Genomic DNA, 288,358 nt, shown 5'->3' on the forward strand with positions numbered 1-288,358 from the left:
ACCTCTTTAATCAGGTTGCTGGTGCTAAATGGTTCTCCAAAATGGATCTCAGAGGAGCCTATAACCTGGTTCGCATCAAAGAGGGGGATGAGTGGAAGACGGCTTTTAATACTCCGGAAGGGCATTATGAAAATCTGGTCATGCCATTTGGTCTTACTAATGCGCCTGCGGTATTCCAACATTTTGTCAACGATATTTTTAGTCACCTTATCGGGAGATTTGTTGTGATATATCTTGATGACATCCTGGTCTATTCCCCGGATCTGGATACACATAAGGTCCATGTGAGACAAGTGCTGCAGATATTAAGGGCCAACAAATTATTTGCTAAGTTAGAAAAATGTGTGTTCGCTGTAAAAGAACTGCCATTTCTGGGGTATGTGTTGTCAGATTCAGGTTTCCGCATGGATCCAGAGAAAGTCCGGGCGATTATAGACTGGGATCTGCCTGAGAACCTGAAGGCATTGCAACGCTTCCTGGGGTTTGCCAATTTTTATAGAAAGTTTATAAAGAACTATTCCTTGGTGGTCAAACCACTGACGGACATGACCCGAAAGGGATCCGATTTTTCCAAATGGTCACATGCAGCCAAAACTGCCTTTGCATCTCTGAAGGAGAGATTCACCTCGGCCCCTATTCTCGTACAGCCAGATGTCTCGCTTCCTTTTATTGTAGAGGTTGACGCATCAGAGGTGGGGGTGGGAGCGGTACTATCTCAGGGCCCGTCCCCTGGTGAATGGCGTCCGTGTGCTTTCTTTTCGAAGAAATTGTCTACTGCAGAAAGGAACTATGATATTGGCAACAGGGAACTTTTGGCTATTAAGTTGGCTTTTGAGGAGTGGCGTCATTTTTTGGAGGGGGCGGTTCATCCCGTCACGGTGATTACTGATCACAAAAACTTATTGTATCTGGAGTCTGCTAAACGTCTCACCCCTAGACAGGCTCGGTGGTCGTTATTTTTTACTAGGTTTAATTTTGTAATAACCTATCGCCCGGGGGCAAAAAATACTAAGGCGGATGCATTGTCTCAAAGTTTTCCTGGAGGGGGTGATGTTGAGGTACCAGAGCCCATTTTGCAAAAGGGGGTGGTGGTCTCTGCATTACACTCAGGTTTGGAGGGGAGGGTGTTGGAAGCTCAGGGGGACGCCCCGGCCTCCTGCCCCTCGGGTAAACTGTTTGTGCCAGAAAATTTACGACTGGAGATACTAAAAGAACACCATAACTCCACACTGGCAGGACACCCAGGTAGTAGGGCAACCTCTGAGTTAGTGTCTCGTCGGTTCTGGTGGCCTAAATGGCGCCAGGAGGTGTTGAATTTTGTGTCTGCATGTGCTACCTGTGCTCGTTCTAAGGTAGATCATACTCGTCCGGCAGGGCGTCTTTTACCTCTGGCCATCCCCAACAGGCCTTGGACGCACCTGTCAATGGATTTCATTACGGATCTACCAGTATCAGCGGGGAAGACTGTTATTCTTGTAGTTGTTGACAGATTCAGCAAAATGGTGCACTTTATTGCTCTTGCCGCATTGCCTAATGCTAACACACTGGCTCAGGTTTTTATTGACCACATCGTGAAGCTTCACGGGGTCCCTTCCGATATTGTTTCGGATCGTGGTACCCAATTCGTTTCTAAATTTTGGAAAGCTTTTTGTTCTCGTTTAGGGGTTCATCTGTCGTTTTCTTCATCTTTCCATCCACAGTCCAACGGTCAGACTGAACGTACCAATCAAAACCTAGAGACATATTTGAGATGCTTTGTTTCCGAAAATCAGGAGGAATGGTCATCTTATTTACCGTTAGCCGAGTTTGCCATTAATAATCGTCGTCAAGAATCCACCGATAAGTCACCATTTTTTGGTGCGTATGGTTTCCATCCTCAGTTTTGTACGTTTAGTGAGGGGGGGCCGTCTGGGATTCCCGAGGAGGAACGATTTGCGTCTTCACTTTCTTCAGTGTGGCAGAGTGTGCAAGAAAGTTTGAAGAGAATTGGTGGTAGATACAAACGTGCGGCTGATAGGAAGCGCTCTGAAGGTCCGGACCTTGGGGTGAATGACTTGGTGTGGTTGTCTACCAGAAATATCAAGTTGAAGGTTCCCTCGTGGAAATTAGGTCCGAGATTTATTGGTCCTTATAGGGTAATTAAGATCATTAACCCGGTGGCTTTTCGTCTGGAGCTACCTCAGACTCTAAGGATCCATAACGTCTTCCACAGATCTCTGCTTAAGAGATATGTAGAACCTCCTGAACCATTGCCACTACCGCCTCCACCGGTGGTTGTTGATGGCAGTCTTGTGTTTCAGGTAGAAAAGATTGTTGATTCACAATATGTTCGCCGCTCTCTTCAGTACCTGGTGCACTGGAAAGGTTATGTTTCCGAAGAGAGAATGTGGGTTCCAGCATCAGAGATAAAAGCGGACAGACTCGTTCGGGCTTTTCATAGCTTCCATCCGGAGAGGCCTGGTCTTGAGGGTCCAGGGGCCCCTCGTAAAAAGGGGGGTACTGTCACGACTGTAACTGATCCAGACAGGTCTGGGAGGAGAAGGTCGCAGCGACTTGCTACTCGCGATAGCTTGTGAGTTTGCTCCGTGGTTCAGGGTATGTCATCTGGGTTTTGCCTTGTGAACCTTTTTGTCCTGACTGGGAGTTTGTAGGCATCCTCCTCAGGTGAGTCCTGTCTGCCACTCCCAGCTACTATATTAGTTTCACTTTCACTTGCAGTCATTGCCAGATATAGTCCTTACTACCAGTGCTACTCTGACCTTAGAAGGAGATCGTTTCATGGTGTTGCTGTGGAGCTCTTGTCCGGCGTGGACTGTCGTGTTTGGGATCGCCTTCTCTGCTCGTGACTGGATAAGTCTATCACTGCCATAGATTGTTTGTTGCTGTCTTCCCCTGTGGTTTTCCTAGACGTGAGTGATGGTGACTAGCGCTCCCATCGGCCTTTCCCCAGTCCAGTCTAGTTAGGGCGACTGAGGGTTTTAGGCATCCTGCTCGCCGCACGGGTTCACACCCCGTCTAGGGTATCAGGGCAGACAGGTGCCAGCTTAGGGTAAGTCAGGGGTGGCCATTCTATTTCCCATCCGTAGATAAGGGTCCCCCTTCACCTCTGTCTGGTGCGACACGACTGCTGCTGGGATAGCGGTCGTGACAAAAAGAGGGAGCAGGGTGCAAAAGTGGAGCGGCCGTCCTCTAGACAGTACGCCTCCTACTGCCCACCGCAGCAAGGGACCGAGCACACCAAAGCCAGCTCCAAGGAGTTCCCTGGCGTGGCAGTTCTTCAGACAATGTGCTGACGACAAGACACGAGTGGTTTGCACGCTGTGCAATCAGAGCCTGAAGCGAGGCATAAATGATCTTAACCTGAGCACAACCTGCTTGACCAGGCATTTAAGTGCAAAGCACGAGCTGCAGTGTAGTAGACACCTCAAAAACCAAGAAAGGTCTCTGGCTACTCCTGCTTCCTCTTCTGCTGCAGTCGTGGCCTCTTCATCCACCTCTGGAGTGACAGTGCCACCTGGCACCCCGCAAACAGAGGATCTGCCAGCAACACCAACACCTGGGTCACCAAGCATCTCCACAATGTCCCACGGAAGCGTTCAGCTCTCCATATCCCAAACGCTGGAGAGGAAGAGGAAGTACCCCCCTACCCACCCGAGATCCCTAGCCCTGAATGCCAGCATTTCTAAATTACTGGCCTTTGAAATGCTGTCATTCCGTCTGGTGGAGACGGATAGTTTTAGAGGTCTTATGGCGGTGGCTATCCCACAGTACGTCGTGCCCAGCCGCCACTACTTTTCAAGGCGAGCCATCCCTTCCCTTCACAACCAAGTAGGGGACAAAATCAGGTGTGCACTGCGCAACGCCATCTGTGGCAAGGTGCATCTGACTACGGATACGTGGACCAGTAAGCACAGTCAGGGCCGTTATATCTCCATAACAGCACACTGGGTAAATGCAGTGGCGGCTGGGCCTGAGGCGGATAGCAGTTTGGCGCATGTCCTTCCACTACCGAGGATTGCAGGGCGCTTCAGTTTGCCTCCTGTTGCTTCCTCCTCCTACTCTGCTTCCTCATCCTCTCCCAGCTCCTCATCCGGTCAGCGTAACACCTTCTCCACCAACTTCAGCACAGCCAGGGGTAAACGACAGCAGTCAGTTTTAAAACTTATCTGTTTTGGGGGACAAACCCCACACCACGCAGGAGCTGTGGACGGGCCTTGAACAACAGACCGATGAGTGGTTTGTGCCAGTCAGCCTCAAGCCCGGCCTGGTGGTGTGCGATAATGGGCGAAATCTCGTAACAGCTCTGGGACTAGCCGTTTTGACGCACATCCCTTGCCTGGCGCATGTGCTGAATTTGGTGGTGCAGAGATTCCTTGAAGATTACCCCGATATGTCAGAGCTGTTGCATAAAGTGCGGGCCGTCTGTGCGCGCTTTCGGCGTTCTCATCCTGCTGCTGCTCGCCTGTCAGCGCTGCAGCGTAAGTTTGGTCCTTCCCGCTCACCGCCTCATATGCGACGTGCCCACAAGGTGGAACTCCACCTTGCACATGCTGGCCAGACTATGCGAGCAGCAGCAGGTGATAGTGGAGTTTCAGCTGCAGCACGCACGGGTGAGTCGCTCGGCGGAACAGCACCACTTCACCACCAATGACTGGGCCTCCATGCGAGACCTGTGTTCCTTGTTGCGCTGTTTCGAGTACTCCACCAACATGGCCAGTGTCGATAACGCCGTTCTCAGCGTTACTATCCCACTTCTATGCCTCCTTGAAAAAACGCTCCTGGCGATGATGGAAGAGGATATGGCACATGAGGAGGAGGAAGAGGGATCATTTCATAGGGTTTCCGGCCAGTCATTCCGAAGTGGCTCCGAGGGTGGGTTCCTGCACCCACAAACCCAAGGTACACAATTGTCCAGCCAGGGCACAGTTCTGGAGGATGACGAGGTGGAGGATGAGGAGGAGGAACCTTATTCACAGCAGGGTGGCACCCAGACCAGCTCATGGCCATCACTGGTGCGTGGATGGGGGATACAGACGACACAGATGATACACCTCCCACAGAGGACAGCTTTTCGTTGCCTCTGGGCAGCCTGGCACACATGAGCAATTACATGCTGACTCTCTCCGCAACGACCGACGAGTTGCCCACATTCTAACTTGTGCTGATTACTGGGTGGCCAGGCTACTGGATTCCCGTTACAGGGACAACGTACCGTCCTTAATTTCGTCACTGGAGCGTGATCGTAAGATGCGCGAGTACAAGAACACGCTGGTAGACGCGCTGCTGGTGGCATTCCCACCTGACAGCGGGGGCACAGTGGAAGCACAAGGCGAAGGCAGAGGACGAGGAAGAGGTCGCCAACGTAGCTGGGGCACAGCCAGCACCTCAGAAGGCAGGGTTAGCATGGCCGAAATGTGGAAAAACTTTGTCAGCACGCCACAACAACCAGCACCACCAACTGATATGGAACATCTTAGCAGAAGGCAGCATTTCACCAACATGGTGGAGCAGTATGTGTGCACACGCCTACACGTACTGAATGACGGGTCTGCCTGTCACGGCTGAGGATGGGGAAAACCCTCAGCCGTGCGATGCCAGAAGATGGATGCGACCATGCAAGGCCAGGACAGGAATCAGGGAGCAGGTCACCTCCTATCAATCCCTAATTCTGACCCTGTCTCCTAGCCGTATGAGCCGACCCTGATGGTGAGAGGGCTCATACTCCAGAAACCTAATATTCCTACTCGCCCTCAGGGGGGCCCTGGACTAGGAGAAGGGTAAGACTACCTGTTCCTCCAGGATACGGACGAACAGGAGTCTCACTGGCCAAGCTATAAAGAAAGGGGAAATATAAACAGACATATGGCAATGTCAGGTAAGTGAAACAAGAACCACACCTACCTGCCACAGACACACAGCCTGGAACCCATGTGCAAGTGCTGCTGTCCACAACAACACAAGGGACACAGCACACACCACACATCACACGGGAACCCAGGAAACCATAAGCTGCAATAAATAAAGAGACCAAACACACACCTTCATAACACCATGTAACATAGGCTATAACCACAAGGGTGGCCCCCACTGGCAGATGGTATATCACAGGAGGATGACTCCAGCTAGCCATGGCTGAAGTACCCCTCAGGCTACTGATCTAAACTGAGGCTTTATAGCCCATGTAGCCACACCCACACACAGACACATCCAGTGCACACATACTAGGAAGGAAGTTAACCCTTCCAACACAAGGCAAGGGAAGACGGCCACTTAAAGGGGAAGTACACACATAAACACAGACTTCACCTGTTGCCGCGGGCAACGGCATGCGTGGCAACCATGTCCTGGGGATCAGCCAGAAGGCCGAGACACTGCCACCACATGCATACAACACCAAACGTAGTCACGGGCAACCAAGTGAAGGAAAATGTTACTAAGCACACCATAGGCCATGACACTGCCCCCTTCAACTTCTGAGTCTCCAAATTGGCCACATGGCCTGATCTTGCCCTTTAAGCCTTGGAGGTGCTGGCCTGCATTGCAGCCAATGTATTATCTGAACGTGTGTTTAGCACGGCAGGGGGGCGTCATCACAGACAAGCGCAGCTGCCTGTCCACATCCAATGTGGACAAGCTCACGTTCATTAAAATGAACCAGGCATGGATCCCTCAGGACTTGTCCGTACCTTGTGCAGAATAGACATGTATACCGGCACTAAGCAGCCATTGTTATACTGCAGCGCATCTGCTCATGCTTGTATTTTGGATATTTCACACTCTTTTGGAGTGTACCTTAATTTTACAAAAATAAATTAAAACCAAAAACCTGTGTTGGCTATCTCGTCCTCCTCCACCGCCGCTTCCACCTACTCCGCTACGTCCACCGCCTCCTCAAACTCCTACTTTATATGGAACTCCACCTCATAAATCCATATTTTTTTTGTACATGTTTTATTTTATATCATTTCACTACTTTGTCATTTACATTTTCTGGTGAAATTCAACAATTTTTGGGTGTGAAGTACCACTGCTATACCTAGTAGACAGGTTAAACAATAAAAAAAATTGTCTGTTACATTTTATGGTGAAATTTACTAATTTTTGGGTGTGATGTATCACTGCTATAACTAGTAGGCCGGTTAAAAAAATTGTTCGTTACATTTTCTGGTGAATTTTTATGGTGACATTCACCAATTTTTGGGTGTATAGTAAAACTGCTATACCTAGTAGGTCGGTTAAAAAATATATATATAAATTGTCTGTTACATTTTATGGTGAAATTTACTAATTTTTGGTGTGAAGTACCACTGCTATACCTATTAGACCGGTAAAAAAAAAAAAACATTTGTCAGTTACATTTTATGGTCAAATTCACAAATTTTTTGGTGTGATGTACCACTGCTATACCTAGTTGACAGCTTAATTAATTAAAATAATTTTTATTTTACATTTTAGGGTGAAAATAAACAATTGTTTTCTGTCATAGACAGGTTAATTAATTTCTGTAATTTTTCTGTTACATTCTTGGGTTGACATTATACAATTTTAGACGTGAATAAACCCCTGCTCTGCATAGGTGACAGGGAATAAAATTTCTGAAATGCTTCTTTAATTGATGCGCGCCACCTCCTTTGATTCAATGCTTAAACTTAGTTGTACCACATTTAAGCTTCAATACTTTGTCCCACATTTCCGCTATACTCTTTTGGCCAACATTTGCGCCTCAATAGCTTTTCCCACAATTCCGCTTGACTCTATTGGCCCACATTTGGGCTTCTGTAATTTGTCCCACATTTGCGCCTTAATAGCTTTACCCACATTTCTGCTCGATCCCAAATTTTTAAAATAAATTTATCTCCCTTAAATTTGGTCTCTTTTTCTCACGCTCCCTCTCCGGCCTGAAACCCTGATTCCCCGCCACCCATGATCACCATGGTAGGCGCATAAAAGAACATCGAAAGTTGATAGAGCAGATATCAAATTGGATCGTGAACATCACGGGGACGTGCAACATGGTGGGGCAGTAAGTATAGACACGCCTATACGAACTAACTGACAGGGGTCAGCCCCTGCAACTTCTGGGTCTCCAAATTGGGCACATGGCCTGAGCTTGCCCTTTACGCCTTGGAGGTGCTGGCCTGCCCTGCAGCCGGTGTATTGTCTGAACGTGTATTTATCACGACTGGAGGGTTATATTTCCCAATGTTTTGGGGTGTACCCAATTTTTTTTTAAATAAATTAATTTTAAAACAAAAAGCAGTGTAGGCTACCTCCTCCTCCTCCACCGCCACTTCCACCTACACCACATCCACCGCTTCCTCAACCTCCTACTCCATATGGACATGGTCCTCCTAGATCAAGATTATTATTTTTTATTTTTATGTATTTTATGTTATTTTAAGTCATTTCCCTATCCACATTTGTTTGCACATCACTAGCCATGCTCCTAACCACATTTTGACGACATTTGCAGCCCTCTAGCCCTTTCCATGACATTTTTACAGCCATTTTAGTGCTCAAAAGTTCGGGTCCCCTTTGACTTCAATGGGGTTCGGGTTCAGGGTCAAGTTCGGGTCCCGAACTCAAACTTTTTTCTGAAGTTCGGCCGAACCCGTCGAACCCGAACATCCAGGTGTCCGCTCAACTCTACTCACAAGTATTTAGCTCTGAATCTGGTCCTTGTTCTCAGTGACGGTGGGTTTAGGATCCTTATCTTCTACTTCAGTGTTGCTACAGGTGGCCTTTCTGTACTTGTAATAATAAACAGTGAGGCTGCCTGAAGCTATACGTCCTTCACCTGTATACAAAGGTGCCTGAAGGCCTAGTAAAATGGCTATTGCCCTCCATTGTCTTCATATAGAAAATAATCTTTCACTGGGCACCCCGGAAGGGTTAACCGTAGAAGCAAGGTCCCACCTTTTTACCTATTTCCTTGGCCTTGATAACTGAGATAGGTCCGGGCTACTCTGGGCCGTGGAGCTCCAGAGTGCTGAGAGGAGGGGGGTCCTCTCCTTCCCCCTGCTCCTCACTACTACTTCTACTACATCTCACCAATTCTCAACTACTCTAACTTGGCCTGAACTGAGGTATATATACTGTGGTGCTATCCCCATCTAGTGGTGGAATGTGTGAAGTGCACCTAACAGCCTGTTAACAGGGATCTTTATACAAAAGTGCAATACAACATGGTACAACATACAATATAACAGGATTTGCAGTGCCCATGTACACTAGTGGGATGATGCACCGCCACTTCCAGACTACACCCCAGCTTCGTCCCTACTGGGTGCGCTTTGAAACTACTCCAAATCTTCATCCTCATTCAGGTGTGCAGGGTGATCCCTAAGTAGGCTGTCCCTATCAAGAGGCCTGAGCTCACTACAGTCCCCTAGCTGCCCAGCCTCCATGCTCCTGCAGCTGCCACCTCTCCCTCGCCGAGCGGCCTTCCTCACCTCCCTGGAGGGGGGGGAGCCCCCAGTTCCCGCTCCAGAGCCATTGCTGCTCGCTGGTGAGGACAGGGGGGACCCTGCTCTGGGCACTGCCGCACTAGGAGATTCCTCCCACGCTCTCAATCCGGTGCCGAGCCCCAGGGGCCTCACTAGGGCTAAGGCACGCCGGCGGACGTACACCCAGCGGCCATCTCCCTCCTGACTGCGGGCCTGACACACCCGCCGCCTCCCCCTGCAATAATCCTGCCACCTGCTCCTGCAGCCATCACGGACCATGGGCCTCCGCTGTAAATAACCTCCGCAACATCTCCTCCACGAACTCCATAGGTGACCACAGCTTTTTCTCACTGTAAGTTCACAGTTTTACTCACATTGTTTTGATTCTAAAATGGCTCCCATCTCCCTAACCGTCACCTTTATAAAGCTCTAACCCCTCCCCTAGTGACACACCCCCTCTCCCTCTAACATTAACCCTTGCTTCACCCGGCCCCTCACCAAAATTTTATCATGGGGGCCTCCCCTTAGGCGGAAGCCCTAGTATGGCCTTACTTGTCCGACCACAAACCAATTTAATTCAATGGGTCTGCAGAAAATGCGGATGCAACACAGACTGTTATCTGAACATGAAGCCTTAGACTGCACACCCCTGACTAAATCCTGGCCAAATCCAATGGAAACTCGCTACTGAGTCCACTTCTCAGTTCAGAACAGTAGCCAAGGGGTACCATAACAGAGTTAGTGGAAATGGAAGGGTCATAATTTTCCTCCTTTTCTTGACTTTGAATTATTGTCTTTCACTCCTGCACAATCAATTTATTTTAGTCCCTACATTATTTAGGTGCCGCAAAAATGCATTTTAAAAATGTCAATATCCACAGTGGTTTATTATGAAACGGCAAAAGATGTATATTTGTCATCTTTTTGTTCTAAATACAGTAGGGCCAATTTCCGTAAAAACTGGAATGCAAGCTTTGCATCACATTTACCAACTGTTTTACACACTTTTATAAGCATTTTATGCCTTGTCTGACAATGGGTGGCATGGCTTTACATGAAAGGGGATGTGGCTTTAATGGCCCTCCATGCTTCAAAAAATTTGTCAAAATGTTGCCGCAATTTTTAAGTAAAACTATGGCACCTTATAAACAAAAACTAAAAAATAGCAGCACTCCTCGGTGCCAGGTGCAAAGTCCTTGCAGGATTCCAGACTAGCAAAATCCACAAACAGCAAAAATAGGTAACAAGGCAGCACTACGGTCTTATAGTGAAAATAGTGGATCTTTTATTCAGCCCAATGCAACTTTTCAGCTCATCTCAATGGAGCCTTTGTCAAGCACTGCTTCATTGAGATGAGCTGAAACGTTGCATTGGGCTGAATAAAAGCAGGGCCGGCGCCACCAGTAAGGCGACTTAGGCAGTCGCCTAGGGCGCCATCTAGCAGGGGGCGCCCGGCGCCCGTTGCGGTAAAAAAAAAAAAAAAGTTGCTTATATAAGTTCGGGCGGCAGGTGGCGCCGCCTGAGCGGCTGAGGCTGAGCGATTGCCGCTCTAAAGAATCCTGCCTGCGCCTGCTGTGTGCTGCTGTTGTTAATGTAGCGTGGCCGAGCTCTGTTCGGTCTGCGGTACAGGAGCTTTTGTTTCCTGTACCCGGCCGGACTGACAGGAAGTGCACACTAAGTGAGCACTTCCTGTCAGTCCGGCCGGGTACAGGAAACAAATGCTCCTGTACCGCGGACCGAACAGAGCTCGGCCACGCTACACTAGAGGTGGGGGGGGGGGGGGGGGAATGAGAGTGACAAGGGAGGGGGGGGTGGAAATAATGAGTGACAAGGGAGGGGGGGTGGAAATAATGAGTGACAAGGGGGGAGGGGGGGGTGGAAATAATGAGTGACAAGGGGGGAGGGGGGTGGAAATAATGAGTGACAAGGGGGGAGGGGGGTGGAAATAATGAGTGACAAGGGGGAGGGGGGGTGGAAATAATGAGTGACAAGGGGGGAGGGGGGTGGAAATAATGAGTGACAAGGGGGGAGGGGGGTGGAAATAATGAGTGACAAGGGAGCGGGGGGGAATAATGAGAGTGACAAGGGAGAAGGGGGGAATAATGAGTGACAAGGGAGAGGGGGGGGAATAATGAGTGACAAGGAAGAGGGGGGGGAATAATGAGTGACAAGGGAGAGGGGGGGGAATAATGAGTGACAAGGGAGAGGGGGGGGAATAATGAGTGACAAGGGAGGGGGAGAATAATGAGTGACAAGGGAGAGGGGGGAATAATGAGTGACAAGGGAGAGGGGGGAAATAATGAGTGACAAGGGAGAGGGGGGGAATAATGAGTAACAAGGGAGAGGGGGGGAATAATGAGTGACAAGGGGGAGGGGGGGGTGGAAATAATGAGTGACAAGGGAGGGGGGTGGAAATAATGAGTGACAAGGGAGGGGGGGAATAATGAGTGACAAGGGAGAGGGGGGGAAATAATGAGTGACAAGGGAGAGGGGGGGGAATAATGAGTAACAAGGGAGAGGGGGGGGAATAATGAGTGACAAGGGGGAGGGGGGGTGGAAATAATGAGTGACAAGGGGGAGGGGGGTGGAAATAATGAGTGACAAGTGAGAGGGGGGGAAATAATGAGTGACAAGGGGGAGGGGGGGTGGAAATAATGAGTGACAAGGGAGAGGGGGGAATAATGAGTGACAAGGGAGAGGGGGGAAATAATGAGAGTGACAAGGGGGGATGGAAATAATGAGAGTGACAAGAGAGAGGGGGGTGGAAATAATGAGAGTGACAAGGGAGTATAATGAGAGTGACAAGGGAGGGGCGGGAGAGAGTGACAAAGGAGGGAGGGAGGGAGGGAAGAGAGTGACAAGGGAGTCCCCAGAGCCAGACCAAGAGCCAGACTGCAGCCAGAGACCAGATCATCTTATTGTCCTGGTGGTAAGTAGACAATGCAATATGTTTATTATTTAATTGTTTAGTTATTAATACTACATTGGAAACAAATGTACCTCACATTTAGGGTCCATTCACACATCCGTGTGTGTTTTGCGGATCCACAAAACACAGACATCGGCAATGTGCGTTCCGCACTTTGCAGACCCCACATTGCCGGCACTATTGCGGACAAGAATAGGACATGTTCTATTTTTTTCAGGATCGGAATTGTGCGGCCCCATAGAAATGTATGGGTCCGCAATTCCGTTCCGCAAAAAGAGACGGCTGGATTAACCCTAAGGGAAACATAGCAGTTCTTTTCATTTAAAAGCTGAGAAAGGGGTGGAACATGATATGGGCAGATCATCTGATAAGGGGGGGGGGGGCGTCAATTTTTTTCTTGCCTAGGGCGGCAAAAATCCTTGCACCGGCCCTGAATAAAAGATCTACTTTTTTAGTATGACCGGAGTGCTGCCTTTGGTAATTATTTTTCCTATGCCAACTTACAGATATAGAACTTAGATTAGATATTTTGATATTTTTTTGGCACAGGGACAGAGTTTTTGTGCTTGGACAAAATTCTACCGCACTGACAATTTTTTGGCACACTAACAGGATTCTAGCTTAAATCTGGAGCCGGACTTACGATACTGTAAATTCATAAAGGTCAGTGTCCCAGAATAGTAAATTTGTCTAATGCTTAGACTGTGATTCATATTTTTAGACAGTTTAACGCACCCCAATATGATTAATCAAGGTTTACAAAATACACAGATCAGCTATAATAGTAAAAACACCTGCCGATTATTGTGTAGGTCCCCCTCATTCCTTCAAAACACATCTGACCTCTATCTCCAAGATGTTAGCAGCAGATCCTTTAAGTCAAGTTTAAGTCAAGTTATGTCCATGGTAGATGCTTTTGGTGGTGGCCAGTGGCGAGCATTGAAAGTGTTTTCTTGACATGTTTTTAGCATGACCAGAATGACCTTTTTCAGCAGTCTGTACTATAGTAGCTCTTCTGTGGGATTAGAGATTGGATCCCCTCATGCATCAATGAGCTTTGGTCACCTATGACTCTGTCATCAGCTCACCTGTCATCCTTCCTTGGACTTCTTTTGGTAGTTACTAACCACTGCATATCAGGAACACACCTGGAGACCTGCTATTTTGGAGATGCTCTTGCCAAGATTCTTACAATTGTGTATTTTTCCTGCTTCCAACACATCAACTTCAAGAACTGACTGTGCAGTTGCCGCCATTTTCCTGTGAGCTGAGCATAGGGAGAGACATGACAATACCATCATACACTAGGGACAGTGTTGCTACAAACTGTTAACAGAGAGTATAGGACAATATTGGAGAGTTCAGGGAGACTGCAGGGAGAGTAGAAGGAGAGCATAGGAGACTGCTGAACTACAGACTCTGCTACAATTTATCACCATGTACATAACTGTGCAGTGCACCAAGAGTCATAGCTAATCCATTCTGTTAGTGGTAGAGTTACTGAGCTGTCAGTATTACAGGCATGTGTAATTTATTGGCGTGTATGTGGAGACTGCAGGGAAACCGTAGAAGACTGCTGAACTACAAACTCTGCTACAATTTATAGCCGTGAACATAACTGTCCAGTGCACCAAAATGCATAGCTAATCTGTTCTGTTAGTGATACAATTGTTATACACTATGGCCAACAGACAGTTGCCTGGGCCCTCCACAACAATGGGCAGTGGCAAAAATGTTTCTGCAGCCAGCACAAGTAGCAGCAGAAGAAGGGGTGGTGGTAGGAGCCGCAGGAACAGGCCACAGCTGCCAGTGTTATCCAGCGGTTGTGTTTTGACCAACAGTCCAGCTGTACTAGAATAGTTGACTCGCTCTTCACAATCATCTCAAGTTGCAACAGATACATACAACCAGGAATGGGTCGGTTCGTCTGACACAACGCTTAGTTGGCATGCGACAGGAGCTGCCTCTGTGCCCTCACCTGTACTGAACCTGCTTTGCTTTTGATGCTCCGTCTGTTAGCCAAGTAATGGTAGCCACCAGCTCTGCTCCACTTTTCAGCGGCGATGACCTTTGTGAGGACATTCAGCAGTCAGGGTGCCTGTGAGACAGCAGGGTGGGAGATCTGCAGCCAAACTAAGGATGGGTACACCATCTGCTACTTGGGAGACTACCTGTGAGAAACACACTGGCAGTGCACGGGTTCATAAAAGCAGTGGCAAGCAGAGAACCCGCAGTGATGGAGGGAAAATGCAATACTCGGCAGTGTGGGAATATTTCACACAGTCAATGGGGGACATTAGCAAGGCGCTATGTAGGGTGTGTGGGCAGAAGGTAAGACACGGCCAGGGTGCTAATGTTGGCATGACAGCATTGCATCAACACATGAAGAGTCACCACAAAGTGGCGTGGGAAAACTGTGTCATTCATTTAGTCTTACAACCTGATACAGCAACCGCTGCATCTCCCACTGCCCCGCACCCCCTCTCCAGCAGTTTGGGATCGTCAACGTCAGCGGAAGGAAGCTGTCATTCCTTCCGATCGACTTCAATGACAACTATTTCTCCTGATGCTCCTCCTCCTTGTCACTTGTATCGACAGCAGTCGATCACCGAGGTGATTGCAAAAAGACAACAGTATGCGCGCACTCATCCAGTGGCACAAAAGCTGAACGTGCACCTGGCCAAGTTGCTGGTACTATAGTCCCTCCCTTTCCATGTAGTTGACTCTGCACATTTCAGAGAACTGATGGCTTATGCCCACCCAAGGTTGAGAGCCCCATTACTGATAACGGGAAGAACATTTTGTCTGCGCTGCATCAGGGAGGGTTGACCCATGCGCCCTGCATGGCGCACGTCTTTAATCTTGTTGTCTCCCAGTTCCTCAAGTCTTTTATTGGATTCCAAGAGCTATTAAAAATATCCAGGAAACTGTGCAAAAAAATCACAGAATAAACAAAGATAAAAATATCCTGCACGATATGATACTGTATATAAATGTGCATGCACTTCAGCCACTCTTATCATGCAAAACATGGCCTCCTTGAGCTGCAAAGGCAAAATGCTCTTTCTCGACAACGCTTGATATGCGACGTTTCCACCTGTTGGAACTCCACGTTACTCCCCGATGTAATTTCCATCTTAGCCAGTGGCAGCTCATGCTTGAACATGACGTTTGCTCAGGCCATTTGAGGAGGCCACTTTATTTGTCAGTCGGCAGAACTACTGAATGAATAATATCATTCCACTCCTTCACATCCTGGAGAGGGGACAGAAAACGTGGCACCTTCATCTCACGGCCACCTGAGCACTGAGGAGGATGAACACATCCTCTATTTGTGGGGCGGCAGGTGCCACTGTCACTCCAGAAGGGGGAGAAATAGGCCGAGACTGCATTAGAAGAGGGACCAGGAGGAGCCTCAGATCTTTCATGTTTTTTGAGGTTTTTACTCCACTGCAGCTCGTGCTTTGCATTTAGATGACTGGTTATGCAGGTGGTGCTCAGGTTTAGAACATTTATGCCTCGTTTCAGGCTCTGATTGAACAGCGTGCAAACCACTCGCGTTTTGTCGTCAGCACATTGTCTGAAGAACTGCCACGTCAGGCAACTCCTTGGAGCTGGCTTTGGTGTGCTCAGTCCCTGGGTGCAGTGGGCAGTAGCAGGCGTACTGGCTAGGGGACGGCCACTCTTCTTTTGCACACTGCTCCCTCTTTTGCTGTGCGGCTGGTGCTGTGTGACCACCACCTCTTCCTCCAAACTGCACACGTCACTCGCATGACCTTGATTCTATGTGGGGTCTAGTGCCTCATCGTCCTCCACATCATCTTCCACCCACTCTTCACCCCTGGCCTCCTTGCCGGTCAGCACACTGCCCTCGGAAACCCTGCCAGCAGAGTCATCAAAAAGCATAAGAGACTGCTGCATGACTTGGGGCTCAGACTGCTTGGCTGATTTGCAAGACGGTGAGGTGAAAGACAGATGCCCATGGGCTGCAGGTGCCAATTCTGCGCTTTCAGCAGGGGATCGGGTGGGAGACAATGTGAAGGAACTGAAGGCACTGTCAGCCACCCAATCTACTACCGCCTCTACTTGTTCTGGCCTCACCATTCATACACCGGTATTCGGGCCTACAAAATAACGTTGAACGTTCTGTCGCCTACATGCACCTGAAAAAGGTGTTTCATTTGGGTGTGTAGCTGGCACAGATCGACCACGTCCTCTCCCTGCAACAGAAGCTCCACCAATCACAGCAGCACCACGACCAGGGCCACGTCCCTTATTTGATGCTCTCCTCATTCTTTGAGGTCACCCACTGAACTAACAGACAGTTTAAAGGGGTTCTGCACTTTGTTTAAACTGATGATCTACCGGGACCCCCACTGATCAGCTGTTTGAGAAGGCAGCGGCGCTCCAGCAGCGCCGCGGCCTTCTCACTGTTTACCGCAGGCCCAGTGATGTCACGACTAGTATCACTGGCCTGGGCGCGGCTAAGCTCCGTTCCCTTGAATGGAGCTTAGCCCCGCCCAGGCCAGTTGATACAAGTCGTGACGTCACTGCGCCTACAGTAAACAGTGAGAAGGCCACGGCGCTGCTGGAGCGCTGCTGCCTTCTCAAACAGCTGATCGGCGGGGGTCCCGGGTGTTGGACCCCCGTCGATCAGATGCTGATGATCTATCCAAAGAATAGATCATCAGTTTAAACAAAGTGCAGAACCTCTTTAACTATATTATTTTCCCACCCCAGAGTTGTATTACGAAACTCTTTTACCCCGCACCAACCTGTTAAGGGCATTAACTTTGTCATCTAATGTAATTTCAGATCATATTATCACAAATGTGCATTCAAATCCTTGTTACATGTATATTGCTGTAATTTCCATGTTCACCAGCAGGTGGCAGCAATGTGTTAGCAGGGACTTAAGCCAGTTTAGTCTTCCTAGGCTGGAATAGTACATTCCAGTTTAACTCCCCACTCTGTGAGCAGAGTGGCTGTGCCCACATCCTGCCTCATGGGTGGGGAAGGAAGTTAAGTTAGTGTGCCAGCCACCCCGGCTAGGGGAAGGCTGCGCGTGTAGGAGCTCCCAGATATAAGGATCCAAGCCAGGATCTTGTCTCAGCTGAGACATTGATCATTATCCCCAGCCTGAGCCTTGCAGCCTCAGCTGGAAGAAGCAAGCAGACAAACTCCAGAACTCCAGGAAGAAGCATACCCTGTGAAGTACCTGCTGGGACCAAAGACTACTGCTGTATCTCACTTGGATGAAAGCTGCAACTAGTAAAGACTAGTTTGAACTTTACCTAAGGTCTGGATCTCAATTACTGCTGAAAATCCCTCAATTACTCCTACTAGCACCACACTCATTTTTATTGCAAGTGAGCCAGGATCCAGGAGTCCAGCCGTACCCAGGTAGTAGACACCGTTGACACCATTGCTATTACCACACAGAGACATTACACCACTCTGGCATTCCTAACCTGGTACGTTACAACACCTTAAAGGGCCCTGTGTTAGTACCCTGTGCACGCTGCAATTGGCGTCACAAACAAAACCATAGACTATTATACCCATATCCTGACCCACTGCATAATTGGCGTCCGTGTAACCGTACCTCAATCCGGCTTTATTGCATATGCAGTGCATGTGTACTTCACGCAATAAATGGGTATATGACGCGCACCTAACTAACAGACAGATTAACTATATCAATTTCCCTGTCACGTATGCAGGGCAGGTGTATTTACGCGCAATAAATGGGTATAGGACGTGCACCTAACTAACAGATGGATTAACTATATCAATTTCCCTGTCGCGTATGCAGTGCAGGTGTACTTCACGCAATAAATGGGTATATGACGTGCACCTAACTAACAGACGGATTAACTATTATATTTGTGTGTAACGGGTACAAAGTACAATGTTGCATTGCACCCACAAATAAATCGCTGTAGGTCACCACAGAATTAACAGCCAGATTTATGATTATCTTTCTGTGTCAGGGGTGCAAAGATGGTGTATTGCACCCACAAAAAATCGCACTAACACTGTCCCTCACTTCAGCTGCCTGCTTTCTGTCCCTACACTACTGAGAGCTGATGGGCGGTACTACACGTGATCCAGCTTCTATAGAGGCCAATCACAGTCATGCCATTACTAGTCATGGCATGACTAGTAATGCAGCCTTTCAACAAGCTTTATTAAATGCCCGAACCCTGAACTGGAACTCAAACTACTCCAGGAAAGTCCGGGTCCGGGTACCAAAGATCGTAAAGTTCGGTACGGACAGTTCGAGTTCGCTCAACACTGCTTATGAGGAATAAACTGGCAGCTCACATGCAGGTTGGGCGTATGGCTGATGCAATATGGCTGCATATGAGAAGATATTACAAGGAAGTTGGAGACTGTGGCGGAAGAAGGCACCCTCCTGTGGCTCCTACTGCAGCCCTGTGATGTCCTGTAAGAACAGGACATTTATAAAAACTTTCCCGGACACCCGATTTACCTATGTGCCAAATTTTTGTTCAATTGGTTCATGCATTTGGATGCCTATAGAGGACAGAAAAACAGACATTAATTTTTAGGGCTCATACACACAACCGCATTCGTTTTGCAGCCTTTTTTTCACACTCCTCTAGAAATGTCCTATCTTTGTCAGCAAAACAGACAAGAATACGATATGTTATATCTTTTTTGCAGGGCCGCGGAAGTGTGGATGCAGACAGTGCAATGAATGGGTCCTCATTAGTGTTGGCGAGCATGCTCTGCCGAACACAAATTTTACTCGAGCATCGCGATGTGCCGAGCACATGTGTGCTAAAGTGCGATGCTCAAGTCTCCTCCCTGCAAGTTTTTTGACTGCTACGCAGCCAATAAATGTGTGCGGAGGTACTGGCACTCACTGTAATGCCGTAGCCATGTTGGCTACTGGCATTACAGAGTTTGGCTGGCCGAAACACGTCATCGGGTGCTATATAGCACCCGATGACACGTGTTCGGCTCAGTCTTAGTCAGGGAGAGCTGTGCTGAAGAAGGGACAGATAGTGTAGGGAGTGAAATACAGTCGTGATCAAAAGTTTAAGACCACTTGAAAAATGGCAAAAAATCATATTTAGCATGGCTGGATCTTAACAAGGTTCCAAGTAGAGCTTCAACATGCAACAAGAAGAAATGGGAGTGAGACAAAACATTTTTTTAGCATTCAATTTAATGAAAACAACGAATAAACTGAAACAGGTTGTTTTTCAGCTGATCAAAATTTTAGGACCACATGCCTTTAAAAGGCCAAATCTGTGCAAAGATGTGGATTCATTGTCATTTTCTGTCAGGTTGTCACACGTTGTGATGGCAAAGGCAAAAAAACTCTCCCTTTTTGAACGTGGTCAGGTTGTTGAACTGCATAAGCAGGGTCTCTCACAGCGCACCATCGCTGCTGAGGTGGGACGCAGTAAGACAGTCATTTGGAATTTCTTAAATGATCCTGAGGGTTATGGAACAAAAAAGTCAAGTGGAAGACCCAAAAAAATTTCATCAGCACTGAGCCGGAGGATCCAATTGGCTGTCCGTCAATACACTGGACGATCCTCGACCCATATTAAGGCCCTTACTGGTGCTGACTGCAGCCCCATAACCATCAGACGGCATCTGAGACTGAAGGGCATCAAAAACAAAAAACGCCTTCAAAGACCTCGTCTTCTTGAATGCCACAGAACTGCTTGTTTGGACTTTGCAAGAGAGCACCAAACATGGGACATTCAAAGGTGGAAGAAAGTTTTATTCTCTGATGAGAAAAAATGTAACCTTGATGGTCCTGATGGCTTCCAACGTTACTGGCATGACAAGCAGATCCCACCTGAGATGTTTTCTACGCGCCACAGTGGAGTGGGCTCCATAATGGTCTGGGGTGCTTTTTCCTTCAGTGGAACAATGGAGCTTCAGGAAGTGCAGGGACGTCAAACAGCCGCTGGCTATGTCCAGATGTTGCAGAGAGCATTCCTCATGACTGAGGGCCCTCATCTGTGTGGTAACGACTGGGTTTTTCAATAGGACAACGCTACAGTACACAATGCCCGCAGGACAAGGGACTTCTTCCAGGAGAATACCATCACTCTTTTGGCCCATCCTGCGTGTTCCCCTGATCTAAATCCAATTGAGAACCTTTGGGGATGGATGGCAAGGGAAGTTTACAAAAATGGACAACAGTTCCAGACAGTAGATGGCCTTCGTGCGGCCGTCTTCACCACTTGGAGAAATGTTCCCACTCACCTCATGGAAACGCTTGCATCAAGCATGCCGAAACGAATTTTTGAAGTGATAAACAATAACGGCGGAGCTACTCATTACTGAGTTCATGTTTGGAAGTTGGATTTCTGTTTTGGGGGGGGTTTAGTTTTTTTTTGGAGGTGTGGTCCTAAACTTTTGATCAGCTGAAAAACAGCCTGTTTCAGTTTATTCGTTGTTTTCATAAAATTGAATGCTCAAAAAATGTTTTGTCTCACTCCCATTTCTTCTTGTTGCATGTTGAAGCTCTACTTGGAACCTTGTTAAGATCCAGCCATGCTAAATATGATTTTTTTGCCATTTTTCAAGTGGTCTTAAACTTTTGATCAGGACTGTAGTAATATTTTGGTGAAAAAACTTGTTAGAGACCCAAAAGTCCTTTCAAGGACTATTGTAGTATCTGGCAGCAATATAATTATTAGCGCAACCTGCGCTAAATTGAGTGCAATTGTTAGTGCCGCTTCTGATAGTGACACAACCTCTGCTACATCTTTTATTTTACATTTGCGCAGCCTAAATATCTGTGACATTCAGCGCAATTGGCGACCCCAACATTACCAGCGCTACATCTCCTGTATAACGTTTGCGCATCCTAAATATCAGTGACATTATTTCACTGTAATTTTTTATTAGCCGCTGGTGACAGCGACATTACTTGCGCTATACCTCCTGTATAACATTTGCGCATCCTAAATATCAGTGACATTAATTCAGTGTCGTTTTTTATTAGCCACTGGTGACAGCGACATTACTTGCGCTATACCTCCTGTATAACGTTTGCGCATCCTAAAATTATTTGTGATATTCAGTGTACTTTTTTCATAGACGCTGCGGACAGCGACATTATCTGTGCTACATCTCCTGTTTAACGTGTGCGCATTCTAAAAATATCTGTGACATTCTGTGTACTTTATTTGGGAATACACTTACAAAACCTGCGCTACTGTACGTATGACATACTTGCAAGCATATATACTATTTAATATGCGCAAGGCGAGCAGTAAGAGACGGGGAAGTGGCCGTGCTGCTGATGGTGCACGCAGAGGACGCAGGCCTGGGAGTGGTGAAACTGTGCCTGCTGCCAGAGCACAAGAAACACACTCATCCACGATACCTAGCTTCATGTCCCAGTTTGCAGGGCGGCGCAGGACACCACTCTCGAAGTCAGACCAGTGCGCCCAGGTGATCGGATGGACTGCAGCAGATAATGCTTCCAGTCGGTTAAGCACCACCCTGTCTTCCACAAAGTCCAGTCTCAGTAGTCAAGAGTCGGGTCAACAGAATCCTCACCCTGATAATCCTTGCTCCCACCATGGAGAGTCTTTGCAAACAAGTGATCCCACACTCGGATATTAAGGAGGAGCTCTTTTCATTGCCATTCCTTGATTTGGGCCTCTCGACAAGCCCGTTCGAAGAGGGACATAAGGAGATATTGTGCCCTGATTCCCAAACTCTTGAGCATCCACAGTCACATGATGAGACACAGTTGCCAATAAGTCAACCACAATTAGTGTCTCAAGAGGTTCATGATGAGCATGAGACACAATTGTCAATAACTGAGGTTGTTGTTAGGTTAACAAGTCAGGAGAATAACCAGAGTGAGGAAGTGGAAGAGGAGGTGGTGGACGATGAAGTCACTGCCCCAACCTAGGAAGGTGGCAAGCCGAGCAAGGACAGCAGTACAGAGGGGGAGGGATCCGCAGCACTGCAAAAGGCTGGAAGAGGCAGTGGGTGGCAAAAGGGAGAAGGCGGGCCACACGAAACAGGCCCGCAACTGTACCTTGAGCACCCACTTGCGGCAATCTCCCTTGCCATGGGGTAGGTGTTCCGCAGTCTGGCGCTTCTTTGAGGAAAGTGCGGACGATAAAAGAATTGTCATTTGCAACCTGCACCGTCCCAAAATGAGCAGGGGCGTGAACACTAGCAACCTCACCACCACCAGCATGATCCGCTACATGGCATCAAAGCACCGTAATAGGTGGACCGAACGCCTGGGTCCACAATCAGTGTCTGCGAGTCACACCACTACCTCCTCTTCCCCTGTGTTACGTGCTGGCCAATACCCTGTCCAAGACGCAGGCCCGGATGCCTCACGCCATGCACCTGGACCTTTGCAAGCACCATCAGCTAGCACATCTACTTCTGTGTCCCAGCGCAGCTTACAGATGTCCATACTCCAGGCCTTTGAACGAAAGTGCAAATACCTAGCCACCCACCCACAGGCCATAGCACTAAATGCACACCTTTCCAAATTGCTGGCCCTGGAAAAGTTGCCATTTAGGCTTGTGGACACTGAGGATTTCCGCAGCCTGATGGCTGTGGCCCTGGCGGTTTAGACATTAATGCCTGTGTGTTGAGTTATTTTGAGGGTAAACCAAATTTACACTGTTATACAAGCTGTACACTGACTACTTTACATTGTATCAAAGTGTCATCTCTTTAGTGGTGTCCCATGAAAAGATATAATAAAATATTTACTAAAATCTGAGGGGTGTACTCACTTTTGTGAGATACTGTAATATGCCCCCTGAGTCCCCACATTGTTAATACAATGTTCTGGGAATTGACATGGTGGCATAATTATTATTATTATTCGTTCTTAATTACTTTGCTAAATAATAAGACAATAACGGAATTGGTTTGGAACAAGTAATATTAATCTTTAGTTATTAATATTTGTGGTAAGTATATTGCTGGGATATTTCAAAGGTAACCATCAGACAATATTGAATATCATAAAATAACCATAAATAAAACCATAAAAAATGGCCATATGAATGGACCCATTGTCTTCAATGGTTCTGAAAATGTCCGTCACTCTGCCAGTCATCACTGTGGTGTGAATGTACCCTTATGCTTAAGACCCTCCACTCTTTTGTAGATCATCTTTCTATTTTATTAAAGGGGCAATCGAGGAAATGATAATGATGACCAATCCTCAGGATAAGTCATCATTATCACATCGGCGGGGGTCAAAGTCCCTTCATCCACGCCAGCTGTTCCAGGGAGCCGCTGCGCTCACTGCAGCTCACCAAGCACATCGCTGTACGTACCCCCGCCAATCTGATATTGATGAACTATCTTGATGATAGGTCATCAATATTGTTTTCAGGATAACCCCTTTAACCGCCTCCGGACCGCCTAACGCAGGATTGCGTTCCGGAGGCGATCAATTCATTCCTCCTTCACACTTTGGCGCGCCATCTCGCGAGACGCGACATTACGCGCGTAGCCGGCCCGCGCATGCACAGTGCGGGCCGGCAAAAGTTAAAGGAGGAGTTCGTCACCAGCCTGCCAGCCAATGATCATCACTGGCAGGCTGGTGATTTTCAAAAAATCAAATCACAAGCCATTTAACACATTATATTTATAAATATAATGTGTTAAATGGCTTCTGTGCTCTGTGCTGGTTCCTTTTCGTCGGTTGGTCCCAGCAGAGAGCACACATCACTGTAAGTACACAAAACACAAGACATTTAGCCCCAGATCACCCCCCCCCCCCATCACCCCAACTAACCCCTTGATCACCCCTGTCAATCACTAGTGAAAGGTAAAAAAGTGATCAGTGTAAACTGTCACATTTTTTTTTCACCAGTATTGACTGTTAGGTTTTAGATTAGTTTAGGCCCCTTTGGTAGGTAGTTAGCGTCAGTTAGCGCCCAGCCCACCGCACCGCAGTCACTGATTCGCTGATTAGCGTATCGCTAATCAGCATTGGTACTTTTATAGTATCTGTAAGTGATCAGAACTGATCACAGTCAGATCTATAATAGTATTAGTGTCACCTTAGCTCGCCCTCCACCCAAAACACAGTGTTTGCCCAATCAGGCCTGATCGGTCGCCCACACGTGCGTTCACCCACGCCCGCCCCGCCGCAGTGGCAATTTTTTTTTTTTTTTTTATCACTGCACAATAACTTCACAAGTGCTGCGGCGATAAAAAAAAAATCAGTTTTGATATTTTTTATCAATCGCAGCGGCTTCCTGTACTTCGCTAGCCTCCCATTTGTAAGACAGGCTTGCTTTTTTTCTTGGGTAGTCTCAGGGAATAACCCCTAAATTTAGTAGTCCAAATGGCAAGTAAGGGGTATTCTTCTGAAGAGGCCTACAGGATTCTGACCCAGTTGGGAACCCTCATCTGACGAATCCAGCGGGACAGAATACGAACCTGTAGAAAGCAGTGGCAGTCTGACCCAAAGTTTGGACGATGAGGTTGAGGTCCCTGATACCACCAGGCGTACCCGGCCCCCGTGTTGCTAGACCACAGGTTGCGCAGGATCCGCTTTAAGGGCAGCAGAGTGGGGCTGGCGCTGTCGGATTACGTGGTGAGGCATACACCAGCAGCGCAGCCCATCCTGGACCTAGTACCAGCACTGCCGTAGAACATGGTGAAGTGGCGAGCACCAGAAGGGCAGTTGAAGCTGGTACGGTGGCACGTGCATTAGTTCCCCCGTCGCAGCCACCGCACAGACAGGCCCGTAGAGCCCCTAGAGTCCCTGAGGTGCTGGCAAACCCTGATTGGCAGCCCCCAACTTTAGCCGCACCAGTAGTTCCCCCTTTCACCGCCCAGTCTGGAGTTCGGGTTGAGACAGCTCAGATCGGATCGGCACTGGGGTTTTTTGAGCTGTTCTTGACTGCGGAGCTCTTGGACCTAGTCGTGGCAGAAACAAATCGGTATGCCACTCAATTTATAGCCGCCAACCCGGGAAGCTTTTATGCCCAGTCTTTCCGGTGGAAACCCGTCCAAGTTTCCAAATTTAAAACTTTTCTGGGCCTTCTCCTCAACATGGGCCTGACAAAAAAGCATGAATTGCGGTCATATTGTTCCACGAACCCAATTCATCACATGCCCATGTTCTCTGCTGCCATGTCCAGGACACGATTTGAGACCATCCTGCGTTTCCTGCACTTTAGTGACAACAGCACCTCTCGTCCCAGAGGCCACCTAGCTTTTGACCGGCTCCACAAAATTCGGCCCCTCTTAGACCACCTTAACACCAAATTTGCAGATTTGTATACCCCTGAGCAAAACATCTACATAGACGAGTCCCTGATACATTTTACCGGGCTTCAAACAATACATCCCAAGCAAGCGTGCCCGGTATGGGGTCAAATTGTATAAGCTCTGTGAAAGGGCCACAGGCTATACGCACAAATTTCGAGTCTATGAGGGTAAAGATCAGACCCTGGAGCCGGTCGGTTGCCCTGACTACCTGGGGAGCAGTGGGAAGACAGTCTGGGACTTGGTGTCACCCTTATTTGGCAAGGGGTACCATCTTTATGTGGACAATTTCTACACAAGTGTGCCCCTCTTCAGGCATTTGTTTCTTGTACAGATTGGCTGCTGTGGCACCTCGCGACCTAGTCGCTGGGGCTTCCCCCAACGGCTCGTTACCACCCGTCTTGCAAGGGGGGAGAGGGCTGCCTTGTGTAACGAAGAACTGCTCGCGGTGAAATGGAGAGACAAGCGTGACGTTTACATGCTCTCCTCCATTCACGCAGACACGACAATCCAAATAGAACGAGCAACCAGTGTCATTGATAAGCCCCTCTCAGTCCACGACTATAATTTGCTCATGGGAGGGGTGGACTTCAATGACCAGATGTTGGCTCCTTATTTAGTGTCCCGCCGCACCAGACGCTGGTATAAGAAGGTGTCTGTATATTTAATTCAATTGGCTATGTACAATAGTTTTGTTCTCTACAGTAAGGCTGGGAGAACAGGATCCTTCCTCAAATTTCAGGAAGAGATCATCGAGAACCTCCTGTATCCAGGAGGTTCCGTGGCCCCATCCACCAGTGTAGTGAGCCGTCTACACGAGCGACATTTCCCCAATGTCGTTGCTGGTACCTCAACCCAAGCGCCACCCCGAAAAAGATGTTGTGTCTGTAGCAGGAGTGGAATAAGGCGTGACACCCGCTATTTCTGTCCTGACTGCCCTGACCACCCTGCCCTATGCTTAGGGGAGTGTTTTCAGGAGTACCACACACAGGTACACTATTAGCATAGGGATTGCGTGACACAGCACAGGCACACAGGGCTCTTAGGGCCCTTTCACTCACAGCTGCTGCAAACCTCTCCTTTCACCTGGGATAAAGTGCATAATGTACTTCGCCACATCTCTGGGCGATTTGCGCTTTGCACATTGTCCCATGGGGAAGGAGAGGTTTGTCCTATAAAGGTCAAAAAAAAAATCACAGGTAAGCAAAAAAGTTAATGTTCCAAAAGTTCAATAAAGTTTATAAAAGTTAATGTTCTGTTTCAAATGTTATATAAAGTTAATGTTAATAAATTGATTGCGTTGCGGGCTGTTTTTTTTTTTTTTACCTTCTATGTGGACCATCCGATCGACCAGTTGCAGCACTGATGTGCATTCTGACAGAAGCATTGCGCTGCTGTCAGATTACACAAAGTCGGTGTATGCGGCGCTGCAAGACGAGATTTCGCCTCTGCAGTAAAAAAAGATACGTTTGCCGAGGCTTATGAGCTGAGGGGCGGTGTTCATATGCTTTGGCAAACACTTTGTATATAAAAAATAATAATAATTCCGGCAATGATTTATTTATCCACATCGATTGATGTTAATGAAGAAATCGGGTTTGCCAGGGCATACGGGCTGAGTGGGTTTGGATGTTGGGCGGAGCTCCTTTTTTTTTTTTGGCAGAGATTTTTTCATCCACATTGATCGATGCGAATGAAGAAATCTGTGCCATTCATTTTTTCTTTCAGCCCAGAGGCTGAACGGAAAAGAAAAATCTCATTACCCGTATGCTCAATATAAGGCCTCATGCACACGACCGTTGTGTGCATCGGTGGCCGTTGTGCCGTTTTCCGTTTTTTTTCGCGGACCCATTGACTTTCAATGGGTTCGTGGAAAAATCAGAAAATGCACCATTTTGCAGCCGCATCCGTGATCCGTGTTTCCTGTCTGTCAAAAAAATATGACCTGTCCTATTTTTTTGACGGACAACGGTTCACGGACCCATTCAAGTCAATGGGTCCGTGAAAAAACACAGATGCGCACAAGATTTGCATCCGCATCCATGGTCCGTGGCCATAGACTACTTTCACACAGACGGATCCGCAGATCCGTCTGCATAAAAGCTTTTTCAGAGCTGAGTTTTCACGAAGTGAAAACTCAGATCCGAAAGTATATTCTAACACAGAGGCGTTCCCATAGTGATGGGGATGCTTCTAGTTAGAATATACTTTGAACTGTGTACATGACTGCCCCCTGCTGCCTGGCAGCACCCGATCTCTTACAGGGGGCTGTGATCCGCACAATTAACCCCTCAGGTGCTGCACCTGAGGGGTTAATTGTGCATATCATAGCCCCCTGTAAGAGATCATGTGCTGCCAGGCAGGAGGGGGCACAAACCCCTCCCTCCCCAGTTTTAAATTCATTGGTGGCCAGTGGGCCCCCCCTCCCTCCCCTGTAGTTAACACATTGGTGGCCAGTGCGGCTGGCCCCCCCTCCCTCCCCTGTAGTACTGTAAATTCATTGGTGGCCAGTGGGCCTCCCCTCCCTCCTAATTAAAATCTCCCCCCCTATCATTGGTGGCAGTGGAGAGTACCGATCGGAGTCCCAGTTTAATCGCTGGGGCTCCGATCGGTAACCATGGCAATTTTTAGAAGCATTTTTAGAAGCATTATACTTACCTGCGAGCTGCGATGTCTGTGACCAGCCGGGCACTCCTCCTACTGGTAAGTGACAGGTCTGTGCTATAAGCAATGCGCCGCACAGACCTTTCACTTACCAGTAGGAGGAGCACCCGGCTGGTCACAGACATCGCAGCTCGCAGGTAAGTATAATGCTTCTAAAAATTGCTAAGTAACCATGGCAACCAGGACTGCAGTAGCGTCCTGGTTGCCATGGTTACCGATCGGAGCCCCAGCGATTAAACTGGGACTCCGATCGGTACTCTCCGCTGCCACCAATGATAGGGGGGGAGATTTTAATTAGGAGGGGGAGGGAGGGGGGGGCCCACTGGCCACCAATGAATCTACAGTACTACAGGGGAGGGAGGGGGGGCCGGCCGCACTGGCCACCAATGTGTTAACTACAGGGGAGGGAGGGGGGCCGGCCGCACTGGCCATCAATGTGTTAACTACAGGGGAGGGAGGGGGGGCTGGCCGCACTGGCCATCAATGTGTTAACTACAGGGGAGGGAGGGGGGCCGGCCGCACTGGCCACCAATGAGTTAAATACAAGGGGGGGAGGGGGGGTCTGCCCCCTGCTGCCTGGCAGCACCTGCCAGGCAGCAGGGGGCAGTCATGTACACAGTTCTTTTAGTATATTGTAACCTGAAGCGTCCCCATCACCATGGGGACGCCTCTGTGTTAGAATATACTGTCAGATCTGAGTTTCACGATCTAACTCAAATCCGATGGTATATTCTAACATAGAGGCGTTCCCATGGTGATAGGGATGCTTCAAGTTAAAATATACCATCGGATTGGAGAAAACTCTGATCCGATGGTAGAAAAGGGACTCCTGACTTTACATTGAAAGTCAATGGGGGACGGATCCGTTTGCAATTGCACCATATTGTGTCAACGTCAAACGGATCCGTCCCCATTGACTTGCATTGTAATTCAGGACGGATCCGTTTGGCTCAGCACGGCCAGGCGGACACCAAAACGACTTTTTTTTCATGTCTGTGGATCCTCCAAAAATCAAGGAAGACCCATGTACGAAAAAACGGTCACGGATCACGGACCTACGGACCCCGTTTTTGCGGACCTTAAAAAAAAACGGTTGTGTGCATGAGGCCTAAGGAGAATAGCAGAAACTCCTAATGCTGGCCATACATGATTGTTGAGACCCTCAAATGCCAGGGCAGTTCAAACACCCCACAAATGACCCCATTTTGGAAAGAAGACACCCCAAGGTATTCGCTGAGGGGCATATTGAGTCCATGAAAGATTGAACTTTTTGTCCCAAGTTAGCGGAAAGGGAGACTTTGTGAGAAAAAACAAAAAAAATCAATTTCCGCTAACTTGTGCAAAAAAATAATATCTTCTATGAACTCGCCATGCCCCTCATGGAATACCTTGGGGTGTCTTCTTTCCAAAATGGGGTCACATGTGGGGTATTTATACTGCCCTGGCATTTTAGGGGCCCTAAAGCGTGAGAAGAAGTCTGGAATACAAATGTCTAAAAATGGCCTCCTAAAAGGTACTCCTTGGAATTTGGGCCACTTTGCGCACCTAGGCTGCAAAAAAGTGTCACACATGTGGCATTGCCGTACTCAGGAGAAGTTGGGCAATGTGTTTTGGGATGTCTTTTTACATATACCCATGCTGGGTGAGAGAAATATCTCTCCTAAATGACAACTTTGTATAAAAAAATGGGAAACGTTGACTTTTACAGAGATATATTTCTCTCACCCAGCATGGGTATATGTAAAAATACACCCCAAAACACATTGCCCTACTTCTTCTGAGTACGGCGATACCACATGTGTGACACTTTTTTGCAGCCTAGGTGCGCAAAGGGGCACAAATTCTAAAGAGCACCTTTAGGATTTCACAGGGCATTTTTTACGCATTTGGATTTCAAACTACTTCTCACGCTTTAGGTCCCCTAAAATGCCAGGGCAGTATAAATACCCCACAAGTGACCCTATTTTGGAAAGAAGACACCCCAAGGTATTCCGTGAGGGGCATGGCGAGTTTATGTAAAATTTTATTTTTTGTCACAAGTTAGTGGAATATGAGACTTTGTAAGAAAAAAAAAAACATTTTCCGCTAACTTGTGCCAAAAAAAAAATAATATTCTAGGAACTCACCATGCCCCTCATGGAATACCTTGGGGTGTCTTCTTTCCAAAATGGGGTCACTTGTTGGGTATTTATACTGCCCTGGCATTTTAGGGGACCTAAAGCGTGAGAAGTTATTTGGAATCCAAATGCGTAAAAAATGCCCTGTGAAATCCAAAAGGTGCTCTTTAGAATTTGGGCCCCTTTGCGCACCTAAGCTGCAAAAAAGTGTCACACATGTGGTATCGCCGTACTCAGGAGAAGTTGGGCAATGTGTTTTGGGGTGTCTTTTTACATATACCCATGCTGGGTGAGAGAAATATCTCTCTAAAATGACAACTTTGTATAAAAAAATGGGAAACGTTGACTTTTACAGAGATATTTCTCTCACCCAGCATGGGTATATGTAAAATAACACCCCAAAACACATTGCCCTACTTCTTCTGAGTACGGCGATACCACATGTGTGACACTTTTTTGCAGCCTAGGTGCGCAAAGGGGCCCAAATTCCAAAGAGTATCTTTACAATTTCACAGGGCATTTTTTACGCATTTGGATTCCAGACTTCTTCTCACGCTTTAGGGCCCCTAAAATGCCAGGGCAGTATAAATACCCCACAAGTGACCCCATTTTGGAAAGTAGACACCCCAAAGTATTCCGTGAGGGGTATGGTGAGTTTATGTAAAATTTTATTTTTTGTCACAAGTTAGTGGAATATGAGACTTTGTAAGAAAAAAATAAAATAAAAATAAAAAAAATCATTTTCCGCTAACTTGTGACAAAAAATAAAAACTTCCATGAACTCACTATGCCCATCAGCGAATACCTTAGGGTGTCTACTTTCCGAAATGGGGTCATTTGTGGGGTGTTTCTACTGTCTGGGCATTGTAGAACCTCAGGAAACATGACAGGTGCTCAGAAAGTCAGAGCTGCTTCAAATGCGGAAATTCACATTTTTGTACCATAGATTGTAAACGCTATAACTTTTGCGCAAACCAATAAATATACACTTATTGCATTTTTTATCAAAGACATGTGGAACAATAAATTTAGAGAAAAATTTATATAGAAATGTAGTTTTATTTGAAAAATTTTACAACTGAAAGTGAAAAATGTCATTTTTTTGCAAAAATTTTGGTCAATTTCGATTAATAACAAAAAAAGTAAAAATGTGAGCAGCAATGAAATACCACCAAATGAAAGCTCTATTAGTGAGAAGAAAAGGAGGTAAAATTCATTTGGGTGGTAAGTTGTATGACCGCGCAATAAACCGTGAAAGTAGTGTAGTGCAGAATTGTAAAAAGTGGTCTGGTCATTAAGGGGGTTTAAGCTAGGGGAGCTGAGGTGGTTAATGTCTTTTTGTAGTAAGGTCTCCAGAACTAAACACAGTGAAATAGATGTGGTCTCACTAGAGCGCCATACACTGGGATCACAATCTCCCTCTTTACTGGTTCTAACTTTAAAAATGTGTGCACCCAAGCATCCTACAGCATCAGCTTTCTTACTGCCTGGCCATACCGTTGACAAATTTTGAAGCTGACCCAACAGCTGAAGGCTGCGGCTATGTAAGGTGATCACCAGCTTTGTACCTAGATATCAGTGTAATGTGGTGATTATCTTGCTAGAGGGAGCAGTAGATCCTTTTGTCAACCAAATGAATTAGAATTCGTCTATCCTTGGTAAGAATCCTGCTGATACTTTCCTTCTGTTCACACAACAAAACATGAATAAACAGGCATCATCTGCATTTTCTCACAATTTTGCCTTGTAACAATCTCAACCTACAATTTCATACTGTAAACCATCAAGCACCACTAGTTGACTGAAAACTGAATTTAACGTTGCAAAAATATGAAGTGATATCTAAAATAAATCAAGAAAATACTATGCAACATGATTCAGATGTGCATTTACCGTTCTGCATGTCCTGGTCCTTTCTTTTTCCTCAGGTATTAAAGGTGTTGTCCAGGATATAAACATATTTTTCTAATCTGCTGTCACTCTAGCTCCGCCAGTCCAATGGTCCCACTCCCCACCAATATGTGTTTACTTCTGTGCAGGTGATCCCATGCCACCTTCTAACGTGATCGTTGTAACCAGTCACTGGTCTGAGCTGTCTCAAGCCGTATCTACAGACAAGACAACTAACACAAGTGATTGGCTGCAGTAGACATGAGGGCAAATGGCTTGTGACCATCTACATAGAACAATAGAATGCGGGGGCCCCAAAGTCTCTCTGCCATGACTCAATGGCCCATATTTACTAAGGCTCTGTAATAGACAACATAAACTTACTACAAGCAGTCCCAAGATGCACCAAATTTATCATTATGGCACACATTTTGGATAGAAGTTAGACAACCATGCACTTTTCTTTTATACCAAAGCCAAGTTGGTATAAACTGTGACAGACCTTTGTGCCAAAAAAAACTGGGTAAACCTTTGATAAACCTGTTGCAAAGGTAGACATTGTACTGGCAAAACTACTTTCATATGGGCAAAAAAAGTGGGCTGCAGCCAGGAAAAAAGTCTTTTTAGCACATTCATTCAACGAGTCCGTCTAAAATGACATGCAATACTGTTTGTCACAAGTGTGCCACATTTGGGTGCAAAATACAACTGAATTCGGGGGCAGCAAAAATAGTTAATGTGCCATAATCCTTTTCTTATATTTTGTCCTGTGTACTGCAGCAACTAGGAAAGCTAACCAGCTGGATACATTCCTTGATGTTACTACTCAGTCCTGATCCCCAGAATGGCCAACAAAAATCTTTTGTTTGAAATCTATTGAATGATATACAAAGGAAGAACTGTACAAATAGAGTCATTCCTCGGGCCTTTGTTCTTTTTATGTCCATGGATTATTATGGTTTTATTAAACAAGTGGTGACATGAATATTCACAAAATATCCTTTATCCTGAGGAAACGCACATGCAGGCATTTCTGGACTACAGACAGCTTTATAGTGTTTATCAGCACTGTGCTCTTGGAATCCTGATGTAAGACTTTTTATCTGTCACTTAGGTTGGGCTTGCATGCTAAAATAGAATTCCCCCAATCTCCCCCCCCCCCCCCCCCCCACTACTCTCGGCTGTCTGAGACCACTCTAGCTTCCCTGTGTCTACAGTCTTGCTACTATCTTTTCTGTAGTGGCCCTTATAGGCTGACTTTGATATCAAATGCGATCCAATCAAGAGCCCTTCTCAAGTTGTTGCAATGCAGGGTGAAAAGGTGGTTGCAACCTCAACATATGCCATTAAAAAGCTTCAATTATGGAATTACAGATGCACATCTTAGAGCAAAGTTTTCATGTGTATGCCCTCACCTCCAACACCAACCATAGCTAAAAATTCAAGACAATCCTGCATTCTCTGGCCCAATGCCCAGAGCAAATGATGGAAATAATCCCAATGAATTCTTCTAATAATTAATGCTCACTGTCCCCAGACTAGGGTCAGCCAAGGTTGCTGACAGAATGCGACCACATGGTCCATCTAGTCTGTTCTAATTTCATTTAGGCTTTATATTTTTTTTATGATACATATATATTTATTCCAGGTATGTTTAAACTCAATTAATGTTTAATTTTTCAACCATGTTAATTGGTCAACTTAGATACAAATGGCATAGTAGTTACAACGCCTCTCTTTATCCTCCCCGACCCCCTATTGTCAGCAAGTCAAGAGTGGCGTGCAGCTTGTCAGCATACTGGCGCTGTACCGGCCACTCACTCGCCGGCTTCATATAGTTATGACTCTGCCCCTCAGCAGGCGATGTCTCGGGGAGCAGCCAATAGGAGGGGGTGGGGTGTCTACAGTTTCCAACCCGCTGCTCGGCGTTCACCGCTTGTCTAGTATAGCGATGCTGGGGAGTGCCTACATATCAGGGGGAATAAATTGGCCGCCTGATCTGTCATTCAAATCAGACCTACTGCACAGTATTTTACCGCAGGCATGGTATATGTATATCGCAAGAGGTCCTCCTATATATATATTGTTTTATTCAGCGTGACGCTTCACATCCCGTACAGAGATAAAAGGATAAGGGGATAATCAATTGATGGGGACATCCACAGACAAAAGAACGTACCATCACCCTCCAGTGATATTATCATGATGGTACTAAAGGATAAAGTAAATGAATGCAGATGAAGAAGGGATAAAAAAAAGGGGGATAGTATATCATCTATACAGTGGATGCTAGATGTGTTTACATAATGCCTATGTCACTTGAGAATCAAAGCTCTAATGTGTATTAAACACAATGTCCGGACTGTCAATCCCCCTGAATCAATAGGGGACAGATGTCACATTTGATGTCATATATATGTGACCCAGGGCAATAAAAAATAGTCCACAAGAAGGTAGTGTATATGCTTAAACATGGGACATATTAAATAAAACACGCGTAAGAAATAGTATCATTTCAACCCAGTTGTCTCACAGTTTGCATTCTGAAGACCCACTGGGCTCATCTTTAGATGACGTCCACATTACCCCCCGTATGGGTCGCATAACATGTTCGATCCCTTGAAACTTAACCCCTTTACTTTTCCCAGCATGGCCTTCACTCACATGTCTTGCTATTGGTGTTTCTGCCTCATTTTGAATGTCCGATAGATGTTCCCCAATCCTTTTTCTGAGTTCACGTTTTGTTTTGCCAATGTATTGTTTACCACATTCGCATGTTAGGAGATAGATCACCCCTACAGTCTTACAATTTACAAAAGATCTCAGTCCATACGTCATCCCTGTGGTTGTACTGCTGAAATATTTGCCCTTCTTGATGTATTTGCAGAAGGAGCATGTTCCACATGGGAATGTACCTTTGGCATAATTTCTTAACCATGATTTAGATGGTTTTGGGGCCTAGTACAAGCTGTGAACTTGATGATCTGTTAAGTTGTGATTCCGCCGGAAGAGGGATGTTCCGTTAGTAGATGCCCAATATCTGGGTCAGATTTTAAAATCCCCCAATAAGTTTAAATAATTCCTCTAATCTCCCGATGGGATCTGTCATAGGTGCCAATATTCCTGCACGTTTTATCTTTCTCGCTTCTCACTTTGGGACACAGGAGTTGTTCCCGGTTACTGCTGTTGATATGCACTCTTTACAATTTTCTGTGGATAGCCACAATTCTTAAAGTGGGCCTGAAGATCCCGGGCTGCCACCCTGAAATCTGCCAATTCAGAGCAGTTTCTCCGGGCTCTCAAATATTGCCCTTTTGGAATGGCTCTCTTAAGAGCTGTTGGGTGGCCACTATCCTTCCTGATGTGTCTAATGCAATGGAGAGGTCCAAGAATGATATTTATTTGGCCTCTATTGTGGATGTAAAAAATAAACCAAGTTGGTTCTTATTCAGTTCATATACAAACTGAAATTCAACTTCTTGCCCTCTCCATAAAATAAACATGTCATCGATGAATCTTAGCCAGAGTACTATCGATGACGTGAACCGTTCCATGATGTCTGAAAAAACAACCTCACTCTCCCACCAGCCCAGGAAAAGGTTGGCATTAGTCGGGGCACATGGGCTCCCCATTGCCACACCCCTGAGGTGGTGGAAGATCTGGCCTGCAAATATGAATACATTCCACGTCAGAATGAACCTGATCAATTCCAAAAGAAAGAAATTGTGACGTTGTCAGTGTTCACCTCTTTGCGGAAGAAAAAACTGTATCGCTTGGCACCCTGTATCGTGTGGGATAGAGCTATATAAAGCTTCTACATCAAGGCTAGCCAGCCAAGTGCCCTCCTCACAATGGATCCCCTCTAGTCGTTTTAAGACATCCATTGTGCCCCTCACTTAGGATGGGAGCCCTTCCACAAATGGCCTTAAAATTGTGTCAACATATGTACTGATGTTCGATGTTAGCCTCCCAATCCCGGACCCAATAGGTCTCCCTTTTAGCGGTGTCAGTCCTTTAAGCAGCTTTGGCAAACTGTAAAATGTTGCCAATGCTGGATATTCAGGGCTTAAAAATGTGAATTCCTTTTTACTTATGAGGTTCTCTGCTTGAGCTTTAAAGGGGTATTCCCATCACAATGATCACTGTTAAATCTGTTAATGATTTGACAGTGATCATTTTTATAAATACATTTTATTACCCAATTCCCACCCTTTTTGAGAAAATAAGTCCCCTCTTACCTGATTGTTGTCTTTCGTCTCCCCTGGTGGTTACAGCCACCTCTCGCCTGTCGAATCCCGTGGCCGCGCTTGCGCAGAAGACTGAAGATTTTCTCCCGGCCGGGCCGCGCAATGTCCTGAACGCGCATGTCGCCGCGCATGTGCCATGATGACTTCTTCCTGGCCAGTATAGTACAGAGCCGCGAACGCGCACGCTGTCTCTGTACTATACAGGCCAGGAATAAGTCACCATGGCGCATGCACGGCGGCGTGCATGTTGAAGACAGCGCGCGGCCTGGCCGGGAGAAGACGTCAATCAAGCTGACTGAGCCCGCCCAGCCGAATCCAGGAAGTGAACGTCGCGCTCGCCGCAGGTAAGTATGAAAACTGGTGATGGGAATACCCCTTTAAGCAAAATGTCATTCAGTCCTTTTCTATATATTGGCGTGGGATCATGCGGTAGCTTATTATATGTCTGATGGACAGTCAGAATCTTCCTACAGAACCCAATGGTCACTCAGGCTGAGCTCCAAAGATCCTGTGTGCAGATAGGAGAAACTTCCAGAAGGTCAACCATCACCGCAGCAATTCACCAATCTCAGCTCTATGGCAGAGTGGCCGGAAATAAGCCTCTCCTCAGTAAAAGATACATGAAAGTTTGCATACAAAACACCTAAAAGATTCTCAGACTGTGAGAAACAAGATTTTCTGGTCCGATTGAACCAAGATGAACCTAACTTTTTGACCTAATTTCTAAGCATCATGTTTGGAGGAACCCTGGCACTGCCCATTACGATCCTTAGGCCTCATACACACGACCGTTGTTTGGGTCCTCATCCGAGCCGCCATTTTTGCGGCTCAGATGCAGACCCATTCACTTCAATGGGGCCGCAAAAGATGCGGACAGCACTCTGTGTGCTGTCCGCATCCGTTGCTCCGTTCCGTAGCCCCGCAAAAAAATATAACATGTCCTATTCTTGTCCATTTTGCGGACAAGAAAAGGCATTTCTACAATGGGCTGCCCGTTCTGTTCCGCAAATTGCGGAAGGCACACGTCGGCTTCAGTTTTTTGCGTATATACGCGGTTTGCGGACCGCAAAAAACAGAACGGTCGTGTGCATGAGGCCTTACAGTGAGGCATGGTGGTGGCAGCATCATGCTGTTGGGGTGTTTTTCAACTGCTGGGATGGGAAGACTGATCAGAGTTGAGAGAAAACTGAATGGCGCAAAGTACAGATATAATCTTTATGAAATCATGTGTGCTCTGAACCTCAGACTGGGCCAAAGGTTTATCTTCCACAAAGTGCAGATATCTCCAAAAGATCACCTCTTTATCAAGACCAGATTTTCAGTGACTGATTTTCGGTTCCACCATATATTTACTATGAATTCTGGCCTTCTTCTTTGAGAAGACCGTTCCCTTAAGGGCTCATGCACACGACCGTTGTTTTGCGGTCAGTTTTTCACGGATCCGTTGTTCCGTATCTAAGGTTTTTTTTTTCTCTGATTTAAGTCCTCCTCCATTCCGTTATTCCACAAAACATACGGTTTCCGTATGCAATCTGTTTTTTACGGATCGGAAATGGAAACCGTAACTTATTAATCACCAAACACATGAGCAAAATGGGCTGGGCATAGCATTTCTACAGTATGGATCCGCAAAATACGGATGACATACGAATGTGTTCCGTGTGCGTTACGCATTTTTTGCGGACCTATTGAATTGAATGGGGCTTCGGACCGTGATTTGCGGACAGTAATAGGACATGCGCTACTTTTTTGTGCGGAACGTAAATACGGGAACGGAATGCACACGGAATACCTTCCGTTGTTTTTGCGGACCCATTGAAGTGAATGGTTCCGCATACGGTCGGCAAAGAAAATGGAATGGAAGCGGAAAGAAAATACGTTCGTGTGCATGAGCCCTAAGAGAAAGATCTGCACCTGTTCTGTGTTTAAAGCCGCACCTGGTTTTGGCTCACAAAGGCCTCATGCACACGACCGTTGTTCAGTTTTTGCGGCTCGGGTGCGGACCCATTCACTTCAATGGGGCCACAAAAGATGCGGACAGCACTCCGTGTGCTGTCCGCATCCGTTGCTCCGTTACGTAGCCCTGCAAAAAAAAAAATAACATGTCCTATTCTTGTCTCTTTTGCGGACAAGAATAGGCATTTCTACAATGGGCCGCCTGTTCCGTTCCGCTAATTGCGGAAGGCACACGGGCGGCTTCTGTGTTTTGCGGATCCGCAATTTGCGGACCACAAAAAACGGAACGGTCGTGTGCATGAGGCCAATCACTGATGGAAATCACTGACAAAACACAGGCCTTTTTCACAAGACCGTTTTTTTTTCTGTGTGTGGGCCGTTTTTTACGTTCTGTATACGGAACCATTCATTTCAATGGTTCCGCCAAAAAAATGGAATGTACTCCGTATGCATTCCGTTAACGTATTTCCGTTTTTTCCGTTCCATTGAAAGATAGAACATGTCCTATTATTGCCCGCAAATCACGTTAAGTGGCTCCATTCAAGTCAATGTACTCCGTATGTTTTCCGTACCTGTTCCGTTTTTTGCGGAACCATCCATTGAAAATGTTATGCCCAGCCCAATTTTTGCTATGTAATTACTGTATACTGTATATGTCATACGGAAAAACGGACCGGAAACGGAAACACAACGGAAACAAAAAAAAACGGAACAACGGATTCGTGAAAAACAGACCGCAAAATACTGAAAAAGCCATATGGTCGTGTGAAAGAGGCCTGACGTGTGAACTAGGCCTTAAGCCTCATGCACACGACCGTTGTTCTGGTCCGCATCCGAGCCGCAGTTTTTGCGGCTCGGGTGCGGACCCATTCACTTCAATGGGGCCGCAAAAGAGGCGGACAGCACTCTGCTCTGTTCAGTGGCCCCGGAAAAAAAAATAAAACATGTCCTATTCGTTCTGGGGACAAGAATAGGCATTTCTACAATGGGCCGCCTGTTCCGTTCTGCAAATTGTGGAAGGCACACGGGGCGGCTTCCGTGTTTTGCGGACCGCAAAAAACGGAACGGTCGTGTGCATGAGGCCTTAGAAGATAACATTTTTTTCAATGCTATTTTGGGTGGATGTCTGAAAGAGTTTTTGTTATATCAACAAAGGGGGGGAAAAATTGTACTTGGAAAAAACCGAATTCTTAGACGTAGAACTCGGTTACGATGCACCGTCCGGAGATGTAATTATTTGCCGTACTTCTGAATTCAGAGCTGACCCCGCAGCAAAGCTTGGTGGTGAAACACATGCGAGTAAAATGGAAAGGACGGATTAAAGCAGTCAGTGACATGCTGCCGGGTGCCAGAGCCTTAGCCAATGAGCGCACTCAGTGTTTTCATATGCAAATGTTTGAAGTGAAGAGAAGGTCATCATAGCCTCATGCAGCTAGCAGAAAATCATATGAAGAAAAGGGAGAGAATGTAGAACGGTGCTGCTGCACACTGAACAGAGATGACACAAATGCATTGCCAGAAAGGAGGCTTCCAGAAAGAAAAGACAATGCACCATTCAGCAATGCAGGAGAGTGCAGTCAACGAGAGGCACCTTTAGATGGAGGTATAAGATTTCTCTTCTTTTTTAATAATGAATTCTTGGATACGATGTATGTTCCCTATTCCTATATTAAGTGTAACCCTTCTGTTGTTATATTATAACAACAGCCTCATGAAGTGGAAAGTTTTCCACAGGTTTAATGCGACCGAGGAAAGAATCCTTTTACTCGAAGCCTGCGATGCCTTTTCAAATGGACAGAAATCTCTATTCGAACCCACAGCGACTAACTCCTATGAAAGGTATGACTGTCGAGATTATATAAGGCACCATCACTACATCACGGCTCCCCTCTCAGAGGAAGAGGCTGGTTTTCCTCTAGCTTACATGATGGCAGTGCACAAGGAATTCGATACCTTCGAGAGGCTGTTTAGGGCTATCTACGTGCCCCAAAATATATACTGCATCCATGTGGATGAGAAGGCGAGCGCGGATTTCTTGCAGGCAGTAGATGATTTGGTAAATTGCTTTCCTAATGCTTTTCTTGCCTCAAAAATGGAGCCTGTGGTTTATGCTGGAATATCGAGACTGCAGGCTGATCTGCACTGCATAAAAGACCTGCTGAAATCAGAGGTGCGGTGGAAGTATGTGATCAATACCTGTGGACAGGATTTCCCTTTGAAGACCAACAAGGAGATTGTACAACATTTAAAAAAATTTTATGGGAAAAATATCACTCCTGGGGTCCTGCCTCCAGATCATGCCATCCCCCGCACCAAATATGTTCATCGCGAGGATATAGTACATTCATATGTGTTGAGGACCAACGTTTTAAAGCCTCCCCCTCCTCACAATATCACCATATACTTTGGGTCGGCATACGTTGCCCTGACAAGGGAATTTACCAAATTCATTCTAGAAGATCAGAGAGCCTTGGATCTACTGAAATGGTCTAAGGACACTTTCAGTCCAGATGAACATTACTGGGTGACACTGAATAGAATACCAGGTATGTACTCTCTTATGGAAAAAACAGTAAAGAGAAGTCAGTAAACCCAAAATAACATTCTTTTACAAGATGTTTATATTGCATACAACATATGCTTAGGATGTAGCCAACATTGTTTTACCTTAACCCCTTAGTGACCAAGCGCATTTTTTTTAAATTGCATTCCAAGAGCTACAGTATACTGTAACTTTTTAGTTTTTTGTACTTGTATGAGGTCTTATTTTTTGCAGGACAAGTTATAGTTTTTAATGCTCCATTTTAGATACATGTAATGGTTGATTAAAGCTAAAAAAAAAACTTTGTTTACGTCAGTAAAAAGGCGTATTAGTGGTCACTAAGGGGTTTTTCAATATTTGGTCCCACTGCTTGAAGAAGTGACCTCTATGACTTCTGACGATAGTACGCCCATCTTGCCAGATAGTGTACACTTTAAAACATCTAGCTTCAAAAGCTAGGGCAAAGAAATGTCCATACTTTGCTCTGTCACATCCAATGCTGTACTTAACTGAACAGATACATTGAGATACATATTGAAAGCTAACTGTAGGTTGTAGGATCAGAAGTACATGAAGTAGGCTGCAGGATCCAGCCTATAGCTTTAGGGAACACATGTGATAGCTACTATTTGCTGGGGCAAAGAAATGTCCACACTGGGTTCTGTCACATCCATACTGCCACAAGGTTGTACTGAATAATGTAGAACAAACATAACACCAGCTAACTGTGGACTGCAGGATCAGATGTAGATGAATCAGTCTTCATGGTCCAGCCCTTGGCCTTAGGGAACACATGTGATAGCTACTATTTGCTGGGGCAAAGAAATGTCCACACTGGGTTCTGTCACATCCATACTGCCACAAGGTTGTACTGAATAATGTAGAACAAACATAACGCAAGCTAACTGTGGACTGCAGGATCAGATGTAGATGAATCAGTTTTAATGGTCCAGCCCCTGGCCTTAGGGAACACATGTGATAGCTACTATTTGCTGGGGCAAAGAAATGTCCACACTGGGTTCTGTCACATCCATACTGCTACAAGGTTGTACTGAATAATGTAGAACAAACATAACGCAAGCTAACTGTGGACTGCAGGATCAGATGTAGATGAATCAGTCTTCATGGTCCAGCCCCTGGCCTTAGGGAACACATGTGATAGCTACTATTTGCTGGGGCAAAGAAATGTCCACACTGGGTTCTGTCACATCCATACTGCTACAAGGTTGTACTGAATAATGTAGAACAAACATAACGTAAGCTAACTGTGGACTGCAGGATCAGATGTAGATGAATCAGTCTTCATGGTCCAGCCCCTGGCCTTAGGGAACACATGTGATAGCTACTATTTGCTGGGGCAAAGAAATGTCCACACTGGGTTCTGTCACATCCATACTGCTACAAGGTTGTACTGAATAATGTAGAACAAACATAACACCAGCTAACTGTGGACTGCAGGATCAGATGTAGATGAATCAGTCTTCATGGTCCAGCCCCTGGCCTTAGGGAACACATGTGATAGCTACTATTTGCTGGGGCAAAGAAATGTCCACACTGGGTTCTGTCACATCCATACTGCCACAAGGTTGTACTGAATAATGTAGAACAAACATAACGCAAGCTAACTGTGGACTGCAGGATCAGATGTAGATGAATCAGTCTTCATGGTCCAGCCCCTGGCCTTAGGGAACACATGTGATAGCTACTATTTGCTGGGGCAAAGAAATGTCCACACTGGGTTCTGTCACATCCATACTGCTACAAGGTTGTACTGAATAATGTAGAACAAACATAACGCAAGCTAACTGTGGACTGCAGGATCAGATGTAGATGAATCAGTCTTCATGGTCCAGCCCCTGGCCTTAGGGAACACATGTGATAGCTACTATTTGCTGGGGCAAATAAATGTCCACACTGGGTTCTGTCACATCCATACTGCTACAAGGTTGTACTGAATAATGTAGAACAAACATAACGTAAGCTAACTGTGGACTGCAGGATCAGATGTAGATGAATCAGTCTTCATGGTCCAGCCCCTGGCCTTAGGGAACACATGTGATAGCTACTATTTGCTGGGGCAAAGAAATGTCCACACTGGGTTCTGTCACATCCATACTGCTACAAGGTTGTACTGAATAATGTAGAACAAAAATAACACCAGCTAACTGTGGACTGCAGGATCAGATGTAGATGAATCAGTCTTCATGGTCCAGCCCCTGGCCTTAGGGAACACATGTGATGTCCACTATTTATACATATTAACATAGATTTATAATGGTGCATTGTGCTTTAACTTATTTTAGGAAATGTGGAACATAGTATTTTTAGATTTAGTGTCTGTATTGAGCAAAATACTGCCTGCAAATGTACACATGTACTATGACTACTGATGAGCTAAGTTATGAAAACTTCAATTCAGCTGCTTCGCCAAATTTCACAAAGAAATTATTTTGTCACGAATCACATTTCTTTCTAAGTAATGGTATAATAACTGGGAATGGTGATTGCCGCGTTTATCGCTGATCACGGCATCTGATGTAAAAATGGAGGCCTTTCAGGGGTTAAAAATAAATATATAATACTCACCTTATCCATCTTGACTGAAAATCAACCACGTTACGTCATGACGTCATCACACTGGCCGGTGTGGTGTCATCATATGTCATCACGCACGAGATTTCAGGCTGCAGTGATCCGGTGAGCCGTCCAGCCTCTTTAAAGTAAGAAAAGTGCTGTAGATTGTTCTGTGTAGGTCTATTCACTTGAATAGGACTGAGCTGCACATAGGCCAAGTGATTGGAAAACATGACATCACCGGCCTAGGAAGAGGCTGCAGTGCTCACCGCCGCCTCTTCAAACAGCTGATCGATGGGTGTTGCAGGAGTTGTACCCCCACCTATCAGATATTGATGAGCTATCCTGATGATCGATCATCAATATTTTACTTCCAGTACACCCCTTTAAAGAGGACCTGTCACCAAAAAATGCAATGCAATCTTACAGCACCATGTTATATAGCACGAGAAGCCGAGCAGATTGATATATATTTTTGTAGGAAAAGATTCAGTAAAACCTGTAATTTATACATTTTAAATCTTCGCTTTTTCCACTTCCTGTGAAAAGCTATGGGTACAGGGGGGAGGGATTATCAGTGATTAATTGCATTGTGTGTATAAGTGTACATAGAGAGATACCTAACACCCGCTCCCTGTACCAATAGTTCTTCACAGGAGGTGAAAAAAGCAAAGATGTAAATATATACATTAAGTTTTACTGAGTTGCATTTTTCGCCCTATAGGACGCACCTAGGTTTTAGAGGAGGACAATAAGAAAAAAAATATTTTTAATTAGACCTCAGGTCAGACCACCAATTGGACCCCCAATGTTAATCAGACCTCAGTTAACAGCCCCAATCAGATCCCAACAAAACCTCAGATCAGATCCCAAATCAGACCTCAGCTCAGACCCCAATGTAAATGACCCCCAATCAGACCTCACATAAGAGCCCCATGCCTCTCATCAGCCCCCAGCAGTCTCAGATCAGCCCCATTGCCTCTCATATCAGCCCCCTGCAGCCCCCATTGCCTCTCATATTAGCCCCCAGCAGCCCCCATTGCCTCATATCCACCCCCAGTAGCCCCATATTGCCCCAGATCATCCCCCAGCAGCCCCATATTGCCTCAGATTAACCACTTACCTCTCCTGCTCCTGGACGCCGCCGCTCCTCACCGCCCACGATCTTCTTCCTCATGCTGTCGGCTGTGCTGTGAACTGGCGCGCACAGCGTGAGGTCACAGAGCGCCCTCACGCTCTGCGCAGCCACTGCACAGCCAACAGCCAGGGACCAGGAAGTGGTGAGTACAGAGCCTTCACCGCTTCCTGGTCTTCCGGTACTAATGAGCGCTTCCATAATGGAGGCGCTCATTAGTATTCACCCCATAAGGCGCAGGGACATTTCCCCCCCCCACTTTTGGGGGAAAAAATGTGTCTTATGGGGTGAAAAATACGGTATATATCATCCTGCTCAGCTCCTCCTACTGTATAACATGCTGCCTGCAGATTGCACTGAAATTTTTGGTGACCAGTCCTCTTAAAGTCTACTCTTTTACTAGTGTCCACCAATATGCTTGCCTTTGGGGATATTGGTGGCCTTTGAAACAAGGATACCAAAAGTATTACCATTCTTCCATGAAATATCTACATGGGTTACCTGCCGCTAGGACTACAGCCACAGTGACCATAGGCAAACTGTCCTGCCCTTTTATATGTCTGAAAAATTGTCAAATCAAGCAGAAGTCCCCAACCATTGAGCAGCGTAACCACGGGCAGCGATGGAACGATGACAACATATTTTATGATGACATAAAAGTTATCTTTTGGCATGAAATTAACATGTGTAAATAATTAATGAACAGTGAAATATTCCTTCTCAAATACTCATACTTTTGCTTGGCAACCGGCACGCCACCTTTGTTGAAGGTGACAAAGTAGCATGAGTCTGACTGTTGCTCAGCATCAGGCAGTACAACAAAATGCTGTATAAAGACAATGCTATTTAGTCCAAAGATTAGTCATTCACATGTAGACAAGCAAATATTTTTTTTTGTGCTTAGCCCTAGCGGATTAAGTTCACAGGAAAAACCTGTCCCAGCCTCTAAATACAAAAACACCCATATAGGTATACACTAATAATAACCACAAAATGTGGGAACCAAGTCACACCTTTAATGTATTTCCCAAGAGTACCAGGAGATCCTCCAGAATGCCAAGGTTCTGAGACAAAAATAGGTCTCACAGGTCTAATAGAAGACAACACTATTTGAAGCTGATTTAAGCCAATCTCTTTGTGTTTGGGCAGTTATTAAAGGGGTTATCCCATGATTAATGCAATCATATAGTACATGTCACTCTCTTTCTAACAAAGTTAGAACTAGCCCTGTACCTAACATGGATCCTGAGATCTCCACATTCATTACTCTTGCTAGATTTATTTCAGACTGGCAGCTCAAGGGACGTGTCCTTTCTCAGTGGGCATGTCCTTTCTGCTGAAGCTCTCCCTTTCACAATTCAGGAGGCATGTGTTTTCTCAGGAGACCTTATTTTTCTGCTGGAAGTTGCACCCTGTAAATGTCACATCTTGTGGAGGATCTGGCTTGTGGCAGTTGATGGATGGAACCGAGCAAGTGCGTCCTCCTTAGCGAGAGGGACAGAGAAATAAGAAAAACAAACGGCAAATGACAAACATCTGATGGTGTTATAGAGATACATTTTATGGAATACCTCTGTAGCTATACTAAATTATTTAAAGGGGTTGAGCCAATCTAAGTTAGAAGTTATCTCCTATCCACAGGATAGGGAATAACTAGCTGATCGCTAGGGATCCAACTGTGGGACCCTGCCACTGATCCCGAGAACTGAAGTCCTGCTACCCGATGGAGTGGGGATAATTTATAAACTTGGAACGCCCCCTGCAATTACATGCAGTTATAACAGTAATCAGATCTGGGTGTTGGTTTGAAAAATGTCGAATATTTTTTGTGGGACAAACACTTTAAGAGTTGATTCACAAATAACTTATTAGAACGTAGTACTGTGTACACAGTTATAAAAGCATAATCTATTACATAATTAAAGGGGTTTTCCAATGATTAACACTCGTTAATTATCCCGTGGATAGGTGATAAGTGTCTGACTGCTGAGGGTCCCACCACCATGATCATAAAAACAGGAGTCCTTTGCCTTCCACTTAAATGGAGTGGTGGTCACGCGGCATACTACTGCTTTATTCGATCTTTATAGGATTGACAGAGATAGCGGAATACAGTACTTGGTTATCTCCATCAGTCCCACATAGAGATGAAGCAGAAAGATAGTGTGCATGCGTTACTACCTCTCTATTCAAGCAGAGTATAAGAGATCCAGCGAGTGGATCAAATACTTATCCATCCTGTGGTTAGGTGATAAGTGGTAATTATAGAGGAACAATTACCTCTCCTGACATGTCTGTTTTAAGCCCCTTGCAGACGAGCGTTCCTCCCGCAGTGAGTCGCAACGCAGCTCCCGGCCGGACCTCCCAGCGCTGCCGGGGGTCACATAGCATTATATTGATTTGTGATGCTATGTAACCCTTACAGTTCTGAAATGTATTGGATAACACTGGCATAATGCTTTATAAATCAATATAATGCTATGTGAATCCCGTCAGTGCTGGGAGGTCAGGCCGGGTGCTGCGATGCGGACTCGCTGCGGGAGGAACGCTCGTCTGCGAGGGGCCTTAGTAAATAATTATACACCACATGACAATTCTGGAGCATTTATTCTTTTGATTCTGTGTTGTGTGATTCCTCTATTATTCCTGATACAAGTTTATGAATGAAGGTACAATTGGTGTTTCCATTTGGGGGAGTGCACCTGGACTTTCATAAACTTCTAGCAGGAATGATAGAGGAATCACACAACATATTGCTATAAGAAAAGACACTCCAGTGTTGTTCTTGCATGGGGAATACAAGTAGTTGCCAAAACAAACACGTCAGGAGAGTTGGCAGGTTCTCTTAAAGGGAAAACCCTTTAAACGATGACATGCATATAAATAGTAGTTCAATAGCATTCCTTTGGTGCACCCATATCATGCCATCAGGGCCGGCGCCACCTGTAAGGCGACCTAGGCAGCCGCCTAGGGCGCAATTTAGCAGGGGGTGCCGGCCCCGTGCGGTTTTTAAAAAAAGCGTTGCCGCAAGTTTTTTTTTCAAAGTACGGCGGCGGGCCCTCCTGTCTTCTGTCTTGGCAGGTTCACTTCTGTCTTTGGCGCAGGCGCAGTGAGTGAATGATGCGATCCTGGTGCCGGATTCCTCACTGTGCCTGCGCCGACCACGTCACAGTGAGGAAGCCGGCATCAGGAGAGCGGCCTTCACTCACTGCGCCTGCGCCGAAGACAGAAGTGAACGGCGCAGGTGCGGGATTTCGCCAACTATGCAGGGAACAGTGTCATCAATCAAGAGGAGCGGGGCGGGCAGAACACTGGACCTGGGCGGGATAAAGCGTGAGTGGACGGAGCCTCTAGGTGCTGATTTTACGCCCACATAGCACCTAGAGGCTCATTAGCATATAATAAAAGTGCTTTTTTAACAAAAACGGCTGCAGGGACTAATGTTAGAAACATACTGTTATGTAGTGCTGACATTAGCGCATCGCTAATGTCAGTCAGCTACATAACGGTATTTCTGGTGCGAGAAACCTGAACCGTGAGTCACTCGAACAGTTTACACTGAGGATGATGACCAGGCTGCAGCAGTGATAAGATTAAGGGGCAGTCAGCAGAGAGATAGGAGAAGTGACAGGACACAGAGTTTAGATTACAGGTTGAATTAACCCTTTAGGATTCAGTAGCTATATAACTAAGGGTGGGTTCACACTAGTTATTTTCCTGTGTGATGTCTGTGCGGACTGTGGACTATTTTATTATCAGCCAGTGTTACTGTTAACTTAGCACATACAGTTTTCCCTGTGGATTCACTTCACTTGGTTGTACTGTCAGACTGTCACTGTTGGTGACAATGCATTCTGTCCTGAGTCCTGTCCCCATCCCTTCCTCACTCAGTCAGAGCTCAGACCAAGTGCCAAGAGCCGACTCAGCGAGTCAGCAAGTGAATCGAAGCATCCGCGCATGCGCACCACCTAAGCTCTTCGGATCACTTGCGTCTCAGCTCAGCAGTCAGTAGACTCAGCGAGTGAACCGAAGATTCGATTCATGTGAAAGATCCGAACTTCCCATCTCTACTGTTCGGTCCCCGGTACAGGAGCTTTTGTTTCCTGTACCCGGCCGGACTGACAGGAAGTGCTCACTTAGTGTGCACTTCACTTTATATATGACAAGGGAGGGGGGGATGAGAGTGAAAAGGGAGGGGGGGAATGAGAGTGACAAGGGAGGGAGGGGGGAGAAGAGAGTGACAAGGGAGGGAGGGGGGAGAAGAGAGTGACAAGGGAGTCCCCAGAGCCAGACCAAGAGCCAGACTGCAGCCAGAGACCAGATTATCTTATTGTCCTGGTGGTAAGTAGACAATGCAATATGTTTATTATGTAATTGTTTAGTTATTAATACTACATTGGAAACTAATTTACCTCACATTAAGGCTCCATTCACACGTCCGCAACGTGTTTTGCGGATACATGGAGCCGCGGATCCGCAAAACACAGAAAGCGGCAATGTGTGTTCCGCATTTTGCGGACCGCACATTGCCGGCACTGATAGAATATGCCTGTTCTTGTCCGCAATTGCGGACAAGAATAGGACATGTTCTATTTTTTTGTGAAACGGAAGTGCGGACCCGGAAGTGCGGACCCGGAAGTGCGGATGCGCAATTTCGTGTCTGGGCAGCACACCGTGCTGCTCCATAGGAATGAATGGGTCCGCAATTCCGTTACACAAAATGCAGAACGAAATTGCGGACGTGTAAATGGAGCCTAAAAGGACACTATAGTCCCAGAACCAGTACAGTTTAATGTAGTGGTACTGGTGTCTATAGCCTGTTCCTGCAGAGAACAGACACTGTGCAGTACTGGTGGTAAAGGAGCACTATAGTGCCAGGAAAACAAACTCATTTTCCTGGCACTATATAGTTGTTAGGAGTGGGGCACCCTCGTGTTCCCCTCCCACTGGGCTGAAGGGATTAAAACCTTAAGACAGCTACAAGAAGAGCTAAAAGACAGAGCTACAAGAAGCTTGATTAACCCTAAGGGAAACATAGCAGTTCTTTTAATTTAAATGCTGAGAAAGGGGTGGAACATATGTGATGTCATGATATGGGCAGATCATCTGATAAAAAGGGGGGGGGGGGGCGGCAATTTTTATCTTGCCTAGGGCGGCAAAAATCCTTGCACCGGCCCTGCATGCCATTCTTTATGCAAACCAGGTGAAGTGCACATTTACACCTAATACCGCAAAAACTATGTATTAATACAGGATATGAATGATCCCACTGATCCCATGAGAAAACTAAATGTAAAAGATAATGTACACTTTATATGCCACATTTTTCCACCAATCAAAGCTTTTACAGTACACTTAGCAAAATGTAAAAATTATGGTATCTGTAGTGGATTTTCTGCACAAAAAAACCCAGAAGAAACCTGCATGTACACATAAAAGTCAAATATAAAAAGTCAAACTTTCAGCTAATATGTACTGTGATATTTTCTTGGAAGCAGACTTATTTTAAAGGGCATCTGTCAGCAGATTTGTACCTATGACACTGGCTGACCTGTTACATGTGCACTTGGTAGCTGAAGGCATCTGTGTTGGCCCCATGTTCATATGAGCCCGCATTGCTAAGAAAAATTGTTTTATTATATGCAAATGAGCCTCTAGGAGCAACAGGGGCGTTGCCATTACACATCCTCTGCTCTCTCTGCAACTGCTGCACCCTCTCCGCTTAAATCAACAGGACCAGGCGTGATGACGTTTACACTGTGTTGCCCTGGCAATCAAAAGGGAGACGGTGCGGCATATGCAGAGAGTGCAGAGCCTCTAGGAGTAACCGCAAATGCTCCCCCCTACCCCCGTGGTTGCTCTTAAAGGTTAATTTGCATATATAACATTTTCATTTTTCTCAGCAATGCGGGCACATATGAACATTGGACCAACACAGATGTCTTCAGCTGCCAAGTGCGCATGTAACAGGTCAGACAGTTTCATATGTACAAATCTGCTGACAGATGCCCTTTAATTACTGCTCATTATTAAAATGCATAATTAAGTTATATTTAGTGAGGCAGACAGATTGAAATTGGGCTTCAGCAACCATGGCACAATTGAAATTTGCTGCTTGGAAATGATGCTGAAAATCAACAGCCGATACTGAAAATCAACAGCCGATACTTGGTCACTAAGTATAACTCAGAGCCAGTAATTTTTTGATATGTCTAAAGACAGGTTTTTAGAATCTTATTTTAGTTTTGGTTAAAATCCAGATATCACTCTGCGCGTTTTCTTTTTTCCTGTTTAACCTTTTAGAAAGTCATGCGTGGAATGCTGTCAGTCACCGAGTGGGACCGCCCACTGGACTCTTAAGCAATTGCCGGAATGGAACAGGTGGCGCATTGTAGAAATGCCTATTCTTGTCCGCAAAACGGACAAGAATAGTACATGTTATATTTTTTTGCGGGGCTACGGAACGGAGCAACGGATGCGGACAGCACACGGAGTGCTGTCCGCATCTTTTGCAGCTACATTGAAGTGAATAGGTCCGCATCCGAGCCGCAAAAACTGTGGCTCGGATGCGGACCAGAAAAACGGTGGTGTGCATGAGGCCTAAGGCTGATGAAGACTTTGCTGCAGTGAGAGGGAAATTGCTAAAACCACCCTTCACAAGTGGACACAACCTGGCCAGTCATATCTTAATCCTGTACTTCTCAGCCAGCATTAGATTCTGCAGCGAGAGACTTTGGAGACATAGAAGGAAGGAGTACTACAATCCCCATCCTGGCCTATATCCATACATTGGTATCTGGGAAGAGTTGCACTGTGAATTATTTGGAGCTTTGTTTGATACCATTGGATGTACTACAACTCCCATTCCTCACTTTTATAAAGAGAGATGTTTATTTCCCTACAACTGGCCTGGTTGCTGACTCTAGTACCATACGCCAGCCACTGCACCTACAACTCCTGCCTTGCACCCACAACAATCTCACAACGCCAAGGGCATCCCAACTACCTTCAGGAAGGAGACCAAACATCGGGGTGTGCCCCGAGGAAAGAAAAGGTGCACCCTCCTATCACTGCCCTGGCCCCACTGCATTGGTGTGAGGATTTCCACTATGAATAATTATTGCAGCCAGAGCCACTACCACTCCTATCTCCGTTCCCACTCCTCTAGAGCTTTTGGCACATGCACAGTACATCATCTTGTTTCTGCCTGGACAGACGAGTTGTACTGTGCACGCGCTGAAATTCTGGCACATGGCTCAGGCATGAGATTACGAAACCAGGTGAGAACAGTAGCATCCGCCTCTAGGGCACCAAACATCTTATCTGCATATCTGAACAAACTGCTCTTTCTGCTTAAAGGGGTTGTCTCATCACAGACAATGGAGGCATATCGCTAGGATATACCCCCATTGTCTTCTAGGTGCGGGTCACACCGCTGGGACCCGCACCTAAATCGAGAACGGAGCCCAGAAAGTGGTGGAGGGCGCACTGCGCAGCCCTCCATTCATGTTTCACAGATTTGTAACCATGTCTATTTATGTTGCAGATTTAGGTTGTGGATGTCACCCTTTGCAACGCAGAGGGTGGCAAACACAGCATTTCCGTGAGGATTTCTGCAACCAAATTCATGTTATTTGGTGCAGATTTTGCTGTTGCAGATTTGTGGCAGATCCATTGTGGATTTTCAGCTGCTGAAAAGCTTCAGTGGACCTGCAGTGTGTGATCATTCATACCCTAAGGGTGCTGCCACATGTCGCAGCTGTGCTGCTTTTTGGTGTGGCAAAAAATACACCAAAAAAACACATGCGGTTTTTGCGAAGACATATCTGCATTTATGGTGTGTTTTCTTCCAGCAAACGGGAAAACAGGCAGCAAAACTGAATTTGTACATTAATGACAAAATAGAGTTACATGGAAGGGGTCGTCCTGCATTTATGTCCTCCATCTTGTCCTGCCCCTCTTGACAGTGATTGACAGGCTGCCCCTGTGTAAGTGCCTTACCATCATGTCCCAGGGGCAGGGGGAGGTGGGTGAGTGCTTTGTTCAGGAATACAACTGGATTAATACATTAACGCACACAGCAGCTCTCACCTTCCCCTCCACCAGCCGAGCACGGATGACGCACCTGGATGCGTTGCAATGAATCAAGAAAAAAAATGGAAATATCCAGCTCGAAGGTGATGAGAAAATTGTAGCTTTATTGCGGTATAAAATCGTTGACATACAGGACAAGTTCGGTAACGCGTTTCAGATCATAAACAAATAGCGGTCCTTCCTCAGGACACTAGGAAGTACCTCTATTTGTTCATGGTCTGAAACGCGTTACCGAACTTGTCCTGTATGTCAACGATTTTATACCGCAACAAAGCTACGATTTTCTCATCATCTGGATATTTCCATTTTTTTTCCTGATTAACTGGATTAATACTATGAGACTAGTAACCGAACAGCTCATTTTTATGTGTCATTTTGACTACTAGTAGTACGGACTTGTAGCTGTAATATAATATCCATATTTAAGGGGCTACCCTTTTTTTTTTTCTAAAAATAAAATTTTAGCTAATTCCCAGACATCGGGACCTGTGGAGAAATCCATATGACCCACATCGCGGTTCCTGTTACCTGGCTTCCAGGCTTTCTTCACTGCACTTCCACTCCATGTCTATCAACCTCCTTCACTGTGCCGCTACAGCCAATGACTGGCCTCATTGGTGATGTGTCCTTAAGCAACATGTGACCCAGCAGTGACGTGCCACTTGGAGACACGTCATTGCTGAGGCCAGTCATTGGCTTCAAAAGTGCATGTGACTTCGTCTGTGTAGGACAGAAGTCCAGTGAAGACATCCTTGGAGCCAGGGAACCAGAAGCAAGTGGTGGGGATCAGGTGAGTGCGGCTTTCTCAAAAGGCCCTTAGATTTAAAAAAATTTGGACAACTTCTTTAAGGTATCCCATGAGTAATGTAAAAAATTTAATCTAGTACATGACAACCTCTTTCTAACAAAGCTAGAACCAGCCCTGTACCTCACATGGATCCAGAAATCTCCCCATTCATTTCTCCAATTGTTCTGTAAGATTTATTTCATGCTGGTAGCTTATGGGGCGTGTCCTTTCTCAGAGGTGCTTCCTTTCTGCTGTAGCCGGTGGCAGTTGAAGCATGAACTGGGCATGTGCTTCCATCTCAGTGAGTAGGACGGAGAAATTAGAAAAAGCGCAAACAGCAGGTGGCGCTATACAGATAGATTTCAGTGAATAACTCAGTAGCTATAATAAATCTTTGATTACATGCAATTAAAAAAATATTCATATCCGGGTACTAGTTTGAAAATTTGCTAAATATTTTTTTGTGGGACAGCTCCTTTAAGGGGTTAAAATAGGTTTACAATTTATATTAATGTTCACATAGGTTTTTATCATAAGCTTTATGTTTTCCTCCTATAGATCAGTGACAGAAATTTAGGATCTGTCATTACTAGGACATTTAGATAATTTTTCAGAATCTCATGTTTAAAAAGGACTTGTCCCTGTGAAATTCAGGGCAACCTCAGTCACTGATAAGACCCCCCCCCCCCCCCTGCCCCCACACCCACCCCTGTGTACAACTGAACTCAAAAAGAGCAGAGGTTTAAATGTAGAAATTACAAGTTTTACTGAATCTTTTCCCACAAAACTTTACAGCTCTTCTTGCTCTATAACATGCCGCCTGCAGGCTGTTCTCTTTAATGGAAGGTGGTGACAGGTTCTCTTTAATGGAAAGTTAGCAGAGGTGAAGCCTCAAAAATGTGGTTAAAAAGTGCACGCTGCATGATAGAAATGATTAACTTCCTGGAAGACATACTGTTTGCTGATTAGCATGGTGTGACTTAGCTTAAATATTCTGAGACCTAATAGATTTATGACTAAGGCACTACAGTAGACAGATGGAGCATTTACACAGGCTGGCACCAATAATGTTTCCTGCGTAAGATAAAAAGTGACATATGTTTCCTGGAGCTGTTCGATTTGTTTGTGATAGATTTGGGTAATTCACTTCAACCTTATCAAAGCAAAGGACAACTGGTCACGTTCTGCTGTGTACCCGTTGTTATAAACGATAATTTGATGGTCATTTGTCCTGTGACTACTTAGCTACTGTAAGTATACCGCTAGGACATTTAACCCGGCAGTGGCAAACACATCAAAAAATCTTATTTGAGCTTCTTAGCTATGGATGAACTCGTTTCCCTAGCACTGACATCTGTTCCTCTTTTTAAGCCAAAAATTGCACGGATGACAAAAGATGATGATTGGTTCATTTTAGTAAATTATTGTGAAGCATTGCCCTTTTTTGTAGCACTTGGGGGGGGGGGGGTAAGAAATGTAATGAAACAAAAACTATTTGAAAATCTGAGAATGATTGCAAATATTTAAAATAAATAAAGCAGAAAAATAATAGTAATATACGGTAATAATGTTATGATACTCGGTTATTTCTTTGTTTCCCATTGACCATAATGGACAGCATTACCATTCTCAGCATTGCTAGGGGTCCCAACTAAATACTGTACTAAATACTATGTCATGATGTCACGTGTCACAGTATTGTCGAACACCATGTCTGGCCCTGTTGTCTTTTCTTATATGCCTGGGTTCCTGTTGTACATGATAGAATCCTTATAAAGTTCTGCCTACACAACATCAGGTGGGTTGATAAATACATTCGGAACAAGGAAATGTGGTGCAGTTCTTCAGAGCTGACCATATACACTTATTAACACTGTATTAGATCCACGATGACTCCTTCAACACCTGATCGGAATACTCAATTAAATAATATAAACCCAAAAACAAATCCTTAAAAAATTCACCTTTTATTATACACAATTTAAAAAGATTATATCATAATTACAGTAGGGATGCAAATATATAGTGTCGTATCTCATCTAGTGTACCGAATTCTTGGGAAGTATAGCAGACTTCCTTTTATATACCTATTTGTTTGGTGGCTATGATTAAGGCCGAATGCACACGGCCGTTATCCGCGGCCAAGAGTGGTCTGTGGTATGCCGGGCTGGATTCCTGTTCAGAGCAGGAGCGCACGGAGTCATTGGTTGCTATGACGCCGTGCGCTTCATGCCGCCGCTGCTGTACAGTAATACACTAGTATAGATCATACGAGTGTATTACTGTAGTGCAGCGGCGGCATGAAGCTCACGGCGTCATAGCAACCAATGACTCCGTGCGCTCCTGCTCTGAACAGGAATCCAGCCCGGCATACCACGGACCGCTCTTGGCCGCGGAACATGGCCGTGTGCATTCGGCCTAAGAGATATATCATAATGTAAATTAGGGCGGTAAAATATCGCCTCAGTAAATGTCCCTCACACCTATCCTCTCTCTCCATGCAATCTAATACATGATATAGAGATGATATAAACAAATAGAATTGTACTTGGACCTTCTTATAAGGCCTCTTTCACACGGCCGTTTTTTTTTTCCCGTTTACTGGCCGTTTTTTGCGGTCCGTATACGGTCCGTATACGGAACCATTGATTTCAATGGGTCCGCAAAAAAAACGGAATGTGTTCCGTATGCATTCCGTTTCCGTTTTTCCGTTTTTCCGTTCCGTTTTAACATAGAACATGTCCTATATTTGGCCGCAAATCACGTTCCGTGGCTCCATTAAAGTCTATGGGTCCGCAAAAAAACGGAATGCATACGGAAGTGCATCCGTATGTCTTCCGTATCCATTCCGTTTTTTGCGGATCCATCTATTGAAAATGTTATGCCCAGCCCAATTTTTGCTATGAAATTACTGTATACTGTATTTGCCATACGGAAAAACGGAACGGAAAAACGGAACGGAAACGGAAACACAACGGAAACAAAAAACGGAACAACGGATCCGTTTAAAACGGACCGCAAAACACTGAAAAAGCCATACGGTCGTGTGCAATAGGCCTAAGTGACATACCTGAACTTGGAAAGTGAGAATAACGACGTCCCCTCAACGCGCATTTCGCGTTATTGCTTCTTCAGGAGGAGAGGCTTTAGGGGATACCTAAAGTAGTTATGGCCTATCATAAGCTACGTATTGCTACATGTGATCAATCTATCATTATGGATGTCTTCTCGGCACATGGCCAATCACTGTCCGCCACGTATATGCTACTTCCAACCTTCCCCTTAGAACGATGCCAAGAAGGGCAACCTCCCACACCGAAGTGACGTAGGTTGACGTTGTTAGCGTCTAATCTCTTTGGAGACTGGCCAAGTGCTGTGGCTACGAGACTCACAATGCGCACATAGCCTTATTTATTAGCATATTGGGAAAGAACTTCTAAACACGAAGACAGTTATTAAAACTGGATATATCATCCTCAAGTTCCTTATAAAAAGGAAAAACAATATATACAGTATCTCTGTGAAAGGGGTTTATACCTTCTAAAGTGCATTAGTAGTGTTAAAGTGCTAAACGTGCTATAATGAACTAATTGAAATAACCATTAATAATTCATTATTAGTGCCATAATACAATTTTCATGTGTATGATCTAGATTAAACCAAGAAACACATATAAATTCATACACAGAATTCACTGTCATAAATAGTAAATAATAAACCTAATAAGAATATACAAAAATATAGTGATAAAAAAATCCAGTGATATATAATCTAATGAGTGATTGCAAACCAAATTAATAAACCACCAAGATTGAAAAAACATTACGTGAAAAAAAAAAACCTCAAGGTCAACTTTCTTATATATTGATGAATGGTTTTCTTCAGTCGCAGCTGTTCCATCCTTTTTTTCTTTTTTTTAAATCATTTTTTTTTTTCTTTTTCGGACGGCTCTTTTCAGTGCGTTTCTCCACAATTTCAAAATGCATCAAGGCTACTTTCCCCGCATTTTCTGTTCTCTATAGAAATTACAACACAATCTATTAAAATCTTTTTAAAACATATAAAAACCAACAACCTTAGGCCTCATGCACACGACCGTTGTTGGGATCCGTGTCCGTTGTTCCATTTTCAGTGATTTTCTGTGGACCCATTGACTTTCAATGGGTCCATTGAAAACTCGGAAAATGCACCATTTGTCATCCGCGTCCGTGATCCGTGTTTCCAGTCAGTGAAAAAAATAGGACCTGTCCTATTTTTTTCACGGACAATGGTTCGCGGACCCATTCAAGTCAATGGGTCCGTGAAAAAACACGGAGGCACACAAGATTGTCATCCGCGTCCGTGATCCGTGTCCGTTTTTTTCCTATCATTTTCAAGGCAAACTTTTTTTTTCACTTTTCATGTCTGGTGATCCTCCAAAAATCAAGGAAGACACACGGAAACAAAAACGGAAACTGATCACGGAACAACGGAACCCCGTTTTGCGGACCGTGAAAAAATACTGTCGTGTGCATGAGGCATTACACAAAGAAATGTCCCCTTATAACAATACTATCACTTTAGAGAAAGGCGCTAACTCCCAGATTTCCATTTAAACCACTTGGTGCAATGGTTCCCAACCTCAAAATCCATTTACCGGTACTTGTTACTAGTACTAGTTTTTTACCTCTGTCCCCTCCTCTAGACCCTAAATGAACCATATCAATACCTTTGAATCTCAGTAGGTTTGGATTACTGTTGTGGAAGATCTTGAAGTGTTTGGGAATTGTTTTTAAGCTGTTTACATAATCTCCATCCTTTGTGTCACAAAGGGGTAGGGAAGAGTGCAGCCCTAACTCCACCCACACTTCTGTCCCTACCTACTTGCATGGTCCGTCCTAACCGACGGTGTACAACTAGACAGCGGTCCCTAACTTAAGTACGTGCAGGGGTCTACAGGAAGGAACAACAATGGAGAAAACAACAAAGCTAGGACAGAACACACAGAAGCGACACACTTCAGGCAGATGGAAGATGCAACAAAACACAAGATCAAGGTCAATACTCACCGAGTATCACATCAGTACAAGGGGAAACACCAAAATCCACGTCAAAAACAAGCCGAAGTTAAACAAACACAGTAGCAATGCAGAGTACGCTAGTGAGGTAACAAGACCAATCACGGGCAACCTGTGGCCAGCAGGTTACCTGTTTAAATAGGTCTAGTTAAAGGGTCATGTGACGTGGCCAGCATCACATGACCCATGTCAGGCACATCAATACATCTGAGCGCCGACTCATTGCCATCGGCGCTCCGCTCCCCCTCTGCTCGGTGTCTAGGGGATGAAGGACGCCGGCCACGATGAGGAAGCGTGCGCGGCCGGGTCCTCTCCACCCCCTTATTACGGTGACATTTTTTAATCCTTTTTCTTAATTCTCTTGTCGTAAGACCCACATATACTTTTTCACATGGACATGTAGCATGATATATTACTCCTGTAGAAGAGCAAGAAATACTGTATATTCTCTGATCTCATATATCTGCAAAATTATTGGATCTCTCCATATTTTTGCATGCTTTACATGACCCACATGCAGTGGTGTAGCTAGAAATGACTAGGCCCCACAGCAAATTTTTGAATGGGGCCCCCCTTCCCCAGTAATTTTTTCGTAACCCCTTACTTTCATGCCACCCCCATTCCTGTTGCTAGTAAAGATCGCTCTCTCAGAACAGGCCCGGCAGCTGTTCCATCTGTTTTCTACACTGTCTATACTGTCACTGTATATAATTTCATTGTGTAATACTGTTGAGGGGGCCCTGTCAAAATATTCTTTCTCCTGGATGGGCCCCTTCTGGGTCAGGGCCCCAAAGCAGCCGCTTCCCCTGCTTCCCCTATGGCTACGCCCCTGCCCACATGCAAAAGAGCCTACCTTTCGTTCGCTAGTTTTCCCTTTTATTTCCAGTATGTAATGGCTGTGGACTAGGATATCCTTCGAGTTTTTAGATCTTCTTGCTGTCATTAAAGGTCTGTCCATAATACATCTCCTTAAATTGATGTCAGTTGGGTATAGAGCTGAGGACATGGGTTGCTAGATGGCCGCTAGCACATCCGCAAAACCCAGTCCCCATAGCTCTGTGTGCTTTTATTGCGTAATTTTTTTTTTTATACATATGCAAATTAACCTGAGATGAGTCCTGTCCCTGACTCATCTCACATACAGGACTCATCTCAGGTTAATTTGCATATGTATCAAATCCATTTTTTTACGCAATAAAAGCACACAGAGCTATGGGGACTGGGTATTGCGGATGTGCTAGCGGCCATCTAGCAACCCATGTCCTCAGCTCTATACCCAAAATCCCGGTGACAGGTTCCCTTTAAAGGAAACCTGTCATCAACTTTATGCTGACCTCGATGAGGGCAGCATAAAATAGTGACAGAAATGCTATTTGAGAAGAGTCCTGGTTATTTATAATCTCCTGCTCTCCCGCCCATCTGCTGATGATTGTCAGTTCTCTCCTAAAGAGAAAGGGAGAAAACTAGGTAGGAGACTATCAATCATCAGCAGGTGGTCAGGGAGAGCAGGAATTTATGAATAACCATGACTCTTCTCAGGTGACCGTGACTCTTTTCCAGGCCCAGTCTGCAATGATTGTGATGTTGGTTCTCGGCAACCACTTACTTTAAACTTATAAATGACAGACAGCTGAAATCAACTAACCTGTCTCTACTTTATGCTGCCGTTAGTATGGGCAGCATAAAGTTGATGACAGGTTTGCTTTAATATTTAGATCTTTCATATTAAGGACCTTCATAAATTCCTTCAGGTCCTCTACCGATCCCGCCCCAAAAAATAAAACATCGTCTATGTAGCGCATCCAAAATTTCTCTTTCCCAAGCTCCTAAAAAGAGTTTTGCATAAGATGGGGCACAAGTGGCCCCCATGGTCACTTCTTGGATTTGCAAATAATGTTTGTCTTTAAAGATGAAAAAAATATGTTTTAGAACAAAATCCAACAATTTCAAAATGAAATAATTAAATTTCTGTTCCAAATTATTGCCTTTTAAAAATTCCGCCACTGCTCTTAGGCCATCTTCATGTCTAATACTTGTATAGAGAGACTCTACATCTGCTGTAACAATCAGAATTCGCTCAAATACTTGGATATTTTCCAGTCTATTCAATGCCGCCGTTGTATCCTGTATGAAGGTAAACTTACTACCAGTTGTTTCAGATGGTAGTCAATGAATTTACAGATGTTTTCACCTAAGCCCTCATTACCTGCAACTATAGGCCTCCCCGGTGGATCCAAACTATTTTTGTGAATTTTTGGAATTATATAAAAAGTGTGAATCTTCGGATCTGTCACCATCATCATTTCCTTCACTTTTTTCTAAATCACATTTTCTTCTTGTGCCCTGTCCAAGATTCAACTCATTTTGAAATAATAAGAGTTGGTTGTTAAACAGATTTCTGTAACACATCCAATCTCTCAAAAGTTTATACACTTGTTTTTCATACATTTCTGAGGGCCAGATTACTAGATTTCCTCCCTTATCTGCCTGCTTTATCACTATTCCTTAAACTTTTTTTTTTATTCTTCAAGAGCCCTAATCTCTGCTTTATTAAGATAGTTTTTTCTTTGTCCTTGTCCTCTTTCCAACCTTGCCAAGTCCTCGGTTACCAGTTTGACAAAGATATAAATCGCTGGGCAAATCTGAAATTGGGGAAAGGTTTGTGATTTTTCCATGATCTCTTTGGGTATTAGACTTTATCATATATACTACAGTATTTGTGTGCAAAAAAAACTAAAGGTTGATGTAGTTGTTGATGAAGCTTGTGGCAGAGGCATAGCTTGAATATCCTGGGACCTTGGTTTGTTTTTTGTTTTTATTTGTTGTATATTGTTTTTACTTTGTTTTCTGGAAAATGACTAAGGCTACTTTCACACTGGCGTTTTGGCTTTCCGTTTCTGAGATCCGTCATGGGCTCTCACAAGCGGTCCAATACGGATCAGTTTTGCTCTAATGCATTCTGAATGGAAAAGGATCCGCTCAGAATGCATCAGTTTGCCTCCGTTCCGTCTCGATTCCGCTTTGGAGGAGGACACCAAAACGCTGCCTGCAGCCTTTTGGTGTTCATCTGACGAAACTTAGCCAAACGGATCCGTTCTCACACACAATGTAAGTCAGTGGGGACAGATCCGTTTTCTATGACTTAATCTGGCACAATAGAAAACAGATCCGTCCTCCATTGACTTTCAATGGTGTTCAAGATGGATCCGTCTTGGCTATGTTGAAGATAATACAAATGGACCCGTTCTGAACGGATGCAGACGGTTGTATTATCTGAACGGATCCGTCTGTGCAGATCCATGATGGATCCGCACCAAACGCAAGTGTGAAAGTAGCCTAAATAAAAACATTGAAACATAAAAATACATGCATGCTCAGCCAGACATGAATATTTATGCCGAAGCTGTGAGGAATCGCTGTCGATTGCAGGAGTGTTTGGGCGAAAGCTATCTATGGTGTATGGGTAGCTGTAGTCTAGTACGGCATTTTGCTGCTAGCTGATAGTACTGCTTGAGTTTTATTATATAGAGGCCTATAGAGCTGCATCCTCACACTGCACATTGTGGAATATTTTTCAGTCCATGTCCGATCCGCATTTTTTGCGGATTGCACACAGACCCATTCATTTCCATGGGTCCACAAAAAAAAAACTGACAGCCAATGGATGTCATCCACGTGCCGTCTGCATCCGCGTGGCCAAGCAATTAATTATAGAACCTGTCGTATTCTTGTCCGTGTTGCAGACAAGAATAGGCTTTTTGACAGTGGGTGTGGAATGCACACGGACCAAATCCATATTTTGTGGATCCGCGATTTGTGGACCTCAAAACAGATACGATCGCGTGCAGGAGGCCTTATAGTGCCCTCTAATGAGATTCCCACCTTTGTAATCTGCTTTGCAGAATTTTTACTTGTGATGTGCTACCAAATGGAAAGAGGAAATCTGCCCAGTTCTAGCTATTAACAGTCCCTTTCTGATCCTTCCTCTAAGTTTCTATAAATCAGTCATTCAGTATTCTCTGTTGAGTAATAACTTTTGGCCAAACATAACTTCTGTTTTCCCTTTGTCTCAGCAATCTTCCATTGAGTTTTACAGGCGTCACACTCCTTGTCCACAATCTGTCATCCCCTAGCAGGCCCTAAAGTATGATAACACATGTACAAAACACCTGTTGCTGATTCCAGAGTTCACATCAGTCCAGTGGCGTAGCTATCTGGGAAGCAGGGGAAGTGACTGCTTCGTGGCCCGAGTTCAGTAGGGGCCCAGGAGCAGTAGCAGGGGTGTGGCTAGCAAGGCCATCTGTGTTATCCGATTGGTGGAGCAGCAGTAAGCGGAAGCTGCAGCTCCTCCAATCGTTTCAAGTAATACTTCAGTCACAAACAGAGCCTGCTCCCAGACTCCTAGAAGCCTCATGTGGACCCTGGATGTGACCGTCCGCGCGCCTGCCCGCCTAGCAGGCTGTCTCTCTTACCTGCCCACCCGCCCCACTTGTAGTGCCAGCTGACCTCCTGCTCAGCCCTCTGAACATCGCTGCAGCCTGCCTGCCAGCCAATGCTGCCGACCTTCAGACTCACTGCCAGCCTGACCAACAATGGTGAGTCTGTGCGCCCTGCCCTGCACTATGTCCCCTATGCTGTATTCTGCCCCCTATGCTGTATTGTGCCCCCTGCTCTGCACTGTACCCCCTATGCTGTATTGTGCCCCCTGCCCTGTACTGTGACCCCTATGCTGCACTGTGTTTTCCCCCTGCTCTGTACTGTGCCCACTATGCTGTACTGTGCCCCCTACCTTGTACTGTGTCCCCCTATGCTGCACTGTGCCCCCCCCCTGCCCTGTACTGTATCCCCTATGCTATATTGTGCCCCCCTGTCCTATACTGTACCTCCTATGCTGTATTGTGCCCCCCGCCCTATACTGTACCGCCTATACTGTATTGTGCCCCCTGCCCTTTACTGTGCCCCCTATGCTGTACGGTGCCGCCTGCCCTGTACTGTGCCCCCTATGCTTTGCCCCTTATACTGTACTGTGCCACTTGCCCTGTGCTGTGCCCCCAGGTCTGCACTGTGCCCTATACCCTGCTCTATGCACCATTATAATACCCTGTAGGAGGCACATTAAAGGAGCATAAGGTGACGTGCCCTTGTACTATGCCTCCTAACCTCTACTATGCCCTCTTATACCCTATACTGTGCCTACTAACCTGTACTATGCCCTCATACCCTGCAATGTGCCCCCTTACCATAGCCTGTACAGTGTCCCTATTCATACCATGTACTGTGCCCTCTTATACTCTATACTGTGCCCATGGTCACATACTGTACTGTGTCCCCTTATACCCTGTTATCCAGTCACTGTATGGCAGCGTTATCCAGTCACTGTATGGTGGTGCTATCCAGTCACTGTATGGTGGCATTATCCAGTCATTGTATGGTGGCGTTATCCAGTCACTGTATGATGGTGTTATCCAGTCACTGTATGACGTTGTTATCTAGTCACTGTACGGCGGTGCTATTCAGTCACTGTACGGTGGTGTTATCCAGTCACTGTACAGCGGTGTTATCCAGTCACTGTACGGCAGTGTTATCCAGTGACTGTATGGTGGTGCTATCCAGTCACTGTATGGTGGCATTATCCAGTCATTGTATGGTGGCGTTATCCAGTCACTGTATGATGGTGTTATCCAGTCACTGTATGACGTTGTTATCTAGTCACTGTACGGCGGTGCTATTCAGTCACTGTACGGTGGTGTTATCCAGTCACTGTACAGCGGTGTTATCCAGTCACTGTACGGCAGTGTTATCCAGTCACTGTACGGCAGTGTTATCCAGTCACTGTACGGCAGTGTTATCCAGTCACTGTACGGCAGTGTTATCCAGTCACTGTATGGCAGTGTTTTCCAGTCACTGTATGGCGGTGTTATCCAGTCATTGTGTGGTGGTGTTATCCAGTCACTGTATGACGGTGTTATCCAGTCACTGTATGGCACTGTTATCCAGTCATTGTACCGCAGTGTTATTCAGTCATTGTATGGCGCTTATCAAGTCACTGTATGACGGTTATTCAGTCGCTGTATGGTGGTGTTATCCAGTCATGATATGGAGCTATAACATTACAGTGTTTTGTTATCCAGTCACTGTATGGTGGTGCTATCCAGTCACTGTATGGTGGCATTATCCAGTCATTGTATGGTGGCGTTATCCAGTCACTGTATGATGGCGTTATCCAGTCACTGTATGACGTTGTTATCTAGCCACTGTACGGCGGTGCTATTCAGTCACTATACGGTGGTGTTATCCAGTCACTGTACAGCGGTGTTATCCAGTCACTGTACGGCAGTGTTATCCAGTCACTGTACGGCAGTGTTATCCAGTCACTGTACGGCAGTGTTATCCAGTCACTGTACGGCAGTGTTATCCAGTCACTGTATGGCGGTGTTTTCCAGTCACTGTATGGCGGTGTTATCCAGTCATTGTGTGGTGGTGTTATCCAGTCACTGTATGACGGTGTTATCCAGTCACTGTATGGCACTGTTATCCAGTCATTGTACCGCAGTGTTATTCAGTCATTGTATGGCGCTTATCAAGTCACTGTATGACGGTTATTCAGTCGCTGTATGGTGGTGTTATCCAGTCATGATATGGAGCTATAACATTACAGTGTTTTGTTATCCAGTCACTGTATGGTGGTGCTATCCAGTCACTGTATGGTGGCATTATCCAGTCATTGTATGGTGGCGTTATCCAGTCACTGTATGATGGCGTTATCCAGTCACTGTATGACGTTGTTATCTAGCCACTGTACGGCGGTGCTATTCAGTCACTGTACGGCGGTGTTTATCCAGTCACTGTATTGCGGTGTTATCCAGTCACTGTACGGCAGTGTTATCCAGTCACTGTACGGCAGTGTTATCCAGTCATTGTGTGGTGGTGTTATCCAGTCACTGTATGACGGTGTTATCCAGTCACTGTATGGCACTGTTATCCAGTCATTGTACCGCAGTGTTATTCAGTCATTGTATGGCGGTTATCAAGTCACTGTATGACGGTTATTCAGTCGCTGTATGGTGGTGTTATCCAGTCATGATATGGAGCTATAACATTACAGTGTTTTGTTATCCAGTCATGGTATGAGCTATTATCCAATATGGTGGTATTATTTAGTCTCTACAAGTATATGTTGGTGATTATATAGTCACTAAATCTATTATTCTTCGGGGGTAGGGCTTATATCTTTACAGTATTTACTGTAGATTCCAGTACATGATACTTTAGAGTGAGCCTTGTAGAATACAGTCCACACCACTGATAACCAGGACCAGGCTGTGTGCTCTGCCAGCCTTCTGTACTATAGAATGCAGTGCATTTCAGTCTCCCTTCTGTGCCTCTAGTGCTTGGCACTTGGCACTATCATGGCAAACTGCTACAAGAGGACTCTTGGCATTCTCTTGATGAGCTTCAAGAGGTAGTCCCCTGAAATGGGGAGAATGCCAAGAGTGTGCAAAGCAGTAATCAAAGCAAAAGGTGGCTACTTTGAAGAACCTAGAATATGACATATTTTCAGTTGTTTCACACTTGTTTGTTATGTATATAATTCCACATGTGTTAATTCATAGTTTTGATGCCTTCAGTGTGAATCTACAATTTTCATAGTCATGAAAATAAAGAAAACTCTTTGAATGAGAAGGTGTGTCCAAACTTTTGGTCTGTACTGTACATCAAACGGAAGGCAAAAATGTGATGTGAACCCTCCCTTACATATGCACACATACTATGCCAGGATAGTTATGGAGGGAGGGGGGGCCATACAAAATTTTGCTGTAGGGCCCAGTCAGTTCTAGCTACGCCCCTGTATCAATCATTTGTATGGTGAGACTCATCCCCATTCCTCTGTACCCACAAACCAGACAGGATTCTCGTGGAGTCCTCTCCATTATGTGTGCATGCACAGGAGTCCTCTCAATCAGGGGCCTAGCTACAGTATAGGGGGTGCAGAGGTAGCAGTCGCTACCGGGCCCATGCACCACAAGGGGGCCCAAAGTCCCTTGTGGTGCATAAGAAGACACCAGTATTATAGAAAGTCCATGCTGGTCAAGTTACACCTCTGGCTGCAGGGAAGGGAGTTAAATCAAGAATTTGGCATGGGGGCGGGGGTGCCGTTTCAATTTTAGCCTCAGGCAGCACGAAGGCTATGCGCTTCCTGCTCTCAATGCTCACATTGCCTCACAATGGGGTAATGGGAGTGCATATTTTTTTTTAAATCAGTTTATTTTTTATTGCAATAAACATTATCAAAATAAATCACAGAAAAAACTAAGATAAAAACATCCTGCACGGTATGATACACAAGTCTGCGGATGTCACTGGCCATGTTATTAAAGAAAATCACAGAAATAAGATAATAATGCACTTAGTAAAGTAGATGCAAGCATTATATATGGACAAAGTCCTCGCTCTGATATTTTGATCAAATAAATCAATTGATTTTCTTTAATAAACATTATCACATGAATATCATCAAGGAGTCCGTAGATATTTGTATAGTCGGTCATAAGTATATCAACTTACAGAAACATTGGTGTACGCAGACACCCATGACAATTTATGGTAAATCAAAATCTATATGAATATTGCAGCATTTAGGTAGTTGAACGTTGAACCTTGTATAAAATAACACAATAACATCCTTCCCCCCACCCTAGCCTAACTTGAGCAGAGAGACATCCGTACCAGTATGTGTAAGAGCAGTTATACAATTGGACGCCAAGACAGTTCCGTCTATCTACAATAGGCCAGCCTTTTGAACATTATACGATAACCATATGCTTCCCCTGGAGAGGGAGTGTAAGGAAGACATTTGTCCCCGTATACATTCTTGAACTAATGCCTGGGACGCTAGCTGTGCTGACTCAACCCACCCCTGCCATAAAGATGGGAGTGCATATTGACATACAAATTACTGATTTGCAGTTAGCGGCAGGAGTTCTGTACATGTATTACTGTACTTATTAGGGCTTGCCGGAGATGACGGATTTCCTTTAAACAGCATCTTTTTTTATTAATTATCTATATGATCACCTTGAATATGTAGGCCAGGGCTTATCAAATTTTTTCTACTAGGGCCTCTCCGGTCAGAATATGGTGATGCCTACCACTTGTAGTCAAAGTCCATGCCAAAATGAATCCGAATGCACACCCATTCATAACCCAATGGTGTGCAAGAAATGTATGGAGCTGGCTCAATTTAGATGAAAGGGAGCTAAGCAGCAGTAACCTGGCACTGGCCACCACACTTTGAATGGAGCTGTTGTCACACACTTACCGAGACATACGGACGTTCCTGCGACAGGTGGCTGGAGATCTGTGAGACTGGCAACACATGGTTTGATCTGACATGTTTTCCTTTTGGATCAAATGACGTCTGTGTTGTTTCTAGGGCTTGCCACACCTTCTTTCGCCAGGTGTCGCTATTGTGGTAATTTAACCTTCTCTATTTATTGTTGTCTCTCCCACTATGTTATGTGGTTTATAGCTTCTGTTGGACTTGTGGTTAGCTTGTGTTTGGTTCTTGGCTGAGTTCCTGGTGCTACCAAAGCTTCATTGAAGATAAGTGTTTCCTTTCCCTTTTGTATTTTGTTTATATTTTTGTGTGTGTTGCCTTTCCCTGTTGTTTGTCATTAGGCCTGAGGGAGACTTCTGTTTGTCCTTCCCTTTGGAGGAACAGGTAGACTCAGTCCTGAAATTAGTTCCAGGGTGCTAAAGGGTGAGATAGGATTCTAGGTATACAGTGTATGAAGTTGCCTACCTTTGGTGCCTGTTCATACTGGTAGTCTGTCAGGACTGGAGTTAGGGTTTTCTCTAGGAGGTGTCCATTTTCCTTCCCTAGTTTCCAGGCCTTATTCCGGTATCCCCTTTCCCTCCTAGGCTCGGTGTGCTGTTTTCCTCCCACACACTCTGTTCAAGATGGTAGCTGTGGCTCCAGAGGCTGCAGGGAAAAGGTGACTGGTGCGGTGTTGGGTGCGGGACCCCACTGAACAGATATTGATGACCTATGCTGAGTATAGGTCATCAATATTAGTAGCCCAGAAAACACATTTAAGCCTGACATAGGGTGTAAAGGGAAATACAGAGAATTCTTATAGACTACTATAGACTATAAACTATTGCAGTCTGTTATAAACCAGTAAACAATTGTATATTCAAGTCCCCTAGGGGAATTAAAAATGAAAAGAAAAAAAATGTAACAATATTTTTTTTTAAAACAAGTGCTAAAAATTAACCACTCCCTTTTCCAATTTTATATGTAAAAATAAATACGTTATAAAATATAAGCATAATTGGTGTCACCGCATCGGAAAATCTCCAAACTATTAAAGTATAAACGTTTTTTGCCCAGTTCCTCTCTCTCTCTAAGGGGTGGTGGGTGGGTATTCGGGTGATAAGGAATAAGGATAATATTTACTAAAATTGTAATACGGATTTTTGTATTGTGGTATTGATGTTATTTGTGTATACGTTTTCAAAAAGAAAAGAATAAAGATTTAATTAAAAAAATGAAAAAAGTATAAACGTTTTTATCCTGCACGGTGAATGCTGTAATGTAAAAAAAAATATCGAAATGGTCAAATTGCCTTTTTTGGTCACCTCAGCCAAATGAGTAAAAACTGATCAAAAAGTTATACATGTACCCCAAAATGGTATCAATATAAACTACAGGTTGCCCAGCAATAAAGAAGCTCTCACATAACTTCGTAGATGGTAATATAAAAAAATTATGACAGAATACAGTGATGCCAAAAAAAAATATGATTTCTTCAAAGTTTTTTTTATAAAGTAGTAAAACATAACAAAAGCTGCTATCTCGGTAATCATACTGACCCACCTACATTTGTCATGTCATTTTTAGCACACCGAGAAAGCTGTATAAACAAAACCCAAAAGACAATTGTCGAATTGTTTATCACCCCACAAAGAATTTTCTTCTCATTTTTCATTAAAGGATACGGTAAATGAAATGCTGCCTAAAAATATAACTTGTCCCAAAAAAAAAGAACAGAAAAGTTAAATACATATTTCTCTTGGAAGGAGCAAACGAAAAAAAAATAATGAAAAAACAACTGACCTGATCCTGGAGGGATACACCAAAAGAGGAAGACAGGGCTAGCACTCAATAATATTATATATAAACTTTATTAGCGTCTCCATACGAGACAAATGACAATAAAATATACATGGGGAACAATATGATGGTGAATAAGGGGCACACAAAATGACATGGAGCACAACTGAGGGCTAATCCTGAAATGGCAGATAAATTCAGACAATGAATATATATATATAGCATATATTATGCATATGGGCCGAACAGGATGTCAAAAATGCATATAATCAGGCAGAACTATAAAAACCGAGTAGAAATATCATACACTGTACAAAAAATATACATATAAAGTGCATAGTGCAAATGTCACAGAGTATATAGATAACTAGAGCTGGATAGTTCACTACAAAGCCATAAAAATTGCTGGTGCACCACTCAGGTATCTTTTTTATGGCTTTGTAGTGAACTATCCAGCTCTAGTTATCTGCCATTTCAGGATTAGCCCTCAGTTGTGCTCCATGTCATTTTGTGTGCCCCTTATTCACCATCATATTGTTCCCCATGTATATTTTATTGTCATTTGTCTCGTATGGAGACGCTAATAAAGTTTATATATAATATTATTGAGTGCTAGCCCTGTCTTCCTCTTTTGGTGTATTACTATACGTGTTGGCTTTGCACGGGTACTCACTATTGTGAGTCATTTACTATTGGTGTTTATTCTGATCCTGGAGGGGTTAAAATATAGATATAGCTCAGTTTAAGGGCTCGTTCACACGACGTATGTCTTTTTCAGTGTTTTGCGGGCCGTTTTCCCCAGATCCGTTTTCCTGTGTTTTTTTCAGTAGTGTTTCCGGTTCCGTTCCGTTTCTCCGTATGGCATATACAGTATACAGTAATTACATAGAAAAAATTGGGCTGGGCATAAAATTTTCAATAGATGGTTCTGCAAAAACGGAAAGGATGCGGAAGACATACAGAGTACATTCCGTATGTGTTCCATTTTTTTGGCAGACCCATTGACTTGAATGGAGCCACGGAACGTGATTTGTGGGCAATAATAGGACATGTTCTATCTTTCAACGGAATGGAAAAATGGAAATATGGAAACGGAATGCTTACAGAGTACATTCAGTTTTTTTTGCAGAACCCAAAAAACGGCTCTTATACGGAACACAAAAAACATTTGTGTGAACGAGCCCTAACTTTCACTTGTATCTTGAACACAGAATAACATTAAAACATGCGCTTTTTTTCCCGACAAATTTTTAACGCGGCTTTGGGGTGGAATGTCATTCCTGTCCATTTTCGATAAGAATTCTGCATGTGGTTTCCGTGCAGAATCCACGTCATTCCTTTTTTCTGTGGTGCAGTTTTGAAAACTGCAAGAAGAAAAAGTGATGTTTGAATTAACATGCGGTTTCCCTATTGAAATCAACGTGGAAGGTCTGCATACGGTTTTGGAGAGGATTTTTGGAAATATCCACACCAAAAATCCACAGTGTGAACATACATATCCTAACAATTAATGGTGTCAACTAAATTAGTGACCTCTCTTTACAAGAGACTATGGGGCATTTAGGGTACATTCACACGACTGTATGTATTTTGTGGTCTGCAAAACATGGATCCGCAAAATACGGGTAACATTTGCGTGACATCTGTGTTGCTTTCAGCGTTTTTTGCAGACTCAATGACTTTAATGGGTCCGTGGTCCACATTTGCAGTCAAGAATAAGACATTTTCTATCTACTGCAGAACGGCCATATGGATGCAGAAAGCACATGGATGTCTTCCATATGCTTTCTGCATCCGTATGTCCCTCCCGCTAAGGATAGAACATGTCTTATACAATGTACAGCACTGTGCTTGATCAGCCAAGAGAAAGCCACATCGTTCAGCACTTTGCCTTCTCAAACAGCTGATCGGTAGGGGTCCTGGGTGTCGGACCCCGACTGATCAGATACTGACAGCCTAACCAGAGGATAGGTCATCAGTATTTAAATCTCGGAAAACCCTTTTAAGTCTAACATTTCTGTCTTGAGATGTTACTCCAGTTTCTACGCCACCACTTTACTGGAGTAAGTACTGAATCCGGACCCATTCATTTCTATGGGGCTGTGCACATGAGCTGTGATTTTCACGCATCACTTGTGCGTTGCGTGAAAATCGCAGCATGCTCTATATTGTGCGTTTTCCGCGCAACGCAGGCCCCTTAGAAGTAAATGGGGCTGCGTGAAAACCGCAAGCATCCGCAAGCAAGTGCGGATGCGGTGCGATTTTCACGCATGGCTGCTAAGGAGACGATCGGGATAGGGACCCGATCTTTATTATTTTCCCTTATAACATGGTTATAAGGGAAAATAATAGCATTCTTAATACAGAATGCTAAGTAAATTAGGGATTAAAAAATAATAAACAAATTTAACTCACCCCATCCACTTAATCGCGTGGGCTGATCTCCTCTTCTTTCTTCAGGACCTGGGTAAAGGACCTTTGATCGTCACTGCACTCATCACATGGTCCATCACATGATCCATCACATGGTCCATTGCCATGGTGATGTACCATGTGATGAGCGCAGTGACATCATCAAAGGTCCCTTACCCAGGTCCTGAAGAAAGAAGTAAGAAGAGGAGATCCGCTACGCAACCAAGTGGATGGGGTGAGTTAAATTTGTTTATTATTTTTAACCCCTCAATGGACATTTTACTAAGCATTCTGTATTAAGAATGCTATTATTTTCCCTTATAACCATGTTATAAGGCAAAATAATAATATCTACAGAACACCTAACCCAAACGCGAACTTCTGTGAAGAAGTTGGTTTGAGTTTGGGTACCAAACATGCCGATTTTTCTCACGCGTGTGCAAAACGCATTAAAACGCTTTGCACTCGCGCAGAAAAATTGTGCATTTTCCCGCGACGCACCTGCATCCTATCCGGCCCTCACACACGATGACCTCTTTCACACAGTCAGTGATTGGTCAGTGTTTGAGGAGTGACTTTCATAGGTAATTGTGAGCCAAAACAAGGTGGGAGTCAAAAACACAGAAGAGTTGTCTCTTTTTTAACGTAATAATCTAACTATTAGTTATTGAGATTGTGTGCTGCGCTCACCCGGGGAGGAGGTTGTCACCTTTATCCTACTCTTTCACTTAAGTTTTTTATCTTATCTTATTTTATATTATATATTCTTATCCAAATATTGTGCTGTATTGTCTCTGGCTCAATTTATTGGACGTTATTAATGCCCCCTGTATCATGTACTAGAGCCTTAATATGTGTATTTTGCATTTTTCTTGCAATAAAAAGTTTTGACCCCAAAAAAACCCACAAAAGGTGCATTTTTTCCCTTATTTCTGTGTAGGTTTCACTCCTAGTTTTGGCTTACAATCACTATGGAAGTCACTGATCAAATACTGTGTGAAAGAGGCCTAAGACTGTTCATTTTTGCAACTTTTTAAAAAGTAGAAGATAAAAAATCTGGCTTAGACTACTTTCACACTAGTTTTTTTACTGGATCCGGCAGGGTTCAGCAAAAACGCTTCCGTTACTGATAATACAACCATCTGCATCCGTTATGAACGGATCCGGTTGTATTATCTGTAACATAGCCAAGACGGATCCCTCATGAACTCTATTGAAAGTCAATGGAGGACGGTTCCGTTTTCTATTGTGGCAGAGAAAACGGATCCGTCCCCATTGACTTGCAATGGGGGTCATGCCGGATCTGTCTTGCATCGCCCCCCTAGGACGGAAAGCAAACTACAACATGTTGCGGTTTGCTCTCTGGTATGGGAACGCAACTAAACGGAACGGAATGCATTTTGGAGGATTCCATTCTGTTCCGTTCAGTTTTGTCCCCATTGACAATGAATGGGGACAAAACTGAAGCGTTTTTTTCTGTATTGAGTCCCTATGACGGATCTCAATACCGGAAAACTAAAACGCTAGTGTGAAAGTAGCCTTAAATCAGTTTGACGGGGTAATCACACTCCCTTTCCTACCTACTTTTCAAAACAGGAGTGGTGTAAAGAATCAAAATGTTGCAAAATTTTAGGTCAAATAAGCCCCATAAGTTGCAATACATTACTTTTTTAAAGGGCTTAGCCACATTCTGGGTACTTGTGACTAGTGATGTCGCGAACATAAAATTTTCAGTTCGCGAACAGCGAACGCGAACTTCCGCAAATGTTCGCGAACTGGCGAACCGGGCGAACCGCCATAGACTTCAATAGACAGGCGAATTTTAAAACCCACAGGGACTCTTTCTGGCCACAATAGTGATGAGAAAGTTGTTTCAAGGGGTCTAACACCTGGACTGTGGCATGCCGGAGGGGGATCTATGGCAAAACTCCCATGGAAAATTACGTAGTGGACGTAGAGTCGGGTTTTAATCCATAAAGGGCATAAATCAACTAACATTCCTAAATTGTTTGGAATAACGTGCTTTAAAACATCCAGTGTGTGTATACGATCAGGTATGATGTTGTATCGATCAGGTAGTGTAAGGGTTACGCCCGCATCACAGACATTGACAGACCAAACTCCCCTTTTAATGCACCGCAAACAGTTCATTTGCACAACCGCAAACTCCCCATTTGCACAAGGTTGGATACCAAGCTAGCCACGTCCCGGTGATGTCATTGAAGGTTTCTTCCTCCACCCAGCCACGTACAACACCAAGGGTCCCCGAAAGGTCAATTGAATTGATTTTTCGAACGGGGAGATGGTTTAAAAAACGCTGGCTCCCTCCCCTTTGTTTTTATCCACGGTGACTGCGTCTGCGCCGTGCAATTTACTGTCACACCCGATATGAGTGGTATTTTCTGTAGTACTATTCTCATCAGTTTAATCCCTCTAACGTCCCCGACTCCCCAATCTGGGGGCCATTTATTAAACAGATTTTTCGGACGGGGAGATGGTTAAAAAAACGCTGGCTCCCTCCACTCTGTTTTAATCCACGGTGACTGCGTCTGCGCCGTGCAATTTACTGTCACACCCGATATGAGTGGTATTTTCTGTAGTACTATTCTCATCAGTTTAATCCCTCTAACGTCCCCAATCTGGGTGCCATTTATTGAATAGATTTTTCGAACGGGGAGATGGTTAAAAAAACCTGGCTCCCTCCACTCTGTTTTAAACCACGGTGACTGCGTCTGCGCCGTGCAATTTACTGTCACACCCGATATGAGTGGTATTTTCTGTAGTACTATTCTCATCAGTTTAATCCCTCTAACGTCCCCAATCTGGGTGCCATTTATTGAATAGATTTTTCGAACGGGGAGATGGTTAAAAAAACGCTGGCTCCCTCCACTCTGTTTTAAACCACGGTGACTGCATCTGCGCCGTGCAATTTACTGTCACACCCGATATGAGTGGTATTTTCTGTAGTACTATTCTCATCAGTTTAATCCCTCTAACATCCCCAATCTGGGGGCCATTTATTAAATAGATTTTTTGAACGGGGAGATGGTTAAAAAAACGCTGGCTCCCTCCACCGATATGAGTGGTATTTTCTGTAGTATTATTCTCATCAGTTTAATCCCTGTTACGTCCCATATCAGGAATTGCCTTTTATGAAAAAAAATTTAGGCCGGGTACCTTCCACTGTGGTGTCCCAATAGCGACAAATTTTTTGAAGGCCTCAGACTCTACCAGCTGGTATGGTAAAAGCTGGCGGGCTAAGAGTTCCGTCAAGCCAGCTGTCAGTCGCCGGGCAAGGGGGTGACTTTGTGACATTGGCTTCTTATGCTCAAACATGTCCTTGACAGACACCTGACTGTGGGCAGATGAGCAGGAACTGCTGAAGGTGAGAGATGGAGTGGCGGGTGGTTGAGAGGGGGCAGGGAGGACAGCAGTGGTTGACGTGGCTGAAGATGCAGGACCAGGAGGAGCATGGTGGCTTTGAGTTTGTGTGCTGCTTGTACTCATGTGTTGATCCCATAGGCGTTTGTGATGTGAGATCATGTGCCTTCGCAAAGCAGTTGTACCAAGGTGGGTGTTGGACTTCCCACGACTCAGTTTCTTTTGGCACAGGTTGCAAATGGCATTGCTTTTATCAGAGGCAGACACACAAAAAAAATGCCACACTGCTGAGCTTTGCAATGACGGCATTCTAGTGGTGGCAACAGCATGCGTTGACTGGCGTGCTGTCTGGCTGACCCCAGGTGCCGATACATGCTGTCTGACTGTGCCACTAACTCCTTGCGACGACCTCCCCCTGCTTCCAACTCGTCTCCTCATTCTCTCTGTCTCCCCTTCAGAACTTTCCCCCTCTTCTTCTCTTCGAGCAGGCACCCACGTGGCATCCGTGGACACATTGTCATCATCAACCGCTTCACTTGTATCTGACACCTCAGCAAAGGAAGCAGCAGCGGGTACAACATCATCATCATCACACTGTACGTCCATGTGTGTAATCCTGCCTGACTGAGACATATCCCCGTAATCTACATCATCTGGCAATAATGGTTGCGCATCACTAATTGCATCCAACTGATGTGTAAATAACTCCTCTGACGGATCAAGTGAAGCGGCTGTGGTGGCTGTGGTGGTAGTGGCGACGGGCGGGGGGCGTGGTAACTTGAGAGCAGGTGACCGAAGCTGAGTTGGAGGAGGATGGTGCGTCAAGGTTCTTAGCGGAAGCTGTTGAAGATTGGGTGTCCTGTCTAAGCCAGTCAACTACGTCCTCTGAATTTTTCGGGTTCAGGGTACGTGGCCTCTGAAAACTGGGCATTATTCCAGGGACAGTGGAAATCACAGCACCACGACCACGACGGCCCCTGCGGGGTGGCCTGCCTCTGCCTGTCATTTTTTTTTTAGATAAGTGGTACTACGCGTGCTAGGTACTGTGCCACCCGGTATGAGTGGTTGGCACTGGCAGTGGGCACACTACAGTCTGTGGAAGTGGGCCTGACACACACTGGCAGCAGGCAAGCAACTGAATTTAGACTACTGTCTAAAAATTAAATGCCTTATTTATCGGCAAGCTACTGTGCCACCCGGTATCAGTGGTTGGCACTGGCAGTGGGCACACTACAGTCTGTGGAAGTGGGCCTGACACACACTGGCAGCAGGCAAGCAACTGAATTTAGACTACTGTCTAAAAATTAAATGCCTTATTTATCGGCAAGCTACTGTGCCACCCGGTATCAGTGGTTGGCACTGGCAGTGGGCACACTACAGTCAGTGGAAGAGGGCCTGACACACACTGGCAGCAGGCAAGCAACTGAAATTACACTAAAGTGTAAAAATTAAATGCCTTATTTATCGGCAAGCTACTGTGCCACCCGGTATGAATGGTTGGCACTGGCAGTGGGCACACTACAGTCAGTGGAAGAGGGCCTGACACACACTGGCAGCAGGCAAGCAACTGAATTTAGACTACTGTCTAAAAATTAAATGCCTTATTTATCGGCAAGCTACTGTGCCACCCGGTATCAGTGGTTGGCACTGGCAGTGGGCACACTACAGTCAGTGGAAGCGGGCCTGACACACACTGGCAGCAGGCAAGCAACTGAAATTACACTAAAGTGTAAAAATTAAATGCCTTATTTATCGACAAGCTACTGTGCCACCCGGTATCAGTGGTTGGCACTGGCAGTGGGCACACTACAGTCAGTGGAAGCGGGCCTGACACACACTGGCAGCAGGCAAGCAACTGAATTTAGACTACTGTCTAAAAATTAAATGCCTTATTTATCGGCAAGCTACTGTGCCACCCGGTATCAGTGGTTGGCACTGGCAGTGGGCACACTACAGTCAGTAGAAGCGGGCCTGACACACACTGGCAGCAGGCAAGCAACTGAAATTACACTAAAGTGTAAAAATTAAATGCCTTATTTATCGGCAAGCTACTGTGCCACCCGGTATGAGTGGTTGGCACTGGCAGTGGGCACACTACAGTCAGTGGAAGAGGGCCTGACACACTGACTGGCAGCAGGCAAGCAACTGAATTTAGACTACTGTCTAAAAATTAAATGCCTTATTTATCGGCAAGCTACTGTGCCACCCGGTATCAGTGGTTGGCACTGGCAGTGGGCACACTACAGTCAGTGGAAGCGGGCCTGACACACACTGGCAGCAGGCAAGCAACTGAAATTACACTAAAGTGTAAAAATTAAATGCCTTATTTATCGGCAAGCTACTGTGCCACCCGGTATCAGTGGTTGGCACTGGCAGTGGGCACACTACAGTCAGTAGAAGCGGGCCTGACACACACTGGCAGCAGGCAAGCAACTGAAATTACACTAAAGTGTAAAAATTAAATGCCTTATTTATCGGCAAGCTACTGTGCCACCCGGTATGAGTGGTTGGCACTGGCAGTGGGCACACTACAGTCAGTGGAAGAGGGCCTGACACACACTGGCAGCAGGCAAGCAACTGAATTTAGACTACTGTCTAAAAATTAAATGCCTTATTTATCGGCAAGCTACTGTGCCACCCGGTATCAGTGGTTGGCACTGGCAGTGGGCACACTACAGTCAGTGGAAGCGGGCCTGACACACACTGGCAGCAGGCAAGCAACTGAATTTAGACTACTGTCTAAAAATTAAATGCCTTATTTATCGGCAAGCTACTGTGCCACCCGGTATCAGTGGTTGGCACTGGCAGTGGGCACACTACAGTCAGTTGAAGTCGGCCTGACACACACTAGCAGCAGGCAAGCAGCTGAAATTACACTAAAGTGTAAAAATTAAATGCCTTTTTTATGCAAAGTCCTGTGCCAGCCGGTATGAGTGGTGGGCACTGGCAGTGGGCACACTACAGTCAGTGGAAGTCAGCCTGACACACACTGGCAGGCAACTAACCTTAGATTAAAGTGTAAAAATTAAGTGCCTATTTTTTAAGCAAAGTCCTGTGCCACTCGGTATGACAGGGGTGGGCACTGGCAGTGGGCACACTACAGTCAGTTGAAGTCGGCCTGACACACACTAGCAGCAGGCAAGCAGCTGAAATTACACTAAAGTGTAAAAATTAAATGCCTTTTTTAAGCAAAGTCCTGTGCCAGCCGGTATGAGTGGTGGGCACTGGCAGTGGGCACACTACAGTCAGTGGAAGTCAGCCTGACACACACTGGCAGGCAACTAACCTTAGATTAAAGTGTAAAAATTAAGTGCCTATTTTTTAAGCAAAGTCCTGTGCCACTCGGGATGACAGGGGTGGGCACTGGCAGTGGGCACACTACAGTCAGTTGAAGTCGGCCTGACACACACTGGCAGGCAACTAACCTTAGATTAAAGTGTAAAAATGAAGTGCCTTTTTTTTAAGCAAAGTCCTGTGCCACACGGGATGACAGGGGTGGGCACTGGCAGTGGGCACACTACAGTCAGTTGAAGTCGGCCTGACACACACTAGCAGCAGGCAAGCAGCTGAAATTACACTAAAGTGTAAAAATTAAATGCCTTTTTTATGCAAAGTCCTGTGCCAGCCGGTATGAGTGGTGGGCACTGGCAGTGGGCACACTACAGTCAGGGGAAGTCAGCCTGACACACACTGGCAGGCAACTAACCTTAGATTAAAGTGTAAAAATTAAGTGCCTTTTTTTAAGCAAAGTCCTGTGCCACACGGAATGACAGGGGTGAGCACTGGCAGTGGGCACACTACAGTCTGTGGGCCTGCAGCTCCTCACACACAGGCAGGCCAGGCAACTGCAATATGTATATAAAGGAAAAAAAAAAAGCAGACTAATGTTGCAGCCCTAAAAAGGGCTTTTTGGGGTGCTGTCAGGACGCTGTCCTTACAGCAGAGATCAGATGAGTCTTTCAGGACTGGAGTGGACACTGAATTCACTAGCCTAGCTATCGATTTCCCAATTAAATCAGCAGCAGTTACAGTCTCCCTCCTCTCACTAAGACTGCAGCTTCAGAATGAATCTAAAATGGATGCTGTGCAGGAGGTGGGAGGGTCTGGGAGGGAGGGTATGCTGCTGATTGGCTGGAATGTGTCTGCTGACTGTGAGGTACAGGGTCAAAGTTTGCTCAATGATGATGTATAGGGGGCGGACCGAACATCGCATGTGTTCGCCCGGCAGAGGCGAACGCGAACAAGCTATGTTCGCCGGGAACTGTTCGCCGTCGGATAGTTCGGGCCATCTCTACTTGTGACCAATGTGTGTGTAAGATGACTATCTGACACTTACTAATATAGCCTTACTAATATGGCGTTTGCTGTATTTTATAGGCCATGTCTCCTTGTTGGGCAAATTTTCTGCGCTATCCGCATAGAGGCCCTGTCCATAAAATGGCCGCTGATGGAGGTTCATGTGACCAGACACATCACTCAGTCTCCGTATTTAAAAACACAGAGGGAGATTTAGCAAACTGGTGTAAAGTAGAACTGTAAATGCCACCTTTCATTTTTAACAGCTCCTTTGGAAAATGAAAGGTGGAATCTGATTGGTTGCTATGGGCAACTAAGACGGTTGTACTTTACACCAGTTTGATAAATCTCCTCCACTGTATCTGTACCAAACCTGTCCTAAACTCCCAGTAGTGAAGTGCAGATGACAGATGCAGTGTATTTGAATGAGGGAGACATCACATGCAGGTGATTTAACTGGTCACATGGCCCTCCATATGCAGCCATTTTATGAACAACCAAACAAAAAGAGAAAACCGCGCTGCTCAGAATAGGTATAAGTTCACATAAGGAGTAAAAACAGTGTCTTTGAGATGTTATTCCTCAGTATCCTGCATGGATTATCACAAAAGTCGATGCTCTAATCTAGAGAACAGAAGAAATAGCCCGACATAGTGAAGTGCCGCCAACTGAGTTTATACAAGGATTTACTCTACTCATAAGATCCATAAAACTACAATCATATAAAATGTGCACGTCCTCTCATCAAACGCTTGACCCGGGTTTCGCCTCTGCTTCGTCAGGGGCACCTGTGGACTCATCTAGATTGCTTCTTTTTCAAGGTAACGTGGGCTTTACCACAACCTCGATTCACATGTTTGGAACATAGCAAAATTCCCCATTCCCCACATCAGTTATAAAATTCCAATACAATCCTATTCACATACATAAAAACACATACTGCATTTAAAAACTGTTTTTCTGACATAAGTTTAAAAACCATGAAAATACCTCTGTCTCCTCTTTTAGTCATATGGTTGATTACACCCATTCATCTTCTACTCTATTATTCTCTCCTACACCATAAAGATTTTACCTACACAACCCCCCCCCCCCCCCACCGTCATCTCAGCTCCACTTATCGTTCACCACACCAGCGTCAATATGGACTTTAATTTTTACATTTTGCTACACTTATCCCCTTCTAATAGATATTATGGTCAGGGCTAGGACAACGTCGGCGTACGCAGAGAAACCTGCCCTGAACATAGTGGCTGAATTGTGCCGGAAGCCACGGGCGCGGGTACACCAGTGAGGGAAAAAGGGGGCATACCTGATGGAACCCTGAAAAAAAAGGGTCGGGAGGGAGGGGCGTGAGACTCGGGCGCCCGGCTGAACGGAGGGGAGGTGACTAAATAGTCAGACACCCCTCCCACAAATGCAGGCTGGTAACAGCCTTACAACTTATGGTCAGGGCTAGGACAACGTCGGCGTACGCAGAGAAACCTGCCCTGAACATAGTGGCTGAATTGTGCCGGAAGCCACGGGCGCGGGTACACCAGTGAGGGAAAAAGGGGGCAAAAAACAACCGGTAGGTACAACACTTTTATTTACAAATTACAAAGCCAGAGAACGAAAGGCATGGGATATCTCCGTTTGGGGATTGGGTATGTACCTGGTAAAGCAGGAGGATCGCCACCGCCCCATAGACCGGATGATGTGGGCCGGCACCCGATGACGGGAAGCAGCGGAGGCTGCCCCTATACGGAATGAGTGCCCTGAGATTACCTTGGGGTCATAGCCTAAACCCTGGGCGAGAGCACGGATATAAGCGATGAATTGCGAGGTGCTGAGAGGCTTGCCTGCATGCGGCAAGAGTGGACTGTCGGGCAATGAACCTTGGATGAGTGCTGTCAGTTGATGCAGCACTTGAACTGAGCACCAATTGTTCAAGGTCGGGTAGAACTTGATTTCAGAGGGAGGACCCGTCTGATTGGTTTTGGTGGAGGGTAGAAGCAGAGTGTAATGGTCCTGGCCCCAGGACAGATGTTGCTTCAGAGGATGGTTTTCCCGATTTGGACCAGCCAGAACCTCTCCGGGCCGGAGGAACCCATAAAAAGCGAGATACATAGCCGCTTTCAGAATCAGGCTAGTGGAGGGCCCAAAAGGATTACCATCCAATGACGAGGAGAGATCCCTGAACAACTGGCCGGAGACTGGCTGCCTATGGCTCACGGATCCCTTCCCTTCCTTTTGAATGCCCCGAAGGGTGGCTTTAATAGCTTGGATGGAAAAATAGGACCTGTGACGAGGATTGGCCAGCATAGCGTGATGTTGAAGTCCGGCCAAATAAAGTCTGATGGTACCATACGACAGGGAGAGATGTGAATGACAATAGGCCAGGAAGGCCATGATGTAGGGGATCTCGGAGTGTTGACCCCTCGGATGATTCCTAGAGAATTTATCAAACGCCCTTAGACCAGCCTGATAGTTCCTCGCCGTATTACGTGACAAGGATTTGGCGACCAGGCCCTTGGCCTCCTCTAAGAGCGAACCTAACCCAGAGTGAGGGTGCTGAATTGAGGCACCGGCGTGCCTGACCGATCCGCGTCGGGCATTTCCTGAAAGAAAATTGCAAAGTGAGCACGGGAAAGCGCGTCCGCAGCCCTATTCTGCTCGCCTGAGATGTGTACGCAGCGCATGTGAAAATTATGGTGGAGGGATAACCACACTAATTTGCGTAATAACGCCATGATCCTGAGGGACTGGGCTCTGCCCTTGTTGACGATGTCCACCAAGGTCTGGCTATCCGTAACGAAAGTCACAGAAGAGTTAGACCAGAGGTGATCCCAGGCCTGAGCAGCCGCCACTATGGGATATAGTTCCAAAAGGGGGGAAGATTTTAGAGCTGCAGAGTCCGAGGCTAATTCTGGCGGCCATCCGGCAGCCAGCCAATGAGATCTGAAAATGGCAGCGAACCCGGAGGAACCGGCGGCGTCGGAGAAAACCATGGGGGAAGAGGAATCCCACTGCGGAACGAACAAGGAAATGCCGTTCCAGTTAGCGAGAAAACTGCTCCACATGTCGAGATCTGCAATGGCCTGGCTGTCCAAATGGACGACAGAATCTTGTTCCGGGGCCGAGGGCAGGAGACATAGCAACCTGGAAAGGAAGGCCCTACCTTGAGGCATGATTCTGGTGGCGAAATTAAGCATCCCCAGCAAGGATTGGAGCTCCGTCCTGGTCAGCGAGTGAGACTGGACTGCCCGGGAGATGGCTGAGCGAATCCTGAGCAACTTCTCGCTGGGGAGGCTAGCTTCCATTCTAACGGTATCAAGAATGATGCCCAGGAAGGTGACTGTAGTGGCCGGACCCTCAGTCTTGGCCGTGGCCACGGGAACCTGGAGTCGGGAAAAAATGTCCAGAAGTGAATGGGGAATGGAAGGGACCTGACTGGGCCTTTCAATGAGGAGAAAATCGTCCAGATAGTGAACGACCATGGATAAGCCACCGTGATGGTTGAGAATCCAATGCAAGGCTTTAGCAAGCTGTTCAAAAAGCCAGGGGCTGCTCTTGGAGCCAAAAGTAAGCCGGTTGGCAAAATAAAATTTACCTGCCCACTGGATGCCGTAGTACTTCCAAAGCTGCGGGTGTATTGGAAGCAGCTTAAAGGCATCGGCAATATCTACCTTGGCCAACCATGCCCCGACACCTGCTTGAAGAATGTACTGGATGGCCTCGTCAACTGAGGAATATTGCATGGAATATTCCTCAGACGGAATGAGTGAATTAAGACTGGGGATGGAGGACATATGAGGCGCGGAGAGATCATAAATGAGACGTTTTTTATTTGAAGATGACTTCGTGACCAGACCGATAGGGTTGATGCGCCACGACCGGAATGGAATCTGAAGGAAAGGACCAATGACGAACCCTTTGTCGACCTCTGCCTGAATGAGAGTGGACACCGCCTCAGGGTCACTGGAGGCGGATAGCAGATTGGGGCCCAACCAGCAGCCCTGAGGGGGCGTGATAATGCCGGTGTGAAACCCGTCTCTGCACCCATCCAATAAGAAGGCGACAAAGGAACGATCAGGGTGGTCCTGCAGGAGTGCAGCCAGTAACTCCAAGTTGAGGTCGGCTAGTCAGGAGTCCCTGGCTGACTTCCTGGGACAGGAGGAACGAGGGTGGGCCCGAAAACAAAGGGAGCAGATGTGCAGTGCCCGGCACGCATTGAAAGCACAGCCCTTAGCATTAAAATTATTGCACACCTGGCTACTGCCAAGGTACACAATGGGCCTACCCAGTTTATCTAAAGATGAGGAAGACCTGGAGGACCCGGACGGACCTGGAGTGGGCGCTGACTGAGGATCTTGCACCGGATTAGGGCACCATTCCGTGGAATGAAAGATGGACTGGCAGATGGCACACAGGGGAGCCTTCAGACCTGCGAAGTGCCGGCAGAATAACTCCATGTCCAAGTCTGCCCAGTTGGACATGAACTGGAATTGATTCAGGGCTGCGGCGGCTTTGGCAGAAAACGAACGATGATAATCGTAAAATGCTGAGCCGCCGTACTTGTGCCCCAAATCCGCAATCCGGTACAAGTAAGTGTCTAATTCCTCCCTACGATTGGGATGGGCGGAGCATATTACATCCCTGTAGAGACTGAAGGCCAGGACAAACTCGGAAACCGACAGCTTCCTATTTAACCGAGCATCCTTGGCCTTCAAGACCACGGAAACCTCTCCGCAATTAATCACCCGGTTTTCGGAGATATCCTGGGAGGCAATCAAAATGGATGCTAAATTAATGTCCTTGCCTGCCAGGATATCCTTCTTAATATGCTCCGGAACGAAGTGGGAAGGAGCAATTTGGGGGGGTGGCAGAAGGCCTACCTGCAACGTCCGGAGGAATGGCAGAAATGACTGCCGAACCTGGAGATTGCGGTGAGGCTGCTGGCCTGGATTCTAAAACCGCGACCCTGTTCTGAATGTCCGTGACTGAGCTAACAAGTCCGGTGATGGATGACTGGATCTGGGCTAGAGCCAGCCGGATGGAGTCGCTGTTGGACTGCTCAGCTGACGGACCCGGAGTGGTCATCAGGAGCCAGTATAATTCGGCCTTGCGGGCCGTCGCGGGATGCCGAATCCCCCTGCGATTGAGTTCGGCGATTAACTTCGGCACGGTCCAACTCCTCAGAGATGTGTTGCTAAGATGCCCCGAGACGGATGATCCTGGCATGGAGAGATTGTCCTCCATATCGGACATGTGAGACATGACGACCTGGGAAAAAAGGGAACTTATGTCTACCGGAAAACGAAAAAAGAAGCACAGACGGAAGCGGTGGTAGCGGCCGAAAGAAGGTGAGAGACTGAATCGTGTGAAAAGTGACCAACGAAAAACCTACCTGACGGGAATGTGAACGGTTTAGAATGATGATTTCCAAAAACCCCAAACGACTAAGTGGAAACTAATAAAAAGAACGGACTTGAGTATCAAACTGAGAGTTAACCCTACCCCAGTGACCGTCTCTGAGCCGACTTACCTGGAATTGCCTCGAGATTCCTAGATGAAACGAAGGAGAGGAAGGAAAAATAACAACTGCCCAATCTAAAGGAAGGAATAATCGACATAGATGTAAAAACCTAAGAAAATGCAGACGAAAACCTGGGCGAACCAGGAACATTGACAACCTGGGCGATCCAGGAACATTGACAACCTGGGCGATCCAGGAACACTGACAACCTGGGCGATCCAGGAACACTGACAACCTGGGCGATCCAGGAACACTGACAACCTGGGCGATCCAGGAACACTGACAACCTGGGTGATCCAGGAACATTGACAACCTGGGTGATCCAGGAACACTGACAACCTGGGCGATCCAGGAACACTGACAACCTGGGCGATCCAGGAACACTGACAACCTGGGTGATCCAGGAACACTGACAACCTGGGCGATCCAGGAACACTGACAACCTGGGCGATCCAGGAACATTGATAACCTGGGCGATCCAGGAACACTGACAACCTGGGCGATCCAGGGACATTGACAACCTGGGCGATCCAGGAACACTGACAACCTGGGCGATCCAGGAACACTGACAACCTGGGCGATCCAGGAACACTGACAACCTGGGCGATCCAGGAACATTGATAACCTGGGCGATCCAGGAACATGACAACCTGGGCGATCCAGGAACATTGACAACCTGGGCGATCCAGGAACATTGAACAAACCTGGGCGATCCAGGAACATTGACAACCTGGGTGACCCAGGAATGTGACCACTTGGGCGAACCAGACAATTGACAAACCGGGCGAAACCAGTGACGTGACACCCTGGGAAGACCGCAAGGCACGGGAAGACCCCGGATGATCCACCGGACCCCAAAAGTGGAAGGATCTAGGGACGGAAGCAACGTGACGTAGCAGAACCGTAGAATCGGACAGTAATGTACCACCAACCTCACGGCGCAATTTTCTGGCAATGTGATGCAGAGGCAGCGACGAGGATGGACTGACTGTAGGGAAGCGTTCCCCCCTGATAAATGGCATTTTATGAAAAAAATTCCCCCTCTTTTTTTTTTTTTTTTTGTGCCCTGCCTAATAGAGGGCATATGGTTGAAAACTGCGTCTTCCCCCCCCCCCCCAAAATGAAAACGCTGCCTGCATCACATAGCCTGAAAAAAAAAAAAAAAAAAAACGATTTACTTGTGCTTAGGAGAGTGCATGGGTGGTGAACAGAGGAACTGACAGCCCAAGACAAAACAACTTGGTACCCCCAGAAGCGCGGCATGTGACCGGCAAGACAGTGACCCAGGACGCCGGGTGCCGGCGCGCAGCCGGAATCGGAACTAGGCAGGAGGAGAGCGGCACCTAACCAATACCACCAGGGGGCGCGAGCCCCGACGCGAGGCTCAGCTGGTGCGACGTGAACCGCACCTCGATTACCTGGAGAGGAGGGCGATGGAGAGGATGATTCGGACGCCGGCGGTGCCTGTATGCTGGAACCGGAAGAAGGTCACGAAGCAGAGAGGAAGGAGCGCGATACCACGGGATGCGTGAGACTCGGGCGCCCGGCTGAACGGAGGGGAGGTGACTAAATAGTCAGACGCCCCTCCCACAAATGCAGGCTGGTAACAGCCTTACAACTATATACATAACCCCACATAAAATATCCATAACCCCATTTTCTGTTTTCATTGCATAAAATAACCCACATTATGATATCTATCTTACAAGTGAGAACATTTCCCACCAACTTCCCCATATTGTTGCCAAAGGTTTATATTTGTAGTCACAGATTCACAATTCCTGAATGTGCTGCATATCAATGGCAAACCCATATTTTATTTATCTATTATACAGGCCTTTATGTCAAATTCAACATTCAAACCATCAGGGTACAAATTTCCCAATTCATAGATCCATTCTACTTCTTTTCTATTTATTCTATTCAATGGATCACCCCCTCTCCAGTTATTATGGACGCGTTCAAGTCCAATAAACCTCAAACCTTCGGGGTTTTGTTATGTATTTTTTTTAAATGTGCAGAGACACTGTGTGTATCTAATCCTCTTTTTATATTTCGTATATGTTCTTGAATTGTGACTTTTAGTTTCCTAGTAGTCCGTCCTACATACTGGAGGCCACATGGACCCTCCAGCATGTAGACAACACCCATACACTGCGTGCAGAATTATTAGGCAAATTAGTATTTTGACCACATCATCCTCTTTATGCATGTTGTCTTACTCCAAGCTGTATAGGCTCGAAAGCCTACTACCAATTAAGCATATTAGGTGATGTGCATCTCTGTAATGAGAAGGGGTGTGGTCTAATGAGAAGGGGTGTGGTCTAATGACATCAACACCCTATATTAGGTGTGCATAATTATTAGGCAACTTCCTTTCCTTTGGCAAAATGGGTCAAAAGAAGGACTTGACAGGCTCAGAAAAGTCAAAAATAGTGAGATATCTTGCAGAGGGATGCAGCACTCTTAAAATTGCAAAGCTTCTGAAGCGTGATCATCGAATAATCAAGCGTTTCATTCAAAATAGTCAACAGGGTCGCAAGAAGCGTGTGGAAAAACCAAGGCGCAAAATAACTGCCCATGAACTGAGAAAAGTCAAGCGTGCAGCTGCCAAGATGCCACTTGCCACCAGTTTGGCCATATTTCAGAGCTGCAACATCACTGGAGTGCCCAAAAGCACAAGGTGTGCAATACTCAGAGACATGGCCAAGGTAAGAAAGGCTGAAAGACGACCACCACTGAACAAGACACACAAGCTGAAACGTCAAGACTGGGCCAAGAAATATCTCAAGACTGATTTTTCTAAGGTTTTATGGACTGATGAAATGAGAGTGAGTCTTGATGGGCCAGATGGATGGGCCCGTGGCTGGATTGGTAAAGGGCAGAGAGCTCCAGTCCGACTCAGACGCCAGCAAGGTGGAGGTGGAGTACTGGTTTGGGCTGGTATCATCAAAGATGAGCTTGTGGGGCCTTTTCGGGTTGAGGATGGAGTCAAGCTCAACTCCCAGTCCTACTGCCAGTTTCTGGAAGACACCTTCTTCAAGCAGTGGTACAGGAAGAAGTCTGCATCCTTCAAGAAAAACATGATTTTCATGCAGGACAATGCTCCATCACACGCGTCCAAGTACTCCACAGCGTGGCTGGCAAGAAAGGGTATAAAATAAGAAAATCTAATGACATGGCCTCCTTGTTACCTGATCTGAACCCCATTGAGAACCTGTGGTCCATCATCAAATGTGAGATTTACAAGGAGGGAAAACAGTACACCTCTCTAAACAGTGTCTGGGAGGCTGTGGTTGCTGCTGCACGCAATGTTGATGGTGAACAGATCAAAACACTGACAGAATCCATGGATGGCAGGCTTTTGAGTGTCCTTGCAAAGAAAGGTGGCTATATTGGTCACTGATTTGTTTTTGTTTTGTTTTTGAATGTCAGAAATTTATATTTGTGAATGTTGAGATGTTATATTGGTTTCACTGGTAAAAATAAATAATTGAAATGGGTATATATTTGTTTTTTGTTAAGTTGCCTAATAATTATGCACAGTAATAGTCACCTGCACACACAGATATCCCCCTAAAATAGCTAAAACTAAAAACAAACTAAAAACTAATTCCAAAAATATTCAGCTTTGATATTAATGAGTTTTTTGGGTTCATTGAGAACATGGTTGTTGTTCAATAATAAAATTAATCCTCAAAAATACAACTTGCCTAATAATTCTGCACTCCCTGTATGTTCCACGAAAGTTCTCCCATTATTTTATAAGTGGTACCGTTATGAGTGGTACCGTTATGAGTGGTACCGTTGCTCCTAGAAACCTTTTTTGTACTGTTTAATTTCTTTCATGCGATTCTTATATGGTAAGCAAAAACTGCACCATGTGAAACGATGTTTATTAGTTTTACCAGGTTGTGTGACTATAAAACTAAGTACAGGTTTATTCTTTAGATTAGGTGCTTATTTGATTTTTGGGGATAATATCTCCTAATATGGGGTCATCTTTAAAGGGGTTGTCCGGGTTCAGAGCTGAACCCAGACATACCTCCATTTTCACCCCGGCAGCCCCCCCTGACTTGAGCATTGGAGTAGTTCATGCTCCGATGCTCTCCTTTGCGCTGCGCTAAATCGCGCAGAGCAAAGGCATTTTTTGGAGATCCAGTGACGTAATGGGGCTCTCCATGGGGCTGCCAGGAAGCCCTGTGACATCACCGGCACTGATGGGCGGTATTTAGCACTCCCCTAGCCAGTAAAACGGCTAGGGCAGTGTTAAAGCCCGTCCATCAGAGCCGGTGAAGTCACCGAACACACCCGGTAGCTTCCGCCCGGCAGTGTGTTATGATAAACAAAAGAGCCGGTGCCCTGCGCGATTTAGCGCAGGGCAAGGGAGCGCATTGGAGCATGAGATGCTCCGATGCTAGCCTCAGGGGGGCTGCCTGAACCTGGACATCCCCTTTAAGGACAGACCAATTCTTTCTCACAGCTTCCTTTATTTGCCATGCATTATTGTTGAATTGTGTAATAAAACTCAAGCTAAAGTATTTTTCTTCCTTCTTCCTTCTATTCATTTGCTGCATCTTAGGGCTCATGCACATGACCTTTGTTGTTTTGTGGTCCATTTTTCACGGATCTGTTGTTCCGTATCTGAGTTTTTTTTTTTTCTCTGATTTAAGTCCTCTTCCGTTCCGTTACTCCACAAAACATATCCGTATGGTTTCCGTAAGCATTCCGTTTTTTGCGGATTGGAAACGGAAACAGTAACTTATTAATCACCAAACACATGAGCAATATGGGCTGGGCATAACATTTCTACAGTATGGATCCGCAAAATACGGATGAAATACGGATGTGTTCCGTGTGCGTTCTGTATTTTTTGCGGACCCATTGACTTGAATGGGGCATCGGACCGTGATTTGTAGACAATAATAGGACATGCACTATTTTTTTGCGGAACGGAAATACAGAAATACGGAAATGGAATGCACACGGAGTACCTTCCATTGTTTTTGCGGACCCATTGAAGTAAATGGTTCCGCCTACGGTCTGCAAAAAAAACCGGAACAGAAGTGGAAAGTATATACATTTGTGTACATGAGCCCTTACCCTGTTCCAAATTAACACTTTCCTCAGCCACCTTCTGCGAAACTCTCTCTAGTTCTTTCTTCTTATAGCCTTTTTCAAAAAAACTGTTTTCTATTATATGCTACTCTGCTCCTCATAGTCATGCAAATGAGTGCAGTTTCTATATATTCTCTTAAACTGTCCCTTAGGCTTCTTGCACAGGAAAGTTTTTTTTTCCGTTTACGTTCCGTTTTTTGAGTTCCGTATACGGAACCGTTCATTTCAATTGATCCGCAAAAAAAAACAGAAGGTACTCCGTATGCCTTCGGTTTCCGTATTTCCGTTTTTCCGTTCCGTTCAAAGATAGAACATGTCCTATTATTGTCCTCATAATGGACAAGGATAGTACTCAGGGGCCAGCTGTTGCGGATAGCAAAATACTGAAAAAGCCATACAAGAGGCCTTAGGAATATTCTTAATCCAGGGTTTGCAATGACAACTGGTCGTGGAAATATATGCATTTGTGTCTGTAGGTTTAAAATGGGTTTTTGTTTTTAATCTCCCTTCATCAACAGAAATGGTAAGGTCCAAAAAATCTACACACTTGTGGCTCACATATAACACAACAATTCTTCTGGTCCCTCACAATCTCCTTTCCATATCAGCAGGCAATCATCAATATATCTTTTCCACATAATCAATTCTCCAGAAACAAGAAGGTAAAGGAGAACTAAAGGGGATTTATAACCTCAGTTCGTATGTTTTGAGTGATAATGAAAATAAGGTTTTAATGAAGGGGTTAAAATATGCACCAACAAAACAACTTAACAAGTTTGAGACCTTTTTGGATATTGATAGGTTTATGAGAAAGCTCAATATAGCCAAATTCGGTATGTTACCTCGAACCCTATAATGAAAAGCACATATGCAGGTATTGGAGGTACTGTATTATAGATACCAACTTGCGAGATAAATCAATTTTTTTTCCCCCAGCCCAAAAATGATTAGTGTATTGAAGCCTTTTGAAAGAACTAGGAAAAATAGATTCTCAACCTGTTCATTATAATCTAACCCATGAAGAAAGGAAGGCCTTAAAATCGCTAGAGAGAAATGAACATATCGTGATCAAGCCGGCTGATAAGGGAGGGGGGGGTAGTCATCCTCGATAAAGCAAGATACGAGGAAGTCATGTCTAAACTACTGCCAGATGAAACCACGTACCGTATAAGAGATTGAGGAAGGATCCTACCCTGGAATATAAAAAACAAATGGAAATATTATTGATGAAGGGTAAGGAAATGGGTATTTTGAATGTAAGAGTTTGAATTTCTTCAGATTAAATCCCCAGTTATGCCAGTCATCTACTATCTGCCCAAAGTTCATAAATATGTTATGGACCCCCCCCTAGGCCAATTGTATCTGGGATCAATTCCGTGACTAGCCATCTGAATATGTTGATTTTTCCTGCAAAAGTATGTGAGCAAAACCGCTTCTTAAAGATACAGGAGATAAGGTTTGGGCCAAAAAACAGAAGATATGATACTGGCCACTGTAGATGTTGCATCTCTGTATACTGTTCTCCCCAAAGACAAGGGTATGAATGCTATTAAAGACTGTCTTGATAAAGATCAAGAAATTACAATTGAACATGGGGAAATTTATATTAGAATGTTTATAATTTTGTTTATGTCACAATTTTTTGGGGGTTCGATGGTACTTGCAGTGCACCTGGACGACGATGGGGTCGAAATTCGCCCCCAGTTTCGCCAACCTATTTATAGGTTCATGGGAAGAGGAATTTATAAAAAAGGTTGGGTAAGAAAGATAGAAAAGGAGAATTGATAATGTGGAAAATATATATTGATGATTGCCTGCTGATATGGAAAGGAGATTGTGAGGGACCAGAAGAATTTTTGTGTTATATCAACACGAACGAATGGAACTTGCGGTTTACAGGAAATCTGAGCCACAAGTGTGCTGATTTTTTGAACCTTACCATTTCTGTTGATGAAAGGAGATTAAAAACTAAAACACATTTTAAACCTACAGACACAAATGCTTATATTTCCACGACCAGTTGTCATTACAAACCCTGGATTAAGAATATATCTTTAAGGCACAGTTTAAGAGAATACATAGAAACTGCACTCATTTGCATGACTATGAGGAGCAGAGTAACATGATAAAAAACAGGTTTTTGGAAAAATGCTATAAGAAGGACGAACTAGAGAGAGTTTCACAGAAGGTGGCTGAGGAAAGTGTTAATTTGGAACAGGTTAAGGGCTCATTTACACGAACGTGTGCTGCCCGTTGCCATATTGCAGAGTGAATTTGCGGATCCGCAATACACGGGCACCACTCCGTGTGCATTCCGCATCATGGATGCAGACCCATTCACTTCAATGGGTCGACAAATCCTGGGATGTGGAACGGTGCGGAACAGAAGCACGGAACGGAAAACTACGGAAGCACTCCGGAGTGCTTCCTGCCGTTCCGTTCCGTGCCTCCGCACCGCAAAAAGATAGAACTTGCTCTATTTTTTTGAGGGACGGATCGCAGACCCATTCAAGTGATTGGATCCGCGATCCCCATGCGGCTGGGCCACGGTCGTAGACCGTGCATTGCGGACCACAATTTGCGGTCCACAGCACGGTCACGGGCTTCACATGGTCATGTGAACAAGCCCTAAGATGCAGCAAATGAATAGAAGGAAGAAAAAGACTTTCGCTTGAGTTTTATTACACAATTCAACAATAATGCATGGCAGATAAAGGAAGCTGTGAGAAAGAATTGGTCTGGCCTTAAAAATGACCCCATATTAGGAGATATTATCCCCAAAAAATCCTACAGTTATTTTCAAAAAAGCACCTAATCTAAAGAATAAACTTGTACTTAGTTTTATAGTCACACAATCTGGTAAAACGAATAAACATCGTTTCACATGGTGCGGTTTTTGCTTACCATGTAAGAATTGTTTGAAAGAAAATAAACACTGCAAAAGAGACAATGGTTTCTAGGAGCAACGGTACCACTCATAACGCTACCACTCATAACGCTACCACTCATAACGCTACCACTCATAACGGTACCACTCATAAAATAATGGGAGAACTTTCGTGTGAACATATGGGTGTTGTCTACACGCTGGAGGGTCCATGTGGCCTCCAGTATGTAGGACGGACTACTAGGAAACTAAAAGTCACAATTCAAGAACATATACGAAATATAAAAAGAGGATTAGATACACACAGTGTCTCTGCACATTTAATAAAAATACATAACAAAAACCCCGAAGGTTTGAGGTTTATTGGACTTGAACGCGTCCATAATAACTGGAGAGGGGGTGATCCATTGAATAGAATAAATAGAAAAGAAGTAGAATGGATCTATGAATTGGGAAATTTGTACCCTGATGGTTTGAATGTTGAATTTGACATAAAGGCCTGTATAATAGATAAATAAAATATGGGTTTGCCATTGATATGCAGCACATTCAGGAATTGTGAATCTGTGACTACAAATATAAACCTTTGGCAACAATATGGAGAAGTTGGTGTAAAATGTTCTCACTTGTAAGATAGATATCATAATGTGGGTTATTTTATGCAATGAAAACAGAAAATGGGGTTATGTATATTTTATGTGGGGTTATGTATATATATCTATTAGAAGGGGATAAGTGTAGCAAAATGTAAAAATTAAAGTCCATATTGACGCTGGTGTGGTGAACGATAAGTGGAGCTGAGATGACGATTGGGGGGGGGGGTGTAGGTAAAATCTTTATGGTGTAGGAGAGAATAATGGAGTAGAAGATGAATGGGTGTAATCAACCATATGACTAAAAGAGGAGGAGACAGAGGTATTTTCATGGTTTTTAAACTTATGTCAGAAAAACAGTTTTTAAATGCAGTATGTGTTTTTATCTATGTGAATAGGATTGTATTGGAATTTTATAACTGATGTGGGGAATGGGGAATTTTGCTATGTTACAAACATGTGAATCGAGGTTGTGGTAAAGCCCACATTGCCTTGAAAAAGAAGCAATCTAGATGAGTCCACAGGTGCCCCTGACGAAGCAGAGGCGAAACCCGGGTCAAGTGTTTGATGAGAGGACGTGCACATTTTATATGATTGTAGTTTTATGGATCTTGTGAGTAGAGTAAATCCTTGTATTTAAACTCAGTTGGCAGCACTTCACTATGTCGGGCTATTTCTTCTGTTCTCTAGATTAGAGCATCGACTTTTGTGATAATCCACCTGGATGCAGTCACAAGTTGTGGTAACAAGTACGAAAACAGCCAAGATGGCTCTGATATGCCATTTCCATAGCTGCGAGTCACGGAAACAGTGTAAGGCCACATGCACATGACCGTATGTATTTTGCGGTCCGCAAAAAATACGGATGACGTCCTTGTGCGTTCCATATTTTGCGGAACGGAACAGCTGGCCCCTAATAGAACAGTCCTATCCTTGTTCGTAATGTGGACAATAATAGGACATGTTCTATTTTTTTGCGGAACGGAAATACAGACATACGGAAACGGAATGATCATGGAGTAACTTCAATTTTTTTTGCGGACCCATTGAAATTAATGGTTCCGTATACGGTCCGCAAGAAAAATGGAACGGACACATAAAGAAAATACATTCATGTGCTTGAGCCCTAACACAGTAAACACAGTAAGCAATGCGGTTTTCGTAACATGTGAGACGCAGAAACATCATTGCTCACTTCAGACATAAGGACTGAGCTGTAACTGAATTACGTGCAAAGAGCTGTAAACTATTGCAAATGCTCATTAAAATAACCTGATTTAATAAGAACCCTTGTACTACAATATACCATTTAGACACAGTAAACTACAATGACATATGGTGCTTGCAGTGTATATGGGTAAGACGTTATGGAAAAACTGTTGTCAGAGAGACCTTCACTCTCTTCTGTAGTTGTACATTAACCAGTCAGATCTGATAGCGGTGAAAGGTAATAGAAGAGAATTTAGAGAAAATCATCCAAGTGTTTACTTACCCTCCTAGCTAACCCCACTTTTTGTTTTAAATGAAGCAGCAAGTTCATAATTATTAACAAGGATAATGATAGTAATACTAACCTGTGGATTATGTACAATATTCTCCTGAAATTATTAGAGTTCACATTATTTGCCTCATTCAAGATAGTAACATAGTATATAAGGCCAAAAAAAGACATTTGTCCATCCAGTTCGGCCTGTCATCCTGCAAGTTGATCCAGAGGAAGGCAAAAAAACCTGTGAGGTAAAAGCCAATTTTCCTCACTTTAGGGGAATAAAAAATTCCTTCCCGACTCCAATCAGGCAATCAGAATAACTCCCTGGATCAACGACCCATCTCTAGTAGCTATAGCCTGTAATATTATTACACTCCAGAAATACATCCAGGCCCCTCTTGATCTCTTTTAGTGAACTCACCATCACCACCTCCTCAGGTAGAGAGTTCCATAGTCTCACTGCTCTTACCGTAATGAATCCTCTTCTTTCCTCAAGGCACAGAGGATGTCCCCTTGTCACAGTCACAGTCCTGGGGATAAATAGATGAGGGGATAGATCTCTGTACTGACCCCTGATATATTTATACATAGTAATTAGATCTCCCCTCAGTCGTCTTTTTTCTAAAGTGAATAACCCTAATTTTGATAATCTTTCAGGGTACTGTAGTTGCCCCATTCCGGTTATTACTTTAGTTACCCTCCTCTGAACCTTCTCCAGCTCTGCTATGTCTGCCTTGTTCACAGGAGCCCAGAACTGTACACAGTACTCCATGTGTGGTCTGACTAGCGATTTGTAAAGTGGTAGGACTATGATCTTATCACGGGCATCTATGCCCCTTTTGATGCAACACATTATCTTATTGGCCTTGGCAGCAGATGCCTGACACTGGTTTTTGCAGCTTAGTTTGCTGTTTATTAAAATTCCTAGATCCTTTTCCATGTCAGTGTTACCGAGTGTTTTACCATTTAGTATGTACGGGTGACTTGCATTATTCCTTCCCATGTGCATAACCTTACATTTGTCAGTGTTAAACCTCATCTGCCACTTATCTGCCCAAGCCTCCAATCTATCCAGATCCCTCTGTAGTATTATACTGTCCCCTTCCGTGTTAATTACTTTACACAGTTTAGTGTCAACTGCAAAAATTGATACTTTACTATGCAAGCCTTCTACAAGATCATTAATAAATATATTGAAGAGAATAGGGCCCAGTACTGACCCCTGAGGTACTCCACTAGTGACAGTGACCCAATCTGAGTGTGTACCGTTAATTACCACCCTCTGTTTTCTATCACTGAGCCAGTTACTTACCCACTTACAGACATTTTCTCCCAGTCCGAGCATTCTCATTTTATATAATAAGCTTTTATGCGTTAGTGTCAAATGCTTTGGAGAAGTCCAGATATACGACATCCATTGATTCGCCGTTGTCAAGTCTAGAACTTACCTCCTCATAGAAAATGATTAAATTAGTTTGACATGACCGATCCCTCATGAAGCCATGCTGATATGGCGTTATTTGCTTATTTTCATTGAGATCCTCCAAGATAGCATCTCTTAGAAAACCTTCGAACTTTCTCAGTGTTTTGAAAAAGAATACAAGATGATAGATAAACCTCCATATATAATTAATAATGCAAACATCAGTCTCCAGTTGGCCATACACATTAGATATTTCAGCCGACAGCTTGAAATCAATGGGTTCAGCCATCATACATCCAAAGTGTATAGAGAACTTAAAGAGGTTCTCCGGACTTTTAATATCGATGACTTATCCTCAGGATAGGTCATCAATATCAGATTGGCGGGGGTCCGATACCCGGAACCCCCACCAATAAGCTGTATGAAGGGAAGACGCGTACAGTTCATGCGTTCCGTCTCCCATCTCTCTTCCTGCATCCTATAGACATACTGTAGCAGCACCGAGCAGGAACAGAGAAGGGAGACGGCACGTGCACATGGTGCATGCCTTCTCTTCATAAAGCTGATCTGTGGCGGTGAAAGGTGTCGGGCTCAACTTGCTAATCTGAAAAAGAAAGTTATACCATTTATGGTGTATCACTGTGGATATTAAGTCTTGGATACAAAGTCTGTGAATGCAATAATTAATTTTATAGATTCTAAATATGTAGTGGTGTGCCTAGCCTCCAGATGCCATGGAGGGAGCCCTGGTGACACCAAGCAGAACTCGCACTCTCAGCAGAACCATTCAGTGCAGTGTTCATTGGCTGTCCAAAATGTTGTACAGTGTAAGAGACCCTTAGGTGCTTATAAAGTGTCCAGTCTGTTTCAATCAGGTTTTTTTTTTTCTGTATACAAATAGACGGGATTATGTAAGTACTAGTGTTGATCGAGCACCAAAGGGCTCGGGTGCTCGAGTAGAACACCTCGGGATGCTCGGGTGCTCTACCGAGCACCCAAGCACAATGGGAGAACCCGAGCATTAAACCAGGCACCCTCTGCTCTGAAGAGGGGAGGGTGTCTGGTTCACAGGAAAAGGTCAGAAATTGATGGAAACACCACCAAAATGGATCGGTAACACCATGGGCATCCTGTCTGGATGCATCTTGGACTCCCAGGTCGCTGCTGGGAACAATGTTGTCCGAGTAGTACGCCACTTTTACAGACTGACAATAATGCGCACCAAACGGAAGATAAAATAGATTTTAGAGGAAAAATTGTTAGGAAACATTCTTTTCTGTATATTTACTTCTATATAAAGTGTAAGTGCTGCCAAAAATTACAAGGAAGAGGCACTCCAATACAACCTGTATATCACATAAAGGAGGGTACATACACACACTTGAAAAATTATAATTGATATCCTGCTGGTGACCCTCAAAAACATTACGAGCAAGGGCCTGCTGGTGACCCTCTAAAACATTAGGGGCGAGGACCTGCTGCTGATCTTACCATTTAAAACATTAGGGGTGAGGGTCTGCTGCTGAGCTGACCATCTAAAAAATTATGGGCGAGGGCCTGCTGCTGAGCTGACCATCCAAAACATTAGGGGTGAGGGTCTGCTGCCAAGCTGACTCTCTAAAACATTAGGGGCGAGTGCCTGCTGCTGATCTGACCATGGAAAAAATATGGGCGAGGGCCTGCTGCTGAGCTGACCATCTAAAACATTAGGGGTGAGGATCTGCTGCTGAGCTGACTCTCTAAAACATTAGTAGTGAAGGTCTGCTGCTGAGCTGACTATCTAAAAAATTAGGGGTGAGGGTCTGCTGCTGAGCTGACCTTCTAAAACATTAGGGGTGAGGGTCTGATGCTGATCTGACCATAGAAAAAGTTATGGGCGACGGCCTGCTGCTGAGCTGACCATCTAAAACATTAGGGTGAGGGTCTGCTGCTGAGCTGACTCTCTAAAACATTAGGGGCGAGTGCCTGCTGCTGATCTGACCATGGAAAAAATTATGGTTGAGGGTCTGCTGCTGAGCTGACCATCTAAAACATTAGGGGTGAGGGTCTGCTGATGAGCTGACTCTCTAAAACATGAGGGGGGAGTGCCTGCTGCTGATCTGACCATGGAAAAAATTATGGTTGAGGGCCTGCTGCTGAGCTGACCCTCTAAAACATGAGGATCGAGGGCAGCCTAATAAGCATGTTGATATGATGGAGGAGGAGGACGAGAAAAGAAAGATTGAACCATATACCCTTTTTGTGGTGGAAGGGGTGCATGTGAATACAGTGTATTCAATACACCATAAAAGCCACATTTAAAGTGCCTGTATGTTCAGCCGCTTTCCTCTGGTGGAGTAGAGAAGTCAGGGGCAAGCCAGGCCTTGTTCATTTTTATAAGAGTCAACCTGTCAGCATTTTCAGTTGACAGGTGAATGCGATTATCAGTTATTATGCCCCCAGCAGCACTAAATTCCCCTCTCTGACAAAACGCTGGCACAGGGCAGGCCAGCATCTCCAAGGCATAGAGCGCCAGTTCGTGCCAAGTGTCCAGCTGGGACACCCAATAGTTTTAAGGCACAGAGGGATCATTGAGGACGCAGACACGGTCTGCTATGTACTCCTTCACCATCTTCCAAAACTTTTCCCTCCTTGTGACAGTAGGCGGCGCATCAGGGTGAGGGTGCTGGCAGGGTGTCATGAAACTGTCCCAGGCCTTGGAGAGTGTTGCCCTGCCACTGTTGGAACTGCTGTGTGTTCCCCTCGTCTCCCCTCCTCTGTTGCCAAAGGTACTAGGTACTCTGCCGCCAGCGTTGTCAGCTGGAAATTTTTGGAGTAATTTTTCCACAAGAACCTTCTGGTATTGCACCATTTTGCTAGTCCTCTCCACTACAGGAATGAGAACTGAGAAGTTCTGTTTGTAGCGGGGGCCGAGAAGGGTGAACAACCAGTAATCAGTGTAGGCCAAAATGCGTACAACACGAGGGTCACAGGAAAGGCAGCATAACAAAGTCAGCCATGTGTGCCAGAGTCCCAACATACAAAATGTCGCTGTCCTCATCAGGAGGATTTCTCTCAATATCCTCATCCTCTTATGCCCATCCATGCTGAACCGATGGAATAGACATGCTATGGGTACTACCCTCTGTAGCGGAGGCAACCGTCTCTTGCTCCTCCTCATCCTCATCCAATTTGCGCTGAGAAGACGAAATGCAAAGCGTCCGCCTTCATTGTGAGCAGCGAGTGTTTCAATAGACACAGAAGTGGGATGGTTACGATGATAATAGCGGAATCGCCGCTCCCCATCTGTGTTGATTCCTCAAAGTTGCGTAAAACCTCACAAAGGTCAGACATCCATGCCCACTCGTCGCTTGTTAAGAGAGGAAGCTGACTGGAAAGGCGACGGCCATCTTGCAGCTGGTATTCCACTACTGCCCTCTGCTGCTCACAAAGCCTGGCCAACGTGGAGTTCCAGTGCATGCTCGCGTCGCACAACAGCCGGTGAGCTGGCAATTGCAAGCGCTGCTGCAGCGCTGCCAGACTGATTGCAGCTGTAGATGACTTTTGGAAATGGGCACACACGCGGCGCACCTTCACCAGTAGCTCAGGCAAATTGGGGTAGGTTTTGAGAAACTGCTGAACCACTAAGTTTAACACGTGGGCTAGGCATGGTATGTGTGTGAACTTGCCGAGCTCCAAAGCCGCCACCAAGTTACGGCCATTATCAGACACAACCATGCCTGGTTGTAGGTTGAGTGGCGAGAGCCACAGCTCAGTCTGGTCCCTTATACCCAGCCACAGCTCTGCGGCGGTGTGCTGTTTGTCACCTAAGCAAATAAGTTTTAGCTTGGCCTGTTGCCGCTTCCCCACTGCAGTGGTACACTGCTTCCAGCTACTGACTGATGGCTGACTGATGCTGCAAGATGAGAATTCAGAGGTGGAAGTGGAGGAGCAGGTGGAGGAGGAGAAGGGGGGGTTGCAACCACTAATGTAGGGCCCGCAATCCTTGGCATCGGTAGCACCTGTGCCATTCCAGGGTAGGACTCGCTCCCAGCCTCCACAACGTTCACCCCGTGAGCCGTCAGAGAGATGTAGCTTCCCTGGCCACAAGTACTTGTCCATGTGTCAGTCGTTAAGTGGACCTTCCCAATAACTGCGTTGGTCAGGGCACGGGTGAGCTTATAGGACACATGCTGGTGTAAGGCGGGGACAGCACACCGGGCAAAATAGTGGCGGCTGGGGACTGAGTAACGAGGGACGGCCGCCGCCATCAGGCGGCGGAAAGCCTCAGTGTCCACAAGCCTAAATTGTAACATTTCCAGGGCCAGTAATTTGCAAAGGTGCGCATTTAGTGCTATGGCCTGTGGGTGGGTGACTGGGTATTTGCGCTTTCGTTCAAAGGCCTAGGCTATGGACATCTGTACACTGCGCTGGGACACAGAAGTGGATGTGCTAGATGATGGTGCTTGCGAAGGTCCAGGTGCAGGGCGGGAGGCATCCGGGCCTGCGTCTTGGACAGGGGATTGGCCAGCACATAACACAGGGGAAGAGGAAGCAGTGGTGTGACCCGCAGACACTGATTGTGGACCCAGGCATTCGGCCCACCTATTAGGGTGCTTTGATGCCATGTGGCGGATCATGCTGGTGGTGGTGAGGTTGCTAGTGTTCACGCCCCTGCTTATTTTGGTACGGCACAGGTTGCAAATGACAATTCTTTTATCGTCCGCAAGGGAGATTGCCGCAAGGGGGTGATCTAGGGAACAGTTGCGGGCCTGTTTGGTGTGGACTGCCTTCTCCCTTTTGCCACCCCATTGCCTTTTCCAGCCTATTGCAGTGCTGCAGATCCCTCCCCCTCTGTACTGCTGTTCTCACTCGGCTTGCCACCTTCCCAAGTTGGGTCAGTGATTTTATCATCCACCACCTCCTCTTCCACTTCTTCACTCTGGTCATCCTCCTGACTTGTTGGCCTAACAAGAACCTCACTTATTGACAACTGTGTCTCATCCTCATCATGAACCTCTTGAGACACTAATTGCCGTTGACTTATTGTCAACTGTGTCTCATCATCATCATCAACATCCACCTTGTGAAACACTAATTGCTGTTCCCCACCGTCATCTTCTTCCGACTGTGGATGCTCAAGAGTTTGGGAATCAGTGCACAAGATCTCCTCATGTCCCTCTTCAAGCAGGCTTGGCGAGAGGCCCAAATCAAGGAATCACGCTGAAAAGAGCTCCTCGGAATATCAGAGTGTGGGATCATGTGTTTGCCAAGACTCTCCATTGTGAGAGGAATGAGGATCAGGGTGAGGATTCTGTTGACCAGACTTTTGGCTACTGAGTCTGGACTTTTTGGAAGACAGGGTGGTGCTTAACCGACTGGAAGCATTATCTGCTGCAATCCAACCGACCACCTGGTCGCACTGGTGTGACTTCGAGAGTGGTGTCATGCGCCGCCCTGCAAACTGGAACATGAAGCTAGGTATCGTGGATGAGTGTGTTTCTTGTGCTCTGGCAGCAGGCACAGTTTTACGGCGCCCAGGGCCACAGCCTCTGCGTACGCCATCAGCAGCACGGCCACTTCCCCATCTCTTACTGCTCGACTTCCGCATATATAATGGTATATATGCTTGCAAGTATGTGACACGTACAGTAGCGCAGGTTTTGTAAGTGTATCCGCAAATAAATTACACTGAATGTCACAGATATTTAGGATGTGCAAACGTTATACAGGAGATGTAGTGCAGGTAACATCGCTGTCACCAGCGGCGAAACAATGACACTGAATGTCACAGATATTTAGGATGCGCAAACATTATACAGGAGATGTAGCCCAGGTAATGTCGCTGTCACCAGCGGCGAAAAAATTACACTGAATGTCACAGATATTTACGATGGACAAACATTATATAGGAGATGTAGCGCAGGTAATGTCACTGTTAGCAGCGGCAAAAAAATTACACTGAATGTCACAGATATTTAGGATGCGCAAACTTTATACAGGAGATGTAGCGCAGGTAATGTCGCTGTCAGCAGCGGCCAAACAATTGCGCTGAATGTCACAGATATTTAGGATGTGCAAATGTAACACAACAGATGTAGCAGAGGTTGTGTCACTGTGAGCAGCGGCCAAACAATTGCACGCAATTTAGCGCAGGTTGCGCTAATAATATATATAGCAGCCAGATAAAACAATAGTCCTTAAAAGGACTTTTGCGTCTCTAACAACTTTCAACACTAAACCCTGCCTGAAAAAAAAAACAATTCCTGTCCCTTCACTATCTGTCCCTTCTGCTGCAGCTCTCCCTGACTAAGACTGAGCCGAACCACGTGTCATCGGGTGCTATATAGACGCGTTCTGGCCAATCACTGTAATGCCAGTAACCAACATGGCTACTGCATTACAGTGAGTGCCAGTATTTCCCCGCACGTTTATTGGCTGCGTAGCAGCCAACAAACGTGCGGGGAGTAGACTCGAGCATGCTCACCCGACACTAATGCCAGACCTAAGCCAAGCTCAGTTGCCGCTAACTCTGTGCAAGTATGTCCCTTCTGGCAAGACAAAAGCATTGCCATGTGCAAGATCTTCAGTATTAAAATAAGCCGTCAGTGTTTAACACAAACGGAAGCACCAAGGTTCTAGTGCAGCACATGAAGTGGCATCAACAGTTCCTGTGGGAAAATAGAAAATGACGCCGGCTAGTGCAACAAGAGTGTCCCCCTTCTTTCGGTCTCATTTGCGATGACCAGGCCGCATCTACATGCAGTACAGTGTTCTTATCATCATCCCCTTCCTGACATGAGATGTACTAGTATGTCAGATGTTAGGTCTTTAAAGATGGCACCCGCTCCGGAGTGGAGTGGACGCCATAGCAACCAGGTACCTGCGGTTTCACCTAGGCCTAATGTCCGCAACCAACGGCAACCTGACCTGGAGAATGAAAATAACAGGTCAGTTTTACCGCATAGTGAACGCCGTAAAAAAAAAAAACATAAAACTGTTGCTTTTTTTTTTTTTTTCAATTGCATACCATTTGGATTTTTTTTCAAGCTTCCCTTCACTACATCGTGTGCAATATTAAATGGTGCCATTAGAAAGTGCAACTTGTCCTGCAAAAAAACAAGTCCTCATACGGCTATGTGAACAGAAAAAAAAAAAAGTTCAAGGTCCAAGAAGGCAGGGAGTAAAAAATAAAAAAGCAAAAAAAAGAAAATCGCTCTATCATCAAGGGGTTAATGCATACACTAGATTCCACCCCTTCTGTATTTTGTCTGCTATTTCATTTTGGGTTTAAACTAGCATTTGACTCCAATTCTTTTTCCCATTTACTTAAATGTTTAAACTCCTTGGGTCTGTTTTAGAATAATGTATTATGCGATATACTGTATGTATGATGCGGAGGGCTTTCCATTCATGTGTTACATGTAATCTTTGTGATCAGCAAAAATGACTGCATTTCCCCCCCCCCCAAATGTGTGTACTATTCTTACACATGTAAAAGCTACTTTACTTTTTAGAGGGGTTTTCCAGACTAACGATATTGATGACCTATCCTGATGACATTATCGTTAGGCCAGAAAACCCTATTTATACTTTCACATTTGCGTTGATAATTCCGGTATTGAGATCCGGCAGAGGATTAAACGGATCTGTTTTGATTTTGCACATCAGGAAGCATCCGTTCCGTTAGGATGTGGTTGTGTGAAATCAAAACTAAAAAAGGAAACTATCTGTCACTAAATACATTGAAAGTCGTTTGGTGATAGATCCATTTTTTTAGGCTCCTAAAAAAAACTGATCCGTCACCATTGTTTTAGGCCTCCTGCACACGGCCGTTTCTTTTCCCCGTTTACTGGCCGTTTTTTGCGTTCCGTATACGGTCCGTATACGGAACCATTCATTTCAATGGTTCCGCAAAAAAAACTGAATGTACTCCGTATGCATTCCGTTTCCGTATTTCCGTTTTTCCGTTCCGTTTTAACATAGAACATGTCCTATTATTGCCAGCAAATCACGTTCAGTGGCTCCATTCAAGTCAATGGGTCCACAAAAAAAACGGAACACATACGGAAATGCATCCGTATGTCTTCCGTTTCCGTTCCGTCTTTTGCTGAACCATCTATTGAAAATGTTATGCCCAGACCAATTTTATCTATGTAATTACTGTATACTGTATTATGCCATACGGAAAAACGGAACGGAAAAAACGGAACAGAAACGGAAACACAATGGAAACAAAAAACGGAACAACGGATCCGTGAAAAACGGACCGCAAAACACTGAAAAAGCCATACGGTTGTGTGCAATAGGCCTACATTGTATTCAGTGCCTGATCCGTTTTTTCCATTTTTATGACTTTGCAAGCTGTGGTTTTGTGTCTGGTCACAAAACGGAATGCTGCCAAAACGGAAGACATCCTGATGCATCCTGAATGGATCTCTTTCCATTCAGAATGCATGAGGACTAAACGGAAACATCTTTTCCGGGATTGAGATCCTCTGCCAGATCTCAGTACTGGAAAACAACAACACAAGTGTGAAAGTAGCCTAGGTAGATTTCCCTTGACATAAAGATATGCCATTACTACCAGTTAGGCCTCATGCACACGACCGTTCCGTATTTTGTGGTCCGCAAACCATGGATCCGCAAAAAACGCCCATTGTAGACATGCTTATTCTTGTCCGCAAAACGGACAAGAATAGGACATGCTATATTTTTTTTGCGGGGCCTCGGAATGGAGCAACGGATGCGGAAAGCACACGGAGTGCTGTCCGCATCTTTTGCGGCCCCATTGAAGTGATTGGGTCCGCACCCGAGCCGCAAGAACGGCAGCTCGGATGCGGACCCGAAAAACAGCCGTGTGCATGAGGCCTTAGGATACAAAAAAAGAAAGAAGTAGAATATTTCCTATATAATTTTCGTCACTTTATGATCCACTGCTGATTTACTTGATTACTGGACTTCAAAAACTGCACCAAAACAGCATAAAAAACTGCTCATCTAAATATCATAGTACATTTTAAAGTCAATGACTAAAATATCGGTTAAATGCGCACTACCAAAATGATCACTAGAGTAATATAATACATGATCATATTTAATGCAGTAAAGAATAAAATTCACTAAACTGACAATTTTGTTAACATACAAGGTTTTCTACTGTAGTTGTGAAAAATGAAGGCCCATAATTCACAGAGCTCCATGCTTGAACGTCTCTCCCTACGCACATACTGTGGATACCGCTGAATATTGAACTGCAGAAAAGCTAAAAGCTATATAATAAGATTTCATTTAACTATAACAGTGGAAGTCAATAGATAAAAACACCAGGCAGAATATCTTAGAATGTGGCCGTGCACTTTAGATTGCTGTTCCTCTATTATAATGCATGCTTTTTAATGGAAAAAGAGAAGTAAGGCACCACGAGGCATCTCTCGCAACTGCTAATCTCCCATGAGAAGATGTATTGCTCATGCTGAAACTCGACAAAACATCACTTCCTTCTCTCGACGTCTGCCATTGAGGAAGATACACATTAGATGGTTGGCTGGTCCATCCAAAATCAGCAGGTTTCAACATTCATCTAATGAGTATGTCACCTTTCAGGTATGGCCACAAGGTCAGGTTCCAATCAAGTTTTGGAAGCCAAAATCAGGAGTGCATCATAATTAGAGAGAAGGTATGAAGGACAGATATGACCTGTCCTTTTTGAATTCCCTCCTAGTTTTGGCTTCCAAATTTGCATCATGAAGCCTGAACGTGGGCCATACTCTCACTCAAAGAGTAGTACCCACATAACAGTGTCAATAGTAGGATGCAAACTCATAGGAGTGTAATCAGCAATTCACCTATTAATGCCCTTAATAGAATGCCACATAAAGTAGTTTAACACCCCAACAGATTACCGTAATACCATAAGGAAGCTAAATCCATTCTCAGTGATATTCTTGAGGGTTGATACAATTTTCACTTGTCTTTTATCAGTAGGGCAGTGATAAAGAGATAGAGATTTATTGCTGGTGTTAAAGAGGACTTTTCACCGGTCCTGACAATACAATATAAATACCTGGCAGTGTAGGGCATATTGAGGACATGTGATATTGCTTATCTTTTTTCCTATGGGCTGCTCCCCACTGTGCCCCCCTTTCTGGTTTCCCGTCCTGTATGCTAATCCATATCATCGGTACAGGGAGGAAGAGACGGCCGTGTTTCTCAGTGGAGCGCAACAGAGCCATGAAGAAGTTGAGCTTTTTGTTTTTCTCCCTGGCTGTGACGTGTTCGGCTGTGAGTGGCCAGCTCACAGCCAGGGAGAAGGAGTTTCCCCCTAAGAAACACGACCATTTCCTCCTCCCTTTGAGACGAAGAAATTCGTCACAAAGCTAATTTTTTTATAAAATTCGGTGAACAGCCAAATCGAATTTTCCAACACTTTGCTCATCTCTAGAAGCAACCAAAAAAAAAATAATGCGAATCAGAATTGAGATTTTTTCCATTTTTTTTTTAAACCTTTTTAAAAGCTCCCATAGGGAACTTGAACATGCAATCATTACATTGCTTCTCTCATAGACTCAAATGCATTGCCATAGGCAGGGTCTCAATAGGAACATATCTGCTCAGCCTCAGGTCATTCAGGAGGACAGAGGCTGCCGCACACAATATCCGGCTTCCCAGATCCCCACTAGGGGGAGCCATTGCAGGCCTGGGAGCATGTGAGTTTTTTTTAGCTCCCATGGTCACCTTTGATCACCACATCTGAGCAGTGAATCGACTGCGATCGTTATTATTGTCGATCACAGACTTAGCCCCCGATGTCTGCTGTTTAAACTTATCCTTTCTAAATCTTTATTGTGTTTCCCCAGTCATATAAATCACAATTAGAATTAAATCTGCTGCCGATTTAACTAACAATCTTTTCTTCACTTCCCACCATCTATGCAAATGTGCATAAAAGAGTCATATCTTACGTCTCTCAGCCGAGAAGAGTCATATCTTCCCAGAGTCAAGCTCCTCAGCTCCGCCTCAGAAACGCCCCATATCGATATAATCTCGCACATGCGCATTATTCTTAACATTAAAAACGAGGTTGCGTCGGGATTGGAATGCAACCACGTGAGCTACGTAGTGCCCTGCGTAATGCTCAGTCCCTATTTCCTTCCGCAGATAAGATAAGAATAAGGAGCCACTTCCTCAACTAATAAATAAGTTTGACCTATCTCATAGCGATTTACCCGTGGTCCTGATACCCAGTAACGTGTCCGCATGACTTTCCTTTATTTCCTATATTTCACTCAATCTGCTGGGCAAGGGCAATTGCGCATGCGCGCGATTTCGAGCGAAGATGCAGAATATTGGCTGTCAATCAAAGTCTAGGGGGAGGGAAATAGGCGCTGATGGTGTGAGGGGAAGGAATTAATTATGCTAATGAGCATAACGGCAGGAAAGCTTTAGGGGGCGATATATTAGGATATGGGGGTCCAGAGAAGGTTATGGATGGATCGCTTGAAACTCTCATGGTAGACAAGATTTAAGGTACCTTTAGTTTAATATGTAAAAACGTGGTGACAGGTTCCCTTTAAAACAGCAGGTATCCGGCAGCTATGGTGCCCACTGTTCTTGTGATCAGGTGCCATCTTTAAGTTAAGTCAGTGTCCAAAAATCTGTGCTGCAGTCATCACATGTCATCCTTGATTAGCAAACTGCTATTGACTTGTACAAATGGCTGGGACCAGTAATATATCCATGTGCAGTGATATAACCGCCAATGAAACATACAATGAGTTAGAGCAGAGAATGTGAACAGTTGATCTCCCTAAACTCTATAAAAAATGGGTAGATGTAGTAAATTCTTTAAATATTCTCGTCTCCACTGATTCTCCATAATGTGAAGCATATCCCGAATCTGGCCAATTAATTTTGCCATCTCTAATAATGATATTTTGCTTTATTTGTGAAAATACTGTAAGTACAATGATTAGTTACACATAGAAGCAAATAAAATTAAAATTTTGTGTGCATGCTTATAACATGCTGTTTGAACACTGAACTTCATATTCATCTTGACAGGATTCCTTTAAGTTGTCTTAGGCTACATTCACATGACAGTGATGAACCATCAGCTGTTAAAAACAGATAGACTGTCTGTTTTTAACGCCCATTTTTCATCCTTCTGTGCTTTCATTTTCTGACAGTTTTCTCGTTTTTAACGGCCGTTTTTCACCGTATTGTCACCGATTTTAAACTGATGATTTTTATTGGTTTACTTTTTTATCTCTCAAACTCCTGAAAATACCCACAGAATAGTCACATGATCGCCCAGGCGCCATTTTTTCTGACTTCTGGAGCATAGACAGTTTGTTGGATTCCTCGGTTTGTTTTCAGTGGTTTTATGGCGTCTTTCTTGCGTATTACAGAGTGCAACATGTCCTCTTGACTTGTGGACTGAGTGCTGCAGCGTTGGCTGATTTCTAAGCTATTTGGCGAGTGATCCTCCTAACTGTTAGTTCCTTGGTGATATGCTTCATATTTGGGATACTGTAGCAGCAGATTCTGCTGCAGTAGAAAGGACAAGCCCCTTAGCTACAAGGGTGAACATAATCTAGCAGAGCAAATGGAGCAGTGCAGTGGCGTACCTACCATATAGGCAGACCACGCAGCTGCTATGGGGCCCATGAGAAAGAGGGGCCCACAGTGGAGGAGAGGCCTGCCCCCTAATTGCTCCTGCCTATCTTTCTAAAGCTAAAGGACCTTTGATTATGTTATGACAGGTCCTGTAAGGGAACTGCACAGTGAAAAGTGTAGTTCCCAGGTTAGAACATTGCATCTACCAGGACCTGTGATGACATCATCTTCAACATCACAGGTTCTGCAGAATCTAGCAAAGGAACTGCACCAAAAATGGTGTAGTTCCTAGGTTTGAAATGTACATCTGCCAGGACCTGTGATGACATCATCACAGGTCCTTCAACTCCTATATATATACACTGCATATATTACACAGTATTATAGATGCAATATGTACAGATATATAGTATATACAGCAGTGTACTGATATGTGAGGTACGAGGTATAATAGATGCAGTGTGTACAAGTATATAGTATATATAGCAGTGTACTGATATATTAGGTATGAGGTATAATAGATGAAGTGTGTACAGATATATAGTATATACAGCAGTGTACTGATATGTGAGGTACGAGGTATAATAGATGCAGTGTGTACAAGTATATAGTATATACAGCAGTGTACTGATATATGAGGTATAATATATGCAGTGTGTACAGATATATAGTATATATAGCAGTGTACTGATATATTAGGTATGAGGTATAATAGATGAAGTGTGTACAGATATATAGTATATACAGCAGTGTACTGATATGTGAGGTACGAGGTATAATAGATGCAGTGTGTACAGGTATATAGTATATATAGCAGTGTACTGATATGTGAGGTATAATATATGCAGTGTGTACAGATATATAGTATATACAGCAGTGTACTGATATATTAGGTATGAGGTATAATAGATGAAGTGTGTACAGATATATTGTATATACAGCAGTGTACTGATATATTAGGTATGAGGTATAATAGATGAAGTGTGTACAGGTATATTGTATATACAGCAGTGTACTGATATATTAGGTATGAGGTATAATAGATGAAGTGTGTACAGATATATAGTATATACAGCAGTGTACTGATATGTGAGGTACGAGCTGTCAATACACTGCTTTATTTACTATATACCTGTACACACTGCATCTATTATACAGTACCTCAAATGTCAGTACAGGCTGTATATACAATATATCTGTACACACAGCATCCATTATACCTCGTACCTCACATATTACAATACTGTATACACTATATACCTGTACACACTCCATATATTATACCCTGTACCTCACATATCAGTACACTACGGAATATACTATATACCTGTACACATTGCATATATTATACCACGTACCTCACATATCAGTACACTGCTGTATACACTATACATCTGTACACACTGCATCTATTATACCTCTTTTGTCTGCCAGGGCTGTTTTGTAATCCCAATCCGGCCCTGATGGCATAAATTATAAAACGCAGCAGCAAGAAGAGTTCATGGAACAAAGACAGAGGCCTGGAATGGGTAGTGGGAGGGACTATAAAAGGGGAATGGGGGCCCAATTTAGATTCTTGCTATGGGGCCCAGTGATTTCTATGTACGCCCCTGGAGCAGTGAATGGGGGGATCTCTGGACACATGTGAGATACTGGTTCTAGCTTTGTTAGAAAGAGACTGTCATGTCCTATATGATGTCTGATTTTCATTTTTTATATCAATCATGGCATAACCCCTTAAGGCTTTTTAAACATGCTGTATGATAACACTGTCAAATGTGCATTTACCCATAGCTATGTATGTTAGTATCACTCATTTACTATTGCTGTCATTGCGTTTCAGAGCTAGGGGAGGGGGATGCTGGAGGGGAAAGAAAAATTAACAAAAAAATAAATGAAAAGAGATAACAAGTTTTCCTAAAAATTATGAAGCCTAGGAGGCTAGAGGGGGGTATATACCAACTTTCAGGGAGCAATTTTGGTTTGGCCCGAACCGATTCGGGTCTGAACCAAACTTTTTCACGTGAATTTCAAAAATTCAGCAAACCGGACCCGAAACGAGTCTCTTTTCATTTGATTTTCAAAAATTCAGCTAACTACATCTCTACGTATAAATAATTCTAAATTAATATCCAAAGGAGATTGTCGTGATTACTTGACAAGTAACATATTTAGTAACGTTTTATCCAGAATATCTGGTACGTAATCTCTCTACATGTTCAAAATGGTTTTATATAGAAAGTATGTGGATAGCTCACCACCCTCCTCAGTATGGTAGGGGTGCTCTAGTCGAGGGGCTGCTCACTCGAACAGTCCAAGAAATATGCGTAGACTAAAAAAGAAACGGCTGGCACTCGCTATGTGGTTGCACATCAAACAACTATTTATTAGTAATTTACCGCTAGTTCAACCGTATACATTAGCAGAAATACATACACTTTAACATAAAAATAGCATTGTTAAAATAACCCCTAAAAAAATAAATAATAAAAATTCAATAGTACTGGATTCGTTGTGTCATGAACCGCACCGTTGTGAAATTTTTGTGAAACAATATGATATTGCTATGCCAGTTGGCAGTAAATGTCCAATCCAGTGTACTGTCTCTTTAATTGCGAAGATATAGCCAAGTCCACAAGCTGTTTTAGTAGTTGGGAGATATCATCTCCCTCTCTATGTTTATCGCCAATAATTCTTGTATTGCTGAATATTGCAGCCTTCAGTAGTTGGGTATATGGTGAATTAACATAGAAGTTTTGTCTTACCCGCATACACGACACTCCGGCCGTCTGATTCAGCTGCGTTGTTCCACTGCTGGCTCTCGGCGTCTCCGCTCTCTGGCGTCTGTCACGTGGTATACCAGAGATATCGCGGGACTTGGGAGTTTCAGTCTGATAGTCTTAGTCCGATACTCTTAAGAGAGCTGCAGGTCGGATGAAGAAATGGAGCGCTCCACTCTGTAAAAAATACTTTAAATTTCATCCGTCATCTCCAAAGGCTTGATTTTGGCAGGGATATAACGCTAAACGCGTTTCGAGGACTACAGTCCTCTTCCTCAGTAGCTATATCCCTGTTATTGAATCCCCTCCTTTTATACCGTCAAGAGTAATCTGTAAAAACTGGGCTGGAATCACTTCTTCTTATCATGCGATTGCTGATGCGTTTTTGGTGCGGTTTAAAAAACGCATCTGCGTTTTTTGTGGCATCGAGACCGCAGCCTCTTAATTAATATTGGTGTGTCCAAACCATGATCCAAATCACATATAACATGTTATAAAATAAACAACAATATATAAAATTTAATATAAAAGACAATAAGATAAGCCAGGAGATCAATCATTTATAAATAGATAAAAACCAAGTAGTGCTATAATTAATAACGGCTTCTATATAACCAGGGCCTCATCCTCTACATCTTGTATTGACATCTGTCCTCCAATTATGGTAATGGGGGATATTGTAGGTGGCGGCGTGCCTATCGGCAAGAGGGGACCCCAGCACCGATGAACGGTCAAACATGGGATCCTCAATTGACCGAGAGGCACACCGTCTAATCTATAAGAAGCCAAAGATTTCCAGTTCGGCGTTTAGGCCAACTGGCATCAGGCTTCCAAAGTTATAGATTTGCTTGGTTTCTGCCCTGGACATCCGCTCGATATGGTTTCCACCTCTCCAATGTCTATCGATTTTTTCTAAAGCCACAAAGGACAGACCTGTAGGGTCTTGTCCATGGGCCTCTTTAAAGTGCCTTGAGAGTGAGTGTTTCTCATACCCTTTCTTAATATTGGAAACATGTTCCGATATCCTCACTCTCAAGGTCCTTTTAGTCCGTCCAATATATTGCCTTGAGCACGGACATTGTATTAGATAAATAACACTCACAGAATTACATGTAAGAAATTGATCAATCTCCCACACAAAAGCATTTTGTGTGGAGGACACCCTCTTAGTATTCCTTGGAATTTTTGTGATTTTACAACAAATACAATGTCCACATTTATAAAAGCCTTTCAAATTGGTGAGTCTCCCAGTATTAGATGTCACTGTCTTTTTAGTTTTAATCGATGGGGCTACTTTTATCCCTAGATTGGCCGCCCTTGTGTATATAATTTGTGGTCTGGCTGGTATTAACCTACCCATTATTTTATCTTGTAATAAATGGTGCCAATGCCTTTTAATAATTTCTTCCACCTTCCTACTTTGTGTCGTATAAGGAAGGATAATCCTGAACTGAGAGTCTGTCTCACTTTGTTCTACTGTTTTTACAGTTAATAATAAATTCCTCGGTAGTTTCCTCACTTTCTCCAATGATCCTTCTAATATATTGGTCGGATACTGTTTGGCCAAGAATTTGTCTCTCAGATGCATTGCTTCTAATTCAAACTGAGCCTCTTCGGTACAGTTCCGTTTTAGTCTACGGAACTGTCCGAAGGGAACATTCAGTAGCCAATTCGGCAAGTGGCAGCTCGAATGCAAAATAAATGCATTCCGGGCTGAAGGCTTTTGATATGTCTTACATATATATTTGTTTGCTGCTCTCATAATCGACAAATCTAAAAATTATATTTCTGTTGTATTGGTGCTCTGAGTAAAAACCAAGTTCAAGTTATTTGCATTAAGATCTATTATAAAATTATTAAGACTGTCTTGATCTCCTTTCCAGACTAAGAGAACGTCGTCAATATAACGACGCCAGAGCACCAGGTTACCCCCTCTATGCTGATCAATAGTCACCCCTTCCCATTGTGCTAGGAACAGGTTAGCATAGCTGGGGGCAAACCTGGTGCCCATGGCTGTTCCTCTAATCTGTAGATAAAAACATCCCTCAAAATAAAAATAGTTATGTTGTAAGATGTGTTTAATACCTTCTAAAATAAAATCTGATTGTTGTTTCTTCATTGTCTTGTCGCTTTCCAGATGGGCTCTAATGGCTCTTATTCCTGCTTCATGATCTATTACCGTGTAGAGGGACTTGATATCAAGTGTAGTCATGATCCAGTCCTCTCCCACGTTTAACCCTTCTAATACCTGGATAATTTGTGTGGTATCCCTCAGGTATGATATAGTTGTTTTTACCATGGGTTGTAACCAGGTATCTATATATCTTGATAGATTTGATGTTAGAGAGCCAATACCTGATACTATGGGGCGGCCCGGAGGACTCTCCATGTCCTTATGTACCTTGGGAAGGCAGTAAAAGACCGGGAGTCTTCCGGGCGTCCCCATAATATATTCTGATTCTTGTTGGGACAAAATGCCCATCTGGACTCCTTTCCGACAATATTCTTCTAATTTCTCACTGAATCTTATTGTGGGATCTGTGTCCAGTTTTTTATATGTCAATTTATCAGATAATTGTCTATCACATTCCTGTGTATATTTCGCGGTATCCAAAATCACGATTGCCCCCCCTTTATCTGCGGGGCGAATCGTGATTTTCTCCATTTTTTGTAGTTCTCTAATTGCGGACACTTCTCCATTTGTTAAATTTTTTCTATATAGTTGTTTCTCTTTTATTTTTCTGAGATCGGCTTCAACATTTTTCTGGAAGCTGCCCATTTCTGGGCCGATTTCATTTCTGGGAAACTTTTTTGACTTTTTCTTTAGGTTCGTATGTTTAAACCTTTCTTCTATTTGTATAGTTGTAGAAATAGGATTTTTAATAAAGTATTTTTTTAGGCATATATTTCTCATAAATTTTTGGATCCCGATGTAGGTGTCAAATTTGTTTAACTGTGCGCTAGGTGCGAATTTTAACCCTTTATTTAGAAGAGAACTTTGCGCTGGTGTGAGTGTCATACTACTCAAATTGATAATGTTGTCCTGTTCTGTGCTATGTGAGTTTACCTGTGAGTCCTTCTTTTTCCTCCCCCTTCGTGTCTTATTGTTTCTAATTGGTGATTGTGATATGTGTTTGGATTTTCCTTCTGAGTGTATATTGGTGGTGTTCGATGATCTCTCTGTCCTGGTGGACGTGTTTGGTGCGGTGTATAATAGGACTCTTCCTGTCTGTGATGGTTGTGATGCCTCAAATTGTATTGATGTTTCTGTGGTGTTTGTGCCCTCCTGTTGTGCTCTGGTGTCCGTACGTGTCTGGATTTTACTCTTGGTGAGTGGTGAGGTGGGGTCCCATCTAAAAAAGGCTGCTGCGCCAATGTTTCAAACCTATTTCTAGTTGGTATTGTAGGTTTATTTTGTTCTACAGGGGGTCTGTCTCTATTGTCTAATTTGTTATGATCTTTATATACTGTTTTGGGGACAAAATTGTGTTTTTTACTCTTTTTTGTAATTATTTCGGATTCTATTTTATCCAAATTTTTACATATTCTGTCTTGCCATAGGTTCATAATACTATCTTTAGGTAGTAAATCTATTTTTGCTTTCATCCTATTAATTTCGTCAGTAATATTTCCCAACATTTCTACTCTTCTTTTTATAATTAGTTCAACTAGTGCCCTTGATTGTATGTGCAGGAGTTTATCCCATTCAAGGTTAAAATCCTCCCCATACAAATCCTGTGCTGGAGTTTTCAGCAATTGCAGGCCTTTTGGGATCCTATCTTGGTCTAAGTATTGACGTAAGGATCTAATCTCCCAGTTATGTTTTAGTTGTTTGATAACCAAATGTTCCAATTCTCTAAATATATCATGTGCGGATTTGGTCTCTATATTATCCATAGGTGGAACTTCAAATAGAAAAGTGGCCACTTTTTGTTTTTTTAGTTCGATGTGATTCCACATATCCATTCTGAGTGTGGTGGGAGCTAAATCCACAAGTGAGTGATAAGAGAGTAAAAATATAGAAAGTATGTGGATAGCTCACCACCCTCCTCAGTATGGTAGGGGTGCTCTAGTCGAGGGGCTGCTCACTCGAACAGTCCAAGAAATATGCGTAGACTAAAAAAGAAACGGCTGGCACTCGCTATGTGGTTGCACATCAAACAACTATTTATTAGTAATTTACCGCTAGTTCAACCGTATACATTAGCAGAAATACATACACTTTAACATAAAAATAGCATTGTTAAAATAACCCCTAAAAAAATAAATAATAAAAATTCAATAGTACTGGATTCGTTGTGTCATGAACCGCACCGTTGTGAAATTTTTGTGAAACAATATGATATTGCTATGCCAGTTGGCAGTAAATGTCCAATCCAGTGTACTGTCTCTTTAATTGCGAAGATATAGCCAAGTCCACAAGCTGTTTTAGTAGTTGGGAGATATCATCTCCCTCTCTATGTTTATCGCCAATAATTCTTGTATTGCTGAATATTGCAGCCTTCAGTAGTTGGGTATATGGTGAATTAACATAGAAGTTTTGTCTTACCCGCATACACGACACTCCGGCCGTCTGATTCAGCTGCGTTGTTCCACTGCTGGCTCTCGGCGTCTCCGCTCTCTGGCGTCTGTCACGTGGTATACCAGAGATATCGCGGGACTTGGGAGTTTCAGTCTGATAGTCTTAGTCCGATACTCTTAAGAGAGCTGCAGGTCGGATGAAGAAATGGAGCGCTCCACTCTGTAAAAAATACTTTAAATTTCATCCGTCATCTCCAAAGGCTTGATTTTGGCAGGGATATAACGCTAAACGCGTTTCGAGGACTACAGTCCTCTTCCTCAGTAGCTATATCCCTGTTATTGAATCCCCTCCTTTTATACCGTCAAGAGTAATCTGTAAAAACTGGGCTGGAATCACTTCTTCTTATCATGCGATTGTTGATGCGTTTTTGGTGCGGTTTAAAAAACGCATCTGCGTTTTTTGTGGCATCGAGACCGCAGCCTCTTAATTAATATTGGTGTGTCCAAACCATGATCCAAATCACATATAACATGTTATAAAATAAACAACAATATATAAAATTTAATATAAAAGACAATAAGATAAGCCAGGAGATCAATCATTTATAAATAGATAAAAACCAAGTAGTGCTATAATTAATAACGGCTTCTATATAACCAGGGCCTCATCCTCTACATCTTGTATTGACATCTGTCCTCCAATTATGGTAATGGGGGATAATGGTTTTATAACTTGATAGTACATGGAGTCTACAATGTCCATGTTAATAATTCCTTTCTATAGGCACAAACTGTCAATTTATCACTTACAGACACATACAAAAGTCAATTTATCACAGACACATACAAAAGTCTCTTCTTCAAGGGGTATTACGGTAGGTAAAACTGTCAGATCGATGGGGGTCCTACCACTGGGACCCCCACCAATCACGAGAACGGGGGCTCCGTAACCCCTGCAGGCTCCTTGCTGTTCCTCTGAACTGACCAGAGTGCTCGGCTATCTCCAGAACTCCCATAAAAATGAAAGGAGCAGGTGCGCGAATGTGCGACCAGCTGCTCCGGTCATTTCAGGTGATCAGCAGGGGGGCTGCAGGGGGTACGGGACCCCCTGTTTTTGTGATCGGTGGAGGTCCCCTGTGGATAGGGGATAACTTTTACCTATTGGAATACCCCTTTAAGTACAGAATATGCTGTCTGAACCCAACCATTCTAGGCTGACACAAGAAATCATCAAGTGGAAAGTCAAAACCAATGTCAGAAACATAAACCAGCATTTTATGGTCATAAAAAACATTTTATGGTTGTATAAACTTTGGAGCATACTGTATAAACGATGTTACAAAACTCATGATCCTGGTCAACTATTTTGGAGTATATTTGATAGTTTACATTGCATTTTTTGCTTGCATGTATGTCAGGAAAGCGTCCTTTTGGCCTCTGAAATGTCAATATACTGCAGAAAAAGAGGAATAGCATAGTAGGACAAGTTAAACAAAGGCAAAAACTCAATGTGAACACTGGCTCATTAATGCTGACTTGTTATTACACTTTGACTGTTACTCCCATCTAGTTGTATATGGCTCTTACAGATAAGTCTGACTCGTGATATCTTCCGTGTACAGCGTCAGAGATGCCTGAAAACTTTAGTCAAGGTTAGAGAATAGCGAAAAATCCACTATACTAGACTATATCTTCTGTAAACAGTGGGTTCTGACTGGCTTTGTAACTGGCTTGACATTTTTTTGCTGTGTTTTTATTTTATTTTATTTTTTTATCATTTTATGCAGCCAGATGTTATTATAAAGTTGAAAGTGCTTAATGAAATGCACTACATGCAAAACTTTTCTTTAAGGAAAATCATTTTGTGGTTTTCAGCCTCTGTATAGGACTGACAGAAAAAAAAAAAAGTATGTTCAGAAATGCAAACAGTATAAAGTAGAAATATAGTGGCTCACCCGTTTCGATTTCTGGATATAGGTGCACTGTTATCAGACTGCCCCACAGTCTAGACGTAAAAAATTATGTTTTCAAAGTGTTAACAGGCACTCAGTAACCGGGAACTGTACCGAAAACCAATATTTTATTATATTATACCAAGTGTAGATAAATCAATGCAGACAATAAAAATTGATTAAAAAAATACATTGGTAGATATTTACATAAAAATAAAAATTTGTATTTAAAAACAGGTACATGTCACAAATTAATATATCAGCTGTCAGTTGTGTGTTCTTCTTCAGATACAGACTGACCGCCAGTGGTGCATAGGACTATGCTAGATATACAGTCAGGTCCATAAATATTGGGACATTGACACAATTCTAAACTTTTTGGCTCTATACACCACCACAATGGATTTGAAATGAAACTAACAAGATGTGCTTTAACTGCAGACTGTCAGCTTTAATTTGAGGGTATTTACATCCAAATCAGGTGAACGATGTAGGAATTACAACAGTTTGCATATGTGCCTCCCACTTGTTAAGGGACCAAAAGTAATGGGACAATTGGCTTCTTAGCTGTTCCATGGCCAGGTGTGTGTCATTATCCCAATTACAATGAGCAGATAAAAGGTCCAGAGTTCATTTCAAGTGTGCTATTTGCATTTGAAATCTGTTGCTGTCAACGCTCAAGATGAGATCCAAAGAGCTGTCACTATCAGTGAAGCAAGCCATCATTAGGCTGAAAAAAACAAAACAAACCCATCAGAGAGATAGCAAAAACATTAGGCGTGGCAAAAACAACTGTTTGGAACATTCTTAAAAAGAAGGAACGCACCAGTGAGCTCAGCAACACCAAAAGACCTGGAAGACCACGGAAAACAGCTGTGGTGGATGACCGAAGAATTATTTTCCTGGTGAAGAAAACACCCTTCCCAACAATTGGCCAGATCAAAAACACTCTCCAGGAGGTAGGTGTATGTGTGTCAAAGTCAACAATCAAGAGAAGACTTCACCAGAGTGAATACAGAGGGTTCACCACAAGATGTAAACCATTGGTGAGCCTCAAAAACAGGAAGGCCAGATTAGAGTTTGCCAAACAACATCTAAAAAAGCCTTCACAGTTCTGGAACAACATCCTATGGACAGATGAGACCAAGATCAACTTGTACCAGAGTGATGGGAAGAGAAGAGTATGGAGAAGGAAAGGAACTGCTCATGATCCTAAGCATACCACCCCATCAGTGAAGCATGGTGGTGGTAGTGTCATGGCGTGGGCATGTATGGCTGCCAATGGAACTGGTTCTCTTGTATTTATTGATGATGTGACTGCTGACAAAAGCAGCAGGATGAATTCTGAAGTGTTTCGGGCAATATTATCTGCTCATATTCAGCCAAATGCTTCAGAACTCATTGGACGGCACTTCACAGTGCAGATGGACAATAGCCCAAAGCATACTGCAAAAGCAACCATACTTCAAAAGCAAGGGAAAGAAGTGGAATGTTATGCAGTGGCCAAGTCAATCACCTGACCTGAATCTGATTGAGCATGCATTTCACTTGCTGAAGACAAAACTGAAGGGAAAATGCCGAAAGAACAAGCAGGAACTGAAGACAGTTGCAGTAGAGGCCTGGCAGAGAATCACCAGGGATGAAACCCAGCGTCTGGTGATGTCTATGCGTTCCAGACTTCAGGCTGTAATTGACTGCAAATGATTTGCAACCAAGTATTAAAAAGTGAAAGTTTGATATATGATTATTATTCTGTCCCATTACTTTTGGTCCCTTTACAAGTGGGAGGCACATATGCAAACTGTTGTAATTCCTACACCGTTCACCTGATTTGGATGTAAATACCCTCACATTAAAGCTGACAGTCTGCAGTTAAAGCACATCTTGATCGTTTCATTTCAAATCCATTGTGGTGGTGTATAGAGCCAAAAATGTTAGAATTGTGTCGATGTCCCAATATTTATGGACCTGACTGTAGGCTGGCACACAGTTACATATGGGAAACATCCTCAACCAATATACACAAGATAATTAGATCCAAAGAAATGAACACTAGTAGATCATAAAAAGCAAACTCAGTATGATCCTAATGTACCTAGTTCATCCAATAATCATGCTGATTTGATTAAAGCGTCCTTTTTGTATCCAAAAGAAAATCAATGCTCATTAATTGCAAGAAGCTGTAAATGTCATTTATTCATTATTCAATTTCATTCTCTAATCAATGTTCATGATTATGCACAATAAATGGTTACTTAATCCAGATCTTGTATATAGTTTGATTTATGAATCAATGCTCATGATAAATAATTGTGTTCTTTTCAAGATGCGAATGATGTTATAGCTAATTCAATTCCATTCATAAATCGATGTTCATAATTATAAACACGAGAAGCTAGCTGGATCCAGATGTTGTTGATTAATGTTCATGATTCATACTGTATATATATTTTTCTTTTCAGGTGTAGATAATGATATAATTAATAGCTTAAGCAATTGTTCTCACTAGTGATGGACGAACATCGGCCAGGACGATTCGCGAACGCGCGTTCGCGATCAAATGTTTGCGAATCTCGCGTTCGTGGCTGGCCCCATTGACTTTAATGGCAGGTGAACCTGAAAAACCTTCAGGTCATATTTGCAGCCGCCAAATACTTACTAGAAGTGCATAAATAGTCCCACAACATGGACAGTGACATACCAGAGTGGGATCATTGGCAAAAATTCCCACAAAAAATATGTACACTGCTCAAAAAAATAAAGGGAACACTTAAACAACACAATGTAACTCCAAGTCAATCACACTTCTGTGAAATCAAACTGTCCACTTAGGAAGCAACACTGAGTGACAATCAATTTCACATGCTGTTGTGCAAATGGGATAGACAACAGGTGGAAATTATAGGCAATTAGCAAGACACCCCCAATAAAGGAGTGGTTCTGCAGGTGGTGACCACAGACCACTTCTCAGTTCCTATGCTTCCTGGCTGATGTTTTGGTCACTTTTGAATGCTGCCGGTGCTTTCACTCTAATGGTAGCATGAGACGGAGTCTACAACCCACACAAGTGGCTCAGGTAGTGCAGCTTATCCAGGATGGCACATCAATGCGAGCTGTGGCAGGAAGGTTTGCTGTGTCTGTCAGCATAGTGTCCAGAGCATGGAGGCGCTACCAGGAGACAGGCCAGTACATCAGAAGACGTGGACGAGGCCGTAGGAGGGCAACAACCCAGCAGCAGGACCGCTACCTCCGCCTTTGTGCAAGGAGGAACAGGAGGAGCACTGCCAGAGCCCTGCAAAATGACCTCCAGCAGGCCACAAATGTGCATGTGTCTGCTCAAACAGTCAGAAACAGACTCCATGAGGGTGATATGAGGGCCCGACGTCCACAGGTGGGGGTTATGCTTACAGCCCAACACCGTGCAGGACGTTTGGCATTTGCCAGAGAACACCAAGATTGGCAAATTCGCCACTGGCGCCCTGTGCTCTTCACAGATGAAAGCAGGTTCACACTGAGCACATGTGACAGACGTGACAGAGTTTGGAGATGCCGTGGAGAACGTTCTGCTGCCTGCAACATCCTCCAGCATGACCGGTTTGGCATTGGGTCAGTAATGGTGTGGGGTGGCATTTCTTTGGAGGGCCGCACAGCGCTCCATGTGCTCGCCAAAGGTAGCCTGACTGCCATTAGGTACTGAGATGAGATCCTCAGACCCCTTGTGAGACCATATGCTGGTGCGATTGGCCCTGGGTTCCTCCTAATGCAAGACAATGCTAGACCTCTTGTGGCTGGAGTGTGTCAGCAGTTCCTGCAAGACGAAGGCATTGATGCTATGGACTGGCCCGCCCGTTCCCCAGACCTGAATCCAATTGAGCACATCTGGGACATCATGTCTCGCTCTATCCACCAACCACAGACGCACCACAGACTGTCCAGGAGTTGGCAGATGCTTTAGTCCAGGTCTGGGAGGAGATCCCTCAGGAGATCGTCCGCCACCCCATCAGGAGCATGCACAGGCGTTGTAGGGAGGTCATACAGGCACGTGGAGGCCACACACACTACTGAGCCTCATTCTGACTTGTTTTAAGGACATTACATCAAAGTTGGATCAGCCTGTAGTGTGTTTTTCCACTTTAATTTTGAGTGTGACTCCAAATCCAGACCTCCATGGGTTGAAAAATTTGATTTCCATTTTTTTATTTTTGTGTGATTTTGTTGTCAGCACATTCAACTATGTAAAGAACAAAGTATTTCAGAAGAATATTTAAAGGGACACTGACAGGCCCAAAAAGCATATTTAGGTATATATATGACAGTACAGGTCTTATAAAGTGCATTAGAATAATCTAAGTATCCCCCCTGTCCACCTTATAAATACAGTAAAATGAAGTTTTATAACCTGCTTGAATCGTGTTCAATCTGCCCAAGGGGCGGCGTTTCATCTCAACTTGCGCCCAGCCAGCCTCGCCACAACTGCCGTTTGAAGCGCCGCCCAGCTCATCAATATTCACTTCGCTGGGCGGCTACTAGTGTCCCCGGCCATCTTCAGCGCATGTGCCCGGCACCCTCACTGGCCGGGATCGCATCGCGCCTGCGCACAGTCTGATTCTCAGAGGCCGATGCAGCCTCTGCTTTATGCGCATGCGCCGGGCACAGTTCAGAGCAGCGCTTCAGAGTAGCCGCCCAGCGAAGTGAATATTGAGTGTGTACGCCCACCGTGTTTCATCTCAACTTGCACCCAGCCAGCCTCGCCACAAGTGCCGTTTGAAGCGCCGCCCAGCTCATCAATATTCACTTTGCTGGGCGGCTACTCTGAAGCGCTGCTCTAAACTGTGCCCGGCGGATGCGCATAAAGCAGATGCTGCCTCGGCCTCTGAGAATCAGACTGTGCGCAGGCGCGATGCGATCCCAGCCAGTGAGGGTGCCGGGCGCATGCGCTGAAGATGGCCGGGGACACTAGTAGCCGCCCAGCGAAGTGAATATTGATGAGCTGGGCGGCGCTTCAAACGACAGTTGTGGCGAGGCTGGCTGGGCGCAAGTTGAGATGAAACGCCGCCCCTTGGGCAGATTGAACACGATTCAAGCAGGTTATAAAACTTCATTTTAATGTATTTATAAGGTGAACAGGGGGGATACTTAGATGATTTTAATACACTTTATAAGACCTGTACTGTCATATATATATACCTAAATATGCTTTTTGGGCCTGTCAGTGTCCCTTTAATTAACTCAGATCTAGGATGTGTTATTTTTGTGTTCCCTTTATTTTTTTGAGCAGTGTATTTTTATCAGGGGACATTTCTATGCGTCTTAAAGGGAAACTCTCAAAAATGTGCCCTGCTGGAGCCTAGAAAATTTTATTTTAGGCCACGGAAGTACAGGCCCCAAAAATTTGACATTCACCTGACAGAAAATAACTTGTAATGATGTGGCTGGAGGTACATTAGGCAGTCACTGGATAAAAAATTTACTGTAGGCCAGTACAGGCCCCAAAAATTAGGCATTCACCTGACAGAAAAGAGCTTGTGATTATGTGGCTGGAGGTACATTAGGCGGTCACTGGATAACATTTTTACTGTAGGCCACTGGAGTACAGGCTCCAAAAATTAGGCATTCACCTGACAGAAAAGAACTTGTGATTATGTGGCTGGAGATAAATTAGGCGGTCACTGGATAAAAATGTTACTGTAGGCCACTGGAGTACAGGCCCCAAAAATTAGGCATTCACCTGACAGAAAAGGCCTTTTATGCCGCTGTATATACATAAGACAAGGACCATTCATTGTTCTGGGTTGTGGCGGATATGTGTGGGCTGGCATGAGAAATTCAATTAAACGTGGTCGTCGCAGGTGTTGAATTCCTCCGAGATCCATGCCTCATTCATTTTTAGAAATGTGAGGTAGTCCACACTGTCGTGAGCTAGGCGAGTTCGTTTATCGGTCACAATCCCCCTGCTGCGCTAAACGTCCTTTCGGACAGGACACTCTATGAGGGGCAAGCCAAGAGTTCCATGGCAAATTGTGCCAGCTCTGGCCACAGCTCAAGCCTGCACACCCAGTAGTCCAGGGGTTCCTCAATTCTCAGAGCGTCCACATTTGCCTTTAACCCGATGTAGTAGGACACCTGTTGGTCTAGGCGTTCCCTGAGGCTGGATATGGAGGGCAGCTGTCGATGGGTTGGCTGCAAGAATGATCTCATATCCAAAGTAACCAACACATCTTCAAACCGCCTTTTTCTTGCAGGAGCGGTAGAATTGGTACCCACACCTGTTTTGCTGTGGGTGGAAATTCCTCTGCCAGCGCCCGCAACAGCAGAATGCAGCATCTCTCGCAGCAAGGCCTGGAATAGCTGCATTCTGCCAGCCCTCTGTGATGCTGGTAACATAACCAAATGATAAATGCAAGACTAGTTATTATAAAAAAAATATTTATTTAATTACCCCTATAAAATTGATACCAATTAAATTGATAAAAATGACATATACATCCTATATTTAAAACAAAACCATAAATAAATATAATGATTGTAGATCGTTAATCTTCTGAATAAAATATCGGTGTGCGGTCAATCCCAACAAAAAAAAGTTAATATATATTTGTAAAAAACTGAACTGGAATGCAGATAATATAGTAATAGTTCAGATGTGGGAATCCATTGCTTCAATCATTCTTATAGCCACATAGGACAATTAGTGAGTTGATGTCCATTAATGATCTACAGCGTTCTTAACTTATAATGCGCATATCCTGTACCGCTTGTAAAGTTTTCATTTGTAGAGTAGTAATATAGTAGTTGTAAGGCTACTTTTACACAGTGGCGTTTTGGCTTTCCATTTGTGAAATCCGTTCAGGGATCTCACACGCGGTCCAAAATGGATCAGTTTTTCCTTAATGCATTCTGAATGGAAAAGGATCTGCTCAGAATGCATCAGTTTGCCTCCGTTCCGTCTCCATTCCGCTTTGGAGGTTGACACCAAAAAGCTGCTTGCAGCGTTTTGGTGTCCGTCTGACGAAACTGAGCCAAACGGATCCGTCCTGGCACACAATGTAAGTTAATGGGACCGAACCGTTCTCTATAACACAATAGAAAACTGATCCGTCCTCCATTGACTTTCAATGGTGTTCAAGACGGATCCGTCTTGGCTATGTTAAAGATAATACAAACAGAACTATTCTGAACGGATGCAGACGTTTGTATTATCTGAACGAATCCGTCTGTGCAGATCCATGACGGATCTGCACCAAACGCGAGTGTGAAAGTAGCCTTAAATGTACTTTATCGCCTGTAGGTAACTGCGATGTGGAGTGCACACTTTGACTGCTGTCTGTGTCGGTCTGACTAGGAGTGCATCCCTCGTGGCGTCCCACATGATCTGGAAGTAATCTCCTGGTAAGTATGCCGGGTCCTTGAGCAGGTTGTGTTTACTCCTTATCAGATGTAGCAGTGCTGAGGCGGTACACCTCGATCTTTGCGGCTGAATAATTCATATTTGCTGTCATAATCAGAAGGATGTTGAGAATAGGTATTTCTTAAGATCGCCAAGGTTTTATGTCAATCACCAAAAGCGTTTCGAAGACAGAAGTCTTCTTCCTCAGTGGTAACTATTATGTCCAAAGACCTTTGGCTATATAAGGAAATACCCAGGTGGAATCAGGTATTCATTAGGAGTATTACTAAACCATGGTAAAAGAATCCAGGTATATAAAAATATCACATTTAAAAAGGCACAAATAACATGTGGATAGTAAATGTAATTGTATCATAATCGTGCATCGAATACAAATATATTGCAGAGAAATAAGATCAATTTAGATGCGCTTTGTCTGCGTCATCACTGCGTTTTTCCTCCCTTTCTATACTATAAAGTCATGGATATCTTGCAAATATAATCTCTAATATTCTGACCAATAAAATCGAAAATTTAATAGAGATAAAATAGAGGAAAAGAGCATAAAACAAAAAAATATTTTATTTTGAAAAAAAGAAAAAAATATTTTTAGATCGTATCTTCCATAATGAAGAATCTTTCTTTTCATTAACAACTGCGCAACTTCATGGGTAAGGAATAAGGATGTGTAGGCCAGCCAGGGAGGGGGAATCGGTGAAATGTATATACACCGATATCCCGTCCATGGATGGTGCACACACCCTACTACATGAACCCAAAAATTTCAATCTCTGCGTTTAAGCCCATAGAAATCAATGTATCAAATTCATAAATTCTCTTCGATTCAGCCCTAGACATCTGTGCTATATAGTCTCCTTCCCGCCATTGTTTTCTGATCCTTTCTAGGGCTATAAAGGATAATTGGCTGGGGTCTTTATTATGAACTTCTACAAAATGTCTAGACACAGAGTGCTAATCATAACCTTTTTTAATATTTGTAATATGTTCAGATCTATGTTTTTTTAAGGTGCGTTTCATCCTACCAATGTATTGTTTTTTGCATGTGCATTGTAGTAAGTAAATTACACCAGATGACGAACAGGTCAGATGTTCCTTAATTTCAAAATGATATGTATTTTGAGTACAAAAAACCCTTGTGGGTTTTTTTCGAAAAATTAGTGGCTCTGCAATTGTGACAGATGCCACATTGAAAGAAACCTTTGAGGGATAGCCAATTTTGTCTCAATCTGGAAATTCTATTTTCATTTTTATTTCGGACAGTAGGGGCAACTTTGATGGGCAAATTTGGGTCCCTGGTGTATGTAATCTGAGGTTTTAACGGTAAAAGTGATCCAATTATTTTATCTTTAAACAAATGATGCCAATGATTATTAATAATTTTCTCAATATTCATAATATTTCCATCCGACTGGCGGACAAAGGGGGGGCAATAGCCATCCAAGACACTGACTTATATGACCAAGAATGTCTACTCCAATTATCGGACCAAACAAATTGAAGAATGACCCCGCCGATATTTATTACAAACAATTAACTGTACTGTGTCAAGAAGGTCTAGATAGGGGAATTTTGAATATACAAGAATTTAAATTCATAATGAACACACAGAAGAGACTTCCAGTTCTCTATTGCCTCCCCAAAGTTCATAAGAATCAAGATAAACCACCAGGAAGACCAATTGTCTCTAGCATTCAATCGATTACTTCAAGTCTATCAAAGTATATAGATACTATACTTCAACCAGTTGTTAAAAAGAACCCTTCTTACATTAAGGATACCACAGAAGTTATTAAAATAGTGGAGAAATTACAGTTTGAGGAAAATTGGATATTGGGCACTGTTGATGTAAACTCCCTATATACCGTTATCGAACACAGACAGGGAGTTGAGTTCATCAGGATCAAATTAATTTTATTTTGGAAGGGGTGAGTTTTATTCTTAATCACAACTATTTTTACTACAATTCGGATTATTACCTCCAGACGAGTAATGTCATGATGCCAGCACCTTGGTGGTGCAAAATGATGAGAGTAGTTGTAGTATGCAGTTAGAAGAATGAGGCAGGGTTGAATCCAACTAAGAACTTTACTGTAACGCAGATGACACTAAACTGTGTAAAGTAATTAACACTGAAGAGGACAGTATACTACTACAGAGGGATCTGGATAGATTGGAGGCTTGGGCAGATAAGTGGAAGATAAGGTTTACACTGACAAATGTAAAGTTATGCACATGGGAAGGAATAATGCAAGTCACCCGTACATACTAAATGATAAAACACTCGGTAACACTGACATGGAAAAGGATCTAGGAATTTTAATAAACAGCAAACTAAGCTGCAAAAAACAGTGTCAGGCATCTGCTACCAAGGCCAATAAGATAATGGGTTGCATCAGAAGGGGCATAGATGCCGTGATAAGAACATAGTCCTACCACTTTACAAATCATTAGTCAGACCACACATGGAGTACTGTGTACAGTTCTGGGCTCCTGTGAACAAGGCAGACATAGCAGAGCTGGAGAAGGTCCAGAGGAGGGCAACTAAAGTAATAACTGGAATGGGGCAACTACAGTACCCTGAAAGATTATCAAAATTAGGGTTATTCACTTTAGAAAAAAGACGACTGAGGGGAGATCTAATTAATATGTATAAATATATCAGGGGTCAGTACAGAGATCTATCCCATCATCTATTTATCCCCAGGACTGTGACTGTGACGAGGGGACATCCTCTACGCCTGGAGGAAAGAAGGTTTGTACACAAGCCAAATTCGCAACCTAACCTGGTAAGGCTACTTTCACACCTGCGGCACTACACTCGGGCCACCTGATCCGGCAGAAAATGCAAGGAATCGGCCGGACACAAACAAACTGCAGCATGCAGGGGTCTGTGTCCCGCTGATTCTCTGCATTTTTGCCAGATTGTGGCCGGATCTCTGCCGTACCCCATTATAGTCAATGGGGCCGGCGGGCATTCTGTCTGCATCCAGCAGTGCCGGATCCAGTGAATTCCAGCAGGCTGTTCTCTGTAAGATAGGGCCCCCATAGTGCTCCTCCCCCTCCATAGTGCCCCTCATGTCTGCCAGTATATAAAATAGGCAGGCCCCCCATATGTCAATTGCTCAGGCCCCCCCCCCCCCATATGTCACTTGCTCAGATAGGCCCCATATCTGTTGCTCAGGAGGACCCCCCCTCCCATATCAGTTGCTTATTCAAGCCCCCCAAACGTCAATTGCTCAGATAGGCCCCCATATCTGTTGCTCAGGCCCCCCCCCCCATATCAGATGCTCAGGAGGACCCCCCCCAATATCAGTTGTTTATTTATTCAGGCCCCCCCCCATATGTTAGTTGCTCAGGCCCCCTCCATTTGCTCATTCAGGCCCCCCAAATGTCACTTGCTCAGGAACCCCAGAGTCAGGCACCCCCATATGCTCATTCAGGCCCCCCATATCGATGTGACCTCAGATCAGACTAAAAATAAATAATTAAAACTTACCTCTCCTGCTCCGCTGCTCTCCATGTCCTGATGTAAGTGCCTGCCCTGCTGGTCTCCAACAGCCCGCACTGCACAGTCACGTGACCTGACTGCCTACAGCGTCAGGTTATAGTGCGCGCTGTACGCAGTCAGGCTGGAGGAGACCAGGGAGGAAGTGGAGACGGAGGGGTAAGTAAGCGCCGATCTCTTGCATACGAGTAGTGCCATAACTATAGGGGAAGCAGGGGAAGCGGCTGCTTTGGGGCCCTGACCCCGAAGTGGCCCATCCAGGAGGAGGAGGGGGACTAAAAGATTTCGTCAGGGCCCCCTCAACAGTATTACACAATGAAATGATATACAGTGACAGTATAGACAGTGTAGAAAACAAATGGAACAGCTGCCGGGCCTGGTCTGAGAGAGCGATCTTTACTAGCCACAGGAATGGGGGTGGCATGAAAGGAAGGGGTTGCGAAAAAATTAATGGGGGAGGGGGCCCCATTCAAAAATATGCTGTGGGGCCCAGTCATTTCTAGCTACGCCACTGCATACTAGTGAGCGCTTCTGGATGCGCTTACTAGTATGATACCCATAAAGTTGCACAGTTGTTAAAGGGGTTCTGCACTTTCATTTAACTGATGATCTATCCTCTGGATAGATCATCAGCTTCTGATCGGCGGGGGTCCGACACCCGGGACCCCCCGCCGATCAGCTGTTTGAGAAGGCAGCGGCGCTCCAGCAGCGCCGCGGCCTTCTCACTGTTTACCGCCGGGCCGCCGGCCCACTGACGTCACGACTAGTATCAACTAGCTTGGGCGCGGCTAAGCTCCATTCAAGTGAACAGAGCTTAGCCGCGCCCACGCTAGTTGATACTAGTCGTGACGTCAGTGGGCCGGCGGCCTCGGCGGTAAACAGTCAGAAGGCCGCGGCGCTGCTGGAGCGCCGCTGCCTTCTCAAACAGCTGATCGGCGGGGGATAGAGGATAGATCATCAGTTAAATGAAAGTGCAGAACCCCTTTAATGAAAACGAAGATTCTTCATTATGGAAGATGCGGATATACCGGTAAATAAAAAAAATTCATGGTTTCAGAATAACATTAATTTTTTTTTCTGCTTGTTTTATGTTCCTCTATTTTATCTCTATAAAATTTTCGATTTTATTGGTCAGAATATTAGAGATTATATTTGTAAGATATCCATGACTTTATAATATAGAAAAGTATGGAAAGGGAGGAAAAACGCAGTGATGACGCAGACAAAGCGCATTTGTGTTTTCTGAGTTATCATTGCTCTCTAATTTGATCTTATTTCTCTGCAATATATTTGTATTTGATGCACGATTATGATACAATTACATTTACTATCCGCATTTTATTTGTGCCTTTTTAAATGTGATATTTTTATATACCTGGATTTTTATATATCTGGATTCTTTTACCATGGTTTAGTAATACTCCTAATGAATACCTGATTCCACCTGGGTATTTCCTTATATAGCCAAAGGTCTTTGGACATAATAGTTACCACTGAGGAAGAAGACTTCTGTCTTCGAAACGCGTTTGGTGATTGACATAAAACCTTGGCGATCTTAAAAAATACCTATTCTCAACATCCTTCTGATTATGACAGCAAATATGAAATATTGAGCCGCAAAGATCGAGCTGTACCGCCTGAGCACTGCTACATCTGATAAGGAGTAAACACAACCTGCTTAAGGACCCGGCATACTTACCAGGAGATTACTTCCCGATCACGTGGGACGCCACGAGGGACGCTCTCCTTGTCAGACCGGCACAGACAGCAGTCAAAGCGTGCACTCCACATCGCAGTTACCTACAGGCGATAAAGTACATTCAACAACTACTATATTACTACTCTACAAATGAAAACTTTACAAGCGGTACAGGATATGCACATTATAATTTAAGAACGCTGTAGATCATTAATGGACATCAACTCACTAATTGTCCTATGTGGCTATAAGAATGATTGAAGCAATGGATTCCCACATCTGAACTATTACTATATTATCTGCATTCCAGTTCAGTTTTTTACAAATATATATTAACTTTTTTTTGTTGGGATTGACCGCACACCGATATTTTATTCAGAAGATTAACGATCTACAATCATTATATTTATTTATGGTTTTGTTTTAAATATAGGATGTATATGTCATTTTTATAGATTTAATTATATGTGGTATCAATTTTATAGGGCTATTTAAATAAATATATTTTTTATAATAACTAGTCTTGCATTTATCCATACAATACTGGATAGTGTGTGCCAGCCCAATTATCATTTGGTTATATTATCACGTTTTTGACCTTGGGTGTGTCTAAGGTGTGTGCACCTATTCCCTACCTAGGTGTAGTTGAGCCACTAGATCTATATATATTTTTCGATGTTGCTAACATGTCTGCCATTTTGTGTTTGTACCGGGGGTCTAAGTACGTTGGGAATCCTTGACCTTTATGATTTTTATACGGGGGTCCATCTTCAAACACTGGAGCATGAAGGCCCCCATTTGCACTAAACTGGAAGCGGTGGAGCAACCTGGCTTTTGCTCAACGCCCAGGAGAATGTCATCCTCAGTCTCCGCCTCAAACTCCGCCTGGAACCGTGGGGAACACTTGCCAGACAGTGGACCCGGAACAGGGCATCCGTGTTTCCCTGTAACCTGCCTTGAAGGCCAGGCACTCGCTCTGTACCTAGTCTCAGCTGGGGTGAGCTTCCGGCTGAGGAAGACAACGGGATGTTCCTCCCTGTCAACATCTTGAGACAGTACAGCACCGAGACCTACCTCGGAGGCATCGGTCTGCACTATAAACTCCCTTTTGAAGTCGGGCGTCACCAAAACCGGGGACCCACACAGGGCCGACTTCAAAGCGGAGAAAGCCTTTTCTGCCTGCTCATTCCAGTGGACCGTTACTGACTTGCGTCCCTTCAAAAGGCCTGTCAATGGTGCGGCGACTGTAGCAAAATTGGGGACAAACCTCATATAGTACCCCCCCATACCCAGGAACGACTTTACTTGCCAAGTAGTGACAGGTCGGGGCCAATTCCTAATTGCCTCAACTTTGTTCACCTGAGGTTTGATCATTCCGCGCCCAATTACATACCCCAGGTACTTGGTCTCTTCTAACCCTATCGTGCACTTTTCTGGGTTAGCGGTTAAGCCTGCCTTCCTAAGGGAGTCTACTACAGTCTGTACTTTAGGTAGGTGCTATGGACAACGATATTGTCCAGGTATGCCGAAGCGTATCGACGATGTGGACGGGGTAAAATATCCATTAGCCTTTGAAACGTGGCGGAAGCGCCATGTAGACCAAAGGGTAATACCTTGTACTGATACAGCCCCTCTGGCATGCCGAAAGCCGTTTTTTCTTTGGCAGCCTCCGTCAACTGTACCTGCCAGTACCCTTTGGTGAGTGTCCAACACAGAAAAATACCGGGCTTGGCCCAACTTTTCAATAAGCTCATACACTCGGGGCATGGGATACGCGTCAAACTTGGACACCTCATTAAGTTTGTGGAAGTCATTACAGAACCGCAATGTCCCGTCTGGCTTGGGTATTAATACTATCGGACTGGCCCACTCACTTTTTGACTCCTTGATGACACCCAGCTGAAACATTAGCTGCAGTTCCTCCGTGATGGCTTGTCGCCCAGCCTCGGGTACCCGGTACGGTTTTAACCGGACTTTCGCTTGAGGCTCAGTGATAATGTCATGCCGGATTACGGACGTGCATCCAGGGAGGTCTAAGAACACATCCGGTTTCCGACTAATGAACTCCCTGGCTTCCTGTGCCTGTTTAGAGGAGAGGCTGTCAGCAATTTTCACTGTGGCAGCCGCTTCCCCTGCTTCAGACCGAGGGGCCGAAACTGCTTACCCTAGGAACCCTGGTCGTGGGCTATCTTCCGTACAGATTTCCCTTTCCTTCCATGGCTTGAGCAGATTCACATGCTACACCTGCTGCGGCTTTCGCCTCCCTGGCTGGTGTACTTTTTAATCTACCTCTCCAATTTTTTCAAGTACCTCATAGGGCCCCTGCCACCTAGCTAGGAACTTACTGTCTACAGGCGGTACCAGAACCAACACCCGATCACCCGGGTTAAAGTTTCGGACCCGAGCCTGCCGATTATAGACCCTACTCTGGGCTCGCTGAGCTGCCTCCATATGCTCCCTAACCAGAGGTAACACTGCTTCCATCCATCCCTGCATCTGGAGGACGTACTCAACAACACTTCTGTGCGGTGTGTTTTGTTGTTCCCACGCCTCTTTAGCGACGTCCAATAAACCGCAAGGGTGTCTGCCGTATAGCAGTTCGAAGGGCGATAACCCAGTAGAGGCCTGGGGCACTTCTTGCACTGCGAACATGAGATGGGGCAGAAGAAGGTCCCAGTCCCTCCCATCCTTAGACACCACTCTTTTCAACATATTTTTTAACGTCTGGTTAAACCTCTCTACCAGGCCATCCGATTGCGGATGATACATGGATGTCCGTAACTGTTTTATGTGGAGCAACTTACAGAGTTCCCTCATGACCTTGGATATAAATGGGGTCCCTTGGTCAGTTAGAACCTCCTTAGGCAGACCCATTCTAGAAAACATCTCCATTAACTCCTTAGCTATGAGTTTGGCTGACGTATGACGCAGTGGCACCGCCTCCGGGTACCTCGTGGCATAGTCGAGGATGACCAGGATGTGCTGGTGCCCTCTAGCTGACTTCGGTACTGGGCCTATGAGATCCATAGCGATCCGCTCGAATGGAACCTCAATAATCGGGAGAGGGACCAGAGGACTACGGAAATGTGGCTGGGGGCTAGTTATCTGGCAGGTTGGGCAAGACTTGCAATACTCTTCTTCTACCTCTCTGAACACACTGGGCCAGTAGAACCGCTGTAAAATCCGGTCCTGCGTTTTCTGCTGGCCAGTGGGCTAACTCCAACACGAGCTTGCGATATGCCTTGGGCACCACCAGCTGTTCAATATGCTCACCCCGTAGTTTATTTACCCGGTACAGCATCTCCTGTTGAACCAGAAAAACGGGGAACATAGACTCGGCCCCCAGTTGTTGCTGCTCACCCTCAACTACTACCACATTCTCCCAGGCTCGGAATAGAGTCGGGTCCTGGTGTTGTGCTGTACCAAAATTATCCCCAGAGACAGTGAGGTCTGCCAGCTCAGGACCCGGCGGCAAGTCCTCCACGTCTCCCATCACACTTAGCGGGGTTGTCTCCCCCTCTTCCACCGATGTGGCGGTCACCCCTACTGCTGGCCCTTCTGACTCAGGTTCTGGCCTCCCCCCTGAGCCAGGCCACTCTGCTAGGGTTACATCTGTATCCTGGGTATCAGTAAATTTCGTATCCGGCCAGAGTGTCGGGAACCCGGGGAAGTCTCTCCCAATTATCAATTCATATGGTAACTTTGTGGCGACAGCCACCTCATGCATCCACCTGCCAGGCACCATTGACAGAGAGACTAGGGCAGAGGGATATTCCTTTAAGTCCCCATGAATGCAGACAACGCCGACTCTTTGGCCGGTATACTCGGCCAGCCGCACCAGGGCAGCTCTTACCAGGGACACCAGGCTCCCTGAATCCAACAGTGCCACCGCTAGAGTGTCCCCCAATTCCACCTGGCACAGATGACTATTGTCTACAGTCTCGGAGGTACCTGTGGCACATAGCTTCCTGGCATACAATGCGTGACAGTAGTCATAGTTGGTATCCATGGGTTCACCCCGATGGGGACAGTCAGCTCTTATATGTCCAGGTACTTGACACCGCCAGCAGACCACCGGGGCTGGGTCTGCAGGGGGTATGTCCCGGGCGGGTTTGGCTGGCACCAGCCGCCGGGTTTGGAGTGGAGATTTCTCGGGTTTAACTGGCCCCCTCCCAAAAGAACCCCCCTGCAGATTTCTGGTGGCCTCATAGCGTTCCACCATGTCGACCATCTCCAGGGCATTATTCGGAGACACCTGGCCGATCCAGTGCTGGAGAGGGTACGGCAAAGCCCTCCAAAACACATCCGCCAACAGCCGATCCAACATAGCAGTGGGAGTCAACATGTCAGGCTGCAGCCATTTTTGCAAACGGTGCAGCAGATCATAATATTGTGGTCTGGCTCTGGGCCCGGACCAACACATTCACCCTGAGTCTCGCCAGGATCTCACCTTTTACTGTCGGGTAGTCGGCCGCCTGATCATCGGGGAGATCAAACAATACTTGCTGGGGACCAGACGCCAGGAACGGAGCAACGACCTCAGCCCACTGGTCTCGGGGTAACTTTTCCCTCACGGCCACTTTTTCGAAGACCGCCATATAGGTCTCAACGTCATCCGAGGGGGTCATCTTCCGAATCGCCGCGCTGACAGCTTTCCGGGCATCGTGGACATTCTGGGACACTCCTGCCGCCTGCAACACCATTACATGTTGCAATAGCAGCTGGTTAGTTTCTTGTTGCTGCTTGTTAGCCTTCCGCTGCTGCAAGTTAGCCTCCACGAGGGCCTTCACGACCGCCTCTATTTTGTCAGGGGACACGGCTCGTAACCTTGCCGGCTTAATGTAGGACAAGCACTTGTGCCGTGGAAAAACAAAAACTTTTCAGCCTTCAGGCCTGCCTCACTGCGTTTGCCCGCATCCGACACCAATTGTGGGGATTTGCTCTGGTAGACAGGCTTGCGGACGCAGTACAGAGGCAATGACAACATCTTTAAATTTAAACAGTGCAGTGTTTTATTCACACATACGTAAAGTGACAAGAAAACTGTTTCAAGGAAAAAGTCACCTTGAGTCTGGTGTTTGTTCACACCAGGCTGCAGCACATAAGTCTTTGGATGAAGCAGTAGTCCACGTGCTTTGGCCCCAAACAATATAGCAGGCCTAGTCCCGGCCCAAACTCTCAGGCTCCAACACCGAGACTGACAGAGCTCCACTAACAGATGGATGATAATCCACCCAGCTGAGACTGCTGGCTGGGTTTTTATCCCAAACCAAAACCCGGCCTGGAACCCTGGGGAACAGCCACCCACCCTGCACTTTGGCTGCTCCCAATAAGAACCGGCCCGGATCGGCTTTACAGCCATACTAACAGCTGAAGTGTCAGCCTGCAACTGCAAAACTGACACTTCAGGGAAAAATCTGGTTCTTACCTCACCGAGGCCAGGAACTTCGGTGACACGTATCTTCCGTCAATGATGGCTCCTTGTTCCTTCTTACAGTAAATGTGAGGATCCACCTCACTTTTTCTGTTGAACCTTATAAAGAAGCTCGCTCCACCCATGAACTGGGTATAAATAGTGCAAGTTTATGGATTATGTGTAAGAGCCACTGAGAAAGGAGCTGGTAGATCCTAAACGCGTATGGCACGATTACAGTAATGCAAAAGATACCCCCGATGTAACCACAGCACGATACAGGAGTGCAAGATTTAAACACTTGATACAAGGATCTGAGATATATCAACTAGCTGCGCACTGCATCGGAGATCAAGCGAACAGGCCGAGCACGTAGGACGCCACGTGGGACGCCGAACATAGGTGATGCACCGGCTGTGATACAGGGAATCAGGAGACTCGGTCTAGGAGCAAAGCGTAAGTGCTCGAATAGAAGACCCACTTAACTATGCAGTAAAATCTAATCATTAGTAACAAAGAAAGTTACACTATTTAAAGAAGGATCCAAAGCATAGTGAGAACAACAGCTGAAGCTATTAATTATACACAATTATACTACACCTGAAAAGAAAAATAATATATATACAGTATGAATCATGAACATTGATCAACAACATCTGGATCCAGCTAGCTTCTCGTGTTTATAATTATGAACATTGATTTATGAATGAAATTGAATTAGCTATAACATCATTCGCATCTTGAAAATCAGCATGATTATTGGATGAACTAGGTACATTAGGATCATACTGAGTTTGCTTTTTATGATCTACTAGTGTTCATTTCTTTGGATCTAATTATCTTGTGTATATTGGTTCAGGGTGTCTCCCTGTCTTGCTTAGGCCTCTTTCACACTACCGTTTATTTTTTCCGTTTTGCGGACCGTTTTTTGCGTTCCGTATACGGTCCGTATACGGAACCATTCATTTCAATGGTTCCGCAAAAAAAACTGAATGTGTTCCGTCTGCATTCCGTTTCCGTATTTCCGTTTTTCCGTTCTGTTGAAAGATAGAACATGTCCTATATTTGGCCGCAAATCACATTCCGTGGCTCAATTCAAGTCAATGGGTCTGCAAAAAAAACGGAACACATACGGAAATGCATCCGTATGTCTTCCGTATCCGTTCCGTTTTTTTCTGAACCATCTATTGTAAATATTATGGCCAGCCCAATTTTTTCTATGTAATTACTGTATACTGTATATGCCATACGGAAAAACGGAACGGAAACGGAAACAAAAAAACGGAACAACGGATCCGTGAAAAACGGAACGCAAAACACTGAAATCGACATACTGTATTGTGAAAGAGGCCTTAGTCACATATGTAACTGAGTGCCAGTCTATGTCTACACTACAAGTGACTTTACGGCTCATGCAGACAGCTGTATTATGGTTTGTACTGAATTATGATGGGTCTGCCAGACTTCTGTTCTGTTTACCTGGTAGCAGGGGTATACACAAGGGGTGTTATGAGGCCTAAATCTCCTCCTTGTGTCCTCTGCCTTTTGTAATTGTAGACCATCTGTCAACTGCTGGTGCTAAATCACATGTTCACCACTCAGATTGCAGACAGTATAATACACTGCAGTCAGGTCAAAGAGGATGGTGAAGAGGGATACAGTATATGTATATACAGTATTTGTGTGGGAAGTATGTGTTTGTGTGTGCACGTGTGTGTGTGTGTGTGTGTGTAAAGCTATGTATTGCTGTGCATGTGGGTGTGCAACCATAATTTTCTGTGATACTGAAGCTCATGCTGGTCATTAAAATGAATGACCAAACATATAATACACCTACGTGCCAGGTCTGACAGTGTGAAAGCCACTCTTTGTGACCCTCCACACAGTCATGTAGCGCTTGTACCACTGCCATGCTGCGTACCAGTACCACTCAGCCCAGTGGCGTAACTAGAAATGACAGGGCCCTAGGGGCGTAACTACCACAGCGGCAGACCATGCGACTGCTACGGGGCCCAGGGCAAGAGGGGGCCCAGTCTTAGTTGGGATTATCTTCTCTTTTACTGGAGTTGAAAACTTGGTCAGGACTCTACCCTCTAAAGCAGACCTGGGCAAACTACGGCCCGCGGGCCGTATACGGCCCGGCGGACCTTTTAATCCGGCCCCCGGGCGGAGCCAGAGGCGTGCCAAGCAACGATACCCCTCCTCCGCGAATGAAGAGGACTTCCGACTCGGCGTGCTGCGTGTGGCATGGCGCGGTGGCAGGGAGGCAGCGTCAGCGGCAGTACTGTCTAGGTAAGACACAGCAGGGGGGGGGGGTGCCTCGTGCGAGCCGTACCCGGGACCCGGCCGGCCGCAATTATTCCCTTTTCTGTAACAGCGCAGCGCCCGCGGCTCTCATAGTATCGGCTGTGACTGTCTGACACTGACAGTCACAGAGCCGACAAGCATGAAGCTGCGGCCGCCTCCCCCTCTGCTGTGTGTAGTCAGTGTGACTAACACATGGCTGATCATCTCTGAGCATTACGTTTCTAAAGGCAAGGGGGGGGGGGAGGGGGGTGTACTATTGTAAGGGGGGGGGGTGTTCTGTATATGATGGGGGGGCCGGGGGGGTGTTCTGTACACAAGGGGACAATGGCTGGATTCACAGGGGACAATGGCTGGATTCACAGGGGACAATGGCTGGATTCACATTGGACAATGGCTGGATTCACAGGGGGACAATGGCTGGATTCACAGGGGACAATGGCTGGATTCACATGGGGACAATGGCTGGATTCACAGTGGGACAATTGCTGGATTCACAGGGGGACAATGGCTGGATTCACAGGGGGACAATGGCTGGATTCACAGGGGGACAATTGCTGGATTCACAGGGGGACAATGGCTGGATTCACAGGGGGACAATGGCTGGATTCACAGGGGGACAATGGCTGGATTCACAGGGGGACAATGGCTGGATTCACAGGGGGACAATGGCTGGATTCACAGGGGGACAATGGCTGGATTCACAGGGGACAATGGCTGGATTTACATGGGGACAATGGCTGGATTCACAGGGGGACAATGGCTGGATTCACAGGGGACAATGGCTGGATTCACATGGGGACAATGGCTGGATTCACAGTGGGACAATGGCTGGATTCACAGGGGGACAATGGCTGGATTCACAGGGGGACAATGGCTGGATTCACAGGGGGACAATGGCTGGATTCACAGGGGGACAATGGCTGGATTCACAGGGGACAATGGCTGGATTCACAGGGGGACAATGGCTTTCACTAATATGAGTCACAAATAGTGAAAAATGTTCATTGTTTTGGGAAATTTTGTTTAATAAATTTAAATTTTTTTCTTGTAAGGCAACCTCACTTTTTCATTGTTTAACTATAACAAGTACTCGTACCAGTTGTCCAACAATGATATTTACTGCTTTTTATAAAGAAATACAATTGATTTTATGCAGTATTGAGTTTAGCCTTTTGGCCCGGCCCTCCAAAATATTTTCAGTTTCTCATGTGGCCCCATCGAAAAAATAATTGCCCACCCCTGCTGTCTAAAGGAACAACTTTTAGCAAATGAGGCAGTGGAAAATGGCCCAAGGGTCATTGAAAAGGGTTTAGACTGAAACCCTTCTGTCCTGTGTGGGGGGCCTGGTTTGATCCGTGCTATGGGGCCCTTACTTCTCTATGTACGCCACTGCTGGGCCCCACAACTAAATTTTGAACAGACCCCCCTCCAGAAACTTGGAAACCCCCTCCTCCCATGCAACCCCCACTCGTTTGGCTAGTCTAGATCAATCTTTCAGATGGGGCCCAGCAGCCGCTCCATCCGTTTCCTACAGTGTCACTGTATATACCATTGGCAAGAAGATCTTTTAACCCCTTAAGGACTTGGCCATTTTTTGCAAATCTGACATGTGTCACTTTAAGTGCTGATAACTTTAAAACGCTTTGACTTATCCAGGCCATTCTGAGATTGTTTTTTCGTCACATATTGTACTTCATGACACTGGTAAAACGAAGTAAAAAAAAAATCATTTTTATTTATAAAAAAATACTAAATTTACCCAAAATTTGTAAAAAATTGCAAATTTCCAAGTTTCAATTTCTCTACTTCTATAATACATAGTAATACCTCCAAAAATAATTATTAATTTACATTCCCCATATGTCTACTTCATGTTTTTTTGGGGATGTTACAAGGCTTAGAAGTTTAGAAGCAAATCTTGAAATTTTTCAGAAATTTTCAAAAAAACAATTTTTAGGGACCAGTTCAGGTCTGAAGTCACTTTGTGAGGCATACACAATAGAAACCACCCAAAAATGACCCCATCCTATAAACTACACCCCTCAAGGTATTCAAAACTGATTTTACAAACTTTGTTAACCCTTTAGGTGTTCCACAAGAATTAATGAAAAATAGAGATACAATTTCAAAATTTAACTTTTTTGGCAGATTTTCCATTTTAATAATTTTTTTTCCAGTTACAAAGCAAGGGTTAACAGCCAAACCAAACTCAATATTTATGGCCCTGATTCTGTAGTTTACAGAAACACCCCATATGTTGTCGTAAACCGCTGTACGGGCACACGGCAGGGCGCAGAAGGAAAGGAATGCCATACGGTTTTTAGCAGGCAGATTTTGCTGGACAGTTTTTTTTTACACCATGTCCCATTTGAAGCACCCCTGATGCTACCCTAGAGTAGAAACTTCATAAAAGTGACCCCATCTAAGAAACTAAACCCCTCAAGGTATTCAAAACAGATTTTACAAACGTTGTTAACCCTTTAGGTGTTCCACAAGAGTTATTGGCAAATGGAGATGACATTTCAGAATTTTAATTTTTTGGCAAATTTTCCATTTTAATACATTTTTCCCAGTAAAAAAGCAAGGGTTAACAGCCAAACCAAACTCAATATTTATGGCCCTGATTCTGTAGTTTACAGAAACACCCCATATGTGGTCGTAAACTGCTGTACGGGCACACGGCCGGGGGCGCAGTAGGAAAGGAATGCCATACGGTTTTTGGAAGGCAGATTTTGCTGGACTGTTTTTTTTGACACCATGTCCCATTTGAAGCCCCCATGATGCACCCCTAGAGTAGAAACTCCAAAAAAAGTGGCCCCATTTTAGAAACTACGGGATAGGGTGGCAGTATTGTTGGTACTAGTTTAGGGTACATATGATTTTTGGTTGCTCTATATTACACTTTCTGTGAGGCAAGATAACAAGAAATAGCTGTTTTGGCACCGTTTTTATTTTTTGTTATTTACAACATTCATCTGACAGGTTAAATCATGTGATATTTTTATAGACCAGATTGTCACGGATGCGGCGATACCTAATATGTATACTTTTTTTTTATTTATGTAAGTTTTACACAATGATTTCTTTTTTGAAGCAAAAAAAAAATCATGCTTTAGTGTTTCCATAGTCTGAGAGCCATAATTTTTTCAGTTTTTGGGGGATTACCTTGGGTAGGGTATGATTTTTGCGGGATGAGATGACTGTTTTATTGGCACTATTTTAGGGTGCGTGTGACTTTTTGATCGCTTACTATTACACTTTTTGTGATGTAAGGTGACAAAAAATAGTTTATTTAGCACACTTTTTATTTTAAATTTTTTACGGTGTTCATCTGAGGGGTTAGGTCATGTGATATTTTTATAGAGCCAGTCGATACGGACGCGGCGATTCCTAATATGTATACCATACTTTTTTTTTATTTATGTAAGTTTTACACAATGATTTCTTTTTTGAAGCAAAAAAAATCATGTTTTAGTGTCTCCATATTCTGAGAGCCATAGTTTTTTCAGTTTTTGGGCGATTATCTATGGTAGGGCCTCATTTTTTGCGGGATGAGATGACGGTTTGATTGGCACTATTTTGGGGTTCGTATGACTTTTTGATCGCTTGATATTACACTTTTTGTGATGTAAGGTGACAAAAAATGGTTTATTTAGCACAGTTTTTATTTTTTGATTTTTTACGGTGTTCATCTGAGGGGTTAGGTCATGTGATATTTTTATAGAGCCGGTCGATACGAATGCGGCGATACCAAATATGTATACTTTTTTTATTTATCTAATTTTTACACAATAACAGCTTTTTAAAACAAAAAAATGATGTTTTAGTGTCTCCATATTCTGAGCCATATTTTTTTTATTTTTTGGGCGATTGTCTCAGGTAGGGGCTCATTTTTTTGCGGGATGAGGTGACGGTTAGATTGGTACTATTTTGGTGGGCAAACGCCTTTTTGATCGCTTGCTGTTGTACTTTTTGTGATGTAAGGTGACAAAAAAATGGTTTATTTAGCACAGTTTTTATTTTTTATGGTGTTCATCTGAGGGGTTAGGTCATGTGATATGTTTATAGAGCTGGTCGATACGGACGCGGCGATACCTAATATGTATACCTTTTTTTTTTCCCTACTTTTTACCAATTTTTTCTTTTAACTTTATTTGGGGAAAATGACGTTTTTGTTTATTTTTACTTGAAACTTCACTGCACAATCACTTTACAAGCGCTGCGACGATCAAAAAATCAGTTTTGATATTTTTTATCAATCGCAGCGGCCTCCGGTACTTCGCTAGCGCCCCATTTGTAAGACAGGCTTGCTTTTTTTCTTGGGTAGTCTCAGGGAATACCCCTAAATTTAGTAGTCCAAATGTCAAACAGGGGGAATTCTTCTGAAGAGGCCTACAGGCTTCTGACCCAGTCGGATGAGGAATGGGAACCCTCATCTGACGAATCTAGCGGTTCAGAATATGAACCTGTAGAAAGCAGTGGCTCTCTGACCCAAAGTTTGGACGAGGAGGTTGAGGTCCCTGATAGCACCAGGCGTACCCGGCCCCTTGTTGCTAGACCACAGGTTGCGCAGGATCCGCTTCAAGGGCAGCAGAGTGGGGCTGGCGCTGTCGGATTACGTGGTGAGGCAGACACCAGCAGCGCAGCCCTCACTGGACCTAGTACAAGCACTGCTTTTTTGGGGGGAAAACTTTCTTTTTCAACTTTTTTTCACTTTTATTTTTGTCCCACTTTGGGACTTGAACTTTTGGGGGTCTAATCCTTTACAATGCATTCCAATACTTCTGTATTGGAATGCATTGGCTGTATGAGTAATACTGTGTGTATTACTCATACAGCTTCCGGCCTGTGAGATCCAGGGGGCTGGATCTCACAGGCTCATCACCGGAAGGCAGCGCGATGCCTTCCTTAGGCATCGTGCTGCCTTCCATGCCATCGGGTCCCCCCTACAGCCGCATGGGGACCCGATGGCACACGCCGCCAGCAGCCGCAAACCGCAGGTCTGAATGGGACCCCCATTTAGCCAAGGTGCCTGCTCAATTATTTGAGCAGGCACCTTGTTCTGATCACCGCCCGACGGGCGGCGGTGATCGGAAATACACAGGACTTACCTGTACGCCCTGTGTGTCACAAGCAGACAGCTGAGAAGCTCTGACAGGAGCCGTTCAGATCCTCCTCCTTGAGTTTCTTTGTTTTGGTTTCTGTTCCTCACCTCGTTAGGCTATCTCAGCTGTCATGCAGTCAGACTCATTACCTCCCTTTATATTCTCCCCCATAAGGTAGTTGGGTGTGGCTGATACTACTTCCTGGAATGAGTGTGCATGCTGACTTCAGCTCCCAGCTCTCAGTTCACAGTCGTCTTCAGATAAGTGCTGTTTTGTATTTATGATTTTCTGTTGTCTGGATCCAGGTGACCCTGACTCCCTCCGTGTCTGTGTAGGGAGCCGGTGGTCGTGTCCCCTCACTATTGTAGGGCCTTCAGGTTAAGATAGCCGAGGTACGTGGATATGCGCCCATTCACCTTTAGAGTGGTCGCATAGGCTGAGCATTAAGGGAGAGCGGCAGGTCGATTGCAGGGGTCTCCCTTTATGTTCCTTAGTTGTGGATCCAGTGAGTCATCATTTGTTATTTGTATCATCTTGTTTCCTGTACACCATCCGTGACATTATCAGCCACCAAAACCGTCTAGCATGGATCCGGTTTCACTTTTGGCTGAACGCCTCCAGGGTCTTTCATTGGAGGTAGCTGATCTCCATAAGACTTTTTCTCAGTTTCAAGTGACCGGTTCAGCTTGCGTTCATGGAGTTTGTGCTGAGCCTAAGATTTCGCTCCCGGATACGTTTTCCGGGGGTAGTGAGAATTTTGTACGTTTTAGAGAGGCTTGCAAACTCCATTTTCGCCTTCTTCCCCATTCTTCCGGTGATGAAGAACGAAGGGTAGGCATCATTATATCGCTGCTCAGGGGTAATGCTCAGTCCTGGGCCTTTTCGCTGCCGGAGAGGGCACAACCCCTCCGTTCAGTGGATGAATTCTTTTTAGCCCTGGGTCAGATATATGATGATCCGGATCGTATTGCTCTGGCTGAGTCTAGACTACGTCTGTTATGCCAGGGTAAACAATCCGCAGAGATATACTGCTCAGAATTTCGGAGATGGGCAGCAGATACGGGTTGGAATGATGCTGCACTCCGAAGTCAATTTTGTTATGGTCTTTCTGAGGGATTGAAAGATGCATTTGCCTTTCATGAAAGACCTACCTCCTTGAATTCTGCTATGTCTCAGGCTGTTCGTATTGACAGGCGTCTTAGAGAAAGAGGAGAGATCTCTCCTTCTCATGCTCAGTCCCGGGACAGTGCAGCGGTGTCATTCTGTGCACAGGGGTCTCAGTCGCTGTCAGCCCCTTCTGAGCAGGAGCCCATGCAGCTGGGGTTGATTGCCTCTGACAATAGAGGATTCAGCCCGCAGGGGAGGGTTTGCTTTTGTTGTGGAGGTATAAATCATCTGGCAAATGTTTGTCCCTCTAGGAGATTCAGGCAGTTTTCTGGGAGTAATAAAGAGACAAAAAGGAAGAAATCTTTTAAGAATATTCCGTCTGTTACTATTGGCAGGGTTGAGGCGGAAATTGAAGAATTGTCTTTTGCTTGTAGTTCCCGTTTTGTCCTGCCTGCTAGGGTGGCGCTAGAGAGCAAGAGCATTTTTTGTGAGATTTTTGTGGATAGTGGAGCAGCTGTCAACCTCATTGATAACCAATTTGCAATAACTCATGGTTTGCACTTTGCGAAAAAATATTCCTGTTTTTTCTATTGATTCAGCTCCACTTTCTCAGAAATCATTAAAGGGCATAGTTCACAATATCCGTTTAATTGTGAATGATACTCATGTTGAGGATGTGTCATGTTTCGTCCTTAGCGGTTTGCCTACTCCTCTAGTGTTGGGGCTACCCTGGCTCTCTAAACATAACCCCACCATTGATTGGCCAGCGAGGCAAATAAATGGTTGGAGTGACTTTTGCAGAGAGAATTGCCTCATAACATCTATTTCTGAGGTTTCTACTAAAACTGTACCACCTTTCCTCTCTGAATTTTTGGATGTTTTCTCTGAGAGTGGAGTTCAGGATTTGCCTCCGCACAGGGAGTATGATTGCCCTATTGATCTCATCCCAGGTGCCAAGCTGCCTAAATCTCGTTTATACAATCTTTCCCAACCTGAGAGGGTCGCGATGCGTGCTTATATCTCTGAGAGTCTGAGAAAAGGACACATACGACCCTCAAAGTCACCTGTTGCCGCTGGTTTTTTCTTTGTTAAGAAAAAAGATGGTTCTTTAAGACCTTGTCTGGATTTCAGGGAGCTGAACAGTATCACTATTCGTGATCCGTATCCGCTTCCTTTAATCCCAGATTTGTTTAACCAGGTTGTTGGGGCGAAAGTCTTTTCCAAATTAGACCTAAGAGGGGCATACAACCTGGTTAGGGTCAGAGAAGGAGACGAATGGAAGACGGCTTTCAATACCCCTGAGGGCCATTTTGAGAATTTAGTTATGCCTTTTGGTTTGATGAATGCCCCAGCCGTTTTTCAGCATTTCGTCAACAGCATTTTTTATCATTTAATGGGAAAATTTGTATTAGTGTATTTGGATGACATTTTGATTTTTTTCTCCTGATTTCAAAACTCATAAGGAACACTTATGTCAGGTCTTACTCATCCTGCGGGAGAATAAATTATACGCGAAACTGGAAAATGTGTGTTTGCGGTTCCAGAGATCCAATTTCTGGGGTTTCTTGTCTCCGCTTCTGGTTTTCGCATGGACCCAGAGAAGGTCCGCGCTGTGCTTGAGTGGGAGCTTCCTGAGAATCAGAAGGCGCTGATGCGTTTTTTGGGCTTTGCTAATTATTACAGGAAATTTATTTTGAATTATTCCTCTGTTGTTAAACCACTCACGGATATGACCAGAAAGGGGGTAGATTTTTCTTCCTGGTCGGTAGAGGCGCGTAAGGCCTTTTCTGATATCAAGGAGAGTTTTGCTTCCGCTCCCATCCTAGTACAACCTGATGTTTCCTTACCCTTCATAGTTGAGGTTGATGCTTCTGAGGTAGGGGTGGGGGCGGTCTTGTCTCAGGGTTCCTCTCCTGCCAAATGGCAACCGTGTGCCTTTTTCTCAAAGAAGCTCTCCTCCGCAGAGAGAAATTATGATGTGGGAGATAGGGAATTGTTGGCTTTTGAGGAATGGCGCCATTGGCTAGAGGGAGCCAGACACCCTATTACCGTGTTTACTGACCATAAAAATCTGGCCTACTTGGAGTCAGCCAAGCGTCTGAACCCGAGACAGGCCAGATGGTCTTTGTTCTTTTCAAGGTTTAATTTTGTTGTTACGTTCCGCCCTGGGGTTAAGAATGTGAAGGCAGATGCCCTGTCACGTTGTTTCCCGGGAGGAGGGAATTTTGAAGACCCGGGTCCCATTTTAGCTGAAGGTGTGGTGGTCTCTGCTCTTTTTCCTGAATTGGAGGCAGAGGTGCAGGCAGCCCAGTCAGAAGCTCCTGATCTTTGTCCTCCTGGGAGGTTGTTTGTGCCTCTCGCTTTGAGACACAAGATTTTTAAAGAACACCATGATACGGTCCTTGCTGGGCACCCGGGGACAAGAGCCACACTGGATCTCATTGCTCGGAGATTCTGGTGGCCTGCGCTTCGTAAGTCAGTTGAGGGTTTTGTGACAGCTTGCGAGACTTGCGCTCGTGCCAAGGTCCTTCACTCACGGCCATCAGGTCCTCTCCTTCCTTCCTCTGGTGGTGGTGGACCGTTTTAGCAAAATGGTGCACTTTATCCCTTTTCCCGGTTTGCCCAATGCTAAGACGCTGGCGCAGGCATTTGTTGACCACATTGTCAAATTGCATGGGATTCCTTCTGACATAGTCTCTGATAGGGGCACGCAGTTTGTTTCCAGATTCTGGAAGGCTTTCTGTTCTCGCTTGGGGGTTCGCTTGTCATTCTCTTCTGCTTTCCATCCGCAGTCGAATGGCCAGACAGAGCGTGTCAATCAGAATCTGGAGACATATCTGCGCTGTTTTGTGGCGGAGAATCAGGAGGATTGGTGTTCGTTTTTGTCCCTTGCTGAGTCTGCTTTAAATAACCGTCGTCAGGAGTCCTCTGATAAGTCACCATTTTTTGGTGCATATGGGTTTCATCCGCAGTTTGGGACTTTCTCTGGAGAGGGCTCTTCTGGTTTGCCTGATGAGGACAGATTCTCCTCGTCTTTGTCATCTATTTGGCAAAATATTCAGGATAATCTAAGGAATATGAGTGAGAGATATAAGCGTGTGGCGGATAAGAGACGTATGCCTGGTCCGGACCTGAATGTTGGTGATTTGGTGTGGCTGTCTACCAAGAATATAAAATTGAAGGTTCCCTCCTGGAAGTTGGGTCCTAGGTTTATTGGGCCTTACAAGATCCTGTCTGTCATCAATCCTGTTGCCTACCGTCTTGATCTTCCTCAGACTTGGAAGATCCATAATGTTTTCCATAAGTCCTTATTGAAACCTTATGTTCAACCTATTATACCTTCACCTTTGCCTCCTCCTCCGATTATGGTTGATGGGAATCTTGAATTTCAGGTCTCTAGGATTGTGGATTCTCGTCTTGTCCGCGGTTCCCTCCAGTACCTCGTTCATTGGGAGGGTTATGGTCCTGAGGAGAGGATGTGGCTCCCAGTGACGGACATTAAGGCCTCTCGCCTCATCAGGGCTTTCCATAGGTCCCATCCTGAGAAGGTGGGCCCTGAGTGTCCGGAGTCCACTCCTAGAGGGAGGGGTACTGTCACAAGCAGACAGCTGAGAAGCTCTGACAGGAGCCGTTCAGATCCTCCCCCTTGAGTTTCTTTGTTTTGGTTTCTGTTCCTCACCTCGTTAGGCTATCTCAGCTGTCATGCAGTCAGACTCATTACCTCCCTTTATATTCTCCCCCATAAGGTAGTTGGGTGTGGCTGATACTACTTCCTGGAATGAGTGTGCATGCTGACTTCAGCTCCCAGCTCCCAGTTCTCAGTTCACAGTCGTCTTCAGATAAGTGCTGTTTTGTATTTATGATTTTCTGTTGTCTGGATCCAGGTAACCCTGACTCCCTCCGTGTCTGTGTAGGGAGCCGGTGGTCGTGTCCCCTCACTATTGTAGGGCCTTCAGGTTAAGATAGCCGAGGTACGTGGATATGCGCCCATTCACCTTTAGAGTGGTCGCATAGGCTGAGCATTAAGGGAGAGCGGCAGGTCGATTGCAGGGGTCTCCCTTTATGTTCCTTAGTTGTGGATCCAGTGAGTCATCATTTGTTATTTGTATCATCTTGTTTCCTGTACACCATCCGTGACATTGTGTCCTTAAGTACCAGGACATCAGGGCGTACCTGTACGCCCTGTGTCCTTAAGGGGTTAATCCTCATACTGGATGGGATGCTTCTGACTTCGGGCCCCAAAGCAGCTGCTTTCCCTATAGATATTCCCCTGACTCGGCTGAAAGGGCCACAGCGGGCTCTAATTAATCTAATGAGACTTGGCTATTAACAACACAGACCCACTGAACAGTGCAGACTCATTAGTTTGATTAGAGTCCACTGTGACCTTTCTGCCAGGTAATACTGGAACATAGCATGACCGTGCCACATGACCACTCTGTGTGGTCATACCCTAATAGTATAGTTAACACACAAAGCAAAAGACTGGTGTATCTCTCATGCCTCTCCTCTATCCACCAAATCGCTTGTTCCTCTGCATGAACCCCTATCTGTCCTCCTCACGGGAGTGGCCATATTGATATAATCCATGGAATAGGTCATATACAGCATTTCTTGGTTAAATCCTGTTTCCTACCTCTTACTAAAAATGGCAACATGAAATGGAAATTGTTCTAAACCCTATGGAGTTCTCCCTTAAAGAGATCTTGTCACCCCAAAATGCAATGTAATCTGCAGGTAGCATGCTATAGGGCAGGAGGAGATGAGCAGATTGGTAAATACCGTATATAAATTACTACTTGTGCTGAATCTTTTGCTATAAAACTATAATTCAATCTGCTCAGCTTCTTCTGCTCTAGAACATGCTGCCTGCAGATGTCTTTCACTTTGTTGTGACAAGTTCTCCTTAGAGATGCCTTGGGTACATGTAAGTTCATGCTGAATTTCTGGGTAATTTGTCATCTTGGATTTCTCTTCCCCTCTGATATAGCTCCCGTAATGCAGCCTACATTAACCATTATGCCTCTGGCTTTCCATATACAGAGTCCTAAAAGACTGTACTTGCTTTGCCCTGAGTCCTATCTAAGGACAACAAGTGAGATCAGTGACATAGACCTAAGGTGGATTTACATTGCCTGATTTTCGGACAGATTAATGGGAACGGATGTTCCTGCGAACGCTGCTCGTTCCTCACAATCTGCCCGTCTAAATGTGCTGCCAATTGCCCGATGAACGAGCGAACCACTCGTCTATCGAGTGATTCTGTCGTTCGTGCAGGCACACCAATTATCGTATCTGGGCAGTGCTGTCTAAACAGAGATCTGCTGCCCAGAAACAATGATTCTGTATGAAGACGAGCAATCGCAATGTCGATCCCTCATTCACATACTGTGAAGGAGATCGAGGCGTGTAAATGAGCAGGCAACTGTCAGCCTTCTGGTTGGCGCATGTAAACATGGCTTTACTCTCCTTGAACTCACACTGCAGAGTCTCCGTGTATTCCTGTGTGATCCAGATTCACCCTGCCCTTTTTGTCTCCTGCTCATGATAGATTTGTCCTTGTCAGCTCTTGCGGGAGACCGGGGAGAGCAGAGTGAAGCTACATCTCATAGGATACATTGAACATGACTATAATAATATCATAAGTAATAGCCATTAGGAGTTTACCAAGGACAGAAGTCAGACTAGTCTGATTTGTTTTAATCAAGAGATTGATATAGTGTTATTAGACTTTGGAAAGGCTTTTGATGCTGTCCCTCATATATGCTTAATTAGTAAAATAAGGTCTATAGGGTTATAAAGTATAGTTTGTAATTGGAATGAAAACAGGCCGAAGGACCGTGTCCAGAGAGTTGTGGTCAATGATTCCTATTCTGAATGGTCCTGGGTTATAAGTGGTGTACCCCAAGGTTCAGTACTGGGTCCTCTATTATTTAACCTGTTTATTAATGATATAGAGGATGGAATTAATAGGACTGTTTCTAACTATGCAGATGACATCAAATGTTGCACTATGCAGATCATAGAAGATGTCCATAAACTACAAGCTGAATCTGGGCTGTGTGCTTCCCCTTGGCAAATGAGGTTCATTGTGGGTAACTGTAAAGTTATATATTTGGGTAGTAATAAATTAGATAAAAGACAAGGGGACACTCCCTGCCTGAAAGAAAAAGTTCAGCGGATACAAGGCTTCAGTCTAGAGGCAGTCCCTGGTTATAAGTGGTGTACCCCAAGGTTCAGTGCTGGGTCCCCTATTATTCAACTTATTTGTGTAGTACTGTCCACTACAATGTCATGAAAGCAAGTGGATATTTCAATGCAAGTCGTGATCGCAGAGACTTTTGAGTACTTGTAAAGCTGTTTTTGCTAGAGCACGACATCAGGAATTCTATGCTATTTTGTTTATGACCTGTAAACTACCATAAAGTAAGCTGACTTAGACAATCTGAGTGAATGGGCATCAACTTGACAAATGAGGTTCAACGTGGATAAATGTAAAGTTATGCATCTTGGTAGTAATAATCTCTGTGAATCATATGTCCTAGGGGATGTAACACTTGAAGAGTCACGAATACAGAAGGACTTGGGTGTCCTTGTAGATCATAGATTAAATAACAGCATACAATGTCAATCAGCTGCTTCTAAGGCTACCAGGATATTGTCATGCATCAAACGAGGCATGTACTCATGGGGCAGGGATGTAATATTACCACTTTACAAAGCGTTGGTGCGGCCTCATCTGGAATATGCAGTTCAGTTCTGGGCACCAGTCCATAGAAAGGATGCTCTGCAGCAGGAAAAAGTACAAAGGAGAGCAACTAAACTGATAAGGAGCAAGGAGGGTCTTAGTTATAAGGAAAGATTAAAAGAATGAAATGTATTTACTCTTGAGAAGAGACGTCTAATGGGGGACATGATTAACCTATACAAATATATAAATGGGCCATACAAAAAATATGGCGAAAAGCTGTTTCTGGTAAAAAAAAAGACAAGGGGCACTGCCTCCAACTGGAGAAGAAAAAGTTCAATTTCCAGAGGTGTCTTTACTGTAAGAACTCTGAATCTGTGGTAGACAGGGGCGTAACTATAGGGGAAGCAGGGGAAGCGGCTGCTTTGGGGCCCTGACTCAGAAGGGGCCCATCCAGGAGGAGGAGGACTAATAGATTTTGTCAGGGCCCCCTCAACAGTATTACACAATTAAATTATGTACAATGACAGTATAGACAGTGTAGAAAACGGATGGAACAGCTGCCGGCCCTGGTCTGAGAGAGCGATCTTTACTAGCTACAGGAATGGGGGCAGCATGAAAGGAAGGGGTTGCGAAAAAATTACTGGGGGAGGGGGCCCCATTCAAAAATTTGCTGTGGGGCCCAGTCATTTCTAGCTATGCCACTGGTGGTAGAGTCTACTTCAGGATGTGGTCACAGCAGGAACAGTGTACAGGTTAAAAAAAAAAAAAAAAAAAGCTTAGATGAATTCTTAAAAGTAAATGACAATGCTTATGTGTAGAAATCAGAGTTTCACTTCCCTTTTCTAGAATTCTCATCTCCAGTCATCCCTTGATTAAACTTGATGTACTTATTTGATGTGTCTTTTTTCAACCATATTAACTTTGTAACGATGTAAGTGTGGTTCTGTGGAATAGTCTGCCTCAGGATGTGGTTACAGCAGGAACAGTTGATAGTTAAAAAAAAAAAAAGGGGGTAGATGAATTCTTAGGACTAAATAACATTAAGGGCTCATGCACACGAACATATTTTTCTTCTGTTTCTGTTCCATTTTTTTACAGGTCCGTATACGGAATCATTCATTTCAATGGGGATTGAAAAAAACTGAAACTCTGTGTGCATTCCGTGTCCGTATGTCCGCATGTCTGTTCCCCCCAAAAATAGAACATGTCCTATTCTTGTCCTTTTTGCGGACAAGGACAGGCATTATTACAATGGATCTGCAAAGAAACGGATGCAACACGGACGTCATCCGATTATTTGCGGGTTCTGTGATTTGCAGACCACAAAATACATACAGCTGTGTGCATGAGCCATAATGCTTATGAAAATAAGTAGAAGTATGGTTTCCCCTTCCCTTAGATGAACTTGGTGAAGATATCACGTTTTACAACCATACAAACTATGTAGTCTTCTGCACATAGCACACACATATGGTATACCGGTATATCAGGGGTGCACAACCTTTTTTGGGGGCCACATTGTCAGTGAATAGGGAACAAAGTGGATAGGGAGGATCTCTACAAAAGTCATTAATCCCTCTTTTGCAGCGAGCCCCTGAGGAGCTGATGTAGAAGATAGGAATGGTAGTGGCCCTGATGAGATGTGTCATGGTGTACTCCCGTAGTCCTTCTCTTTCCTCATTTTCCTTCTCTAATAGCAATAAGCTTGCAATGATGGCTATAGGTGTCCAATTGTCATATGCAGGCTTTTGCATGTTCTTGAACTGTGATGATGGGTGTCTTAACTTGTTATCCCCTCTGCAACAGAGTCTGGCTGTAGTGCTGATCACTCTGCTGTCTTTTTATGTCTTTTTACGCTGTAGCTTGCAGATCTCCTGGTACCCTGTAGTCTCCCTGAAGTAAGTAACTTCACTCCAAAGGCCTATGGAGCCAGGGCTGATGGACGTGCTCCTTCACTTAAAGCTTGCTAAACTAACTGTCCCTAGAACTCTCTAGAACTCCCCTTCTTGGCAGGAAACAGGACCAGCCCACACCCACTAATAGGGGAGGAATGGAATGGAACATTCCAATCCTAATGCCAGCCATACCTCATCATTCTAGTATACTGCAGATACATAACACATAATATGACATTACAATTAGAGATGAGCGGAATTTTAAAAAATATGATTTGACACCTTCGCCGAAGTTCGCCAAGAAATTTGATTCGTTAGGAATTAATTTGTCATTGATCACTATAAATCAGGTATACCAAGGTCACTCTGCCTTAGGGTACAGCCACAAAGAGCAGCTGTGCTGTGGGCTGGTTGCGGCTATGCTGCAGTGAAGAACTCAGCAGCCAATTAGCTGCCTTTCATTTAATAATGAAGACCGCACTGTATAGTAGTGTTGATCGAGTAGTGTTGATTGATGCACAATGGAAGTCAATGGGAAAACCCGAGCATTAAACCAGGCACCCCGTGCTCTGAAAAGGGAAGGGTGCCTGGTTCATAGGAAAAGGTCAGAAATTGATGGAAACACCACTGGAATGGTTCGGGAACAGCATGGGGAGGATGTCTGGATGCATCTTGGACTCCCAGGTCGCTGCTGGGAACGATGTTGTCCGAGTAGTACGCCACTTTTACAGACTGACAATAATACACATAAAACCGAAGATAAAATCGATTTTAGATAAAAAAAATTGTTAGGAAACATTCTTTCCTGTATATTTACTTGTATATAAAGTGCAAGTTCTGCCAAAAATTACAAGGAAGAGGCAATCCGATACAACCTGTATATCACATAAATGAGGGCCTCATTCACATTGTGGTACAATTGTTCAGGTAGTGGGACTCCTACACTCATAAAGCCTATGTACTAAGGGAAAGGGCTGCCAAAAATTACAAGGAACCGGCACTCCAATACACCCTTTATTACACATAAAGGAGGGCATCATACACACCCTTGAAAAAATATGATTGATGGCCTGCTGGTGACCCTCTAAAACATTAGGAGCAAGGGCCTGCTGGTGACCCTTTAAAAATATTAGGGGTGAAGGTCTGCTGTGGATTTGACCATCTAAAACATTAGGGGTGAGGGTCTGCTGCTGAGCTGACCATCTAAAAAATTAGGGGTGAGGGTCTGCTACTGATCTAACCTTCTACAACATTAGGGGTGAGGGTCTGCTGCTGAGCTGACCATCTAAAACATTAGGGGTGAGGGTCTGCTGCTGATCTGACCTTCTAAAACATTAGGTGTGACGGCCTGCTGCTGATCTGACCATGGAAAAATTTATGGGCGAGGGCCTGCTGCTGAGCTGACATCTAAAACATTAGGGGTGAGGGTCTGCTGCTGAGCTGACTCTCTAAAACATTAGGGGCGAGTGCCTGCTGCTGCTCTGACCATGGAAAAAATGAAGGGGGAGGGCCTGCTGCTGATCTGACCATGGAAAAAATTATGGGCGAAGGCCTGCTGCTGAGCTGACCATCAAAAAAAAAAATTAGGAGCGAGGGCAGCCTAATAAGCATGTTAATATGATGGAGGAGGAGGACGATAAAAGGAAGATTGAATCATATACCCTTTTTTGTGTTGGAAGGCGTGCATGGGAATACACCATAAAAGCCACATTTAAAGTGCCTTTATGTTCATCCGCTTTTCTCTGGTGGAGTAGAGAAGTCAGGGGCAATCCAGGCCTTGTTCATTTTCATAAAAGTCAACCGGTCAGCATTTTCAGTTGACAGGTGGATGCGCTTATCAGTTATTATGCCCCCAGCAGCACTAAATACCCGCTCTGCCAAAATGCTGGCGGCAGGGCCAGCCAGCACCTCCAAGGTGTAGAGCGCCAGGTCGTGCCACGTGTCCAGCTTGGACACCCAATAGTTGTAAGGCACAGAGGGATCATTGAGGACGCTGACACGGTCTGCTACATACTCCACCATCTTCCAAAATTTTTCCCTCCTTGTGACAGTAGGCCGCACATCAGGGTGAGGGTGCTGGCGGGGTGTCATGAAACTGTACCAGGCCTTGGAGAGTGTTGCTCTGCCTCTGTTGGAACTGCTGTGTGTTCCCCTCGTCTCCCCTCCTCGGTTGCCCAAGTAACTACGTACTCTGCCGCCAGCGTTGTCAGCTGGAAATTTTTGGAGCAATTTTTCAGCAAGGACCTTCTGGTATTGCACCATTTTGCTAGTCCTCTCCACCAGAGGATTGAGCAATGAGAAGTTCTCTTTGTAGTGGGGGTCGAGATGGGTGAACAACCAGTAATCGTTTTTGGCCAAAATGCGTACAACGCGAGGGTCACGGGAAAGGCAGAATAGCATAAAGTCAGTCATGTGTGCCAGAGTCCCAACAGACAAAATTTTGCTGTCCTTTTCAGGAGGATGACTCTCAATCTCCTCATCCTCTTCTTCTGCCCATCCACGCTGAACTGATGAAATAAATCTGCTATGGGTACTACCCTCTGTAGCGGTGGCAACCGTATCCTGCTTCTACACTGTACACTGCACTGGGACACAGAAGTGGATGTGCTAGCTGATGGTGCTTGCGAAAGTCCAGGTGCAGGGCGGGTGGCATAAGGGCCAAAGTCTTGGACAGGGGATTGGCCAGCACATAACACAGGGGAAGAGGAGGCAGTGGTGTGACCTGCAGACACTGATTGTGGACCCAGGCATTCGGCCCACCTATTAGGGTGCTTTGATGCCATGCGGCGGATCATGCTGGTGGTGAGGTTGCTAGTGTTCATGCCCCTGCTCATTTTGGTACGGTACAGGTTGCAAATGACAATTATTTTATCGTCCGCACTTTCATCAAAAAAAGCCCCAGACTGCGGAACACCTACCCCTTTGGCAAGGGAGATTTCCTCAAGGGGGTGCTCCGGGGAACAGTTGCAGGCCTGTTTGGTGTGGCCCGCCTTCTCCCTTTTGCCATCCCACTGCCTCTTCCAGCCTGTTGCGGTGCTGCGGATCCCTTCACCTGTGTACTGCTGTCCTTGCTCGGCTTGCCACCTTCCCAGGTTGGGTCAGTGTTTTCATCATCCACCACCTCTTCTTCCACTTCCTCACTCTGGTCATCCTCCTGACTTGTTGACCTAACAACAACCTCACTTATTGACAACTGTGTCTCATCCTCATCATCAACCTCTTGAGACACTAATTGCGGTTGACTTATTGGCAACTGTGTCTCATCATCATCAACCACCTTGTGAAACACTAATTGCCGTTCTCCACCGCCATATTCTTCTGACTGTGGATGCTCAAGTTTAGGAATCAGGGCACAAGATCTCCTCATGTCCCTCTGCAAGCGGGCTTGGCGAGAGGCCCAAATTAAGGAATGGCGATGAAAAGAGCTCCACGGAATATCTGAGTGTGGGATCACTTGTTTGCAAAGACTCTCCATGGTGGGAGGAAGGAGGATTAGACCGAGGATTCTGTTGACCAGACTCTTGGCTACTGAGACTGTACTTTGTGGAAGATAGGGTGGTGCTTAACTGACTGGAAACATTATCTGCTGCGATCCAACCGATCACCTGGTCACACTGGTGTGACGTCAAGAGTGGTGTCCTGCGCCGCCCTGCGAACTGGGATATGAAGCTAGGTATCGTGGATGAGTGTGTTTCTTGGGCTCTGGCAGCAGGCACAGTTTCACCGCGCCCAGGGCCACGGCCTCTGCGTGCAACATCAGCAGCACGACCACATCCCTGTCCATTACTGCTCGCCTTCCGCATATTAAATGGTATATATGCTTGCAAGTATGTCACACGTACAGTAGCACAGGTTTTGTAAGTGTATGCGCAAATAAATTAGACTGAATGTCACTGATATTTAGGATGGGCAAACGTTATACAGCAGATGTAGCACAGGTAATGTCACTGTCACCAGCAGCGAAAAAAATTACACTTAGGCCTCCTGCACACGACCGTTGTCGTTTTCCGTTTTTTTTTCGCGGACCCATTGACTTTCAATGGGTCCGTGGAAAAAATGGAAAATGCACCGTTTTGCAGCCGCATCCGTGATCCGTGTTTCCTTGCCGTGAAAAAAATATGACCTGTCCTATTTTTTTCACGGCCAACGGTTCACGGACCCATTCAAGTCAATGGGTCCGTGAAAGAACACGGATGCACACAAGATTGGCATCCGTGTCCGTGATCTGTGGCCGTAGGTTAGTTTTTATACAGACGGGTCCGAAGATCCGGCCCCCCCCTCCCTCCCCTGTAGTTAACTCATTGGTGGCCAGTGGGCCTTCTCCCCTCCCTCCCCCTCCTAATTAAAATCTCCCCCCTATCATTGGTGGCAGCGGAGTGTACCGATCGGAGTCCCAGTTTAATCGCTGGGGCTCCGATCGGTAACCATGGCAACCAGGACGCTACTGCAGTCCCGGTTGCCATGGTTACTTAGCAATTTGTAGAACCATTATACTTACCTGCGAGCTGCGATGGTCTGCCTCCGGTCGGGAGCTCCTCCTACTGGTAAGTGACAGGTCCGGCCGGGAGCTCCTCCTACTGGTAAGTGACAGGTCCGGCCGGGAGCTCCTCCTACTGGTAAGTGACATGACCTGTCACTTACCAGTAGGAGGAGCTCCCGGCCGGACCTGTCACTTACCAGTAGGAGGAGCTCCCGACCGGAGGCAGACCATCGCAGCTCGCAGGTAAGTATAATGGTTCTACAAATTGCTAAGTAACCATGGCAACCGGGACTGCAGTAGCGTCCTGGTTGCCATGGTTACCGATCAGAGCCCCAGCGATTAAACTGGGACTCCGATCGGTACACTCCGCTGCCACCAATGATAGGGGGGAGATTTTAATTAGGAGGGGGAGAGAGGGGGGGCCCACTGGCCACCAACGAGTTAACTACAGGGGAGGGAGGGGGGCCGGCCACACTGGCCACCAATGTGTTAACTACAGGAAAGGGGCTGCCCCCTGCTGCCTGGCAGCACCTGCCAGGCAGCAGGGGGCAGTCATGTACACTGTTCTTTTAGTATATTCTAACCTGAAGCGTCCCCATCACCATGGGAACGCCTCTGTGTTAGAATATACTTTCGGATTTGAGTTTCACGATGTAACTCAAATCCGACGGTATATTCTAACATAGAGGCGTTCCCATGGTGATGGGGACGCTTCAAGTTAAAATATACCATCGGATCGGAGTTAACTCCTGACTTTACATTGAAAGTCAATGGGGGACGGATCCGTTTGAAATTGCACCATATTGTGTCAACGTCAAACGGATCCGTCCCCATTGACTTGCATTGTAATTCAGGACGGATCCGTTTGGCTCTGCACGGCCAGGCGGACACCAAAATGACTTTTTTTTCATGTCCGTGGATCCTCCAAAAATCAAGGAAGACCCACGGATGAAAAAACGGTCACGGATCACGGAAAAACGGGACCCGTTTTTGCGGACCGCAACAAAATACATTCGTGTGCAGGAGGCCTTAATGTAACTGACATTTCGGATGCGCTAATGTTATACTGGAGATGTAGTGCAGGTCATGTCGCTGTGGTAATGCAGCAGCCAAACAATTGCATGCAATTTAGCGCAGGTTGCGCTAAAAATATGTATTACTGCCAGATACAACAATAGTTCTTAAAAGGACGTTTGGGTCTCTACAATAGCACGCAATTTAGCGCAGGTTGCGCCAAAAAAATATATTGCTGCCAGATACAACAATAGTCCTTAAAAGGACTTTTGGGTCTCTAACACCAACCCTGCCTAACAAAAAAATTAAATTCAATTCCCTACACTATCTGTCCCTTCTACAGCACAGTAGTCCACGTGTCATTGGGTGCGTTATAGCACCCGATGACGCGTTCCGGCCAGCCAATCACTGTAATGCCAGTAACCAACATGGCTACGGCATTACAGTGAGTGGCAGTACTTACCTGCATATTTATTGGCTACGTAGCAGCCAACAAACGTGCGGGGAGGAGACTCGAGCAAACGTGCGGGGAGGAGACTTGGCCGAACACCGTGATGTGCCGAGCATCGCAATGCTCGAGCCGAACTAGTGTTCGGCCGAGCATGCTCGATCAACGCCGAACTAGTGTTCGGCCGAGCATGCTCGAGCAACACTATTGTATAGTCCTTCATTTTTAATTGTTCTGAGGTACCTTTAAATAGGGGCTGTACCCACTTCTCGAACCCCAGCGTTCTCCTGCCCTACAGGTGGGAGCCCTTCTTCTGCCACATCATCCAATATTGATGAGAATATGTCATCAGGAACATTCAGCTCCTCCTCTCTCTGCATCTTGCTGACTTTTCTAAGACATGCAGACTTTTAAGGATGATTTAGTAGAAGTAAAGCCATCAAAAGATGAGAATGGTCATCATTAAGACCTGGCCCCCCTAAGGGGTGCAGACTGGATAGTATTGGTTGGCACGCTGGCAGTGGAATAATAAAGTCTGAATAAAATAAGATGAAAGTTCTCTAATACGTTTCCTATCGATGGCCCTGCGAGTCCCAAGGTGAAGTGTGTTCTGTTCACACAATCAGTCAATTTGTTTCATGTAGGACCGAGCTGCTGTTACTACTCCGGTGATATCTCGCTTTCCTTGAAACCTCGATCCTTACACAGGTAAGAATATAGCTCAGTAACCCAGAGGATTTCTTGGTTACAAGTTACTTTCTGTGAAAGCTAAATTAGCGCAAAATAGTGAAGGACCACCAACCAAAATTTGTTAAAAGGTTTTATTATACTCACAAACATAGCAAGTAATCGCGCATATCACAAAACCATATCAGTCCTCCTCAGTTCACCTGACCTAGGTTTCGTTTTCGCTTCTTCAGGGGCGCTACCTTTGCTCACCTTAGTGCAATCAATTTATTTGGTCGCGAGCGAGCTATCACTCCTCCCATAAAACATAAAACTTTTCAAATAGTAGATATTCATACACAAACATACTTTTTCATTAACTAAATGTCTCTCCATTCTAATACATTCCTCTAATCTTTCACCTTTTACTTAATTTCTAGACGTAAACAGAGTATCCCTTTGGTTCAGGAATTGTTCCGATCACTTGATCAAACACACCCACTACTAGGTTACAAATCTTCTTCATTCATAGAAATCAGGACTTGGATAAACTATTCATTCATTGTTTCGGTCACATGTTACTCTGCAGCCAATGTGTGTACTTTTCTACGTACGCTGTCTGAGATAGATACCCCCATCTGGGGTATTGCACATTCAGTTCTATTGCTTATTCGCAGCACAACCCTTATTACACAGGAATATGTGCTGATGATGATTGTTCATCTCTCATTCTGATGAAAGAGTGATTTCAGTGGAGAGCAGGTGTAATGACAGCTCTGCCATCCCCTTCACTTCAATGGGACGTCTCCCTCCTATTAATGCTTGCTATTACAATGTCAACGGCAAGCAGGTAAACAGAGAAGAGAACACATCGCTCGCATGAGCACTGCTTTCTCTTCAAAAAGCTGATCGGCAGGGGTGCCAGCCGTCAGGCCCCGTCACATCTGATATTGATGATGTGGTGGTTTCACAGTTGGAACTTTATGTGTTGGACTAACAAAATTTGGACTTTTTTTTTTCAGGCACATGACACATTAACTTTTTAATACTGTATATTTTTAAAAATAGTTTTTTCTTGTTTTATTTGGGAAAAACTGCAAAACATTTTAAAAAGTAATTTTTTTTAACTATAGCTCCTTATTCTTTAAATATGCAAACTGACACCAAAATAAATTATTAAACTGAGTTCCCTATTTTCAGTCGTTTTGATATATAACATACAGTTTCATCATATTAATGTGGCAATAATTGAGATGATTTTGGTTCGCGTGGAAGCTTTAATTTACAAAAAATATATATATTGTTGCTACATAATATGTCCCCCAAGAGGTCATTAAAAGATCTCTGGGGGACACTGACACACTGATCTGGGTGTGCTAAGACCCTGCAGCTCTGCTCTGCCCCCTAGACACCCGGCCATCACGTGATCTCCAGGTCCAAAGCGGTGTTACTGGCAGCCAGGAGTACAGGGGCAGGACCTTTAATCCAGCACTATGCGGCACTTTGGTCAGAAACACAACTGATCAGCTGTTTCTGTGCAGAAGGTTAGGCTTAGAGAGTGGAGTGGCTTAACGGAGTGGAGTGGGACAACAGAAATAATTAGCACAGTTGTTAAAGCAGCCTTAGATGAGTATGATTATTTTTTAAAGCATTCTCTGTGGTTTTTACAATTCCTTTAAGGGCGTTTGTTCGGTGTATTGAGTCCTTACTCATGTCCCTAATTTCCCAGACAAATCTGGGTTGTTGCATGTGATGCTCTGTAGTGCCGGAGAGAATATTACTGCCCTCAAAAAATAGAATTACTGGAAAAATATTCTTTTAATAGTTTACAGCATTTGGCACCCAGTTAATAATCTCCCAGGTCAGCAAAGACAATTTCATGTGAAAACCCAAAATATACTGTAAAGTAGACATTTATCTGTCATGTGATACATTAGCCGACTGTGGAGACAGCTGGCGTTGTTTCAAATGTGGCTTACTGTGAAGGCAAAATCCTCAATGCACTTCTTTACATTAACCATTGATTGTCCAGGGTATTCTGGTCCTAATGAATAGGCATCATTTACCCTTTTTTGGTGTTGCCAGATAAACAAAAATCATCCATCGGACCTGCCTTTTCAGGGTCTGAGAGTGGAGTACTGAAGGTGGAGGATTCACTGTCATCGCTGGACCCGGGGCACGTGCCCCAGACAATTGACACCGATGCCCTAGTAACCACAAGTGACCCCCACATTCCTCAGGATGCAGACACCGTTGAAACCTATGGCACAGCGGGCATTTACTGGCCACTAGTGGTAGCCACTAACAGCATTTAGAGTTCATAAAGGGGAGTTCCATATTCTGAAACTCCATTAATGAGCTGGAGATGGAGGCATCTACAAAGAGTGTCTCTATTTATAAAAAAAAAACGGCACATCCATGCTGTGCACAAACAGCCCATTAATTTATATGGACACACATCATTGCTCTGTTGCTCTGCAGCAGAAGAGAAGTTTCCCTGCAGCTTAGAGTATTCCATTGGGGATCCCAGCAGTTGAGTACACAGGGATCAAACAGTTTTTAAAAATAGGATTGTCAAAAGCACTAAAAACTAAACTGAACATGTCTGTTAGTATTTACTTGCATTCCCCATGTAATATCCATTCTGTAACATCTCTTCTATGATGCACCATTCCTTTATTATTCCTGCTAGAAGTTATAAATGAATTACTAACATTTACCAATGAAGGCCCAGATGGGTGTTACCAGTTGGGGTGTGTCCCTGCACAGTCGAACAATGGTAGCACTGATTGGATAGTGTCACATAATAGAACATAAGCATGTAGAAAAATTTGCAAATATGAATAAAGCATTCCCTTTCTCTTTGACCCAAGTCACCCTGTACCTTAAATGTCCCTCTTTTTAACTAGGGAAATAAATGTGGAATAATAAACTGCTACAGAAAGTATCTGTCTGATTCCTACCAGTATAATAGTCCTCAACTTATATATATATTTTTATTATTTGGAACTTAAAATGTCTATAATCATATGATTTTGTGCTAATATTCAAAGGGGAAGAAAAAAACCTGCCCTAGCCGCCCGTCGCTACGGGTCTGATACTGCAGTTACCACTGCACCCCGCTTCCGATTGTTGGAAATGGCTATGAATGATGCTTATGATGCTTGACTATTATTGCTTTTAAACCACTTTTTGAGAAGCATATCATTATAAATTATTAAAGCACCATTCATGCCATGGTGGTATACACATGAAAATGGGTAAACATACTGTCACGGTAGGGAGTGGGGGGATACTCCCCACCAAACACCGAAGATAAATGGGAACAGAAACTAGGCCTGAACACTGGGGAACGGGAGCAGGGCACCTCCTAATGCCACCCACATCCTAGCCCTGACTCCTAACCATATGAGCGGACCTAGATTGTAGGACGGCTCATACACCGGAACCTCGGACCCTGAGTCGCTCTGATGATCCCTGGAAATAATGTCAGGAACTAGAGACGACCTGTTCCTCCAAGATACAGATGAACACGGGACTCCCTCAGGCCTAGAAACATAGAGAAATGACAGTGAGCAGCAAACTGGAATCCATGCATATGTACTGGAACCCGAACACCATACAGGACACAGTACAGACAACAAACACCAAATCTGGCACACCAGTAACTGCCTGGACCCCATGCAGAGAGGGTGCATGGCGGCCCCAGGCAGAGCAGCTCACTTACTAGTTGTTCTCCCTTCGGGGAACCCTGGAGCCCTCTCACCGAAGGCACAGACAGGGGATATGTTTAGCATCCATGCAGGACTATACACACCATAGACAGACCAGACATGGAACAACAACTAGACATACAACACCAATCCGTACATACCACACAATACATAGAGTAGGGAAAGGAAGGGAAGGTGACATCGAGATGACATCGATGTCTCACAATGTGGCCCTCAAGGACTGTGCAGATGGAACACCCAGGACAGGAGCATAGCTCCAGCACCAACAGAGGCTGGAGGGCAACAAACTCCAGACAACCAGCCACAGGCTAAATAGCACCAAGTGACCTCACGCAGCCAGGAACTTAACCCCACACGCACCAGACAGAGAAGGAACCAGGAGAAAGGAGCAAAGCACACAAATGCTGCATAAACAACAGGTTTCCTCAGACAACCAGCATGCGCGGCTAACATGTCATGGTGAACAACGAGACCGTGACACATACATAATACAGACAATTGCAATAAGAATGAACAAGATAAGTTACAAACTGGGACAGAACTATTGTTGGGCACGAATATTCGAATCGCAAATATTAATCGTGAATTCGCAAATATTTAGAATATAGTGATATACAGATGAAACTCAAAAAATTTGAATATCGTGCAAAAGTCCATTTATTTCAGTAATGCAAATTAAAAGGAATTGCATTAATGCAGCTTAAAATTAGAATTATGTGAAAAGGTTCAATATTCTAGGCTCAAAGTGTCACACTCTAGTCAGCTAATTAATCCATACCCCCTGAGCAAAGGGTACCTCAAAATTGTGACTTTAGGGTTTCATAAACTATAAGCCATAATCATCCAAATTATAACAAATAAAGTCTTGAAATATCTCACTTTGCATGTAATGTGTCTATCTCATATTAGTTTCACCTTTTAAGTTGCATTACTGAAATAAATGAAATTTGTTTAATATTCAAATTTTTCGAGTTTCACCTGTATATTAGTTTTTTCGAGTATTCTAGATTGGTTTTCATCTGAACCCATGATCCCTCCCTGCTTCTTGCTTGTGGGCCAATGAGAAGGCTGCAATGTCTTTGTCTGAGCTTAGCAACATCCCTAGCAACCAATAGGAAAGCTGCCTACCCCTTACTACAGGGAGTGCAGAATTATTAGGCAAGTTGTATTTTTGAGGATTAATTTTATTATTGAACAACAACCATGTTCTCAATGAACCCAAAAAACTCATTAATATCAAAGCTGAATATTTTTGGAAGTAGTTTTTAGTTTGTTTTTAGTTTTAGCTATTTTAGGGGGATATCTGTGTGTGCATGTGACTATTACTGTGCATAATTATTAGGCAACTTAACAAAAAACAAATATATACCCATTTCAATTATTTATTTTTACCAGTGAAACCAATATAACATCTCAACATTCACAAATATACATTTCTGACATTCAAAAACAAAACAAAAACAAATCAGTGACCAATATAGCCACCTTTCTTTGCAAGGACACTAAAAAGCCTGCCATCCATGGATTCTGTCAGTGTTTTGATCTGTTCACCATCAACATTGCGTGCAGCAGCAACCACAGCCTCCCAGACACTGTTCAGAGAGGTGTACTGTTTTCCCTCCTTGTAAATCTCACATTTGATGATGGACCACAGGTTCTCAATGGGGTTCAGATCAGGTGAACAAGGAGGCCATGTCATTAGATTTTCTTCTTTTATACCCTTTCTTGCCAGCCACGCTGTGGAGTACTTGGACGCGTGTGATGGAGCATTGTCCTGCATGAAAATCATGTTTTTCTTGAAGGATGCAGACTTCTTCCTGTACCACTGCTTGAAGAAGGTGTCTTCCAGAAACTGGCAGTAGGACTGGGAGTTGAGCTTGACTCCATCCTCAACCCGAAAAGGCCCCACAAGCTCATCTTTGATGATACCAGCCCAAACCAGTACTCCACCTCCACCTTGCTGGCGTCTGAGTCGGACTGGAGCTCTCTGCCCTTTACCAATCCAGCCACGGGCCCATCCATCTGGCCCATCAAGACTCACTCTCATTTCATCAGTCCATAAAACCTTAGAAAAATCAGTCTTGAGATATTTCTTGGCCCAGTCTTGACGTTTCAGCTTGTGTGTCTTGTTCAGTGGTGGTCGTCTTTCAGCCTTTCTTACCTTGGCCATGTCTCTGAGTATTGCACACCTTGTGCTTTTGGGCACTCCAGTGATGTTGCAGCTCTGAAATATGGCCAAACTGGTGGCAAGTGGCATCTTGGCAGCTGCACGCTTGACTTTTCTCAGTTCATGGGCAGTTATTTTGCGCCTTGGTTTTTCCACACGCTTCTTGCGACCCTGTTGACTATTTTGAATGAAACGCTTGATTGTTCGATGATCACGCTTCAGAAGCTTTGCAATTTTAAGAGTGCTGCATCCCTCTGCAAGATATCTCACTATTTTTGACTTTTCTGAGCCTGTCAAGTCCTTCTTTTGACCCATTTTGCCAAAGGAAAGGAAGTTGCCTAATAATTATGCACACCTAATATAGGGTGTTGATGTCATTAGACCACACCCCTTCTCATTACAGAGATGCACATCACCTAATATGCTTAATTGGTAGTAGGCTTTCGAGCCTATACAGCTTGGAGTAAGACAACATGCATAAAGAGGATGATGTGGTCAAAATACTCATTTGCCTAATAATTCTGCACGCAGTGTGTATAAGAACCTCCCCAGCAGCCATTTTCTACCGTTCTGAGAGAGACAGCAGTGTCATTGCTGTGCTCTGTGCTTTCCACTCATTACATTAGATGGATAGTTTATATATAATACAGATAGTTAGTGGGAGATAGTCAATGTAGGTTATATCCCGATATAGTGTAGCTGTTGCAGTGCAGTGTGTTAGGTAGTGTGATAGGTTCCGCTGTCCATACATACAGTACATGCTGCAGACATAGTGCTGTGATGTCACAACAATACATAGTGCACCAATCAGTAATATGTAGTCAGACCTGCTAAAATGTGAAGTTGCCGTTTTGCGCCGAAATATGCGCACCATTAATTTGCGACTATATTGGTGCATTCTATCTGCATATAAAGCTATTGTAATGTTCTGCCATGCCAACCATTTTCTCCAGTCTCAGGAAACTTCTAGCAGCTTGGAAAATGTAGCAACAGTGACCCACACATATATTTGACGCGCAATACACGAATATTACATTGATGATTTCGCAATCAAGAAAAAAAATAGCAAATTCTCAAATTCACGAATATATGACTAATATTCGCCCAAATATTCGCGAAGTATCGCGCAATCGAATATTGCCCCTGCCGCTCATCACTAGACAGAATGAAAGAGGGCTCTACCCACGAGGGCTTACAGTCTACAAGGTATGGAGGAAGGACACAGTAGGTGAGGGTAAAGCTGGTCATGGTGGTATAGCAGCAGGGTAACTGGTTGTAGGCTTGTCTGAAGAGGTCGGATTTCAGGTTTCTTTTGAAGGTTTCCACTGTAGGTGAGAGTCTGAGTTGTTGGGGTAGAGCATTCCAGAGTATAGGGGATATACATACAAAACACACACGGCAACTTTTTGAAAATCATAAGTTCACTTTTTGAAAAAGAACTACTTACCGGTATGTACATCACTGTCTAGTTTTACATGAAGCAAACTAGCTGCAAATAGCATTTGTATGACTCTTCAGGTCATCCCATCCCTTAGGCCTCCTGCACACAAACGTGGGCGCCCTGTGGCCGTGCTGCGGCCCGCAATGCACGAACACCGACCGTGGGGCAGCCGCAGCAGATCGCAGACCCATTCACTTTAATGAGTCCGCGATCCAGCCGTTCTGCAAAAAGATAGGACATGTTTTATCTTTTTTTGAAACAGAAGTACGGGACGAAACCCCACAGAAGCACTCCGTAGTGAATCCATGGGTTTCCGTTCTGTGCTTCCATTCCGCACCATTCCGCATCTCCGGATTTGCGGACCCATTGAAGTGAATCTGTGATGCGGAATGCCCACGGAACGGCGCACGTGTATTGCAGATCCGCAAATGCGGTCCGCAATATGGCAACGGGCAGCACATGTTCGTGTGCAGGAGGCCTTATGGTTCCTTTTCATTATTTACTTATTTGATACCTCTAAATAGAAATCCAGTTAATATCACGTGATCAATGTGATACATAATGCATAATGAGGACACACCCACCTCATCTCAATCATAGTTGTCTCTAGGGACGCTACTTGTCCACAAAGACTACTGTTTATTGCATTTTGTCCACTAACCCTTGGATCTACATTGGTCTATTCAGCACCCATTATATTATCCATCTGAAGCTCCCAAGATTGACAAGACTTTCACTTTTCCAATTCATTCGATTTTGCCTCCGCTCCCCAACAGCCATCAGACAGGAGCCCCAACATCGGTGTTTGCCCCAAGGGAAGAAAGGGTGCACCCTCTTAACACTGCCCTGGCCCTAGGGAGCATTGGCGTGAGGAATAGCCACTGTGAGCCACTACCACTCCCATCATTCATTCCGCTCCTCTGGGGCTTGTGGCATTTACAATGTATAGGGTCTCATAGTACCTTGAACACAGATTCTATTGTGTAAAAAAAACAATAGTCCAGAAGTGGCACAATCTGAGATATCTCCGGGTCATGTTTATCTGATCAACAACATTACATCTTGGGAATGGGATATCTTTTTATTTCTGAACATGTGTGAACATTTTGGAGTAGCACAGACCCATTGGGTGCATGGAGACTAACACCCAGCCAAATCTTCATGGAAAAAAAAGTATTTAATATAAGACAAATCAGAGCTACCCATGTGCAGACATCTGTCAGTAGATTTGTACCTATGAAACTGGCTGACCTGTTACGTGAGTGCTTAGCAGCTAATGGCATCCGTGTGGGTCCAGTGTTCACATGTGCCCGCATTGCTGAGAAAAATGATGCTTTATTATGCAAATGAGCCTCTAAGAGCAACAGGGGCGTTGCTGTTACACCTAAAGGCTCTGCTCTCTCTGCAACTGCAGCGTCCTCTCCTCTTTAATTGGCTTGGCCAGGCGTGATGACGTTTTCACTTTCCTCAGCAATGCGGGCCATATAAACGTGAGACCAACACAGATGCCTTCAGCTGCCAAGTGCACATACAACAGGTCACAGGTCAGCCAGATTCATAGGTACAAATCTCTTGACAGATGTCCTTTAACAAGTGTAATTTTATATAAAATGTTTTTTTTTTGGTCATTCTTGAAATCCTTCTCAGTGAATCTCACCCGAGAGTCTTTTCATTCAATATATCCTTCCAATTTCTTAAACTTTGGTCTGTAATATCCTGATTGTCAGTTATGCTGATCATTTTATATATTTTGGACAGCAATCCTGTTGTTGGATTGTTAGCATTCAGTAGGTTCCACAAAGTATGCTTTGCCTTTTTGATCCGCATGACGCCACTCGGAAAATAATCATTTCACCTCAACTCCTTGAAAAAACTTCAGGTTTCCCCTTTTAAATTGCATTTTTTATTGTATCCATATCAATGCTTCTCTCCCATATTATTTGTAAATGCTCAGATTAATGCCTCCTTCACATGTCTAATGAAATCCGTGATAAGATGGTCAGTGATGTATGCGTGAAGGTCTAAGAAGGATCTGCAGCCAGCCAGTCGCAGGGGCAACACGTGGGGTGCATGGTGGACCAATGAGGGGCCAAATAATAACACACAGTTCATCAGTTTACTCACGGTTAGCAGAAAGCCTCCCTGGGCTGGCAGCACAGTGTGGAGGTGGACAGCACGAAATCCTCCGGGGAACGCTCTGTGTAGGGAAGCATCAGCCAAGATGGTGGTTGAGGTGCTTTTGATGTTAGGGGGGGTTAGGGTGCTTGTTGCGGCTGAGTCCCTTGATGGTTTTTGTCGTGACGCCAGTACCGTTAATGGTGGTACAACCAATAATGGTAATAAGGAGGTAGACAGTGGTAAAATGCAACTCGCAACTTTTACTTTTGATGTCTCTTGTTGGTAGCAGTACAAAAATGCAGTTTCTTGATGGTACAGAGTTGGTTCTGCAAGTCCACTGTTTCTAGGCTTTTCAGGTATTTAGTTTTGGGAGCAGTGGGTTGTTTTCAATATCAGTGCAATTTTGGGTGAGGTTGCCGGAGGCTATGGTATTCTTCCCCTAAATATCCCAAAGGTCCTTGATGCCCGACTTGTGGCTTTTATCCTTTGGATGTATATAAGTCCTTTTCTCTTGTCCCTTTCTGGACTAAACTTTCATTAGAGCAGAAGTGCTAGATCTGCACTCTTTCACTCTCAGTATCAGTTTATTAACTGATCTCCACACTGACCTGTCTCCACTAATCTGAACTCTGGTCCCAACTGGTCTGTCTCACTAGGCCTGACCTGGGTATATATAAGACCTAAGCTATATCCCCATCTAGTGGTGGGATGTATAAATTACACCTAATCTGCCTGTTAACAGGGATTTTGCAGATACATAAATACAAAGTTATACCATACTCTACAATACATTGTTAAGGACAAAAAGTACTTTTAGGGTCCATTCACACGTCCGTTTTTTCTTTCCTGATCTGTTCTGTTTTTTGCGGAACAGATCTGGACCAGATCTGGACCCATTCATTTTCAATGGGTCCTGGAAAAAAACGGACAGCACAATGTGTGCTGTCCGTTTCCGTTGTTCCGTTCCGCATGTCCGTTTAAATATAAAACATGTCCTATTCTTTTCCGCAAAATTCGGATCCTGGTACAATACAAAGTCAATGGATCCGCAAAAAACGGAAGACATTCGGATGTCATTACGTATGTCATGCGTTTTATGCGGATTCCATTCCTGGAAATTACATTTAAATTATTTATTTATTTATTTATTTTCAAAGAAATCCAAACAACTTTATTTGCTTATTGAAATTTATACATGTTTCCGTTTTTTGCGGATCCGCAAAAAACGGATGACATACGGATGACATACGGAAACATTTTCAGGAACAACGGATCCGCAAAAAACGGACCGAAAATCGGGATATAGAAAAATACTGACGTGTGAATGTAGCCTTAAGCAGTGCCCACACACACGCAGTGGGACGCTGCAGATCTGTGTTCCATTTTTTCCTCTATGTTCGTCATCTGTGTTTCACAGACACTGTACAGCTGAAAATTCATTTTCATAGCATCTCCTCCTAATGGTCGGTGAAACATGGATGGGATCAGTGTATAATGGGCATGATGGATCTGTGAACATGGACAAAATAGAGCATGCTTTCATGTAAAAAACCATGGACTCCGGACCGTGCTAAAACAAGGATGTGTGAATAAACTCATTAAAATGAATGTGTACATGTACTGTCCGTGGACAACAAGTACAGCCCACGTCTGTGAATCACTGACCTCTGAACGAGGCATAAAGCTCACAATCTAATATCCCTATCTCGCACACATACACACAAGAGTTGCACTTGGTCAGATCAGAGCTCAGCGCTAAAGGCAGCAAAAAAAAATATGTTTCCTAGGTCAATAGATCTTCATATTTGCATACTATCGCATACCTCATTTTACCTGTTTAATATCTTATGGGTCTGCAGCCCAAAATGCCATGGTGTTATAGATTCCAGAATCCTGGCACAGAGTAACTTAACCTTTCACTAAAATTTTAATAATTCTTTATTATAATGTCCCTAAATGCCCTAAGTTTTAAGCACACAGGGAATGGTGCAATTTAGGTAGGGGCATGTCTAATAAAAATAGAAAATCCATTAATAAAGTATATTAGAAAAACTTTTATTAGGGCATTAGGGACATCTTATTAAAAGGTTTAGTTACTCTTTAAATCTTACAATGCTATATTCTCATTTTTTCCTAGAAGCAACAATTAGATAAACTAAGGCCTTATGTACTGTATACGGCCATGCAGGGACAGATTGGCCATAAACCTTACAGGGAAAATTACTGGTGGGCCGATGCCCAGGGGGCCATCTGGGCCCTCCTCACGGCCGGCCAGTGGAGGTTTTTGGGGATGTATTTTGTGTTGCTGGTGGCAGTATTTTGTGATGGACTGTGATATTTGGCTTTGATGGGATGGTATAATGTGCCACAATATGGTATTTCTGGCCCTGCCTTCCATCAATTTGGACCCAACTACAAAATGGGGTCAATTTTAGTATTTTTTCCAGGGCCACTTTAAGTTCCCAGTCCGCCCCTGTGGCCATGGATCCTTGAAAAAACTGCTTCAGTGCATTTTGTTTCTTTCTCATTCCCATCAAGAGCTCACTGAAAGACCACTATTCTAAAACATAACCTTTAATTCATTAATAATAAAACCAATTCACCTATAATATACAATAAGGAAAGAATAAATAAAAAAAATAAAGCAAAATTCTATTCCGGTCTCATATGGTTGTAGGTAGGTATAGTAGACATAGCAATGGTATAGGGTGTGGGGCAGTGTCCCTATTGATGTCCCTATCTCTGCCTCCCTGCCTACCAAACGGAATAGCCTCCCGATAGGGGCGATCCCGTGTCTCGTGCCTCCTAATAACCCTAGGATAGCCCTGACACGGGGACACTGCAGCTGATTTTCATCGGTGGACACCTCAGCAAACTCCTCTACTCCCTGTGGGACCCATAAAGCATCTGACACAGGCCGATCCTCATTAACGATAGGCATGCAAGTACAAAATATCTAACTAGGGTGCATTTTGCACCAGGTCATTCATGGCCATAACACACTGGCATGGTTGGGATTAAGGGTAAATTATCTTTATCCACAATACACCGGCATGATTTATACTGAACTAACAGGTCCAATATTATCTTGTTTGAATTCATCTGAAACTAGATGTAATTATTATAGTGTACTCATAGATGAAATATCATCATAGGCGGAGGAGAGTTTTGGCATAATATATATATTGGGCATACTTTTGCTCATCATAGTATAGAGCACAAACTGAGTTCTGATTAAGTTATCAGCTATCTAGCTGTCCGTTATCATCTTAATAACGGGTACTGTGCTCCTGGTATCCGGTATTTTTTTGTCTGAGTTACAATCTTTGAGGTGACAGGTATCTTTGGTGTTTGAGTGTCCCCTGAGGAGCCTGAAATCAACTAGGTGAAACGCGTAGGGACTGTTTAGGACATTCTTTAGTATTTACTTTTTCATTTTTTGTTCCATTTTCTTCATATCACTATTCTTCCTTTGTTGTACATTATTGGGTGGTTCTTGTCACTCCATATGGGGCACTAAGTCTGTTTGTTATTTTTGGCAACTTATAGCAGTCCAGGTCTATATTTAAGGCCAATATTCCATACTGCTGGAATATATCCCCGTGTCAGGGCTATCCTAGGGTTATTAGGAGGCACGAGACACGGGGCGGCTATTCAGTTTGGTAGGCAGGGCGGCAGAGATAGGGACATCAATAGGGACACTGCCCCACACCCTATACTATTGATATGTCTACTATACCTACCTACAACCATATGAGACCGGAATAGAATTTTGCTTTATTTTTATTTATTTATTCTTTCCTTATTGTATATTATGGGTGAATTGGTTTTATTATTAATGAATTAAAGGTTATGTTTTACAATAGTGGTCTTTTAGTGAGCCCTAGTAGTATCTACCACTTTCGATTATAGTTCCCCCGGACAGGTGTATGTCCCTTCTGTGATTTCTCATTCCCATCAAGAGAAAACGCTATTCTCATCCAAACAACAGACGAGAACAGGACCTGCGGTAAAATTCTTGTATTGGGCATATGGATCCATGAAAAAAACTGATGTGTAAAAAGCTCAATTGCTTTATATGGATCAGTGATTTATTCGTTATACAGACACGTCAGAAGTTTTGTTTCATGGGAGTCCGGGTGGTGAGACCTGATTGCTGAAACGGAGGGGTAGAAATGCTTAGCTGAGCCGTCCCTTTGGCTTTGATCAGCTCAGCCTGGATCTTCCTCAGGGGGATGGGGTTAGAGGTGCATGGACTCAATGGGCCAGATTTATCATTTGCTTACACCAGTTTTCTGGCGTGAAAAGTCGCGAACTTTGTGTTTGCGACTTTTTGAAAGGCACTAGCGCAAAAATATTTGCACAAGTGCCATCTCTCCTCTGGCCTTGCCACTTTCCTTAAAAGGGGCAGAGGTAGTGTCCCATCCACATTTATCAGCCTCTACTGCAGTTCTCTGGCGTAGAAGAACATTGAAATCTATGCCAGCCAGGGGCTGTTTCAGTTCAGGCAAAACGGACTGCCGGATTCTGCGCCTAATTTATGCCTCGTCATAAATCAGGCACAGCCTCTGGCAGCGCACCTGGTTATCATAGCCCAGAGTACGCCGCCAGGCTATGATAAATCTGTCCCGTAGACTTTCTTAGGGCGGTACACTACAGGGCAGATCACAGCCAAAGAGAAACTTATCAGAAATTTTATGAGACCGTAAGTACACTGTAAAGACAATGGACTGCATGTAAAAGTAGACCTTCTTCAACATATTTGCCTCCTGATAACAGCTAGATAATATTGTAATAGGTAAACTCTAGTTCATTGATTACAGGTGTGACTTCTTTTGATACCCTACTTAAACAATTATGATTTAATATTTATTCTTTGAACCATAGATGTACCGGGATCGATGCCAGATGCACAATGGGAAGGTGATCTCAGAGCAATTAAGTGGAATGACATGACTAACCACGGAGGCTGCCATGGTAATGTAATTGGTATTATTCTTATTATTACAGCAATAGCTAATGTATTCAGGTAGACAGGACAGCATTACCATTTTTCAGTATAATATTTAACATGTTGAAATTGCTGTGAGGTTTCATTTGTTAAAGGGGTTATCCAAGACTATAAAATGTCCCCCTCACATTGAATATACTTACCTGGCTCCCCGCTCCCTGTGCTGCTCCTGGTCCCCGCACCGCTGCAGCTGCTTCTCCCCATGCGCAGATGAAAACATCCGGCGAAGGGAAGAGCAGCCAATGGCAGGCGGTGACGGGGACGAGCCTCCCTAGCATCGCGGGTGACGCTAGGGAGGCTTGTATCCATCACCGCCTGCCATTGGCTGCTCCCCCCTGACACCGAAGCAGCAGCTGCAGTCTGGGGACCAGGAGCAGCGCAGGGTGCGGAGATCCAGGTAAGTATTGGTAAGCCTCTCCTGTCCTTATACTGTATATGGCCTGATAAAAATAAATCAATTAAATCCTATAGCACTGTATACACTCCCATTTTAACATTAAAAAGGATTGTTTCACTATGTCTCTGCAGAACTCATGTGTATTATTGAAACATTGCTCATTCTGACCAATTTGCACTTCCCTGCCATACAAAAAAATGCAGCGGAAACAGTGTTCAGTAAGCTGCTAAGCTCCCTCTAGTGGTGGCTGCACACCACCAAAATTGTATCTTTTAAAGGGGTTGTCCAGGTTCAGAGCTGAACCCGGACATACCTCCATTTTCACCCAGGCAGCCCCCCTGACTTGAGCATCGGGGCAGTTCATGCTCCGATGCTCTCCTTTGCCCTGCACTAAATCGCGCAGGGCAAAGGAATTTTTAGGAGTTCCGGTGACGTCACCGGCACTGATGGGTGGGCTTTAGCGCTGCCCTAGCCAGTAAAACGGCGCCATCACAGCCGGTGACGTCACCGAACACACTGCCAGGCGGAAGCTTCCGCCTGGCAGTGTGTTATGATAAACAAAAGAGCCCGTGCCCTGCGCGATCTAGCGCAGGGCAAGGGAGCGCATCGGAGCATGAGATGCTCTGATGCTAGCCTCAGGGATGCTGCCAGGGTGAAAATAAGGGTATGTCCGGGTTCAGCTCTGAACCCGGACAACCCCTTTAAATGGAGCCTGTGACCTGGAATTTCACAGTTAAACTAGACACAATTCATTGCAGGGCTAGCTCATCTGAATGTAATAATACAGTTCAGTTAGCGATCCATTGCTTATTTCAGGAGAAAATGTGCTTTTTTTTTTTTTTTCTTCCAAATTTCAACACCTTTATTAATATACAAAACCAATACACAAAGAAACTTCAAGCTTAATATAATTAATACCACTTTACCCTTAACCCCCTTTCATATGGGAGTCCGTCTGAACCAGGGGTGGAGTTACCCGAACAGAGTTTGATTGCCCCTTCAAGCTTCTGAATTGAGAGATCAGCCTCAAGTACCCTCCTTTGGGCCGAAGTAATAGTAGGAAAAATAATACCATCATGGTAGACATCCATCATTTCATCTGTTATCCTACAATCGGCTCTATAAAGATCTGAGAAGTAGACCAAGAAAACTTTCTCTATAGGGTTTTGTCCAGTAACTATCCTCTCATTAGCCAGTCACATATTATCTATATTTTTCTTGGGTTCCTGATTCGAGATAACTCTGGATAGAAGTTTCCCTGGTTGCCCCGATTTGGTGAAATATTTTTGACCATTAAAGAATAAACTCTGTTGGGCCTTCTCCAGCAAAAAGTTAGAGTATGATTGTGTGGTCTTCTGCATCATTTCCCTGTTTTTCTCTGTCCTACTTATATAAAAGGAATGTGTAGCTGAGGAAGCTTGTTCTTTTACATTTTCCTCCTTTTCCCCATACTCCTTTCTCAGGTTGGCGATATTACTAACCATTATTCCCCTCATATAAGCCTTGAAGGTGTCCCATACTACTTGTGTTTTTGCTGAAGTATAATTAGCCTCCCAGAATTGGTTAATTTCCTTTTGTATTGTTTCATGATTCTTTATTACTGATAGGGTTAAGTCTAAATGGAGACCTCCCCGTTTGTTTATCATGGGTCAGGCAAAGTTCGAGGAGTAGGGGTAGATGGTCCGAGAGTGACCTGGTCTCATACTTCATTCGTTTAACATATCGCACATATTTTTTATTAATCAGAGCATGATCTATTCTAGACATAGATCTTTCTAATTTACTGATGCATGAAAAACCCTACTCCCCTGTCCCAAACTTCCCCAAACATCCTCGAACCCGGCCTCCAAGCAAAAACGTGCCAAGGGGGTGCCAAGGGGGACCCCTGAACAGAGGCGTCTCCCTTGACACCCATAGAAACCCTGTCGACCGCGGGATTGATAACACAGTTAAAGTCTCCCATAATCAATGTAAGACATTCTGGCCATTTATCCATAAATTTTAGCAGAGAATTAAGTACTGAAAAAGCAAATGGAGGTGGAATATAGACAAAGGCCAGAATACACATCTTCCCCGCCAGCTTACAATATAGGAAGACAAATCTCCCCTGGTGGTCAACAGAGTATTCCTCGCACGTAAAATCAATCGTTCTATGAATATAGACAGTCACTCCCCTAGAATGACTAGAGAAGGTAGAGTGATACGTGTGCGCAGCCCATCCCCTGGTGGCCACCCTGGAGGTCTCCCCAGTAAAATGTGTTTCTATCAAACATACAATGGCTGGGAGGTGTAAGCGCATCAGGTCAAAAACCGCTTGTCTCTTTCTTCTATCCCCCAGGCCCCTGACATTCCAGGTAAGACTTCTAATTGACATTATAAGGAATAATTCTAGAAAAAAAACACATCTCTTCCCCATACTAGACACATCACAGCCCCCCCAACCAACCCCCCTGTCCCGTCCAACCGCCCAATCCAAATAATCCACCGCATAAAGCAGCAGATCTCTCGCCTAGGACCATCCCCCCCCCACCCCTCCACTCGACGGCCTGCCCGCTAATTAAACAGAGAAGGGGAAAGGTAAAAAACATAATCTGTCAACTATTGATCTGTTGTTCCCAACAGAGCCTTAAACAGTTAGATCACATATCGTTTCGTTCAAGCCACTCCGCAGCTTTATCCGGCGTATCAAAAAATAAAGTTGTATCATTAAAAATAATCCGGAGTTTGGCTGGGAAGACAAGTGAATACTTAATATCCCTTTCTCGTAATCTCTTTTTAACGGTAATAAATGAGCGTCTCTTTTCTTGGACATCTTTTGAAAAGTCTGGGAAAAAGTCCAGTCTATTTCCATCGTGGAGAACAGGGGTACATTCCCTCGCCCGCCTTAGTACTGTATCTCTGTCTCTTGAAATCAGCATTTTTGCAAGGAGTGTCCGTGGTTGTTTCCCAGGAATTACTTTACCGCCTGGGATGCGATGGGCTCTTTCTACTAGAAACGAGGGCGAAAAATTTTCCCTCCCAAAATTTTCAAGAATCAACGTTTGTATGAATTGAGTAGGGTTCTTATCTTCCGCGCCCTCTGGGATCCCCAGGATTCTTACATTATGGAACAGAAGACCGGCACTTCAAAGGTGGAATCTTCAAACTTTTATTTCAGCATAGGAGGAAATAGCACAGATGCGACACGTGTTTCGGCTCAGGTGTGAGCCTTTGTCAAGCATAATGAACTATTGCATGAAACACATTTAAAAAGGCCGCCTACATGGGCGTCGAACGTGATGAAGTCACATCACCATGGGAACGGAGATACAAATCATAAGGTGCAACAATTCTCTACATTGTTGCAACAAGGTACTATGCTGTATGTGATACAATTACATCTTTAAGAGTATTACAGAAAAGAGAAATCAATAGTAGACATGGGATACAATAAATCTAGAAATTACAATAAACATATTCAATGTAATGATAATAATAATCATCTATTTGAGAACTAAATAACCCACTGGCTGTCTCAAAATATCAACATATTAAATTTTGCTGCTCTTTTTTCTTTTTTTCAGATGCTTCATTATTTTAATTTTCTCTGTGACTGAATGAATAAAGAATATATATAGTACATTAAAAATGTAATTACAGTAGATAATTACATTGTACCTTCGTGATCTATCTTCCAGATCCACCACCTTTTTTTTAAGGAGATTAAAAACTGTCTTCAACGTGGACATCTCAGTATTTATTTCTTTGTATTCATTCTGCATAATAGCCATAGAGCTCTCCACATTATTAACTCTATCTCGGATTTTAGACAGATCATCCCTAATCAGTCCCAAATCAACTTGAATTGCGCCAAGCTGGGTCGTAATAGCCTGTATTAGGTCCCCATTCTGTTTTACTGCCAATAAAATTTATTTTAACGGTGAGGGATTGGGGTTAGTAACATCTTCTCGGTCTATTCCCTCCTCCCCTTGGGGGTACCCAGAAGCTTTTTGTAATTCGGATTCAATCACTTCAGAGTTATCATTCTTTTTAGAGCTAATATCCTTCGGCCCGCCTGACCCTTGGGGACCTCAAAAATTGGTCTATTTTTCCTCCTTTGGAGGGTTTGACGGCCAATTTCTGACCAGAAAGATCCACAGAGTGCCTACTTGCCTTGGGTGCTATTTCCCTTTTTTTTTTTTTTTTTTTTTCACTTTATCCTTTTTTCTTCTTTTTTTCCTTTTAGTATCTTTCTTTCTCCTTTTTTTTTTTTCTTTTTCTTTCTCTTTTTCTTCCCTCGTCCACTTTTTTTTCCCCCTTTCTTTCCCCCTCTCTCCTCTATAATATTTTCCTCACCAGGCACCCCCCTCTCTCTCTACCCCCACAAGCAGATTTTAACTGGTTACTCAGTTACTCAGTTAGTTACTCAGTTAGTTAATATTAGTGGGGGGGCGGAATACAGGAACAATCTCACCAATCTTCGGTTCACTGTAGAGGTGCCCAGGTGCCCAGCTGGAGAAAGCAGGGGGATGCTCTCCGGAGGATCACAAGCTGCAGACAGGCGGGGGATCAAACGAAGGACCGAACGGAGAGGAACGGCCAGAGGAGCGACCACTCAAGCCCCGATGTGACAATAGGGCGCGCAGCACGCTGCAGCAGAAGCCATCCAAACGCCGATGAGCACGCAGGGACTGGCTCAGGAGGCACCGGGCAGCAGGAGAAGGAAGGAAGGAGCAGGAACGCCGTCACCGCTCGTTCAGATCCACGATCCGCGGTCCCGGCACGAAGACAAAGGAGGCAGCAGGAAGGGACGAGAGACGCCGAAATCAGCGGTCAATAGGGCAGCCGAGCAGTGGGGAGGAGAGGCGGGCGTGACGTGTGCTTTTAAACTATATGCAAATGAGCAGTTAAGTGCACCGAGTGGCTTGGACCTGTCCTTTGTGCATGTAACTTTTTCTCCAGAATGAAGCAATAATTCATTATTTTTTATTTTATTAAAATTTTTATCATTCCTAAGATACATTCACAACTGTGACAAAACAAGTGAGTGGTATTGCAATCATCATGATCCATGCAGGGATCCATCAATAAGTAAGACTTGTATATGGTACATTATACCAAAGATTTTGACAAAGACTCAACATTAAGTCACAACATTCTTCTAAAACAAGAAATAACACTGGTACAATAGCATGGAAGGTGCAATGATTCATTATTTTTAGCTGTGCTAGCCCTACAAGCCATTGTGGTGACTCCCTTTTAGTTGGTTACAGTATTTGAATAAAAAAAGACTTCTTTCTTCGAAGAAGTCATGTAGCTCTGTTCATCTCATGACCAAGATGGATTTTTATCCCTTAGAGGAGTAAACAATATAGATTTCTATTAAGAGACAGCAAGCAGTTGGTAGTACTTGGAAGCTGTAGAGAAATGATACAGAAAGTATATTGGAAAATTCTATAACTTTCTATTATACAAAGATATATCTTGGATATGTAATTATCATGTAACTTGCCTTCAGATTTCCTATGTTCACATCATGTACATTTTCTTGAGCAGAGGCAACAGAATTGCATTGAGTTTTTTAAGTCTGGTACAAATATCTGTATGTCTGGATGTTGTGCCATTCCTTTATTATTTCTACTAGAAGTTATGAATGAATTACTAGCAGTCTGCAGTAAGGGTACAGAGGGGTGGTAACCAATTGAGGGAGTGTACCTGCACAGTCTGGCAGCACTGATTGGATAGAGTGAGTCTGTGCGGGTACACCCCCCCAACTTGTTACCTCCCCTCTGTACCCTTACTGAAGGCTAATAGCAATTCATTCATAACTTCTTATATAAATAATAAAGGAATGGCACAACAGATATAAGAATAGATGATCCAGAATTGTTATTACATGGGGAATGCATGAAGCTATTAAAACAGGCATGACAGGAGAGGTGAAAGGTCCTCTTTAAAGAGGTTGTCTGAGATAAAATCTTGGATAAGCCCTTGAATTGTCAAAAATAAATAAAAAATGATGCTATACTTACAGTGGGCCCAGAAAGAGCGAGTGGAGAATGGGAGTGGTAGTAGCTGTACAGTGACAGGAGGGTGCTCCCTTTCTTCCCTCAGGGCACACTCTGGTGTTGCTGTTCCTGCATGGTGGTGGTTGGGGTTCCCTTGGTGTTAAGTGCTTTTGGCAGGGTGTATGGCAGGAGTGTGGAAGGAGATGGCCGGCGGATGGTGATTATCAGGCCAGTTGATATAAATAAATCTCTCTTTACTAAAGTGTAGAATAGGGGTAGAAGCATATTCAACAGTATCAGCATAGTGTTCCAAGCAAATCACAGTGCAGTTCATCCCCAACAGCAATGTATGGATAGCAGCAATGATGGGAATTGTGGTACTCCTTCTCTCTGTCTTTCTAAAATTTCTCTGCAGAACCATAGGCATGCAATTGAGGTAATGGGTAGATGTTCTGTAATTGCTAGGCTGAGGTGTACAGATTTTAGATATGGCTGGCCAAATAGTCTCAAAGTGTGGGAGGGGGGCTTAGGAATATTCCTTCTCACAGTAGCAAAGTCTCTTTCTCCAATAAGCAAACACAATTCTTTGCTGACTAACTCCAATGCATGGCCTTGTAGATTCTGGACCTTCTATTTTCTTTTCTCTCTGGGGCACTTTTGTAGTAGAGTAGCTTCCTTGGGTAGCTAATGGTTTTCAGGCCTAGCTCTGAGGAGCTTGCACAAAATAGGTCTTCCAGCTAAGCACAGGTTCTCGACTGACTGACAAACCAGGGGGCACACCCAGGTCCAAATCCTGGCAACCTAAAGGTTTTGAGTCATAGTGTTAACCCTGACTTATCCATAATATGCTGTTAAGTATACAAATTTAATTAATCCAAACATTTCACTTAAAAATGTAACATAACAAATCTTTTGCAGTGACCCTGTTCTGAGGTACTGCATACTTATCTCCTTCTCCAGCACCTCTCTCTGCAATGTGGGTCCTCCTGCCACTGCTCGTTTACAGGCTGCAGCTATATGTCTTGTGACTTCTGCAGGCAATCACTGTCCTCAGCAGTATAGGTCAGCTTATAGATTAAGCTGACAATGGACAATAGATTTTCCTTACTGGTTCTATTAATTACACCAATTAGAGATACCTACAGTCAGGTCCATAAATATTGGGACATCTACACAATTCTAACATTTTTGGCTCTATACACCACCACAATGGATTTGAAATGAAACGAACAAGATGTGCTTTAACTGCAGACTGTCAGCTTTAATGTGAGGGTATTTACATCCAAATCAGGTGAACTGTGTAGGGATTACAGTTTGCATATGTGCCTCCCACTTGTTAAAGAACCAAAACTAATGGGACAATTAGCTTCTTAGCTGTTCCATGGCCAGGTGTGAAATGAATGGGTCCGCATCCATGAGGCGGAAGGGCCATGGAACGGGACCCGTGTATTGCGGATCCGCAAATACGGTCCTCAATACGGGCATGGGCTTCACACGGTCGTGTGAACGAGCCCTAACAGAGACCCTATCCCTGAGGTACCTGTACAGTGAAAACCCCCAATAAGTGACCTCTTTTTGGAATGTACACCGCCAACTTATTTATCAAGGAGTGACGTGAGCAGAAATGATTGAGCAGGTGATGGTTCAAAATGAAAATTGCAAGTTTTTTACATATTTGGCACTTCAGGCCCAATAAGCTGTGCCCAGCTTGTGCCATCTAAGACACACCACACCCCTTAAATTGCTAGGTGGGTTCTACTGGGTGTAGAAATGCCATAAGGTCTCTTACACTCGAGCGGGTTTTCCGTCCAGATGTGATGCGTGTTACGAACGGATAGCATCCAGACTGAATCCTGACCCATTCATTTCAATGTGCACACTGATCTTCGCTGTGTTCAGGAAAAATCTCAGCTTGTTCTATATTGCGTGTTTTTCACGCAGCCCTGGCCCCATAGAAATAAATGGGGCATGCGTTAAAAAAACCCAAAAGGCCTCCAGATGCAATCCAGACGCAATGTTTTTCATTGATGGTTGCTAGGAGATGTGGAGTGTTTTTCTTCAGTTTTTTTTTCAAATGCATGAAAAATGTATCAAAAATTGATTGCACCCACGTGGAAAAAATGTAAACATGGATCGCAACCGCAGACAAACCTGATTCAACTTGTGTGCAAAACCATCTGGTTTTATCCCGAACAGACTCTGACTCTGATTCCGTATCGCTCGTGCGAAATAAGCCTAAGGCCTCATGCACACGACCGTTTTTTTTTAAGGTCCGCAAAAACGGCGTCCGTAGGTCCGTGATCCGTGACCGTTTTTTCGTCCGTGGGTCTTCCTTGATTTTTGGAGGATCCACGGACATGAAAAATGAAAAAAAAATCGAAGTCAAGTTTGTCATTAAAATGATAGGAAAAAACGGACACGGATCACGGACGCGGATGACAATCTTGTGTGCATCCGTGATTTTTCACGGACCCATTGACTTGAATGGGTCCGCGAACCGTTGACTGTGAAAAAAATAGGACAGGTCATATTTTTTTCATGGCCAGGAAACCCGGATCACGGATGCGGCTGCCAAACGGTGCATTTTCCGATTTTTTCCACGGACCCATTGAAAGTCAATGGAGCCGCAAAAAAAAAACGGAAAACGGAACCACGGACGCGGATGCACACAACGGTCGTGTGCATGAGGCCTAAATGTGAACTGTTTGGATACACTGCAGGGTTCAGAAGGGAAAGACCACCTTTTAGCTTTTGCAACACATATTTTAATGGATTGGTTTATGGGCGCCATGTTGCTTTCCAACAGCCTCTGGGTACCAGTGCAACTATTTTCTGACAACAAATAGTTTTTATTTTTCTCTTGACGGAGCTGACCTGCTTATTTTTTGCAGATCAGTTGCCATTATTATTGGTACTAATTTTGGTGCAAAGGATTTTTTGATCATTTTTTTAATTCGGTTTATGGGATGCAGGATAAAGAAAAGGCAGTGCACTGTGTGGGACATAACTTTATTCTGCTGTTCAGTACAATTACAGGGATACCAATTTTAGATACTTTTTATTTTACGTTTTGCTACTTTTACACAATTAAAGCATTTTTTTTTTTTAAAGAATCACGTTTTTGTGGCACCATTTTCTGAGAGCTATATTTGCATTCTTTTTCTGGTGATGGTCTTGTGTGGGAGTTCGTTTTTTGCAGGATGAGTTGATGTTTTGATTGGTATTAATTTGGGGTACATAGTTTTTTTTTGATCACTTGATAATAATCAGTTGAACAAAAAATGGATGTTCGGGCATGGTTTTTATTTTTTACGACATTCACCTGACGGGGTAGATATGTGATATTTTCATAGAACAGGTAGTTATGGACACTGCAATACCAAATCTGTCTTTTTATTCAGTTTTACACAATAAAAACATTGTTGAAAAAAGATGATGTTTTTGTATCACCATTTTCTAAAAGAAATAGGGGCACATTTATTAAGACCAGCCTTTTAGATGCCGGTCTTAATAAAGCCCTGCACTCGCAGTGGATCCGCTGCAGTTAGGAAGAGGCACCGGCCTCTCCATAACCTGGCGTATCCAGTTCTAAATGTAAGACAGCTTCCTTGCTGTCTTACATTTAGACCATTTTTTATGCCTAAGGCCCCTTTCACACCGCATTGCACCCGCACTGAATCCGGACCCATTCATTTCTATGGGGCTGTGCACATGAGCGGTGATTTTCACGCATTACTTGTGCATTGCATGAAAAGCGCATCAAGCTGTATATTGTGCGTTTTTCACGCAACGCAGGCCCCATAGAAGTGAATGGGGCTGCGTGAAAATCGCAAGCATCCGCAAGAAAGTGCAGATGCGGTGTGATTTTCACTCATGGTTTCTAGGTGACGATCGGGATGGGGACCCGATAATAATAGCATTCTTAATACAGAATGCTAAGTAAATTAGGAATGGAGGAGTTAAAAAAATAAAATTAAAATTAAACTCACCTTATACACTTGTTCGGCTTGTCTTCTTTCTTCTTCTTTGATGACCTGGGAGGAAAAGGACCTTTGGTGATGTCACTGCGCTCATCACATGGTCCATCACATGGTCCATCACCATGGTGATGGACCATGTGATGAGCGCAGTGACATCACCAAAGGTCCTTTTCTCCCAGGTCATCAAAGAAGAAGAAAAAAGACAAGCCTGGCTGCGTGAACAAGTGGATGAGGTGAGTTAAATAAATAAAAAATTAACCCCTCCATCCCTAATTTACTTAGCATTCTGTATTAAGAATGCTATTATTTTCCCTTATAACCATGTTATAAGGGAAAATATTAAAATCTACAGAATACCTAACCCAAACCCGAACTTCTGTGAAGAAGTCCGGGTTTGGGTCTGGGTACCACATTAAATTTTTTCTCACACGTGAAAAAAACTGAATAACGCAATGCAATCGCATACAAAACTCACCCCACTCGCAGGCAAAATCGCACAATTTTCCCAGCGATGCACCCGCATCCTATCCGGCCCTCACACGCGACGCACGTGTGAAAGAGGCCTAAAACAGGTGGAGAAAATGGTAAATAAGATAGAACTGCCGGCCCGTCCCCTTCCCCACCCACGCCACGCACACTTTTTAAGACCTGACGGGGGCAGGGAAAAGATTGCGGCGCAAAGGAAACTGTACATGCATTTCTTAACCTCATTTTTCAAAGGCAAAAGGTTTCTTAAAAAAGCATAAATTAGTGATGCAAAGGTAGATCTACCCAGAGCAGGTGTAAAAAGAAATCCAGTGAGACAAATCCAAATACACCAGATTTATTATTTATTTATTCATTTATTAACTATTCTTCCCAATTTAATAAATCAGGTGCAGTTCATTCCAACTGCCCTCTCCCATTTCATTGGTACAGAACACATTATTAATATCATTATTAATAAATATGGACCACAATTATTAACTTTCATCTATTTTCAGGTTGACTGATACATGATTTGGCCATGCTGGGAGTTGTAGTTTAACAACAGCTGGAGCTCAGAGCATTAACCTATCATGCTACTGCAATAAAATGAAATCTGACAAACTCAGCTCTGCTGCATCCTTACACTTTTTTCTGCTTTTTAATACAACAGCAGTTTGACAGGCAGTAGTTCTTGAGTTGCTTCCTGTACATGTATGTACAGAACACGTATTACATTGGTGCTTACGTACAATGGAAGAAACGTTTGTCATTGTGAATATCTTCTTTCATCCTATGAATATTAATGGGAAAATGACTGTACATTTCATCATCTGAGATTCCTCTGTTGTATCTCCATAGCAGTGTAGACATCAGGGGAATAATCAGATATGTCTTTAGGAGACCTTGCGTATGTGTTTATGGTGAGCCGGCATCAGGGGGATAACTGCTGTGGATTATTTCGTGTAACCTGTGTCCTAGTGCAAACCAAACAATATTCTATAGCCACCGCCAGGAATTATAAGAGGGCGCCTCCTCCTAAAATAATCACATCTATTGTGACATTATTAAAGCAATTTTCTTACCAGGAACATTGAAGAGGATGTAGATACAGTTGAATACCATAGTAAAGCAGGAAGCCATCTGCTCCCTGCTCCACCATTCCCCAGCCTTTGCGCTCTCCAGCATGCTGGATGCGGTGACATAATTGCACCTGCTGTATTGCATTGGTGTAATGACCGGCGACACGCACAGGGAGGGAAAAGGGAAAGCCCTGCCCAAGGGAGAGGGAAAGGTGGTGACCCCTGACTCACCTTGCGGCTGGCACCTGACTTCCCTGACATCCCTAGACGGGTTCCTCACCCTTGCGGCGATCACGTGCCTAAACCCTGGCTTTCCCTAAAATGAGCCCTAGATAGTGAACGGGCCGGTGGGATCGCTAGTCCGCACCACTGACACTAAGAGGGAAACACCAGGGAGAGGACAAACAATACAGACAAACACATACACCCAGGTGGGTGACCACAGCAGACCACAAAGGTCCAACAGGGATCCGGAGGGTAGCGTTCTGGACCAACAACCAGAGAACGCAGCAACACAGCTCCAGAGGGTCAGAATAGAAGTCCAGGCAGGAAGCTCTATATCTGGCAACCAGAGAAGTGTGAGAGGGGAATATAAGGAGGTTGGGAGTGCTGGACAAGGAACAGCTGAGGAGAAGGAGCTACGGATCCCTGAGTGAGCCAAAAAGGGTTTGCAAAGCAAACCCAGAAAGCTACCATAAGGAAACAGCCCTATCTTACATAGAGCGCGCAGCCAACCGCCACGACCTCCTGACCCCGGGTACAACGGAGTCAGGCGTGGTTCTAGACACCCTCGTGACAATTGGAGAGCACAAGCCAGGGGATGATCTGCTTCACTTATTAGGGGAACAGGGCTAGGTAAGAATTACTTTTTTATTCTATTCAAACTACAGTGGCTTCACTATTTGAGGGGGAAACACTATTGGAAGAGGGGCACTAGGAGGACAACTGTAATATAACAGGGCAGCACTATTGAAAGGCGGACACTAAAGGGGCAGCACTATTGTGAAGGGATAGTAAGGGGGCAGCACTCTTGTGGGGGGGCATTAGGGGGGCAGCATTATTGTGACGGGACCACTAAGGGGGCAGCCCTGTTGTAAGGTGGACACCAAAGGGGCAGCACAGTGGCATAACTAGAAATGCAACCCCCTGCTCCCGTGCAATCCCCACTCCTGTGGCTAGTCAAGATCGCTCTCTCAGACCAGGCCCGACAGCTGCTCAGTACACTTCCTACAGTATCTCTGTATATAATGTAATTTTATAATACTGTTGAGAGCGCCTTGACAATAAAATATTTTAGTCCTCCTGGGTGGGCCCCTTCTAAGTTTGGGCCCCAAAGCAGTTGCTTCCCCTATAGCTGTGCCCCTGGGGGAGCACTATTTTGAAGTGGTACTAAGGGGGTAGCACTATTCTGAGAGGGGGCAGTTCTAGGTGGGCAGTACTATTGTGAGGGGGGTTCTAACTGGGCAGTACTATTGTGAGGGGAGCAGCTATGGTCATACTTACTGTGAGGGGGCACTAAGGGAGGATAACTACTGTGTGGGGCACTAAAGGGACATAACTATTGTGTGATGGCAGTAGGGAGAATAACTACTTTGTGGGGGAATCAAGGGGACATAACTAGTGTGTGGGGTACTAAGGGGCATAACTACTGTGTGGGAGCACTAAGTGGGCATAACTAATGTGTAGAGGCACTAAGAGGCATAACTACAGTGTGGGGGCAAGTACAGGGCATTCATACTGTGAGGAGGCACTAAAGCAGGGTTTCTCAACTCCAGTCCTCGGGACCCACCTACCAGTCATGTTTTCAGGATTTCCTTAGTATTGAGCAGGTGATATAATTAGTGTTCATGCATCAGGACTTACCACAGGTATTCATTCAGTGGTATATTCTCAAATCCTGACTGGTAGGTGGGTCCCGAGGACCGGAGTTCAGAAACCATGCACTAAAGGGACATAACTACTGTGTGGGAGCACTAAGGGGACATAACTACTGTGTGGGGGCACTAAGGGGACATAACTACTGTGTGGGGGCACATACGGCACTAAGTGAAGTTAAAGGCGTGGCTCAGTGTAAAAAAAAATATTTGACATAGCGTGCTATGTGTGCTGCTGATTCTGTCCTGCCCTCAGCTTTTCAGAAGCTAGGAGGTGCGTATCCTGGCATATTGCCATCAGTGTATATACTCCCACAAAAAAAAATTAATAAAAAGTTATCAAAAAGCCAAAAACACCCCTAAGGCTGCGTTCACACGGGCGAGATTTCCGTGCGGGTGCAAAGCGGTAGGTGAACGTATTGCACCCGCACGGAATCCCCACCCATTCATTTTAATGGGGCTGTTTAGATGAGCGGTGATTTTCACGCATCACTTGTGCGTTGGTGAAAATCACAGCATGCTCTATATTCTGCGTTTTTCACGCAACGCAGGCCCCATAGAAATGAATGGGGTTGCGTGAAAATCGCACGCATCCGCAAGCAAGTGTGGATGCGGTGCGATTTTCACGCACGGTTGCTAGGAGACGATCGGGATGGAGACCCGATCATTATTATTTTCCCTTATAACATGGTTATAAGGGAAAATAATAGCATTCTGAATACAGAATGCATAGTAAACTAGCGCTGGAGGGGTTAAAAAAAAATAATAATAATTTAACTCACCTTAGTCCACTTGATCGCGTAGCCCGGCATCTCCTTCTGTCTCCTTTGCTGAACAGGACCTGTGGTGAGCATTAATTACAGGTAAAGGACCTTTGGTGACGTCACTCCGGTCATCACATGATCCATCACATGATCTTTTACCATGGTGATGGATCATGTGATGACTGGAGTGACGTCACCAAAGGTCCTTTACCTGTAATTAATGTGATTTTTCTCACGCGAGTGCAAAACGCATTACAATGTTTTGCACTCGCGCTGAAAAATCGCGGGTGTTCCCGCAACGCGCCCGCACATTTTCCCGCAACGCCCGTGTGAACCCAGCCTAAATGGTATCAATGGGAAGTACAGATTGCTCTGCAAAAAAATTAGTCCTTACACAGCTCCATACACAGAACCACAAAAAAGTTATAGAGGTCAGAATATTAGGTGAAAAGAAAAAAAATATTTTTTTTCAAGGTCTTTATTTTTTTTCCAGTATTAAAACACATGAAACACTATACATATATAGTATCACCGTAATCGTACTGACCTGGAGAATGAAAGTAACTGGCCAGTTTTACCATATAGGGAACGCCGTAAAAGTGTTTTTTTTTTTTTTCAATTTCACCCCATTTGGAATTTTTCTTCCAGCTCCCCGCTACATCGCATGCAGTATTAAATGGTGGAATTTGAAAGTGCAACCTGTCCCGCAAAAAAAAACAAGCCCTCATATGACTATGTGAAGTTATGGCAGGGGGTGAAAAACGCAAAAACGCAAAAACGAAAAGAAAAAAAACTCTGGGGCTGAAAGGGTTAAATATATTGGGGGAAAAAACTGTATTGTTTGAGCAATCCATGAAAAAAATATTATATTTACTTACCTCTTTAACTGTCTTTCCCAGGACATTTTATACGAGATATCTGCATCTATGGAACTGGGGACCTGCAATGGTTAATGAATTCTAACAGCATTTTTGCCAACAAGTTTGAACTGAAATCTTACCCACCGACATTGGAATGCCTAGAACTGAAGATTAGAGAGCGGGCTCTAAATCAGAGTGAGGTCACCAGGCTGCCTGACTGGTACTTGTAAGCAGAACACTGTGCCTCCAAAAAACAGCATGAAGAATTGATAGATGTGCTCTACCATGGAAAAGCAGCGAAAAGTAAACTTTTTCCTAAGAATTGTCCTTAAAAGGCAATTTGAGGCCAAGAAGCAGATATCATGAAGCAACGTCTTCTTCTCCAGAAATGAGTAAAACGTTAATTAGCCAAAGCGCATATATCATTTTTTTTTTTCTGTAAAAAGTTATTAGTATGCGTTGCTGCTATTCCCTGGAAACGAATGACATCATAGTCACATACTGATGGTGATGCACGGTAGACAAAGGACAAAATGAAGCCAACGTAGGGTTAATAAAATCTCCAACTTCAGAGTACAACAAAAGCTGTGAACCACTAATCCATCTCTTCCACCAATAAGGAAGATCTCCGACAACACTGCTGGTTGGTAGTTGTCAGCAACATGTTTTTTTCTAAAAAAAATAAAAAATAAAATAAAAGGTTCTTTAGGACTAGAAAAATATGGCAGCCTTATTCCAAAAACGGCACCACCCCTGTCCATGGGTTGCGTCTAGTACTGTAGCTCAGCTCCATTGAAGTAAATGAGGCTGATCTGCAATACCACATACAACCTGGGGAGAGGTGTGGTGCTATTTTTCCACTAAAGTAGCCATGTTTTTGTAGTCCCAGAAAAACCACTTTGAGTTATTGTGTGGTCCAAACTACTGTCACCATTGTAAACTGTCTGTATCTTCATGTTACAATGGTCAATGTAGGTCTATTGTGGGGTGAAGTGATTGGAGAAGAAGTAGTACTCCTTTACAGACCTCTTTATACTGTGGTCAAGTCACAAAGAGAGACCCTGACAAGAATTCTGCATGCTGTATCTTTGGTCCTGGCGTCCATGATTAAATATTACATTTATCTATTCCTCATACAATGCAAACATTTTCCAGAATCATTTAAAGGGGTTATCCAGGTTCAGAGCTGAACGCAGACATACCCCCTTCTTCACCCAGGTAGCCCCTCTGACTTGAGCATTTTTTATGCTCCGATGCTCTCCCTTGCCCTGTGCTGTATCACGCAGGGCGAGGGCTCTTTTGTTAATATTTTTAGGCTTCCACCTAGCAATGTTCCCAGTGACGTCATCGGCTGTGATGGGTGGGCATTAGCGCTGTTTTACAGGCTAGGGCAGCTCTAAAGCCCACCCATTAGTGCCATCCCTGGGCTCACTGCTAGGCTAAAGCCTCCGCCTAGCATTCCTATACAAAGACCCGGTACGTCACCGGATCTGCTGAAAAAGCCCTTGTCCTGAGCGATTCAGTTCAGGGCAGGGCATGAAATGCTCCAATGCTCCACTCAAAGGGGCGGACTGGGTGAAGAAGAGGTTATGCCCGGGTTCAGCTCTGAAAATGCTCCTGTGTTGAAATATTGCTGTAGCATACTTGTTATGGTGCCCCCTGCTGGTCTTTTCTTTCTTTCTCAATCAGAACATCAAAGCTTTGTTAATGTATTTGAAGCCAGGTACCTGTGTGTCCATCACACGACCACTTTTAGCCACTGGAGTTAAACTATTTAAAGAGGACCTGTCACCACTCCTGACATGTCTGTTTTAGTTCTTACTCGCATTCCCCATGTAATAACAGGTCTTACTTTCAGAATCATGGGTGGGCAGTGTTTCCTCCACATGAAGAAGCTGCCTGGTGTAAACCCAGTCTTAAAGAGAATGTGTTATCAGAAAATGACCTATTGTTTAAATCAAGTTTTTATGTTAAACATGTATTTTTAGAATTTTTGTGATAATTTTAGGTATTTTTTAAAATATAGATAGCGACATAAAAATGATGCAGTTTTTGCACTGGCCACGAGGACTAAAAATATGTCAAGACTTTCTGTTCTTTGACAGCAGCCCCATGGGCTATAGACACATTAGACTGGAGGCAGGGTCGGACTGGCCCCCCCAGAGCACCAGAGGATCCTCCGGTGGGCCCAACAATAATGGACCCTAATAAAAAAAAAAAGGCCCTTAAGGTCCTGTATACACAGAGTGTGTGCCCTCAGAATCATTACCTCTGGGGGTTCAAGGGGCTTCAGTCCGACACTGACTGGAGGTTAACTCATTAACTTTCATGGGAGATTTTTCTAGGCATGTTGTGTGACCTGTGCAGAGATCAGGAGGGAGTAGATAAGCTGTGATATCACTTACTGCGAATGGTGGATCCTGTTATCTATACAAAAGTGATAGCTGTCTGTAATTCTGCTTGTAATAATAATCCAATAGCTTCTGAAAAGTTACCTGACAAAACAGGAGGTCTAAACTCTATTATTAGGCCTGGTGGGCAGTGCTAAAACTGCACCATTTTAGAATTTTTTTATTTAAATATAGTTGGAAAATATACCAAAAAATCACCATAAATTCAAAAAAAATTTAAACATAAAAATGTTACCGTATTTAAACATAAGGTAATTTTCTGATGGCACATTCCCTTTAACATATAGCATTCTAGTACAATGAAGATAATAGATGTACCTGCACCAAGTTAGGCGCCCCACAATTTCCAAATGAGTCTGGGCAGCCAGAAGAGCCCTCACATGAGCAGCCTTGGCCAGTATCATCCATAAGGAGATTCCTAGGGTTTACACGCCACAATCTTTTCCGTGACGTGATTCATTTTAATTGCAATTACCTGTAATAATTGTTTCAATATAAGTTAATCTGAGATGTTAAGACATTGGCCCTGATATAGGCCCCATGCAGATGATAGTATCCTTATTTCGGTCTGCATTTCACGGATCTGCAAAATATGGTTATATTTCATGTGCATTCCATAGTTGTCTCACTCCCATCAATAGAAATGGCTATTCTCATCCACAATGCAGTCCAGAATAGGATCTGCAGTATAATTTGTGTAACAGCCAAACGGATCCGCAAAAAATACTTATATATGCGTGGCCCTATAGAAATGAATCCACAAAATATCTGGATAGCACATGCATGAAAAATCTGGTCGTGTGCATGAGGTCTTCGGATGAGTTAGACATGGTAGACAAGTAGCACGTTCGGGAACGCCAGTCTTGATCACCAGTCTTGATCTGGAGTGGGATGCTCCTAATGTATTAAAAGGCATTAACTCCTCTTAATAAATCATTCACATCTTTGAAACTTCAGGCGCCAGAAACTCAAATTTACGAAAGTGAGGTTTGAGCTATAACTTACACCATATCAAAATGGGTTATTAGCTTATATGTAACCTTTGCATTTAGTGGTATGAGAGTGTTGCTCTATTCTTTTTTTCTTTATCGTGTCGTGCAGGAAGTTTTTAGCCTTTTTTGTGTTTTTTTGGTCTTTGGTCCCTACTTCTGCATCAAAAGTTCAGAAGCAGAGATGGGCATCACAGCACAGGTATCAATAGTATATATGAAGCAAGACTTCAAAGAGCACTGTAAAAGACACTGATTGTTAAAGGGGTTGTCCGGGTTCAGAGCTGAACCCGGACATACCTTCATTTTCACCCCGGCAGCCCACCTGACTTGAGCATCGGAGCAGTTCATGCTCCGATGCTCTCCTTTGCCCTGGGCTAAATCGCGCAGGTCAAAGGAATTTTTTGGAGATCCGTGACGTACCGGGCTCTCCATGGGGCTGCCAGGAAGCCCGGTGACATCACCGGCACTGATGGGCGGGATTTAGCGCTGCCCTAGCCAGTAAAACGGCTAGGGCAGCGCTAAAGCCCGCCCATCAGTGCCGGTGACGTCACCGAACACACTGCCGGGCGGAAGTTTCCACCCGGCAGTGTGTTATTGAAAACAAAAGAGACCTTGCCCTGCGCGATTTAGCGCAGGGCAAGGGAGCGCATCAGAGCATGAGATGCTCTGATGCTAGCCTCAGGGGGGGTGCCTGGGTGAAAATAAGGGTATGTCCGAATTCAGCTCTGAACCTGGACAACCCCTTTAATAAATGTCTCAGGTCATGGCGGAAACTAGAGCAGAAGTAGCTGTGCAAGCAAGACCTATAAAACGTGACATCAGCATAGCTATTATATTTAGTGCTGACGTACTCCACTAATGGCTAGACCTCGTGATATTATTGGGAAATATCAATGTAACTGCCCTTTCAATCAGTGACAATAGACTACTATGCAACAGACACTAAAATGGATCTTTGCTAGGAATCATTATCAAATGCACAGAATAGTCCATGATAATGGCAGCACCATCATGTCCAACACTGTAGACATTCATCACCTTATCAGCACAGCTACCTCTGCAGTTATTTCTAGAATTCCATATCAAACTGTATATTATCAGAATCCAATGTAATTAAGAAATATTGAGTGGTTCTTCTCAGTCCAAGGCTACGTTCACAGAACCGTATCCATTTTGCAGTCTGCAAATCCAAATTTCCTCCTGCCCCATTGTCAAATAAATAGGACATGTTCTATAATTTGGGGCACATCTGTGTGCTGTCCACATTTTTTGCAGCCCCTTAGAAATGAATGGGTCCGTGTCCGATCCACATACGATCATGTGAATGAAGTCTAAATGCATTTTTGTAAAATACCACATCCTGAGAGGGGGAAATGGTGTGGCATTACCCTTGGCAAGCTGTTTGCCTCTTCATTGCTACCTGCCCATCTCTATCTTTTAGGCCTCATGCACACGACCATCTTTTGCGGTCCACAAAAAAACAGATCCGCAACGTCATGACATCCGTGTGCATTCGGTACTTTGCGGAACGGAACAGCTGGCCCCTAATAGAACAGTCCTATCCTTGTCCATAATGCGGACAATCATAGGACATGCTCTATTTTTTTGCGGAACGGAAATACAGACATACGGAAACGGAATGCACACGGAGTACCTTCCGTTTTTTTTTGCGGACCCATTGAAATGAATGGTTCCGCATACTATCCGCAAAAAAAACGAATGCACACGGAAAGAAAATACGTTCATGTGCATGAGCAACGGAAGGTGCTCCGTATGCATTCTGTTTCTGTATTTCCGTTCCGTTAAAAGATAGAACAAGTCCTATTATTGCCAGTAAATCACGTTCCGTGGCTCCATTCAAGTCAATGGTTCCGCAAAAAAAACGGAATGCATACGGAATGCATCCGTGTGTCTTCCGTATCCGTTCCGTTTTTTGCGGAACCATCTATTGAAAATTGTATGCCCAGCCCAATTTTTTTATGTACTTACTGTTTAAACATTATTGTATACTTCCGTTTCCGTTTGCGATCCGCAAAAAACCTATCACAAACGGAACTGCAAAACGGAACGGAAGCGGAAACACTACTGAAACAAAAAAACTGATCCGTTTAAAACGGACCGCAAAATACAGAAAAAGCCATACGGTCGTCTGCAAAAGGCCTTAGGCGTAGTTTTCCTGATAGGCAGCCCCAGACCCTGTATAGAGACAATGCCTGCTACCACTCCATGAGGGAACTCTGGGCTGTCTTGAAACAATGCAGATTACGTAAATTATAATCCAGCCAATGTTTCCAGATGAACCTGAAATATAATGATCAGTATTTGTAACGTCATCATATTTTCCAGGCAGGTTTTCCTTTTCTTAGACCCTACCAAGATTCTCCAAAAAAAAGAGTTATCCCTTTATTAGGGTCCCTACACCTAAGGATATACTCAACATTTTAAAAAAAACACCATACAGTATGTCTTTTTCCCAGAGCGTATGTGGCTTTTATGATAATTTTATGCGTGCAAGTGTGGATGCCGTTTTTTTGTTCAGACATTTTTTCCACTAAGAGAAGTCTAAAAAAAATGCCAGAAGCTTCAACATGCTGCATATAACAAATAACGGGGGGGAAAAAAACGATTACAAAAAATAACACTAGTCAAACACTTGTCTTCTCCGTATTTCATATTTCCCATAAATTTTCAGGTAACATCTGGAGCTGGCGTTTTTACCGCAAAATGAAAAGATCAACACAAATACATGGGCAAAAAATCCACAAAAATGAAATTGCTGAAAAATGACGCAAAATGTGTGTTTTCAGACGTACTGTGTTTTTGTGCTGTGCAATCGTGAAAAGAAGTAGAAGCAGGGGGCACCAATGTTTTAAAGGACACATATGAATGAGCATTTATCCTTTATTTTATATATGCCGATGTTTGGGAAGCCATATAAACGAGTACTATGCTCTAGAAATGTATCTCTTGTCAGTTTCACTATTGCACTGAGTAACCTAAAATTGTAACTGGTAAAAACAATTTATATAGTATGAGTTTGTACACTCATTTTGTGACTGTGACAATAATTGCTATTTTTATATGTATATATAGTAAATGAATGCACTGTACAATGATATAACTTATAGCTGTAAAGGAAACAGTTTACTATGGTGTTATGAAGGAAAACAACATATACGGTATATAGAAAATGCATATACTACTCCATACTTATTTATATATATTTCTCTGCATTGCAAACATGATAAGTAATATTAATGAAGGAATTAAATGAATAAATAATATGAAAACATAGCTGTGATTATAGTAAAATTAAGAGATATAGGCCTATATATATATATTTACGGTATTTATTAAGCCATGAGCCAAGACACAGAACTGCAAAATCTGTTGTATAGTAGTCTGGCACATAGTCTGTTGACAATTAAAGTGGTTCTCTCATCACATGAGATCCCCGAAAAATAATTAGATTTTTTTATCCGGTGAAAGTTATTGTTGTATGAGAAATATAGTATTATATGAAGACTCCATGCAGGGGTCTGAGTTGCTGCTAGTGGTTCTCCGTTGTGGCTCTTATAGAAGATCCTGCACGAGGATCTTTCTTCCTGTCCATATGCCCTGTTAGGATTATGATGGAGTCCTGATGGGATACCCCTTTGAAAGTTCAAGACCCCCAACAAAATATGCATTTGGTTCAACAGGTCATGCCATGTAAGGCCTCATGCACACGACCGTTGTTGGGTTCCGTGTCCGTTGTTCCGTTTTCCGTGATTTTCTGCGGACCCATTGACTTTCAATGGGTCCGTTGAAAACTCGAACAATGCACCGTTTGTCATCCGCGTCTGTGATCCGTGTTTCCAGTCCGTCAAAAAAATATGACCTGTCCTATTTTTTTCACGGACAACGGTTCGCGGACCCATTCAAGTCAATGGGTCCGTGAAAAAACACGGAGGCACACAAGATTGTCATCCACGTCCGTGATCCGTGTCCGTTTTTTTCCTATCATTTGCAAGGCAAACTTGACTTAGATTATTTTTTCACTTTTCATGTCTGGTGATCCTCCAAAAATCAAGGAAGACACACGGAAACAAAAACGGAAAAGGTTAACGGAACAACAGAACCCCGTTTTGCGGACAGTGAAAAAATACTGTCGTGTGCATGAGGCCTTAATATGTGTTATCTGGCTGACTTGTCATCGTAAATTTATATTGCTGAATAACCACTTTATCTTCCAATGAAGTTGGATGTAGAACAGACCCGCCAGATCAAATACGAATGATCTAACCCCTTCCCAAAGTAGACAACCAAGAATGCTGCTATTTCTTGTATTTTTCAGAAATGTAATGCATGGCCTTATACTGTCATAGCTTGGTTGAGGTTATCATAATACATATAAATTCTGCACTTGGGTAGCTTTATGTGCACATGGTCAGTCCTGAGTGATAGTGAGATATGTATGATACTGACAGCACTGTATATAATGCCACCATTACAATGTAGCTATGCAATAGTATCTACATTTTATAAATAGTCTTACTTCATTAGTTTTAATTATATTTTATTTACTTATTGTTTTCCTTCACAAAAAAAACCTCAAAAACGTCCATTTTGATTATACTTTTTTTTTTGTTTTCAGCATTAATGCTCACATTGCATTTTATCATCCACTGTCAGATGTCAGTTGTATCACAATCCGTTTTCATTATTGTTTAACTGAAAGATTTGTTTGATGTATAGTTATGTGAGTTTATGACAATTAAATGTAATGTTTTTATTATTCTATTTATAAATAATCTAAATTGTTACAAAATGTTTTCTCACGCTTCATTGACTGTTTTTTTGAAACAGAATTTATTTGCATTAGAATTCCTTTGTTTTTGCCAGTAAAAGAATATTTGTGGATTTGCACACTTCTGGCTAACATCTGGGTATGATACATTCACATGATAACGTTATGCCCCATGTCTACAGCTTACAATAGAAACAGATGATGGGCTCAGGAGAACAATGACACCTATCTTTTGATATGGAGATGCAGCAGGCTGAATTTGTCAACCAGAAAGACCTGAAATTGTCACGTGGTACAAATGATTGTGGTCCTCCATAACTCCTCAAATATGATATATCAATATCAATAGCAGCTCCTACAGGCAGACAGGTTGTGTCTCCCCAGGTCCATGGAGATCCAGGAAGGTCACCTGCTGATACATGCATCTGTTGCTAATGAAAGGCTCAAAGATGTTTAAAGGCTATGTACACCTTTGGGGGCAATTTCTTTTTATGATTGCATTTTACTCATTTGGGGCTAAAAATAATTTTTTCAATTGGTCTTTATTAAAATTATTGAGCCGTTCTGTCACTGTTTTTCTAGCTGTGTGCATCCTACTTTCACTTTGTGACAGACATCTAATAAACCATATCTCTAAATTACTAAATGGTCATAAACACTTATTTAAGTCACATTCTTATCAGTAAGATAGGATTGAGCTTTGATGAGCGTTTCTAAGGTCACAGATAAGGAGCTGTTAGCTGAGCTACCCGACAGAACTGTGAAAATTCTGATCCTGCTTGTAGAGCATCTCAGTTCTATAGAGAGAAAAGGACTCTATATTTTTATTAAAGACCAATTGAAATAAAGATTTTTAGCTCACAATGAGTACAATGTACCAATAAAAAATTAGCCCCCAAAGGTGTACATAGCCTTTACACCACTGCTTAGTGAGCATGGCAAGTGTAAATTATTCATCTGAATCTTCTATGCTCAGAACCTTCCTTACACTAATAGCATATCAGGAAAAAAAATATATCGTTACTATTGGATTTATGTTGGGGAAAAAGGTTAATTTTATGAAAAAATCTCAGAGTTCAGTTGCCTTACATATGTCCAGAAATCCAGTTTTTTTCCGGCGTGGTGCAGAAATGCTACAAAGAAACTGAAGCTAGAACTGGTTATATCATTTTCTATGGGATCAATCATATGTACTGTGGTATCAGTTGTGATACTAGATGTGAAACAGACGCTGCCTGCTGCATTTTTCATTCTAGTTCTATCAGTCTATGGACACTGGACTTGTGCACTAAAGTACATATACCGTATATATCGGTTGTGTCCGGCTCCGCAAAAGAAAAAAAAAAAAAACTGGCTGGACGAAGTCTGAATTCGCTCTCTGCTTAACTGATTCACCATGAGGGAATTTCATACGTAGATTCTTGGGTGCCTCATGACAAAGCAAATTAGGATTAGGTGGCGTAAGTGAAGGGTCCTTTGCAAAATCTATATTTTAGGATGATATTTAATACTTTTAACCCCTTAAGGACACGGCCATATTTCACCTTAAGAACCAGGCCATTTTTTGCTAATCTGACCAGTGTCACTTTAAGTGGTGATAACTTTAAAACTCTTTGACTTATCCAGGCCATTCTGAGATCGTTTTTTCGTCACATATTGTACTTCATGACACTGGTAAAATGAAGTAAAATAAAAATCATTTTTATTTATAAAAAAAATACCAAATTTACAAAAAATAAATAAAAAATTGCAAATTTTCAAGTTTCAATTTCTCTACTTTTATAATACATAGTAATACCTCAAAAAATAGTTATTACTTTACATTTACCATATGTCTACTTCATGTTTGGATCATTTTGGGAATGATATTTTATATTTTGGAGATGTTACAAGGCTTAGAAGTTTAGAAGCAAATCTAGAAATTTTTCAGAAATTTTCAAAAACCCAATTTTTAGGGACCAGTTCAGGTCTGAAGTCACTTTGTGAGGCTTACATAATAGAAACCACTCAAAAATAACCCCATTCTAGAAACTACACCCCTCAAGGTATTCTAAAATGATTTTACAAACGTCGTTAACCCTTTAGATGTTGCACAAGAGTTATTGGCAAATGGGGATGAAATTTGAGAATTTTCATTTTTTGGCAAATTTTACATTTTAATCCATTTTTTCCAGTAACAAAGCAAGGGTTAACAGCCCAAAAAAATTCTATATTTATTGCCCCGATTCTGTAGTTTGCAGAAACACCCCATATGTGGCTGTAAACTACTGTACGGGCACACGGTAGGGCGTAGAGGGAAAGGTGCGCCGTGTGGTTTTTGGAAGGCAGATTTTGCTAGACTGGTTTATTTACACCATGTCCCATTTGAAGCCCCCCTGATGCACCCCTAGAGTAGAAACTCCATAAAAGTGACACCATCTAAGAAACTACACCCCTCAAGGTATTCAAAACTGGTTTTAAAAACTTTGTTAACCCTTTAGGTGTTGCACAAGAGTTATTGGTAAATGGGGATAAAGTTTCAGTATTTCAATTTTTGGGCAAATTTTCCATTTTAATCCATTTTTCCAGTAACAAATCAAGGGTTAACAGCCAAACAAAATGCTATATTTATTGCCCCTATTCCCCCAGAAACACCCCATATGTGGTTGTACACTACTCTACGGCCACACGGCGGGGCGTAGAGGGAAAGGAGCGCCGTGTGGTTTTTGGAGGGCTGATTTTTATGGACCGGTTTATTTACACCGTGTCCTGTTTCAACGCCCCTGATGCACCCCTGGAGTAGAAACTCCCTAAAAGTGACCCCATCTAAGAAACTACACCCCTCAAGGTATTTAAAACTGATCTTACAAGCTATGTTAACCCTTTAGGTGCTCCACAAGAGTTATTGGCAAATGAGGATGAAATTTTTGAAATTTATTTTTTTGCCAAATTTTCAATTTCAACCCATTTTTTCCACTAACAAAGCAAGGGTTAACAGCCAAACAAGACTGTATCTTTATTGCCCTGACTCTGCAGTTTACAGAAACACCCCATATGTGGTCGTACATTACTGTACGGCCACACGGCGGGGCGTAGAGGGAATGGAGCGCCGTGTGGTTTTTGGAGGGCTGATTTTTATGGACCGGTTTATTTACACCGTGTCCTGTTTCAACCCCCCTGATGCACCCCTGGAGTAGAAACTCCCTAAAAGTGACCCCATTTTGGAAACTACGGGATAAGATGGAGGTTTTGTTGGGACAATTTTTAGGGTACATATGATTTTTGGTTGCTCTATATTTCATTTTTGTGAGGTAAGGTTACCAAACATTGAAATTCTGAAATGTAATCTCCATTTGCCATTAACTGTTGAGGAACACGTAAAGGATTAATAAAGTTTGTAAAATCAGTTTTGAATACCTTGAGGGGTGTAGTTTCTTAGATAGGGTCACTTTTAGGGAGTTTGTACTCTAGGGGTGCATCAGAAGGGCTTCAAAAGGGACATGGTGTCAATAAAAAAGGCCATCAAAATCGGCCTTCCAGAAACCATGTCGGTCCTTTCCTTTTGCGCCCTGCCTTTTAGTGATACAGCAGTTTACGACCACAAATGTGGCGTTTCTTTAAACTGCAGTATTAGGGTAATAAATATTAAGTTTTGTTTGGTTGTTAACCCTTGCTTTGTTACCGGAAAAAACGGATTGAAATGGAAAAGTGCCAAAAATAGCTGTTTTGGCACCGTTTTTAATTTTGTTTTTGGACCGTGTCTGGGGGGTTAGGTCATGGGGTATTTTTATAGAGGAGATTCTTACGGATGCAGCGATACCTAATAAGTCTACTTTTTTTAAATTATTTAGGTTTTAGACTATATTATCCTTTTTGATACAAATTTTTTTTTTGTATCTCTAAAGTCTAAGAGTCATTTTTTTTGTTTGTTTTTTAGCCGATTGTATTAGGTAGGGGCTCATTTTTTGCGGGGTGAGGGGACGGTTTTAATGGCACTATTTTGGGGGCTATATGACTTTTTGATCGCTTGCTATTAAACCTTATGTTATCTAAGGTGACAAAAAAAATTGTCACTTTTTTTTTTTTGTGACCGTGTTAATCTGGGGGGTTAGGTCATGGGGTATCATGGGGAGATTATTACCGACGCGGTGATACCTAATTTGTATACTTTTTATTATTATTTTAGTTTTACAAACTTTTTGAACAAATTTTTTTGGGTGTCTCAAGTCATTTATCGATTGTCAGTGGCTAAATGGAATTAAAATTGGGAAAGGGGATTATAAATTTAGTACTCCATGGAAGTGTGGTACTCCCTGAAGCAACTGTCAATGCAGAGGCCCGGATGATCTGGGCACATGTCACATTGAATAGTGGTGTCCTTCCGTATCCCCCTCCTGTGACACACTCTGCACTTTTTTGGGGTCCGTCCCTTCTTTCCAGTATGGGGGACCAGACAAGGAAAGTGTTGGCCAGGGACGATCCGGGCGCCTACAGTTCCCGAGGTACTCCGGTCTGCACTTTCCCGGTCCGAAAAGATCAGGGCCTTGAGGACTGCCTCATAGAACTGGAGGAATTTCCCTGTGTTGCCAGTGCACTGGAACAGTACAAAAGAGTTGTACATGGCAACCTGCACCAAGTAGACCGCAACTATTTTGTACCATGTCCGCGTTTTGCGCATGGCGTTATATGGCTTGAGGACTTGATCAGAGAGATCAACTCCTCCCATATACCGATTGTAGTCGACGATACAATCGGGCTTGAGGACCGTTGCCGCAGTACCTCGCACAGGGACAGGGGTGATGCCGTTATCGTGAATTGTGGACAGTACAAGGACATCCCTCTTGTCCTTATATCTGACCAGCAGCAGGTTTCCACTGGTAAGGGCACGAATCTCACCCCTGGGGATAGGTACCTGGAGGGGGTGGGCAGGGAGGTCGCATTGATTTTTCCGCACGGTCCCACAAGCGGACGTGGATCTGGCGGCGAGGGACCTGAACAAGGGGATACTAGTATAAAAGTTATCCACGTAAAGGTGGTAACCCTTATCTAACAGTGGGTGCATAAGGTCCCACAAACAAGTTTCCCGCTACAACCAGAGTGGGGGGACATTCTGGGGGTTGAATACATGAATCTCGCCCCTCGTACACACGAAACTTGAAAGTGTACCCTGAGGTACTCTCACAAAGTTTGTACAGTTTCACGCCATACCTCGCCCGCTTTAAGGGAACATACTGGCAGAAAATGATTCTCCCCTTGAACGCAATGAGAGACTCAACAACCGCGACTTCCCTTCCAGGTACGTAGGCCTCCAAAAATGTCATATTGCAGGCATTTCTGGATGGCCTCAAAACGGGAGAGTGTCATGGCTGTACTGTAGAGTGGGGTCTGGTAGAGGACATCCCCACTCCAGTACAGCCTGGCACTAGTTTTTTTTGACTAGGCCCATGTGCAGCACGAGGCCCCAAAATGTCCTCATCTCGGCTGCACTGACCGGGGTCCAGCCACCGGGCCTAGCCAAAAAGGAGCCCGGGTTTTGAGCGACAAACTTTTGGGTGTACAGGTTCGTCTGCTCCACCATTAGATTTACCAGTTGGTCACTGAAAAAATGACTAAAAAAGATGTATTCAGTGAAGCCCACTGTGTAAATCTGGATTCCTGGTTGTCCAACAAAATCAGGAATCACGGTCTCAAATCGCTCTGGGGTACACCAGCCAAGTTCACCTGCAGGGGGCTCAGGTGGACTGACCTGGTGGGCCGGAAAACTAGTATGAGCCCCAGAGCTGCTCGTATAGGGTGTGCCACAGGGTCCCTAGCATGGGGGACCCCTCGATCCGCCTGGCGGCGTCTCCGCCGCCATGGAGGCTCATCATCACTTGATGATGAGGAGGACGCGGATGACAAAAGGAACGTGGGGTAATCCTCGTCCTCACTAGGACTCTCGGACTCGGAGGCAAGCTGGGCGTATGCCTCCTCGGCCGAGAACATCCGGCGGGCCATAGGGGAGTGTGTGTCTGCATGTGTATGTGCGTGCGTGCGTGTAAATCTTTATTAGGTGTGCGTGTGTGTGGGGGCACGGGTGTTCACGGACTTTTCCCTAAACCTAACAGAAAAAAAAAAAGAGCCCAAAAAAAGTGAAAAAGAAAAAAACAATTCTAACTCGCTGATCAGCCGTCCGAAGCTGATCAGCGGTGGGGTGGGGCGATGCACTAACAGTGGCCAGGCGCTAAAGAGTGCTGGCCACTGTCAGCGTACGCCAAAAAAAAAAGCTTGCGCCCACCAAAAAAGGGTGAAGGGGGAGGGGCAAGGGGGCAAGCTGCAGCACCCCTAGGGGGGTCTAGGGTCACACAGCTGTGCTGTGGACCCCAGACACCCTAAGAGGTTGATGCAACAGTAAAAACTTTAACTTTCCCTAAAGTCTTCCTGCCTGAACTAAACCTTTCCCTACCCTGTCCCTAACCTACCTTTTAGTGCCAGATGGCACTGTGGAAGATCGAAAGAGGGGGTGCTGGGCACAGATCAGGGGGTGCACTGTGGGGATCGGGCAGCAGGCACCTCTCTCTGCAACGTCCAAAGGCCGAAAGGAGGAGGAGAGGAGAGAACGGGGGAGTTAACCCCCGCCCGTGCAGCCAATCAGAAGAGATCCTGTGAGGTGATGTCACCATCACCTCACAGGATCTAAGGATGGTGATTGGTGGTGTATTATCACACCACCGATCACCATCCTGTTTTGGGTTTTCGGGTCACCAAAGACCCGAGTAACCCGGAAACGCAGCAAACCGCAGGTCTGAATTGACCTGCGGTTTGCTGCGATCGCCGATGCGGGGGGGGTCACAGGACCCCCCTAGGCATTGTGCCAGAGTGCCTGCCGAATGAATTCAGCAGTCACTCAGTTCCGATCACCGCCGCGCTGCCAACAAATGCGCTGCCAACAAATGATGCGCTGCCAACAAACGATGATTTTATGTGCCAAATAACACAGAACAGGTGCATATATTTCCTTTATACCTTATCTCTGAGTAGGATTTACTACTGGTTTTGGCTCACAATAAAAGGGCTCATGCACACGACCGTATGGCTTTTTCAGTGTTTTGCGGTCCATTTTTTACGGATCCGTTGTTCTATTTTTTTGTTTCCGTTGTGGTTCAGTTTCTTTTCTGTTTTTCCGTATGCCATATACAGTATACAGTAATTACATAGAAAAAATTGTGCTGGGCATAACATTTTCAATAGATGGTTCCGCAAAAATGGAATAGATACGGAAGACATAAGGATGCATTTCCGTATGCGTTCCTTTTTTTTTGCTGACCCATTGACTTGAATGGAGCCAAGCACCGTGATTTGCGGACAAGAATAGGACATGTTCTATCTTTTCACGGTACGGAAATACGGAAATACTGAAACGGAATGCACATGGAGACACTTCAGTATTTTTTGCTGAACCATTGAAATGAATGGTTCAGAATATGTACCGCATACTGAACTAAAAAAATGGCCAGTATACTGAACGCAAAATACTGTTGTGTGCATGAGCCCTAAGGCTTTATTCTCACATCAGTGTGAGCCAAAACCAGGAGTGGAGGCTACACAGAGATAAGGTATAATGGAAAGAGCAGCACCTGTTCTGTGTTTAGAGCCGCACCTAGTTTTGAATCGCAACCAGTGATAGAAATCACTGAGTGAACACTGACTGTGACGAGTGGAAGAGAATTCCAGTGGTAACCTGTGAAGCTTTAGTGAACTCCATGCCCAAGAGACTTACAGGGATTATCCAACGTCTCCAACAGACCCCCCAGGTAATATACTTATCCCGTTTCCCGTGCCGGTCCTGGTCCCCACACCGCAACTGCTGCTTCTCCCTGTACACGGATGGAAACATCCGGTTCCGGGGGGGGGGGGGGGGGGGGTTTGCAGCCAATGGCAGGCAGTGATGGGGACAAGCCCCCCTAGCATCACCCGCAATGCTAGGGAGGCTCGTCCCCGACACTCGATATTTTTATCTGCCGTACATGTACACCGCATGTCAGGGAGAGGTTAAATACCTTGCAGCCTGCTCCTGTGCATTCGTTTTTTGGGTAGTTTCTAAAATACAGTCATTTGTGGGTGGTTTCTATTATATAAGCCCCTCAAAGTCACTTCAGAACTGAATTGGCCCTTAAAAAAAATCAGTTTTGGAAATTTTCTTAAAAATGTAATGTGACGTACAACGTCACGTCATAGTGCGCGCACAGTGCAGTGTGACGCCCGGAGGAAGCCCGGGAAGCGTTGACTATAGCAATTGATCCCCACACCACCTGCATACTAGTGAGCGACTCCCTAATGGAAGCTCTCACTACTATTCACTTTATAAGAAGCATACATACTAAACCTGGAAAACCCCTAAATAAATGGCACATTTTCGGTAGTAAATTGGCCCCACTGTATTTCATCTAATGTAAGGTCTTAGAAGGCAGTGCATGACTAATTTGCAGAATATACCAACTAACATTAGGGAAATCGTGCCATTTATCACACCACGTAATATGTGACCATACTTGAGAGAAGTAGATGTCATGTCATGTGGCTGTCATGAGAACTATTCATAACAGCCAAGATTTCTAGAAAGAACTTGTTAAAAGGAGAAGAGAAGGAAGAAAATCACTCACCACCGACAGATGCTTACAAATGTATCCGGAGTAAGTTTACACTTGGAAGTGCATCCTAGACGGAAACATCTGTCAAGAGGATCTTTTAACAAGAACAGAGAATCTGTCATCATGAAACCCTTCTTGAACTACCACCACATGTGGATAGCTAAAGAGACACGGATCCCAACAATGTCATTATTATCTCTGAGCTCACTTTCACTCCACCGCAGTAAGCTGGCGCACAGTCCATGCCCTGCATTGTAATGCATCCGTCGGACTCCTAAACCCAGAGAAATAGTAGAGTGGACTCCTAGAGTGGACTTCCTCATCATAGAGTGTGGGCTACAGCAGGGAGTGGGAGTGAGTCTCTTCAACTATCCACACATTATAATAGTTTAGGAGGGGGGTTTCATGGTGACAGGATCCCTTTGTGTATAATACTCTATATGTGACAATACTGGGGAGGGAGTAATCCGTTAACACTTTAAATACTGCCCTATAGACATTTTACAGCGGGAATTCAGGGTGCTTCTTTTGAACATCCTTCCTTTTAAAGGCAATCTGTCTTAAGGGCAACATAAACTAGTGACAGATTCCCTTAGCAAAATGCTGGGTCACTTTCTTTAATCCCTTCCTGACCAGCGCCATACATTTATGGCGCTGGCCGGGACTTTAAAAATGGAGCCTGCTTTTGAGCAGAGCGGGCGCCAGAGCCGATGGGTGCCTGCTCTTTTAAACAGCAGGCAACCGGGAATCAAATTATTGCTGGTTGCGGACTTTTAACTCTTCAGATGCTGTGCTCATACCTGATCACAGCATCAGAACAAGCAAAAACCTGGAAGTTTGGCAAGGATCAGGGGAGCCGGATGTAGTGTGCAGCAGCCTCTGTCCTCCTGAATGAACATAGGCTGCCGCACACTAGTTCCTATGGAGCCCCTGCCTGTGGCAGGGCTCCATAGGAACAGAGGGGGTCATGTACTAAGAAATATAAGCCACTTTTTGGCATATACAGTCAGGTCCATAAATATTGGGACATCGACACAATTCTAACATTTTTGGCTCTATACACCACCACAATGAATTTGAAATGAAACGAACAAGATGAGCTTGAACTGCAGACTGTCAGCTTTAATTTGAGGGTATTTACAAAGGAACTGCTCATGATCCTAAGCATTCCACCCCATCAGTGAAGCATGGTGGTGGTAGTGTCATGGCGTGGGCATGTATGGCTGCCAATGGAACTGGTTCTCTTGTATTTATTGATGATGTGACTGCTGACAAAAGCAGCAGGATGAATTCTGAAGTGTTTCGGGCAATATTATCTGCTCATATTCAGCCAAATGCTTCAGAACTCATTGGACGGCGCTTCACAGTGCAGATGGACAATGACCCAAAGCATACTGCAAAAGCAGCCAAAGAGTTTTTTAAGGGAAAGAAGTGGAATGTTATGCAATGGCCAAGTCAATCACCTGACCTGAATCCGATTGAGCATGCATTTTACTTGCTGAAGACAAAACTGAAAGGAAAATGCCCCAAGAACAAGCAGGAACTGAAGACAGTTGCAGTAGAGGCCTGGCAGAGCATCACCAGGGATGAAACCCAGTGTCTGGTGATGTCTATGCGTTCCAGACTTCAGGCTGTAATTGACTGCAAAGGATTTGCAACCAAGTATTAAAAAGTGAAAGTTTGATTTATGATTATTATGTCCCATTACTTTTGGTCCCTTAACAAGTGGGAGGCACATATGTAAACTGTTGTAATTCCTACACCATTTAGCGGATTTGGATGTAAATACCCTCAAATTAAAGCTGACAGTCTGCAGTTAAAGGACATCTTGTTTGTTTCATTTCAAATCCATTGTGGTGGTGTATAGAGCCAAAAATGTCAGAATTGTGTCGATGTCCCAATATTTATGGACCTGACTGTATATCTGTTGCAGATCGCGGCACAAAGGTTATTTGCGTTGCAATCTGCAACTTTTACCCTAAAAAAGGGGGCATGGCGTGGGCAGGGAAGGGGCAGACCCATCTCATTTAACATTTTCTACACTTGTTTAAGGCGTAGAAAATCATCTAAATCTAACTTCATACAATTTTTATAGATATTTCCAATTCTACTTGGGCTTTCTCTTGGCTAATGCCTACTATTGAAAATAAATTGCAATGCCACTCCCTATGTCTGCATGCTACACCCGATGCACTTTATGTCATTTGTTGTAATTATGGATCACTGATAACAGCTGACAATTTGCCTAGAAATTCCATGCCTGTATTTTATTAATTTATGTCTATGAGTAAGACCGTTGTTGCGGTTGAAACTCGTCAGACCAGATTATGATGTTCGTTTTTTAATTTGAAAAGTTGTCAATAAAGAAGATATGATTTTACTCCCTGGAACCACCTACTTCTCTTCCAAGCTTTCTCAGGGTGTGGACTCATCTTAGGATCCGAGCTTTGAGTTTACAAGCCGTTCCCTTGGGAGCTAGATATCTACTACATCAAACCTGCTATCAAAAACAAAAAATACTCCCAAAATTAATGCAGAGGGTGTCGTAAGACTTTGTGGCTATTCCTGCTTAAAAGTATATCATACTGTCCTACATTATCGAACCATCTATTTTCACACCATTTTTGGGGAGCATCACAAAGGAGGGCTATGGATAAAACTTTAAATTTTTTATGTCTGGTCATTTAAATTTATCAAGGGGCTTAGGCCCCTTTCACACTGGAGAGTTTTCCGCGCGGGTGCAATGCGTGAGGTGAACGCATTGCACCCGCACTGAATCCGGACCCATTCATTTCAATGGGGCTGTGCACATGAGCAGTGATTTTCACGCATCACTTGTGCGTTGCGTGAAAATTGCAGCAAGCTCTATGTTGTGCGTTTTTCACGCAACTCAGGCCCCATAGAAGTGAATGGGGCTGCGTGAAAATCGCAAGCATCCGCAAGCAAGTGCGGATGCTGCGCGATTTTCACGCGCGGTTGCTAGGAGACGATCGGGATGGGGACCCGATCATTATTATTTCCCCTTATAACATGGTTATAAGGGAAAATAATAGCATTCTTAAAAAAGAATGCATAGTACAATAGGGCTGGAGGGGTTAAAAAAAATAAAAAAATAATAATTTAACTTACCTTAATCCACTTGTTCATGCAGCCCGGCTTCTTTTCTGTCTTCTTCTGTGAGGAAAAGGACTTGTGGTGACGTCACGGCGCTCATCACATGATCCATCATCATAGTGCTGGATCATGTGATGGACCACGTGATGAGGGCAGTGACATCGCCACAGGTCCTTTTCCTCACAGATGAAGGCAGAAGAGAATCCGGGCTGCGCAAACAAGTGGATTAAGGTGAGTTAAAAAAAATTATTATTTTTTTTAACCCCTCCAGCCCTATTGTACTATGCATTCTGTTTTAAGAATGCTATTATTTTCCCTTATAACCATGTTATAAGGGAAAATAATACAATCTACACAACACCTAACCCAAACCCGAACTTCTGTGAAGAAGTTCGGGTTTGGGTACCAAACATGCCGATTTTTCTCACGCGCGTGGAAAACGCATTACAATGTTTTGCACTCGTGCTGAAAAATCGTGCATGTTCCCGCAACGCACCCGCATCTTTTCCCGCCATGCCCGTGTGAAACCAGCCTTAGTGTTCGGTTTGAACCAAAACTAGGGCAAGTTATTTTTGGGTTGGTTTGGCTCAATGGGGTCTAATTGTAATATTGCAGCTCCACTTTCTATCCACAAAAAATTGTTTCTTTTCATCTATTTGAAAATACTCATTACATCCCTAGATGAATGCTAGCAAGGCTTTTAGTATTCTAGATATTTTCTTTTTAATATTGAGCCTATGTGAAGCCTCTGCCAAAATAACACTATTCCACAAAATTTATACTTAGCAAAATGACTTCCCTATGTTAAAGTCCTACAGTGTATCCAAAAAACATTTCAGGTATCCCTGTTTGTTGTACAACGTGGCATATGGAAAATGACATATTTGTGAAGAAATGCCATATAAAAGGGAGTCTGTTACCAGGGAGCTCACTGTCAAACCAGGCACAATGCCTTGTAGGGCTACCTCAGCTGAATGCAATGAAATCTTTCACTTCTGGAGAAAAAGTATTTTTAATCCGTATACAAATGAGTAGTTAAGTGTGCGGAGGGTCCAAGCTCCTCCAGCTTCCTCTGCCAGTCACTCCCTCTCCTTTTTGATTGTCAGGGCTAGGGGGATGACTATCCAGGGGCTGGCAGAGGAAGCAGGAGAAGCAAGGGTGCACAGAGTGGTTTGTGTCCACTTCCATATTGATTAAAATGCTTGTTCTCCAGAATGAAGCAACAGATTGCTAAAGATATTACATTCGGCTGACCTAGTTTCACAATGCATTACTTTTGGTTTCATAGTCAATTTCCTGGTGACAGGCTCCCTTTAAAAACTGTGGTATATTTAAGCATGCTTTGAACACCTTGAAAAATGTTTAGGGTGTTTTTTTGTGACACAATTTTTGTTAACCGCCTCACGTCCGCCCATAGGATATAAACGTCCTATGGGTGGACGTCTATTTCTGAAAGCACGTTTTAAAACGTCCTGTCAGAAATAGCAGCTGCACGCTAATCGTGCAGCTGCTGATCGGGTTGCCCGCTGTCAGTGACAGCAGTGCAACCCTAAGACAAGGCAGGGACAGTGCCCAGGTGTCCCTGCCTTCACGATCGCTGCAGACACAGCGCTCACCGAGCGCTGTGTCTGCAGAGCAGGAAGCGCTGTGCGCTTCCTGTTCCGGCCCGGCGGTCATGTGACCGCCGTGACCGAAGAGTGCAGGGGCTGTGTGAGGTCTCTCAGAGACCTCGATCAGCCCTGCTCTGAGGCTGTACAGCGCTGGATTGCTGCTGTACAGCCTCTATAGGGGTGCATTTGTCCTGTAACTGGGGCTACTATGTCAGCCCCAGTTACAGGAGAAATCAACAGTGTAAAAAAAAAAAAAAAAAAAAAAAAAAGTGAAGTAAATGTCCCCCAGAGGTCTTGTATGACCTTATGGGGGACGAAAAGTGTAAAATAAAATAAAAATAAAATAAAGGGTTGAAAAAATAAAATAAAAAAAAGTTTCACATGTAAAAAAAAAAAAAATCCCAAGTAAGGAATAAAAAAATAATTTAAAAATAGAAAAAATAAAATAAAATAGACATATTTAGTATTGCCGCGTCCGTAAAAACCAGCTCTATAAAAATATCACATGACCTAACCCCTCGGGTGAACACTGTAAAAAATAAATAAAAAAAACTGTGTCAAAACAAGCAATTTTTGTCACCTTGCATCACAAAAGGTGCAACACCAAGTGATCAAAAATGCGTATGTCCCACAAAATGGTACCAATCAAACCGTCACCTCATCCCGCAAAAAATGAGCCCCTACATAAGAAAATCTCTCAAAAAATAAAAAAACTATAGCTCTTAGAACATGGAGACACTAAAACATCATTTTTTTGGTTTCAAAAATGCTATTATTGTGTTAAAGTGAAACAAATAAAAAAAAGTATACATATTAGGTATTGCCGCGTCCGTAAAAACCAGCTCTATAAAAATATCACATGACCTAACCCCTCGGGTGAACACCGTAAAAAAAAATAAAAAAAAATGTGTCAAAACAAGCAATTTTTGTCACCTTGCATCACAAAAGGTGCAACACCAAGTGATCAAAAACGCGTATGTCCCGCAAAATGGTACCAATAAAACCGTCACCTCATCCCGCAAAAAATGAGCCCCTACATAAGAAAATCTCTCAAAAAATAAAAAAACTATAGCTCTCAGAACATGGACACATTAAAACATCATTTTTTGGTTTCAAAAATGCTATTATTGTGTAAAACTTTAATAAATGAGAAAAAGTATACATATTAGGTATCGCCACGTCCGTAACAATCTGCTCTATAAAAATGTCACTTGACTAAACCCCTCAGGTGAACGCTGTAAAAATAAATAAATAGAAACTGTGCTAAAACAAACAATTTTTTGGTCACCTTGCCCCATAAAGTGTTATAATGAATGATCAAAAAATCATATGTACCCAAAAATAGTACTAATAAAACTGGCACCTTATCCCCTAGTTTCCAAAATGGGGTCACTTCTTGGGAGTTTCTACTGTAAGGGTGCATCAGGGGGCTTCAAATGGGACATGGCATCTAAAAACCATGTGGAGTTCCTTTCCTTCTGCGCCCTGCCGTGTGCCCATACAGCAGTTTATGACCACATGTGGGGTGTTTCTGTAAACCGCAGAATCTGGGTAATAAATATTGAGTTTTGTTTGGCTGTTAACCATCGATGTGTTAAAGAAAAAAATTGATTAAAATGGAAAATCTGCCAAAAAAGTGAAATTTAAAAATTTGATCTCCATTTTCCTTTAATTCTTGTGGAACGCCTAAAGGGTTAACAAAGTTTGTAAAATCGGTTTTGAATACCTTGAGGGGTGTAGTTTCTACAATGGGGTCATTTATGGGGGTATCCACTATGTAGGCCCCACAAAGTGACTTCAGACCTGAACTGGTCCTTATAAAGTGGGTTTTGGCAATTTTCTTAAAAATTTGAAGAATTGCTTCTAAACTTCTAAGCCTTCTAACGTCCTAAAAAAATAAAATGACATTTCCAAAATGATGCCAACATAAAGTAGACATATGGGGAATGTTAAATAATAAATATTTTATGATGTATCACTTTCTGTTTTAAAAGCAGAGAAATTGAAATTTAGAAAATTGCGAATTTTTCAAATTTTTGGGTAAATTTGGGATTTTTTCATAAATAAAGGTGAAATATTTTGACTCAAATTTATGACTATCATAAAGTACAATGTGTCACGAGAAAACAATCTCTGAATGACTTGGATAAATAAAGGCGTTATTAAGCTATTATAAAGTTATTACCACATAAAGTGAGATATGTCAGTTTTGCAAAATTTGGCCTGGTCAGGAAGGGGGCAAAGGGCCCAGATGGGAAGTGGTTAAAATCCCACATTCTGGAAGTACTTTGGTAACTGTACAAAGGTGTCTGTCGTGAAAGACCTCCAAAAGTCCTTCTATGTTAGGTTACAGGTACTGTAAATGAGACACACTTATTTGGTACAGTATCACTATACACAAGAAAAGTAGCAGAATGTGAAATGGTGTCAGTCTTACCGGTGTGTTATACAGGGATCCAAAATGGTTAGAGAAAATTAACAAATCTGTGAAAAAAAAACTGTAGTTTTATTGTTTGGGGTCTAGTTTTGGTAAATATTGTAAAAATGTTGAAAGGTATTACACCTTGAACGCCTAGAAAAAGACTTTGTGGCGTATAGTTTTCTGTATGTAAATTTTTTTTGTATTATTTTTTTATTTGTAGTCTTTTACCCATGCATTTACAGTTGCAAGAAAAAGTATGTGAAACCTTTGGAATGATATAGATTTCTGCACAAATTGGTCATATTATGTGATCTGATCTTCATCTAAGTCACAACAATAGACAACCGCAGTCTGCTTAAACTAATAACACACAAATAATTAAATGTTACTATGCTTTGATAGAACACACCATGTAAACATTCACAGTGCAGGTGGAAAAAGTAAGTGAACCCTTGGATTTAATAACTGGTTGAACCTCCTTTGGCAGCAATAACTTCAACCAAACCTTTCCTGTAGTTGCAGATCAGACGTGCACAACGGTCAGGAGTAATTCTTGACCATTCCTCTGATATACTTCTATGCTTTGGGTCGTTGTCTTGTTGCAACACACATCTTCTGTTGAGCTTCAGCTGGTGGACAGATGGCCTTAAGTTCTCCTGCAAAATGTCTTGAACTTGGGAATTCATTTTTCCTTCGATGATAGCAATCCGTCCAGGCCCTGACGCAGCAAAACAGCCCCAAGCCATGATGCCCCCCACCACCATACTTCACAGTTGGGATGATGTTTTGATGTTGGTGTGCTGTGCCTCTTTTTCTCCACACATAGTGTCGTGTGTTTCTTCCAAACAACTCAACTTTGGTTTCATCTATCCACAGAATATTTTGCCAGTGCTGCTGTGGAACATCCAGATGCTCTTGTGCAAACGGTAAACGAGCAACAATGTTTTTTTTGGACAGCAGTGGCTTCTGCTGTGGTATCCTCCCATGAAATCCATTCTTGTTTAGTGTTTTACATATCGTAGATTCGCTAACAGGGATGTTAGCATATGCCAGAGTCTTTAGCTGACACTCTAGGATTCTTCTTCACCTCATTGAGCAGTCTGCGCTGTGCTCTTGCAGTCACCTTTACAGGACGGCCACTCCTAGGGAGAGTAGCAGCAGTGCTGAACTTTCTCCAGTTATAGACAATTTGTCTTATCGTGGAGTGACGAACAGCAAGGCTTTTGGAGATACTTTTATAACCCTTTCCAGCTTTATGCAAGTCAACAATTCTTAATCGTAGGTCTTCTGAGAGCTCTTTTGTGCGAGGCATCATTCACATCAGGCAATGCTTCTTGTGAAAAGCAAACCCAGAACTGGTGTGTGTTTTTATAGGGCAGGGCAGCTGTAATCAACACCTCCAATCTCATCTCATTGATTGGACTCCAGTTGGCTGACACCTCACTTCAATTAGCTCTTGGAGATGTCATTAGTCTAGGGGTTCACATACTTTTTCGACCTGCACTGTGAATGTTTACATGGTGTGTTCAATAAAAACATAGTAACATTTAATTCTTTGTGTGTTATTAGTTTAAGCAGACTGTGATTGTCTATTGTTGTGACTTAGATGAAGATCAGATCACATTTTATGACCAGTTTGTGCATAAATCCATATCATTCCAAAGGGTTCACATACTTTTTCTTGCAACTGTATACCATGGTGTAAAAAACACAATTAGATATTATCATCCACAATAAAAAGTACACTTATACTTTGTAATTTTTCATTTCTGGTCCAAAAACATAAACTGCACATCCAGGTTAGGTGACCGATGCAAAAATACATTTCAAGACGTGTATAAAAAAATGCCTTTATCTTAAAACTATTAAATAATGCAAATTACATTTCTACATAACTAAAAAAATAACACTACTTATAAATATATACCACAAAAAGAAAGCACTATCTTTCCCAAAAAAGTGGGACATTCACAAGGACACAAGTTATATTACCGTATTTTTCGCTTTATAAGACACACCTAGATTTTAGAGGATAAAAATAAAAAAATATATATTTTGAACCAATCGGTGTGCTAAAAATGTAATAAAACAACAGAATATTTCACACTGTTATGGGGGTATCTGATACTGACGCACTGATATGGAGGGATCTGTGGAAGACGCACTATTGTGGGTGAATCTATGGAAGACACAAGCACTGTTATGGGGGTTTGGCAGATGACGCATTGTTATGGGGGGATCTGTGGATGACACTATTATGGAGGGATCTACGGTTAACACACTGTTATGTTATGGGACTATACCTTCCCTCATCCTTAAGAATGTCTCCTGGCACTGCAGAACATGAATAAATTCTTAAGGATGAGGGGGCTTTTGTCACATTTAATATAAACACTTACCATTAAACACCAATTACGGTACAGTCCCTCAACATTGTTTATATTAAATATGACTATAACCCCCCTCATCCTTGAGAATACACCCATGTACTGCAGTGCCAGGATGCATTCCTATGGATGAGGGGGTTATAGTCATATTTAATGTTCAGGTCTTCCCCTGAGAGCCCCTTCATATCCTGGCTGTCACTCACCCAGGAACTTGAGTTGGAGACGGGCCAGTGGACAGCACAGTATTCAGGGACGATGGAAGGCCAGTAGGAGTCCCTCCCTCTTCCTAATAGCAGCGCCGCACACATAGCAAGGAGGGAGTAAGCTGATTGGTAGAGGCGGCGGTGCAGCAGATCCCACCAGCGCTCACCACCAATCAGCGCAACATGCAGGGCGGCAGTGCAGAGGAGAAGGAGAATGGCTCTCATCTCTCCTCCTCCTCTGGAACGGACCCAGGCTGCAGATAAAAGGACGTGCGGGCTGGCGGCATTCAGCTGAATGTTTTACTGCCGCTGCCCGCTCCAAAATGCTTTATACCCACTCCCCGCCCCACACTTCTTCCCTCTAGGTGGCCGGCTCACTTATTAAAGCTTCTGCAATGTGCCGGCCACCATGATTTTGGCACATGTGCTTTTTAACGGGTAGTTTCACACTAGCGTTATTCTTTTCCGGCATTGAGTTCCGTCCTAGGGGCTCAATACCAGAAAAGAACTGATCAGTTTTATCCTAATGCATTCTGAATGGAGAGCATTCCGCTCAGGATGCATCAGGATGTCTTCAGTTCAGTCTTTTTGACTTTTCAGGACGGAGATAATACCGCAGCATGCATTAAGGCTGGATCCGGCCCCGAGTGTTCCAGCAAAACGGATCCGCCATTGCGGTCTGCGCATGCTCAGACCGCAAAAAATGTGAAAAAAATAAATGCCAGATCCGTTTTTCCGGATGACACCGGAGAGACGGATCCGGCATTTCAATGCATTTGTTATACGGATCAGGGGGAAAAAGTGCGTCTTATAAAGCGAAAAATACGGTTTATCTATGCACATGGCAAAACTGTTAAAACTACTCTGGTAATTAAGGTTTAAGTATCTGTGGTATTAAGGGGTTACATAGTTAGTACAGCTGAAGAAAGACACAAGTCCATCAAGTTCAACCAAGGGATGGGGGGAAGGGGGTGAATTTAGGAAAGGGGAGTGAAACCCAGACTTCTACACATATGCATAAGAATTACTGTTATTTAATTCTAAGAATTGATCTAAGCCTTTTATAAAACCATTGACTTCTGTGACCATATCCTGAGGCAGACTATTCCACAGATTCACAATTCTTATAGTAAAGAAGCTTTGATGCCTCTGGAGTTTCAACTCTTTCTTCTCCAGGTGGGGGCATTGCCGCCTTGTCTTTTGAGGGAATTTTACATGGAAAAGCTTTTTACCATACTTTTTGTTTGGGCGTTTTCATATTTATATATGTTATTCATGCCACTTCTTTTCTCAAGATCGTTAGGCTCTGGTATTTCAGCATCTGTTTTCTGGCTGGAGGAAATATATAGCGTAAATCTTTCTTGTTAACGACATGGATCACAACAGAGTTAGAAAATGGTGGTATATGTAAGACAATTGTAACGATGGAAATGTCCATGCATGCAGCTTTTTCTTACAGGTAAACTGAAATATATGGTTCATTCCAGATACCAAAAAGACATCTTTGACACTACAAAAATAACAGACCCCCTGATTAAAACCTGCTCCCAGTTTTAGACTTTTCTCATATGTGAGACTTGTGTGTCCAGGATAATGCTACCTTCACTAACGCTCCTGTATAAGCACAGTTTCATACCTGGTCTGATTTCCTTTCTACAACTCATGAGGGATCTCCTCCTTCTGCTGATAGACAAATGTGCAATTTCCCTATCACTCCCTCCCTGGGCCTATCCTGCCTCTCTTCACTCATACATAGCCTGTATGATCCCCCCACCTCTCTGTGCAGACTTCAGTGTGCAAGCTATGTTCCTGATCATACTTTGATACAGGAGCTAGAGAAGAAATATGGCACAAAAGGCCCATAGAGCAGGATCATTGGGTTACAATGATGGAAAGGTACAAACTTTATGCGTTCACCTGCGCCGATTGTGCTAAACAGGCACAACCCTGGTGCTGGCATTGTATAAAGTGGTGTGTCTACCAGCTGCAGCCATCTCCAATAATGGAAAGAGGTGTGCACCCAAACAGCACTCCTTGGAAGGTGAAGTAGTTCAAGAGAAAAATGCAGTTTCGGGGACACTTGCTGGAATGATAACATGATAAATCATCCAATTTGTCTTTATTTAGGCTATATGTTTTGGCACTGGCTTCCTCAGGTCATAATACAATTACAACAAAAGTGATCATCCTATATACATGATAAAACAGAAAGAGGACATTTGAGGTCAAGGGTTGAAAACATAAAAAAAAACCTTGGTTAGATTTGAACCCAATACACTAGTTTGTGAGGCATCAGCATTAACCACTGGGATGGTATAGAAGATAGTCCAATGGAAACAACAGGAAAGCTCGATATCATATACATGAGCTTTTAGGTATGAGATATCATCTAATGAGCAATAGAAAACCATACACAGCATAATTGCAACAAATACACTATAATGTATAAAAACTGTAAAGAGAGAAAGTATTATAATAGCATAAATATAAATAATGTAAAGAAATGTTAGTTATATTGGGTATTGGTTGCTAGGGGATATGACCTTTTTTTAAAGAGTAGATGAGCAAAGAACAGATGGACTGTGATTTACAAGGATGTCTCAATAGTTTCATTTAGTCCATCGGGTGAAGGCACAACAATATAAAGGTCCAAAAAGCATCCCTTTGTTTTAGTTTAAACAATCTTTTGGGGGTGTCACTTGGGATTTGTTCAATTGTGTGAAAAAGCATAGTGTCTGGACACACTGGGGCAGATTTACTATTAGACAAATTGACTAAACTAGCACATGGACCTTTATAAATATGGATTTATGCTAGAATTCTGTCTAAGAGCCAAAAATTTGTCAGTATGTCTGAATTTTGTCTGTGCACCAGAAATTCGATCCGTGCTCCAAAAATGTGTCCATGTACTAAAAAAAAATGTCTAGTCTAAATTTACACCACCTCTAAGTTGGCGTAAATTGGCCCCAAAAATTTGTGGGATACGTGGCCAAAAGAATTTGGCATTGCACACGTTTTTGCCCATATGGCTTTCACTTGTGATGCCATACGATATGGTGATACCAAAATGACAGCAAACAGGGCCCATGTGAGTTAATGGGTCCCATCTGGCACTGTACGGGTTGTTTGGGCCAGGGTGTAAGAAATTCCGATCTTTTCGTTGGTCTGCTCCCATGTTAGAGCAGAACAACGAAAAACAAAATGAGTTGTGAATCTTAGGTTAAACAAGGCTCATGAGAAACATTCCTCCAACACAGATTTGGACCTAGACCTAAATCCTTGGTGATTGTAACAACTAGTGTTGATCGAGCACCAAAGTTCTCAGGTGCTCTGGCCGAACACATCGGGATGCTCGGGTGCTCTACTGAGCACCCAAGTATAATGGAAGTCAAGGGGAGAACCAGAGCTTTAAACCAGGCACCCCCTGCTCTGAAGAGAGGAGGGTGCCTGGTTCATAGGAAAAGGTCAGAAATTGATGGAAACACCACTGAAATGTTTCTGGAACAGCATGGGGAGGATGTCTGGATGAACCTTGGACTCCCAGGTCGCTGCTGGGAACGATGTTGTCCGAGTAGGACGCCACTTTTACAGACTGACAATAATACGCATAAAACCAAAGATAAAATCGATTTTAGAGGAAAAATTGTTAGGAAACATTCTTTCCTGTATATGCCAAAAATGACAAGCAATAGGCACTCCAAAACAACCTGTATATCACATAAAGGAGGGCCTCATTCACAATGTGGTACAATTGTTCAGGTAGTGGGACTCCTACACTCATAAAGCCTATGCATTAAATGAAAGGGCTGCCAAAAATTACAAGGAACTGGCACTCCAATACACTCCTTGTTACACATAAAGGAGGGTATCATACACACCATTGAAAAATTATGATTGATGGCCTGCTGCTTAACTGACCCTCTAAAACATTATGGTTAAGGGCCTGCTGCTGAGCTGACCCTCTAAAAAATTATATGCCAGGCCCTGCAGGTAAGCTGACCCTGTAAAACATTATATGCGTGGGCCTGCAGGTGAGCTGACCCTGTAAAAGATTGTAGGTGCTGGCCTGCAGGTGAGCTTACCCTGTAAAAGATTGTAGGTGAGGGCCTGCTGGTGAGCTGACCCTCTAAAAGGTTGAAGGTGAGGACCTGCAGGTGAGCTGAACCCCTAAAACATTATATGCGAGGGCCTTCAGGTGAGCTGACCCTGTAAAAGATTGTAGGTGAAGGCCTGCTGGTGAGCTGACCCTGTAAAAAATTATATGCGAGGGCCTGCTGGTGAGCTCACCCTGTAAAACATTATATGGGAGGGCCTGCTGGTGAGCTGACTCTGTAAAAGATTGTAGGTGAGGGCCTGCTGGTGAGCTGACCCTCTAAAAGGTTATAGGTGAGGGCCTGCAGGTGAGCTGACCCTGTAAAACATTATATGTGAGGGCCTTCAGGTGAGCTGACACTGTAAAAGATTGTAGGTGAAGGCCTGCTGGTGAGCTGACCCTCTAAAAAATTATATGCGAAGGCCTGCTGGTGAGCTGACCCTGTAAAAGATTTTAGGTGCGGGCCTGGCTGCTAGTGAGCTGACCCTCTAAAAGATTATATGCAAGGTCCTGCAGCTGAGCTGACCCTGTAAAACATTATATGCGAAGGGCATATATGCGAGGGCATTATATGCGACGAATAAGCATGTTGATATGATGGAAGAGGAGGAGGAGAATGAGAAAAGTAAGATTCAACCATATACCCTTGTTTGTGGTGGAAGGGGTGCATGGGAATACAGTGTATTCAGTACATTATAAACAACACATTTAAAGTGCCTTTATGTTCATCAGCTTTCCTCTGGTGGAGTCGAGAAGTCATGATCAATCCAGGCCTTGTTCATTTTTATAACAGTCAACCTGTCAGCATTTTCAGTTGACAGGCGAATACGCTTATCTGTTATAATGCCACCCGCAGCACTAAATACCCGCTCAGACAAAACGCTGGCGGCAGGTCAGGCCAGCACCTCCAAGGAGTAGAGCGCTAGTTCGTGCCATGTGTTTAGCTTGGACACCCAGTAGTTGTAAGGTACTGAGGGATCATTGAGGACGCTGACATGGTCTGCTATGTACTCCTTCACCATCTTCCAAAATCTTTCCCTCCTTGTGACACTAGGCCACGCATCAGGGTGAGGGTGCTGGCGGGGTGTCATGAAACTGTCCCAGGCCTTGGAGAGTGTAGCCCTGCCTCTGTTAGAACTGCTGTGTGTTCCACTTGTCTCCCCTCCTTGTTTGGCCAAGGATCTACGGACTCTGCCGCCAGCGTTGTCAGAAGGAAATTTTTGGAGCAATTTTTCAATAAGGATCTTCTGGTATTGCACCGTTTTGCTCATCCTCTCCACCAGAGGAATGAGAGATGAGAAGTTCTCTTTGTAGCGGGGGTCGAGAAGGGTGAACAACCAGTAATCCGTGTTGTCTAAAATGCGTATAACGAGCGGGTCGCGGGAAAGGCATCATAACATGAAGTCAGCCATGTGTGCCAGAGTACCAACAGGCAAGACTTCGCTGTCGTCATCAGGAGGATCACTTTCTATCTCCTCATCCTCTTCTGCCCACCCACGCTGATGTAATTAAACTTCCATACCCTCTGTAGCGGAGGCAACCGTCTCCTGCTCCTCCTCTTCATCGTCCAATTCGCGCTAAGAAGACGAACTGAGGGTGGTCTGGCTATCACCCTGTGTAATGTCTTCCCCCATTCCCACCTCTTCCACATGCAAAGCGTCCTCCTTAATTGTGAGCAGCGAGCGTTTGAGTAGACACAGAAGTGGGATGGTTACGCTGATAATAGCGTTATCACTGCTCACCATCTGTGTTGATTCCTCAAAGTTTCTTAAAACATCACAGATGTCAGACATTCATGCCCACTCTTCGCTTGAGAATAGCGTAAGCTGACTGGAAAGGCGATGACCATGTTGCAGATGGTATTCCACTACTGCCCTCTGCTGCTCACAAAGCCTGGCCAACATGTGGAACGTGGAGTTCCAGCGCAGCGCATGCTCATGTCGCACAACAGCCGGTGAGCTAGCAAATTCAATCAATGCTACAGCGTTGACAGACCGGCTGAAGCTGTTGATGACTTGCGGAAACGTGCACACATGCGGCACACCTTCACCTCAGGCAAATTGGGGTAGGTTTTGAGAAACCGCTGAACCGCTGAGTTTAAGACGTGGGCTAGGCATGGTATGTGTGTGAGCTTGCTGAGCTCCAAAGCCGCCACCAAGTTACGGCCATTATCAGACATAACCATGCCTAGTTCTAGGTTGAGTGGCGAGAGCCACAGCTCAGTCAGGTCTCTTATCCCCTGCCACAGCTCTGCGGCGATCTGCTGTTTGTCCCCTAAGCATATCAGCTTCAGCACTGCCTATTGCCACTTCCCCACTGCAGTGCTACACTGCTTCCAGCTACCGACTGATGACTGACTGGTGCTGCACGCGGATAATTCGGAGGTGAAAGTGGAGGAGGAGGCGGAGGAGGAGAATGTGGGGTTGGAGCTACTAATGTAGGTGCTGGCGGACACCCTGATCGACGTAGGGCCCGCAATCCTTGGCGTTGGTAGCACCTGTGCCATCCCAGGGTACGACTAGCTCCCGGCCGCCACAACATTCACCCAGTGTGCCATCAGGAAAATGTAGCGTTCCTGGCCGAATGCACTTGTCCATGTGTCCGTGGTTAAGTGGACCTTTCCAGTAACTGCGTTGGTCAGGGCACGTGTGATGTTACAGGACACATGTTGGTGTAAGGCGGGCACGGCACACCTTGAAAAATAGTGGCGGCTGGGTACTGCGTAACGCGGGACGGCCGCCGACATCAGGCTGCGGAAGGCTTTAGTGTTCACAAGCATAAATGGCAACATTTCCAGGGCCAGAAATTTAGAAAGCTGCGCATTTAGTGCTATGGCCTGTGGGTGGCTGGCTGGGTATTTGCGCTTGCGTTCAAATGCCTTGGGTAAGGACATTTGTACGTTGCGTTGGGACACAGAAGTGGATGTGGTTGCTGATGGTGCTTGTGAAGGTCCAGGTGCAGGGCGAGAGGCATCTGGGCCTGCGCCTTCGACAGGGGATTGGCCAGCACGTAACACAGGGGAAGAGGAGGCAGTGGTGTGACGCGCAGACACAGATTGTGGACCCAGGTGTTCGGCCCACCTATTACGGTGCTTTGATGCCATGTGGCGGATCATGCTAGTGGGGTTGCTAGTGTTCATGTCCCTGCTCATTTTTTGTATTTCACAGGTTGCAAATTTCAATTCTTTTGTCGTCCGCACTTTCCTCAAAAAAGCACCAGACTGCGGAACACCTACCCCTCGGCAAGCGAGATTTACGCAAGGGAGTGCTTCGGGGAACAGTTGCGGGCCTGTTTGGTGTGGCCCACCTTCTCCCTTTTGCCATCCCACTGCCTCTTCCAGCCTGTTGCGGTGCTGCGGATCCCTCCACCTGTGTACTGCTGTCCTCGCTCGGCTTGCCACCTTCCCAGGTTGGGTCAGTGATTTCATCATCTACCACCTCTTCTTCCACTTCCTGACTCTGGTCATCCTCCTGACTTGTTGACCTAACAACAACCTCACTGATTGACAACTGTGTCTCATCCTCATCATCAACCTCTTGAGACACTAATTGCGGTTGACTTATTGGCAACTGTGTCTCATCATCATCAACCACCTTGTGAAACACTAATTGCCGTTCTCCATCGCCATATTCTTCTGACTGTGGATGCTCAAGAGTTTGGGAATCAGGGCACAAGATCTCCTCATGTCCCTCTGCAAGCGGGCTTGGCGAGAGGCCCAAATTAAGGAATGGCGATGAAAAGAGCTCTTCGGAATATCCGAGTGTGGGATCACTTGTTTGCAAAGACTCTCCATGGTGGGAGGAAGGAGGATCAGGCCGAGGATTCTGTTGACCAGACTCTTGGCTACTGAGACTGTACTTTGTGGAAGATAGGGTGGTGCTTAACTGACTGGAAACATTATCTGCTGCAATCCAATCGATCACCTGGTCGCACTGGTGTGACGTCAAGAGTGGTGTCCTGCGCCGCCCTGCGAACTGGGATATGAAGCTAGGTATCGTGGGTGAGTGTGTTTCTTGGGCTCTGGCAGCAGGCAGTTTCATCGTGCCCAGGGCCGCGGCCTCTGGGTGCACCATCAGCAGCACGACCACTTCCCTGTCCCTTACTGCTCGCCTTCCGCATATTAAATGGTATATATGCTTGCAAGTATGTCACACGTACAGTAGCGCAGGTTTTGTAAGTGTATGCGCAAATAAATTAGACTGAATGTCACTGATATTTAGGATGAGCAAACGTTATACAGCAGATGTAGCACAGGTAATGTCGCTGTCACCAGCAGCGAAAAAAATTACACTGAATGTCACTGACATTTGGGATGCGCTTACGTTATACTGGAGATGTAGTGCAGGTCATATCACTGCGGTAATGCAGCAGCTAAACAATTGCACACAATTTAGCGCAGGTTGCGCTAAAAATATATATTACTGCCAGATACAACAATAGTCCTAAAAGGACTTTTGGGTCTCTACAATAGCACGCAATTTACAGCCTGTTGCGGTACAGCAGATCCCTCCCCCTCTGTACTGCTGTCATGGCTCGGCTTTCCACCTTCCCAGGTTGGGTCAGTGACTTCATCGTCCACCACCTCCTCTTCCACTTCCTCACTCTGCTCATCCTCCTGACTTGTTGACCTATCCACTACCTCAGTGATTGACAACTGTGTATCATCCTCTTCATAAACCTCTTGAGACAGTAATTGCCATTGAGTTATTGGCAACTGTGTCTCTGTCACGAACCGGCAGGACAGGTAGTGAATCCTCTGGACCAGAGAGGCGATGGTGCGGGTAGTACTAGAGGACCGGTTCTAAGCAGTTACTGGTCTTCACCAGAGCTCGCCGCAAGGCGGGGTGGATTTGCCACGGCGGTAACTACCAGGTCATGTCCCCTAGTAACAACTCGACCTCTCTGGCAGCTGATAAGGCGTGGTACACAGGGAGAAGGTAAGAGCGTAGGTGGACGTAGCAGCGGTCAGGGCAGGCGGCAAAGGTTCAAAGGCGAGTGGACGGTAGCAACGGGTACGGCAACAGGTAAGGCAAACTAACATCGTAAGGAACGCTTTCTCTGAGGCACAAGGCACAAAGATCCGGCAGAAAGCTGTGGGAGGAGAAGGTATAAATGGGCAGTGCACAGGTGCAGCCTAATTAAGTCAGCACTGCCTCTCACAACCTTAACCCTTAATAACCCCTTTGGACCAGGCACCAATCGCTGGTGCACTGGTCCTTTGAATCTAAGCGTCCCGGCGCTAAGCGTCCCCTAGAGAGCGAGGACGCACACGCCGAGACACTGGAGTGCTGCCTGGGGGCATACGCTGTGAGCGCTCCGAGGCCAGCAGGGGACCCGGAGCGCTCAGCGTAACAGTACCCCCCCCTTTGGTCTCCCTCCCTTTTTGGTACTGAACAACTTGCGGATGAGACTGCGGTCCAGGATGTTCTCCTCCGGCTCCCATGACCTCTCCTCAGGACCGCAGCCCTCCCAGTCGACCAAAAAAAATCTTTTCCCCCGGGAGATCTTGGTCGCCAAGATCTCCTTGACAGGGAATATATCGGAGGTACCGGCGACAGGGGTGGGAGAAACAAGCTTGGGAGAAAAACGGTTAAAGACAGCAGGTTTAAGAAGGGAGACATGGAAGGAGTTATGGATTCGGAGGGAGGGAGGAAGATGGAGCTGATAAGAAACTTGATTGATACGACTCTTGATTTTATAGGGTCCCAAGAAACGAGGGCCCAACTTGTAACTTGGGACCCTAAATCGGATGTACCTAGAGGAGAGCCACACCTTGTCACCCGGACGAAATTCCGGTGGAGATCTGCGTCTCTTGTCAGCTTGAACCTTCATACGGGCGGAAGCCCTGAGGAGAGCAGCGTGGGTTTCTCGCCAGATGGAGGAAAAATCCTGTACAAGACTGTCAATGGCAGGTACAGAAGAAGGAGTGGGAGACTGCGGCAGAGGTGGAAGAGGATGACGGCCAAAAACTACAAGGAAAGGAGACTTGTTAGAGGCAGAGGATTGTTTGTAGTTGTAGGAGAACTCCGCCCAGGGAAGTAGATCAGCCCAGTCGTCATGGCATGAGGATACAAAGTGACGCAGATAGTCACCCAAAATCTGGTTCACCCGTTCTACTTGGCCGTTAGACTGAGGATGGTATGAAGAAGAAAAGTCCAATTTGATCCCGAGCTGAGCCCATAGAGCCCTCCAGAATTTGGAGACGAATTGTACCCCACGATCCGAGACAATATGTTTGGGAAGGCCATGGAGACGGAAGATGTGTTGGAAAAATTGTTTGGCCAACATGGGTGCAGAGGGTAGACCGGGCAGGGGTACAAAGTGAGCCATCTTGGAGAAGCGATCCACCACGACCCAAATAACGGACTTGCCATGGGAGGAGGGAAGATCTGTAATAAAGTCCATGGCGATGTGAGACCAGGGAACTTCAGGAACAGGTAGAGGCAAGAGGAGACCCACTGGTTTCTGGCGAGGCGATTTATCCCGGGCGCAAATCGTACAGGCCTGGACAAAGTCCGAGACATCTTTCTCCAGAGAAGACCACCAGTACCTTTGGGAGATTAGTTGGAGAGACTTTAGCACCCCTGGTTGACCGGCAAAAGGGGAGGCGTGGCCCCACTTGAGAATTCGCAGCCGCTGACGTGGAGGTACGTAGGATTTGCCAGGAGGAAGAAGGCGAAGGTCCACGGGAGCGACTGTAATAAGGCGTTCTGGAGGGATAATATATCGAGGTGTTAACTCGTCGCCCACCACATCAGAGGAGCGAGACAGAGCATCTGCCCTAATGTTCTTACAAGCCGGACGGAAATGGATCTCAAAGTTAAAGCGGGCGAAGAACAGAGACCAACGAGCCTGACGGGGATTTAATCTCTGAGCAGACTGGAGATAAGCCAGGTTCTTGTGGTCCATGAAGATGTACACAGGATGTGTGGCGCCCTCGAGTAAATTTCTCCATTCCTCCAGTGCCAATTTAATAGCCAGCAGTTCCCTGTCCCCAATGGAGTAATTTCTCTCTGCGGAAGAGAATGTTTTAGAAAAGAAGCCACAAATTGAAGTCTTGCCCCGGGAAGACTTCTGGGTGAGGACAACTCCGGCTCCCACCGAGGAGGCATCCACTTCAAGAGAGAAGGGCTTGGTGGAATCTGGTCTAGATAGAATGGGTGCAGAGGCAAAGGCGGATTTCAGGGACTGGAAGGCTTCCTCGGCTTGGGAAGGCCAGGATTTGGGGTTAGCTCCTTTTCTAGTGAGGGCCACGATAGGAGCTACCAGAGTGGAATAGTGAGGGATGAATTGCCTGTAGTAATTCGCAAAGCCCAGAAATCTTTGTATGGCTCGGAGACCAGAGGGACGTGGCCAATCCAGAACCGCCGAGAGTTTGGCTGGGTCCATTTGAAGTCCTTGGGCTGAGATAATGTATCCCAGGAAAGGCAGGGAGGTCCGTTCAAAAAGAAATTTTTCAAGTTTAGCGTACAGGCGATTTCTCTTAAGACGAGTAAGAACTTGTTGCACATGGACCCGGTGTTGATCCAAATTGGAGGAAAAGATGAGGATATCATCCAGGTATACGACCACGCAGCTGTAAAGTAAGTCCCTGAAAATATCATTGACGAATTCCTGGAAGACAGCAGGTGCGTTGCAGAGGCCGAAGGGCATCACCAAATACTCGAAATGGCCGTCCCTTGTGTTAAAGGCGGTCTTCCATTCGTCTCCCTCACGGATACGGATCAGATTATAGGCCCCTCGAAGGTCCAATTTAGTGAAGATCTTAGCCCCTCGGAGACGATCAAATAGCTCAGAGATTAGAGGCAGAGGGTAACGGTTCTTGATGGTAATTTTATTAAGACCTCTGTAGTCAGTGCAGGGGCGGAGGGAGCCGTCTTTTTTAGTCACGAAGAAAAAACCGGCCCCAGCAAGAGAAGAAGATTTTCTTATGAATCCTCTCTGTAGGTTCTCACGTATATAGTTGGACATGGCAAGAGTCTCAGGAGGTGAGAGAGGATAAATTCTGCCCCGAGGTGGAGTAGAACCGAGTATCAGGTCGATCGGGCAATCATAGGATCGGTGAGGAGGAAGAACCTCAGCTTGTTTCTTGCAGAAGACATCCGTGAAGGAATGGTATGGCTTGGGCAGCCCAGAAGGCGGAGAAACTTGCGGGTTCTGTTTGACCAGAGCAGGCTTGAGACAGCGGTCCGAACAGGAGGAGCCCCAACGCAGGATCTCACCGGTGGACCAATTCAGGACAGGGCTATGACGTTGAAGCCACGGCAGACCCAGGAGGAGTTCGGAGGAACAGAAGGGAAGGACAAAGAACTCTAAAGTCTCGGTATGAAATATTCTGATGTCCATCTGCAGAGGCTGGGTACGGAACTGCATGGTGGCTGAGAGTCTCTCACCGTTAACAGTAGAGATGAAAAACGGCTTGGGTAGATGGATTACTGGAATACGGTACTTGTCAACCAAGGAGGCGTGAATGAAGTTGCCAGCTGAACCGGAATCCAAGAAGGCGGCTGCGGAGAAAGAGGACTTGGAAGAGATGATCAACTGCACGGGTATGATGAGACGTGGAGAGGAAGAATCCACACCTAGCAACGCCTCTCCCACGCTTACTAGGTGCGAGCGTTTCCCGAACGCGGTGGACGGAGAGGACAATCTCTAAGGAAGTGCTCGGTACTGGCACAGTACAGACACAGGTTCTCGTTTCTGCGGCGGCTTCGTTCTTGCGGAGTCAAGCGTGACCGATCCACCTGCATGGCTTCCACGGCGGAAAACCCAGTAGTGGGTTGAGGTGGATGCGGAAAAACGGGAGCCAGATGGGGAAAGCGTCTAGGACGAGCATTTTCCTTTTCAAGGAGGAGTTCCTCTTGTCTGTCGGCGAAACGTTTGTCTATCCTAGTGGCCAGCAAGATGAGGTCATTAAGAGTGGAAGGAAGCTCACATGCAGCCAGAACGTCCTTTACTTCACTGTTAAGTCCTTTCTTGAAGGTGGCGCAAAGGGCTTCATTGTTCCAGTTCAGCTCAGAGGCCAGGGTGCGGAACTGAATGGCATAGTCACCCACGGAAGAACCTCCTTGGGTCAAATTTAGTAAGGCAGTCTCTGCGGAGGTAACCCGGGCAGGCTCCTCAAAAACATTCCGGAACTCTAGGCAGAAGCTCTGGACGGAAGCGGTGGCAGGATCTGCGCGGTCCCATAGTGGTGTAGCCCAGGCCAGGGCCTTCCCGGACAGTAAACTGAGTATAAAGGCTACCTTGGCTCGCTCAGAAGGAAACTGGTCAGACAGAAGCTCGAGGTGGAGAGAGCACTGCGACAAGAACCCACGGCACTGCTTAGGATCTCCGTCATATTTGTCTGGTAAGGACAAACGGATTCTGGAACCGGTGGTAACTGCAGGCGGAGGTGATGCAGCAGGAGCAGACGGAGGAGCTGGCTGTTGCAGAGAAGGCAGAAGCTGCTGCAACATAGCGGTCAACTGGGCCAGCTGTTGACCCTGCTGGGCCACAATGGTGGTGAGGTCCTCCAGGCTTGGCAGGGGAACATCAGCGGGATTCATGGCCGGATCTTACTGTCACGAACCGGCAGGACAGGTAGTGAATCCTCTGGACCAGAGAGGCGATGGTGCGGGTAGTACTAGAGGACCGGTTCTAAGCAATTACTGGTCTTCACCAGAGCTCGCCGCAAGGCGGGGTGGATTTGCCGCGGCGGTAACTACCAGGTCGTGTCCCCTAGTAACAACTCGACCTCTCTGGCAGCTGATAAGGCGTGGTACACAGGGAGAAGGTAAGAGCGTAGTCGGATGTAGCAGCGGTCAGGGCAGGCGGCAAAGGTTCAAAGGCGAGTGGACGGTAGCAACGGGTACGGCAACAGGTAAGGCAAACTAACATCGTAAGGAACGCTTTCTCTGAGGCACAAGGCACAAAGATCCGGCAGAAAGCTGTGGGAGGAGAAGGTATAAATGGGCAGTGCACAGGTGCAGCCTAATTAAGTCAGCACTGCCTCTCACAACCTTAACCCTTAATAACCCCTTTGGACCAGGCACCAATCACTGGTGCACTGGTCCTTTGAATCTAAGCGTCCCGGCGCACGCGCGCCCTAGAGAGCGAGGACGCACACGCCGAGACGCTGGAGTGCTGCCTGGAGGCATATGCTTTGAGCGGTCCGAGGCCAGCAGGGGACCCGGAGCGCTCAGCGTAACAGTCTCATCATCATCCACCTCATTACACACTAATTGCCGTTCCCCACCGTCATCTTCTTGTGATTGTGGATGCTCAAGAGTTTGGGAATCAGGGCACAAGATCTGTCCCTCTTCAAGCGTGCTTGGCGAGAGGGACAAATCAAGGAATGGAGCTAAAAAGAGCTCCTCGGAATATCTGAGTGTGGAATCACTTGTTTGCCCAGACTCTCCATGGTGGGAGGAAGGAGGATCAGGGTAAGGAATGGGTTGAGCAGACTCTTAGCTACTGAGACGGGACTTGGTGGAAGACAGGATGGTGCTTAACCGACTGGAAGCATTATCTGCTGTAATCCAACCGACCACCTGGTCGCACTGGTCTGACTTCAAGAGTCGTGTCCTGCGCCGCCCTGAAAACTGGGACATGAAGCTAGGTATCGTGGATGATTGTTTTTCTTGTGCTCTGGCAGCAGGCACAGTTTCACCACACCCAGGGCCACGGCCTCTGCGTGCATCATCAGCAACACGGCCACTGCCCCGTCCCTTACTGCTCGCCTTCTTAATATTAAATATTATAAATGATTGAAAGTCTGTCACACGTACAGTAGCGTAGGATTTGGAAGTGTATGCGCAAACAAATTTAAAAAGGTATTTGGGATGTGAAACGTCACACAGGAGATATACCTCAGATAATGTCAATGCTGTCACCAGCGGCTAATGAAAAAAAAACGGAATGTCACAGGAATTTGGGATGAGGAAACGTTATACAGGAGAGGTACCACCGGTAATGTCACTGTCCACAGCGTCTACGCAAAAAAGTACACTGTATGTCAGAAGCGGACACCCTCTATTGGCAAATTACACTGTATGTCACAGATACATTTTTAAGTGCACACGTTACACTGCAGATGTGGCCCTGGTAATGTCACTGTCAGAAACGGACACCGTCTATGGAAAAAGTACACTGTATGTCACAGAAACATTTTTTCTGTGCAGTATTTGGCTCCTGGGGCGGATCCTTTCTCTGGCACCCCCCACCACCTGCCACCGATAAAAAAAAAACTCCCATATTTTTACATTTACATGTACCCCTGAGGCTCCCACACAGTATAATGACCCCCAGTGTCCACCCATACAGTATAATTATCCCCAGTGCCCCCATACGTTATAATGATCCCCCAGTGCCCCCATACAGTATAATGACCCCAAGTGCCCTCCATACAGTATAATGACCCCCAGTGGCCCCCTATAGTATAATGACCCCCGAGTGGCCCCCTACACAGTATAATGACCCCCCAATAGCCCCCTCACATAACTATCATTGCTGGAGCGCAGGGGAGCAGGTGGTCCTTTCATTCACTAACCGCAGCTCATCTCCCTGCTTTCCTTCTCTCCTCCAGCCCGGCACAGCAGTGAGACACATGCCATGACATCACCGTTGGGCTGGGCCTGAAGAAGAGAAGGAGCGCAGGGAGATGAGCTGTGATTAGTGAATGAAAGTTCCGCCGGCTCCCCTGCGCTCAAGCAATGAGCGCTTCCATATGTATTGGTGAAAGCACTCATAATTGCAGATGTCCTGGCACCCCCCTGAGAGCTGGCACCTGGGATGGACCGAGCCCACCCGCCCTAGGCACGCCACTGCGCAGTGCCCCCCCCCCCTCAGAAACAGTGGGCCCCATCACTTGCCCGGGTGTGCCAGGTGCTTACGCCGGCCCTGTTTGTAAGGCTGAAAAAAGACATCCTTCCATCCAGTTTAGCCTGTTGGTCCAGAGGAAGGCAAAAAAAAAACTGTGAGGTAGAAGCCAATTTTCCTCATTTTAAGGGAAAACATTCCTTCCTGACTCCAATCAGGCAATCAGATAACTCCCTGGATCAACGACCCCTCTCTAGTAGCTATAGCCTGTAATATTATTACACTCCAGAAATACATCCAGGACCCTCTTGAATTCCTTTATTGTACTCACCATCACCACCTCCTCAGGCAGAGAGTTCCATAGTCTCACTGCTCTTACCGTAAAGAATCCTTTTCTATGTTTGTGTACAAACCTTTCCTCCAGACACAAAGGATGTCCCCTCGTCACAGTCCTGAGGATAAATAGATGATGGGATAGATCTCTATACTGACCCCGGATTGAATGCAAAAAATCTAGACAGTACACCGTGTGCTGTCTGCATCCATATGTTAGTTCCGCAGTCCCACAAATACAGTAGATCATGTCCTATTACTGTCCATTTTGCAGACAAGAATAGAAATTTTTACAATGTATCTGCAAAAAAAAAAGACAGATGCAACATGTCGCACAGATGTCATCCGTATGTTTTGCGGATCTGCATTTTGCAGACTGCAAAATACATACGGTCGTGTGAATGCACACTTAGTATGTACTGGTTTCCTTCCCATGTGCATAACCTTACATTTGTCAGTGTTAAATCTCATCTGCCACTTCTCTGCCCAAGCCTCTAATCTATCCAGATCGCTCTGTAGTAGTATACTGTCCTCTTCAGTGTAAATTACTTTACACAGGTTAGTGTCATCTGCAAAAATGTATATTTTCCTGTGCAATGTATCATGTGATGGACCATGTGATGAGCCCAGTGACGTCACCACAGGTCCTTTTCCTCACAGAAGAAGACAGAAGAGATGCCGAACAAGTGGATGAGGTGAGTTAAATTATTTTTTATTTTTTTTAACCCCTTCAGCCCTAATTTTACTTAGCATTCTGTATTAAGAATGCTATTATTTTCCCTTATAACCATGTTATAAGGGAAAATAATAATGATCGGGTCCCCATCCCGATCATCTCCTAGCAACCATGCGTGAAAATCGCACCGCATCCGCCCTCGCTTGCGGATGCTTGCGATTTTCACGCAGCCCCATTTACTTCTATGGGGCCTGCGTTGCGTGAATAACGCACAAAATAGAGAATGCTGCGATTTTCACGCAAAGCACAAGTGATGCGTGAAAATCACCGCTCATGTGCACAGCCCCATAGAAATGAATGGGTCCGGATTCAGTGCGGGTGCAATGCGTTCACCTCATGCATTGCACCCGAGCGGAAAACTCGTCCGTGTGAAAGAGGCCTTACACTGACAGAAGAGAGGGGGAGGGGAGACAGACAAAGGATAGAGCAGTGTGCTGTCAAGTCTGTTTCAGAAGCAGCTTGGCAACAAGCTATATGAAGGAGTTATACAGACTTCACAGCAGCACATTGGTAGGAAATTTACCTATACTCAGGTTTAGTGTTGAGCGAGCATGCTTGGCCAAACTGCTGTTCGGCTCGAGCATCGCTATGCTCGGCACATTGCAGTGCTCGGCCGAATATTGCGGGTGCTCGAGTACAATTTAATACAATGAAAGTCAATGGGAGACCCCAGGATCAAACCGGGCACCCCCTGCTCTGAAGAAGAGAGGGTGTCTGGTTCACAAAAAAAGGTTAGAAATTGATGGAAACCCCATCAAAATGGTTTGGAAACAGCATTAAGAGGATAGCTGGATGTGTCTAGGACTCCTATTATCTACAACAAACAATAGACAACCACACAAAGGCTATATGCCAAAAGCCAGGTATGTGGAAGCCAACAATCTATCCATGAGACAGATAACAGTCAGCATACCTTACAATGGCAGCCTTGTGCACTATGAGACATTCCAAACCAGCTCTCATCTTACTGAGACCAGTAAGCCTCAAAGTTGCTTCACATCTGTTGGATGGTTTGGCTTTGTGCACCTAGATCAATATAATTAGGGTGACAAAAAGTTTTCTAATTGTCCTAACATAATATTCAATAACCTTTCTATACACTTTTGTCATGTAAAAACTAATTTGCATAAACATGGGCATATGGGAAAGAAATGCAATAAGTCCCTCGTTTATGGGTAGACAAAACTGTTTCTACTCCTTTTTGATCCCACTGATGTTGGCTCTCACAATTTTATCCCTGATTTTCAGACCTTTAATAGGCTGATTCTTTATCCCTGATTTTCAGACCTCTACAGGCTGTTCTTTCCTCCTGGAAAATTTGCGATCTACACTACTCATGAACAGCGCCATCTATTGGATTCATGGTCTTGTCATAAGACTATGAAACCAAAAGATGGCACTGTTCATGAGTAGTGCAGATCGCAAATTTTCCAGGAGGAAAGAACAGCCTGTAGAGGTAGGAGACAGGATTGTGTGGAGGCACAGATCTGGAAAAGGGTGCAAATAAATTTCTGCTGCACTGAAAGTTATCAAGAGCACAGTGGTCTCCACAAATCCTATCCAAAGGTTGAAGAGCTTCAAACCACCATATGATCTGCTATTAAAGGTCTGAAAACATCAGGGATAAAATTGTGAGAGCCAACATCAGTGGGATCAAAAAGGAGTAGAAACAGTTTTGTCTACCCATAAACGAGGGACTTATCCCTGCCTGGGACATATCTATTGCTCCAGCATCATCAGAGGGAAATATATTTTACATCCATGCACAGGGGAAAAATTCCCAACAGAAGGTTTTTTTTTTACACCTGTGATAGCAACAATGTCATCCATATCTTGACACGTTCCTGTGGCCTGTTGCACGTGGGAGAAACCTCTACACGTATGAAAGATAGATTTTCTCAAAACATAAATCTACGATACGAACAGGCAATTTACTCTTTCCAGTCCCATACTACTTTCATCACCATAAACACAATATATCACAATTGCGTTTTCAGATTATTAAGCAGGTACCCCATAGGAAGGAAGCTGCCTTACACTTAGAAGTAGTGGTGGATCCGCCGAAGTTATAAAGAGGCCTGCACCTCTTCATAACTCTGGAGGATCCACTGCCAGCTTAGGGGTTTATTAAGACCGGCGTCTAAAATGCCGGTCTTAATAAATATACCCCTATATGTTTATACACTCACCTAAAGAATTATTAGGAACACCATACTAATACGGTGTTGGACCCCCTTTTGCCTTCAGAACTGCCTTAATTCTACGTGGCATTGATTCAACAAGGTGCTGATAGCATTTTTTAGAAATGTTGGCCCATATTGATAGGATAGCATCTTGCAGTTGATGGAGATTTGAGGGATGCACATCCAGGGCACGAAGCTCCCGTTCCACCACATCCCAAAGATGCTCTATTGGGTTGAGATCTGGTGACTGTGGGGGCCATTTTAGTACAATGAACTCATTGTCATGTTCAAGGAACCAATTTGAAATGATTCGAGCTTTGTGACATGGTGCATTATCCTGCTGGAAGTAGCCATCAGAGGATGGATACATGTTCTCATTCTGTTTACGCTAAATTCGGACTCTACCATTTGAATGTCTCAACAGAAATCGAGACTCATCAGACCAGGCAACATTTTTCTAGTCTTCAACAGTCCAATTTTGGTGAGCTTGTGCAAATTGTAGCCTCTTTTTCCTATTTGTAGTGGAGATGAGTGGTACCCGGTGGGGTCTTCTGCTGTTGTAGCCCATCCGCCTCAAGGTTGTGCGTGTTGTGGCTTCACAAATGCTTTGCTGCATACCTCGGTTGTAACGAGTGGTTATTTCAGTCTACGTTGCTCTTCTATCTGCTTGAATCAGTCGGCCCATTCTCCTCTGACCTCTAGCATCCACAAGGCATTTTTGCCCACAGGACTGCCGCATACTGGATGTTTTTCCCTTTTCACACCATTCTTTGTAAACCCTAGAAATGGTTGTGCGTGAAAATCCCAGTAACTGAGCAGATTGTGAAATTCTCAGACCGGCCCGTCTGGCACCAACAACCATGCCACGCTCAAAATTGCTTAAATCACCTTTCTTTCCCATTCTAACATTCAGTTTGGAGTTCAGGAGATTGTCTTGACCAGGAGCACCCCCCTAAATGCATTGAAGCAACTGCCATGTGATTGGTTGACTAGATAATTGCATTAATGAGAAATAGAACAGGTGTTCCTAATAATTCTTTAGGTGAGTGTATATTGTGCACTAATATTTGCATAATATAATCAATATGGACTGACATCAAGAGATTACGAACATGTATTATTTGTCACCATGGCATCACATATGGATTGCGGGCAGACTATTTAAATGTTTGGAGCCGAAACGCGTCACATGTAACTATAATGTGGCAATTAACCAGAGACGAACTGCAACAGAGTGATTGCTGGTCTTTATACAGAGTGCCTCTCCTAGACACGAGCACAACAAAGACACCGGGGTGACGACTTGTATATACATAATTTGCTGAATGCTTTCACATCCACCTCCTTAAACCTCCCAGTGATCTGACGTCAGTAAAAGCTGCAGGATAACCACTTTACATAAAATGTCCTCCTGGCCGCTATGTGGATCTGACTTCTGCATACAAGTGGCTTAGTTCATTGGTTTCACCACAGGCGCTGAACTCTGAGAACATTTCAGCTGACACTTGTGGTTGTCCAGCTGATACAATACAAACTGATGGATTTTATTTGCTTGGTTACCATAATATACAGAGGCTTTACCCAACATTCCTGCTTACTGGCACAACTGCGACGCTAAGATATTAGGAATTCAGATAATCTCATTCAAAACAAGAAAATCATTCAGGTTTTGGCCTAAGTCGAAAAATACTTTGAGGGATTTATAAAGAAATCTTGCACTGAACTAAAACACCTTGTAACTTTGTTTTGACTGATTATGGGCCATACATACAACACCCCCCCCCCCCTTATTACCACCAGTACCCATGAGAAGATCTATACTTACTTGTTCGCCGACACTCTGTTTGGGTTCTATACCTCCCAGGATCTCTACTTTGATCAGATCGGGTCCCTGTTTAACAACTTCTGCATGGACAGAGTCATGTGCACCGCAGCAGCCAATGACTGGCCTCAGCAGTGAAGTCCCCAAGGAATATGCGACCCAACAGTGATGTGCTGTTTGGGGACACATCACTTCTAAGGCCAGTCATTGGCAGTAGTGGTGGAAGTGACCCTCTCCAGGTTGAAGTTGACAGGCAGAGAGCCTTGGAGACAGCCTGGGAGCTATGGAACCAGAACAGAGTAACATCTCTGAAGAATGGAGGCTCATTTATCTGAAAATGGGGAGGGGGGCATTCCAAATTAACGACCATGGTTTTGAATGGGATGTCTAACCAGCTCAAATAAGTGTGAATTGTGATGGTCAGGTGTCCACATACCTTTTAATCAGAAATTGACTAATTATGTAAAACCTGCACCAAATTTAAAATCTTTCTGTTCTTTGAGGTGTTCTCCGAGAATTTCAGCTAATCCATAGTTGGTACAAACCTGTGGAAGGAAGATCTTTCAGACAGTACTTACCTGTCCCTTGCTCTGCCGAGATGGCTTACAAATACTGATGCAAAATACTGAACACATAGTCACCGTGTGAAAGTGGCCTATATGTAACAGCAGAAAGACTGAGGAACACATCCGGTGGAGACATGAGCTGAAGCTCTTGAACGGGGTTGACCGGGTTCAGGGCTGAGCCCAGATATCACCTCTTCTGTATTCCCTTACTATGTATGAGAGGGGCATTGGAGCATTTCCTTGCCTCAATGCTCCCCTTTGCCTGGCTGCATTGCCCCTAAAACATAAAAATATTAAAAGTTTAAATCACCCCCGATTTTACATATAAAAATATCTATGAACAATAAAAAATAAAAAAAAAATAACATAACAGATATCGCCATGTCTGGACTATGAAAACATAAATATATTTTTCTTGCACAGCGTCCACCGTAATGGAAAAAAATTAAAACAAGCAATTCACCATTTTTTGGTCACCTTATCCCCCCCCCCCCCCCCAAAAAAAAAAATTGGATAACAGTGCTCACAAAGTTGTATGTACCCCAAAAAAACTTTCTGCAAAAAACAAGCCCTCACACAGCTCTGTAGATGGAAATATAAAAAAGTTATGGCTGTCAGAGAAAATGGCGATGCAAAGAAAATGTAGATTTTTTTTCAAAGGTTTTAAAAAAAAAGTAGTTAAAAAAAAAATACTAATTTAGAATCGACCTAAAGGGTACTTTCACACTTGCGGCAGAGGATTCCGTCAGGTAGTTCCGGTGACGGAAACGTATGCCAACTGATGGCATTTGTCAGACGGGCCAGGATCCTGATCCGTCTGACAAATGAATTAAAATGCCGGATCCGTCTCTCCGGTGTCATCCGAAAAAACGGATCCGGCATTTATTTATTTTCACATTTCTTGTGGTCTGAGCATGCGCAGACCGCAAAAACTGATCCGTTTTGCCAGAAATTAATGCATTTTAATGAGAAAAAATGCAAGTGTTCCGGAATTTTGGACGGAGATAAAACCGCAGCATGCTGCGGTATTATCTCCTTCCTGAAAAGGCAAAAAGACTGAACTGAAGACATCCTGAACGGATTGCTCTCCATTCAGAAAGCATTAGGATAAAACTGATCAGTTCTTTTCCGGTATTGAGCCCCTAGGACGGAGCTTAATGCCGGAAAAGAATAACGCTAGTGTGAAAGTGCCCTAATCTACTGATCCGCAGAATAAGGACGTCATGTCATTTTTATCACACATTGAACGCTGTAATATCAGAACCCAAAAAAGCTTGTCGGAATTTCATTTTTTTTTTTTTTCAGTTTCATCCCACAAAGAATATTATGGGAGAGGTACTTAAGGGGTTAATCGGCCACTCCTGAACCCAGCCTTACAGCGCGTGTGAATAAAATGCAAATCTGAAGCTACTGCGTCTAATTTATTTCAATTTCCACCTCTCCCCTACAGTGCGCATGTGCAGTCAGCCTCTCAGGCACAGGCTCGGCAGGGCGCACTGCCTCGGATAGGTGGCTGGCCTGAATAATAAAATGCGATAAAGAATAATTTAAAAAAAAGTCACACAATAAACGAGCAGTTATCGGTAGCATTTTGTATGCATACGCTACGAGCAGTAAGGAACAGTAAGTACAGTTCCTTTCCGCTTTCTGAGCAGGCTTCTCCATAGACACCTAGATGTGAGCTGCGAGGCCCCCGAGCAGGAAGTGGCGCGGTGTTTTGGCTGCACATGTTGCCTCCTCACACAGCATGGAGGAGCACGTCGAGTTAGTGTGCGGCTGCTACGAGCAGATATTGTTTGGTTACCGAGTGACCCCGGGAGGAGAGGTTTGTAGTTTCTGTCCTCGGTACTTACCGTAATGTGCTTGGCTGTTATGGTTACAGGCTGCATTTATCATCATGAGCTCCATATGTGGATGTCAGTGTTACTGCAGCTTGTACCTAACAGCAGACCTTACATCCCACAGCACAGCCCATCTAACACGATAGGGTCACTCCTGTTCCCCCTTGGGTGGTATTCCTACCTCAGGGTGCCCCCACAACCTTGCTGTTGCCACAGAGCACGCACACTGAGAAAATCTCCTGACGCGTGTCTTAGGGCTCATTCAGCAGGCCCGCTAATTGCATATCCGCAAATCACGGATACAGGTCCGTGTGCGTTGCGCAATTGGCCGGTGTTCTGTGAAATTATGATACCTGGTACCCACTGGAAGCTTCAAAAGGAGGTGTGATCTTAGAGCCCGGCACCTGATTTGCTGAAAAGAAGGCGTGTTGGCGCCTGCGCACAACCAACCTGGGTACTGTCATTTTACATGCTGCGCCTGTGAACGCGCACAGGGAGGGTACCTATGATTTACGGGCTGAAAAGAAGGCATGTTGGCCTTCTTTTCAGCCCGTAAATCATAGGTGCGTTCACAGGCGCTGCATTTAAAATGACGGTACCCAGGTTGGTGGTGCGCAGGCGCCAACACGCCTTCTTTTCAGCCAGTCACGTGCCGGGCTCTAAGGTCACACCTCCTTTTGAAGCTTCCAGTGCGCCTACGTCACTACCGCAAATGACGAGGGTACCAGATTTTAACAGGTACCATAATTTCACGGAACACCGGCACTATGATAGAGAATGCCCATTCTTGTCCAAGAAAAGGACCTGCTCTATCTTTTTTGCGGGGCCATGGAATGGAACATCTTTCGCGGCCCCATTGACATGAACCCGTTCCGCAAAATTGTGGAACGGATGCGGACTCGTTCATACGGTCGTGTGAATGAGCCCATACAGCGACATACATCTTGCATGGTAAGAAACAGAACCGTGCTTTTGCTGTGATCCGCTGTATACTGATGGATCCCTGCCTAGAAAATTATGGACGCGTCCGCACCTGTTCTGCAATTTTGCGGACCCATTTATTTCAATGGGGCCGCAAAAGATGCGGACAGCACACCGTGTTCTGCGGCCCCGCAAAAAAAGATCGAACATTTCCTATTCTTGTCAGCAAATGTGGACAAAAATAGGCATTTTTTATGACAGTACTGGCCATGCGCGGTCCGCAGATTGTGGACCGCACATGCGCCGGCATCTGTGTTTTGCGGATCCACAAAACACTACGGTCGTCGTAATAAGCCCTAAGGTTCAGGGTTGCCAAACGTCCAGAAATTTCTGGACAGTCTGTCAAAATAGGTGACTTTTTTTTCTCGCGTCCGTGAAAAAAATATGGCGTGTCCGTGATTTTTTTGAGGCGAGTGACACTTGACCGGATTATTCTGGTGATAATTATCATTGTTTTTCAGCTTCCAGTAAATGCTGGTATTGAGTTATTAGTATGATGAGTTATAGATGTGTATTACTTATAATCATCATTCATTACGGTTTTCCAATTTGTCCGTATTTTTTTTTTGGATATCTGTGATTTTTGGATAAGTTGTCCAGAAAGAAGAAAAATTCTGGTTGGCAACCCTGTTAAGGGTACGGATACACGATGACTTGTAGTCCTGCACATCAGGAGTCCTTATCACTTTTCTTTAGTTTCCTATTGCCCCTGTTCCCCCGCTGTCAGGACTCAGAGCTGAGATGAACTACATTGTCAGGAATGCCAAGCATGCGCATAGGAGTCCTCTGAGCACAACAGTCCGGACTGTGTATTTGAGCGCAGCTTTCAGTGCTGACAGCAGGGGAACGAGGGGCAGTAGGACTCTGATTTCATGATATTGATGACCTATCTTCAGTGTAATTGCGTTATACCGCCTGGCAAATCACTTTACGGGACGAGCGATGGCATAGCGATCATTCCTCCCTATGCTGTGGAGGCGATCGCCTTAAAGGCTGTATTTCACAGCCCGATGTGGCAGACTATTGTTGAGAAGGAAGTGTGTCCCCCCCCCCCCCCCAGGCAATCGCCTGCTCACTAGTGGAGGAGACTGCGGCTCTTACATGTAGAGATCTCCTCTCTTTCAGTTACTTCCTTCAAGAAGGCACTACAGGAACCTTCAGACTAAGGCCCCTTTCACACGGGTGAGAATTCCGCGCGGGTTCAATGCGTGAGGTGAACACATTGCACCCGCACTGAATCTGGGCCCATTCACTTCAATGGGGCTGTGCAGATGAGCGGTGATTTTAACGCATCACTTGTGCGTTGCGTTAAAATCGCAGCATGCTCTATATTCTGCGTTTTTCACGCAACGCAGGCCCCATAGAAATGAATAGGTCTGCGTGAAAATCGCAAGCAAGCGCGGATGCGGTGCGATTTTCACGCATGGTTGCTAAGAGATGATGTAAGTAAATTAATAAGTCAATTTGCTGTGTTAATTTTCCTTATAACATGGTTATAAGGGAAAATAATAGCATTCTTAATACAGAATGCATAGTAAAATGTGGCTTTAGGGGTTAAAAAATAAAAAAAAATATTAACTCACCTCATCCACTTGATCACGCAGCCGACATCATCATCTTTCTTCTTCTTTCAGGACCTGCAAAAAGGACCTTTGATGACGTAATCGCGCTCGCCACGTGGTGACGTCAGCATAGGTCCTGCTGAATGAAGATAGAAGGATCATCAGAGGTCCTTTTGCAGGTCCTGAAAGAAGAAGAAAGAAGACTATGTCGGCTGAGCGGTCAATTGGATAAGGTGAGTTAATTTTTATTTATTTTTTTAACCCCTCAAATTGACATTTTACTAAGCATTCTGTAATAGGCTGAGTTCACACGGGCAAGTTTTCTGCGTGGGTGCAATGCGTGAGGTGAACGCATTGCACCCGCACTGAATCCGGACCCATTCATTTCTATGGGGCTGTGCACATGAGCGGTTATTTTTACGCATCACTTTGCATTGCGTGAAAATCGCAGCATGCTTTATATTGTGCTTTTTCATGCAACGCAGGCCCAATAGAAGTGAATGGGGCTGCGTGAAAATCGCAAGCAAGTGCGGATGCAGTGCGATTTTCACGCATGGTTGTTAAGGTGAAAGTCTATTCACTGTATTATTTTCCCTTATAACATGGTTATAAGGGAAAATAATAGCATTTTTTAATACAGAATGCTTAGTAGAAGGTCAGTTGAGGGTGAAAAAAAATAAATAAAAATAAACTCGCCTCCTCCAATTGATCATGTAGCTGCCGGTCTCCTCTTCTTTCTTCAGGACCTGTGGTGACATCACGGTGCTCATCACATGATCCATCACCATAGTGCATCTCTATACTTGGTCATAGTGCAGGACTTGACAAATTTCCTTGGAGTCTAGGAGCCAGCTAAAAAAGTTAGGAGCCCCCCCCCCCCCCCCCCGGTATTAAAATCATTGGTGGGCAGTGCGCCCCAGGTATTAAAATCATTGGTGTGCAGTGCCCCCCCCCCCCCACCCCGATATTAAAATCATTGGTGGGCAGTGCACCCCCTGTATTAAAATCATTGGAGGGCAGTGCGCCCCTCCCCGATATTAAAATCATTGGAGGGCAGTGCGCCCCTCCCCGATATTAAAATCATTGGTGGGCAGTGCGCCCCCCTCCCCGGTATTAAAATCATTGGTGGGCAGTGCACCCTCCCCCCCCCATCATTGGTGGCAGCGGCAGTTCCGATCGGAGTCCCAGCAGTGTAATGCTGGGGCTCCGATCGGTTACCATGGCAGCCAGGTCGCTACTGAAGTTACTTCCGCAATATACTTACATGCGCTTTGACCGCCCGACGCTCCTTCTTGTAACTCACAGGTCTGTGCGGCGCATTGCTTATGCTTATAGCAATGCGCCGCACAGACCTGTGACGAGTTACAAGAACGAGCGCCGGGCGGCCACAGCGCATGTAAGTATATTGCTGCAGAGTAATTGGCCATGGCAGCCATGACTTCAGTTGCGTCCTGGCTGCCATGGTAACTTATCGGAGCCCCAGCATTAGACTGCTGGGACTCCGATCGGAACTGCCGCTGCCACCAATGATGGGGGAGTGGGAGGGCGCACTGCCCCCAATGATGGGGGGAGGCCGCCCCCTTTCGTACCGCCACTCGCCACAGTTCTGAGAAGGAGACGCGCCGCAGCGATGAGGAGCCTGAGCCAGTAGCGGTCCTCTTCACTGTAGTCTGGGGCGGGAAGCGTGAGGGGCGGGCCTAGTAGACGCGGACTCCTGCATGACGCCGCGTCTACTCTAAACTTAAAGTGCTACTGCGCCCGGCTGCTGGTGTGCTGGGCCTATTTTCAAGCAGGGGCAAATACCCAGGCGCCAGGACAAAATTCCTGATCGCCATGGCGACCTGGCGCCTGGGATTTATCGAGCCCTGCTATCTCTATACTTGGTCACAGTGCATCTGTATACTTGGTCATAGCGCATCTCTATACTTGGTCATAGTACAGTACATCTGTATATTCGCCGTCTGTATAGTAATATAGAACCGTTCATCTGTGTGTGTATGTATATATGTATGTGTGTGTATATATATATACACACACACACACACACTACCCCTTATGGTAATCATTTATACAGCGCCTACATATTCCCTTACTGGGACTAACAGTCCGATTCCTGTGCACATGTTGCCCTTTGTTGTATTAGAACCCAGTACCGCCCAGTACTGCATGGCACCAGCGCTAACCAGTTGATAATAATACATTTTCCTCCGTTCTCTCTATGTAGCAATGGACGGCCACAACAGATTTTACCAATCATGCCCACACAGCTTCTTTATCCGTGGTAGCTGTTAATAACAGATTTGTCGCCACCGGAAGCAAAGATGAAACCATTCAGATCTATGATATGAAGAAGAAGGTTGAACATGGTGCCTTACTACATCACAATGGTATGTTAACCACCTCATTACTGGAGTGTTTTACAGGGGTTGTGATAACTGTCTGACTGCTGGGAGCCCTAAGTGAACATGTTGCCCTTTGTTGTACACATGGTTACACATGCACACTACCGCTCCTTGGGGCTGAGGCTATCTCCAGCAGTCTCATAGAGATTAATGCTTTTTGGCTCCTTCCCTGAAGTCTTTTTTTTTTTCCCACTTTTTTTTTGCTTGTTTTATTATTTATTTAGGGGGATTTCCACACAAACCATAAAAATGTCCTTGTCTATATAGTGAAATTGACATTTTCTGCCTTCGGCACAGTGCTCCCGTTCTTAGACATGGCCACTGATAGAGGGGCATGTGGACAAGCAGCAGATTACTGCAGACTGAACAGTAACAATGGTAGGGACATATACACACCATTGGGGGCTATCCTGAGCAGTTTAGGCTGTGGGTATAATTAGCTGAAAGAATAAAATAGATCATTAAACGGGTTATCTGATTTCATGGGGAAACTGGACAACCCATGGCATCTGCCAGAAATCCTGTGCTGCTGCTCCAGTTCTCCTGGCTGGGCTCTATTTACTCGGCTTCAGCGGTGATGCCACGTCAACAGGTGACCGCTGCAGCCAGTCACTGGCCTCAGTGGTGCACCCGACAAGGCCATTGATTGACTGCAGCAGACACCTGTTGTCACCTCTGCAGCCAGGTAACTAAAGCTGGGCCAGGAGAACCAGAGTAGTGGCATGGGATCTGTCAGGTAAGAGCTTACCTGTTTGTAGGAGGATCCTCCTAAAACCAGACAACCACTTTAATGCCAATGTTACTAACAATATGGTATTTTACAGACTCTTTATAAATGCCATTTATGAGAATTCCACTTAAAAGGAAAGGAACCTGGAAGTTCCCGGAGTTCTGCTCCTGTTCTTATTTATTTATGATCCATTGTGAGGAAGTGGAAGCCCACCGTCTTCTTCCTGCACTGTGTGTGCTCTGAATCCACACTTCCTGGTGACAGTGACGTTCAGAGCTGTGGTCACCGCAGTGATCCAGGAGCTGACCCAACTCTTGCACCAGAGGTGCCTAGTGTTAGGTACATGTGCTATTCGGAGAAAGTTATTTTCCGTGAAGCTATAGACACAGAATAGCGGCGACGGGCTCATTGCAGATGTTCACTGTAATACCTTCTGGTCCTGCTGGAAGCATTGTTTGCAGAGGTAAATGGCAGTAATATATAGTACCTTCAGGTGCCGCCAAACATGACACTACCATGTTTTAAAGGGCATCTCTCACAGATTTGTACCTAGGACACTGGCTGACCTGTTACATGTGCACTTGGCAGCTGAAGACATCTGTGTTGGTCCCATGTTCATATGTGTCCTCATTGCTGAGAAAAATTATGTTTTAATATATGTAAATGAGCCTCCAGGAGCAACAGGGGCGTTGCTGTTACACCTAGAGGCTCAGCAACCGCCACACCCAATCCACTTTGATTGACAGGGCCAGGTGTTATGACATTTAGGCCCCTTTCACACGGGCGAGTATTCTGCGCGGATGCGATGCGTGAGTTTAACGCATTGCACCCGCACTGAATACCGACCCATTCATTTCTATGGGGCTGTTCACATGAGCGGTGATTTTCACGCATCACTTGTGCGTTGCGTGAAAAACTCAGAATACAGAGCTTGCTGCGATTTTCACGCAACGCAGGCCCCATAGAAGTGAATGGGGTTGCGTGAAAATTGCAAGCATCCGCAAGCAAGTGCGGATGCGGTGCGATTTTCACGCACGGTTGCTAGGAGACGATCGGGAAGGAGACCCGATCATTATTATTTACCCTTATAACATGGTTATTAGGGAAAATAATAGCATTCTGAATACAGAATGCATAGTAAAATAGCGCTGGAGGGGGGATTAAAAATTTTTTAACTCGCCTTAATACACTTGATCTCGGAGCCCGGCATCTCCTTCTGTCTTCATCTTAGCTGTGTGGAACAACAGGACCTGTGGTGACGTCACTCCAGTCATCACATGATTCATCACCATGGTAAAAGATCATTCTGTATTCAGAATGCTATTATTTTCCCTTATAACCATGTTTAAGGGGAAATAATACAATCTACAGAACACCGATCCCAAGGTTTGGGTACCAAACATGCGCGATTTTTCTCACGCGAGTGCAAAACACATTACAATGTTTTGCACTCGTGCTGAAAAATCGCGCGTGTTCCCGCAACGCACCCGCACATTTTCCCGCAACGCCCGTGTGAAAGAGGCCTTACACTGCCTAGTCCTGTCAAAGTGCAGAGAGAGCAGAGCCTCTAGGTGTAATGGCAACGCCCTCATTGCTCCTAGAGGCTCATTTGCATATATTAAAACCACATTTTTCTCGCAATGCGGGCACATATGAACATGGGACCAACACAGATGCCTTCAGCTGCCAAGTGCACATATCACAGGTCAGCCAGTGTCATAGGTACAAGTCTGCTGACAGATGCCCTCTACATAGGCTAATATACACCATTCTGGGTGTTCACAGTACACCACATTGCTGATGTCTTCTGCGTTGAAGTGTAATAGTATCTCTTTGGAGGTTCTTCACTTATATTGGGGAACTGCGTTATCTACAACCCCCCAATGTATTTTCGCAGATTGGGTCCATTTTTTAATCTGTAACTATTCAGTATTTGGTAGAGAATTAACCATATTTTAGTCATTTCATTGACTTTGGGTTAAAATGATTCCAATATGGATCCCTCGGAACATGCTGTGCACTGAAAAAAACCCGCTGTGTGCATAAAAGGACTTTGCGTTTTCCCACTGCAGGATTTGCGGCAACCCACTATGAAAATTCACAATGTTTCTGCAGCAGAATTCGCCGCATGCCCTCATCCCCTCGTGGATTCTTTATCTCCACCTGTGGATGCGGATTTGAACCCCTGTCCACACATAGTGTACTGCGAATTGCACATTGGAACGTGGCCTAGAGAAAAATAACGGCAGGAAGGTAAACTCCTGTGGAAGTCTATTGTGCAGCTACATATCCAGGAATCTTTTACAATGGATTACAAAATGTGGCTATATAGATGGATATTGTCAGTCTTCATTCAGTCATTCCCTCCCATGTCCTGGACTGTTGAATCTTTAATAAACCAGCCACTTATGGGAAGCCCCGTGGGGTGTATGCCGCTCATTAGTGTCCTGTACTCCTGACGTTAGTCGGTTAATTGCGAACATGTCCGTAAAAGTCTGTGCAGCTTCTGTGGAAGAAAAACCTTTTCGGATGTGGTTTTTATATGGCCGTAAAGTAGCTATTAGGATCAGGGAGTAAACAAGGCATCTAATGGATCATAATGGGTTAGTTTATATCTTTTTTTTTTTACATTTTCATGTGCTGGGGTCAGTCATTTTGATGGTTCTCTGGTTTTCTAGTGAGGCCACACCAACTAGAATTACATTTTTATTAATCATCAATTATTGTTCATAAAGCAAATGTTTCTGAAGGGGACTGTGCAGCGCTGTGTACATGAGGTCTTACCTGGCCACAGCTGGAAGACTGCATGGAGAACACGGCACTCGGCCACATTTTAGGATAATCCAGCCCAAAATGAGCTTCACAGGTTTGATAAAACGTATATTTCAGTAATATATTTGACTAATTACAATAGTCAAATCATCGGGAGCACTAAGAAATTTTCATCCTAAGATCAGAAAATCTCGGTACCGTCCCTCATGATATCAGGGCTATACAAATTAGATGAACGTCCAGCTGAACCCCCTCTTACCATCCAGTGTGTATAGATGTGTCCTGAATCTCACCTGATGGCAGATGTTGGGGAGACAGAAGGATTGGGTAGAGGGGTCCGTCCGCACGTTCCTCCCTTCTCCTCACTGAGAACATATAGCTAGCATAAATGTTCCAGGAGCTACATGAGGAATGATGGGTGGACAACCCCTGTTATATCCTTAAAGGTTTGTTCCAGTTAGAACAAGTTATCCATTATTCCGGCGGTCAGACCACCACTCATTTAAAAAATGAGGGTCCCGTGCCGTGTCCGAATGGAGTGGCAGGTTAAGCATGCACATTGCTGTTCCATTGAAGCTCTATGGCACTGATGGAAATAGCTGGAATCTGCTGTCTCTGGCAAACCAATAGAGATGAATGGAGCTGTGCGTGCTCGACCTGCCACTCCACCGATACTGGGGCATAGGAGACCCATTCTTGTGTTATAGGGTATGACTAGGGATGAGCGAATCGACTTCGGATGAAACATCCGAAGTCGGTTTGCATAAAACTTTGTTTGAATACTGTACGGAGCGAGTGCTCCGTACAGTATTAGAATGTATTGGCACAGATGAGCCGAAGTTATTACCTCGGGTAATAACTTCAAAAATTAATTTCTACTGTAAAAAGAACATTTCCCAAACTCTGGTTTGGTTCTACGGTACCACTTGGAAGTCATCGGAGCCAATACATTCTAATACTGTATGGAACATCCGAAGTCAATTCGCTCATCCCTAGGTATGAATTATTCTAAATGGAATACTCCTTTAAAGTTTCGTCCACACGGATTCTATACGGAATTATGGGTGGAACATTTGCAGCATTAAGGGTACTTTCACACTAGCGTTTTTGTTTTCCGGCATTTAGTTCCGTCACAGGGGCTCAATACCTGAAAAAAAATGATCAGTTTTATCCTAATGCATTCTGAATGGAGAACAATCTGTTCAGGATGCATCAGTTCAGTCCCTCTTTCATTTTTTGGCCGGAGAAAATACCACAGCATGCTGCAGTTTTCTCTCTGGCCAAAAATCCTGAACAAATGCCGGATATGGCATTAATTTCCATTGAAATGCATTCATGCCGGATCCGGCCCTAAGGGTACCGGCAAAACGAATGCATGCGCAGACCTTTAAAAATGAGAAAAAAATAAATACCTGATCCGTTTTTCCGGATTGTCAACCGGAAAGACGGATCAGGTATTGCAATGCATTTGTGAGACGGATCTGCATCCGGATCCGTCTCATAAATGAATCCGTTTGTGTCCGGATTTCCGGCGACGGAACTGCCTGCCGGAATCCTCTGCCGCCAGTGTGAAAGTACCCTAACAATAACAGCAAAGTTTATTATACTGACCGCTGGCTGTGTGGAAATGTGGTGCAGAATTTAAATCCGCAGTGTGCCAATTTATGCCAAATGCCAAATCTGCATGTAAGGCCTCTTTCACACTTGCGTTGTCCGGATCCGGCGTGTACTCCACTTGCCGGAATTACACGCCGGATCCGGAAAAACGCAAGTGTACTGAAAGCATTTGAAGACGGAACCGTCTTCCAAATGCTTTCAGTGTTACTATGGCACCCAGGACGCTATTAAAGTCCTGGTTGCCATAGTAGGAGCGGGGAGCGGGGGAGCGGTATACTTACCATCCGTGCGGCTCCCGGGGCGCTCCAGAATGACGTCAGAGCGCCCCATGCGCATGGATGACGTGATCCATGTGATCACATGATCCATGCGCTTGGGGCGCCCTGACGTCACTCTGGAGCGCCCGGGGAGCCGCACGGACGGTAAGTACACTGCTCCCCGCTCCCCACTACACTTTACCATGGCTGCCAGGACTTTAGCGTCCCGGCAGCCATGGTAACCACTCTGAAAAAGCTAAATGTCGGATGCGGCAATGCGCCGAAACGACGTTTAGCTTAAGGCCGGATCCGGATCAATGCCTTTCAATGGGCATTAATTCCGGATCCGGCCTTGCGGCAAGTGTTCCGGATTTTTGGCCGGAGCAAAAAGCGCAGCATGCTGCGGTATTTTCTCCGGCCAAAAAACGTTCCGTTCCGGAACTGAAGACATCCTGATGCATCCTGAACGGATTTCTCTCCATTCAGAATGCATTAGGATAATCCTGATCAGGATTCTTCCGGCATAGAGCCCCGACGACGGAACTCTATGCCGGAAGACAAGAACGCAAGTGTGAAAGAGCCCTAACACATTCTGTTTACATCCTCTATGGACATACCCTAATAAATCTAGTGTTTATTAAAGGGGTTGGCCACTTTCTGGCTACTTGTGACCAATGTGTATGTAAGATGACTATACAGCGATTGCTAACATAGTTTTGTTGATGCTATATTTCAGAAGATTTGCCCAACAAGGGGGCATGGCTTGTTTGTGTGCTGTCCACCCAAAGGTCCTGTCTGTGGCCACCGATGGAGGGTCAGGTGACCAGGCAGATCACCTCTATGTGAAGTCTCCTCCATTCTAACACACTGCACCTGCAGTAAACTCCCAACAGTACAAGTGTGGATGACAGGTGCAGTGTGTTTGAATGGAGGAGACCTCACAAGGAGGGGATCTGCCTGGTCACATGACCCTCCTTCAGCAGCCATCTCATAGACAAGACCTCTGTGTGGACAGCACAATAGACTTGGCAAACAAGGGGGCATACCTTATGGAATATAGAAAATGGTGCAGAATTTCAACAAAGGCTATATTAATAAGTGCCATATAGTCATCTTACAAAAACATTGGTCAAAAGTGGCCAGCCCCTTTAATTACAGTTTGACTAGATCTTGGCCACATGTGATCTTTGGGTTTCATGTGTTTCTTTTATGCCTGGGCTGAAAATTTGGAAGAGCGCATTACTTTTATAATTTTTTAACAACACTAGGTAGCATCACATGCTTGGAGTTCTTCGGAAGAACACACCTATTAAGTGGGGCTGAGGATGGATTGATGTGTGTGTGGAATACCAAAAAGTGGGAATGCCAGCAGACATTTAGAGCTCACAAGTGAGTTACAATTGGTGCTTGATTTTTTTATTTTTTTATTTATTTGCTCTTTTTTTACATACAAGAGAATACAATCCTTAGAGCCTTATAACCATTTGGAAAGGTACCTGGCTGCAGTTGGCTGTATTAGGTCAAAGTGCCCATGCCAGGCATTTTTTAAGGCCCTTTTACCATCACCCCATGTTCACAGAGTGTGAAAAACAAGTCATTTAGAAAAACTGAAAGGTCTTTCAAATGGCTGGCTTAAAAGGGGTTTCTCATCTTACACATTGGTGCCATATGGCTAGGTCCACCTCTGTGACCCACATCTATCTCCAGACCCTCCGAAGTGAGTGGAGAACAGCCACGCATGCGCAACCGCCGTCCTTTAATTTCTATCGGACTGACGAAAATAGCCAAGCACTGGCTCGGCTATCCCCGGCAATCTCAAGTAAATGAAGCAGTGGCTGCACATGTGCTGAGTGCTCTCGTTAAATTTTTAGGGAATTTCCAAAAATAGTTGTGCCTGCTCGCTCAGATATTTTCGGAACTCCCATACAAATGGGCCGTGTGCTGTCCTTCACTTTCGTAGGCAAATTCTGGAGATAGGTGCTGGTCCCACCTCGGACACCCACACCTATCTTTTGATGGCATATCCTAGTGATATGCCATCAAAGTCTGATGTGACCAACCCCTTTAAGGCATTGTGAGCTACAGATCCAGATCTAGTGGTTGCCTAGCAAGGCTCCTAAGAATATAGTGGGTCATTTACAATCAGAAATACGCCTATATTAGGCGTATTTCTGGCGCAGATTGAGTCGCACACAATCTGTGACTGTGCCATAAGTTACAGATTGTGTGTGGCGGGGAAGGGGACAGGCCAGTAGGCCCATCTCATTCATCATTTTCTACTCCTGTTTAAAACCTCATGCACACGACCGTTTTTCGGGTCCGCATCCGAGCCGCAGCTTTTGCGGCTCGGGTGCAGACCCATTTACTTTCATGGGGCCGCATTTCATGTGGCCGCACTCTGTGTGCTGTCCGCATTCGTTGCTCCGTTCCAAGGCCCCGCAAAAAAAAAAATAGCATGTCCTATTCTTGTCCGTTTTGCGGACAAGAATAGGCATGTCTACAATGGGCCGCCCGTTCCGAAAATTGCGGAAGGCACACGGGCGGCTTCCGTTTTTTTGCGGAACCGCGGTTTGCGGACCGCAAAGAACGTCACTGTCGTGTGCATGTAGCCTTTGGCATACAAAATGATCTAAATGTAAGCCAGCAAGGAAGCTGTCTTACATTTAGAACTGGCGCTGGATGCGCTGAAATTATGGAGAGGCCAGCGCCTCTACATAACTTCGGCGGAACCGGCACATGGGTTTATTAAGACCGGCGCCTAAAACGCTGGTCTGAATAAATGACCCCCATAATATTTAGAGTAGCTTTGTAACCTAAAGATTAAAGGGGTATTCCAACCCTCACAGATCACACTGGTCAGAACCCCATGATCTAACAGGTACAGGGAAGGTTGTTTTACTGTTCTCACAATGAATTTACTGAAGCTGTAAATTGTTCTCCATTTTTCATCAGTTGTATAAGACGCACTTTATTTATTTTTTCAGGGGTCATGTTTTGTCTCTTTCAATTCATCCATCTGGAAAGCTAGCATTATCGGTCGGCACAGATAAAACCTTAAGGTGAGTATGTCTTATTCAAAGGAAGCATAAGCTGTATGAAGGCTATCCAGAAATTGTAATCCCTGTCCACTGTGTATGTTCATTAGCTTCATCTTATATCTTGAATGTATGTTAATTGTATTGGCACAGGCTGTGTAACCTTTTCAGTCCCTGCCATCCACGCCAATAATCCTGGAGTAGGTAGCAGAGACTTAGCACAGACTGTGTGCCAGATCACAGCGCACTGACTGGCCAGGCTACTGCTGTAACGGCCCGAACTAGAGTTAACTCCAATCCCGGCCTTTTAACTCCACTCAATGCGGTCAATAGTGACTGCAGCATTTTGGCAGTTAGACAGAGGTATGAGGCTCCCTGTTACCATCGGCCCCTCACAAATGCAATCGCTGGGTGCTGATGCATTGTCATGGCAGCCAGGGGTCTAAAAGACCTGCCGTAACTGTATGTTCTACTACAGACACAGCCTAATAGACAGCCTGTCCAGTAACAGGCTATAGTGATAATGCTCTCTGACCCCATCTTTAGTTAAAATACCCCTTTTAACGTGGCTGAAAGCTTCAATGATGTGTGAGTTAGTGCATGATGTATGAGGTGATATTGTACTACATCTGCATGTTTTTCTCTAGTCACCCACTCTATGCAATCTTCCTAGAATGGCTTTTAACACAGTTGCATTTTTACAGGGATTTTCCCATGCCACCACTTTATGATCAGCAGCATTCCTGAGAATGTAAGGGATGCATTTTTGGCTGCTTCTCGTTCCATGTTTTCCCTGCGCAGCAATGCAATGGTCACCCAACTGTGCAGGCGAGTGCAGCCTGCCTCGTTTACTTGAGGGGCTGTTCTGCAGTTCCCCACACAGTAGGTGGCTATGAAGTGGATGCAACTTTAGACTAAGGCTTGGTGATTTTGCATGTCCAACTGAGAGCCGCCATTTGCGCCAGATCTCCAAAACGGATATGTGAACGCAGCCTTACTTGGCACTGTAGTTCCACATTACCACAGATCCGTCTTGGTCTGTAATCAGTGGGACCTTAACAACATTTACTCCAGTCGTCATGAACACGCTGAAGAACTGCAGGTGATACTACTTGTGCAATATGGCTTGCCTTAGATGGCACCAAAAATATTGTTAGGTCAGCACTACTCACTGGAGTCCCAGTTTTCCAATTCGTGGTGGTGCCTGCAGCGTTGGATCCCGGTCTGTGGGTTCCCGTGATAAATAACAAACAGAAGAAGCCGCGGCACTCAGAAGGATAAATTCCAATTTCTTTTATTTCACCTCTTGTGGCAACGTTTCGACCAAACGGTCTTTATCAAGCACCCTTGATAAAGACCGTTTGGTCGAAACGTTGCCACAAGAGGTGAAATAAAAGAAATTGGAATTTATCCTTCTGAGTGCCGCGGCTTCTTCTGTTTGCCTTAGATGGTGAATCCTAGTGCTGTGAAGAAGTATCACCTGTGGTTCTTCACGTTTAACAATGTGCATCCATTAGGATGGTGGACACACAGAACATGTAAAGCACTTTAGGAAAATTTCACTTCACTTAACCCTTAGGATACCGGAGGTTTTTTCGTTTTTGCGTATTCATTTTTCTTCCCTATCTTCCTTGGGCCATACATTTTTTATATTTCTGTTCACATAGCTATATGAGGGCTTTTTTTGCGGAACTTTTTAATGCCACCATTAATTATGGCATAAAATGTAGTGGGAACTAGTAAAGAAATTCTAAATGGGGTGGAATTGGAGGAAAAAGGCAATTCCTCCACAGTTTTATGGGTTTTGTTCCCACGGCGTTTAGTTTTGCGGCAGAACTGACCTATTCCCTTCATTCTCTGGGTCAGTACGATTACAACAATACCCCATATGTATATATATTTTTTATGTCTAAATAGTGTAAAAATACATTTAAACTTTGATATAAAATAATATATATTTGACATCACCATATTCTGACCTTTTATAACTTTTTTATACTTATGTTTTCTGAGCTGTTTGTGGGCTCATTTTTTGTGGGACAATCCGTAGTTTTTATTGATACCAATTTGGAGTGTGCATGACTTTTTGATCACATTTTATAATATTTGTTTGGGTAAGAGAAGCAATGAAAAAATGGCAAATTGGCCATTTTTACCCTTTTTTCCGTTACGCCATTCGCTGCGGTGATACCCATGATGTTCTTAGCCGTGCTCTTAGCCAGGGATAAGGAACTCAAGTTCTCGCGAGATTCGCGAGAACTTGAGCTTTTACACATCCCGAGGTGTGCGCCATCTTGGAGTCCCCGGGGGAGAGGATCACAGTGGCGGCATAGGCGATCCTCTCCGCCGGGGACTCCCAAGATGGCGCATGCCTCGGGATGTGTAAAAGCTCAAGTTCTCGTGAATCTCGCGAGAACTTTAGTTCCTTCTCCCTGGCTAATTGGATGCGCTCTTAGCCAGGAAGAAGAAAACTGCGCCCTGTACAAATTCTAGTTACCGCCTACTCTAACCGAATCGCCTCATTAGCATATGAGGTGCCAGAACTACCCGAGACCACAGCAGGCGAAAGGGGGGGGGGGGGGTCCTCTGAAAAAATAATAATCGGAAATACATCACTGGGGGCCACACTGTTAGTTAATGTAACTGTTTCTATGCATGTTTTTTGGTGAAAGGTCCTCTTTAAGTAATGGGCGACTATGTTAAGCACAGTGTAAGTTAATACGTTGATATTATTTCTTTACTGTCTAATTGATAAGTCATGTTAGAAGAGGGAAAATGGGAGAGGGGCATGTGATCCACAGATCATACAGCTGAAGCTTAACTTGTTTTCTTTTATATAGGACCTGGAACCTTGTTGAGGGCCGTTCGGCCTTTATTAAAAACATAAAGCAAAGTAAGTCCTCGAAATCTTACTCGTTCATATGCAAAACAATTTATTAAAGGGGTATCCCAGCTAAAGCATCTATTGGCAATGGTCTGGTGCCACCAGCAATCATACATTTATCACATATCCTATAAATAGGTGTTAAAGGGTTGGTCCAGTCTAGGAGCCGACAACCCCAATGGTATGAACCTGTATCCAACTGAAAAAGACTTGCTTATCTGTCTGCTGTCCCACTATTGCTGATGCCCCATTCCCGCTGGGCTGGAAGCAGCTTAGTCTTATGACCGCTGTGGCCAATAACTGCCCTCAGCAGTCACATGTGCTAGAATGGCACGTCCTTGCTAATGACGTGCCTTTCTTGCGCATGTGACTGCCAACAGCGATCACGTGACCAAGTCGCTTCTAGTCTCCTGGGAAAAGGACAGTGCTGCAGGACACAGATTCTAACCATTGGGGTTGTCGGCTCTAGGCTGGATTTGAGTTAGGGATACCCCTTTATCTTTGCTTTTCCAATATTGTGACTCAAATGTAATTATCATTCTTGCGGTGAAAGAGAGAAATATATACCGTATATATTTACATATTATACTAGTAAGCTAGTGTGCTATTGTAGAGCCACGTATTGACAGATTTTTTGCCTGCAGTGGTTACTTTTCATATATTTAAAGAGGACCTTTTACCACCCCTGACATGCCTGTTTTAATAGCTACATACATTCCTCATATAATAACAATTTTGGAACATTTATTCTTATAGCTCTATGTTATGCAAATCTTTATTATTTCTACTAGAAGTTATGAATGAATTGCTAGCAGTCTGCAGTAAGGGTACAGAGGGGTGGTAACCAGTTGGGAGTGTGTACTAGGGTTGGACGATATCCAAAATATTCAGACTATAACGATATTAAATAATTTATCGATAAATACCTGTTTAAAAGAAAAAAACACAAGGAGACGTTACACTGTGTGGGGGCAGCCACAAGGAGACGTTACACTGTGTGGGGGCAGCCACAAGGAGACGTTACACTGTGTGGGGGCAGCCACAAGGAGACGTTACACTGTGTGGGGGCAGCCACAAGGAGACGTTACACGGTGTGGGGGCAGCCACAAGGAGACGTTACACTGTGTGGGGGCAGCCACAAGGAGACGTTACACTGTGTGGGGGCAGCCACAAGGAGACGTTACACTGTGTGGGGGCAGCCACAAGGAGACGTTACACTGTGTGGGGGCAGCCACAAGGAGACGTTACACTGTGTGGGGGCAGCCACAAGGAGACGTTACACTGTGTGGGGGCAGCCACAAGGAGACGTTACACTGTGTGGGGGCAGCCACAAGGAGACGTTACACTGTGTGGGGGCAGCCACAAGGAGACGTTACACTGTGTGGGGGCAGCCACAAGGAGACGTTACACTGTGTGGGGGCAGCCACAAGGAGACGTTACACTGTGTGGGGGCAGCCACAAGGAGACGTTACACTGTGTGGGGGCAGCCACAAGGAGACGTTACACTGTGTGGGGGCAGCCACAAGGAGACGTTACACTGTGTGGGGGCAGCCACAAGGAGACGTTACACTGTGTGGGGGCAGCCACAAGGAGACGTTACACTGTGTGGGGGCAGCCACAAGGAGACGTTACACTGTGTGGGGGCAGCCACAAGGAGACGTTACAATAATACTTTACTATATACTTTTCCCGCGGCTGCCTCGCTTGTGTGCTCCGATTCGGACATCAGATATCGGTGGGCGGAGATTTGAATATGGGAGCAAGGAGGAGGGAGAGGCGGGGCCTGCGGGAAGTAATAAGTTTGTAATTTTGTCACCAGAGCAAACGAGCGAGGCAGCCGCAGGAAAAGTCTCTCCAGAGACACACAATACTCACACAGGGTTCGCCACATAGAATAGGCACGGGTGGGTGACGGACGGTGATGTCAGATGGTGGGTGGAGTCTGGAGACTTGACTAAGGGAGGCGGAGCAAGAAGGAGCCAGGAGCGAGTGGAAGTAATGTTTGTACTCAGCGCTGTGCAGGGGTGGGCGGACGCAGATTTAGAAGCGGTCAGCGCACATGACCGCTTTTAATGACGTCACAAAATACTGCGGTAATTAGGAAACAGCGATATCGCCATATCGCCGTTTTTTTAAAAACCGCGGTATATCGTGATACCGGTTTATCGCCCAACCCTAGTGTGTACCTGCACGGACACCCTCTATCCAGTCAGTGCTGCCATTTTCCATCTGTTCAGGTACACCCCCCATCTTGGTTACCTCCCCTCTGTACCCTTACTGTAGACTGCTAGTAATTCATTACTTCTAGTAGAAATAATAAAGGGATGACACAACATACATAAGAATAGATGTTCCATTGTTATTACATGGGGAATGCCTGAAGCTATTAAAACAGGCATGTCAGGAGTGGTGAAAGGTCCTCTTTAAGCCCTGTGCAAGCAGATAGTAAGTGTGTAATAGCTATAACATAAAGAACTTTAACAATGTTCTGCTCCTGAGTCAGGTCACACGCAATGATCCTGTTGGGGTGGGTTCAGACATGGTGTTGCTGCAAAAATCAATATAAGCAATTAATCATACTTACCTGTTGAATCGCTCTCAGCCCAATCGCTACCATTCTGGTCCTACTCCATGTCTGTTTTCAGGGCTGCAGAGATGACATCACATGACAATCCTTGACTTCTGCAGCCAATCACTGTCCCCAGAGGTAAACTAAATTCCAGTTATTGACTGCAGTAGTCAAATGTTAACATGATGTAAGCTCTGCAGCCCTGTAGACAAATGCTGGAGGGCAGCATTGTATCGTTGAGCAGTTCAACATTTGAGATGCATATTTAGTTATTTTAAACTGCACCCGGCATGCGCCCCACTTTTTCCTACTCTTGGAAACCCCTTTAAGCATGAGCACAGATTATGCTTAGCTGTCATACAGTAAGTGTAAGGCTTTATTAACATCACATTTTTGTCCCACTTTTTTGCCTCTTGAAACCTTAATTTGTGGCCGGCTATCATTTCAATAAAAAAAAAAAACTGATCAGAAAATAAAAAATAGAAGATCAGTAGGCATCATTTGGCATCCTCTTCTGGATTTGGTTAAAAAAATAAAATAAAATTTGCATGAAAAACTTCCTCATATTTCCAAAAATCTGTTCCTAATGGTGGATTCATTCATCAGTATTATGTCTCATTTTTCAACACTTTTGTGTATTTTACGTTTGCGTTTTTTGGTTAACCAAAAATCATGCCGAAAATGCAGGGCACACAGGCATTGCAGGGCACACCATCCACAAAATGCCACTGAAAAAAATCCATAAAAACACTTGAACGATGGGAAAAACTCAGTTTGTATGGCGTTTTTTCAATGCACTAAACATGCCAGGCATAATTTGTGAATGGGCTCTAATGCGACAGATGGAAAGAACCAGTCTTGCGATTCATTTAGTTTTTGGACTAACCCCATTCATGTCCTGAGATCCACTTCCTCTAATGTCTTGCCTCTCCCAACCTTTCCACTTATCTTCAGTTTTACTTCTAAAACCATCTTGATGTCATTACTTTTACTTCTGCTCCCTACAAGTTTTCCCCTCACCCATGACAGCACCCATGCGACTAGAACCTCCCATCCAGGACAGAAAACCTGAAGAGATAAAATGGTTCACACCACCACCACACCTCAGTTAAGGTTTCCTGTCCTCCGGATAGGAGGTACCTGAAGAGTTCCCTCTTTTTTTTTAGGTTCTCACCTTGGGGGCCTGGGGAAGGTCCAGGTCTACAACACTGTAACTGGACCTATCCCTGGCGGCGTAAGTCTCCTGGGGGAGCCGTCACCTAAGTCTATCCTGCCTCCTCCCAAGCCTCATTGGGGAGCCGCTGTGGCCGTGTTCAGGCGGCTCCCAGTCCATAGTAGTGCAGTGGCTGGCATCCCACTACCTAAATTGGCGGAGAGTGTTCCCGATGCGCTCTGCGCATACACGCCGGCGCGGCTTCCGGCGCATTGAGTCCGTTTCCGGCAGCGCTGACCGCAAGGGGGAGGGCTCACCTGCCTCATGGATTAGGTGTTTTTTGGGTGTTAAAGGGAGCTGAAGCTCGTAACAAGTCGGCAGCAGGAGGGAACAGCCAGCCTTGGTGCGTACACAGTGCTGTGCAGAATCTGGAGCCTGGTGACGCCGCACGCGCCGATCCCTTGGAACCCTCGAGCCCACAAGCCCGTTAAAAACGCCTAAGAAATCTTCCGGCAAAACTAAACATAAAGAATGTGGAGAATGTAGAGTAGCGTTGTCAGCTTCATATGCTAAACCACTGTCAAGCTTGTATAGATAAGTTAGTCATGGAAGAATCCCATAGCTTATCTAAAACCATTAAGGCCTTGGTACGATCTGAAGTTAAGTCTTCCTTTAAATCCTTCAGTCGGGGCCGTCAAAAATCACCAGAAAGGCGTACCTATAACATGGACTCTGATTCTGATCTTTCTAGGGAAGACGGAGACATAGAATCAGGTCAGGATTTATCTTCTGATTTTATGTTTTCAGATGAGGATTCAGCGGGGAAAGCGCTATTTCCACCTGAAAATACAGAGCCTTTGTTAAAAGCCATAAAAACCACGATGCAATTGGAGGACGTAAAACAGCCTAAAACTATCGCTGACCAGGTTTTTGAGGGCCTTGGCCCTAAACGCCATAGAGTTTTCTCTGTTCATAAGAACATAGAAGCACTGATTAAGAAAGATTAGAAAAACCCTGACAGAATTTTTTTTTATACCGAATTCTGTTAAGAGAAAATATCCATTTGAAGAGTCAGTGGCGGGCGTATGGGACAGAGCTCCTTCTGTAGATGCCCCTGTAGCTAAAATAGCCAAAAAATCGTCTCTTCCATTTGAGGATTTAGGCTATTTAGGAGATCCTTTAGATAAGTGCAGACGTTTATCTTAAACGTACTTGGGAATGCGCCTCTACAAGTCTCAGGCCGGCCATTGCCGCCTCTTGGGTCTCCAGGTTATTAAGGCTATGGTTAGGTCAACTAGAATCTCCTATTAGAGACAAATATGAAGGAGAGTGAACTGCGCATGCACAGCCACCCCACCTTTATTTCTATGGGGCCGCCGAAAATAGCCGAGCGTTGGCTCGGCTATTGCCGTCTGCCCCATAGAAATGAATGGGAGCATGGGCCGCGCATGCGCGGCACGCTCCTATTCACTTCTATGGGAGAGGCGGGGATTAGGGACCCGCACCTATCAGACAGTGGGGGCATATCCTAACGATATGCCCCCATTGTCTAAGATAGGAATACCCTTTTAAGACCATTGTCTCCTCCCTGGGGTTTGAATACTGTTCTTTCGGCCCTATCTCAGAAGCCTTTTGAACCATTAAGCGAAATCTCTATCAATATGCTTTCTTTTAAAATGGCCTTCCTTCTAGCAATAACCTTGGCTAGACGGGTATCTGAGATTCAAGCTTTTTCTGCCTTCCCTCCCTATACCATGGTTTTGGAGGATAAAGTGATCATTAGACCAATTCCATCTTTCCAGCCCAAGGTGGTCTCAGATTTTCACAGAAGTCAGGATGTGATACTTCCCTCTTTTACCCCAGATCCAGTCACTGCGTTAAGAAGAAAAATGTCATTGCCTAGATGTCAGGAGGAGTCTAGTGTTTTACCTAGATTCCACATCACCTTGGAGGGTAGATGAAAATCTCCTTATCCAGTTTCAGGGAAAGTGTAGGGGCCACAAAGTTTCCATTAGTGTTATTGCTAGATTGGTTTAGAATGCTATTTCTCTTGCCTATTCTTCCCTTAGCCTGCCTCCTCCAACGGGGTTTGGGGCTCATTCTACCAGGGTCATTGTGACCTCTTGGGCGGAGGCTTCTTTGGCCCAGATTTGTAAAGCCGCTACTTGGAGCTCTCCCCATACTTTTTTTTTTAGACATTACAGACTGCATCTAGATTCAGATGCGGCCTTTGGGAGGAAAGTGCTACAAGCTGTAGTCCCCCCGTCCCCCTAATTTTTCTTATAGTTTAGTCTTGCATTGGTGAGGGAAAAACAATAATTTCTCTTACCGGTAATTGTTTAATTGTTTTTCTTGAAACCCATAACTGCACCCCAAAAATTAATAAATATATATATATATATATATCACATGCTGACTCTGGGGTATGTCACCATCGTTCCCTCTTGCTCCTCCTTGTTTTTATCGAGTGTGATTAAAGAGCTTTAAAGCAGATGATGTATATTGGTGCCACTTATACTTATATTTTGGATTATGTTGGTTTGCATGAAATTACTGTAAATTATATACATAATCATGTATCACTGTATCTGTTTCCGTATATTTTCACTGATATAATCACCATGCACTGATCTATGTATTGATTTGTACACTAATTGTGAATATTAATTATTACTATGTTGTAATCATGTACACCTATTTATAATGTGCACTTGCTATTGTGTTTTGATGCTTCAGAAAGGCTCTGGATTTGGAGCCGAAACGTTGCGCCACTGTGGCCCATTAAATTATCTTTATTTGTACCATTGGAGTTGCTGTCCGTTTCCAATTTTATATATATATATATATATATTTGATAGAGCTTCTTTCCCATGGGAAATTAAGAGGAGTTACCGTGCGCTCCTCCTACTGGTAAGTGAAAGGTCTATGCGGCGCATTGCCTATAGCACAGACCTTTCACTTACCAGTAGGAGGAGCGCCCGGCCGGTCACAGACATCGCAGGTAAGTATAATGCTTCTAAAATTGCTATGTAACCATGGCAGCCAGGAATGCAGTAGTGTCCTGGTTGCCATGGTTACCGATTGGAGTCCCAGCGATTAAACTAGGACTCCAATCGGAACTCTCCGCTGCCACCAATGATGGGGGGTCGGTCATTTTAATTAGGGGGGGGAGGGGGTGCTGGCCGCACTGGCCACCAATGAGTTAAAAACAGGGGAGGGAGGGGGGGCCGGCCGCACTGGCCACCAATGAGTTAAAAACAGGGGGGGGAGGGAGGGGGGCCGGCCGCACTGGCCACCAATGAGTTAAAAACAGGGGGGGCGGCCGCACTGGCCACCAATGAGTTAAATACAGGGGAGGGGGGGAGGGTCTGCTGCCTGGCAGCACTTGCCAGGCAGCAGGGGGCAGTCATGTACACAGTTCTTTTAGTATATTCTAACTTGAAGCGTCCCCATCACCATGGGAACGCCTCTGTGTTAGAATATACTGTCGGATCTGAGTTTTCACAAAGTGAAAAATCAGATCTGAAATAAACAGTTATGCAGACGGATCTGTTCTGAACGGATGCAAGCGTTTGCATTATAGAAGCGGATCCGTCTGTACAGACACCAGACGGATCCGCTCCTAACGCAAGTGTGAAAGTAGCCTAAGAGCAATTATTGTTTTCCACATGGATCTGATCACATATGCCAGGCTGAAGACCAAGTCCATTCCCTTTTAAACTAGTGCTCAGTGGGATCTGCACCATAGTTCATACAGTGCAGATTTTACATCTGCATCGCAGGAAAAAAATGAATGAACACGTCAGATCTTGAGGTGGTATCCACACACGAATTAGCCCCATTGAATGTGTGGATCCATGGATGAAATAGGAGTGTCGGACTTGGATTTCTTCCTTGGATTCTCCTTCAGATCAGCACTTTTAGATCCTCGAGGTTCAGTGAGAAAATTTTATTTAATGGGCAAGTGGGTATTGGATATTTTTGAAATAACGCTCTAATCTTTGAAAGCTATTAGGTAATCTATGCACCAGGAATGAAAACTCAGACCATGTGGTTACCAGGCACCTTAGGAACAATGGTGAGCCGGCTCTTCACTATTGGATTTCGAGCTCGGTTGTTTATACAGTAGTGCTCCTGTGATCTATTCCCCTATTGGCAGGATTCTGCCATCCATGTTTGTCAGTAGCATGGCTGATCTATATGTGGTCCCCCTAGGCCTTATTACGAGCTATGTATAATGTCTGGGGAGTTAATATGCCAGTCGCAGCTGTAGGTTGCTGAAACTCTACTGCTTATTATTGAAAATGAATGGGCCATTACAACTGTTATATAGACAGAAGGCTATGCGTCACCATTTTTTTTAATCAGTATTTAGAAGCCAAAACCAGGAGAGGAACCTATGTCGAAAAACTATAATGGAAAAATATGTGCCTCTTACATATTTTGGACCCATATGCAAAATACTGACCAAATATTGACAGCGTGAAAGCAGCCTAACAGAGCTGTAACCTTTAAAGAGCATCTGACAGCAAGATCAACCCATTTAAACCAGGCATAGTGCCTCGTAAGGTTGACCCTGCTGATTCCAACGATAGCAGCAGCACATTCTCTGTGCTTGCCCCAACACCAACCAACAGCGCAAGCGCGAGATCGACAAGCTCAGGTGAGATGTCTTGCTCTGTCAGTCAAGGGGTAGTGTCTTCAGCAGTGGGATGCTGACAAACTGGTGCTCTGAGGGCTTAAAGAATCACTCACTTGTCAAACATTTTTTGGTCATAGAGACATATCAAAAGTTTAGGTTGTTGGGGGTCTCAGCACTATAATCTCTGGAACGAGAGGAGAGAAATATTTTTTTGAAAAGTTGGTGCCCTTGGGGCTCCAAGAATCCTCATTAGTATTTTACAAGAAATAGATTTTTCTCCTGAATGACGCAACATAGAAGAATAAATAAGGTATCGTTGGATTCAGCAGGGTCAGCCCTACCAGCGTGTGTCTGCTGACAGATGCTCTTTAATAAAAGGCTTTATATTGCAGTGTATCATAGAATTAGAATCTTTGTAGCCGGGTACATTGCAGCAATTATAGACTGGATCTATTTCCTTACCTAGGGTAATACTAGTAAATTTTCTTTTCCTTACAGATGCCCATATAGTTCAGTGGTGTCCTAGTGGGGAGAAGTATGTTGTGGTAATGCATGACAAGGTGGATGTCTACAAGCTTGAAACTGCATCAGTTATTGGCACAATCCAGAATCCAAAGAGGATATCTTCGATACAATTTATTACTGTAAGCAAACGTAGCCTGTTTCATGCTCTTCCTTTTTTACTTTTCCTGCCAGTTTTTCTTTCTTTCCCCATAATGCAATATAACACGACACCCGCTTTCAGCAGAAAGTTCTCCAGACTCCCTTGTAATCCTACATGCATGTATTGTCGGCGTGTACATGTTTTCTGCCATATTGATCTCACAGATGCCTGATTTTAGTTTTCCTGGACTGTGGACTGTCCCCACACAATTATCTAATATCAGCTTAAAGGGAGTCTGGCCATATACAGTGCTTACCTGGCTCTGTAGCACACTTATACAGGATTGTAACGGTACCTTTGTTCTTTTCTTTAGACTTGCACCAGCAGGAAAAACTAAGTTTTCTCGCCCATATTCCTTGGGGGACACAGGAAACCATGGGTATAGCTCTGCTCCCTAGGAGGCGTGACACTAAGTGAAAGCTGTAAGCCCCTCCTCCATCAGCTATACCCTTCAGCCTGGAGAGAGAGACTGCCAGTTTTTTGCTTAGTGTCCAAGGAGGCAAGACACTCCCTGCTTAGGCAGGGTTGCTTTCCTATAATTTTTTTTTTTTTTTTTTGCGTTATTTGTTTTTAATTCGGTTTTTTTCTACTTGCAGGGACAACAGAGGCGCACTAGACCCCTGTTTCTCCCGGGGTTGAGTTGCGCCAGTGCCAGTAATGCTGCACTGCCGCCTCCCCCACAGAAGACAAGGTGGACCAGGGCAGCCTCGCTCCCCTGCGTCCCGCCAGCTCAAGGGTCGCCCGCACGCCAAGTCCCTCCCCCGGCTTCCTGCCACTGCGGTGCCAGTAGCTGAAGGGGCGACCCTGCTGGACGGATTGAGGGTGAAGACAGCGGATGGTGAGAGTGGCTGCTCCAGCCCCCCCCCCCCTTTTTCCTCTCCCTCCCACCGCTGCTACGTCTACGCTTGAAGACTCAAGCGTTTTTTCCATACATCATCAATGTTGTGGCCACCTGGTCGTCCCCACCCAAGGTGGACCCCCCTGTGGCCCGTCTGTCAAAGAACACGGCCATCCCTGTTCCCGACGGGTCCTCTCTTCAGTCAGCGGAGGACCGTCGCATGGAGACCCTTTCCAAGGGCATTTTTGCTGCCTCCGGTTCTGCCCTCAGACCAGTTTTTGCTTCTGCCTGGGCAGGTAAAGCAATCTCTGCTTGGGGTGTGCAGCTGGAGCAGGAGTTGGACTCGGACGTCCCCATCCAGGACCTACGTTCCTTGTCCCAGCTTATTGTTCGGGCTGGGAATTTTGTTTGCGAGGCCTCCCTTGATGCGGGAGCCCTTATAGCACGCTCCTCCGCCCTGGCCGTTTCCGTCAGGAGGGAACTCTGGCTGAAGGTTTGGAAAGCGGACGCTGCCTCCAAACGTTCCTTGGCGGGGCTACCTTTTGCGGGGTCCGCCTAGACGAGTTTATTTCGGAGGCCACGGGTGGTAAAAGCACCCATCTTCCTCAACCCCAAGCCAGGGGCGCCCCCCGCGGACGCCCTGGTGCGTCTCGTTTTCGGTCCTCCTGCAGGACCTCTGGGGCTCCCCCCGCAGCTGCCGCTTCGGCCCCTCCCCAGGATAAGCGTAGGAAGCCGTTTTTTCGGGCGCAGGCCGCAGGCTGCCCGCACACCCGCAGCAAAGCAGTCCTCTGCCTGAAGGTGCGCCCCCACCCACCCGGGTGGGGGGCCGGCTCCTCCTTTTCAGGGACGTCTGGATGGCTCACGTCTCCGACGCCTGGGCTCTCGAAATTGTGTCTTCTGGATACAAAATCGAATTCGCGTCCTTCCCTCCAGATCGGTTCTTTCGCTCCCGCCCGCCGCGGGACCCGAAAAGCGCGGCCGCGTTCTCCGCGGCTGTTCAAGCCTTACTGGACAGGGGGGTGATTACCCCCGTTCCTCTAGAGGAAAGGTTCCAAGGGTTCTATTCGAACCTCTTTGTAGTTCCCAAGAAGGGAGGTTCAGTGCGGCCCATTTTGGACCTCAAAAGGCTCAACCGTTTTCTCCTCCTTCGACGGTTTCGGATGGAGTCCCTGCGTTCCGCGGTGGCTTCCCTGGAGCGGGGAGATTTCATGTCTTCCATCGATATACAGGATGCCTACCTCCATGTTCCGGTAGCCCGGTGTCACCATCGCTTCCTCCGATTCGCCGTGGGGGACCTTCACTTCCAATTTGTCGCCCTTCCCTTTGGGCTGGCAACAGCCCCCCGGGTGTTCACCAAGGTCCTGGCCCCGGTTTTGGCCTTACTCCGCTCCAGGGGTGTTTTTCTGCTACCGTACTTGGACGATATCCTCATCAAGGCTCCGTCCCTTTCTCAAGCGGTTGCCAGCGTGGATCTCACTCTAGAGACCCTGGCGAGGTTCGGTTGGGTCATCAACTTCCCCAAGTCCTCCCTTCCCCCCTCCAGACAACTGGTCTTCCTGGGAATGCTTTTAGACACGGGAGCGGCGGAGGTACGTCTTCCCTCGGAAAAACGACTGACCCTCCGTCGGGCGATTCGGGGTCTCCTTCTCCACCGTCGACCGTCCTTCCGCTTCTGCATGCGGGTCTTGGGGTAGATGGTTGCCTGCTTCGAGGCGATCCCATTTGCGCAGTTTCACTCCCGCCCTCTCCAACGGGCGATCCTCTCCTCCTGGGACAAATCGCCGGAGTCTCTGGACCATCCCTTCCGTCTATCGCCGCCGGTGCGGTCATCTCTCCGCTGGTGGTTACAGGCCCCTCTTCTGGGCAAGTCCTTTCTGCCGCTCAACTGGTTGGTGGTTACAACCGATGCCAGTCTCTTGGGCTGGGGAGGCGTGTTTCCTCCCCGATCTGTCCAGGGCATTTGGTCTCCATCGGAGTCCAAACTCTCGATCAATGTCCTGGAGCTGAGAGCGGCCCTTCTGTCTCTGCGACACTGGACTCATCTGCTGAGGGGTCATCCAGTTCGTGTGCAATCGGACAACGCCACGGCCGTGGCGTACATAAACCACCAGTGGGGCACTCGCAGCGATGCGGGAGGTCACCAGCATTCTCCGTTGGGCGGAAGCCCACGTCCCGGCTCTATCTGCAATTTTTATTCCAGGGGTGGACAATTGGGCGGCGGACTTCCTCAGTCGCACCACCGTCGACCCCGGCGAGTGGTCTCTTCACCCGGAGGTGTTCGAGGCCATTTGCCTTCGTTGGGGCATGCCGGACGTGGACCTCATGGCCTCCAAGTTCAATCACAAGGTCCCCGCCTATCTGTCCAGGGCCAGGGATCCGGGAGCTTGCGGAGCAGACGCCCTCGTTCTTCCTTGGCGAGGCTTCGCGCGTCCATACATATTCCCTCCCATCCCACTCCTGCCCAAGGTCCTTCGGAAGATCGCGGCGGAAGGCGTCTCGGTGATTCTGGTCGCTCCGGACTGGCCCCGCCGGTCTTGGTACGCCGACCTCATGCTGCTCCTGGCAGACGCGCCCTGGCCGCTGCCCGCCAGGGAAGATCTTCTCTCTCGGGGACCGATCTTCCACCCGCGTTTAAGGTCCCTACGTTTGACGGCGTGGTTGTTGAGACCACCGTCCTGACACGTAGGGGTTTTTCTGCGGACGTCGTCCGCACCATGATCCGCGCCCGTAAGCCGTCCTCTTCTAGGATCTATTATCGGACCTGGAGGACCTATTTGGGGTTCTGTGCCGATCTGGGGATTCCTCCGCTCCGCTTTTCTCTCCCCACCGTTTTGTCCTTCCTTCAGAGTGGCCTTGCCCAAGGTCTGGGTCTTAGTTCTTTGAAGGGTCAGGTGTCTGCGCTGTCCATTTTGTTTCAGCGCCCACTGGCCCCCCTTGGTCCTGTCAAGACTTTCCTTCAGGGCGTGGCTCACGCGGTTCCTCCGTACCGCCCTCCGGTACCGCCCTGGGACCTGAACCTGGTTCTCTCAGCGCTCCAGGCTTCTCCTTTCGAGCCTCTGCGGACTGTTTCCTTGCGGCTTCTGTCCTGCAAGGTTATTTTCCTTGTAGCCGTCACCTCTCTTCGGAGGGTGTCCGAATTGGCTGCACTCTCCTGTCTGGAACCTTTCCTAGTGTTCCACCAGGACAAGGTGGTTCTTTGTCCGGTCCCTTCCTTCCTTCCTAAGGTGGTCTCCGCCTTTCATCTGAACGAGGACATCGTTCTCCCCTCCTTGTGTCCTTCCCCTTCCCACCCCCGGGAGAGGAAGCTTCATCGCCTGGACGTTGTCAGGGCGCTCAAGGTTTACCTGGAGGTAACCAGCTCTTTCAGGCGTACTGACTCGCTCTTTGTGGTTCCGGAGGGGTCGCGCAGAGGGATGGCGGCGTCCAAAGTTGCTATCGCCCGTTTTGTCAAGATGGCTGTTACTGAGGCTTATCTCGCCGAGGGCAAGGTTCCGCCCCTTGGTGTTACCGCTCACTCCACTAGAGCGGTCGGGGCTTCCTGGGCTCAGAGGAATCGGGCTTCTACGGAGCAGATTTGCAAGGCGGCCACTTGGTCCTCCTTGCACACCTTCACCAAGTTCTACAGGGTGCATACTCATGCGTCGGCTGACGCTGCTTTAGGCCGTCTGGTGTTGCAGGCGGCAGTTGATTGATGCCTCTGGGTGTTGGTCTAGTTTGTTCTGGTCCCTCCCTTCTGGGACTGCTCTGGAACGTCCCATGGTTTCCTGTGTCCCCCAAGGAATATGGGCGAGAAAAGGAGACTTTTGTATAACTTACCAGTAAAGTCTCTTTCTCGCTCTTCCTTGGGGGACACAGCACCCGCCCTTCATTTGGGTTTACAGTTGTGGTTCCGGCTTGGTTGCCCCCGTTGGGGCTTGACAGTTCTTTTTTCCGGTTGGTGGTTATCTTTCACTACTTGGACACGCAACTGGCAGTCTCTCTCTCCAGGCTGAAGGGTATAGCTGATGGAGGAGGGGCTTACAGCTTTCACTTAGTGTCACGCCTCCTAGGGAGCAGAGCTATACCCATGGTTTCCTGTGTCCCCCAAGGAAGAGCGAGAAAGAGACTTTACTGGTAAGTTATACAAAAGTCTCCTTTTTAATTCATATGCAAATGAGCACCCGCAAGTGCCCAGGGGCGGCGTTCAGTGTGTAAGTGCCCAGGCTGCTCTGCCTTCTTTTCACTTTACTCCTCCCCAGCCTCTGCCTTTGCCCGCCCTCTAAGTCCGGACCTATCCATGAGGCAAGAGACTTGGAGGGCGGGCAAAGGCAGAGACTGAGGAGGAGTAAAGTGAAAAGAAGGCAGAGCAGCCTGGGCACTTACACACTGAACGCCGCCCCTGGGCACTTGCGAGTGCTCATTTGCATATGAATTAAACTTAGTTTTTCCTGCTGGTGCAAGTCTAAAGAAAAGAACAAAGGTACCGTTACAATCCTGTATAAGTGTGCTACAGAGCCAGGTAAGCACTGTATATGGCCATATGGAGGTGACAGACTCCTTTTAAGTGCTCATGCGCACAAACGTAAGAGCTCAGTGCCTGTATTGCGGACCGTAAACAGCAGGTCGCAATATACGGGCACTGGCCGCGTGCACTTTATGCTGCGGATGTGGACCCATGGACTTGAATGAGTCCTTGATCCGCAGGATACGACCAGAGCGGAGGCATGGATCGGAAGCACTACGAAGCGCTTCCATGGGCTTTCGAGTCCGTGCCTCCGCACCGCAAAAAGATAGAACATGTTTGAAGAGGCCTTGAGCACTGTAGTCTCATCCTAAGCCATGTGACATCTCTTTCTAAGCTATCAGTCAAATGGCCTAGTTGCAGCTCAGCATCATTCAAGTCAATAGGGCTGAGCTGCAATACCAAGCACTTCCACTATATGATGTATGGAGCAGTCCTTGGAAAGATGTCGGGAGCGTGCATCACTCGCCATAGCTTAGGTGAGCCCAGCAACTCCCTGAAACAGCTGTTTGGCTGGGATTCCGGGACGTGGACCACCCCCGCTGATGTGATAATGATCTATCCTAAGGACAAGTCATCATTATTGTTTCCAGGATAACCCCTTTGAACAAAACAAAAAAACGCTCTTCTCACCATTCCCTTGCTGCTCCTATCCACATGCTTAATGGACCCTACTGGTTTTGATGCTCAAAAATTACCAGCTCATTCGGTCACTTAGGAGGGGGTCAACTCAGAAAAGCACAAGCAGGTGGAGCAGGGCTATAGAGGGAAGCATTATTATGTTGGTCCATGGCACCCATGTAAAATGTATGTATGTGTGTGACAGAAGATGGCTTCTGGTGCTGCAGGTCGTTTGGGGCCAGGGAATATAATTTAATTATTTCACAATGTGTCCAAATTAGATCTCAGTGTGTCTATAGTACATTGAATATATGATATGTGGATGCTAGCTCTGCCCTCAGCGTGCTGATGTCTTGCTCTTTCAATCAAGGGGAGGAGGGAGTGTGCAGAGCACAGCGGGTGTTACAAAGCAGTGCTCAGCGGATTCAGTCCTGCCTCCTGGTGCTTCAACTTCTCATTTGTATATGAATAAAATGGCAGATTTCTCTGCAGCTATTTATCATACCGACAAAGGAAAGTATAGTTTTAATCAGCATGATGAGCCCTACCAGGCGGGGTATACCTGGTTTAGGGTCGATCCTGGTGACAGCGCCTCTTTAATCATTCTTACATAAATATGACAACAGCTCTCTGTATTTTATTGCTTGCCATTATCGTGAATACAGATGTGTGTATGGTAATGTGAACTACTAGACATTTACATCCTGCTGAAGAATTTTCCTAAAACCCAAGATACTTTCCTTATCACTTAGACTTTGTGTGTAAATTTCTTTGAAATTCTGCATTAATATTATAGCAGTTTTGATCGCTGACTTTCATCATTTATTTACTATGAAGCTATTAAAATGTTTGGCTTCGGAAGGCATCCGGCAAGGATACAAATAAGACAATGTAACTTGTCCTTAATTCTTAATCACAGGATACAGTCCTGGCTGTGGCTGGAGATGATGATCTTATCAGGATATATGACACAGACTCCCAAAAATGCCTCTGCGAGTTTAAAGCTCATGAAACCAGGTAAGCTTGATTTCCCCCTCCCTATTCTTTTACCTATGAATGTAATTTATTTTTATTATTATTCAAGCGCCATTCATTCCATAGCGCTGTACATATGATAAGCGGCGCACATACATAATACAGACAATTGCACTAATCATAAACAAGACGAGTTACAAACTGGTACAGAAGGAGAGAGGGCCCTGCCTGTGAGGGCTTACAATCTACATGGTATGGGAGAAGGACACAGTAGGTGCGGGTGAAGTTGGTCATGGCGGTATAGAGGCAGCAGGGTCACTGGTTGTAGGCTGGTCTGAAGAGGTGGGTTTTCAGGTTTCTTTTGAAGGATTCCACTGTAGGTGAGAGTCTGATATGTTGGGGTAGCGAGTTCCAGAGTATGGGGGATGCACGGGAGAAATCTTGGAGGCGATTGTGGGAAGAGGTGATAAGAGGAGAGAAGGAGGCCTTGTGAGGATCGGAGAGTGCGTGTGAGGATGTATCGGGAAAGTAGCTCAGAGATGTAGGGAGGGGACAGGTTATGGACGGCCTTGTATCTATTTGTTAGTACTTTGAAGTGAATTCGCTGGGCAATCCGGAGCCAGTGAAGGGATTGGCAGAGGGGAGAGGCAGAGGAGTAATAGGGTGAGAGGTGAATTAGTCGGGCAGCAGAGTTGAGGATAGATTGGAGGGGTGCGAGAGTGCTAGATGGAAGGCCACAGAGGAGAGTGTTGCAGTAGTCTAGGCGGGAGATGAGGGCATGTACAAGCATTTTCAAAGTTAAGGAAAGTGCGGATGCGGGAGATGTTTTTGAGTTGGAGGCGGCAGGTGGTGGAAAGGGCTTGGATGTGCGGTCGAAAGGAAAGGGCAGAATCCAATGTCATTCCAAGGCAGCGGACTTGGTTGACCGGGGATAGTGTGCAGCCATTGATCGTGATAGATAGGTCTGTTGGGGGGCTTGAGCAAGATGGGGGAAAGATGATGAATTCTATTTTATCCATGTTAAGTTTTAGAAAGCCAAAGGCGAAAAAGGATGATATAGAAGATAGACATTGTGGGATTCATGAAAGTAAGGTAGTGATGTCTGGACCAGAGAGGTAGATTTGTGTGTCGTCAGCATAAAAGTGATACTGAAAGCCATGGGACTCTATGAGCTGTCCCAGGCCGAAAGTGTAGATCGAGAAGAGCAGGGGTCCTAAGACAGAGTCTTGCGGGACACCAACAGAGAGGGAATGAGACGAGGAGGTGGTGCGGGAGTGGGAGACACAAAATGTCTGTTCTGTGAGGTATGATGTGATCCAGGAGAGGGCCAGGTCAGTGATGCCAAGAGATGAGAGAGTTTGCAACAGAAGGGAGTGGTCAACAGTGTCGAAGGCAGGTCAAGGAGAAGGAGGACAGAGTAATGTTTTTTGGTTTTGGCTGTTAGTAGGTCATTGGTGACTTTGGTGAGGGCAGTCTCAGTCGAATGGTGGGGTCGGAAGCCAGATTGTAGGCGGTGAAAGAGGGAGCAGGAGGAGAGGTAAGAGGACAGTTCAGAATGGACATGTTGTTCAAGTAGCTTTGAGGCATACGGAAGAAGTGCTATGGGGCGATAACTGGATAAAGCAGATGGGTCAAGTGAAGGCTTTTTGAGGATGGGTGTGATGGTAGCATGTTTAAAAGCAGAGGGGAAGACACCAGAGGTTAGTGATAGGTTGAAGAGATGAGTTAGGGCTGGGATAAACACTGTGGTGAGGTTAGGGATGAGGTGGGATGGGATTGGGTCAAGTGCACAGGTGGTCAGATGAGATCTGGAGAGTAGAGTGGAGCGTTTTTCTTCTGTAATGGTGGAGAAGCGGGTTTTGGGAGAAGAGGACTGAGCAGTTGTGTTAGAGGGTCCATGGGGACTGTGTACTGAAGCTTTCTCTGATGTTGACTATCTTTTGTTTGAAGTATTTGACAAAGTCCTCAGCTGAGATGAGAGGAGAGGGTGGGGGCGCTGGGGGACGGAGAAGAGAGTTTAAGTGTTAAAAAGTTGTTTAGGGCTGTGAGCCAGGGAAGATATGAGAGATGAGAAGAAGGCCTGTTTTGCATCAGCGAGTGAGGATTTGAATATGAGGAGGGATTGCTTGTATGCGGTGAAGTGATCTTTAGAATGGGATTTCTTCCATCGCCGCTCAGCAGCCCTGGAAGCTTGTCTGAGTTTTTTGATCAGGTTGGTGTGCCAGGGTTGTCTGTTAATTTTTCGGGTTTTGTTGTGTGTGAGGGGGGCAACAGTGTCCAGAGCTGTACTTATTGTGGTGTTATATAGGGTGGTGGCAGCATCTGGGTCTTGGAGGGAACAGGGCGCTGCAGAAGAGACCAATGAAGAGAAGGTGAGTAGGTTGTGGTCGGATAGGGGGAGAGGCGAATTAGAAAGGTTAGATAGGGAGCAGAGGCGGGTAAAGATGAGATCTAGAGCAGGGATGCTCAACCTGCGGCCCTCCAGCTGTTGTAAAACTACAACTCCCACGATGCCCTTCTGTAGGATGATAGCTGTAGGCTGTCAGGGAATGATGGGAGTTGTAGTTTTGCAACAGCTGGAAGGCCACAGGTTGAGCATGGCTGATCTAGAGTGTGACCATCTCTGTGGATGGGAGCTGAAGACCACTGTGATAGGCCGAAGGAGGAAGAGAGTGACAGGAGTTTAGAGGCGGCCGAGTGGCAGGTGTCAATAGGGATGTTAAAGTCACCCATGATGATAGTGGGGATGTCGGCAGAAAGGAAGTGTAGTAGCCAGGTGTTAAAGTGGTCAAGAAAGATGGTGGCTGGGCCTGGGGGGCGGTAAATGACGGCTACTTGAAGGTTGGAGGGACTAATTTTTCAATATGTTCCCTTTTTCAACAGAGTGAAAAGCCTCTACTATTTTGACTATAAAGGATCTCCGATTATGGTGTCCTCATCAAGTGATGGTTATGTTAAAATATGGAGATTAGATTTAAAGAAGGTGAGAAAAAAAGAGCATGTTTTTGGTCCATATAAAGTACATTGCATTTAATGTGTAGAATTTTTGCAGCACTTGAGAATGGGTACCCTCAGTACATACTATGTGTTACTGTGCATACAGGTACCTTGTGTTGCAGGGGAGTACATGGAGCAGGCTCAGGAAATGGTGCCTGCTGTGTATTAGGGGCCGTTCTCACGGCAGGTTTTACCGCAGAATTTTTACACCAAAATCCTGCCAGTAGTTGTCTTTTCTGCCTCCCATTAATTTCAGTGGGAAGCAGTGCTGAGGATCGGGGAGCGGCAGCTTAAAGGGCTTCTGTCACCCCCCATTGTGCAATTTTCATTAGCCGACATTAGCTATTTGCTAATGTCAGCTGAGTGCAATCATACATGTCCTACCTTTGTCTGTGGCTTATTTCTTGTAAAAATCATACTTTTATCATATGCAAATTTCTTCACTACCAGCAAGTTGGGCGTGTACTTGCTGGTAGCCGCCGCATCTGCCGCGTCTAGACACGCCCCATCTCCTCTTGATAGACAGGGCCAGCGAGCGCTCTCCTCTTTCCGCTGGCCCCGTCTGCTGCTGAATTCCTGCGCCGTAACGTTCCTTGATCGGCGCAGGCGTTTGCCAGCTCCTTCCTCAGTGCGCCTGCGCCGATTATGTCACACTACACCCAGAAGAGAAGACTGCCGGCATCAGCGATAATCGGCAGTTTTCTCTTCCGGGTGTAGTGTGACGTAATCGGCGCAGGCGCGCTGAGGAAGAAGCTGGCAAGCGCGCGTCCTTCACTCAGTATGCATGCGCCGATCGAGGAACGTTACGGCGCGGGAATTCAGCAGCAGACGGGGCCAGCGGGAGGAAGAGAGCGCTCGCTGGCCCTGTCGATCAAGAGCAGATGGGGCGTGCCTAGAAGCGGCAGATGTGGCGGCTACCAGCAAGTACACGCCCAACTTGCTGGTAGTGAAGAAATTTGCATATGATAAAAGGGTGGATTTGATTTAAATCAAACTGATTTAAATCACTAGTTAGTAAGGCTTGATTTAAATCATAGTTTTCTACATAAAGACTAATTCTTGCTGGTAAATTTATAATATGCAAGTAGATTTTTTGAATAACAACTTTTCATATTAGTTTGAAAAAAGTATGATTTTTACAAGAAATAAGCCACAGACAAAGGTAGGACATGTATGATTGCACTCAGCTGACATTAGCAAATAGCTTATGTCGGCTAATGAAAATTGCACAATGGGGGGTGACAGAAGCCCTTTAAAGCCGCGGCTGTGCCGAGAATGGGCGTGTCTCTTCTCGGTGAACTTTCAGCCACAACTCTGCGATCCTCAGCACTGCATCCATTGAAATGAATGGGAGGCAGAAAAGACGCAGCTGCCTCTGAAACTTCAGCATAGGTGTCTGCGCCAAAGTTCCACAGTAAAAGATGCTGTGTGAACATACCCTTACAGAGGACACTCTGTAGACGGAACCCGGGATTGAGGATGACACAGCTCCCCCACCATTTATTAGACAAGTGCTTGTATTTTCCGGTTTCCTAGTGGGACAAAAGAAACAAAACTTTCATCAAATTTTCCAAAAATGTAAAAAAAAAAATGTTAAAAGTTCAGAAAATCCTTTCTTAAATATACTGTATAAAAAATCTATTGCAGCGGAGGAATGGGTTTAGGTTGCATGGATGGCAATGAAAAGCAGTTTTTACTCCCCAAAAAACGGTTTGACAGACTAAGCACATAGTCCCAGTTATAGTTTTTAATTTATCTCGGACTACAATAGGATAGGAAAAAGATGGAGATTCTCTTTAGATTGTGGGCATCTGCCATGATTACTGTTTTCAAGTTAACATCACCAGTGTGTTTTGCACATTGCACCAAGCCAGCTGTACATCATCCTGCATTCCAAATTGAAAACAGATTCCACCAAATGGAGCCCCCTCATACCTCTCACCTTCAGAGGCAGGACCCCCATTCAGTTAGTCGCTAGCTGCATCCTAGTGTGCTTCACGGGGAGAGATATTGCGCCCCGGTCGCAGGGGGGATCTTCCTCGGCCAGGGGTGTGGATACAGGGGAAGGTATTTGTAACAGAACATATGATAAATATATGTAACTTTAATCTGCCGATTCCTAAGATACAGGCAAAAGCCATAACGTAGCGTTGTATTGGCAGACTGACCTCTTAGATTGCGGTGATGTGGAAATAAAGGGGGGGATTTATCAAAAGAAAATTGATTCAGATTCCACCTTTCATGTTTCTTTGGAAAATGACAGACTCGCTCTGATTGGTTGCTAGGGGCAACTAGCCCAATTTTCCTTTGCACGTTTTGATAAATTTCCCCATAGTCATAGATGTTATTATTTTATTTAATAGGTGAATGCTGCACCTACATTGCTTTGTGAAGTTAGCACATCCGCTCGGCTTACATGTCTCTCAGTATGGTGTCCTGGAGTCATCGACAACAAAACAGAAGCAGCAGACCCGGAAGCCCCAGCTGGTAAGCGGATTTTTTTTTTCTAGGACTGTTACGCCTCACTGCTGTGTGCCGTAAATGCACATTTTTGTATCTGAAAAATGTATTTTTGTAGTTGGGTATTTTTTTAGCACTTTCCAGCCCAATAATACATTAATTAGATTTTCTGCAGATTTATTAGATTTTGTACCTCTGGTTTCATAACGGGCCTCTAATGGCTAGTTAACACTCCCTGTTTATCCTTGTTAAAGGGTTTGTTTCACCTCAAACATTGGTGGCATATTGCTACCAATGTGATGCGCACCTGTCTCTAGAACGTAGCCTGGAAAATGAACCAGAGCGGCACCGCGCATGTGCAGCCGTAATCCATTCATTACTATGGCAGTGCTGAAAATAGCCGAGTGCTGGCTCGGCTATTTCCGGCAGTTTCATAGAAGTGAATGGAGGGGTGCCATGGTTGCGCAGTGCTCTCTCCATTCATTTTTATTGGATTTCTGAAAATAGCGGAGTTCACCGCTCCGCTGCGCATGCGCAGTTTGTTCGTCTTCACTTTGGGTGTTCCATTCTAGAGATAGGTAACAGTCCCAGAGGTCGGACCCTCACCTCTCTAACATAGGTGACATATCCTAGCGTATATGCCACCAGTGTTGGAGGTGGGACAACTCTTTTAATTAATCAGGGCTACTTATAACCCACTTTTGATCTTTCCCTGATGGCCCTGTGCATCATAAAAAGGCGGCAAATAAAATTTTGAGCATGTACCTGTCCACATGCCATGGAATGACATTATGATGCATGGTTGACTTTATACCGTTTGCCTGTTTGGTCTAAATCTTGTTTGATTTCCAGAAAAAGAATCAGGATCTCCCAAGAAGAAAAGAAAGGCCCCCAAGGAGCAAACTGAGGAAATAAGCACAGAACAACAAAGCGAGAGCCAAGTAGTGCACAAGAGGAAACGTACGAAAGAACTAAAAAAGAAACAAAATTAAGGACTAAACTTCTAATCTGAATAGGTTTTATTCCCCATCCCATTGAAGTAGTGGCAGTACACAAAGTAAAACATTTTGTGATTAATGACATTGGTTTTCCTTTTTTGAACTCCCTCTGTTTAGATCTCAAGTTATGCCAGTTGTACAGAGACTCCATCCAGAATAAGTTTATTGGGGAAAAGTCTACAACTGAAGGGGGCTCTAGTACAGTGTTGGGCTGCCTCTAGCCTGGATACAACATGAGATATGGTTGTGTATGGAGGCATATAGGTTCTGTATGGTATCCCCTGGCACATTTGCTGTCAGATGTCACAGCTAGGCCTGTAGATCCTGCACACTTGCTGGTCCTATAAATGCTCGATTGCCGATAAATCTGGCGACCGGGCAGGCTAAGGAAGTGTTCAATCTGGTGCAGACATTTTTCAGAAACCTTTGCTGTGTGTGGACGAGCATTATCCTGAAGAAAAATGCCAGTTGGAAGCTCTGCCATGAGACGCAACACATGTGGCTGCAGGACGTCCTGCACATATTGCTGAGCTGTTAGTGTTCCTCGTATCACTACTAGGGGTGACCGACTGTCATATGTAATGCCATACCCAACTGTCATATGTAATGGATCCACAGATCATCACACCAGCAGTCATGGTAGAGTGTGTCTCCACAGCAAAGGCAATATTGAAGCTCTTACCACGAGGCCTCCATACTCAAACCCAGCCGTTGAAGGATCCCAAACAGAACCTGGATTTGTAAAGATTATATGGTTCTAGTCTGTAGAAGTCCAGTTTCTAGTTCACAACACCCCTGCATGCCCAGTTTTGCAGCAATCCAATATTTGTATCTGGGTGTGTTATTTTTTTTCATCAGTGAGTGTACTATATGCGAGAAAAAAATCTGACCATTACCATACCCGAATAAACTGGTAGATTAGGGACAATGGATGTGTATGTAATGATAGAAGGGGTGTATGGAGTGAGCTCACTCCATACGCAGTGGGTGCTGACTTTGTAAGGCAGTGACCGGAGAGAACTCAAAACACGGTCATTTAACCCCCTCAAATGCTTTGGTCAACAGTAACTCATCTATATTGTTAGACAGAGGGCGCAGGCTCCCTCTCTGCTTTGCTCGCAGCCTACCTCCCATGCCAGGGTTTAATAAGAAGACGTGACAATCGGCATAGACTGCCATACTAATGGCAGCCTGTGGCATAATAAGCAATTCAAAAATCACATATTCAAGTCACCTAGGAGACTAAAAGTAAAAATAATTTTTTAAGTTTTAATTCAAATCACTCCCTTTTCACATTTTACATATAGAAATAAACCTATTTGATATTGTGAGTCTGAAAATGTCTAACTATTAAAATAGAAGATCAAAATGCCCGAAATGACATTTTTTTGGTCACCTCTTCCCCTGAAACAAAAAAAAAATGAAGAGATCAAAAAGCCTCATGTACCGCATTTATTATTTTTTGACTGTATATACATTTGATATTGCTGTAATCATAGTGATGGCACAATAAAGGTAAAAACCCCAAAATAGAATATAACTTCTTCTTTTTTTTAATTTCACCCCACAAAGAACTTTTTTCAATAAATGATAAGGTGGATAACGCATTTAAGATTTCCCTTCACTGTAACTAAAGGGCCTAAGCTAACCTCTGAAAAAGAACCCAAACTTTACACCATTTGCCCAACCCAGACTTGAAGTGTGATTCGTCACTCTAGAGAACCTGTTTCCAGAATCCACTGGCAGCGTGTTTTACACCACTCCATCCAACGCTTGGTGATGTAAGGCCTGCATGCTGCTGTTCCATCATGGATACTTAAACAATAACTGTCATATTTTTTATTTTATTTGCTAGTTTATTAGAGCTAGGCATGTATACCTGCGTTAGTCTGTCAATGATTGTCAAAAGATCTGTAATTACCTTATAATAACAGCTTTCATTAATGTCCTCTGTCCCTTTCCACTGCTCCCTTAAGACTTGCTATGGCTTGTCTGTCTTCCTTTTAGTATAAACAGAAGACAGAGGGGTGGGCCTTCACACTGCATGCCTGCATTAGGCTTCAGAGCGAGGAGGTGTGTGTCTCAGTAATTCAATCTGATTGGCTGGCAGGGAGCTGCTGTCTTAAGCAAGTGTGTATGTGAAGTGTGGGAAAGCAGTTTTGGCCTCAGAACTGGCAGAGGAGCCATCTTGAGAAGGTCCTCATATTGTAAATGTTTAAACAGCTGTAACTAAGGGAAAAACTCAAGGAAAACAGTGGTATGTGAAGAAACTAAAGATTGCTTTATGTATAATGCTGCTGCAGCAGTAACATATGCTTCATTTATTTATTTAAATGAAAACATGACAGTTACCCTTTAAGGCATGAGGCTTCTGACGCAGTTTTTGTACTAATGTTAAAGGGGTTATCCAATCCCTATAATGATTCCCCCCCCAATGCCCGGGCACCTCCTATAGGTTATACTTACCCCACTCCCGGCACCCGCGTCACTGCAATGGGGGGGTTGGGAGGGTAATTCGCCAATAGCAGGCCGCGGCGGGGACTAGCCTTCCTAGCATCGCTAGGGAGATGCAGCAGGGCCCGTATGGGGATCAGGAGCGGCGCGAGGTGAGTATAACCTATATGAGGTGCCCAGGCATTAGGGGGGGAATCATTATAGGGATTGGATAACCCCTTTAGTTTCAGAGGAGGTTTGGTAATCTGCAGTTATTGAGTCAGCAGAGGGTTGGCAACTTTTATGCATTCTACACCTCAGCACTCAGTGACCTTATTCTGTAACTTTACATGGTCTCCACTTTGTGGCCGAGTTGCTGTACTTCCTAAATACTTCCACTTTGCGATAATACCACTTACAGTTGATCGTGGAATTTCTGGGAGGGAAGAAATTCTCAGGGGTGTCCAGATATTGATAACCTGTCCTCCAGAAGGGTCATCAGTATCAGATCAGTGGGGTCTGACACCTAAAACCTCCACCGATCAGCTGGTTTGGGCTACTGTACCGGAGACTATACAGTGGACAGAGCTGGAGGCAGACAGTTCTGTACACTATGTAATGGCCATGGGAGTTAAACGTCAGTACACCTGTGCTGGAAACGACACCATGTTCAGAACCTTCTGCGCCATACACTCGCAGATTACTGCTGACACAGCAGTCAGTCACCTGGTTGCCAGGTATTGGACCCTCACTGATCTCATATTGATGATCTACAGTTAAATCCATATATATTTGGACAGACAACATTTTTCTAATTTGTTCTGTACATTACCATAATGGATTTTGAACAAAACAATTCAGATGCAGTTGAAGTTCAGACTTGCAGCTTTAATTCAGTTGGTTGAACAAAATGTTTGCATAAAAATGTGAGGAAAAACTAAGGCTACTTTCACACTAGCGTTCGGAGCGGATCCGTCTGATGTTTCATCAGACGGATCCGCTCCGATAATGCAGACGTTCGCATCCGTTCAGAACGGATGCGTCTGCATTAAAACTTAGAAAATTTTCTAAGTGTGAAAGTTGTCTGAGCGGATCCGTTCAGACTTTACATTGAAAGTCAATGGGGAACGGATCCGCTTGAAGATTGAGCCATATTGTGTCATCTTCAAACGGATCCGTCCCCATTGACTTCCATTATAAGTCTGGACGGATCCGCTCGCCTCCGCACGGCCAGGCGGACACCCGAACGCTGCAAGCAGCGTTCAGGTGTCCGCTCACTGAGCGGAGCGGAGGCTGAACGCTGGCAGGCGGATGCATTCTCAGTGGATCCGCATCCATTGAGAATGCATTGGGGCCAGACGGATGCGTTCGGGGCCGCTCGTGAGCCCCTTCAAACGGTGCGCACGAGCGGACACCCGAACGCTAGTGTGAAAGTAGCCTAAAGCTGTTTTTGTTTTTTTAACTTAATCCCTTCATTTCAAAGGGGCAAAAGTAATTGGACAAATTAAATAATTTTAAAATGTTAATTTCTAATACTTGGTTGAAAACCCTTTGTTGGCATTGACTGCCTGAAGTCTTGAGCTCATGGACATCACCAGACACTGTTTCCCCCTTTTTAATGCTCTGCCAGGCCTTTACTGCAGCGGTTTTCAGTTGCTGTTTGTTTGTGGCCTTTCTGTCTAAAGTTTAGTCTTTGACAAGTGAATTGCTCTATTGGGTTCAGATCCGGTGACTGACTTGGCCATTCACAAATATTCCACTTCTTTGCTTTAATAAACTCCTGGGTTGCTTTGGCTTTATGTTTTGGGTCATTGTCCATCTGTATTATGAAACGCACCGACCAATCAGTTTGGCTGGATTTGAGCACACAGTATGTCTCTGAAAACCCCAGAATTCATCTGGCTGCTTCTGTCCTGTGTCACATCATCAATAAACACTAGGGACCCAGTGCCACTGGCAGCCATGCATGCCCAAGTCATCACACTGCCTCCGCCATGTTTTACAGATGATGTGGTATGCTTTGGATCATGAGCTGTACAATGCCTTTGCCATACTTTTTTCTTTCCATCATTCTGGTAGAGGTTGATCTTGGTTTCATCTGTCCAAAGAATGTTCTTCCAGAAGTGTGCTGGTGTTTTAGGATGTTTTTTTTTTTAGCAAAGTCTAATCTAGCCTTCTTATTCTTGAGGCTTATGAGTGGCTTGCACCGTGCAGTGGACCCTCTGTATTTACTTAATGCAGTCTTCTCTTTATGGTAGATTTGGATATTGATACGCCTATATCCCGGAGAGTGTTGTTCACTTGGTTGGCTGTTGTTAACCACCTCAGCCCCCCTAGCTTAAACACCCTGAAAGACCAGGCCACTTTTTACACTTCTGACCTACACTACTTTCACCGTTTATTGCTCGGTCATGCAACTTACCACCCAAATGAATTTTACCTCCTTTTCTTCTCACTAATAGAGCTTTCATTTGGTGGTATTTCATTGCTGCTGACATTTTTACTTTTTTTGTTATTAATCGAAATTTAACGATTTTTTTGCAAAAAAATGACATTTTTCACTTTCAGTTGTAAAATTTTGCAAAAAAAACGACATCCATATAGAAATTTTGCTCTAAATTTATAGTTCTACATGTCTTTGATAAAAAAAAAATGTTTGGGTAAAAAAAAAATGGTTTGGGTAAAAGTTATAGCGTTTACAAACTATGGTACAAAAATGTGAATTTCCGCTTTTTGAAGCAGCTCTGACTTTCTGAGCACCTGTCATGTTTCCTGAGGTTCTACAATGGCCAGACAGTACAAACACCCCACAAATGACCCCATTTCTGAAAGTACACACCCTAAGGTATTCGCTGATGGGCATAGTGAGTTCATAGAACTTTTTATTTTTTGTCACAAGTTAGCGGAAAATTATGATTTTTTTTTTTTTTTTTTTTTTTTCTTACAAAGTCTCATATTCCACTAACTTGTGACAAAAAATAAAAAGTTCTATGAACTCACTATGCCCATCAGCGAATACCTTGGGGTCTCTTCTTTCTAAAATGGGGTCACTTGTGGGGTAGTTATACTGCCCTGGCATTCTAGGGGCCCAAATGTGTGGTAAGGAGTTTGAAATCAAATTCTGTAAAAAATGACCTGTGAAATCCGAAAGGTGCTCTTTGGAATATGGGCCCCTTTGCCCACCTAGGCTGCAAAAAAGTGTCACACATCTGGTATCTCCGTACTCAGGAGAAGGTGGGGAATGTGTTTTGGGGTGTCATTTTATATATACCCATGCTGGGTGAGAGAAATATCTTGGCAAAAGACAACTTTTCCCATTTTTTTATACAAAGTTGGCATTTGACCAAGATATTTATCTAACCCAGCATGGGTATATGTAAAAAGACACCCCAAAACACATTCCTCAACTTCTCCTGAGTACGGGGATACCAGATGTGTGACACTTTTTTGCAGCCTAGGTGGGCAAAGGGGCCCATATTCCAAAGAGCACCTTTCGGATTTCACTCCTCATTTTTTCCTGAATTTGATTTCAAACTCCTTACCACACATTTGGGCCCCTAGAATACCAGGGCAGTATAACTACCCCACAAGTGACCCCATTTTGGAAAGAAGACACCCCAAGGTATTCTGTGAGGGGCATGGCGAGTTCCTAGAATTTTTTATTTTTTGTCACAAGTTAGTGGAAAATGATGATTTTTTTTTTTTTTTTTTTTTTCATACAAAGTCTCATATTCCACAAACTTGTGACAAAAAATAAAAACTTCCATGAACTCACTATGCCCATCAGCGAATACCTTGGGGTCTCTTCTTTCCAAAATGGGGTCACTTGTGGGGTAGTTATACTGCCCTGGCATTCTAGGGGCCCAAATGTGTGGTAAGTAGGTAAATGACCTGTGAAATCCGAAAGGTGCTCTTTGGAATGTGGGCCCCTTTGCCCACCTAGGCTGCAAAAAAGTGTCACACATCTGGTATCTCTGTATTCAGGAGAAGTTGAGGAATGTGTTTTGGGGTGTCTTTTTACATATACCCATGCTGGGTGAGATAAATATCTTGGTCAAATGCCAACTTTGTATAAAAAAATGGGAAAAGTTGTCTTTTGCCAAGATATTTCTCTCACCCAGCATGGGTATATGTAAAATGACACCCCAAAACACATTCCCCAACTTCTCCCGATTACGGAGATACCAGATGTGTGACACTTTTTTGCAGCCTAGGTGGGCAAAGGGGCCCATATTCAAAAGAGCACCTTTCGGATTTCACAGGTCATTTTTTACAGAATTTGATTTCAAACTCCTTACCACACATTTGGGCCCCTAGAATGCCAGGGCAGTATAACTACCCCACAAGTGACCCCATTTTGGAAAGAAGAGACCCCAAGGTATTCGCTGATGGGCATAGTGAGTTCATGGAACTTTTTATTTTTTGTCACAAGTTAGTGGAATATGAGACTTTGTATGAAAAAAAAAAAAAAAAAATAAGCATTTTCCACTAACTTGTGACAAAAAATAAAAAATTCTAGGAACTCGCCATGCCCCTCACGGAATACCTTGGGGTGTCTTCTTTCCAAAATGGGGTCACTTGTGGGGTAGTTATACTGCCCTGGCATTTTCCAGGGGCCCTAATGTGTGGTAAGTAGGTAAATGACCTGTGAAATCCTAAAGGTGCTCTTTGGAATATGGGCCCCTTTGCCCACCTAGGCTGCAAAAAAGTGTCACACATGTGGTATCGCCGTATTCAGGAGAAGTTGGGGAATGTGTTTTGGGGTGTCATTTTACATATACCCATGCTGGGTGAGAGAAATATCTTGGCAAAAGACAACTTTTCCCATTTTTTTATACAAAGTTGGCATTTGACCAAGATATTTCTCTCACCCAGCATGGGTATATGTAAAATGACACCCCAAAACACATTCCCCAACTTCTCCTGAGTACGGCGATACCAGATGTGTGACACTTTTTTGCAGCCTAGATGCGCAAAGGTGCCCAAATTCCTTTTAGGAGGGCATTTTTAGACATTTGGATACCAGACTTCTTCTCACGCTTTGGGGCCCCTAGAATGCCAGAGCAGTATAAATACCCCACATGTGACCCCATTTTGGAAAGAAGACACCCCAAGGTATTCAATGAGGGGCATGGCGAGTTCATAGAAATTTTTTTTTTTTTGGCACAAGTTAGCGGAAATTGATTTATTAATTTTTTTTCTCACAAAGTCTCCCGTTCCGCTAACTTGGGACAAAAATTTCAATCTTTCATGGACTCAATATGCCCCTCACGGAATACCTGGGGGTGTCTTCTTTCTGAAATGGGGTCACATGTGGGGTATTTATACTGCCCTGGCATTCTAGGGGCCCTAAAGCGTGAGAAGAAGTCTGGAATATAAATGTCTAAAAAATTTTACGCATTTGGATTCCGTGAGGGGTATGGTGAGTTCATGTGAGATTTTATTTTTTGACACAAGTTAGTGGAATATGAGACTTTGTAAAAAAAAATAAAAAAAATTCTGCTAACTTGGGCCAAAAAAATATCTGAATGGAGCCTTACAGAGGGGTGATCAATGACAGGGGGGTTGATCAATGACAGGGGGGTTGATCAATGACAGGGGGGTTGATCAATGACAGGGGGGTTGATCAATGACAGGGGGGTTGATCAGGGAGTCTATATGGGGTGATCACCACAGTCATTGATCACGCCCCTGTAAGGCTTCATTCAGACGTCCGGATGCGTTTTGCGGATCCGATCCATCTATCAGTGCATCCGTAAAAATCATGCGGACATCTGAATGGAGCTTTACAGGGGGGTAATCAATGACAGGGGGGTGATCAGGGAGTCTATATGGGGTGATCACCACAGTCATTGATCACTCCCCTGTAAGGCTTCATTCAGACGTCCGGATGCGTTTTGCGGATCCGATCCATCTATCAGTGCATCCGTAAAAATCATGCGGACATCTGAATGGAGCTTTACAGGGGGGTAATCAATGACAGGGGGGTGATCAGGGAGTCTATATGGGGTGATCACCACAGTCATTGATCATGCCCCTGTAAGGCTTCATTCAGACGTCCGGATGCGTTTTGCGGATCGGATCCATCTATCAGTGCATCCGTAAAAATCATGCGGACATCTGAATGGAGCTTTACAGGGGGGTGATCAATGACAGGGGGGTGATCAGGGAGTCTATATGGGGTGATCACCACAGTCATTGATCACGCCCCTGTAAGGCTTCATTCAGACGTCCGGATGCGTTTTGCGGATCGGATCCATCTATCAGTGCATCCGTAAAAATCATGCGGACATCTGAATGGAGCTTTACAGGGGGGTGATCAGGGAGTCTATATGGGGTGATCACCACAGTCATTGATCATGCCCCTGTAAGGCTTCATTCAGACGTCCGGATGCGTTTTGCGGATCGGATCCATCTATCAGTGCATCCGTAAAAATCATGCGGACGTCTGAATGGAGCTTTACAGGGGGGTGATCAGGGAGTCTATATGGGGTGATCACCACAGTCATTGATCACGCCCCTGTAAGGCTTCATTCAGACGTCCGGATGCGTTTTGCGGATCCGATCTATCCATCAGTGGATCCGTAAAAATCATGCGGACGTCTGAATGGAGCTTTACAGGGGGTTGATCAATGACAGGGGTGTAATCAATGACAGGGGGGTGATCAGGGAGTCTATATGGGGTGATAACCACAGTCATTGATCACGCCCCTGTAAGGCTTCATTCAGACGTCCGGATGCGTTTTGCGGATCCGATCCATCTATCAGTGGATCCGTAAAAATCATGCGGACATCTGAATGGAGCTTTACAGGGGGGTAATCAATGACAGGGGGGTGATCAATGACAGGGGGGTGATCAGGGAGTCTATATGGGGTGATCAGGGGCTAATAAGGGGTTAATAAGTGACGGGGGGGGGTGTAGTGTAGTGTAGTGGTGCTTGGTGGG

The 288,358-nt window shown here is 44.8% G+C and overlaps 2 protein-coding genes across 3 annotated transcripts; both read left to right on the forward strand.

Moving 5' to 3' along the window:
• The first annotated feature begins 39,852 nt into the window (after positions 1–39,852).
• Positions 39,853–191,080, forward strand: LOC121001896 (N-acetyllactosaminide beta-1,6-N-acetylglucosaminyl-transferase-like). 2 transcript variants are annotated; one of them, XM_040433137.1, is made up of 3 exons: positions 39,853–41,067; positions 174,879–174,968; positions 190,451–191,080. In XM_040433137.1, exons 1-3 carry the CDS (start codon positions 40,152–40,154, stop codon positions 190,639–190,641), a joined length of 1,197 nt encoding a protein of 398 aa, XP_040289071.1. In that variant the 5' UTR covers positions 39,853–40,151; the 3' UTR covers positions 190,642–191,080. The 2 variants fall into 2 exon arrangements, with proteins under 2 accessions (XP_040289071.1, XP_040289072.1); XM_040433138.1 differs by having other exon boundaries at positions 174,879–174,973; positions 190,451–190,647.
• A 49,073-nt stretch (positions 191,081–240,153) lies between these two features.
• On the forward strand, positions 240,154–279,061 carry PAK1IP1 (PAK1 interacting protein 1). The gene is made up of 10 exons (XM_040433221.1): positions 240,154–240,305; positions 245,089–245,251; positions 251,911–252,031; positions 253,627–253,701; positions 256,518–256,570; positions 265,424–265,569; positions 272,469–272,566; positions 275,408–275,507; positions 277,885–278,008; positions 278,834–279,061. Exons 1-10 carry the CDS (start codon positions 240,228–240,230, stop codon positions 278,971–278,973), a joined length of 1,098 nt encoding a protein of 365 aa, XP_040289155.1. The 5' UTR covers positions 240,154–240,227; the 3' UTR covers positions 278,974–279,061.
• Positions 279,062–288,358: the final 9,297 nt, after the last annotated feature.

Source organism: Bufo bufo, chromosome 5 (genome assembly GCF_905171765.1).
Source record: "Bufo bufo chromosome 5, aBufBuf1.1, whole genome shotgun sequence".
Taxonomy (NCBI): Eukaryota; Metazoa; Chordata; class Amphibia; order Anura; family Bufonidae; genus Bufo; species Bufo bufo.

Excerpts from the sequence above, each read along its gene's own strand:
- LOC121001896 (XM_040433137.1), top strand. The coding sequence starts at position 40,152 with ATGAATTCTTGGATACGATGTATGTTCCCTATTCCTATATTAAGTGTA. Across the intron at positions 41,068-174,878 it reads GACACTGAATAGAATACCAG|ATGTACCGGGATCGATGCCA; the intron begins GTATGTACTCTC and ends TTTGAACCATAG. Across the intron at positions 174,969-190,450 it reads TAACCACGGAGGCTGCCATG|GACATTTTATACGAGATATC; the intron begins GTAATGTAATTG and ends TGTCTTTCCCAG.
- PAK1IP1 (XM_040433221.1), top strand. The coding sequence starts at position 240,228 with ATGGAGGAGCACGTCGAGTTAGTGTGCGGCTGCTACGAGCAGATATTG. Across the intron at positions 253,702-256,517 it reads GGCACAGATAAAACCTTAAG|GACCTGGAACCTTGTTGAGG; the intron begins GTGAGTATGTCT and ends TCTTTTATATAG. Across the intron at positions 272,567-275,407 it reads TTTAAAGCTCATGAAACCAG|AGTGAAAAGCCTCTACTATT; the intron begins GTAAGCTTGATT and ends CTTTTTCAACAG.